This window comes from Camarhynchus parvulus, chromosome 3 (assembly GCF_901933205.1).
Source record: "Camarhynchus parvulus chromosome 3, STF_HiC, whole genome shotgun sequence".
Taxonomy (NCBI): Eukaryota; Metazoa; Chordata; class Aves; order Passeriformes; family Thraupidae; genus Camarhynchus; species Camarhynchus parvulus.
The window spans coordinates 39818606-40106963 of NC_044573.1; the positions used below are offsets into that span (position 1 = coordinate 39818606).

Sequence of the window (288358 nt, forward strand, 5' to 3'; positions counted from 1 at the left end):
TGCAGGGCAACACAACAGATGGAGAAACTAGAAAAAAACCCCAGTGCTTTAAAAAAATATAAGTTCCTAATAATACTTTATGGGGTAACGATAATGCCATTTACTTCCACTTTTATTCTTTTGTGCTTACTTTCTTCACGTGAATTTTCATGTCTCATCTTCAAGTGAATCTTCTTATTTACAACTAGGCAGCCTGATCTCAAATTCACTGTGGGCAGTGGAAATGCTGCCAATTACTTCAGTGGACTTTGGATCAAGCCCATATCTACCTTAGAACTCTGGTTTCCTTGACTCCTACACATGAAATCAAAGGCTGAACCTGGGTTATCTATATATATGAGGAATACAGAAGTAACATTAAAAGAAAACACTATTATGTTTGCTTCCACTTCTGCCTCCCTTCCGAGGGGAAGAGAAGTAGCTGCTCATTTCAGCACCTCTGCAATTAAATTTAATATAACCAGCTATATGTTACAGTTTATTTCAAGCATGCTTTATGTTCAGCAAACCTTAGAAAACTGATGATTTTGCTTCCAACTTTTTGCACCGCAGAACAAGTGGTTGAATTTGTTTGCTACAGTACAGATAATGTTACACAGATGTTGCTGAAGCACAGCACTGGCCCTTGGACTGTACTTGGTGTCTGCAGGAGCACTGGAGTCTTCCAGGGCCTTTGAAGCCTTGCACTTGACCTTTCACAGACATGTACCAAAACACAGTGGTACTGCTGGTGGTTTTAACAGGGAGGGTTGGTGTAATGTTGTGCTCCACATGAGACAGCAAAAGCATCACCTCTCACTACTCTAGCTCTTGAAACTGCCAAAGCTTCTTTAGACTCTGTTTACTGTTAATGCTATTAAATGTTACTGCAGTTCCATGCAAGCCTAAGTTATGAGGTTGGCAAAACCATCCTGAGTGTCTTCTCTCTAAAAAGAGACAATATGAAAACAGTATAAGTACTTGACAATCAGTTTCTAATAATGCAGACTTTGAATTTGCATTTGATCTGTTCAGAGAGGTTTAAAACAGTTTTTTCCAGCAGCATCAAGGAATTTGTATTGCATAGCATTTTCCATAACTAAAAGGTTAGTGAAGATTTTTTCAAGTCTGCTTTACAGGAGAAGTAGCTTTAATCTTCCTGTTAATACTTTTGATGTTTTTCAGCAGCCTAGAAGAACACCTGAATGAAGCACTTAGGGTTAAAGTTTTAAAGTAAGTTCTTAAAGAAATATTTTAGTTGGTTTGCTTCCTTAACACAGAATTTGTATAAAATTCTTACTCAAATTCAGAAAAGCTGAATTAATATTCAATTAGCTTAATACAGAGAACTACTCTGGTTTGCACAATGTTGCTGAGTACTGGTCAAACAAGGAGAATTTATACACTTTTCCCCCTTTTGTTTTGGTTTGATTATTAATACTGGTGGTACTTTTCAACTCTATTGGGGACACAAGGGAATTGAGGAGGTATCTTTTCCTTATTTTTTTTTCCCAGGAGTGCCAACTCTAATAGTCAGGTCAATATATAAAACACTTGGATTAAGGGCAAACAGGTCCCAGAAGCTGTTCTGGAAGCACTGAGAGTGAATGGCTTCTCAATTATGTGTCATATCTTTGAAGATGATTCTGATATTTCAGCAGCTGGAAGATACCTTGGCTCTTTCTCTGCCTCAGCAGCTATTTTGGCTGCTTACTTTAATGAGATTTGGAGGATCTTAACTTTCTCAGAGATTGTTATTCCTACATAAAATAGATCAGTGAATTTACTGGGAGATGAGGCAGGAGGAGTGGTCAGGCACAACCAGACATATGCAGATCATGATAAAGGTCTCATTTCTCTAATACATCAGAGAGAAAATCATCTATCATGTTATATTCTAGAAGAGCTTGTATTTCTGCACATTTTGCATGGGTAGCATACAGCTCCTTGCGCTGGACTGGCAGCCCAAGGTAAAAGGTGGTTTTCAAGCCTGCCTTCTCAGCAGCTTCATGGGGAGAGAGGGGCAGCTGCCCTGAGCCAGCCCCTCCTTTGCCCGGGACTGGACCTTTCCAGGTGCAGCACATGCTGGCCCCACTCCAGCAAAGCACTTAAGCACATGCTTAACTTTCAACACATCAATTACTCATGGAGGAGTCAAGCCCAGAGAAGCTGCTGGTGCAGAGATAGCGGTGAAAAGGAAATGGGGAAGTGGTGACCTTATTGCCTCTCTTTCCCAATGGACCTGTCTGCAGACATCATTCAGGGCCTGGGGTAAAATGATCACGGAGGCTAATAGGTCAATGACCTGCTACTCTGTCCTTAGCCCAGCCCCAACCTTTGCAAAAGAGAGGGGAAGGGAGTGGGGAAGATCTTTACAGTTTGTCAGATGTTATCATGCTTGATAAGACAAAGCTTTGCTTTCAGGAATTTCTTCTTCCCTAGCTTGCTGTGAAGAAAAGATGGCAACTCAGAGATCTGTAGTGGCAAAGAGGAAATTTGCAGTCTTTTGTTCTTGCTCTGCCACTCACATCTGTGACAGGTTTCCTTTCTCCCTTAAGCTATTCCAATTTCTAGCTCTGCATGTGTCAAAATAAGTTTCCAAAGCAAATCACAAATGTATGGGGTAATTAGAGCTGTCATTTTATTGTCAGGGAAGGCACTCCCCTTCCCGAAGAGGAGTACATCTCCCTGTCAACAGCATGCGGTAGTGATAATGAAGAATTTAACATTTGTCTCTTTGGTTAATTAATAGGTTTTTTTTTCCTTTTCTCTTGAGGGATGGGATAAAGAAAAAGAGGAGAATTGCCTGATGTTGCTGCTATATGGACCCTTCTGTGTTTAAAAAACTCTTGGAAAATGTTGTTGAGAGGTAGATAATCATGCATAACCACTAAAACACACAAAAGTGACCCTAGAGTCACCTTTTCAGACATGTGGAGACTTACCTGAATTTAAAGAAAATTTAAAAATAAATATTCAAAAATTACATTCAGAAAAATTGAAATGCAACAAATTGAAGGACAAAATCTCTTCCTTCAGATCGCCAGCAACATGAAAAAGATTTTCTAAATGTTTGGAGGAGTATCTTTAAAACATGCAGCCCATATCCTCACTCTTCCAGAGAATCCCTCAGGGACACATCTGAAGCTCCCTTCACAAGGAGGGAATGACAAGGTCACCATAAACTTACTCTCAGATGTTTCTGTAGTTTTTTTAATGTGAGTATTTTGTAATAATGGCAACATATATGGAGACAATTATTTCAAAAATTATTTGTGGGAGTTCAAGTGTGCAAAAAAGAATTTGTTTTCCAATGAAACTTCCCTGCTTTAGTTTTATAGTCCTGTACCATACATGACTCCCCAGTCTTTGTAAAACAGTTTTCTCTGGGGCACACACAGCACTTCATGGGAAATTTCAATTAAAATAGAGTTAGAGGTATGTTTTAGATGCAGAAAGAGTCCATAGGTATCTAAAATGCATACTGCAGCATGGAAGCAGAATGGGCTTTCTAATCAATGTGCAGGACACTTGCATTCAAATTTGCTTCTCTTACTGCTGTCCAATCTACTTGTGGCGAGCCACTTACTTCCAGTGCCCAGTGACCAGTTCCCAGCTCCACAGAGGGAATCATTATGACTCCTGTATTCTTTCTTGCATATTTTGCAGCATGGCATTTTATTAGCATGCTGGGAATACTGTGGAGCATGAAGCATGGTGAAAGCAACAAGCATGGGAAGGCTCTCTAGGCGCTGTTCAGCTGTGGGGTTTAATGGTAAAGTAAATCTAAGGATTCCTGCCCATTTCATCTCCTCGTCCCTGTCTGTGTACTGCAATTCACTGCCCTGTCAGTTGTTCCACTCTGAATTTTTCTGGAAGATGCTGAAAGCTGATCAGGGAACTTATCTAGTTAAGATTAAGTTTCCTCTCACCAACATAATTTCTCATTCAAGTCAATGCATAGATAAGGACAGTGTGGTCTCATCAACCACAAGTAAGAACTCACAAGGGTTGTGAGAAAGCACAGGGGTGGAAACAAAGACTTTGGATGATCTTAAGATAGTTTAGTCATCATTTCATTTCACTGTAGCCTGAGTAAAACTTTTTAGACAGGAGAAGCATTAAATGTTGTTATATGAGTCTGTGCTCCAACTCCATTGTGAAATTTTGCCCTTCTGCAGGATTTCTGATCAAGTACCACAGCAGCTCTTTGCAAACATTAAGTACTGTGTCCCTACAACACACCTGGCAGGCAGATACAATATCCTCTTATCAGATGGGCAAAGCGAGCTGCACAGCGATCATGACTGGCTCAGCCTTGCAGCACGAGCCAACAGGAGAGGCAGCAAGAAGCCGAAAGTCCCAACTGCTGGACTGATGTTTTAACTACCAGGCTTCTGCTGGAAACCAGTGGCCACTTGCAGTAACTGCCAACACAGAGATGCTTCAAGCAGCAATAGGAATGGGATAAGGAGTAACAATGGTACGACTTGCAGATGGCTTTCATTAAACAGAGTTTATATTGGATTAAAGACACAATTTTGAGTCTACAGCAAAACTGCTTGAAATAGTTTAATCTAATCTTGAAGAGGCTTTTTGACCAAATCAAACATTTTACTGCAAATTTTGCAACTCCACTGAAAGTTCCTGGGGGATTCTGTGTTTGAAAAAAAATTTAAAAACCGCAACCCTCTCCCCCCCAACCCTGCCCAAAAAAGGGGAATCTCAATTCAGTCATGCTTGTAAGTCTTATCACTGAAAATGAGATATATTTTATAGAAAGTGCATGTCTATACTTCTAAGAATAATTCTTATTTTTGCCTGGTCTTATTAGCAGAAGATTTGTCATTAATTAACATGAGTGAGTGACTGAGCTACAAATAATGTAAAAAGCAAAATGCTTTTCTGTGTTACAGCAGTAACAAGAAAATACTTATTCCAGTGACTAAACTAGTGGTAATGAGCTTTTCTTGAAAGAAATCTTGTTTCATGTTGTATTTGGTGTCTATTTTCAAACTTTAAAAATATTATTGTTTTCATAGCAAAATTATTGTCATGTGGAATTGTTTTTGTTCAGGGGTTTTGGGAGCCTAAAAGTCAAAAGATAATAGTATTATGCCAGAAGTTACCATTTTCACATACTTTCATATAAAACTTCATCAAGGCACATATTACTTGATTCACAATGCACAATCCAAATAAAATTATAAACATGCTTGCAACTCCATTTCCTGCTATATTCTTGGGCATTAATGAAAGTTTTCTGAAGCTTTTCTTTTTGGAGACAAACTCACATAGGTCTCACATAGTCTATCTCATGGATAGACACTGAAGCTATGAGTGAACAAGGTAATTATAAGTTTGCCTTTGAACAGTCAAAAGAAATAAAGGAATTGCCTTACTAGGTTTTTGAGCCTATATGTGATTGGTTAAATGTCCAAACCAACTGAAACTTTAGCTGCACTTTCCATCTAAATTTGAACTGTTCAAAATTAGCTGGGGACCTCAGGCTACAGCAGAGAGATCCAAAATCCACTTAGGCTGACACCTTGAAGGACAGAGAAATCCCTTCTGATTACGGTCCATAAAAAGAAAAACTGTTTATAAGCATGGAAAATAATATTCATATTTGCACAAATGATGACAACAAGTGGTGAGGGAGGTCAATGAAAGGGATGGATCTTGCAATTCTAAAGCAAAGAACAAAAAGCAATCCCCTCAAAAGATTCAGAGGTCCCATCAGACCAAAACCAAATGTTTTCAAAATCTGCAAAAACCTTCTGGTATAAAATAATTTCAAGTTTCAATGACAGTTTGGTTGGCAATAAACTATAAATCACTGTACACAGAGGTTTCTAAGTGGCAAGTGACAAATACATGAAGGCTGTTTCTCCATGCTTTTGGGTTATTCAAATACAATTTTTTTGTAAGGAAACAAGATTTATATAACATTGTATTTCTCAGCCCTCTTAATCTCTCTGATCCCTGCTGGATAACTCCAGTTGAAGTTAACAGAGCACTAGAGGCTTGGAGTGATTGTGGTCCTAAATACCCTTTGAATGCCACTACCCAGGTACTGGAGAGAGGTCAGAGGCACAGAAGAGCTGTGATAGGAGAACAACTGCATCACCTGCTGCCAGCAACACTGAAGAGGTGAGATCTGTGGTGCATGTACTGGCAGCAGGAAAGTTGTAGCTGCAGCTCAGTTTACCAGATGTGAGGTGTTTCAGCAGAACTGAGGCCAGAGGCGGAGTCTGCTACTCACTGAACAGGTTTGGTGTCTTATTTGGGGAAGGAACCTCTGCTCATTCTTCACTCTCCTTCTACATTGTTACTTTTATGGAGGTTCTTTTTTTTTTTTCCCCACTTTTCTCTCCTTTGACTTCATCTTAAAAGTTAAGAACAGAAGTTAAGCAAATGTCCCTATGTGCACAAGCATGTGGTTAGTCAGACGGTTTCATAACAGCTGCTATATTGCTTTCTTCTTCACCTTAAGGGAGTTCTTTATTCCACAGTGTTCTCACCAACAAAATATATCCCCTATGTCTGCAACAGTCACAGCTCCAATAGTATCATGTAAGACCCTAGCGAGGCAGAACCTTCCCCAGGATTTCTCCTGGGGACAAAAGGGTTCTTGGCAAAATGTTCTTCAAAATGTTCTTCAAAATCTACCTCTCTCTTAACCTGCTGTGATAACATTTCAGTCATAGGCAGGAAAAGACCTGTCTTCCAGCAGTGGATCCATACCGGACAGTGGCAGGAATGGAGAAAGGTGTATACATAAAAGGCAGGAATAACTTGCATTATACAAGCATCTGAGGACTCTTCCATAAGGACCCTTGGAACTCAAAAGTTACCCTATAATTCTTAGTGAATCGATTTTCAGACACAATCTGTACATCTATGTCACCAACACTCCAATATAAAGGTGCTTTTGTTGCCACCTAATGTATGGTGCAGAAGCAGGTGCAGACAGGATCACATTCAGCACTGGTAAGACATCTGAGTATTTAATAGCTTCTCAGCAAGCTTTGAAAACTTTTACAGATTCTGGTTCAGCCTGCAGCCAGTGAAATTCCTCCTAACTTCTGACTCCAGCTGGTCAGCAGTCAGAACTCCCCTACAATCTCACTGCTACATACAATGGGTGTGACAATGTATGGTGGGGTGGGTCTTTGAGGTGCTGCTAGTCATGGGCAGACATGACAAATCTGAGGAGCTTGAACCTTGATTCAACCCACAGTGACCATAACAGGCTGTTCAGATAGCGTATTCATTGTATTGGAGTGGGAATTATTACTGTGCATACTGACGCAGAATTAAACACAGGCAGAGACAAACAAGAGAGAAGGGATACTCCCCAGGAGCATTCAAAATGAAGGTCTGTATTGGGGGACGAAAAGAAATTAGCCAGCTGAGATTGATGTTGGAGAACAAATGTGGTTCGTATTTTATTAATAAAAGAGGTCTCGCCACAAAGGAAATTCCCATCTTGGCCTGGCGATGTAGCACTGCGTGGTAATGGATACATGAAATGCCAAAACCCATAGATCTCTAGTTACACCAGAGTAGACACTCTTTGGGGCTCGTAATTACAGGGAGCTGGCAGACATTCAGATTTCATCTTTGAGAGAGAAAAGGACTTTCTGCTCTCCTGCCAACTGGGATGACTTAGCTCAGTGCCAAGCTGGACATACCTTCCAGAGTATTTGCAATGTAGCATTCAGCTCTACCTCAGATTCTTTCACTTTCCAGGTTTCTGAAAATGAGCAAATAAAATATTTGTAATGGCACCTGTAGTAGTGAGGCATCGCAGAGAGAAAAGCCAAGTCCTGCCTCCCAACCAGAGGCAGAAGAAAGCATAGTTGAGAAAAAGCAATAGGTCAGAGCTGTGTGGGACTGAAACAGAAAAAAAAAGAAAAAAGGCTGGGACATAAACGATGTGTCAAGGACAGCAGATATCCTTGGACCCAAGTTTGTTCTCTGGACCCATCCTAATGGTGTGGATTAGGCACTGGTGTACTGAAACATGGGGCAAACATGGTTTCTCAGGCTGAAGACAAACTAACCATGCTGCCAGGCGTTATCTATACAGTCAAGACCTGTTGTAACAAGACCTGGAAAGCCAGACCTGTCCTCTGTTACTCTCTTCAGATTATCCCTGGACATTTTCTGTCAATTTGTTGTACTGAGATTAACAAGTTTGCCCTAGAAGATTTATGCTGACTGCCAAGGTGGCAGTTGATGATCTATCTGATATTGAGTTAGATCTCTTCACATGACATATGTAAAACCTGTGGGCAAATGAGCAGGCCCAATTCTTCTTAGTGAAATTCTATTCTCAGTTACACCAGAGGAATGCAAATGAAGTCAATATGATTTACAGGAATAAATGGCAGTACATGGCTTGGGTATTTTTTGAGATGACTTGTAGATTCTAGCTGTAGCTAATAGGACTTGCCACAGAAAAAAACTCAAAGAAAAGTAACACTGTTGTTTGTTTTTCTTCCCTAACTCTAATGTCAGCCCCAGTCTAACAAAGCACCCAGTAATATTTGCTTAGGCACTGAATTTGTTAGCCTAACTTATTTTCACTGTTTATCCCACAGTTTTATATTTTATTCTGTAAAAATGTGTTAAAAAGAAATAATCTGTTAATGCCAAAAGTTCTCAAATACTCTATTTCACAGGCACAGTGTACACTAGAAGGAGCTTGCAAGTATAACTGTGCTGGAATTTTTATATCAATAAACCCCAGAGGGGTGGTGCAACTCCTGACACTGCACTGGTTCCAAGGATGAAATAACACATCCTGGCAACCCAACTGGATTTTGCCAGCAGAGCTGCAATGCTTTTTTTTTCCTTTTTTTTCTGAGACAGAATACCAGCAAAAACTTCTCCTGAGAAACCAAGCAGAGACTACACATTAGCTGTCTGCTGGGGATGCTCATCTGGCACACAGGAGACAAAGGTGCACATCCCTGCTCTGCTCAAATCAGCTGTATCAAATCTTAACCCCTCTCTTAGCAAAAAGTCTCCCAACCCTGGCCCTGCTGACTACCAAAAGATCCTTCTGTCCTTCTGAGCTCATCTGTCAGAACTGTTCCAGAACAGTTTGATCAGGTGGTGGTTAGGATGGGATGTGGGAGAGCTGGGTGTCATTCAGGCAATACAAGAGCTCAAAGAAGGGTGTCCTCTATCTCCGGACATCTCAAGCAGCAGCCTTTTGGCTGAAGGGCAAAGTTATATCTGCTTGTCAGCAGAAACACTTGCTGGGGGCCCAAGGAATCTTTTCTGACAAGGATATTATTACAGTTGATGTGCCCCCACTGTAAAAGGCATAGTTTTTTAAAAGTTGGTGTGTACTTGCACAAATACACGTACATTTTGTTTCCCTGAAGAACTTGTGATCAACTCTTATGAGCTCAGGAAAGGCCAAATGACCTAAGGGTTATAAGGTGCCAGTTACAGATACTGTTTCACATTCTTTCTTAGAAAAATAGTTATGAAACTACTGGATTTTCTTCCCCCCCCCGCTTTTTTTTCTGCATCTCTTCCAATGCAAAATGCTTTGCTCTCCCAGTGGAAACCAATCATTTACTAAATACTTAGTGTAATTCCTATCACTGTCTCTCAAGTGGGCCTGTGTTTACATTTTATAAGCAAGAATCTTTTTTCTTATGCCATAGTCACTGCATAGAAATAAATACAAGCCACAGAACCCGCACAAATCTCTGCTGACACACAAAATTTTAAACACCTTATGTATTAACGTTTATGAAGCCTGTCAGAGGTTTAAAACCACAATGAGAAAGGTTTTCTTCAGGTCTGAGAAATGAACTTTTGGTCTAACATCAGCCCTATACTGAAAAAGCCTTGATAGTTTGTTTGTCTAAGCCAACAGCTCCTTATTCAATTGTTCACGATGTCTCTCCACTTAATTCTTGCTATAAATTTGCCTCTTTGCCACACTCTTTACACTGTACCTCAGCGTGCCCCAGAGACACGGTGAGCCAGCAGCTCACCACTAACTCAGCTTAAGTAGAAATGCTAGCAACAAAGACTAGCCTGCCAAAACCCATGAAACTTGCTGCTTTTTGACTCAGTTTAAAACAAAAAAATAATATTGTCTTTTCTCTAAAGTGGTAAAGTAACATATGCCCAAATGAGTTCTTGACATTACAGGATTTTTAACGGTTTTGAAGAAACCTTGGCACTTATAACACATTCTCCAAAATGTATGGTTGTTAATTAGTTTAGTAGTCAGCATAAGTAAAAACAAACAAACTGGTGGCAGAAGGTGCAACCACTGTCTTTTGGTAGGCAATGGGAAGTACATGAAATCACAGCTTCTGAAGTACTCAATAAATTGTAAAAGAAAGAACTGATTAAAAGCTGAGAGGTAGTCATGTCCATTGCCATGTTAACCTGCTGTTTTACTGTTACCACAGTGTCTATGAGAATGTACCTGTACTCACCAGCTGGGCAAAGACAGTTAATGAAAATCTAAAACATGAAGAAAAATGGGCATTTCCCTCCAAATGTGTTTTTTTTTTCTTTAAGATTTAAATGAGCTTTTTGCATTATTTGTCAATTTTTTACTTTTTCTGAAGAAAACTTGGTAAGGAAAGATGCCACTCAGCAGATTAAAAGCCATTGCTACCTATTGCAAAGCAAACTTTTGCTAGGTTACATGTAGCAATTTTTGCCCAGACCTCTGCATGCTGAAAATCCCACTTTCTCACCAGAAATGTCTGCCTCTCTGCATTTGTCCTCAGGATCACTCAAAAACTGGCTGCAGGAATCTACTGCAGATCTGCACCCTCTGCAAGGTCTGCTGGGTAGATATTCCTGCTCTCACCCAATTTCAGGGTCCTATCCCTGCTCTTGCTTACATTTCCAGTATTTCACCCCTGCAGATGAGGCTGTTGTTTGTAGTCATGAGTTGTTTTGTCATCTAGCACAGAATATTTGTTTTGACTTTCCTTGGACAGTCATGGAGGGCAGAAAGGAGCAAATATGCTTTTCTTTGTTGTGTGCCCATTACAAGGAGGGGACAGGAGTGAAGGGCAGAAGGGCTAAGGAATGGCTAGCTTATGCCTGTTTGTTTTCTGCCTCCTCATGTCTTAAAAGGCATTAGTGTCTGTGCAAGGTGCCCTGAAGAGAAAAGCCCTCTGTTTATATAGAAGGCAGGAACGATGTGGGAAGGAACAAGAACGGCTGCCCCGCATGCTCAGGAAGCTTCACCTCCATCCTGTTCTAGATTGTTCTCTGCCAGTGGCGATGGGTGGCTCTGGCACTGGGCCCATTTCACCTTGCCATTTGGGCCAAGATTGCTGGCTGTGGTGAAGGCTTTTCCAAGGACAACTGGCCACACACACTGGTCTGTGCCTCCACAGTTTTGACTTGACCTCTATATTCTGCCCCCTCCCTAAAAGGTCAGTTTAATATATTTTGGCAAATCATCTTTATTTTAAAATGATAATGTCAACAGTTTCTAGACTCCAAACATGCCTTTTTGCAGAATTTGGCCTTCTTGCAGAATTGTGGCCTTTTGGCTATTGTCAAATTTGTGTAAATCCACTCACATTTATCTAAGTTATAAACCCTCAAAAACCTGCAGTTTGTTTTTATTAGATGTATTTCTCATCAATTCTGAGAATGTATTTTTTTCTGCAATGTCAAATCCAAACTGTGTGCTGTGTCATTCAGCATGTCATGACAGAGAAGCCAAGAGCAAAGGCACTGTTGGCTATGAATTGCCTTTGCCCAGTTACATTCCAGCAGTGCACACAGCACTGAACTGAAGGTGAAGGAGCTGTGAGGTTTGCAATATACAAAGAGCAGGTGAAAGAGAAGGGAGAGCAACCATGGGCTTGTGATGAAGGGGACACGGATCTAAACTGGGGTGGACTGGAGAACATGGAAGAGGACTAGAAAGATGGGGCAAACAGGACTTTGTACATGTGGTGAATAATTTTGTGGTATGAAAGAGGCTAGTCATGGTCATAAGAAAAAAAATCCTTTTGTCTCTGACAGGCACATCAACATTGCCAAGTTTCACCCAGCTGAGAGGAAAGGGCTGTGAAGCCCAGTCTGGAAAATTGTACTGCAGTGCCTAATGCAGCAACTGGCATCTTGCTATCGCTATGAGAGATGCTGCTAGTTTGAGAGCAATAGAGCTCTGGTGCAGTGAAGGGCCTCAGACATGCTCCAACCTGAGTGATAGAATATGGTATCTTTGGGGTTTTTCCCCATTTAAAAAGCACAGGAGATAATACAGGCCATTTGCACAGAGATGTGTGCAAATACTTTGTTAAAAATTGCATCATATAAAACAAACCCTTTTGAAAAGGGTGCTTGTTAAATTTTTGTGACTGTGGGTGCTCATTGAGACCTGGCAATGCTGCAAATACCTTGCAGGCTACATCCACTGAACATTGTAGGATCTGGAAAAGTCAGCAGTAGGTGTCTCAAGTAAGGCACCCAAATCTCTCTGTAATTAATACCGACTTCTCTCCACCTTGGGTCACCATGCATGCAGCTACTGCTTTAGAGAGCAGGCTCTACTCTGAGCCCCTCACTGAGCCACGTGTGACAAAGCCTGCAAGGATGTCAGATTTCGTGCTTGAAGAAATTGTCATTTATGTGCTGGGAGTGTGCCACTTCGCAGCCTTCCTAAAGCCCTTTTGTGTTCCGTCCCAATAAAGCAAGCCCTGACAGCTTCAGCGTCTCTTGTGGTACCACTTACCTGTGGAGATCTCTGCAAGCTGGCAGTGACCTGTTGGGTCCCCGGGAGGAGCAGGGAACTCCAGTGACAAAACTGTAGTGAAAAGGTTTCTTTCAGGCAGCAGGGACGAGGAGATCCTTCACAGTACGGAAATATAAACAGAACTCTATCTGGCTCCTAAGAGATGAGAATGAAAAGCGCAGCTCTGGGGTGGAAGGTTTCACCTGGCATTAACTGCGCGCGTAGCGGCGGCCCCGCAGCCTCCGCACCTCGCCGCGCTATCCCGCCCGGGGCCAGCAGTGCCCGCTCCCCGCCGTGCTGGAGCGCTGGGCAGCCCCCAGCGACGCCTAGCTGCCTCACGCGAGCTGCCACCTTGGCTTTTGTCCCAGCTCGGAAACCTGGACGCCACGGTCCTGGCTCCCGCCCCGTGCGGTGCCCGGCGGGAGGCGCGGCGGGGCCAGGGCAGGGGCGCTCCCGTAGGAGGTCGGGGCTCACCGGGCGGGGGTCAGGACCACCTCCCCCGCCCGCCAGGGGCTGCCGGTATCTGTACGTGTTGATTCTGCGTTTGGCGGGGGCGTGGGGGAAGAATAAACCCTGCGGGGGAAGCGAGCGGCGACCCCCGGGAGCACCGGGGAGGGTTAATCGGCGAGGATCTGTGGGTCTGGGAGGAGAAAGCGGAGGCCGGGCTGGGGAGGGGGAAGGATAAGAGGAAAAGGGGCAGAGCGGCTCGGAGAGGTCGCACACCGCCAGCCTCCGCAGCCGCGGCAGTGCCTTCCCGCGTGCTCCCGGTGCTGGTGGTGGGTCCTCCCTTCCCGTCACAGTCGTTTCCTCCCGCTTTCCCTGCTACAGAGGGCTCGGGGCTGGAAAGGGAGAGAAAGGGACCCCCAGGGCTAGACAGCAGCTCGCCCGAGGCGGAGGCAGGCGCGGCGCCCCGGGGGAGGCGGCGGCGTCCGGCAGATTCCCCCGGCAGTGGGAGGGCTCCGGGAGAGGAGAGGCTGGGGGAGCATCTCCTAGCCGGGGCTGACTCCCGAGGAGCGAGGGAGGGACACAGAGAAAGGGAGAAAGTGCCGCCTCTCAGCTTTACAAGCATCCCTAAATTTTAAGGACTGGGGTGGGGAAAAAGAAAACTGAGGACCTGAGCTGGGACCTCCCAGCCGAAGCGATTGAAAAGGAGCCAAAGCAGGCGTCGGGGTGGAGAGACATCCCAAGGAGAGTTCCCGTCCTCCGCCACCCGCAGCCGCTGCGTGCCCGCCGCCGCCGCCGCCTCAGGATGTGGGTGCCGCTGCTGCTGCTGCTGCCGGAGCTGCTCCCCGCCGTGCCGGCACAGAAGCTCTCCGCCCTCACGGTAAGGCCACCCCGCCGCCAACGCCGGGCGCCCTCCGGGCCGGTCCCGGGAGCACCTGAGCGGGCGATGAGGCGAGAGGCGCCCGCGGCTGCCGGGCCGAGCGCTGCGCCCTGCCCCGGCCAAGCGGGAGCGAGCCCCGGCCAAGCGGGAGCGGAGCCCCGGCCAGGCGGGAGCCCCGGCCAGGCGGGAGCCCCGGCCAGGCGGGAGCCCCGGCCAGGCGGGAGCGAGCCCCGGCCAGGCGGGAGCCCCGGCCAGGCGGGAGCTCCGCCGCGGCTCGCCCGGGGAGCAGCCGACACCGCCGCCCTGCCGAACGCCTCCGGGGAGAGCGCTGCCCGCGGCTGCGAAGCGCAGGTTTACTGCGGGTCCCTGCGGAGCTTCGGTCCGGCGTTAATGTCCGTGTTAATGCTTTTATTTGCCCGAAGAGGAATAATGCTGCAGTGAGGTCCGCTTTTGGACCGACTCGGGCTGACCGATTTTACTTCATTTTAATTATAAAGCAACATGAAACAAGCCTTTCTGGCTCTTCCAGGCTCCATGGTTCTATACATGGAACTCCGCGTAGAGATGGGTGAGCCAATTCATTAGGCTTACTAAATAAGCCATAACCACTATTCTAGCCAAGACCTGAGGTTTGCAGCTAATAGCTCAGTTCAGTCTTCTTGTAGAGCTTGCAGTGTTTGCAAAGCTATAATTAATGCAATCTGTAGAAATAAAAACATTTTCTTTAAATGTGTTTTTAAACAAGTGCTTGAGTAAACATAACGGGCAGCAAATACCTCTTTCAAGCTGTTTTTAAGTGTTTTGGTGAGGGCTATGCGCTTAGAGTTTATTATGGTAAAGTTACAGGCAGCTGCAAAGTGAAATAGACACTATTTTGTTTAAGTCTTTCAGAAAATTTCTGTAAATTCCCTAGAGTTGAGTTTTTTTTTTTTTTTTTTTTTTTTTTTTCATTCTTTCCCCCCTTATTGAGAATGGTACTATAGGGACAGCTCAAGGTGAAATGGCTGTGGGGGATGGCTGAGCTGTTCATACCTGAAATTCTTCAGAAAAAGTTTTGCCTTGTTGACTAAATTTGGGTTTTTTGTATTTTGGTTTTCTTTCCTCTTAAATGATTTGTAGATTAGAAGCTGCTAATTGAAAACCTTAAAGGACTGAGTTTGCTACGAATTTTATTGTCTGTGGCACATAAAATGTGGGACAAATAAAGTCAAGTGATTCTCATATTTTACTTTTTAAGACCCTCATTTGAAGCCCCCTTACACTGTCAGGTGATATATACTATTCTGATAAACAGATTAACATTGCAATTTACTTTCAAGTTCACTTTAACAAATGTATAAACATAATCTGCAAGATAGGACATGTAACATTCCTTTTTTCTGTACATAAAAAGAGTTCTGAATATTTTTTTTCATTATTGTGGAAGTAAACTGGAAATGCTACCAAACCTTAGTTTGTCCAAATGTAAAGGAAGAGTGATTGTGACAGTTACAATATCTTCAGATGATACATAACCCAAATGATGTTAAAGCCATTTAAAATATGGATATAAATCACTGCAGAATATACTTTTCATTCAGTAAGGGGCTGTCTGCATCACAAAAGGGAAGAAAAATCTGGCCAAGGGCACTTTGGCAAACTCTTAAAAAATTAAATGCCATAGACTCATTTAAATGACTTCGCTGTTATCTGAGTGATGTTACAAGTCCCTCTGTTCCTTCCTTCACCAATTCAAAGTGTGCTTTACTTGTTTCTGTACCTTAGAGTAGTCTGCATCTTTATGAACCATGAACAGAAAAGTCAGTTCTGGTGGAATGCCCACCCTCTGCTTCTGCCACCAAAAAGGTAATGGTTTTGAAGACATCAAGCTTTCAGACTGAAATGAACTTGAGCATTTTGGTAGGTGTAGCTAGCCTTGTTAGTAATGCACTGTAGGTAGTGAGCTCATGTTAGTTTTTCTGCTGCCTGTGCTCTTCTTACGGAAAGGGCTCGCCCATAAAAATACTAGACTACATTGGAAATCCTTCCCTAAAACAAGTAAGGGACAGGTAGACATCCATAGGAATGAAATAACACACACACACACTGATGCACATATACTTTCTACATCTTCCCACAAGGCTGAACTTTGAGTGAAGCAGGTTTATTTCTACTATTTCTGTACTTACTCTTTAAACAAAAATACAAACCCATTGCTATTACGGCAACAAATACCATGCCGCTTAATCATTCTTAACTCCTGTAGTCATTTTGCTTGTAGCTCACAGACTATATAACCCCTTTCCACATGTACCTTTCTCAAATATCCATGGATAGTATCTGCATAATTACAAGGAACAACAAACCCAAGCTGTGTAGAAAAACCAAGAAAATCTATGGTTTTTTTTTCACCTGCTGTGCCACTGTGTGGTGACTGAGAATAGCCATTCTTTTCTACACATCAGATGCAGATTTTATTTTTATTTGTGGCTTGAAGAATAACAGATGAAGGCTGAAATTTTCATAAACAACCAGAGGTCATGGGAACAGCGCATGTTTCACTGCAGATCTGAGTTTTATCAGAACGATGGGATGATCATGGAGAGGGAATGCACATCCCTGATCACAATACTGTCAGAGGTAAACTCATCTTGCCAGGTGGTGACAATATCAGGGGAATAGTCTACTGCAGTCGTAAATCTGATGTAAGATGAAAGACAATAAAATTATAGTTCCCTCTAGCAAAAGCCACTCTACCATTTTCTGAAAGGTAACACATGGATTGGAGGTTTTGTCCTTGCCTGAGCTTTAAGCAACAAACTGGGTGATGGCATGGCAGGGAGGGAGGATATCAACATCTGTCTTTAAGATTTTCATCCATATAAATAGATCTCTGGCCTGTTTTAACTTTATGTCCTCACTAGCTCGAGGAACAGATCAAGTACTACTTTCAGAAAAGACTTTCAGTAGTTTACAGACCTGTTTCCCCATTTAATTAGGAATAATATTTTTGTGTTTCACTTGGGCAGCAATACCCACAAGAACCACCTATATCTGTAGTCCAGGTGAATATGTGATTTTCATATGTTGGAAGCTTTGCAATAGTCCAATAGCAATCAATCACAGAGTTTTCACATAGATAACATCTCCAAGAGATTTCTGATTGTCTAACAGTCTTATGTGACTTCAGGTTTGCAAGGAGTGATGCACATAGGCTTCCTACTACATAACAGCTGTTACGGTGATTTCTGGCAGGCAGAATAGTCAGAAATGCTCCAGTCTGTCCCCTGGACTTCATGGCTACATCGAAAGTGAGTGTGAGTGTTGTAATCTGTCCCTCTCTGCCCAAATTACAGACCCAGACAGAACTTACTTGACTGCCTGCCTCTGTGCCAGGATAGAGAAGGGTTGATGAGAGATGGGCTGATGCATACCTGAATCTTTATTGGGAAGCCATGATGTACACCAGGGTCTAAGAGTTTCAGAGTTTCTATGTCCTCACTGGGTTAGAGATAGTCCAAAGTTACTTTGAGTTTGTACCAGTCTTGGCTTCTTGTCACCAGGATTACTCTTTGCTAAGGTTTCTCCTGGACTCTGGTCTCCTGAGTAGGACAATATTGCAACAATAGATAAAGTGAGGTGAAATGTAATATTCCAATTATTAATTGCTAACTGAGCCTCAGGGATGCATGCAGGAGGATAATGTTCTTTAGTATTGTATTTATTGTTATTTCAAATGAACAAATATTGGCAACAGAACAATGGCTTCCATTATGGAAAGGTAGGCTGAGAACTGTCTCATAAGAACCCATGAGATCTGGAGGGACTGTAGCCAGTTTGGCTGCTCCTGTTTTTTTCCCCCCTTGTGTCAAATACTAATGTAGAACATTCTTACATTTCACAAAATATCTTAAATAGCCTTGTCCTTTTACCTTGTTAATAGAAAACTAGGTAGCACTCTTCAATTTTTGTAACACACTGTTGGAATATTTTTGCAATGCTGCATTTTTATTCTGCTCTGTGAGATAGTTCTTTCTGGATGTATGAAACTGAGATCTGAGCCTTGCTGACCTCTTGTTTTAGGGAAATTAGGCATATCTTGAGGATATAGGTACTTTTGTTTTGAAACACAGTGCTTTGAAGAAAGCTCATTTTGTTCCTCAAATAAGTAAGTTTATGATCCATGCACTTACCAACTTACTTTGTCATTGTTTATACTGCATTTTTGAAACCATCAACTTTGCTTTTATCTCAGTTGCAGTGTTGTGTGTGTGGATGTACTTCTACAAACAATAGGATACAAGTGTTTCTTATTTTAAAATCTTGATGACTTGCAACATACCACAAACTATTTATACTTTCAAAGCCTTGCTGCACCATGTGCTTTTCTCAATACAATTGATAGATCTTACAAAGGAGGAAAGTTTGCTTGAAATTACTTCTTGAAATGCACACCTCTGCCTGGTAATAGTTTCTTTCATCAGCAGCTGAATATTTTGGGGAACAATTGTTTTCTTTTTCTCCCTTGGCACATGCATTGTGAGTATTCAATAGCATTTAGTGCGCTGGATAGCGTCCACAACACTGACCAATATAAGATGGACAGCTAAGGTAGTTCAGTAAAGGGAAGCTAAACACAATCAAAGCTTTCCAATTTTAGGACCCATTTGGATGGCGCCTGCAAACCAAAACATTTGGAAAAGTTACTCTAATTGTGACTGAAAAACCAAGACTGTAAATAAAATTGTAAGTGGCTCCAGATCCTAACAACATTGTTACTGCAAATGGGCATTGGTACAACCAGGGGTACATCAGCTCTGAAAATAAAACACTTTCAACAATGCTTTCTTGCAATAAGCTCTCAAGACACTTCTTATTAAAGAAACAACACCAAAAACTGTGGGAGTTGATATTGAAAGTGTCAGCAAACTTTTCATCAGGGGTCAGAAGTAATTTTTGTGCACGCAGCCAACATAAACTGCACCTTATAATGTGTAAGACATTAATGAAGATGGGCAGTTGACTGCATGCCCGTAAGATTTTTAAAACTAGAATTGAAGAATAGAAATGAATGTGAGTGGGAAGAGCAGGACTGAGCAAACAAAAAGGAGTAGATAATGCATATTGTCTCCACTTTTGGTGCTATCATTGGCCCCCTGTTGCCTACTGAATACCTTGAGGAACAGCTGTATTTCTTGACAGTGGGCAAACTTCAAGGTTTAGTTCATTCTGAAAAGCCTCCAAAGGTTTAGCTGCTATCCAAAACCTATCTGAACCCTGTTGGTCTGGAAACCAGGCTACAGATCTTTTCAAGATCTGGCTTGCTCGGGACTTTGCTCATATTTCCATTTCTTCAGCCAGACCAGCCTCACCACAGGCGCAGCCATTTTCATGGTATTTTGGTGCTTCATTTCCTGTCAGGCCTGAGACCAGGAAGTGCAGAGGCGCCTGAAAATTAAAAACTGAGTAAGAAAGAGTTGGAATCAAAGACCTATTTTTGAACAGCAATGAAGGTCCGAGTTTGGTTCAGGAGTGACATTTTTTATCTGAACAAATTCAAACATTCTTGGGCAATCTGCAGAGCGAAAGGAGGTTACATCTTGCAAAGGACTCAGGGATTTCAAAAAATTTTGTGTTTTCTTAAGAATCAAAACCTAAATGCATCCTAATTTCTGTTTGATTCAGTATTGTGCTCTGAGGTAGATTTTTAAGGAGTTGACATTGTAGATTCATGATGAAGGCCATTTCACAATTAAAATTTGTAGTCCTTTCTTCCAAATTAATATAGTCATGGTAATTTTTGACTTCATGAATACTGCATCCTCTGCCCCTCTACTGTCTTCTACAGCAAAATTCTGTTGATGCCAGTCATTTGGTCCCAATGTCCCTGTGTATTTTCACAGGATATGCTTCTCTTGACATTTCTTTATCCACTTCTGATTATTAATTGCTAATCACTGCCTTAACATTATCTACAGTGGTAGTGCAACAGTGCAACATTGGAGGCAAACCTGGAAAGAGAAAATACTTCAGAAAAAATTTGCAATATGCTCATCTCACACGTAATAATTTATGCCAAAAGAAGAGGAGTGATAGTGAGATGTAACACAATGTTGCCCATAAGCAAATAAACTAACCAGAGAAGAGAAGGTATAGCATAAATACCTGCATTTTATTCCTGCAGTTTTTCAGTCTTGGCCTAGCTGCCCTGTGTACAGAGAATTGGTGTGTATTACAGCCATTGCTGTAGTGCAGTGGTGTGCATGGGATACAACGATACAAACTTCAGTTATGGGGAAGTGAAAGCTACCTAGAAGAATATGGACTAGTTTTTAGGTTGGTGTGATAGTACTTAGTATCAGAGGGTTGCTTAATATGCCTTTACCAAATTATCAGTGGGTCCTCAAGCAGCAAAGCTAGTGCAGTGTCACATCTTACCACAGAACTCGTGAAGTCAGTCTCCCAAATGGAAGTTTCAGCAAGTCTTTGCAAAAGAAATCACTTTGATGAGTTAATAACTGCCCTTCAGTGAATTTTTTTCCCCTCTCAAATTTGTTACCTTTTAAAAATGACCATTAAGTGTTTCATCAGCTGTTGAAATTTCAGGCTAATAGAGAATGCAACCTAGAATTCTGGTCGGGACAGAAAGAGAAAACATTTCCTGAAGGCAATCCTTTCCAGCTCTCTCCCTGGCTTGCTCAGTGGGTTGCTAGAAAACTTGCTCGAGAATGTTTACATCATACCTATCCAAAACCTAGCTTTTTTCCCTTCATTTACTTTAGGCTGCTTGTTGTGTCATCTTCTGAGTCACTGAGTAAAGATGATTTTTTTTCTTTTGTGTTGCTTTAAATTTGTTTTGAGGATGTAGTTAATATACTTTCTTATCTTTTAGGTGTTCACTTTTGAACTGTGTACAAATTAGCTGTCATACATGTGCTATAAATCTTTGAATCTTTCCTAGAGCACCTAAGGAGTACTTACACGCAAATAAAGAAAGATTCCTTTACTTTGGAATGCTCGTTAAGTCATGGCTCCATGCTGTATTTTGCAGATTTTTTGAATAAAATTGCTGCCATGAAGTGCTCACAGTCTTTTTACTTGGCCTACCTTTATCATGCAATTACTCATATTCTGACCTTTTTTCAGAATTAAAACAAGGTATTATCAGTGAGTGAATGGTGTAAAAGCTCAGGAGAGATCAGTATGTTTTTTGAAATGCAAGTAGCAGCAGATAAAGAATAATTTTATAATTTTATTGGTATTCAGGATGGATTCACTATGATCCACGTAGCAAACTGCAGTACAGAGAAAACCTGCAGATTGCAGGTGACCCCTGGATGTCAGGGTGGGAAGGCAATGCCTCAGTTCCATTATTTTTTCTTGCTCTAATCTGGACTAAAGTGGAGGAATGGTTGAATTTAGTCTGAGTAAAATCTGCCATCATTACTACTTTGAAGGATGGGGAGAGGAGTGGGTGACATTTTAGTAGACATGCAAATGATTTTAACCATATTTTAACTGCAACATGTCTACTTGTGCAGAAATGCTGTTAAATCAGACCAGTGTCTGGAAGTATCACAGAATACAAAGTGTGTGAGCTGGGGACCTAAATCATGTCATCTAGAGAATTGCTTCCCAAACATTTTTTTTTGCTACATGCTGCTCTTCTCAGTGGCATCTTCCTGCAAATGGTAGAATCTAGGCTGTGGAGCTGCTGTTCTGAGAATACAAGGTAGAAGTATGGCATTGACAGCATGTCAGAAAGATGGGGATACTAAAATGTGAGAATCTCTTCACAGTGAGGCTGATACATGCGTGCCATGCTGGTTTCAGTGCACTTGTCTTTATCCTGATTTTCTATGTCATCCGAACACACTGTGCTCCTCTTTGGGACTGTGAGGTGAACCTAATGGTCTTAAAATTAAAAAATTATCTATTAGAAGCAGGAGGACACGTTGAACACAGCTTACCAATGGTCTCTGATTCTGTTGTCTTAGTTGTCCTTGTCTATACAGGTGAAGAATTATTTATTGCATTTAATCACAGTGTTTTAATCAGCTCTCATTCACTGTAGCCTCCAACTGGATGCCACTTAGTGCAGACAAAGGGATGTTAGTGAAACTGACCCTGGCTCTGTAAAGTTATGTTTGTTAATGGTATGGTCACTGTGCATCACCTTTTTTTACCTATAGCGCTGTATAACACTGCTCAAGTCAAGGGAGCAGTTGTCACGTGGGCTGATGGATCTTCTAGAATGAAAAATCACTGTAGCAAATGTCACTTATTAAAGTAAAATTTTCTATCAAAGAAATTAAATAAAGCGAGTGAAACCTGGTCCTGAAATAAGTATGCTACTATGTTCTCGAGGGTGGCACATATTGTAAAGATACCTTTGTCCCCACAAGAGGGTGCAGAAATGAAAAAGATTGTCAATATAGAAACCAAATCAGGCTTTGTGTTAGCCATAGGTTTATTTGTTCAGTGAATTATCTCTGGTGTGTTGGATGGCTTATTTTTGGAAGAGAGCCATCAAAGATTTAAGTGACGCAAAATAAAAAGCAGAGGTGGGAGGGTCCATACAGATATTTCTCCATTTCTCCCCCTGTCCATTCCGTTGCAAATACAGAGCGGTGGCGCCGCTTGTGCAGCGTCCTCAGGGGCAGGGAGGTCACCTCTCCTCTTGCATGGCGCTGCAGGGACCCACCACGGGAGGGAGAGCAAGAGCAGCGCGGTCTGCCCCGTCTCCTCCGGCAAGGGCTGAAAGAAAGGAGGGGAAGCCCTGGTTTCCCTCCCCAGTGGCTTTAGTCCAGGGAGGAGGAGGGGAGCAGCTGGGGACCTTAATTTTTCAGTACTTGCCACTCAGTTGCACATCAGATGGGAACTCACACGGGAAAAATCTCAAGTGGAGAAAAGTCTTGACACAAACTATCGAAAGGGAGAAAAGAGTTCTGCAAAAGGAAAGTGTCTTTAATGACATGGTGTGGCTTGACATTAATTAACATGAATTAGCATTCACGAGAGCTCAGAGCAGGCTGATGAGGACAAGAGGGAATATATAGCCTAACATATGAGATGCTCTTGGCCATGAGACATGAGGAGGGGTTCAGTCTGCCGAAAGCGTAGGGCATATTAATTTCATTGCATGCTGTTTCTTTTTGCAACATTTATTACATAAATTCTGGTGAGCAAGACCAAACAAAGTGGACAACTTATTTTTACACTGTATTTAATGGGATTGTATTTCAGACCATCTCCTCCTGGGACGGCAGTTTCCAAGCATGCCAAATTTTTGATAGATTTCAGCCTAAGTGGATTTAATTGCAAATCTGAACTTTAAACAGGAGCTTTTATCTTCCCATCATGTTTTCTCCTTGAAAGGTTCCATAAATTACATTTCTGAAAGGAAGGGAAAGTTTTTTTGAAAGAAGTGTTCATTTGGTAAATTGCTCTTCTGTTTAAGCTTCCCTTTTCCAGGTGCTGAATGACTCCCAGAGCAAAAGTTCTGTCATCGCATGATAATGGACTTCCATTAATTTGCAATAAAATTACAAGGCAATATTCATGCATGGATAATTGATTTCACTCTGAAGGGAAAATGGCAAAAAGCGAAGCTCAAGTGTCTGTATCTAGTTCAGCAATTTTCTCCACTGCAAAATGAGTATCAAGTACTTCTCTTATGAGGTGTATGTGTTTATGTTCATTAGCTGCAAGATCGGGAGAGGTCTACAGCAATGAGAGTCAGGGTATTTCCTACTACATGACAAAGCCAGATCTGACACCAAGACTAAATGGCTGATAGAGATTAATTTTTTCATCTTTGTGGCTGATGACAGACCCACTAAAGCTCAGTAGACATAGCACTGCTGGTTTGGTAGAGGGACTGGTGAGATAACCACAGGTTCATAATTCATGTTGTATTGAGGTGAAAGCAAAGAAAAGAGCTAGCTGCAACACTGCTGCTAGGAGTGAGCCCAAAGGAAACTGGCATCTGGAAACTGGCATCTTTTGGGACTCATAGTTGTGACTGGGCTCTCTCTGGCTGCTATAGATTTTCCTCCAGTATTCTCCTTCCCTATCCAGCTGATCTTTGCTTAGTTCATCTTCAGGGTTTACGTGCCTTTTCTATGTATAGACTGTAAGCTATTTGTGTTTGTACAATGTTCTGGGCAAAAGAGGCTCATTCCTGATTCGCTTTCAAGTTCAGTAATAAATAAATCTTGAATGACACCTTCTTGCAGGTGAGACTGAACACAAGTAACGGAGGATATACAAATACTAGAGTTCCTCAGGCAGTTCTGGCCAAAGTCTGGTTCTTTACACCCTCTGCAAATTATCCAAGCTGGTTATTTTGTATAGACTTTCTTATAACTACATGTGTGTATACACACACACACACACACACACACACACACACACACACACACACAAATACGTATGTTTGATCCTACTCTGTCTTTTGTAAAGAATTGGAGCAAGTAATTCAACATTACAGGAAGTGATCAGCAAAACTGTCTATTCTCTGGTCTTGTCATGCTGTTGGCCAAAGTGTTCTGCACAGTGCAGAGAGCCAAGTGTCATCTGCTTGGTATTTCCTGACTTGTGAGAGCTTAGTGTTTCAACCTTATCATTGCCCTAAAGCTGGGGTTCTCAGCCTGTGGTATGTGTTTCCTTTCATGGTGCAAAACTCTTTCTCCCCTAAAGAAAAAGAGCCCTGAATCAATGCAGCCTGGTCTTTCCTACAAAGAAGAACATGAATGTTTGGATGCCTCTTCCTATTTTTGCGTGCAGGTCAGATGGAGCTTGGAGCTTCTGTACCCACTGCCCTTCCCTACCTTTCAAAGGAGAAGAGGAGATGGGTTTGGATGAAAGATGCTTCTGTCCTGTGAGTGCAGACCAAAGAGCTGAGAGCTGTTCTTGCTGCTGTGTTACAGCCTCTGAGTGTACTCTCTCTTTTTATAGCAGCAGCACCAAGAACCCTCTGGGAAACCTGGTCCAAAGGCTCTCTTGGAAAACTCAGAGAGATGTCAGGCATTATCAAGAACTTCTTCCTATAGGCCTTCTGTGGCTTCAGCATGTTGTATCCATCAGCTGCAATAAATTCCCTAGATTGCTGTTTTCTCCCTTAAGATGACCCATGTCAGCCATATATGTATATGCAGGGGTACACCATATACATTCCCATGCAAACCTTTTCTTCCTTTTGTTTTTCAGCAATGATTGGAAAACCCCCATAAAAGCTTAAAGTTCCCTTGAGGTTAATAACCAGAATGTCAGATATTTTTCCCGTGAAGTTTATGTAATTTGATCTGATTGCTTTGATCTGATATTTTTTGTTTGTGTGTTTTGGTCTAAGGGAATGATGCATAGGAGTCTAGTGTTAGTTTTCATTTGACAAGATTTCTAAGTTGTTAGGCTTTGACTGTGTTGGGAGTGCTACAGGGCAGCTGTGTTTGTTAGTTGATGAATTTGTGTAATCTAAAGACTGAAAAGAACAAAAAGAATATCATCTCCCTTCAAATCTCAGATCAGGTCACTTCAGGAACTGCCTCAGGCGATAGTTGATTTTATTTTAGCAGCTCTCATGATTATCATTCTAAATAATGACAGAATAGAGCTTTTACTGTCTGCATTGCTTATTATGACAGGAGAAATCAAAAGGTCACACAGTATCTTTCCTTGTTATGAAAGTAAATTATTTCTCTAAAACTGCTATCCTGAGTCTTCTCAACACACCTGGGGGTGAGAAAACTCCCAAGTGAGACTCATTTTTCAACCATGTCAGGAAGTCTCACTCATTTAATAGAAGTAAGAAGCAGCCAGAAGTCTCCAATGAAATTAGGAGGTTACAAATAGGACTAATCACATGTAAAAACTCACTATTTCCAGCTGACAGTAATTAAAGCAGTGTCAGAAATGCAAAGAAATTCCCTCCAGGAATCTTCGTAAAATTGAGACAAACATTAGAAAGACTGTGCATGATGGATGGGAAAGCTTGAAAAAAAAAGTGACAAGTCTATCAAAGCTGAAGGGGGTCACAGTTCATACTCTCCAGCTCTTTTGTGGTATGCAGGATGTCTCTCAGGAAGAGCCCTGCAGCTATCTGCTGTCAGCAACAGCAAAGCAGGTGTGCATGTGTGCCTCGACTATATACTTTCTCATACCTGGTGCTTCTTGCTTGAATAAAGGTCAACATCTTTTAAAACTTTGTGATTATTTTTTTACTGCTTCTGTTTTTGCTAGAAAACTGTTCAGTGGAGTGAGATTTAGAAGCTGTTGTCAAAGTATAATTGGAGCTGATTACCTAATTTCCTTTCATTTGTTGTGACTGTGAAATAGCCCGAGGGCTGCGTATGTCAATATACACACGTTCCGTGTCCTGTATTGATTCAGAAGTTGTGTGATGTGTGCCGGGTGTCTGCAAGGCAGTTCAGATGGCAAAGTAGCATGGATGAGGGGAAGTGAGATGGTTTGCCCTGCCAGTACACTCTTCTAAAAGATCAGAAATGATTCTGCCTCACCATGCTTCAGTCCTTCCTGTTAAATAGAGGTGTCACAAGTGCATCTTCTGTCCTGGCTCTCTGGAATGTCAGTTAGCTTCTGTACATCCCCCTGTTACTTGGAGAGCAGAAATGCCTGAAGCAGGCACTCAGCTGAAGTGGATCTCTGATTGTGGCCTGTGTGTTGTGGATGCAGGAGCTGCAGGTTCAGCTGTACATAGGTCCCAGAGGAGGGATTGCATAATAGCATTTCTGATATTCCACAGTATTTATAGTGGGTGTGTCCAGCCTTCTTCATAACATCCTGCTGAGTCCAGTGGGAGTTTGAGCAAGACAGAATTGGACATCTGCTTGCCCTCTTGAATCTGGAACAAGGGAAACTATGGGTCTACCCCATAAAGGCAGGAGTGTGCAGAGGAGCTTGGAGATAATTGAAGTGCCTGAAACTGATACTGTCAATGTGCATTTTTGGATATGAAGCCTGGGAGGTGTGATAAAGTCTTTCAGTCTGTGTGTATCTGCATGGTGGTGCTGTTCATAACAGAAACATGTTGGCAGATTTTGTACATACAGATAGAATTTGATCAGAAGGATACCACTGGGCATATGCTGGGTATGTAGAGTATAAAATCACCTCTCCATGCACTTTATTGCTACTGGATGGCGTTTACTTTCTTGAATCAACCCTGCTGTCGTATTTGTCCTTCTTAGGTGTTGTTGACAAATGCATGTGACTACAGAACCTAAAGGTCCACTGAAATAGCCACTAAGTCATGAAATAAAACTTGTTAAAATCTTATCATTCCCTTTTAAGGGCAAATATAGCTCTAGAACTCTCTTACTATGAATTTGGTAAATCCCATATCCACGAAAACTGTTACTGTAAGAATACAATTTATTTTTTTCCCTGTGAATATTGTAGTTTTAGTCTTTGTGGAGAAGGTACACCAAGACGCAGCCATTCTTAAACAACATGCTCAATGAAGGCTCCAGACTCTTCTGGGAGACAAAGATTGGCTGATAGGTACCTCAACATGGTGGAAGCCCTGGCTCAACTGAAATAGAAGTGAGGAGAATCTGGAAGAGACAGAGACAGCAGTTAAAGTCACCAGAATGGGGAGCTGTGCTCATGCCAAAAATGTGTGAAGAAAAAAGCTCAAGTCTCAGCATTTTTTTATGTTTCTTTTTTCCCCCCTCAAAATCAGGATGCTTGTGTAGTAAACCCCATGGACATAGGTAAAACCCCATGGAGAATTGAACAATAGGAATGCTGAGACAGCAACATAAGTTCCTGTCTCCCTGCCCCCCGCCCCCAAAGCTTATCTCTGTAATCCTATAGGCTATGTTACTTTAACTTTACTATTGGTCAAATCTGGATTCCCCCTAACCCTATAAAAGAAGCATACTTTAGTGCATTTGTCTGAAGAAGAGCTGTCTCTGGAGCCTTCGTGGATCCCCCCAATAAAACCATCTCTGCAGAACCCCAGAACACCTCCTTCTTCTCTCTCTCTGCTGTCTGCTGCTGCCTCAGCCTGGGGGCACCCCTACCTAGCAAGCAAGAGCTGAAATCCTGTGAGTTTGCAATCACTATAAGAGCTAGTAATCACCATGCTTGCTAGAGGGTAGCCCCGTGGCATTGGCCTGAGCCAGACTGGCTTTAAGGCACCCTGAAGACTGAGCTCCTGAGCTATCTTGCATTGCTTGATAATAAAGCCAGAACAGAGGCTTTATTATGCTTGTTTCAAAATAAAATGGGTTAAAAATAAAATGGGCTATAAATAGCATGCACACATGTTTGTAAAATTATTTTCTTACAACCAACCTGTAAGACAATCTCCAAATGATTCATATTACCTCACTGACATTGACTTTCTGTGCATACAACTCTGTTAAATTTGACCTAAGGTTGCATACATGTGTGCTTCATCAACACAATTATTAAGAAAAGCTCATGAAGCTGGGAGTGCTAAAATTCCTGTTATTCATTCTGACTGTATTATCTGGGCAAGCCCATTCAGTGTGCATTGGTTTCACAATGCACTCTTTTTCAAAGCTCATGCCTCTCAATCAGTCCTGCTGTCCCCCATGGCCTGGAATCCTGCCCGAGCTTGATTGCAGTATGTCAGGTGAGGTTCCTGCTGCTTTCCTGCTGCTTCCTTGGTTGACAACATCCTGTGTTGTCCAGAAGAGATTGCACATTGTGTTAAAACTCCTGCAGATTGCCTATGAAATCATGGAATAAGGGGGTTTGTGTTTTCAAAAGGCAGCCTCTGTCTTAGCAGCTGTGTGGAACAAGTCAGTGTTGTTATTTCAGTCAATGTGGCCAGGACTCCCTCGTGTCCATTAACCTGAAGCTGTGAATGATGCTATGAAAAGAAGGGCTGGTCTTCCAGTGTTCAGGTTGCTTGCATTGTTGTGGTAGTACATTGATCAAGATTTTAAGCTTTTTCTAGCCCAGAGATCTCTGCTGCTTGCTGTTTTGCTGTCTTAAAGAAATAGGTGTTGACTAATATCTGCTGTCTCTCAGATAGACCTTTTTCTTCAGTGCATTTTTCATGTCAAAGGTGGACACCATTGAGCTATTGCTATTTCAATTTCCATATTGAATTGGGATCTGTGCCATGGGAATCCGTTTAACTGTTATGGTGTTGTTCAAATAAACTGAACTTGAATTGAGCACTTGGCAGATTCAGCCTGATGGACTGTGAATCCAGATGTTACCCTTCTTCTGCTCATCACCTAATAAAATGCATATCCAGTACTCTGTTACCCTAGGGATAATTTATCAGCCACACTCAGCTTCATTATGGGCACTTCCCTTATCCTGTGGAGAGTGGCTGATCTGTCTAGTGAAGTCAGTCCCACTCTATGTAGTAGGTTGTTTGGGAATTTGTCTGGAAACCCTTGCCTCTTAGAAAATATGTATTAGGGATTGATAGGTAATCCTGATGTTCTGTTAAAGGCCAGACGGGTGACAGTGTAATGCCCCTCAGAACCGCAGGAGACAAGCAGGTTCAAAACATTTTTGGCAAATATTTCTGCTTTATTCCTAGGTGACTGGCAGGTCACTGCTGTGTTTCTGATTGATGGCTGAGTAGAAGAACAACCTCACATGCAAGGCACAGTTTCAGTTGCCCTCTTGTTGCTATTTATTTACCATCACCTCTGTAGTTCTTCAGGAGCCAGTGGAAACTGAGTCGGTGGAAAGGATGGCTTCCTCATCTGCTCAAAGACCATTTGTGAAAGGCTCAAAATTGTATCAGCTATAGCATGGGCTGAAAAATAGAGAGTGAGGAGTCACACCTATCCAAAGATATGTATACATATTTTTGAAGGATGAAAAAAGAAAAGTACAAAAGAAGAAGAATGTGTCAATATCATATACAGGATAGCCATCTAGCTCCAGGCAGCCTAGGGTAAGTGTTTTCCTCTTGCCCCAGTCATGTTCATGCATGTACTGACTTCTTTTTTTGGTCTTTTTGTTTGCTTTTAGCTGACTTCCTTCATTTATAGAGAGATGGCTTTTCATTATCTGAAATTTAAAAGAAACTGTTACCAATAACAAAGCATGTGAAATCTATCCTAGCTAATCTGATTAGATGAATGGCTGGATGTTTTCTCTCATGATAAGAACTATGTAATCAAAAATACAAGTGATTAAAAATTATGTTAGCATAAAGAGAGAAAGAACAAGAAATTTGGACTTTTTAAAGTAAGTTTTTTTAAAAGGCAATTTGCCTATGTAATGTTGCATTTTTAGAGAGAACACTTCTTAACCAACAGCTCTTCTGTTTGAAAGATTTCTGTAAAATTGATGGATTTTATTGAAATTCTGTGTTTAAAATGCTAATGTTTTAAGGAGGTAGAGCAGTACTCTTGTGGTATTCCAGAGGGGCATAGCAATGCAAAAGACTGTGGTTTCCAAAGAGAGCTGTCAGAAGATAAAAATGCAGGAAATCTAGCAATTTTTAACTAGAACAATTTTAATTGGAAGGAACTTCAAGCAGCTGCAGTATTTCATGCACAGGGTAACATGGATGAAACTACAGGCTGCTGTAATTATAGTTTTCTATCAGTAACAGGATATCTGCTCAACAGGTATTAATACAGTTTTAAAGGTTTCATTAACTGATTCTGCTTCTGTGAATCTTTTCTAATCTGAAAGGTATTCTGCAAAATTAGCAAATTTTGCAGGTTCTCTGACTTAGCTTCGTATTAGCAATCACACCGTCCTACTTTAATATTGAAGATAATATAGAAATTGAAGCTAATTGAAGATAATTGAAATTTATAGATAATTGAAGATAATATAGAAATAGACTGTTGTCTTTTTTTTTTGCAAATTTCTTGAGAAGTTCCTCTACCATTTTTAATATGTGAATATCTATTTCTGATGAAAGATTTGATGTATACCATAAATGTGGCACATTTAAAAATCAGCTTATCGAGCCCTAGATTCAGAAAAACCATGTCTTTAATACAGAATAGCTGAAATGTACAGGGATTTTGCAGATTTTGTAGAATATTATCCAACCTTGAAATATCTTATAAAATCAGGCTCTGTTCTTGAAACACTTGTAGGCATAATAAATACTGGTTAATTGTCATGCCATGCAGGACAATCTTGTAGGTACATCTGAAGTATGGGATAAATTGACATTTGTATTTTGAATTATTATTAACAAGAGACTGAAATAAAACAGGTCAAGCTGTTAGTTGTTACTTTTGCTAAATTTGTTTCTGACCACACATATCAAAATGTTCAGAGACAGCTGCAGATGTATTCCTGCAGAAAGATGGAAAAAAAGTCCTTATGTAACTATTACCAAAGTCAAACACTTAAAAAGTTAAACTGCTTATTTTATTATCACAGTTTGTTTTTCTGTTTCATACTCACACTCTTCTTTGCATGGCAGATATGACCATCTATAGAAGTATAAAGGTGTGATTTGGGAGATGTCTTAAAGATCCATTTTTGAAAAATCCCAAGCTGTTTAATTAATGTATTTTTAAAGGTATCTTTGGTGTTATATAGAAAATTGCTTTGTTTCATTGTGCAAGTTCCTTTACATGTATATCACTTCCATGATCTTAGTGTCAAAGTGACCTTACCCATATCAAAATCTTTAGTGTCCAAATAGTCCAGCTGTTTTCTCCAATTACCCTAATTACCCAATGTCAAAACATCCCAACAACCCAGTCTAAACACATTTGAGTCCAACAAATTAGCACATCTAAGGCTTTTTTCTCATATTATTCAATTAAAAATGAATTTCTCTTCCTCGGTCCAAAGAAAATCATTACACATTCGTCTCAGGGGACCAATTCCTTTTTTACTTGAACCACTACAACTGCCTCTTAATATGGTAAAAAATGTAAAGTAAAAGGCGAGAAGTCTGCATTAGTGTGTCAGGTGCTGTGAGGACCAGGGGGTTGGAACAGTGGGGGCTCCCTGTGGCAGGCAGAGCCTGTCCCACCCCCACCAGGAGCAGGCAGCCATGGGGACCCGGGGCAGCCCCAGCCCCTGGCATCCCATGCCTCCCCGGGTATGGGCTGCTCTTTAAGGGGGAGGTCACTTATAGTTTGGGATATGGGTGTGGATGAGCAGAGCCCATGGTGCAGATGGAATGGGGCAGGAGCAGTGGATCAGGCAGAGGCCAAGCAGGAAGGTTTTAGCTGTAAAGTAGGTCCCTTGGGTGGGAACAAGTCTCAGCTGGGTTGTTGCCTCCCCAGCACGACATGGGAGCCCCTCTGCAGGGATGCCAGGGAAGAGGGGCTGCCAGTGGGCTGTGCTGTCTCTCCATTAATCCTGAGCTCATGGGATCAAAAATCTCTATAATCTGTAAAATAATTCTTCTGATGAAAAATTCTAGCAGCCAGGTTTTTGATCCGGGCGAGGTGACACAAACCAACTTAAGGCAAGCACGGGCCAAGCCGTTGTTTCTAGTTTTACAAGACAAAACTGAATTGGTTGATGTCTGCATAAGCACCCCAGTAAACTGCTTCTGCATTCTCAACATCAGTTGATGTTGAGTTACATTGTACTTTTTATAATACAGATTTTATACTTTAATTACTATGAAATACACTGGCAGTAGAGGCAATTAACTTGTGATTTGATCACATATGCTGTGCTGAAGTTGCTTTTCTATTTGTGAGTGAAGTCTTTTCCCTTGGAGAAGGAGAATTAAAAGCTATCACAGTACAAAACTGAAGGGTCTCATCATCCCCTAAGTCATGAAAAGACTGAACAGAGAATCTGCAGAAAAATACAACCCTCTGTGTAGTGGGCTGACTCAGACAGACTGTGGAAGCAATGTATATGTTGCAGTCTTACATGTAATCACCCAGTGTGCCTGAGGAACATTAGGTTTTGTAGGTTCCCACATAATATTAACTGTTGTTTTTCAAGACAGCAGTAACCAGACTGTTGACAGCTCGTGTTCATATATCTGACAGGACAGCAGCCTGTAGGTAAAGTTTCCCCATCCGCAATCTCCTCAGGTGTGACTAGCAAGCTGTTACAGGAAATGAACAACACTTTCTGCATTGCTTTCCATGCTTTCTACACCCTATAAAACAAGAAGTGCAAGTAAACCTTGTGGAAGCATGGGTAGGCTGCCAGAGACAGAAGCTGCAGAGGGATGTGTCTGTGTCTATGTGCACATCTGTGTGCCCAAGTGAAGGAATCATAGGAAGGACAGGTGCTTTATGACTATTTCCCCACTGCAGCCAAGTATTGATCTCCTGGTAGCAGGAGACCACATAGCTCAGTGGAGCTGTGTTACCATGGCACAGTGCCCGTGCTGCTGTGGCTTTCAGAGTTGTGCAACAGGGAGTAAACATATCCACCTCCATCAAGACTAATGTGGCAGTACAGTTCCTCAGCAGGAACTGAGGAACTGTGCTGGGGGTACTTCAGGGGTGCCAGAGATTACCATGGTTGTAATTGTCAAATATGTCTCTCACTGTTTTCAAATTCCAAAAGACTAAACAGAGTAAGCATGTTGCAGGTAACTAACAGACGCGTGGCTTGCCTTCAGATATTCACACCAGAAATGCCCTAGTGAAATCAGTTTCTATTATATTGCAAGGTCTGGTCAGAAATAGTTCTAGACCAAAAGAACTGATCTCATGTTGATGAAAGATCAAATTTCATGCCTTGTGTTTGCAGTTATGAAATGAAAGGTACTTGCCAGCATCAGCTTTCCTGAGACAACAAGAAAACTCTGACATTTTCTTCTCCCAGAAGAAAGAAAAAAAGGAAAAAATATCCATTTCTCATTTCTTGCTGCAAGAGAAATATTTTTGCTTTCACATTCTTACTTTACCATATCAGGATTTTTTCCCAGGCATTAAGAGAAATGTTTATACTGAAAGCACTTGCAAAGTAATTTATGTTACTGTTATATCTGTTAATAAGGTTGAACACTAAAACCAAGCTAATTTACAGGAATTTGAGCTGATTTTCCATTCATAGTTAATATTTTTGATCAACCTGAATAAGTAAGATAGTAGGAAGAATTCTAGAATCTTACAGTTGGCCTGGAAATTTTCATTGCTAACTTACTGTTCTTGCTGCATTAGGCTTGTCTGACCTTTTTGGATGTTTTTGGGATATGCAGTAGCTCATGAAATGATTCAAGTTCTACAGGAACTCTTTATGAAGGGTTTATGTGGGGCAAAAATTTTATTGTTAAGTCCCATCTGCCTTCACAATAGATGTATTAACCTTGAATGATCCATCTAGTTCCTCACTGAGATTTTCTTTAAGTAGTGGAGATTTTGTCACATCATTGCAATAGCCTTGTTTTTTTAACATAATGTAGTTAGAAATAGACTTTTTCACCGATACAAACTTATGGGTAGCACATCAAATGGATGATATGTATCTAAGAGGGAAAGGAGAAATAAGACCTGTTTTCCATTTGCACCAGTTGTATGTCAAGGAGATCTGCTGTAGTTCTCCATTTAGCTAGCTCCTTCCCTGGCCTTTCTGTAGCTGGTGGTGTCAGGGAGTCTGATATATTAGGCTGGGATGGGTCTGAGTAAGCTGTTGGTGGAGCTGAGGTGTAGGGAAAGAGCAGGATTGTCAGTGCATGTTTGCCTAGGTGCTCTGTGTGGTATTTATTGGCTCTTGATGGTTTTCACAGTGCTGCTTCAGCTGGCGGAACAGACTGGGATTTCTCAGGAGGGCTTTCAATGGATTGCTTCTCTGTGACTGGCAGCTCGAATCTGCTGAGGAGACAGCTTCTTGTGGTGCCAACAATAGGGCATAATGCTTGCTACCTAGATAATCAAGGCAATATTTGATGTGTTTTAGTTTGAACTAAGTGTTTGTGCTAGAAACAAAATCTGGTGGAGAGATGATCCCTAGTGAAAGTTGTACTGTAGATGATTTTAAAATATTTATTTTTCTAGTGAGAAAGGAGCCTGTACCCTTTCTCTGCCCACCAGAGCTGAACACAGCCTGTGTGCAGCAGATCTGAATAGGAGTAGTTTTTCCTGTTCCTTCTGTGCTTTTAATACCTTCTTTAGGAGCTATCTATAATGTGTTGCACAACACTAACAAACTATAATTTATGAAACAGTTTAATTACTCAGCAAAAGGTACCAACAGGGAGGGAATTTCGAGGATCAGAAAAGCATTATGTTTTTGTACTGCAGGGAGCCTTAAAAATATAGATTAATAATTTGGGAAGTAAACTCTTCTCATGATGTCAGCCAATGTCTTTCAGTCCTTTTATAAGCAGCTATCTCTATGAGGAGAATGTCTATTTTCATTGGTTCAATCCCATTTTTTGTGGCTATTACTGTACAAATATTGAGTAGCTCTTTGGGCAATGACATCTCAGAGAGGCAAGCCCCCTTTGCAGAACCCATGCAGTCACCTCCATGCCCTGTCCAGTTCATATCTGATGTAGTCAGGGCAAAGATGTCTGGGACTGGGTGAGGTAAGACTCTCAAGTGTGAAGCTGTGAACTATGAAACTCCTATAAGTGCTTTTTTGGGGTGATTTATGTACCTCTTGTGGCAGTGGTGGCACCAATGATTCTGCTAAACTGTATTTGTTGATCTTTTTTAACCTGCTGGAGGGAACTGTTGGAATCCTGCTTGTGGCACATGGAGGAGAAATAAATTCTTTGGAAAGAAGAATTGAGAAACATCCCATCTTTCAAGGTACTTCCAAACTGAGTGCTTCTGTCAAGCTGTTTCGGCCTAGCAGAAAACTGTAGCTCTGTGTCAGGAACAAATGAGAATTTATACAGAGGAAATGGAAATTCTTCAACCTTGCATTTTTGGTTTGAATAATCTGAGGATAAAGCTCTGCTGCCCATGCAGTCCTCCCTTAGGGAGAACAGTGTGCTGGAAGAGAGGATTTCTTAGGCAGGTTGTTGTGTTACTCAATTTGAGGAATCACCAGTAAAATCTTATATGGTGGTGAACTCTTACATGAACTGAACTTTAGGGTGAATTTGATGCCAGCTTGCATGTTGTAACTTAACCTTGGTGCTCAGAGCTCTGTGGTTGCTTTCAGGAAACAGGATTTTCCTGCACTAGCACTGTGTGTGATTCACACCACAAGTTCATGGTTGGGAGAACTAAATGTCACCCCTAATTCTGGGGGTGGTGGGAAGGGGAGGATGTGGAGAATGTTGAAAAGATGTTCTCTAAACCACATAAGAGAAACAATGAAAAAAGTAAGAGTTACATCTCAAGCCTTTATATCCCATGTGTATGTTACTGTGAGTTCACTCAGAATTGCTGTGAACACAGTGCCAATATTCTTCAATTAAGCTACTACTGTGTATTTAAGTCTTTGTTGCATATGGGGGCATCCCGCATCAGTGAATTTGCAGCACATATTCCAAAAGGGAACTCTGGGGAATTCTACTGAATACCAGCCCCCACACACCATCAAGCCCTCTTTTTATTTCACTGTTGTAAGAAAAGCTATTGGATATGTACATTAGATAACAAAAGGAAAATTTTTTCTTGTTTTAGCAGTGAATTCTTATTCAAATGGAAGTCATTGTGCAGCTGCAGCTTGGAAGATTTTGACCTGTAGTATTTGCGGATGGGAACACAGTGATGGATTACTGACATCTGCTATTTGTTTTGTCTTCTGTGAGATACTGCTGTGTTTAGTGATGATAAACAGCACTTCTCGGTGATTCTGGATTTGCTCATATTATTCAGCTAGTAGTCAAACTGTTCAGTTATAAGGATGAAACTAAAATAGGTAAACAGACTAGGAGATCCTGTATGGAATAGGGAATTTCACCATAGGAAAAAAATGATAGTATTCTAAGGTGTCAGCCGAAGAAACTTGCACCTTTGAAGGGAAACGATAGATAACACTTCCCAGTATGTGCTCTCTTCAAGATCAGGAGAATAAACCCTACCAAAGGTTGTATTACAGATGGGTCCTTGCAAGAGTTCATCAGCCTCATTGGTTTTCTTGTCTCTTAATAACAGGAGATTGACATCCAGCTGGCTCCTGAAATGTTAAAGATCTTACCTATTTGAGAAGAAAAGCACTATAGTTAGCAACACTTTACTGACTCCTGTAAACTGGATTGAGTTCACTAGTTAGGAGAAACTAAGATAGTAACCATGGAGCTTTTCTATTAATAGAATCTAAAAGGGATAAAACACAGGATAAAGTAGTAAATTGTTTCTTAGTCTGCTAGGAAACTGAACCACAGTATATTAAGTCAGTAAAATAATATAATTTGTTTCTATAAATCTGACTTTGTTTTTCTTTTATTTAATTTAAGGATCACAGTATGAGCAATACTAAGGAAAATTTCTCATACTCATCCTTGGCAATGTGACCTTGACTCAGATATGCTTTAACTGAAATAGTTCTATCCCTAAGTCTTTCCAGGCTCAGAATTTTTTTAGGCAGTCAAAAAAGTGGCTGTAGCAGCTCGCATAGCCTGTATAAAGAAAAGAAAATATGCCCAGACCCACAAACTACCAACAAACTTATGATTTCACATGTGAGCTAGTTCTGAATAGATAGATAAGAATGCAGATATACACATAAGCAGACTGATGTATCAAAGTTCACCATTTAAGCAAAAAACACCACAACAGTTTTCCCTCTTGTTGAAAGCATAAAGTTTTCTCCTACAGAGCAAACAAAAACATCTGGCTGTGTCAGGTGTTGCAGTGTGGATCTCTCTGGGGCATCTGAGTTAATTTATGGATGTTTGGAAGCAATTACAGCTTTTGTAGTTTTATTTTGATGAATAGTGTCACTATTGATGTGGAGACTCAAGAAACCATATTTCTGTTCACCCTCTTTGCACTTTGTGCTTAGATCACAGTAAGAGGTATACTTGTTTTTAACTAGTGTGCACAGTTTTGTTATGCAAGATCATTCAGGTGGGCCTGAAAAAATCAGTTCATATCCTTGTAAGTGTTGCTATTTTTCTGGCTGGGATGAGGCTAGGGATCTGCTCTGAAGGTTGCTGTTGTACCCCACAGACTTGTTCCTTTTTCTACCTGAGCAAAATCTGTGGAAATGGTGCAAGCAACTGAATGGGACAAAGTAGGCAGAATATTCTCCCATTGGGAAAAGATAAAATACTGATTAGTTGGGAAAATGTTGCATTGAGAAGAAGGCTGGCAACTAGTTACAGTAAGTACTAACATTCAGCACAGAGCTTCAATTTTGCATTTTTGTTCTTCAGTACTTCCAGCTGAAGAAGAGGATTTGAAGCTGTCTGACTACAGTACTTTGAAAACTTTAATTACTGGGTTGTCATAGCTCAGAGTGAAAGGGGAAATGAAGGCTTATTTTGCATATTCCCAATATTTCTGAATTGTCAACTTGGTTGCCAGCATATATCAACCCTGAGAGAAAACATCTGTGGCTGGAGTCAGTAGACCTTTAACTTAATTTGAAAGCACTTTCTCAAATGTGGAATTACTGGCCTAGACTCTAGGAAAGAAACCTTTTTCCCACAACTAGCTGCATAGTTGACATATTTTGGCTCGGACACTGATTCTCAAGAGTGGGAAGATGATTTAATTTTATTACTGGGTTAATTATTTTTATACAACCAGTTTCAGTATATATATTAAAAAAGGTGAACACTTCAAAATTCAGAAAAAAATAGGTTAATAGGGAAGTATTAAACATGTACAAATTCCTAGATGGGCAGCTCCTAGATGGGCTTCTCATTCATACTAAGGGTATGTAAAATCATCTGATTAATAAGATTCAGCTTTTAAAAATAAAATCAGCTTGTGTTTCGAATTTTTCTAGCTTCAGTTTCAAGTTATTGGATCTTTGCCTTTGCTGGAAGTTAAGGCAGATCGCTTGAATGAGAAAGGTATTTTGCTTGTTTATTACTTTCTGTCAAGTTTGCTTGCATTTCAAATGTTTTCATAATAGGTAAGTTCTGCTTTCTAATGTGTAAGCATTCAATGACTTGTCCTATGGAAGGAAATGGCATTGCTGCTGTTAATGACAATAAAAGAGTTCAATGTCTTCCACAAATATTTGAGCAAGGAAACAGGTTGATGGATAATCTTCATACAAGCAGAGTTCTAATTGTAAGCAAAAAATGGGTTTGGAACCGTGACAAATTTTGCATGCTGGAAATTGTTGAGTTCTGTCACAGGTGTCCTACAGCTTAACCCTGGAATGAGTTCTTCTAATGATCATGTATTTGTTGATATAGCAAATTAATGATCATATCTGAGTTATGGACAATGGAATTTATAATTTCAGTGAAACATCAAGTTGGCACTTTCCTGCTAACATGTTTATTTTCCATGTTTCTTTTTTGTTCTAGACCAAAATGTACTTACTGTTTATGTCCCACAACTTAATTTACCAGTTACCACAAAGCCTTTAAAATCCGAAGTAGGTGCTGATGTATTTGGTGTGATGTATTAGTTAAAATTACAGCAAATTTTGAGTTGCTACAATTTATATAGACAAGGGCCTGAATCAAAATCTTGGATCTAAAACACCGAGCTTGAGGAGGATTTGGATTTGGATCTAAACTCTGTGGTTTGGGTTTTTCTTTAATCACATGGTGTTACAAACATCTATTTCATGTTTCTAAGCTGTCCCAGCTGTGCTGAGTATTTCCTTGAGCACATTGGACTCCTTTTTACACTGATGTAGATCAGGACTAGCTTTAAATCAGGAGTAACTTTGTTAAAGTCAGTGCTACTGTTGCCAGTAGATGAGGCGTAAGTAAAGGTCTTAGCTGTCACTATGATGTCTCTCTATGCTGATAATACAGAAATTACATGTATTCATGGCATCCAGTTTGGGAAGAAACTGTCTGCAAGTCTTTGTGTGTACAAGAATGGGATGCACAGAATATAAATGAGTTGGAACGTCTGCTCTGCACAGTGGCCACTTGACACTTTTCTTCAGGTAGCACTCAGTGCCATTGCTGCATTCTCCTTCCTGTCTTTCTCCCACCTCACTGGTTTCTTCCAGACTCTGCTACAATCAGTGAATTCTCTTCACATGTTTTGTAGCCATGTCCTGTTGCACCCTGTCAGTTCACTGGATTTGCCATTGTGCTGTTTGCCTCTCACCTTTAAGGCTATCACTCATCAGCTCTTAGGAACCAACATTATACAGTATTTGAGGTAAAGAGAATATAAGACCTGGATCAAGTGTTGATTTCCACTCCAGCTTTCCCTATTGAATTACATAAAGGTTTCAACTGAACTTGAGCTATAAAGAAACCCAAGCCTTTCTTTAGGTTGGACAGAGTTTGTAAAAGTCCTGTGTTTTTGTGTCTGTCATTCCCCATCCCTCCATCTTCATTATTCTTGCATGCATATCCAGTTTCGGATTAAACTGTGGCCGTTCTTGTGGTATTTCTTGTCCTGGCCAGAAACAGGAGCTCTGGGAAGCATTGCTGCAAAACCCTCTTGTTGAGTGTTCCTGTGTAGTTTTTCAGGCTTGCTCAATCTAATCTTTGTTTCTAGACCCTTACTGGATGAAAATAAATTACCATTGCTTTACCTGTAGCTTTATTCAGATGCAATTGCTATTCTTCTGTTTCATCAAAGGAGGGGACTTGACTTATCTGTACGAGTGAAAGTGATCTGACTTGCACCATATAATGCCAGCAATGAGAAACTGCCTTACAGATTTGTATTTTCCAAAGATGATATGTGGTCTCTCCACAGCTGCAATTCCCCTGGAGGAAGATGGTCAGACTTCTTACTGGGGGTTGTTCATTCTTGCCTCTTTGAGCCAAGAACAATACAAGCCAGGGTCAGTCAAGGGTAAGATCCATGCAGTTACCAGTTCAGTAATGCTTAGCATGAAAATGTAATCTTCTAAAGGAGCACGAGAGAAAACAGTGAGTCCCACAGAATGTCATGTTGCATATTCTCTCAGATAGAAGAAACCAGTACTTCAGGTGGCTCTGGGCAAGTAATAAAATAAAGGAGATGATTAGATCTACAAGCGCTTCTTAAATTAAATACTAGGTCTTGGCCAAAGAATATAAAAATCCTGACACTTCCTTTTAAGTAGCCAATCAAGTTTGTAACTTTGAGGCAGGAAAGGATGAACAATCATAGACTGCTTCCCCTTTAGAAAAGCAGTATTTCAAAGATTCCAAGCAGTGTGAATCCTGGAAGGAACAGTGGGGATTTTCTTTTTGTGTACAAAAATATGTGACTAGAGCACAGGTGAATTTTGTAAGATCTCAGCTGTTCTTTCAGTATCTTAAGAGCAGCTTAAGCAGGTAACATAGAAAAAACAAGTTTGTTTCAGCACTAGCTTTTTCATTATTTGGAATACATCACATGTTATTCATCAGAGGAGGATTGGCACCACAATATGAGAAAGATACAAAGGTGTCAGAAAGCATCTGAAGTAGGACTGCAAAGATGTTAAAGGATCTGGAGGGAAGACATGAGAGCAGCCGAGGTCATTTGGTCTATTCAGCCTGGTGAAGAGGAGACTGAGGGGAAACCTCATTGCAGTTACAACTTCCTTGTGAGAGAAGGAGGATGGACAGGCACTGGTCTCTTCAGTCTCATGGACCAGTGACAGGATCCAAGGGAATTGCCTACAGGTTGCATCAGGGGAGATTTAGACTGGATATTAGAAAGGTTTTCACCCAGAGGGTGATCAGACACTGGAACAGCTCCCCAGGGAAGTGGTCACAGCATCAACTCTGATAGAGTTCAGAAAGCACTCTTAGGCACATGGTGTGACTCTTGAAGTGGTCCTATGCCAGGCCAGGAGTTGGGTTCAATGATTCCTGTGAATCCCTTCCAACTCAGGAAATTCTAGAATTCTATGATATTCAAGCTGATAATTTGTTTATGCTGTGCAAGAACATAACTATATATAAGTGTCCAGCTTGCATATTAGATGAAAACAAAACAATAGAACTGAGGAAGACTCGAAGATAAACATCAGCCTATGTGGTGATTGGGGAAACTTGTACATCTCCAAAACTTTAAACATAGACACCTTCACAGTTAGGTACTGGTGTATATTCTCTCTCATTGACAGCTAAAGGTTAGATAAGGCTTAAATGTTTAAATTAGACTCTTCATTGCTCAGAATCAAGTTGCCCCCAGATTTAACACTTGCTCTCTCCCTTTTATATATGCTTAAGAGTAGATAACTTTTGGACTCCACCTCCTTTCTATTGTCTGCACCTGGTCACCTGCTCCTTTATCTGGAGTTCAAGATTCAGCTTAAAACCTGACATTTGTCTGCAGCACTTCTGCAGGAATTATTAAATACAGTCTTAAAATTTACTGGTTGAATTTATTAATACAATTTTCTCTATTTTTAAATAGTTTTATGTCCCTTTCAGTGCATGTTTTTGTGTTCTCTGGATGTGACATTCCTGTAGGCAAAGAACAGGTCTTAGTTGGATTCTTGTGTAGGGTTATGTCAGCTGTGCTGAAAGATATTGGAGTACCTCTTGATTGACATGATTTTTAGAAGTGGGAAAAAGAATGTTTAGTAATGGGCAGCAACAATTTATGAAGCTACATATGCAACACATCTACCATATAAAAATAATGTATTTGTCTTTTGTTTTTTTACATGTTCTTGCACATGAAAACATGATACTATATTTCACCTCCATCTGGAGTGAAATAGTTTAGTGCTTTTGAGCTAGGGAGAAAGGAGTTATGTGGTAAGTGGAGTGTGCTATGGCCCTTTGTATTTGCCTTTTCTAAAGGTTGCAGCTGAAAGAGTGTTGCACGAAGCAAAGCTTTGACTGGACTGACTTAAGCAATAAGAGTGAGCTGTTCTTTATCATATTAATTACAGTTGACTCATGTCACTTCACCTCCCAAGACCAATGATGGTTGGTTGAGATTATATCCAAACCAGTCATAAGTTAGCAGTGAATCAGTAAGAGAATATTTTGGGCTGGTATACAAAAACATGTCTTGCTCCATATTTAGTTTGCTTGGATCTTTTTGTGGTTCAACAATATTTTGCAGAAACAAAACATTTTAAGCTTCAAGCCAATTCGAGTTTCCTTAACAAAACTCTTAGTGCAAGGAGCGAAAGAGTTTAGCCAATATGCAGTTTCATTCCTCCAAGAGCAGCTAACAGGCATACATCTTATGTACTCTGTGTTCAAGGCTTCCTACTGTCATTTATTTTGATTACCTGAAAGCTGTTGTGATATTAAAAGCATGGTGTGCAGCAGATAAATTGTGGTGTCAGCTTCTTGTCATGCTTCTCTCTGCTTTTCCAACTGTGAGAAGAAAAGATTGAGGTGTTTGAGTACGGAAACCATGCTGAGGCACATGTTCTTCTTGGTCGAAGTGTTTCCGATTTTTCTCAGATCAGTTCGCAATTTGGTTGAAATATTGCTGTGAAGAAGCACTGAGGTATAGCTTTTAAACAAATTAGTGGCAAGGAAAAGTGTTTAGAAAAACCTTGAAAAATATGCCTCTGCCTTAGCAGTGTCTGTTTGCTATAGAAACATTAATGTATCATATCTATTCTGTTTTGATGGATATATTAACAATGCTGTCATTGTTTCTCTATGTCTGACAGCTACATAAAGAAGTATCTGGGAACTGAGGTGCTCCTAAAGGCTAAAAACCACATAACTAAATGAAACACTGCGCTAAGCTGATGTATAAAATACAAGTAATTAATGCTTAGCCATAAATAAGCCTCAGAAAACTAAAGCAAAAGTCAAGTCTGTGGCCATGTTTAGAGTCTGATCTTGTGGCTTTGGCTCTTATTTAATGTTATGCTCTTACTGTACTTTTCATTTATGATTTATGAAATGCTTTACAAAGACAAGTAATGATGGTCTGATTTTTGTTAGGGGAGGTCTAAAGAAGCACTAAGATAAAATGTCTTGTCTGTGATTTAGTCAGTTTATTGTGGGTAGAAAGAGTACAAATATTGCCCTTATTTTGAGGGAGACATGGTTATTTCAAGAAGAAAAATTGCGGTTGTGTATCTCTTACAAACTAAATTATTATTGTTCTTCTCTACTCTTTTAGACTCAGAAGTGGAGAACTCTGAGGGACCTTGAATTCAGAACTTTCCCTGAAACAACTAAAAACCAATCAGTACCACACTGTTCAAAACTTGAGAGAGCTAATAGCATACATAGTCCAAATAGATCAGCCTGTGTTTTTTCCTGGAAAAATCATCCTGGATTGCGTTAAAAATGACGTTCAGTGAAGAGCTGGGGTTTTTTTGTAAATTGAAACAAAAGTCATAAAATAGTCTACGAAATATCCTCAAATGTTTTTAACAAGAAAATCCATGAGCCAGTTTTGAGGGACTCATACTGTTTGTCTTGCCATGTCCTTGGTTTGTTAATGAACCAGGCTTACTTCAGCCATGACTAAATCTTATGTAGGAAAGACCATTTGGAAGAATGACACATGTGGTTAAAAAACAGGAAGGAGTTTCTGGAGTCCTGTATTTAATTCCCAGCATTACCACAGACTTCTTCTTTGACTTTGAACAAGTCACCACATCTCTGTGACTAAATTAACTGTCTGTAAACTGATGCTAGCAGAAATTTTCTCCTTTAATGGCAAGTTCTGGGGAGAATGTATATTTAGGTATCAACAGGAGCTCCAAAGGATTTAGATTCTTAGCTTTCTAAAATGTGAATCCAAGAGAATTATTTAAAGGTGTAGCCATTTCCTATGGATTGTTTCAATAATGGAAAAATATCAGAAAGTATTTGGAGTTGTTTGCATCAGCAATCTGTGGTGCTTTGGCACCTATTCAGATCTGACAGATTCGTAGCAGGACCTACTTTTCTACCTGTGAACCTGGGTCCAAGACAGTGATAATGACAGATGTGTCTGTCCTATGGCAGATGTGCCAGTCAGCTAATGATGCTGCTCTGAGTAAGCTGTGGGTTAGATTGCAGAGGTGACAGACTTCAGGGAACTTTAATTAAAGGAAAGGCCTGGCCCTCAGATGCTGTAGGAGGTGGCTAGGGATACAAGCTTTGTGTATGGCACCCAACAGGTCAAGTGACAGACTGTGCAACTGACAGAAGGATAACTTAGCTACCAAAGGCAGTCTATTCTAGGTAATAAGGGACAAATTTTATGCCCCCACGCCTACATCTTAAACAGAAGAAGGTCCCTCTTGTAGTAAATGTGGACATGTTGAATTCACATAAAACATTTGCTCTCCTGTTTTCTGAACAGTTAAATAGTGATTTATGTTTGATAAGGTTCTTGAAAAGTACCCATGTTCATCTAGTTCAAGCCATATTCATGGCTGAATATATTTACACTGCCATTTGTCCTTTTTATCCAGATTACTTTAAATGTGGTTGAGTGCTATCCACAGAGAGCATCAGTAGCCTGTTGTGGGCAACTTGTAATTCTCCTTTGGTAGTTGGCCAAGCTCTTCCTACAGAGAATGCTGGCAAATGAGCAATTGTCCTTAGTCCAGTCACCTGACGTTCCTATTCCTCAGGCAACAACATAAAGGGAGGTGAGAATGCCTTAGCATCTCCTGTGGAATATGCTCTTTTTTTCCTCTGTGAGGCAGATGACAGGGAAAAAAAGATTATGTTTTTTAAAAATGGCATAACTATTTATTTTCTTCCTCCCATGTCAGTGAGATGTGGTCAAAACTAGCCAGCTGACTACTGTCTTTCCAGGCCACTCTATGCAACAGAGAAACAAAGCTGTGGCTCTGTTTGACCTCACAAGCACTAAAACACAAAAGACAAAAAAAGGTTTGTGAAAGCCAGATTCCATGCTCCAAGAAAGGCAACAAGCAACATTGGGAGGAAGAGGATGTGGCATTAGTGTGATGGGTCTACCTGTTAGAAGGGGATGGGCTCTCTTAAATATTGTTCCAAATGCTATAATCTCTGCAAAACTGTATCAGGGAGCCATTTTCCACAGTGAAATAGGAAAAGATACCATAGGTGCCACCTCTACCTGTGTTTTTTTGGCCAATTCCACTGCATATAAAAAACATCTATAACATGGGATAATTATCAGTTTCCAGCAAAAATATTCTTAGAGGAAAAGATTCTCTGATTTCTGATTTTTCAAGTATAACTACAAACCACAAATACAAAGTATTGCATCAGAGACTTTGGACTGCAGAAATCTTCACTCTTGAGCTGTAAAAATATGATGTTTATATAAGCTCTTGGTAAGAATTGAAACTTGCTGGGCCTTAATTCTTTCACTTTGTGGGGTGAGGAGAAAATATGATTCATATGAAATATCTGTTCTTTAGAGGTCTGGGGTTCATTATCTATTGTATTTTCAAAGTACTTACAAGCATTTTCTTATCACAAGTGCAGTGTCTAGGCTTCCTCAAGCATGCAAAACTTAATTCTGATTGCCTCAGTGTCTAGGCTTCCTCAAGCATGCAAAACTTAATTCTGATTGCCTAACATTAAAAACCCCAAACTTTACAAAATCTTTGATGTGAGTGATTTTTATTAAAAAAAGGATCTCAATAAATTGTTATAGTCTTATTCTATGTGTTCTCAGGTCCACTATGTTTAAAACCAGCATTTTTGTTTTTACTTCTGAAGTGCAGTAGTATCTTCTATTGTTGATTCTTCATCTGCAATACAGTATGTGTGACTGTCATTACAGCCTTTTTGGGGATATTTTTTTGGTACTGCACCAACTGCTGTGAGGTCTTTGCTCATGAACTCAAGTGGAAGCTCTTCAATTCTCCTCTATTTGGTTCATCATCTGTAAGAATTCCTTATGCTACCGAGAAATCTCACACATTTGGGTCTGTGGTGGAAAGGGAGTAATGGGTTGTAATGCTAGTGTGACAGTTTAGCATCCCTAGGATTACTGGGTGATCTTTCATGACAGATTTTAAAGCTACTGTCCAACTGGTGTGTAGAAGGCAAAGAACTGCAAGGAAAAGCTCTGACAAAGAAAACAGAGGCCACTTAAAATGTGAAACAGAACTTGGAAAAATTCTTTTATGTCTGGTTTGGATTACGGTTTGTTGACCCCTTTTATCCGCTGCTAGATGCACACAAAATTTTGTCTTTCATATTTAAGGGTTTTTTCTTTTGAAAAAGTCCTCATAGTAATTAGAAATAAATGGCTTCTGAATGACTTTTTTCCTTGGAAAACAATGGTTTAAATTAAAGGAAAAATGTTTTTGCCCAACATACAAACAAACATACAAGAGTTCCATAAAACCCCAAACTTGAGAGGAAATAGAACTGCCAGTGGTTTGAGAAAACTGCTTACAGGTTCTTGTGTCCCTGTGGAAAGTGTTTTTTTTTCATTAGACTGGCTTATTAAACCCTTGTATATTCTAAATGTGTACTATTAAACCCTTTGCTTTTAGCATGATTCCCCTTTTTAAAGATGACAGTATTTAAAGCTAGCAACATGTTATTTTAAGATCAGCAGTTTAGCAAGAGCAAAATCTGCCTCCCAGATTCAGCTGCCTGCCTTCTTTCCCAAATACTTTGTTCTGAAGGAGCTGATGGCAGTGATAAATGTAAGAGAGTGAGAGCTCTGCAGTTATTGTCAGCAAGTTAGCTTTATGGCTTGGGGATTAGACCTTTGATGTCTTATCAAATTTCTTCCCTGCGTGAATCAGTTGCTTACTTGATTTAAATTATAAAAAGAAATGCTCTGTTGTGATATTGTCTCATACTGTGTCTTCGTCATTTGAGATGCCCCTGTGTTCTTTAGTTCCCCAGGAAGAGAAGGCAACCAGCCATATGGAGAGTGGCCAGTTGCCTGCCGATCGTGATAGGCACTAAATAGAGTTGCATAGAAATTCAGATATAGGAAAACCCTGTTTAGCTGAGCCTTTCTGTCCCCCACAAAGAGAGATTGTTCCCTACAAGTCTGCAATGTGACATCCAGCACTGTTTCACTTTAGCTTTTGAGGGGGTCCCTCTATTCCTTTAATAAACTATTTCCTTTTCACCGAGGTAAGTGCTTCTTATGAAGTTTTCTTTTTTGACATCCCTCAGTGTAATTGCAGCTGGACTGTGGCTTCAGCATGGTGGGGGGAGAGCAAAGGTGAGCTGGAAAGGAAGTCTCCATTTCATGATTCCAGGAACAGCGATATGTTACACTGGAAACGACCATCTAGAAGCTCATTTTCAGAGTTTTGTGTGTCCTGTATGCTGGAGATTTCTGGCATTTGCTGCAGAGGTTTAACTTAAAGCTTTTTTTTTCCAGTTATAGGTTATTGCCTTTAGTTTTATTGGTTTAAGCTACCTCAGACACTTTAAATGGTCTGTACTGATATTCCATAATCCTAAAATAGATCTCTTAAATACAGAAATGTTGATCTGACTTACATTTTATTTGCATTTTAAAGTAGCTTTTCAATATTTTGGAAGCCAAAGTATTTTTCAAACAAGCAACCTTTAAACAACACTAAGAAATAAAACTTGTCTATTTTCCCAAGTTGTTGCTGAGGTTGTGAAAGATACCAGCCAAACAGATTAGCTGTGTCTCAAGAAACTGGCTAACAGGATGGTTGCGCTAACCCACTTGTATTCTGAAAGCTGGGTCCGTACTTATGAAAAGCTAAAGTAAACTAGAGGATAATTCAATACATAGACAATGCATCCCACTGTTTCTCTGTTTATTTTCTCCCTGTGTGACTTCTGGCAACTGAGAAGAAACGCTATAAATGACAGCGACCCGCCAAAGAAAAGATTATGAATAACAATACCACAAGAATGAAGGGCATGAATTTACCACTGACTTGGGACAAATGCAGAGCAGTGGGCACATGACACGGCCAGCAACTAGTGGATTGTAGCTGATGCAGAACAGAATATCTTCAGATTAGAAAGCCTTTCAGTTTGAGTTTCAGCTTAAATTTATGCTAGTTTGTCCTGTCTCTGGTAACCAAAGGTCTTTATATCTGTCGGTTTTTGCCTCTGTTGGACCTGTATACTTTGCTGGTAATACTCTGAAACCAAGAGAAGTGATGCTACTCGACACTGACAAAATGAAAATGCTGAGCTCTCTCTAACTTACAGTTACGTGTACATAGATATGGTTCTAGTTTGTTTTGAGCACTGTACAAGTCTGTCATGCTTCCTATCCCAATCTAACGTTCAATTTTCAGGCAATGCATACCATAAGTTTCAATAGTGTTTAACTTTTTGGATGTAGCAAAATGGAAAAAACCCAGCTGTTTATGTTGAACTGAAGTTAAAAATAACTTCAATAAAATTCACAGGAAGATTTTTCTTACCCCTGAAAAGTCAGGTAACCTGGTTTTTGGAAGAAAAGAAAAGAAAAGAAAAGAAAAGAAAAGAAAAGAAAAGAAAAGAAAAGAAAAGAAAAGAAAAGAAAAGAAAAGAAAAGAAAAGAAAAGAAAAGAAAAGAAAAGAAAAGAAAAGAAAAGAAAAGAAAAGAAAAGAAAAGAAAAGAAAAGAAAAGAAAAGAAAAGGTTGCAGATCATTTGCCCTTGCTGAGGTGCACTTTTATTACTTCTAAATATCTACAGTATTAAATGTGTTGGCTGTTTTCTTCTAAAGTGAATACACTAGGATCAGTTTGCAAAAATAAACGGTTTCATGAAATATGAAGGCATCCTCATCTTGGAAATGAATGAATGCAGTCAGATAAAGTGTGTTTTAGGGTCACTTATAGTATTTATCATGTCCTGAAAATCAAGACCATTATTTTATTTTTATTTGTACGGGATCAGTGCCAAAACATTTTTTATGCATTGTTTCTGGTGCTCAGATTTTGTAGCTTCTGGTGTGACTCATTTGAAGTGAGTGCTTTGTGCTTGAAAAGACTGTGCTATAGAAGCATTCAAATGAATCAGGGAAAGGTCCTTCTGAAAGGGTGATTCACCATGGCTGAGTGCTACTCAATTGGAGCCCAAGCCTGCTTCTCTTTTTGTCTGTATGTTTACATTAGTAGGAATGGAACCAGATAATAAAATTAAGCTACTGAAGAGAATAGCCCTTCAAGAGGTATGGTTTCACTACCTTTGAGTTTCTTTTTAAGACATAAAGAGGAAGAAAGAGTAGATTTGGGCTTCTTGTTCTTGTAGCGTTTTCTGGCATTCATGTGTCCATGCTTTCTTGAAAGCAAGAAAGAATGTATGTCATGGTTTGCTTCAGTTTCAGCCTAATCTTTCCTAGTTTATGTGGTTGCACAGCTGAGATATTCTGCCTTTTTTAGTAATTTGTGAGGCAGCAGTAAAAAGAAATGATGGATGTGCTGACATTCCCCCCCCCACCCCCATCCCTCCATCAATACAGCAGAGGTCACTTAAAAAAACACCTGTTAAAGCAATAAACATTTAAAAAATAACATACCAAAGCAAAACATATCAATCAAAGCACAACCCTGTTTAATAATTTTCTGTGCTGGTTGTAACAAGAGGAGACTGTAGTTTTGGCAGTGAGGCTCCAAAAGCTTTACTGCACTCCAGGCACTGAGGGAGTAAAGCACAACACTGTCCTAATTGATATGTAGGTAACTTGGAGCTGACTTTGAGTACTAATCCTGGGTGATTAAAAAAAAATAAAACAATAAGGACCACCACAACACAAAAAGCAAACCCCAACAAACCCAATCCCCAACTTCCCACTCAGTAAAATTGCATACTTTAGCTGTTTATTTCAACCATCCTGGAAAAATTTTATAGGGAAAGAGGCTATACATCAGCTACATATGAAAAGTTTCATGAAATATAATGAAGCAAAGATAGTGGTGGTGGGGGGTGTCTGTGTGCAAAGGTTTAACACGGCCCTTTTCAATAAAACAGTGTCTCAGCAGGTATTAGAGGCAGTTCTGCCTCCTGTGTGCCCCTGCAAATGCACAACCTACAGGAGACCTTTAATTTAGTTATTTTTGAAACCTAGAGCCCACCTCTGTTTCAGTTGTATGAAACCTGAGACTGTGACAGTTTGGTCCTCTTTGGTTTTTTTGACACTATGGGATATGTTATTCTCATAGGACTTGAAACAATTACAGGAGAGCTAGTTTATCAGACTCTCCAGCTCATAATGTAGAAGGGATGTTTTTAGGACATGATCTGTCTTTTCCAAGGCAGACGAAGCTTATCCTAAAGCTGCCAATTTCTAGTTTTTGTAGTCTACACAATTGGTTTCACACTATGACACCGTGATCATGGCTCACTGCCCTGGAGAGTGCTGGACTCTTGTGGCTGGGTCACTAATTTTTTGTATAAACAGGGATAATGAGCTCTAAAGAACGAATGTTCATTTTTTCCTCAAGTTTGAGATAACTTTATTGAGATCAGTAATCTGCTCACTTGTCTGGTAGGGGAATATAATGGGAACATTCTGATGCACACACCAAGAACCCTTGAGAAGAGGCAGAAGTGTTTTGATGAGATTCTTTGTTGTAAGTGCAAGTGGACCTTGCCCACTATAGTAGCAAGCATGGACATGTTCTGGCTCTAGACTCACATCTGATTAGTCTCAGAACTGCAGAATGGATCAGGTTGGAAGGGACCACAGTGGGTCATCTGGTCCAGCCTTGCGGTTCTAGCAGGGTTCTCCTAGAGCACACTGCACAGGATTGCATCCAGTTGCTTCTCAAATATCTCCAATGAAGGGTACTCCACAGCCTCTCTGGAAAATCTGTTCCAGTGCTCAGTCCCCCACACAGTGAAGTTCTTCCTTTCGTTCAGGTGGAGCTTTCTGTGCATCACTTTCTGCCCATTTCCTCTAGTCCTATTGCTTGACACCCACTTATAGGTATTTATACACATTAATGAGGTCTCCTCACAGTCATTTTTTTCTTGAGGCTGCACAGGCCCAGTGTGTGATGGCTTCTGTGTAAATTGCTCTGTGCAAGATTAACCTTAATGGTGATGTTCTGTATGTTTGTAAACAAAAGGAGGTCACAATTTCAAGTACACAGCTCTGGGTTTGTCATGGAACAGACAATAAGGACTGTTTTGCTTCAATGGGACAGCACAAGGTGAACAAATCTGTTCAAGATTGGTTGAGTAACAGCAGTTATACAAAGCAGGTATTTTGAAGGTACTGCCCTTAATAACAGGGATGAGGAGAACTTAAGTTTCCCATCCATTTCAGTGCTAGGGCTGAATGCTTTCCCATGGCATTGGAATGAGAGTTTTTAGAATCATAGAATATGAGTTGGAAGGGACCCAGGAAGATCACCTTCTGCTTCATTCCTTGGGAGAAGAGTAAAGAAATAAACGTTGAAAAGATTAGTAGTGTTTCAGTGAAGCAGATTGAGACAGGCTAGCTGATTGGAATGCTCTCTAAGGCAGAGTGTAACATGGGTATTTAAACATCATTGCCTTTTTCTGAAATACACTTGCGAATATGACTTTACAGAATATAACTTGCATATATCTACATATATGCAGACACACACACACATACATGCAGACACACACGTGTTGTTGTTGTCTAACTCATTTTTCCATTGTAGACAAGCCCAGAGGGAACGAAATATTCCTAGCTTGGAGATTTCCACATCTGCCTGTCAGGCAGCTATCAGACAGGAACAGCATGACTACATAAATCACTGTAAATCAGCACATTTTTCACCAGCACAAAGCTCTCAGCACAGAGCTACTTTAGAGTGCACTGCTCCATAGTTGTTTGCAGACCTCCCATGCCAGCAGCAGGGAAGTCAGGCCATTATATTCAGCATCTCACAGTAACCAGATGTAGAATAAAGAAATTGACTTTCAAAGCTGTAGTCTCCAGTAGGCTTTTCCAAGCAAATCAGTGATGTCTAGTGTCTATCTTCTCTCTTCTGCTTGTTTTTCAGGCCCTTTTGGCCTTCAACCCTCCAAGATAAGGTGTTAGTCTCCTGTTTTATCAAACAATATTGAACTGTATTTTAGATTCTGAAAATAGCATTCACTTGGTCAAAGGGAAAGTCTGTATATCAGTTATAAGGGGTCCACAAAAAGTAATAAAATAAAAACCTGTTGTGAATGTGCTTAAATACCTAGTGTCAGTGGAGGGAATGTAGATCCAGTCAAAATTGAAGGAATCTGTAGATTGCAGAAAGGTTAGTTAAAAACCTCTGATGAACTATCCAAATCCATGGAATTCAATGTCTGTCTTTTTCATAGTCCATGGACTCCAAGCTGGTGTTACAGAAAAGAATGAGCACTTCTATCCACAGAGAGAAAAAGTGGTTTCCTGGTCTTCACCTTTATTGATAAAACTTATATTAGGGAAAATTAAAAATAGGTTTATCATGGTTATGAGTTATGCTTTATATGCAGCCTATATGTGTTGAGGATGTCTCTATGGGATTGCAAGTATTAGAAACAAGCTGGCCCAAATTTAAGGAAAAAACAAAAAAAAAAGGGGGGAAAGCACTCCTGCCTTGCTCAGATTAATCAAAAAGTGGCATCAAACCAAAGACAAAATCTACAGCTGTGCACTATATTATGAAATGTAGAGTAGAGATTTCCCATTGCTGTTTAAGAGACTTTGAGCCAGATTCAATAACTAATTTTTACACCTCAGCCTAAGTGTGTCTATTGTCAGCTTTTCTTCCAATACAGAGAGCTGCTGGTGCTCCCCATTGCCAGACTGTAACACTGCTCTTGCCTCTTCTGCTTTCTTGGGCCAGCAGTTCAGCTTGTATCCACTTGTTGGCTCTCTAGCCAAGCACCATTTTTCTCACCTTATACTCTGTCATCTGCTTAGAAGCAAGGAGAGTTTCTCTGAACTTTAGAGGGTGGGTGGGGTCACAGATGTGTGCACCAGAAAGGCAAAGGTGTGCATGTGACTCAGTTTTATGTGAAGAACTTTTCTGCCCTTGCAATGATGTAGCTGCAGGATGTAGACCAGAGGAATGACACTGAATCCCTGCATAAGAGTGAACAGTGTAAGGTAAAGATTATGTGTTACACCATAACAGTATTACACAGGTTATACACATACTATTTTAATAAATAGTTTAAAAATAGCACAGTAAGGAAACCATCCATTTTCTACTCTTAAGGTACTGGAAAAACGTTCTCGTTGGCTGCAACACATTCCTTGTGGTTGGAGAGATAAGCATCCTGACTGTCCGTAGCCCAGATGTGGCACCAGTGACAAAAACTAAGGTGAAAGATAAATCAGAGTGGAAAACAGCAAAAAACAGAGCAGAAATGTTTTCCTCCAGTTTAAGCGAGGTTTCATGTGTCTACTGCTTCATACTCTGAACTTCAGTAACAGAGAGATGAAAGATCACTGGGACCATCAGTGATACATTTCATCCAGTATTAAGATTCTTTGAAGTGTGAGACAGTGAAGGAAAGCACTGGAATTCCATAATGCCAGAAATATATGACAGTAAATAGTATTTCAGAAATGCTTATACCTGTCAAGTGGGTATATCTAGTGACTTTAGTGATTAGCTTTTATTCATGAGGTAAACCTAAAATCAAACATTTTTCTGCTATAGCCCCGTTATCATTCTTTCTTCTCAGAAATACTACATAAGAATTTAAAGCAGTGCCTAGTACAGAATATTAAGTGCTTTGGAAGCTGGGTCTTGTCAAATATAGTGCTTTGGAAAGGTGAAATGAATGATACTAAAATGCAAAAGAGAAGATAAGTTACAGCAATTCCAGCTGAGTCTGGAATCTGTGGAATAATTTTTAGTTGACACCAATTTTTTGAAACATGACTAGACTGGTTTCTGTGACATTAGGGCAAGAACACCTCTCAGTTAAAAGTGTTTTGTTTTTAATAGGGTTTAACCATAATTGTCCACTTTATGCTGGTTGTTCAAAATAATTCCATCTCAGGTTGGTGGGCTGTTGTTGGCCTAATTTCAATCATTACCAGCATTCAACAGAAATGCTGCTTTAAGCTTGTCTTTCAGTGAATCACGTGTTTGTACAATAACACATTTGTTAAGTGAATTCAAAGGCAGAAATAGATGAATCAGTACTGAGAGTGAGTCACTTTCTGGTCCGTATTGAACCATTTTTCTGTCTCTCTAAACTGTCCTATCTTAATCAAAAGTACTCTTTTCACAGGAAAGTAGAGCTCTAAGATGTGCATCAGTCTGATCCCAGCTTCTCTGTCACTGACTGTGCTTGTTTTTCTTTTCTTATGAGAAATTCCATAGCCCTTTCTTGTTTCAGCATTAGTTTTTGATGTGTTCATCAATTCCTTTGACTATGTGAGCAAGCAATACTGATTTTGACTTGTACCATCTTACACTGCTGTAGTAAAGATGACAGTGAAGTATTTTCCAAATGTCAATCACATACTTTCTCTATTTTTTTTCCAAGTACATTTGCTAGTCTCTTTTGCATGCCATCTTTCCTTAAAATTGCTTGCCTTTTTGTCCTTCCTGCTCTTAAATCCCTCAGTTACACTAGGTTGGTGGAAATTGTTTAAATGTACAACCTAAATTCTCCAGTGAGGTTTGGCTAACCAATAAGCTATTCAAGTGGTTTTGTCTTCATCCTCTGCTTTTCCAGGTTGCTCGGATATCCTTGAGCCCTTAATTTGCCCTAATCTCCTCTAAGGCTTTGAAATAATAAAATACTTAAATAAAACTCTTTGGATAAATGCCCTTTAAAATACGCTTTATCTGTGAACTATCATGCTCTCAAGGGAGTGGATTTTGTTCCTCAGACAATTTAAGGGGATTTTCTGTCCACAGTGTTACTGTCAGACATACCCATCTTAACTCCTGCAACAGTTCAAAACAGAACAAATGAGGAAACTCTGGGGAAGAAATGGTACAGGGGCTAGACTCCTGCTGTGTGTGATTTTCTTTTGGTGCCTGGGTTCAGTCCCCTGATCTGCTGCATGATTTTCTGTGAGTCACAAAGCCTTCCTGTCCTTTTGAAAACCAATTCTCTGCTCAACAGGAATGTTGCTGAGGATAAGTTAAGGGTGGCAAAGTGCCTAGCCATTACAGAGGGGTAGTCTTCCACACACTGAAAGGCTGTATTCCTTACTTTGCAAAATAGAAAGAGGGAGATCACCTGGCTTGCCATCACCAAATCCACAGGGGAAGTTGGAGGCAAAGCAGAGGACTGGATCTGTTTTTGTTTTCCAGGGGCCCCATGGGGTCCATTTTTCATTGAGAAGTCCTTTTCAAAGTCCTAGGTAGGCCTAATCTCAGAGTCCTGCAGATGCCTCCCAGGCAAGAAAGGGAAGCTAGGACAACCTCACGGGGCTCCTACTTTGCAGCACATCAGGGCACCCAGGCAAGTCCTGAAGACCAACATGGTTTGGAGGTTGTTCAGAGCCATGGATGCCTGTCTTTGCTGTTACTCATTGTGCAGGTAAAGGGAGATTATTTCAGTTTTTCTCCCTTCCCACTCAGCTCACCTAATTATTAATTTCTGTTGGCAAGGAGCTGCAAAATAACACTGACACGGGGAGCAAGGAACATCTGTCCTCCACTTCTGGAACTCTGTGGCTAGATTCCTTGGAGAAAGATTTGGGGTTTGTGTGTAATTTGTGAGTAATTTGCTTCTGAAGTTAATTATTCCTAAAAGTGAAAAATTGCTCAAAAATGTTGGGAAAAGGAAGCTTTCCTTTTTATCTTAGTATGCCACTAAAATATAAAAATTCTGGTAAAAGTCCAACCATATGACTATTATTTTAAAGTGATACCTTTGAGATAATCTCTCCATTTTCATGCAGACTCTCCAGAAAGACATCTGTATTTCCTCACATTAAATGATAGGAAATGGAAATAGACCACAGTTTTAAGAGGAAGATTATGAAGATTTATAACTCTCTTTATATATTTCTTATGTGTAATAAAATATAGGGGATCTATATATAGCAATTTTTTTTTTAATTTTTAATCCCAGATGCTACTCTTTTTTCTTTTTTTGCTTTCTTTTTTTTTTTCCCTTGAAATTTTCCTCCTCATAATTTCAGCTTCTCATTTGAAGTTCAAAATTTTCTCTACCTGAGGTTTGTAATGATGAAGTAGCATCAATGAAAACAGGACTTTAGCTGGGTGCAGATCTTTTCTTGGGCACCTCATGATGCTTAGGACACTGATTACCTCCTGGTAGCTGTATGCTTTGCTTAATTCTGTGCTTGTTCAGAAGAAGCAGAAAAAGAGAAATTCATCTGAGCACTTACTGAGTTCATCTTCTCCCTTGTCCCAGCTTTTCAAGAGCTCAGAATATAAAGTAATACCTTTGTTTTTATCCGTCTTTGTTTTTGGCTGGCATGTAGTGGCATCAGATCTGATTAGGGTTTTTTTTGGCAGCATGTTTCAGGGTGAGAAGCTCCTTCTTTTCACAGTGCCAAGGATGATGCCAAACTCATCAGCCTTCCGGTCGTGGCATTGGAGGGATGAACAATTAGGTCGGGTTCAGTGTACTTTGTGTTAAAACTAGAAAGAGATGCATTGAAATCCACAATGAGAATATTTATGTTAAAAATCCTACTTGTGTCTTAGAACAGACTTTTCGGCTTGTCATTGTGGAATAATTAATACATATCTAATAAAACAGACAAGCATTCATTCCTGTCTCATTTTTGTTGTAAAGAATGTTTCGGCAATCATGATTTTCACTCCAAAAACTCCAAGTTACTGTTTTGAGGTTCACAATGGTTGAAAGAGATTCAGAGACTCCCTAATTGTGATACTGGATTTGGTGTGTGTTTTGGGAATGTTGCAGTCACTGCCATTTCACAGCAGCAGTGGAAAAACCCCAGATACAATGAATCAGCTAGGATCTGAATACACAAAAAGGCAGGAGTTTCTTTTCAGTTTTGGGTGATTTGTATGTCTTTGCTGGGGAAGAGGACCACAGAGCAGTTTTCACATGGGAATAGCATTCCTACAGCATTAATTTCTTTTTTTTCCCTAGTTTTTGAGAGTGGACCAAGACAAAGACAGAGAATGCAGCCTGGACTGTGCAGGTTCTCCTCAGAAATCACTCTGTGCATCTGATGGAAGAACTTTTCTGTCCCGGTGTGAGTTTCAACGAGCAAAATGCAAAGACCCTCAGCTGGAAATAGCCTACCGAGGCAACTGCAAAGGTGAGAAAATTGGCTTCCCTTGACCATAATGAAAAATAATAGACCCTAAGAGAGTGTTTGAAATGTCTGTGAATTGAAAACCAGGAGTGCTGGACTTGGAGAGTTTTCTAAGAGCAAGTGGGTTGAAATAAATCCTGTTATTTCTATCACAATATTCTATCTAAAGAGAAATGAATCTTGAGACTTCATCAAAACTGTGACTCCTAAGCCATTTATTTTTCAGTAAGTCACTGTTAAGGAAATTGCTTGACCAGGTCCTTGTTCAGAAAGACCATATCACTGGCAGGTTCAGAGGAACTCTTGCAATTGCTATCTTGCAAGATTTCTTGTCTAGTAAAATTTGGCATTTTGAGTTTGAGATGGTCAAATTAAGTCTTGTATTTCCTAACTGCAATCACATGAGGGTGATGGTGGTAGGGTGGGTTGAGTCAGAAAAAGTGAAAACAAAAAAATGCATATGCGTAAAGCCCTCGCAGGCCATTCCTGCCTGTATAATCCACTCCTTTAGCTCTGATCTCTGTTTAGACAATTTCAGTGACATGCAGCCCAACAAAATATTTGGGCAGTTAAATCTTTTAGAGCAGCTTGGTGCTAGACAATGCAGTTCCTTACTGAAGTGTAAGGTGATTCCCAACACAGTGATCTTTCTAAAATGTAAGAATAGCCATGGTCATAAAGATTTACTTTTCCTCTGTCCTAAAGAGAGTGGCAGGGAGTGGAGGTAGGGGGTGGGAGAAAGACAACCCCAGGGACCACACCAATTCAGCCTGTAGGAGGTAATTTTCTACATCATCTCTCTCCATTAGCTCCTGCAAACCTCTGAAGCATCAAGACTGCTTCAAAGAGACATTCTGTCTCATCTTCTGCCTGGATGAAACAGTATCCTCATTCTTCAGACCTTTCATAGTAAACCATTGTACTGCGTGATGGATCTATTTACTGTGGTGGGCAAGGTTAACATAATGGAGCTACCTGAGCCAAAGCTTTTGTTACACTCATGAACGACAGAGACAATTATTGTGCACTTGGTATTTGTTCATTTTATACATTAGAGCTTTATGGAAATTAGTTTTGAGTGTTTTTCTTGTTTTTTATATCATATTGAAAAAGTAGTCTGCAAGAAATTTTCTTCATTAAGATGAGAATTGCTTTACTGGAGGTTTCGTCATTGATGCTGTCAAATTTTTCTGCAGTCAATAGCTGCACTTTGGAGAAGTACTCATTTGCTGTTTATTTATTAATGCATACAGTAGAATTGTAGAATTGGAATTAGACACTTTAGGCACCTTAAATATTTCTGATAGCAGGTACAGATCATGTCTCTTCAATCAAGTGTTTTTTCCTTTGATTGGTAATAGACAGATATTTGCCAATAATGCACTTAGTATCAGCAAGAGACGAGTACTCTTTTAATTTTACATTTTCATGGTATTTCTTATTCAGTAAAGCAGTCTTAAATTTTGAAATGACCAGTGTCTTTATTCCTGCTTATGCCTGTGATCATCAGAAATATTTCAAGCTGTAAAAACAAGTTTTAAAGAAGAAGATGACTCATTGGCCTAGCTGCTGTTTCAGTTTAAGCATTGCTAGGGCTAGTTCTGATACTCATATCAAACATTCAGATAGAGCCAAGGAAGTGCTCTGATTAAGACCTTTTGAGCCAGTTGCTTTTGAGTGGTAAAATTTGTTATTGCAGGTAATGCTTGATCAAAAAGCAGAGGGTTGTTTTAGTAGGGCTGACCAAAAAGTGATGTTTCATTAGAGAGCAACTTTCAAGGTTTCAGAATTTACTTTCATTCCATGTAGGAATGAAAACAGATCCTTTTGGAAGTGTTTGTCTGTACCCCTGAAAAAACAGACACCCACCCTAGCTTCCCATTAAAGCATTGGTTTTGGAACATATTTTGAGCTTGCAGGTAAAAGGGAAAGAAACATGCATTTTTCATGTGAATGTTCTGAAGGGAGAAAAGAGGTGATTCCTGGTATAGACTTTGCAACTTTAAACCTGTGCTGTGTTAATCATCCACCACTGATCAAAAAGGCAATCTTAAGTCTGTCTCCTCCTATCTTCCAAAAATAGTCCTTATTCACCTCACAAAAATCTTCTCTAAAAACAAAATATTTCCAAGTACCATTTTAATTAATTTAAGGATGACTAGCTCTTTGTTTGGTTCAGTCTATTCAGTAGCAATCTAAAGATTTTGACAGTTTATGTTGACAGCCTTTTGGAATAATTTTGAGTCCATCATTTCTTGTTTAGATATTCAGAACTGTGATTTCATTTTACATCCATAAGGAATTTTGAATGACTACCAGACTGATGTCTGCTTTCTCTGTTTCTTTTTCCTTCAAAAGGCAAATTTATATTGACTCTTTTTTCTCTTTTGCACCTGTTCTCAACTTTTTTCTCATCTATTTGGTTTTGAACACTTAAATACTAAAAAGCACAAAGGGATAGTTTGCTCTGTGTGTGCTGGTTCCCTTTCTAATTGAAGTTCCATTCACAGCAAGAGTGATCAGCCCAGGCAATTCTTTAGCATTGCAAAGGAAATAATTTTTAGATCCTAGATCTTAAAAGATCACAGTAAAATGGCAGCATTTAAGCAATTTTTTGCCTCGTACTTCTGTTCTAGTCCCTGATGGTTGCAGCAGAGATCAAAACAGTTTATACAAAGCTGAAAATGAATGGGCCCTGAACCTTCCTCTCATTTCTGAAAGACAACCCACCTTTAACAAAAAACATTAAAACAGACTGTTCTGTTAGCTTTTTTTTCTGAAGGCATTAATTTTATGATTTTTTTTCTAAGCCTTTGCTGGAATCCATTGCTAAGCTTGGAAATGCTATAAGAAGTTAAAATCTTATAAAGTTTCCAGCCTATTTTTGGAGTTTCTAAGAGCTCAAATAATCTGTGTACACTGTAGATGAAAATTCACATTTTTGGAGAGTTTTCCAAACAAAATCTTAATTCCAAAATTCTGGAGATTTGCCACTTGCTCAATACAGACATTTACTATGCAATGAGATTACGAATCTAATAAATAAATGTATGTTGACAGCTGAGAAATACTACTTGTGTTGTTTAGCAGTTAGGACTGTTAAAATATCACCTGTGATTGGGATCAACCACATGCACACACAAATGCTTCACAGTAAATCTGGCCCAGCATAGCCAAAGGAACAAAACATACAAGAAGTGGAAAAGCAATATAATTGCTTTTAAACTCCTCAGAAAGAAACAGATACTGTGTCTGCAGAAATTAATTAAGCAGTGGAAGGAGACAGTATGAGTTCCAGGCAGGTAAGGTGATAAATGCTCCCTGTTGTGTTTTGGGCACTGGCCAGCTGTGCTCTCCTGAAGACTGTATCTATGTGGCTCAGGGAAAAGATGGGCCAAGGACTGTTTCCAGCAGGCAGCATGCACAGAGGTGCCTTCTTCTACAGGTTTAAGGCTGTTCAGCTTTTTTATTTTTACTTTCTTTTTCTGTTGAACTTTTTGTTTTCTAAATAGCATTAAGAATACTAATTTAATTTCTCAGTTTATTTTTAGGTGAATATACCTGGCCCATAACTGGGGCCCTGGAGACTAATATTCTTTATGTATTAAGCAAGTGGCTCAGTAATATATTTGGTATTCTGGCATTGTGATCAATGAAAAAAACCAAATTCATATGTATCTTGCCAGCATGCCTCTACCCTGACACAGAGTTCTTAAAATGGCCCAGCTAGGGTACTTGGATTTTGTGGTTTCTCTACCAGTACTTCACTAAAATAAGACTCCTCTAATGGCTGGAGTTTTGATACAAATTGCCAATCACCATAAAATCTCCACTGCCAGCTCGCATCACGTTTCCTTACTTCACTACCATCATGTAACAGCAGCCTGGGTGTATAAGCAGCTGCTAAACTGGACTTGCACAAATCTCGGAGTGGTCCTTTCTAAAAATGGCAATGTAGGAGCTTTACACAGTGATATTTAATTTCTGAGGGGCTTGGAATATAATCCGTGTAACACTGAGTGCATACTCAGTATTTGCAGATGTGGCCCCAAAAATGGCTTGCTGCTTTGTGAGTACACGAAGGAGAGCCATCACACGGAGTAGTGTCGTTGTTATTCTGTAGCAATGTAGATCCCCTTTCTTGGTTGAAAACCCTAGGTAGGTCATGTTTAACTTAATTAATTTATGGTATCTTGAAGAGCCTCATTGTTTTAAGATGCTGTTTTTTATGAGCTATTATAGATATAACAAAAGGTAATATCTTCATTCTCACAAGTCACATAAAGAACCAAAGCACATCAAAATATGAGTGAAATTTCTCATAAAACAGGTATTTTACAATTTGCTTTCCTTAAAGAAGAAAATGCTCAGCATTTTTATCTTTAAATTAGGGCTTTCAGGAATAGTGAAAAGTTTCACTCATTTAAACTGTGATTACAATGAGTTAATGAATGGATTAAAAGCATGCTTAAATAAATTGAAATTTCTGCCTTTGGATAAACATACTAATAGGATTTTTCCCTTTGTGCAGAGAATGAAGGCATTGCTGGGCAGTAGTTGTTTTGAGACCACAAGTTAATCTTGGTCCCATAATTAATGAATCCAAGCATAATTTTGGAGAGACATTATTCTTGCCTAGAAGAGAGAACTGTGTTTTAAATGCTGGATGTGGTTTCTGAGTGCACACCTTTTCCAGGATTCCCATGGAGGCTGCCATCCAGCTCAGGTTTGCCTGTGAGCCAGGCGGGCGTGAGCTTGACGTGTGCGGGCCATGCCTGAGCATGTCCCTTAGCTCGGAGTGTGGGCAGGGACCTTGGCTTGGCCCTGCACCTGCTGCCTGGAAGGCAGCCCTGTGGGATGTGTTTGGGAGGTGGAACACACTCCCAAGATGTTTCGTTTGGAGAGAGAAAAAAGAAGTGAGTACGTATGATTCTTTTTCTAACTGAGGTGAGTAAAAGTGGGACTGGACCAAGGTGTCAATCTTAAAAATAAACTTGAACAGAGTGAGACCTTGGACAGTCTGTACCTTGAAAACAAGACGGTTTTCACGTGTCCTCAGCTGTCCCTTTTCACCTCTCCCTTTTCTTTTTTCTTCTCATCTTTAATGAGGAAAAAAAAAAGAACAATGCAGGTTTTTTCATTATTTCGAAAAACATATTAAAAAAAGAATATATTGAGAAGTGGTACTAACTTTGGGATTATTGAAAATAAACCTTACAGGGGGAAGATTGATTATATGGCAGATTTTTGTCTTAAAATAGTTTCAGCTAGGAGCTGTCTTCTCCTTTTTCAGACGTATTTTCTCACTGTAGACACTGTGTTTAATCTGTAGAATGATTGCAAGTTTCCAGACTGCGATGCTGGCAATCCTGGTGCAGATACTGTCAGTCCCAACCTCATTTTGGTTTTGAGTCTTCATTTATATTATGTGTTGAGATGTTACACATCAAGCCACTATAGTAAAAGTGGTGAGAAACAAAATATCCAAAATGGTGAAAAAAGGTATCTACATATAGAAGTTACAAATTATGTTATCGCTTAAAACAAGTGCAGTTGGCTCCTGATTATACTTTCTAGTATTTAATGGAAATGAATATATTGTGGAATATTTTTGTGGAACATTCTTTGTTCTTTTCAATGTATCTAGTAGTATTTAGAACACAAGACAAGTAACACGGGGATAGTATCCACAGTTTTCTGGAGATAGAGTTTATATCTTTTTAAAATAATCAGTTTTTATTGATAACATTTCTCCAAGCAGAATTTGCTGAAGCCAGACTGCACAGAAATAAGGCATGTTAAGGGCATACTTATGCACAAAAAATTGGTCTTCATCAAATCAAATATACAATACAACAATTTGATTTGAAAGTAATCTTTTTTCTGGGTTTTTGTGGAGTTTTAATTTCTGCTCTTGTATTTTCAGTTTGAGTTTCAGACATCATATAAAAATGAAGGTCCTAAAAGAAGTGGAGAGTGTTGAAGCAATAATACTGCACCAAAGACTAAGAACCACAAATCTTTGCAAACCTTCTCAGATTTCAGTGCAAGAATTAGCAAAATAGACTTCTCCAAACTATCAAATCTCTGCTCTTCGCAGAAAGCCAGTGTAGCCTTTGACATCTAAAAAATCAGAAAGCTGTTGCTTTAGTTTTTCTTGAAGTATTTGATTCAGTTCTAATCAGACTGTATCTCTCCAAATGCAACTGTTAGCAAACTGAAATAGTGTGCCAAGAAGGAATCCAGCACAGCATTCCTTATTTTATCTTAGAGCTTAGATATCTAAACGGCTGTGTGGTTGCTAAATGTAGGGGGAAAAAAGAAAAAGCAAAAGCAAAAAGAAAACAACAAAGAAACCCCACACTGCCTGGCTCTGACTGTTAGATGCCAATAGAGGAGAGTTTAGGCTAAGATTTCTCTGCTGTTTTGTTTGAATCCAGAAAGCAACTATAAAAATAAATAGTGAAAGAGTTGGCCAGCTCTTGTCACGAAGCAGCAAGTCATTATTTTATGGTTGTGTCAGGCTAAATGTCTGTGCTGACATCCTTTCCAACCCAAGAGGCTAATATCCCTGCATCTTTAAAACTAATACTTTCAGCATGTATGGTTTGCTACGTGTTTCCTATCGCTAGAGGCTACAGCTTTTTATCTGCTTTGCTGTTAGGCACAATCAGTTCTTTACAATATACATTGACCTAGGTCAAATAGAATGGTTAATTTTCATGAGTGGTTTATTCCGTATAAACCAAGTGGTGTCTTGTGCTCTGAATAAAATTTTTGTGCTAAATTAACTGCAAATAAAGATTGTTTGACTTTTATCATATGACTACCAGTTACCAAAAAGGTACAGCAGTGGGAAAGAAGCACAGAAACAGAAACAAATTCTGATTTGTAGGAATTCAGTAAATGCTCAGGTGAACAGCGAACTTGAAACAGCTTGTTGCACTGCATGTTTCTAAGTTTAAGGACAAGTGTACATAGGTATTCTGGCAAAATAGAGGTGCAAAGGGAAGCAGTGAAAGGTCTTTGGATTACGTGTGTCTACACTAGGTCTGGTTGTTCACATCTCTGTGACTTTAGAAAAGATTTCTCTTTGGTGTAAGAACAGCTGACTCTCTGTGGGAAGCTCTCAAGGAAACCTTCAAATGATTAATTTAACCACTTCATATATAGTTTTTACAAAGTAGAAAATATCTCTGATATGTTCAACAGAATATTCTATTTATAATAAAATAAGTAAGTAAAGGATGAAGTGTATTTTTTTTTCATAAATAAATAACAAGGTTGTGTCAAACACAACAATCTCTTGCAAAGCAAGCAAAGTTTGCTCCATGTATTGGGACTGAGAAAGGGATTTTTATTCCTACTGTGATGCATAGCAAACCAAAAACACTGGATGAACTAAACTGAAATCTTTGCAAGAGATTTATCTATACTTTTGGCAAGATGTTTACTTTTCCATGAGACAATCTGGGTTAGAACTCCCTGTAGAGCCCCAACATGCCTGTAAATCAATTGTACTGAATGTCACCTTAGAGATGGTGTTTACACCCTTGAGGAGCTTGTGTCATTGTTACAATGATAAACTTCTACTTTGTAGTAATAAACTTCCCTCTGCTTGATATATTATTCAAGGATTAGCCAGCAGAGTTGAAGTTGGTGCATGTTTTTTTCCCTGAAGCTCAGTGTTCTCGGAGTGTCCTGTTGGAAATAAAGCATAAAGTGAGATTAGTTCCAAGTCAGGCTGGTTCTGTTTGTGAGGTTAACTCTATTTCCAGAATTTCCTGTTGACTTCAGTGCTATCTCAGGAAGGTCCTGCAGCAATGTAGTGGCAGGACTTCATAGGTGAAAGTTTTCCCTGTTGCACAGAGAAACTTAGATCAGAATTAAGAAGACTTTTTATTTTGTTTGTGCTTTCTGGTCACCGGTCTCTCCTGGAAGTCAGAATTGTCACTAGGGCAATTCAGAAAGACCTGCCCAAACAGCTACAACTCTGTACTCCCTTAAGTCCTCCGCATTTCTGTCCAGTCCCATACACTCATTTTTGTCTTCTGTTGTACACCTCAAGATGTGTTCATCTTATTAAACCTCTGGTTGCTTTTGCAGTCCTGGTGCTAAGTCACAGAGGTACAGTCAACACATTGGCCAACATGCGGTGCTAAAATGCAATGAGCCTTGTACCAATCCAGTTTGACAGCTAACAGAGTCCCAGTGAGCTGATTTAAGGTAAACTCATGCTAATTTCTATGCCAGGAGATATTTTTTTTATGATTCCCCACAAGGCTGTGGGATGTAAAAGCCCATTTATCTGGAGTTGAGAGGATAAAGTCTCACTGAGTTCGTCTTTGACACAATTCTAAATTACAGCTGGACATGCATATCTGCAAAATTAGTTCTTCTCATTGTATGACTATAGCCAAATTAGGCTGCATTTCAGCAGGTCATATCCCAGAGTCCAGCTTGATCTTGCTGGCTTCCTTATTAACACTTTAGTTAGGAAGTAAAATAAAGTATAGTGGGAATTCTAGTAAGAAACTTATAACAGTTTCAATCCCCTTATTTTTCCACTAGAAAGTTCCAAAAATTTAAACAAAAACAGATTAAAAAAACCCCAAAAACTTTGCTGCATTACACAGTGCTTGTCATCCTTCCACAACCCTGCAGCCTCAGAGTCCCCTCTGCTCTCAGGTTTGTTACCAGAGGGACACTGCTCACCTTGTAAGACTCTAGCCTGCTTTTGTCAGGGGCAATGCTGAAAAGTCAAAAGCTGTGGGCTGATTAATCAGCACAGAGGTACTGGGTCAGTCCTATCACCTTTCATACTTGGTCTTAATTTCAAAATAATCAGGTTCCATCCTGATCTGAATGATTCCTGTCCTAGATAAACAACAAAGTTGAATCTGTGTGTGAGAGACTTTACTGTTACCCATCCCCTTAGATGTATTTATTTATTGTTTGCTTCATTTATGTAAACTAAATTCTGGCAAACCACATAATTCTAGACTCATCCTATTAATTTGACCTTCATGTGCAGCATTTTCTGCACTTCTACAGGTGCACAGAGGAGTCTAGCAAGAATTGTCTGGGTGCAGTCAAAGGAGACTTTGCACAGTAAATCCCACATTTTTCTTTCCTCAATGGTCATGAGCAATGGTCATGTTGAAGGTTTTTCTCCCTATGGATTAGGATGTCATCCATCACTTATTTATGCATGTTAGGAGCTGCAAGTTTTCCCTACAACTATCTCTTGTCTGATATTTTGATGTGAACTCATGTTTCAGCCTTTCTTCAGTCATGTCAGGAAATATTTTTTCATCCTTTTTCAGCTGTTATTTTGCATAAATGTATAGCCCTTAAATGTCTTGAATTCTTTATCTTTGGAAAAATTTCTGGAAGTTATGCAACAGATTTTTAGGGCATTGCAACCAGGGCACAGAGGCAGATAATCAGATGGTGTAATTTTACAAATTTATAGAAAATACTATAATTTCTTTTCTCTTCAATGATCTCGTTTTTATTTGAAGGAACTTAGCTCCTCTGAATTAACAATTTAATGGTCAACAGAACTGGAAATAATATTTTGACTTTCTACACTTTCAGATGCTTAACTTGATAAGAGATCTTCCTCGTGGTTTTATTTTGTGTATACTGAAGCACAGTAATATCCAACAGGTTTAAAATGTTTCCATGGTTATATAATACAAAATAAGACTTCAAATGTGAATTTTATATTCCAATAAATTTGGTGACTGTTGATTTTAAAGCATATTAGATCATCCACGAATAGGAGGCCTTTAGTGCATCAGGCTGTTTAGGAACAAGTGGTGGACAGCTTTGGAGAACTTCTCTTCTTGGCATATTTTTATGATAATTCAACTATTGAAAATAATTTACAACTCTGCTGGTTCTATACCAGAGACCTTATGTGATGGAATTTATATCACTTTTCCTTTTAGACATTTAAACCACATGTCATTCTAGAAAAACGAGGACAGAGGTCCAACAAAGGAGTGATTTATTTTCAGTTAAAATACTAGCTACATTAAAACCACATGTTATTAAGTACTGTATAACCAAACCATGCTCAGAAGAATGCTTACGACACCAAAGCTAGCTTAAAATGACTCTTTTTTTTCCCCCAAGAAAAATCTTTGGCAGTGCACACATTAACAGATTTTACCTGAGCTGCACAGTACATTGACTATACTTCTCCCTTGGAGGAAAAAAAACTATTAAAGTGCCATAGTACAAATTAATTCAGTTCCTTATTATTTTTCTTTCTCACATTTCTGGATGCTTGAACTTCTCTGTCCCTTTCAGTTATCATTTCATCTCTGTATCCCTCCTGAAACAGCAGAATACAATTAATGATGCTAAGACTGAAACACAGTTTTTCAAAGTGAAACTATTTGCATTTGGGGCATATTAGCAGCATGAACCCTCATAGTGCTCCTTTGAGAAGAGTAAAGTAACACACAGAACTAGTGCACATGAATCCAAGATCGGGAGGGAAATAGGAAGACTAGAATTAAGGGGCCCCAATTTTGTTTTCAGAATGCAGATGCTGAGGAAAAGTTTCTGTCCTCATTATGCTACACTTCCACACTACACTTCCACACCAGATTGTCTAGGACTTGAAGGGCTTTTTAATGCTAATGTTGCCAAGTGAGTTATCCAAAGCTCAGTGGGAGTGACAAGTGAAGGATTTACCCTGTAAAAAGAAACTTCTGCCATTTCACTGAGTTTCCAGGCTGGTTCTGTGAGTGTGTGTCTGGATCATACTGGCACAGAGAGGGTGCTTGCGGGACTGGGAATTCAACTGGCTCACCTGTGTGCTCCTAGGAATGCAAACCTCTGTCAAGTGCTGTTGATTCACTGTTCAGATTCTGTTTAATTTGCACCTTGCATGGACTAGAAAGGCTGTTCCCATGCTTTTGAAGAACTGCACGAGCATTAATGAATCACCATAACACCACTGTCTCCCAGGTAATCACTGAAAAATTTTAGCCTTAAAATGGGATTAACCATTTCCTGTCAAACAGTCTTTAAACCAAACAGGGATCAGAGGCAGCAAATTTCTCTGCTCGCATGTTTGAAATCATTCTAATTCAGATGTTACAGTCACATCTTGAAGTCATTAATATTACCTTAAGCTTGCCTGGTATTCTCATTTTTCCTGAAATTGCTTAGCTCAAGCAGATTCTGAAGTTCTGATTCTGCATCAGCAACATGATAAAATTTGTAGTGTAAAAGGTACAACAGCTTATGTTATGTGTCTTTTTTAAGCTCTTGGCTGCATAACTGACATAAAGTATATGTAGGAGAGAATATAGTTTGTTAGACAATAGAAACTCTACCGAATTAAAGCTGGCTGGTTTGCTGTTTAGTCTCTTGGATGGAGACCAATACCTGTAACAAAGGAGGTGGTGCAAGAGACCTCACAGTGGACAAAAAGGACCATGTGGTAGACTTGATGTCCCATGCTTAAATCATAAACTGTCACATTAAATTTTAGCATAATATGAATCATTCATGTCCAAAATTATTATTTCATCACCGTCCCAATAAGTTCCTGCACTGTACAGTATTTATATATTTTTTTATTTTACCAGCCTGGTCGTGACATCAGTAGTCACAGCTGAAGTTGCTGCCTAGCTGCAGTAAGTAGGAAGTACAAGGCAGCTGTGCTCCTGCTGTCTCCTTTGCCTTTCTTGAAGCACTAGAAAGCTGTTGTTGCCACCATCGCTGAAAGAATATTGTGGTGTGTGCAGTGTGGCAGCTATTGCTGTGTTAAATTGAGAGGAAAAGCTCCATTTGGTCTTGGTGGCATTTGGAACAGAAAGTTTTTCTGTCCAGGCATCTCTCAATTTCATTTCCCCATTATGGATTTTTGCCCAAAAATTATTGTCCTACTTTTTTTTTTCCTTAAAAATAATGCAAGTTGATTGTACATTTTCACTTATTAAAATTCTTATTCTCTTTGCACAAGTCTCAGGGTTGTCTTTTTCACAATATGGATGATCACCTATCTTTTTTTCATATTGCATCATCCAACTGACTTACCTTTTCTCTTTCTCTAGATGTTTCCAGATGTGTGGCTGAGAGGAAGTACACCCAAGAACAAGCACGCAAAGAATTTCAGCAAGTGTTCATCCCAGAATGCAATGATGATGGCACATATAGTCAGGTTGAACATTTTTTATTCAGTGTCTTGCATGATTGGAAGGTCAGAGTATGTGTGTTTGAAAAGGCCGAGGAAGAGACAAATGTAATGAAGGGAAATGTAATTTCAAAATTAAATGTAATTTGTACCAACATGTCAAAAAAAAAAAAAAGAAGGAAGGAAAATCTGTGTTATGTGTTGAGTCCTTGTTCTCTTTTTCAGAGTTGGCCAGCAAAAGAGCCAAACATTACCACTGTTCGTGTAATGCACTCCCTGTTCTTCTAGGATGAGGCAACTGAATCATTCTTGTAGCCCCCTGAATACTCATCGGATGGTAAAATGCTTGGAATTTGTGATCTGTTCCTGATTTGAACCAGAAATCTTGCAAATGGAATCCATATCTTAAGTGCTAAATCATGAATCATACAGAATCCTTCTATATTCTCTGCTGAATTTCTTCACAAGCATGTGGTCTGAAACTAATTTACTTAGATCACGGAATTCAGAAAGAACACAGTTAGAAGCTTATCCTGAGGTATATTTTCCAATCATGATTCCCTTCTGTCCCCTCTGTACTGCGTTTTGATCCTGGAGTTGTGCAGAAGACAACTTTTCTTTTTTTAAGCATGATGAGGCAAGTGATATTGGCCCTTAGAAAATATAATGCAATTGGTTTTTAAGAGGAATTCCAAGAGTTTCCTTTCTGACAGCTTGGGATATGAATAATGCTGGCAGAAGCACTCTGTGCTGCTCCTTCAGTGGGTGGAACAATATGTTCTCTATGTGGGAAAAAACTCAGGATTGCTTGTTTCAGGAACAGTTTATGTGTCTCTTGAGGAACTTCCTTGTGAGGTTTTTATAACACCTGCACCTCACTCGTCTAAGACAGGGTGTAAACAACCACATAGTTCAGTAGTTTTCTCTTGAATTTGATTCTGAAGGACCTACCACACTTAGCTTGAAATATGCTTTATGCTAAAAAATCAAATGTAGGACTGAGATGGGCCCATTGTGGTTTGTTGTTCTAGGTTTTGTCGATACAGTTTGCTGGATAAGTTTCTGTACTCACGTGCCACGAATGCTGTGGGATAACAGACATGTCTGACAAGATGCACATGGTTCTTGTCGTTTCTGACAGGTTCAGTGCCATAGTTACACTGGATACTGCTGGTGTGTCACTCCCAATGGCCGTCCCATCAGTGGAACTGCTGTGGCCCACAAAACTCCCCGCTGCCCAGGTAAATCTTGTTTGTCTGGCTAGGTTATGATGGTATGCCATGAACAGGAGTTTATCTGTGGCATCTGATTAGACTTAAGCAAAAGACGTTTTCACTAGAAGAGTGGTTCAGCCCAGAAACAGGCGGTGGTGGAAACTGTGGATGCCCCATCCTTGGGGTTTGGTAAAATTCAGCTGGATAAGGCTCTGACAAAGTTGGTCTAGCTTTTCATGCAGCCATGCATGAAGTCTGAGGTCACTGCCACCTTAAGCCTTTCTGTGATTCTGGGATCCATCTATTTTATTTGTACATTAATCTAGCTATTGAAGGTTTTCTGCAGTGGTCATTTATACCATATTTATGTGTCCACATACGAAACCAGGTGACCGAATTGCTGATATATCACTTTATGTTATAAACCCTCTTGCACAAAAACTCTTTGCAAAAACATTTCAGAGGGATTTGCATTTTTTGATAATTCAATATTTAGAGTACAGAAATAATGTAGTGGGACTGCCCATTTGAAGCATAGCCCAATGAAAGAACTCACACAGCACATTCCACAAATTACCAAATCCAGAGGAAAAATAATAAAATGAAAGCATTAAGAGCAAAATGAAAAAATTGCCTGCAGAAATTAACTGGCAAATAGAACTCGCTGCCTTGCATGCTGCCTTTTGTCTTTCATCAGGACAATTAACATGTTCTGTTTTTCAGGGGTTTGCTTCTGACCCTATTTCATTAACACTTATGATAAATACAAATCCCGAGTGTATGAATGGTTGTCAGAATTGCTGTTCATGCCCCTTGAGGTTGAGAGAATTGTACAGAAATAGCTCTACAAATATTTGCACACTCTATATATTGTACAACCATTTGTGCTGCAGCACCATTCTCTGTCAGAAAGTGGAAGAAATAGCTTTAAAAATCCAATCCTGCAATGGCTTTTTAAAGCAATCCTGGCTTTCCTTTTCAGCCAACAAAGCTGAAAAAGAAAGTGAATCAGGGAATTTACCTGTCCTGGTCTACTGCAATCATTCAAGTACAACCTTGATGTTTTTAATAAATAGATGGAGGAAGGAAGAGACCACTGCAGAAGTTTCAGCAAAGTTTTTAGAAATTTATTTTTATTTTTAAGGTCTTTCTAGTTAAAATGACTTGCAGAATTTTCCCACATCTTGCCTGTAGGTGAACTTTATTCAGAAATAATGCTCTTCAGAATATTCCTTTTAATCCAGTCTGAAAAGTCACTGTGAAACAAGACTCAATTGTAAAAAATAATATAAAATATTCAGAAACCTTAAATAGTGGAAAATGTGCATTCATTTTCATTTTAGTGTTATTATCAATTATAGCTGATCTGCATCTTCAGAAGACACATGGAAATGTTCGGGGCTGGGTTGGGTGGGGGTCTGACCAGCCTGGTCTAGGGGAAAGTGTCCCTGCCTGTGGCAAGGGGTTTGGAATGAGATAAACTTTAAATTCTCTTGTAAACCATTCTGTTATTCTATGATGCTATGGCTAGGACAGCACTTTAGTGCTTCAGTGTAATTTTGAGCAGAGATGTTTTTACGTGTCCATAGCCAGGGCTTCTCTGAGAGTGCACCTTTGTTTCTGTCTCTGCAAAGTCCATTTTTATATCCTCCATTTATACCCTCCCTGCCTGTCCTTTCACTGACATCAGTGAAAAAAGGGTTGTGCTCATGCTGAAAGTTCAATAAATAATTGTTTGTCAGGTGTCTTATAACACATGGCACTATTTTGGCTCAAAATGTTGAATTATTTGCTATATTTTCACTTTTTGTATTTGTACTGATATTACTGAGGAGTAACTGCAGTGTAGTTCCCAGAAAATTAATCAATTAATATAAGAATTATTCTATATCACTACAGGAACCTAACCCTAGTTCTTCTCAAAGGTATATTCATATGCCTAGCAGATAAACTGCCAGACTGCTTCAGCTCATTTTTGGAGGGATGGGAAAGGGAAATTGTTTTTACAGAAATGCTAAGGTGAAGGTCATAATAGCACTTAAATTTAGTAGTTCAGAGATAAATAAACTGCTCCAGGGCACAGGTGAGTATTCAGAGTCTGATTTTGATCCATGGAAAGATTGTGGGTAACTTTTGAGTTATTATGAGACCCTGTGGGGTTATCTCTGCACATTTCATCCCCTGCTTGTATCAGTGTTCTCACGTTTTACTGTTCATCACTTCTCCTTTGTCCCTCAGGAAAGAAGTCCAGCCACAGCAGAGTTTGGAAGGAAGACTTGAAATGCTAGGGGATTTTACAGTGGTATTGGCTAAGGACTCAGTTTTGAGGGATCTGGAGAAACCTTCTCATTCAACAGAGAAGGCAGCTACAGATTTGCTCAGAGAGTTATGGGGTATAATAAAGCAAAACTTAGTTCGTTTATTGCAAAATGAAAGTCTGATGCACAACTGCATCTTTCTCCCATTTCCAAGTATATATTCAAAATTGCCATCTGTTTAGGATGTTAGGATCTGGTTTGGGTTTTTTTTTCCTCGCAAGAGTGTTGATGTTTTCCAGATCACTTTTGATTCCCTTTTGTACTTTTTTATTTAGTAAGACTATGCACAGGAATTATAACCCAAACTTCAGTGGGTCAAGTGAAATTGTGTAGATATATTCCTGTTTCAACTAGTATCACAGAGATGCCATTTTTGCCAATACTCTTGTCCCTTGTTAGTCAAATACACTGTGTCTTGCTAGCCTTGATGCAGGAATTGCCTTGCTATTTCTGATATGCAGGCAGATCTCCTGCAGTGGTGGCATCCTGACACCAGCATGTTTCTTTATTCTCACTGCTTCTTTGTATTCTGCAGGCTGGATGCTGTAGGTGTTTTAAAGTCATTTATACAAATTTCTAAGTTTGCCTGTACCATACCTTTTTCTCCCAAGATCACTTTTGCTATCTTTTGTCCTTTAGAGGAAAATTTGTACAGAAAATTAAGATGCTTTTGTAATGACTTTCTTACAGGTAATGTGCTACCATAGAGTGTATGAAAATTTTTTGCTTTAATGAAAATATTCAGTTAATTTTCAGTTCTAGGGTAGTTCTTCAGCACTTCAGATAAGGTTCAAATACATTTCTAATCAACTGTGCTATTCTGAAATTATAGGATAATTTTTTGCCTTTCAATTTCCCCCAGTGGAACTACCTTTGATGAATGCCCAGAAATAAGAAAGAAGAAAATGGCAGTCTGGAAGAACTTGAATTTCAATAGAGGAAATACAGAGCAAAATTTAGGATGGGCAGTTAGGAGTTTGGTTTAGCAATTCCAACCCCTATCCATGCTTCCCATTTACTGTGTGATACTGGATATGCAAAACAACCTCTACATTTCCCTAACTGTCAAGGTTGGTTAGCTGAATAACATGGTGTTTCCTAAAGTTATCTCAGGTCCAAAAAGTGTCCCATATCTATTTTTTATGTATCAACAACAGTTACCTGTGCCATTTTTTGCTCATTGACTTGTTCTTGTTGCTCTTATTTAAGCTGCGTTTTGTGCAAGAGACATAAGATGTGGAAGGATGAAGGTTATAAGCAGCATTAAAAAATGCGTGACTTTCCAACTGTTTTATGTAAATCTTTGCTTTAATTACTATATCTTTATCTGAAAGCGGCTCTTCTTCCATCCTTTTCAGATTTTCCCACATCAACATTTGATACTGCTAAGACACACATGATAAATTACAGAATACTGTTCCACTTCATGAAAATAGTCTTCACTATTGCAGGAGCAGTAGTGAGAGGGACAGTAAATCAAACACATTCCCATGATGGCATTTAAAAGAAAGCTCCTTAAAAATTATTAACGTCTCCCAGTACTTTCACTAAAGAGCACCAGACATAAAAAAGGACATTTTTACAACTCTCCATCTCTGTTATCAGCTCTGCAGGGAACTACAGAAATTCCATAGGCAGGGAGTCCTGAGAAATGGGGCAGAAGTTGAGAAGCAGGTGTTACATTATTGAAAGATACAGTCTTTGCCTATTGTAGGGGGTTTATGGCCTATTAAATATGCTGGGCTCCTGCCAGTGAGATTGCAAAGGTATGGAGATATATTTTATTCTTCTGTGAAGTAGTATTGCTCCCTTTTGATTAAGATGGCATGATCATCTTTTATGGCCAAAATACAAGTAACTACCTTTAGAAATTCAGAACTTCTCCAGTATAGTATTGTGATCAGATAATGTGATGGAAAAAATATATTCAGGAAGGGAATGAGCTTTTAAAGTTTCCATTAAATTGTTTTCATTACCTGGAGAAAAATATCCATCCTTGAACCATCTAGATATTTAGTCCTCATATGTTTTTTTTCTTTGCCTACATATACACAGTCAGACACAACCCTAGGTGAGATAGGATAGTAGGGGGAGTTTACCTTTCCTGATATCTGCATTCAGTGATTATATATCAAATATTCTCTCATAGGAGATCAGAAATCATTATCTAAACTAGCTAACAATAGGCTTTCACCTTTTTAATAGCCCAGTCCCATATGATCGGAATGACAGGAAATGGATATGCTAAAATCAAAAACCACAAAACTCACATCACATTCCCTGGAAGACTTATTGTGCCTCAGATGCTGTTAGAGTGAAATTAGATAGAATTTTAGGGTTTGCAATAAACTAAGGCATGAATATGTCTGCCTTTAAAAAAAAAGATCAGAATCATAAATAGATAGATGGCTAAGTAAGTGTACGAGCTTGAATGGTGCTAAATTCTTCCTCTTGATGTAATGCTGCTGAATCTAATATCCCTCCTTGTCCTCCATCATTCCATAAGGATATTTATTTATGTGGTGATTTGGTTGCTCACAGTGTACTGAAAACTTGGAAGCCTTGGAAGTTGCATTGCCTAACTTTTAGATAAGTTATAAGTTGGCTTTGTTTCCTGCCTAGCTGAAAATGTGGGGATTCATCTTAATATTGAAGACAAAATTTCCTAAAAACTTGCAAATGCAACTTCCTATCATCACTTCAGCTAGAAGTGCTTTTACCTTAAATATATTCAGGAAATGGTAGAAAAAAGATACAAACTCAATAATTCCTTACCTCGAATTTGGAGACAACAACAGTTTATGCTGCATAAATTGAAAATTTCAGGTGGAACTATGTGAAGGGCACAGGTTTTCTTTTATAAGAAATTCTGTGAATATTATTATTGACGTCTTAAGACTATTAAAAAAAAGTAATGTTAGCCCAGTAAACCTAATTTTCATAGAATCCATCCAATTTATTACTGAAATTAGATTTGGTATGATTATGTTAGTTTTTAGTACTAGTTAATGCCATTCTCCTCCTCCATCCACTTTCCTAATTTTTTCATGAAAATTTAGGGTAAAAAAAATAAAATTCAATTCTCTCAGACTTCAGTCATTCTCACTGTTTCTCGTATAGATGAAGTAATGTGAATGCATCTGGAAAGATTTTTCTGCTTTTAGTTTAAGATGTGTGATGTTATATAAATTTCAGCAATGTGTTGAATTACTTATGTATAAACTGAGTTTAATTTGTACTAATAGTTCTTATGTACATAGAGAGACAACACTGGTGCCAAACTGGAGCAGAGTGAGTATCAGTAATAGCTCATCACACACATTCCCCCTGCTGAGATATAATTTCTACTCACAAATGAAAAGCCTGTTTAAAATGCTTGTGTGACTGAGAGTTGGGCCCAAAGTAACTGGATTTGCAAGGAAATTATAACTATAAGCCTGTGAACCAAAATGAAATTCAGAAACTACACAGTTAATAGTAGCTGGATGAAATTTGAGGAAAGATTGGATCACTAGTATTTGGTGCAATTAGAAAAACCTGTAATTTTGTGTGTAGTTACTTCCGAACACTGGAACATTTTATTTGAGTTTGAGCTGAGCCTTTTATCAAATGCAAGCCAAGCACCAAAAACTCAGATCTTCTGGCTTCAGCATAAATACAAAATCTGCCTCCTTTTCAGAGTGAACAGCATGGATTAGTATTGGAGCCCATTTAGAACAAGCTATCCCAAACACCCTGGATATAATTCCTACAATGATAGTGACTTTCTTTTTCTTGCCTCAATTAATACTGATGCATCGCTAAGTTTATTCAGTTTCTGGTGACTCAAACATTATATAGTGAAAATACATTAAAATACACTATTGCCATAAAAGGAAACAAGTCTAAACAAGAACATTTTAATATGAATATATAAAGCTGTAATTTGGATATATAAAGCTGTATTAAGAGCTGAATCCATCAGAAGGTTACTATCTTGGCTGCAATGCCATGTATTCTTCTATGGAGGCTTTAAAATCAGCAAGGCTGATTTGTAATGTAAGGCATCTCCCCTCTGGCAAACTCCTTGTCTAAACTTCCTGCTGAAGTAACCATCAGTTCCGCATGGTAAGCAAGGCCTGTGATTTAGTGGGTTCTCTTATTTAAATTGTCCTTTTGGAACACAAGTATTGTGCTGCAAGGTTTGGGTTTCCTTTAGTTTTTTTTTTAAACACAGTGACCATAGTTATTCCAATAACTTAATAAGTTAAGAGAATTAGGGCAACTAAATTATTTCACACACATACAAGCATCTGACAGATGTGTCAGATGAGTGGTTTTTTGGTATTTTTTCTTTTAATTGTAGCAGGTGTGTCTAAGAAGAGACTGTATTGTAAGCATGGAGAAACTTTGTGGTTTTAAGATTTGATCGCTCCATGTGGCTCTTCAGAGAGAAAAATAACACTTTTAAAGGTGGTTTTCAATGCAGCAGACAGATAAGTTGTTAAAAAGTGTCTAGTAACTAGAATCGTAAAAATGGAAATGGACATAAGCAAGAAATAAGGAAGGATTTCTATTTTAAACCCTAAGGACAAGTGCTCCCTTGAAAAACTACTGAGAAAATTAGTGGATTCTCCATTACTTGATGGCTTGAAAGCAAGGCTGGATTCTGTGTTGGGTTAGAGTCCAGGCTAGTAGAATAAGCTGTGAAAACCCATCTCTTGTGATCTTTTTGACTCCCTTCTCACCCCTACTGTCTCTTCTCCCAAGGGCCGCAGCTCTGGGGATGAGTTGTGAGCCTGGCTCAGGCTCAGAATAAGGCTCTGTGTTCCCCCCAGGACGCAAACATTTTGTCGCACCAGCACAGAGTTTCCACAAGGTTTTGTGTGAGGCCTTTAAAGTAGGAAAGGACAGCTTTTGATCTGAGCCAGGCCTGGTTTAGAGGCTGAAAAAGCCCCTCAGAGCATCTGAGGTGTGAGGGCAAAACCGAGCAGAGGGAGAGAGCCGTCCTGTATGAGGGACAGCAAGGGAGGGGTTCTGGGGTGATGCTCCTTCCTGCAGAACCTGTCCTTGCTGGGGCAGTGGGGAAGGGAAAGGGTCATCCTGCAGCACATGAGCATGTCCTTGGACTCGTGTCTATGTAGTGTTTAATGCTCCTCTTTCTCAGGTCTTGTGTTGGCCAAGTGGAGTCTGGCAGTGTATGGATTGTACACAATGCAGAGCTCAGGCAAAGCTAAAACCTTTGGTTTGCAAAGGAAGAATTTGCTGATATTTATTGCTGTAATATACAAAAATGAATCATTACAGCAGAACTGTGTTTCTTAGATGGCATATTAGAAGTGAAAATAATATTTTTCTGGTTAATTCCTTTTTCCAATTGTAGGTTCAGTGAGTGAGAAGCTGCCACAACGAGAAGGAGCAGGCAAAACAGGTAAATATCTTAGTTGGCCTTTAAATAGAAGCTAAAATAGCTGTGGGAGACACTACTGTGGTTTTCCATATATTTAAATTATCAATATAAATTTATCAATTTTATATTTGCATTGCAGCTATTTAGTAAATTTATAGGTATATATATATATATATATATGTATGCATAGTCACTATGTTTTTCTAGTCTCAGTCCTATAGATTTTGCAATTCAGTGCTGTTTGGACAACAACTTTTCTTCCCAATTCTATACTCTGAAATATTTTCCCATACTTTTTGCTTTTTCTGGAGGACAGATTATTCTGTCTGTTTGATAAAGACAACATTCTTCAGTCCCAAAATCTTGGGAACTGGATTTCTCACTTTATTTCCACAGCAATCAGTGCTTGAGTCATCTTGGACCCAGCACTTGGCTTTATATTGTGATTAATTAATCTGATGGCTTATATTTATGGCCAGAAGATTGTTGTTGTTTGATATAGGTCATGATGTATATCTTTTTGGCAGAACAAAATCTGATGTGAATAGGACATAGCTTGTAGACTAAAATGAATGAGATGGCTATGCTCTAAACAAAATTAAAGTTTACACTCTCCAAACACTTGAAAGAATTTTAGATTCAGCTGAAAACAACATACTGAATATTTCCATCAGTTACACTGCATAAATTAATTTTCAAGAAGTTACTTTTGTTCTGATGTTAATACCTCTCTGTTTGGTGCATGGTAAATATAACCTAATTTTTTTACAGGCACTTTTGCAGCATTGCAATAAACCTAACATTTAAAGAAACTATAGTGCTGTTAGGCTAAAAGAATCAATACCTTTTTAAGGCTAATAATTGCAAAGTATTGAAAAATTGGTCCTTCATGTATTTCCAGACAAACTGTGGGTTCCACTAACCTTAGGTTGCCCATCTTCTTCAGGTCTGGACTTTCATTTTCAGCTTTAAATGGAATGAACTATCTCATATATTAAACTTGACTAGTATCCTTTATTTTTGTTTGTGGCTGTGATGACTGAACTACTGAACTCTGAATGAACAGTCATAGAAAAAGGAAATGAACACAGTTTATCAAATCTCCCTTCTTACCACGTATATTTGTGTCTTAAGTGACATGATTGCATTTTACTCATGCCTGCTTTTTGTTCTCCAGCACAAGCCTGCAACATTAAAGGCTTCTGACCTGGTTCCCAGGTGGTCCCTGCTTCTTCTCAAACGCTGCTGTCTTCCTCTCCTCACCCTTCTTCCAGATGGATACTGCCTTATGCTTTAAATAAAGTAGTGTTCTCAGAGACATCCCAAATTCTTTAGGGACTCCCACAGAGTAGGGACCAGGATCATGCACCTATCTGAGTTAAGGAGCTGTGCTTCAGCTTCGCAGCCAGTGTGGTAAAACATATTTTGTAGCCCAGCTTGCACGGGCAGAGTAGTATTTTTTGCAACAACCATAGCACTCTCTGCTCCTCTCTCCTCCACATGTTCCTGTGGAGTAACCAGGGGTGTCTGCCCATATTGTAGCCCAGCAAGCTTAGGCTGGTTCACAGTGTTCTCAGTGCTCTAGAGGACGTGCTTCAGACCTTCAAGGTATGGTCTTGGGGCCTCTCCTCAAGAGACAGCATAGTCTTAACTTGAGACAGTCTCCCCTTCCAAGATGTCTCATAGATGTGGAGCTGGTGAGCCATATCTGTTGTACTTGTGCACCTTGCTTTCTCTGGGTGTTCCAATACTGAAAGAAAACTTCCAGCTGCAGATATTGGAGATCAGGGGCTCTGTTAGCATGTTTGTAAATTTAAACATTAAACTGAACAGAAATGAAGCTTAAAATTTATTCCCTTAAGTATGTTCTCTGGCTCCACAGTTCTTTCCTCTATCCAAGGAAAATATTTATATTCTGAAAAGCACAGGTGTCAGAGTTGGGATCACATCCCTTTTTTCTGATTTTTAACTGACTGTAGGACTGTGTTCTTGGTAACTGAACTCTGACAGCAAACAGAATTTAAACAGGTTTATGTTTAAATATACACACTGGTATGAAAGTGCCAGCCAGGAAGAATTGTGCAATTAGTCTGTGAGATATCTAATTCATATCAGTCATTAAACATGTGTTGTATTACAACAACAGCAACGCCAAAACTGTTTTAAATGCTGCTTGAACAAAGTTCAGGAGCCCGATTATGATGGGGCTGATTATCGCTGAGTTGCAGCACTATACTGAATTTCAGGTAATTGCATAAGATTAAATGTGTCACAAATTGAAATTGTGTACCAAAAGATGATTAGAAAAGTGTCATTTAAATGCAGACCCAATTTCTGGCTTGGCTCTGGCTAATATCTGCCTACCATAAGTTGCCTTCTGAAATACTGGGTTTCCTGAGTCACATACTGATTGATGATCTAAATATGTGTCTTGATTTTCAGTACACTAGGATGCTTGATGGCCTCTCTGAAATTAATCAATGGTCTTATTCCACCGCCCAGAGGACACCACAGAAATGCCAGCAAAACTAATGAGGAGTGACAATCTTTCATAGCATTGGAGCCAAGAATCCTGCCATTGTGTGGACATGAAGAATGAGCACTCTTAAAAGAAATCTCCTTATGCCTTGGTTAGACAATTTTGCATTGAAAATGAGCTCCCATTGCTGCTGCTTTGGTTTTGTATAAAGATCACTATTCCATGGCTGGAAATTTGGCTTTACCTGCTAGCAGTATCTACTTGGTATCTGTATTTGCTGTGACCTAGGCTGTGACCCTCAGAGGCAAAGGTCAGAGTGACCCCAAACCTTTTGCATGATTTAAAGACAACACAGACTTAAAAATACCCCAAGCAGTGATGGTGATAGCAAAGAGAACAGGAGACTCTTGGAATTGCACTAGCAGAAATGAAAGGAAAGAGATAGTGTGTTAGCTTAAAAGCTGCTGCTCCCTTGTTACCCAGGTAAGGCTACATGCCAGAAGCAGCTTCTCAGTTACCTTTGATTCTGTCTTCCATGAAAATGCCAAGAAAACAATCTGGAATCTATTTTGGTCTGACACCCGCTTGTGAAACTGGAAGAAATAGTAATAAAACCTTTGCGTGGAAGATGCTGTTTACTGCAGTACACCTTGGTCTTGGAGCTAGCTCCATGCCACTGGAAAATATGACTGGAAAATATGTACTAGCATGGTCTCCTGAGTCATATTTACCCCACATCTGCAATAGTTTTAAATAACAAAAACATAATAAAGTAAAGATGGGTCTTTGGTACCACTCTGTTTAGCAAAATCTTGTTTAAATAGTTTTTTGTGTTTAATTTTTCTTTTCCAGCACTATGTCCACAGTGTTTTACTGAACCTAAAATGACTCACATCTTGTCGTTTCTGTAATTTTCCCTCCCTCATTTCTTGCAGTAAAGGTTGCTAGTGGGTGGATGGAGAATGCTGACCAGAGGATAACAGTTGTGCAAACAATATTCTAGTTATATAATCTGTGAATCTTACTTGTAAATCAACTTGATTCTTGAATAGATCCTGCTGTACTTAAAATTCCCTTTGATTTTAAGATGTCTGCAGCCACTCATTCCTTCCAGACTGTTTTTGCTTTTACAGGTCTCACTCCTTCTATACATTTATCTAATTATTTCTTTAGAAATGCTCATTTTTAAGTTACAATCTATACGTATCAGTGTGCAGCATTAGAAGTGAAGAATTGCACTCCAGAGAGCAACCTGATCACTTCATGCATCACCAAAGAACTTACAATAAATTCATCATCCATAACCTCAAACCCCTTCCATTTATAAAACATAGTCTTTATATGTTATATATCTGTGCTGTGTACTGCCTATAAAGAGTGTTTAAATTATTGTTTACTGGCCGGGGCTATGTGCAAATCATTATTTTCAATCATGTATGTACACTTATTTAGCTTACTCTCATAATTGTAGTCTCCTTGCAAATCTTTTCCATTCTGAATTCAGATGATGCCTCAGCTCCCGCGCTGGAGACTCAACCTCAAGGTGATGAAGAAGGTGAGTGAATTTAACAGTGTGGTATTAAACTGTGCAGTTATGGAGTTTATTCCACAACATAAAATGCCATCCTAGGAGTATCTGCAATGGCTGGGATGGTTGCAAGAAAGTGCAAACATCTGTTCTTTCCCTTAGGAGCAACAAAGACAACAAACAAAATAGAGTCTTGCAGGCAGTGAATTTTGTATGGTAGTCTGGAGATGAGACTTTACCTGTGGAGACCAACATCAGCAATTTTAGTTGTCGTGACTGAGGGCAGACACAGGTTTTAAACTTCAGCCAAAGTGCAGATTAGAACTCTATGTTCAAATAAACAAGTCAAAGGGTAATTCTATCCTCAGCATAATCACTGTTAAGGCTGATGTTTTTTGAGGCTTATTTGCCTCTGGAGAAATTAATTGCCATTAAATAAGCAATAATAGTCCTATGTTGCGTCTGCCTTATCACTCATTGCTAATCTTGCAGAATTTGCGTATGCAGCCATTATATATTTCGGGTCCGGAGTAGGACATTTTTATTTTAATTAAACATAATTTTCATCTAAAAGTATTTATTGAGCTTTTAGATTGAAAAATCTTCTGTACGAAAAGGATAAAAAAGGGCTATTTATGCCTTTGCATGAATAATAATCTTAACTGCCCTAATACAAACCAATGTGGCCTTTTTTTTTAAGGCCCATGTTTCTTTAAACCTAACCTCTATTCAGTTGCTAATAACTTTTAAAAATGTTAACATTTATAAAGTATTTTCTGTTGCCTTTTATTTTTCTTCTAGATATAGCTTCTCGTTATCCTACCTTATGGACTGAGCAAGTAAAGAGCAGACAGAACAAAACCAATAAAAGCTCAGGTAAGAAACTTAGATCATCCTTACTTTGAAAAGTGCCTGTGAAGGTATGCATGAACCATCTTAATAACCATCATACTTCCACTCTTGTTGTATGATAGTGCTTTAATGATTAGCAATGGTGATGATTTACTAAACTCATGCGTCATACATTCCTTTATAGAGGAGTACTTTTGGCCAGGCTTTACTTGGCTAAAATGATGTTAGACCACTAAGGTCTCTGGTTCATACCTATTTGCACCTGTTTAGTGGGTCAGACATATATTTTTTACATTCTTTTAAATTATCTTCCTCTTTGTTGTCTGCTTATTTTTGGGTGATATGCAGCAAGAAGGTGCTCGTAAAACGACAGTGTGGATTACTGTTGTTTGGTGGTAAATCTTAGTAGTCAAACCTGGAAAGAACCAAGCTCCCATCAGAAGCCAGTTTTCAGTGAGCAGGAATTGGAAAGAGAGTGTTACCTGCTTTTTACTACATCAGTCACCTGCTATTTACAAACTGATCACTGGTTTGGTGTGAATTAATTATGTTGCTTTTAAAAAAAATAATTGTGGAATTCTGGCTTTACTTATTTTCATCACTGTTTAGAATTGAGCTTTTTAAACCTAGACTAGAATGTCAGGTGAATGTCCTAAGACTGAATTCTCTATAGTATTAGGATAAATTCAGTGCTTTAGTGGATGATAAATTTTGGTGCCTTTCTCATTGCTCCTTCCTTTTAGTGGATAAACTTTAGAGAATCTTCCTAGTTTCTATTTCTGTGGAAAAATGTATAGTTTGGAAGGAAACATTAACGATGTAGGCTATGATTCAGTAAATCATCTCAAACCACATTTCAAATCCAGTAGAAATTGAAGTTATGCTTTACATTAAGTACTGTGCTTAAGTATTTTACTGAATTGAGGGCCAAAAGCATTTAGAAAAGACAAACAATCATATAAGAAAACAAGCAAGATGCTAAAAGGTTTAAAGATTCCTTTATATCAGTGCAATAATTATTAATAATTTTTTCTCTCCTTGATTTTCCAGTAGGCACTTAAGGGAAGGACCTTAAACAGTGTAGGCAAGAGTTTGAAGCAAATACTTTTCATGCTGGAGATGTAATTTTTCATTTCTTTAGTTAGTGTAGGCAAGAACAGAATTCCTTTGGGATTTCTGTAGCATAAAATATGTCTATAGAAATTTGTCACTTAGGAGTGTTTGTTTAATTTTTACAGTGCTAGAGACTAAAGCAAGACTTGAGTTTGCAGTGTAGCTGCCAAAGCTTCAGCACACACACACAAACACATATACACATACGAGTGCAGACATAGAGACAAAATAAAAAAGGTTGGTTTATTTCTGGGAACTGGTAACCTCCAGTCCATCTAAAAACACATTTACAAGAGAAGAGGAATCAGAAGCGTAGTTTACCTGTGTTGTGACTCCTAGCCCATCACCAAAAGCATGATTGTGTTAGATTTGCTAACAGGATTTGCTCACAACGGTGGTGCCATACCCAGGCTAGCAGAATTACTTCAGGAGGTACTGTGAAACAAACCTTTCAGTAATTTGTAGCTATATCTGATGTGCCAGATTGACATAATCAATCAAGGTGAATCAAGGTGTTAAAACCAGTGTCCTCGCTGATTGTTGTAGGCAGGTTTTTAAGGTCTTGAAAAAAAAAAGAGTAAGATTTTTCCCTTATTACCTCTCAGAGTGGTGCCAAGGCTTTTGGGAACATCCACAGTGAATAAACTCTGGACTGTTATTGTGTACAGAGCAGGAAAGAACTTGCCACTGAATCCAGTGAATTGTAAACTTGCTGTCTTCCCACTTCCAGGCTTCAATATAAAGAATGAATGTAGATATCTTCTTCACTCAGTTAGCTTAGTAAACTCTGATTCAGACTTGGTCATACAAACATCAGAAAGCTTATTGAAAAGTATTTGTCTGAGGAAAATAAGGAAAATTTATCTCTGCATAGGAACTGTGTTTATAAAACAAAACACGAAGCCAAATTGATTCATAATGGGCTAAATTTTCGTTTTTTTCCTATAGTAATCCTAATGCTGTCAAATTTTTGAGATGCAAATAACACTATCATCTAGCCTTGCCTATAGAACATAACTAAAAAAAAGACAAAATTAAAATTTCAGGCAAGATACTAACATCCTATTTAGTATGTTACTATTTTAGTCTGTACTGCTTTCTTCTTGCTAGTTTTTACTTGAATATATGTTCTAATGTATCATGATCAACATGTCATCTACAAACTTGTCTTGAGCTGAGAAATCAGTCTCCTTTGGAGAAAGGTTTTTTGAGTTAAGGTCACAAATTAATACATTAAATTTGTTTTAATTAATACATTAAATTTGTTTTAACCATGCAGTGGTTTGCTTTTATGATTCTGCAAATTACCTGCCAGTTACAATTAGTCAGTAAAATCAGCATAAACTATTTTAGGTTTTGGAAGATACAAAATAATGGCTCAGGAAAGTCCAGTTTATATTAGTTCTCCAGTGCATTCATTTGACTGAATGAGCCTAAATTAATTTAGCACAGTGTAATGGCATTTGCAAGGCTCACAGATGCAAGGCATGAAATTAGTGGATTATATATCCGTGTTCTATAATGCCTTCTAGTGTATGTTCTTTTTGTTGGCTCAGAGAAATAGGCCTTTGCCTTCACTTAAGGCATTTGTGGAGTGCTATTTAACCTATTAGTTTTTGAAAACAAAATTTTACTCCTGGAAAAAATGCCATCAGCACTGGATTATGTTACAATAGCTCTGTTTAGAGTGGCTGTTTTGAGTAGAAATATCTCAATAGCTGTTTTGGTACATTTAAGATGATTTCCAAAATACTTTTTCTTTCCATACTTAGACTAGAGTATTCATCTCATTGCTAAAATAGGTTTTGCTGAGATATTTTATACATATGTCACAGTGCCTTTGTAAATATTTTATGACTACCCCTACGCTCCTCATTTCTTCCTCGATTTCACAGAAAACATTGTGGATTTGCCATATCAGATTGACAGAAGTAAGAATTTTACCAACAGCTGTAGAAGATAAACAGAAAACATTGAACAAGGGACTACATGGATTCTGATTAAGACACAGCCTACACTGCTGTATGTCTGAGAATTCAGGGTCAAAATTCCTGCTAGGAATTTAGGCATGGTGACTAGTTTAGATCTGTAGCTGATATTAAGGTGTCTGTATTTTGGGCGAACATAGTCCCATACTGGTATCAGGTGGAAATCCAGGCACTATATGAGTGAAGAAGACAGTGCAGATACTTTCCCATCACCTAACAGGGAAAATCCACTCCCCTGAGGACAGCTCAGGGTGGACTGTAAATCTCTTATGTTCTCCTTGCTAAATCTGCCCTATCAGCAGTTTATATCCCTGTGGGATTCTTGGGAACACAGTGTGATGTTTTTCAGAGGTTGTACACCATTTTTTGTGTTTGGGTATAGACAAAGAAAGTGTAGTTTAATTCTTTCCACAATGCCCAGTGAAACTTCAAATTCGTTTTGTTAGCTTGAATTTGAGAGCCATTATTTTTGAACAGTCTGTTGTGGGAGCACTTTCCTGAGAAATAAATAGGGTGAGTTTAAGTGATAACATTTCTAATATTCAAAAAGGTTCTTAAAGTACTCAGTAATTTCTCAGTAGAATCTATATTTTGTAATAAATATGTAAGTGTAGAAAACACCACAGAATAAACCATACTTAGTGTAAAATTTCATTAATTTTGCAAATACAGGAAAGAAAAAGTCTTCTGTAACCTGTAATATATGTATATAGGTACTTAAAGAACTTAGAAATTCAGGTGATAATGTAATTCAAGATAAAAAAATGTTTGAATATTTTTCTAGTGGCTAAAATACAGTACAGTTTCACCTATTTACTATTCAGTTCTATTCTCTTATCATAATACTTTCATCTGTTTCTGTAGAAATGTAATAGTATCCTAGCACTAATCATTTATATATTCATTGATCTTACATTTGTTGATCGTGTATTTAATGAGCATTGTAAAGGGGTTCTAAAACTAGTGTTTGTTGTGTTGATAATCCAGTATGACCAGTATGACCAAAACAGAAGAGAGGAAGAAATTGTTGCCTTTTTTTGTTGACCCAATAGTTCACATTTCATCTGAAACACACAGACAAGTGATACAGTGTTTGTACCAGCTCTGTGATTTCTGCCATCTTTATGCTTATATGCTTTAAGCAGGTGCCAGTGGACAAGCCATACATAATCCATCATAAAATAGGATTGACCCAGAGAAAATCCTGATCTGCCATAAAGGCTTCTGAGGCAGAGTCAGGTTTGAATGAAGAATCATAATTCACAATTAATTGTCTCCTCAAACTATGGTTTTAGTGATTTCAGGAGTATCCAGATTTCAAACACCTTAATCTGGATATTCTGGTAATGTAGAATCATCATCATCATCATAATTTTTTACTTCACCTGTGCACGTGTGAAAGGGACACTTGGCTTATTATTTCATTTTCTGACACAGTGGAGTGGTATCTTATTGCTGCCTTTTTGCTACAGACTATAGTTTTCAGGACTTAAAAAATCTGTTGCAAGATTTTATCAATTAGTCCCAGAGAGTTTGATCCAACAGGAGTTTAATTCTCAAAACACCATCTGGGAAAACACTGATGTGCACATACAGCAATGCATTATAGACTCCATGCAAATGCAAAGGAAAACAGTTGGTATGATATCTGCTGAGAATACCTTCTTAATAGACTAAAGTAGTGAAATCTAAAGTGATAATTATGTGTCTGCATCTATACAAAATAGCTGCTTGCATTTAGCTGTCTGTATAGTCTGAATCTGTTGGCAAAGTGTGCCAGTAAGACATTAATACGACAGAGTAACATTCTAAGAGGTGAATGTAGTTTTTATTGCTGTGTCATCTGACAGCTTCAAAGCATTTGTACGTTAGAGTTTTTCTCACATGGAAACTATGTTGGTTGTCAGTGAGGTTTCTGTCTCATTAGCTTGCTTGTTTTGTTTCTCAGAAGCAATTGTTCCAGTTGTATCCTGGTGCATTGGTCATTCCCTGAACATCACCTCCTGAAAGGACGAAGACAAAACTTGTTCCATACTCCAATGTTCATGTTTATTCCAAACTCAACCTGACCAACTTCTTACTGTTTTGCCTGTCCTGACAAAAGTCAGTCCTAAAGTTAAAAAAACTTGCATAAAGACACCACCCCCCAAGAAACCATTTCATTTCAAAGGAAATAAATACAAGAGTTCATGTGTCTGCCCAATTGCCATCAATTCTAAGAGCCATTCCTTTATAAGCAAAGGAAAATTAATAACCTAGAGACAGAAAACTGTGTAACAACTCAGTGACTTTTTATTTATTCTCATTAATTGTTGCATTTTCCAGATGTTGCTTGTAGTGTCCACTGAAGATAAATTACCTGCAGTTGAAATTGTGTGAGCTAGCAAGGAAAAATTAAGATCCAGTTGAATGTTTCCATTTACATATTTATTACAAAATAATTAGAAGTTTTCTAAAAGTATTTTGAATTAGGCTTATTTCAAAATGTGGAGATTTGAGATGTGAAACCAGTTATAACAGAAGGAAATCAAAATGGATATCATAAAAAAGTGAGGAAAGAACATAGGCAAGAGGGGGAAGAAAATATTTTAAAAGCTTGTTGCCTGTCCTTTTTCAGCAGGGGTTCCTAGGAAGTTGTTTGTTGTCCTGCAGAACCCTGGTTAATCTTCCATTCTCAAATTTGTTTGTATTTGGCATTAAAGGAGGAGCAGGTGAGGATGATGCCTGCTTACTCTTAATATATTATGCCTATACTGGACACTCAGAAATGGACTTCAAATGCATAAAGTAGTCTTGCATAGGGAAAGTGCCTGAGTAGAAGTGGTCCATTAATTGAAAACCACTGAATTACACAGAAAAACTGGAGTTTTTTGTTTGTTACTAGCACATTTCAGCCCTAAAGACAGTGTTTCTTTCCAACAATTAGTGAGGTATGAGCCACACTCAACCACGGTAATTGCTTGTGTTGTAAATGCACTCATTAGCTGTAGCTGGAGAAGTCAAAAGCCTGGTAATAAATTGTTGAAGTATATCCATGTCCTGCCTAGAGTATCTGACATTGTCATGGGCTAAAAGCTACAACAGCCTCTTGGAGATCTGTAATGTTCTGGCACAGAGGTTTGATAATCCAGAGTATCTGAAATGGAATTGGCTTAAACCCTAAAAATCTCAATTCAAACCCTGAAAGGAAAGTAGAATAGAAGGCATGAGTATTGATTTTAAATGTCTTCAAACATCCCAACGGACTATCACATCAACACAGGCATTCTGTCAATGGGAACTCAGTCCATAACAAATGGCAATCTGTCTCTGCTAAATTTTAGACAAGTTCAAGTCCAGACATTTTTACTGTGAACTTTCTACCTTGAGCTTATCTGCAGGTCAGTTCCCTACACAAGGAAAGGCACTAGCATTACTTCATGACATCTACAGCAAGTCCAAATACTTTATGTTAGCCATAGATCTGCCTTTTGGGCCTTGTGAAGTCTGTGGGTGCTGAAAGACATGAGGTGTTAGAACCATTTTTGTCTGGCCTGTTCTCTCAGCAAAGTGATGCTTGGCAGTTAAAGAGAAAAGCATTGCATAGAATTTTAATAAGAAATACTCAGATGAAGATTGGAAGCTTCCAAAACACAATCTTGATGGCCTTTTCAGACTCTTTGAGTTGACTCTTGTAGCTGATTCACTAAATGTTCCCTTTAGAGTTCAAGATTGAACCTAATTATTCTGAGTGAACTATAATTTCTGATTTGTATTTTACTCTAAACCTAGCATTGTTAAGAACCTGCTGGGAAGCGAGATCCATGAGGCACTGTCACAACTTGTTATATGCACTACTGTTATATTTTAAAGTGTAGGAGGCAGCTCTCTTTACTTCTTCTTCATTTGCTGTTGTTTTTCTGTCAAGAACCACAATAGTTTTAGAGTAGAATTCTTTCCGAATATTGCTTGCAAGATACCCTCTGGTAGCTGAAAAACTCACAACTTAAAATCTACTGAATGTTCACATCACTACAGCCAATCAGTAAATGGTTGACTTAGTTTGCAACAGAGAACTTTTTATTACTTTCAGCACCAAATTTTAATGATACTCTAGTCTTGATTTACCTGTTACAAAAGAGGGAACAATACTATTCAACCTCTTCTTTGTTCTTCACCAGTGAACAAAATCACTGTTCATACTCTGGTCCTCTTTCTTTTCCTTGCTCTGCTTTGCCTTGCCTGACCTAAATTGGTAAAGGAAAATTGCTGTTTTCTTTTAGTTCTTTCAGAGTCGTCCAAGAAGATTAAACTTTCCAGACCTCCCCACACTGCTTGTATATTATGATTCATTCTTAATTCATAGGCTGCTGGATCATGCTTGTTATAGAACTCTCCTATCTTTAATAATCCTTTTCACAAGGATTTTAATTTATCTTCATTTTAATTTTACATATTAGTTCAAAACCTTAAAAAAGATCAAGCGCTGCCATTTCCAGCTTTTTCCTCCCACTACAGGGGAAGACCCTCCCATCCTAAACCATTAGAAAAAGAGCTCTGTTTTACATCCAGTTGATGTTCTTTATCCTCAGGATGTTCCAGGGCTTTACTGGACCCCCACTGTTGGTAGGGAGAAAAAAATCTGTTTTATGCAAGGCTGATAATTTCTCTTTTACTGCATGTGTTAAAATTTGATGCCAAAAGATAGTAATCTTTCCTGACCATTTTTAATTATATCACATTATTTGCTACAGCAAGTAAATGACAAAACAGTCCTGCTCGAAGTTCTCTTTTAGTTTTCAGACATGCACTCCTCCACCTACCCACAGCTTTCTATGGTTTGCCAGACATCAGATTGCATAATCATAAAAACATCAATAAGGTCCATAAATCCTAAGAGGAATGCCAGGTTAATGATCTGTATTTTAGTGACAGATGAAAACAAATCATGTAAATCATGTTAATGCACAGAAACATATTAGACTGGATCATATCTAATGACATAATCTTTCTGGGAAATAGATAAAACTTTCAGTTAAGACAGTCTGGTTCTGTCTATGGCTGTACTATGGTTGCTGGGTGGTATGTAGAAGATAGGTCTTCCAACAGGGTAAACAGTAAGAGCTGCCAGGTGTTCCATCATCATCCAGTGACGCGATAGTTAGGAGAAAATGTCCCTGCTCAATGCAGAGATGCAGTTTTTTCTTCTATCAGGATAAGTCAAATAACCATCTATCTAACCTTCCAATAATGGAATAAGCTTTGTTTGAAAAAGAAGTGAAAACCAGTTATATGGACTGTGGAATTCTACTGCTTGATCTGCACTAAAAAGTTCTGACTATTTTTAATGGCAATACAGAATGTGGGAGGACCATGTAATGTTCCCTGGCAGATCGGATTATGGCTAGTCATGGTGGCTTAAATTTGGAAGGATTTTTAATTGGATGATTTATCACATATGAATTCCACATTTCTTATTTGCCAAGCTGTGTATCTCTGAACAAAATTGTTGAAGAGACTGACAGCTTGTGTTACAGTTCATGCATTGCTTAATTTTTTTCAAAAATATTCTTGGCTTTTTCCTTAATTCTGTAACAAATTGCCACGTGATGCAGGAACTTTTTGAGGCTTCATCAGTAATTTCAGTGTTCTCCGTTTGGTACAAAAGCAAGAGAAATTCAGCTCGTATGGTGACTTCTATGTGATGGGTGGTATTCACTTCCAAATCTGTGCATTAGATATGTCTGCAATGAAGCTGTTGCATTAGTCTGACTCTTTACAGCAGTGTCTGCTTTTATGGACTGTTAAGGTCCAAGGTTAATGCTGTCATCCATGGATCCTTTACCCTACCCTCTCCTTAATGCAGTGTACTGGATTCTTTTGTTAGTTACAGTTCCCAGTGTAGAGCCTCCTTTCCAGGCAAAGCCACACCAAGGGTCATCAGAGCAAGGGAAGTTCTTGTAGGCAAATAATGTTACTAAGGTACAGAAACCCACTTTGAGATCTTCTAATCTATATCCCAACTATTGTCTTACAACTGGCTTGCTTTACATTTTACTGCACTCTGTACATCGTGCTCTGTCATCTCTCAAATCAGACTACTCCAGATAAATGTTAGGCACTGTTTTCCCTGCACTCTGCAATGTGTAGGAATAACTGCTTAGGAATAATGTTAAGTATTGTTTCCACAATGCACTAGATTTCTGTGTTACTGGAGAAGAAGCAGTGGTTGAAGAGACAGACCACTTCTTTTCATTGTGCAATTCTTAATACCTGTTTTAGTTTAAAAACAGCAGGCTAAGTATCTGCACTCATCCACAAATAAAACTATGTTTAAATACAATTAAGGCTGTAAATTAAATTTCAGATCTTAAATTTTCTTGGTCAAAATACAAGAGAAAAGAGAGGGCAAAGCTTAATATGCCAAACTGGCTGAAAATGCAGTCTTCTGTGGAAAACACATGACTTAATAGAGAACTTGTTTTTTAAATATATGTATTTTCATCTAAAGAAGGGCATCTTCAAGACGAAAATTCAGTTAAAAATATCTTCAAATAACTGAATGTTTTTGGCTCAAAACTCGAAATCTTGATGGAACATTATAAGGCCTTGTTGGAGCTATAATTTTAAAACTTCATTAGTTCTTCCTTTTTTGGGGGCTGGGTCCTTAGTATATGTAGAACATAATCATCTCTCTATTTTACTCAGACACTTGAAGAATCTTGTATTGTGTGGTTCTCTGTGAAGTTCAACACAAACAGCTTGTCGAGGGGTTTTGTTTTGTTCCCTTTTTTATCAAAGAGAAACACTTTGAATGAAAAACATATTTTTATTCAAATACTTGGTTTTCCAGCAGACAGTCAAAATAAAATTTTTCAACCAACTGTATTACAGTCATAACAAGCTATGAAAAAATTTATGTTCTTGCATTTAAACAGTGAGTTACCTTGTACCATTGCTTTCCAGTGAGATCTAAGTGATATTTAAACTTTCCACATTTGTTCTTCAGTGAATAAAAACAACTTATCAAAATGAAAGATCTTTTATTGGCCTCTATTGGAAGGAATTATTAGATGCAGTTTTTGTGGGACTAGAATGCATTATAAATATATAAATTCCTCAAACATGGGTGACTTTCAATGCCCTTTAATTATTTTCCAGTACACGTAGTTAGATCAGGGCAACAAACTCATTGATATTTGGTCTGGAAGCAGAGGACTATGAAATCAACTTAACTCTTCAAATGCCTCCAAAATCTGTGGTAAAGTTTTTACAAGAAAGAAAATAGTTCAGAATTGCAAGATCTGTTGAAGTTCAAATCATAGGAAGGGTTGAGTGTCTCCCTCAGTCCTTAGGCCAAATTTTCACATCTGTATTAAACCAAATTCCAAAATATGAAAGAACTGAAAAGACTGATGATTATGGTTTACCTGTTGCTTACCAAATTCATCCACATAATCTAATTCAATTGAGACTTTTAACAGAGTCAGAGGTGGGATTAGTGGCAGAGGCTTGTGGCCACACTGTTCTGGTGCAGTTTACTCTTTCAGAGCTTTCCTGTGCCCAGTTATTCTGGCTGGCAAGGAAGTAGGCGTGCTTTCTCTTTGTTTACTTGCCTAACTGGTTTGAGGAGGAGAAATTTAAGTAAGTAACTTCTGATCTTGTTTCCTCTCTGATTTTCCTAAAACTCCTATTATGTAGCTAAAGTCATAATCTCAGACTGCCAGAAAGTAATAAGAAAATTGCTAATCTCATTGCTCTCCTGTTTGGTTGTCTCTTAGTTTAAGGGACTTACAGTTTCATTGTTCTTGAAGTTTCTAATCAGATTTTAAAAGCAATCTAAGATCATTTTTAGGATGTGATTTTAAGTTCCTATGAATTGACACAACAGAGGAGCAGCAAAGCCAAAAATATCAGTGTAAATGTCAGCGGTTTGAAAGGTCACTTCTTCCCATTTCCTACCAACATCTTCAGTACAGAACAGTGACTTGTAATGTAGTCACACATCCTGTAGCTCATTCCTTTAGCTAAACAGTCCAATATAATAATAGAAAATGACTGTAGGAGGCGATGATTTAGTTTCAGCAGGCATGAATCCTCATTTTACTCGAGCAGTGTAATAGGAGTGACTCTGCTGCAGTTATGAGGCTAATACCACTGGAAGACTTACGAGGAGAGAGGCGAATGAGGCCTGGAGGGTTTATTTAAATTTTTTTGAAGTTTTTCTCTTTATGGGGATGCTAATGGTACAGAACTGATTCTGGTGTTATGGCTTCTCTTGGAAACACAGGGCACACTCATTTCCTAATGTAGCTAGTATGTAGTATATCAATCTGCTGAATCAGTGACAATAGGACAGTCCACTCCAATCCTGCTGCTGTTACATAGGTGGAATTCCTCTTGACTTTAATGAATGTGCTGTCAGCACATGGGGTCCTCTCCTCCACTGGTATTGCCAGATGAAAGGCTGAATAAAGTATTTTCTCTTTATTATCATTATGTACAACTTTGTCACCAGATGATGTGTTTTGCACACTGAATCATATTTATATTCAGAAAAATTGAATATTCAGAAATACCTTCACACATCAGAGAATATGTCACATAACTAACCATGGTGCTAAGGATGCCGTGGTGCACTTTACCTTTTCAATACTCTTGTCAAAATGAGCCTGTGTGGCTTCTATATAGAGCACCCCCTGTCGACAGCAAAGCTAGAGGGAAAATGCCTTGCTTCAGGTCTTTTCTTCCCCTATATGATTAGGAAAGTTTGTGAATCAGAATACTATATTTAAGCTTAATTTAGCTTTTATTTCATACCTACTTTTATTGGAGCTTTTTGCAATGTTATCATAGTCTCTGTTATTCCTCCTCAAAGTTGGTTGCATACAGGGAATTCCTATTATGTTTCCAATCCTTTCTTTGCAGTCTTCTTTCTCTCCTGTCAGTAGCTGATCTTCACTGCCTGTTTCTCAATTTTTCACTAGATATCATTGTGCAATCTCAAATGCTGGTTAACATTTCTTGTAACACTGATTCATCATCTCTCTAATCTTTCATCTTCTTCTTTTAACTAAGACAGCCAGAGGCATAAACTGGAGGCCTTATGAGGAGAGTAACCAAGAAATAATGGCTGTTGATCCTGCTATGAATTTGCAGACTGTATTCTGAAAATACAGTGACCCCAAAACCAAGCTGAGAGTTCTTAGAAGCACCCAGTTGAGCAGTGACTGCAAATAATAGGAGAGCCTGATTCCTAGATTGAGTAAATTTGGAAAGGTGTCATTACCTATCTGTGTAGGATGTCAGAGACTGTTTCAGAGATACCTTGTCCAGCTGTGTTATCCATACTGTAGGATACTGAAGGATACCAAAATGTAGGAGCAACTACATGTTTGATGCTAAAGCTAGTGCAATATATTTTCAGCATTAATTTAGTACCCTTCTAGGTAACAGTGCTTCCTAAATAAGAATTCATCTTAAGTTAGAATGCTTCCTAAGTAAGAATGCATCACCTTAACCAAAGCTGTGAGTTGTTTTGTGCAAGTTCGTTTGAGTTTTTCTAATAAAACTCAATACAAGTGTCATAATGTCAATGCAGTTGGTCTGACTGACTAGTGCTCAAGAGTCTTGGACTGTATTTTGTGCCAATATCACTTCCTCAGGATATCATTGTGGAGACTTAAGCAGCCTATAAAGTATTGTATGGGAAAACATCTGATGTCAGCTAGTGGAGGGAGGCAGTGTGGTTTCATTGCTTACATTCAGAGCAGCTAGCCAGGAACTCCAGGGCTCTAATCCTGGCTCAGCTTTGGGCAGGGCTATCGCAGTCTGGACACATCAATGCAAGCAGAAGAAAGGTTTCATAGGAGAGATGGTTGAGACAGCATCTAGTACTGGACTATAGAATACAATACGGAGCTTTACAGACTTATGCAGTATAGCAGGTGGAAGTGAAGAAAAAGATGTTGTATTGACCAATTGAAATAGTGGCATTTCTCTTCATGAAAAGACACCCTTTTTTTCAGTTTTGCATGCCTTTTGTCTTATTTGTTCTCAGTGTCTCAGTCATGTAAATCATGATATTGGATTTACATATTTTTCCTTGCAACTGATTGATAACTTTAAAGATTCCTCCGCTTCGTTCTGCAAACTATATCTGTCATTGTGTCATTGTAAAATATATATGCAGAACACAAGCAAAAGAGGATGGGCTTGCCTCTTTGATGCAAGGGAGAGCCTGTGTCTTCTCCTGCATGTTATCTTCATGAAAATGTGCATACATGTATGAGGCAAAATTACTAGTGTTCAAGGGTACTTGCCATGGGACTGTACTGTAGTTTTTCCAAATGAGACCCAAGGCAAGCAGGTTTGTAAACACACAGACTTTTCCACTCATCTTTAGCCTGTGTTTGTTCCTCATGATTAATGAAAACAAGTACTGCTAAAGGCTCTTGTGAACTACAGTAATTATGCCAGTGGTTGATTGGTTTGGCCCCAAATGCTTTGTAACAATAGGCAGATTTAATTAGCAGCAGCTCTGATTGCCTCCTGGGAGCATCATGCAGTGAGCTTCCTTTTGCATTAATGTCAAGACATTAAACAATGTTTAATTTTCCCAAATTAAAAAGAACACAAAGCATACAATGCATTATATGTAGAAACAATAACAGAACTGTCTTCATGTAAGCAATAATAAAAACGTTTCCTTATTAGGTGACTGAATGCCAACATTGCTCTTTCCTGTGATGCTCATTGTAAAAGTTAAATATTTATAATCAGTTTTATTCAAACAGTCCTGCCAAAACCAGTCCTTCAGATTTTCTTCCTTAGTTGTAGAGAGCTTCAAAATAAATATGGCTTGAGGTAGTTGTACATGTCTGTGTGGGGAGACAAGATGGGAACGGGTCTGAAAGGGCTGGAAATACCAAGCAAACACCTTGAAAAATAACACTTTGTGAAACTTGCTCTTTACTCTCACACACAGTAGATTGCTGGAAAGTATTTTTGCAAGGCCTGTGCTATTTATCCAGGTAGTTTTTGTGGCATGTTGAACACTTAAAATAATGATCTTCTGAGGACATAAGCTAATCATGGATTATAAAAGATTAAGGATCCTTAGATACTTTAAAACTCTCATTTTACTAGTTCAAAGGTATTTGCTACTATGCATTATCTAAGAAGCCTTTAAAATTGCTCTGAATATTCTTGGGTCTAACTTTTCTTCTGCTGATCCCTACTGTATGCAGTGGAATACTTCCAGCTCATAGGAGCAGAAATTTTGGCCTGGAATTTTTCATTATGATTGTAGGTCTCCCATTCTTCAAAAGCATAGTGATGTTTAACTCTCACATCATATTTAGCATTATGTACTCTTCAGAAAATTATTTCTTTTTGAAAACAGAGATGAAAGTGGGGTGGAATTGGAATTTTTGTTTTTAATTCAGATTGCCCTTGGTTTTTTCCAGAGTTTGAAGGTAAAGCCAAGCCAAAGATTTGTCTTTGCTCTTGAAACCAAAGCGCAGGCTGAGCTGTTTAACCATGGTCATATGACAAAAGAAAAAGAGAAAAGAAAGTGCAATATAAAACTATATTAAAAGTTATTGGAATTGAAAGAATTAGTATTAGAATATTCTTACTGGCTTTTACTCTTCTTTGGCTCATCCTCTTTACTGCGCACAAAGCTCTGCCAAAATCAGTAAACAGTCTTCTTTCTGAACCCTGGAGTTCTCCTGTTATGAATACTGACATCCTCCTTGCTATATAAATAATGTGCTTTGGATATAATGTGCTGCGGGGCAAAGACCTGTACAGCCTTTAATCTGAGATGAGCTTTTGGCTTTACACAGGGTTAAAGCAGTGCAGTTACCTTTTGACCAGGTTTCATCTTCATGTTGTTGAATCTCATACTGAGGACTCTTGAGGACAAGAGTTCTGAGAGCAGTACCATCAGCAGATGATACCACCTTAGAGAAATTGTTTGTTTCTCTGTTGAAAGATTTTTTGTTGCACAACACAGTCCTTGTAATTATAGGCAAGCAATAATATGAATGTTCATTTTTCACCTGCTTCTTGCCTTTTCTTTCACGAGATGAAGAAGAAAAAACAGTAGAAAAGTTTTTGATTCATCTGTCATAGGGTAGCTTTTAAGGGTGTAATTATGTTCTCAATATTACTAATTTTTTTAATTTTGAGATTGTTTAAACCAAGTAGGCTTTAAGGGTATTTATCTGAGAGGTAATGGCAATGGTAGCATAAACTTTTGTATTATGGCTGTTGGAGTAACTGCCTGAAATACTGAAGAGAAAAATGGAGCATTTCTGTTTCAGCAGCCTGTTTAATATCTGTATTCCTGCTCAGTGCCTGAGAGCCAAATTCTTACCATTCTGTAATGCCTATCCAGTCTGCTATGAATTAGATAAAGGTGCAGACAGTACTGACCATTTTGTAAGATACTTTGACACATGTAAAGGAGAGCTACCAAAATTCAAAATAACGTTCTCTTACTTTTTTTAACATATCTGCACATTTTTAAACTATGCTTCTCAGGTCACATTCCCATAAAACAGACAGAAATCCTCCTGGCTTCTGCAGCAGTAGTGAGGGTTTTGTCTGTAAGGTGGAAATTAGTTGATACTTAGAAAATTGAATGTTGGTGGAGTGCAGTCACCTCCAGGCAGGAGGCAGGAGTTAAGCAATAAGGCTGGAAAACATTGCATGGTGCCAACAGCATAAGCAGTGTGAACCAGTGGCAGGAACATGACACAGGCTGCAGCCAGAGATGCCACTGTACACCTCTGAAAGGAAAATTACTTGAGTGCCTAAGGTCAAGTATCCAAAGTCATATCCACATACTCAGTTTTCCAAATAGGGAAGAGAAACAACTTCTGTTTCATGGAGGGGAAATGCTACATGGATAAACATTCGTGTAAGATGGCTGGGTTATTTAAGTGCCAAAGTATGAATTTAGGCACCCCTGTTTGCCTATTTTGTTTTTTAATTTTTAGTACAGCTATTCAAACAAATATGTATCCTCAGCTTACCTGGCAAAGATTTTAATTTTCACAGCTCTGTGGAAAAAGTGAACCAGCTTTATTTTCACTTCAAATCTCTCTTGAAAAATGAGAGATTTTTCCACTGGCAGGACACTCACATTAGCTGGTCAATATACTCATAAAGCAAGAATGATGGCTTTGCGCAATTTTGTTTAATGAATTAGCCTTCAGATTGCTATAGCAAGCTGGCCAGCCAGCCATTCTGTTTGGGACAAGTCAGTGATTTTCATTTACTGTAATTTTGGGTGGTGGCTTTTTTTGTTTGGTTGGTTTTGCAGTTTGAGCACAGTGTGGCTGCTCTGCTATGGCAGGATGAGGCAGCCATACGTAAGAATAATAGATACCAATATTTCCTCTTATGTAGGAAAACCAGACTTCATCCCATTTGGCAAATAACTTCTTTCAGATGTATCCTTGCAGAATGGAGCAGTCATTTGCACATTATCCTCTCTCATGTAAGGGAAATCAAGTTAACAAAGCCTAGCAAGAACACCTGGAGATGATAATTCATGCTCTTCCCATTAATTGAGCAAAAGCAGGATGAGGGATCTCATCTCTTCAGAAGACCAGATTTTCCACTCTCATTGTGAATCCTGATGCCATGACATTGACCATTTGGCTTTAAATTATTTTTGATTTGTGTAAATATACTTTTTAAAGATCCAGAGGAAGGTAGGGTGTAAACAGTCCTTGGATTTGCAAAGGCTTGCTATCCCTCTCACACACGGCTGTTAAAGATTTAACAAAAATATGCTTCTTTTGGTTTACTGCATTCTGACATTTCATGGATGGTACAATAAAATATTTAACCTGGGAAATTCAATACAAAAATTTGGCTCTAATGCAAAAAAACATCTTTGAAGTAACTCCTATCTGTAATCTGGTGTACACTCACTTCATGTTTCTCCCTTATTTATCTACTGTAGAAGTAAATACTAATATTTAAAAGTTTAGATTGTGTCATGCTTATAAATGAAGACTAATTTCTCTGTGAATTTTCAACTCGGGACAGATCTCACGCTACTGTTTTATTCAATCTGTGTAGGAATGGCAAAATAGAGAATTACATTTGGTGTCAAAGAAGTAGATAGTTTGATCCCTTAATCTGCTCAATGGCAGTGAAGAGAAAAAGGATGGCAAATGAATAGCTGATTAATTCAAATTAGTTATAATTCTGTGAGAGGATAAATTTGAATACTTGAATAATGTTTCTCATCTGTTTAACCAAGAAGTTGGGCTAAAATAAATAAACAAGAAAGCAAAGGAACAATCAAATAGAATGCTAAAATAGCAGGCTTTTTGAGGCAAAACAGTTATTTTTCTTTTGCAGTGACTGTGGCTATAGTCTTTCTCAGTAACTGTGGTTACAGGATTTCAAATCTTAAGAAAATAAAGAATTGCAGAGGTATGTGCAAAAACTTCCCTAAATGAGAAACTTTAAAGAAAAAATCCCAGCAAAACGTGGGTTTGGATTTTGATTAAAGAGCAAGTCATCCCATTACATTTCAGACCTCTGTCTTATGCCCCCCCAAACTTTTGCCAGTTGGTAGAACAGAATTTGTGTATTTCAGAAAGCTTGATTTGATATAGGGCTACCTGACTTAGACCCAGGGTAAAAGTTGAGTTGGTGTATCCCAGTAGATGATATTGATTATGATTGTACTCTTTTCAGGTAAAGCTAAATGGGGGCTAGTGGTTTCTTATTTTGAATATTTTTTCAATGGGCTCAGTGCATTTTCAGAGGATTTTCCTTGTGTATTGCAGTGTCTTTGCATATGAAACCACATAGATAAATTAGAGCATCTGTCTGTGATTTGTGCTTCTTTGTTCAATGGACTAAAGTACATAAATTAATCATTAGGGCTGTGTTGAAGCAATGAGCTTTTTGCTTTTTGAGCCACAATCATTGGCCCAAGCTCCGAAAGTGCAAAATAGTGATCAGCTGTACACTGAGCGCTCTCTGAAAATGCACACAAAGGGCCTGCAATATTTGGTTCCCACAAGTTTTTTCACAAATGAGAAAGAATATGGGTAGGACGGTTGCCAGCTTCCTCCAGGCTTTGAGAACCCTCATGCTGATGCGCATCTGAACCTAACGTAAATCAAAATATGTGGCGTCAGATGAGTATGAATGCTGTAATTTAGTCCTAGGTTTTGGTTGCCATCTAGATGTTGGGTCTAAGGTTGGGTGTTTATTAATGTTACCTATTCCTTACAATCAGTACTTGGTCCATGGATAAATTTTAGGCTGAACTGGAAACATACTTGCATATGAATATATTCAGCTGAGACCTCCTGTACTGTCCATTGAGTTTAGTAGGTATTTTTCCATGGATTCTTATTGGGGGAAGTCTGGCCCAGCCCACAAAAATGCTATTTGTTTGATCCAGGTTAATGAACAGCCTTTATAAGAAACTAGCAGCATGAGCAAATTAATTCTTGCATTGTAGCCTTTAGCTGCACTTGATTTCAGTTAGAATCAAGGTTATTTGGAAGTGTCACCAGGTGGCAGGCAGATAAATTCTTGTAAGAACAGGTGTCCTGGTTTGAAAAAAAGCAATCTTGAAAAAGATTGGTGTGAGATATCCATGCTCTGGCCACGAGGGACAAGGAAACCTCACTTTACATAAAGGGTAAGAAGGTGTCATTCAAAGTGCATAACACCACTTCATCTACTGCTTCAGAGAAGGAAACTGTCGTGCTAGAGAATGTCTGGACAAAAGCTGGAAACCCTGAAAAAATAGAAAGCCATGGAATAGAAAGCCAGATCTCTCCATTATTAGAATGTAATAATTTGGGGAATTTTTGTCATTTGTATTGTCTGTGCTTATAGCAGGAACAGAATTGATGGATTCTGGGTGATAAAATCAGTCAGCTACAGGTAAAGAACCTGTTAGTTTACCATGAAGGGGTAAGGGGTATGTTTGCTGGAGTTGGATGGATGGAGCCACTGCTGTAGTAGACCATTTTGCCATTCAGTCAACTTCAACTTCTCTGCAGGAAATGCATAGCTTGAATAGAAATTATCCCACTTCCCACTTTCTTTTCTAACGTGAACATTTTGGTCATATGTGGAAATATAATTTGGTGTAATGTAAGTGCAATTCCATTCAATGAAACTTGAATACTGTGAAAACTAGTTAAAAATATAAAAACATATTGTGATCAGTTTCCTTGGGGTGTATCAACTTCACTGGCTCAAAAAGGGTTCATCCTAAGCAAATGGAACAAATTCTTATTCTCATGAGATTTCTGATTTCTTATTCTCTGAAATTTCTTGGAGGGTTTCATGGGTATCAATAGGATGAGTATTTATGCATCCTAATCATGGTGTATTGAAATAAACTAGCACAGAACTTCTGTAAATCAGTACTTGAAGTGCCCTTAAATTAGACTTAATTATGTAGGACAGACAATTGATTTGAACAACACTCTGATTAGCAGAAATTGTCATACAATGTATATCCTCCCAGAAACAGGGTAGAACTGCGATATTAACTGCCTGTAATGTTACACTGTACTCCTCTAGAACTTGCTTATCACTTTTGGAAGTATTTTGGTTCACAGGTTTCTTGTTACCTGCTTTCTGTAGGGGACACTGAGCTTCAAGCCCTAATAAAAGATCCATTTACCCTGAAAACTAGTCTGTCTAAATTGCCCTTTCATAGCCCATTATGATAATGAGAAAAGGAGGCAGAAGGAACCAACTTGGAGTGCATTCTGTTTGTTATATACACATTGTGGGGTTAAGGAAGTTGGAAGGAAATGTTTGTATAGTGGCAGGAAATGTTAAAATACCATACAGATGCCTCTGTAATTTTCTGCAGATTTGACAACTTGTTCCTGCGGACCACACTGAAATTTAGACATAAGTACAGGTATTTACATTTATGCAAAAAACCCAACTCAAATTATTTGTAATCATGAAATTTCACACATTGGGAGAAGTTGTGATAAGATACACCAGAAAAACTACTTGAATGTCTGAAATAAGGAGCCTCTAACAAGACTAACAAGATAAATATCCTAATATACGCAATACAGCACTTGGTGTTTTAGATGTGCAACAGAAAAATGCACAGTTAAATAGATTATTCAGGATGACTTTTCCAGAAAAATCACTGCTATTCTCCTCTAGGACATTCCCTAGAAAACATTAATTAACATTTTAGGTAGCCCATCACAGATGAGTAAATGGAGTCTTTAATAAATGGGGATTTACAGTGTTACATCCTATTGCTATTGAGGTATTTTTCATAAAAATGAACTGAATTAATTTAAATTTTCTTAATTAAATTAAGTAAAAAAAATCTTGTAAATTAGCTTGATTTATTGAAATCCAGAGTGGTTTCTTAGGGATGACTGGCAAAAAAATTAACCAAAGATTTTATACAAAACATGAAACTTCTCCTCCAAGTTTGTCATTAATTGAAGTGTGTTTCTTATTGACAGAAGATGCAGCATTTCAGTTGGTTGTTTGTAATGGACTGTAAAGGCATCTTAAACCAGAATATGAAAAATGTGTTTAGCATCTTTAAAATGAAAAGGGAAGAAATGGAATAGCACTGTGACATAGGAAGTGGAACATACATTATATCTAAAGCATTTTTATAACTTGCTCTTTGTCATGAGCAAGAATTTTACTTTGTCATTCAGAAATGGCCATTGGGTAGATGGCACAATGACTCTTGATGTAAAATGGGACAAAAAAGTGTATTTCCTTATGTGATTGAAATGTCTGCTTTGAATCAGTAATGCTTATAAGCCTAAATGAAAATGTAGTTTGGGTAGGAAATGCAGAAAGGTTTATTAACCTGAAATAAATTATCTCAGCTAAACTACAGCACTGGCTAACATGATAGGCCATGCAGAAAAGATTTTTTTAGCCATGTTTATATCTTTTTAGCCGTGTTTATGTTTTTTTATTAAGATGCTTAGATGCTTGGAAATTATCTCTTTTTTCTAGGAAGGTAAAATTGAAGGAATTATGTAAAATAACAATAGTGTAAGCACATTCCTTGAAAAGAAGAAACTGGAGTGTCAGTGCTTTTCTGTTCCCAGAAGGAATATTATTGTAGTAACACATTCCAGAGAAAGTTTGACGCATTTTAATGAGTAAGGTATTTATCCTACTTTTATTGTGGCATAGATCCTTTTCCATACTGTTCACTTTATGAACTCCTGGAATCCATCTGTTATGGTTCCAGTTCATAGTTGTTGTCAGATTGTTTGGACAAACTGTCAGAGATTTTCTAAGCTAATGACATTTATCACTGGTTCTCCTGGGAAACGAACATTTGTTGACCATGACTCTTCTGACATTACAAAGGCAATTATTTTCAGCAGTATGGTAGCTCTTGTGATAAGAGCTCTTAGCATCACAGGGCTACAGTTGCATCTTTCCACTACTCCTGTTGTAAATAATTGAAAGAAAAGTCTGAAAGTGGATGAATGGCTCCTTCAGACAGGAAATCAGACAAAGGATTAATGTTCTGGTTCTGGCAGGCAGGATTATAGATAAGCGCTTTAGACCAGTTTTCCTTTAGGTAGGATCAATGTTCTAGTGGGGAAAACAAACAGGGAAGTAGTAATGGTAACAGAAATGATTGCATCAAAAGTGTACAAAACATTAGACTTCAGAAATTACTTTCTTGGGCAGATGGCCTGATAGCTGACCTGAAGCTCCTGAGCCATTGAATAAGGAAGAAAAATGATGAGTTATTGTGCACTTTTGTTGAATGAATTTAATGAACTCTGTTCAGCAGATTTGTAATAAGACTCAGCCATTTGGCTCGTAGAGAACTGACAGATGTAGTGTTTATCATATTCTTTCTTTTCCCTAATTTGTTAGAAATAATCTAGATTTTATCTGAAAACTAATTTAAGCCCTGTGATAAATGTTCCTCTGCTTGTTAAAATTTCCTATCTGTAAGGGAAAGATAAGAAATTAAAAGTTTCAAGAAGGGGAAAGTCCTTTATCTTTAAACCTTCCTTTGATTACTGCTCAGTCTGCTCAGTTTCCAGTCTCACTTCTGATGTTAAGTTCAAGCAGTCCTCTGACTGTCCCTTCTAAAGCTATAAGCCATGTTTTCAGCCCTCTAGTGACATCTTCCCCGTAATTCTGCTTTTCTGTGCATCTGAGATTTAAAACCTGACATAAGGGAATAAGAGGACCAGAAGAAACATGACATTGTGCAAAAGATAAAAATTTCTGACTTGAGCAATAGCTTGTAGAAAATCTTGCCTCAGCAAGTCAACCAGTAACAAGTCTAACACTGTCACCTAAATCACCTTAACAGAGGTGACTGCACTGGCCCATGAGTCAGCAGTGCAGTCCTTCACGGGTTGTTTCAATCAGTAGAAACTAGAGCTTCACAGAAATTAGAGAGCACAGCTTATGCCCATAGCTGAAAAAGTTCATATCTGCTTCTGCACTGGGAATTTTCCATCACACCCACTCTGTTCAGATACATTTTGTTTATCTGGATGACCTGACTATGTGGTCTTTATAAACCAGTGTATTTTCTAAACAAAGCTGGGAGCATACAAATGTATTTTTCATACAAGGCTGGGTTCTGGGGAGATAAGAATACCTGCACATCTGCCATATTATGTTGCCAGTTACAAGGACATAAACCAAGATAAGGTCACAATAGCTAATGGCATGATACCAAGGTTTATCAGTATGAAAGAGACAATTTAGTGGAGTTTAAAAAATAATTTTTTCCTCTCTCTCATGGCAGCCGCTTCACCCCATGTGCTCTTTTTTCCCTGATTGTATACAAAACATAAAAAGTGAACAACAAAGCTAAGTGAGGTGTTTTCTAGAGTTGTTACAGCTTGTTATTTGATATTCATCATAATCCAGATTCACTTATGGGAACATTTATTTTGGCTACTCTAGGAGGACGTTGGTGACAGATTTCTACTTTGTCAAGCTATAGTTATGTCTGCGAAGGTTTCAATATGCAAATAATTCCTACATCCCTTTTTAAAAGAATGTTTCTGTCCCTACTACAGTGATTCTCTAAGTACACTTTATTATCTAAACACTGGAAATTTGGAAGGTACTCAATCTCTGTTTGTGTCAGTGGGTAGACCAAGACAAAAGCATGCAAAATCATCAACTTACCTAGATACCCTGTTCAAATACTACATGAAACAAAAGAGGAAAAAAATCAGCTAAAGACCTCCATCTGTGCTTTGTGTAATCAAGCTAGAATGTGATATTCTCTTTTTTAAAGCCTTTTACATGGACTGGAAAAAAGCACACTGTTTTGTAAACCAGGCCATTGTATAGATGGAATTGTGTGCCATTTAAAGTATGAAGGTGTTTAGCCTCCTAGCACCTTTTCCTCTGTCACAGAAGACTTACTGATTTTGGACATTTACATATGCAAAAAGCCTGTCAAGGAGCAGTATTATTCTGTGAATTTCTATTGGTGCCTACAGTTTGCAAAGCATTTTCTGAACCCTGTGTATAAAAGAAAACAAGATTACCCTAGAGCTGAAATTTGTTAAAATGCACTAGAATATTCAGTCAGGATTCAACTTGTTCTTTGTGCACTGAGCTATTAAAAGTCAAAAAGTAAATCCTTTAACTGATTTGAAAGAAGGGCAATTTTTTTTAAATTTTTATTGTAACATTAAAATTACTGTTCTTTAACTGAAGAGAATCTGTTACTGATTGAAATTTTACTGGATTGAAATTTTCCTTTTAGTAATTTGAACATCTGTAGAGTCCTTAATATTCTTGCTTTTCAAATATTTAATTTTTTTTCCTAATTGATAATGTGTGAGTTATTTAGAAATGTATTTTTAACAATCTAAATTTCACATGATAGGTGATTTTAAAGTCCTTGGAAAAATAATGGCTTGAATATATAGTCTTTCTTATTTACTGTCTCTGAAGTTTCACATGTACCAGTTTATTAGTGACCAAAAATCCTCAGCAGAGGTGTTATTTTACTGATTGGTGTAAACTGACAGGCCTTCTCAGGCCCTGTGGTTTCTTCTCTTTCCCCCTTGCCTCATAATTTCATGTAAAGGCTGAGAATGTATAGATATGTAAGTTTTTCACACATTCTGAAAGATTTCAGACATACTGATTCCATGACATAAAAATGTATTCTTCTCATGGGTCTTTGCTTTCCAGAGCAAATGATACATTGCCAACACCAGAATCACCAGAAAAGAACGTGGAAGAATTCTCACTGTGTTAAGAGGTTGTTTCAGAACTGGAGAGAACGAGCAGAGTATAAACATCCAAATGAATATCTGGATGAATAATTCATTTAAGGAATCCTAAGCACCTGGATTTTTAATATTGCTTCTGAAAAGTATCCGTTCTTTAGGGACTGTGGAGTGCATGAAGTTTTTTTAAGGTCACAAAGTATATGCTTATCCATGGATTACGTCAAGTATAGGAAAGGGGGTGTTCAAAATACTATTAGAACTATAAAATGAAGCAGCTGCATGAAAAGGAAACTAAAGTTTTTAACAATATATAGCCTAAACCATTGTAGCTGGTATTTGAGCTGTAGCAAGCTTTAACAAAGAAAATCCTTATATGCAATCAAAGAAAGATAGAAAATCTGTTTGATAAATTGAGTAGACTCTTTCCATCTGTCCTCTTCAGTACTTTTCTTTTCCATCCAAAAGCATCATCATGTGACCAAGAACTTCAGTCAGCCCTGGAGGAAGCAAAGCAGCCCCAGAAGGACAATGTGTTCATTCCAGAGTGCGCTCAGGGTGGCCTCTACAAACCAGTGCAGTGCCATCCTTCCACGGGATACTGCTGGTGTGTTCTGGTAGATACAGGACGTCCCATCCCCGGTACCTCAACCAGGTAAAGGAGTACATGTTCAGTTCTCAAAAGCTGTGGTAAGAACATGCCCTAGTGTCCATAGACTGTCATGTAGATTTCTATTGCTGGTGGAATTATGTCATACAGGTTTTTTATGAAGTGAAATACTTTGAGACATCAAAAATTAAGGCCAGATGCCAATGGACTCTTTCACTGCAATGGCACAGGTAGTTTGCCATCCTAGTCCTCTTCTTTACTCCTTTTTTGTGCTAGGAATCCAAGACTTGAAGCATATAATGAATGATCCCAGAGGAAATCTCACACTCCTTATCCTGAATATAAAAGAGGCAAGTGAGATGGTCTATGACACAAACCATGTCCAACCTCAGAAATGCTTAGTTATTTTGTTATTTTTCCAGCAACCTACTCAACTATTTCATATGATGGTCTTTGATGGAACAACTCCTCGGGAACCCATAGCTAGGAAATAACATTTTAGTGTGTTATTAATAGAAGGTTGGAGTTCAGTCATCTCAGCTGAGCCGGATATGCGGTAAATTTTTGTAAGCCGCATAGTGCAGATGTAGGCAAAGCACATATCAAGTTCCAAAGGATGTTATTTAGGTTGGTCATTGAGGTTTGGCTCTTGTAGGAATGCTATAGAAGCTCATATGGAGCTGGCAGGCAGTATAGGTATCTTGATGCAATCATAACTCTTTTATAACTTGAACAAAATCTTTTTTATCATTTGCATAAGGTTTGTGAAAGAAACATGCATTATAAGCTGCATGCTGTAAAATAGTATACTGTTGGGGAGGATTTTTTCACGTATTCTTCAAGTGCTGAGTTATTGCTACCTGTTTATACTATAGTCTAGACTATGCCAATTACAGTGACATCTGAAGTGGACTTGATGATCTTAGAGGTCTTTTCCAACCTTAAGGATTCTTTGATTTTGTCACTTAAAGTCACTGTTGATCAACTGTTTTTGACAAGTTGAGGTCCATAAATGGTCAAAACATAATAGTCTAAATTTCATGATGAAACTGTAGGATCACTATACATATTGTATGAGGATCTAAAGATGACTTCTAGAGATTCCAGATACTCCCTTTTATGTTTTTCTCTGTTCTCTACCCCTAGATTTGTTCATTATTTTCTTCTTTTTAGTGCTAATCCTTCTTTGAATGATTGTCTTAAATAATTTTATTTCCTATACCCTAATTCGAGTCCAAAATATTTTTTTGTGCTCATCAAGCAATGGGGCTCCTGCTGTGCTTTTGTTTTTGTTGGATTTTGGGTTTTGGTGGGGTCTTCTTTTTTTTTATTTTTGGTTTGGTTTTTCTTCTTGTGAGTTTTTTGTTTGGGTTTTTTTGGGAGGAGGGTTTGAGGTGTTGTTTCTTTTTCTTTTTTCTCCTTTTTTTTTGTTTTTGGTTTTGGTTTTTTTGTGTGTGTCTTATTTCTTATTGATATCATTTTACTATAGAGTCACAGAATAGCTGAGATTGGTAGGGACCTCTGGAGGTTTTCTGATCCAATGCCCCTACTCAAAGCAAGATCATCTATAGTAGATTGCTCAGGATTGTCCAGTTTATTCTGAGAGTTGCTAAGAATAAGGAATCCATAGCCTCTCTAAGAAGCCTGTTTTAGTGCTTGATCACCATCAGAGTTAAAAATAAGTTTTTTCTTACCTTTACCTGAAATTTTTAGCATTTTATTTTGTGCCCATTACCCTTTTTTTCTGCCACTGGACATCAGCAAGCAGATTATAACTTCCCTTTCATTGTTTTCTTCTCTTTGGATACTTAGAGACAACATTAAGATCCCCCATGAGCCTTCTTTTCTCCAGGGTGAGCATTGTCAGCATTCTTTTCTTGCCATATCAAATGCTCCAGTCCCTTAATCATATTTGTGGCCCTTTCCTAGATCCAGTGTGCCCATGTCTCTGTTGTTAGTGGAGCTCAGAGCTGGACACAGCATTGCAGATGAGTCTCATTCTCCCACTGTGAACGAGAGGGCAAGGATCTCCTCCCTTGAGCTGATGGCAGGACGTTTCTAGTGCAACCCTGGAGGCTGTTGGCCTTCTTTGCTGTCATACTCAGCATCCATCAGAAATCCCAGAAATTCTTGCTTCAAAGTTGTTTTCCAGCTGGTTGACCACATACTGTACTGATGCAGGGAGTTAATCTGTGCCAGGGGCAAGAATTTTGCTTTTTTAAACTTCATGAGATTCCTGCCAACCCATTTCTGCAGCCTGTTGAAGTTCCTCTGAATGGCAGCACAACTGTCTTGTGTATCAGACACTTCCTCCCAGTTTTGTATCATCTGCAAACTTACTAAAGTTGTTCCATGTCCCAGTGTCCTGGTCATTAAGGAAGAGGTTAAACAATATGTTTAACAATAAACAAGTTTTGGGGCACTCCACTGGTGACTGACTTCCAGCTGAAATGTTTCTGCTCATCCCAACTATTTGAAACTGGCTGTTCAGCCAGTTTTCAACACACCTCACTGTTCATTTATCTTGTACATACTTCGTCAGTTTGTCTATGAGAATGTGTTCAGAGACAATGTCAAAAGCCTAGCTAAAATTAAGATAGATATAATCTGCCCATCTCACCTTATCCACTGTGCAAGTTACAGAATCACAGGAAGCTGCAGCATTGGGGAAGTATGATTCCCTTTTCATAATTCCATCCTGACAACTCTCAATCACCTTCTTCATAAGTTTTGAAATAGCTTATAGGAGGATTTACTTCATCACCTTCTCAGAAACTGAGGTAAGGCTCTCTGGCTTATATGGTTCTTCCTTGCCCTTCTTGAACACAGAAGTGACATCTTCTTTCTTCCAGTCCTCGGGAACCTTTCCCAGTCAGTACAACCTTTCAGATATAATAGAGTGGCCCACAAATCAGCCAGCTTCCTCAGCACTTGTGGGTGCATCCCATCAGGTCCCATGGAGTTATGTGTGTCCAATTTGTTCAGACAATCCCTGCATTGATCCTTTATGACCCAGGACAAGTCTTCCTTGCTCTAGACTTTACTACTGCTCTCAAGAACCTGGGATTCCTTGGAGACTGGTCTTGCAAGTAGAGACTGGGAAGGAGGTGCCATGGAGTACTTCTGCCTTCTCTCTGTTCTTTGTCACAAGGTCTCTTATCCCATTCAGCAGCAGGCTCACACTTCCCTTGTCTTCTTTTTGCTGCTGATACGCATGTAGGAAGTTCTTCTTGTTGTCTTCATACTCCTTACCAGATTCCCAACCCCATCCCTGCACACTTGAACAGTGTCTGTTTATTCCTCCTGTATCAGCTGACCAATTGTATGCTTCCTTTTTAAATGTGAGTTTTGTTACGTGCACTTTCTTCACCTGCATGGGGTTCCTGCTGCATCTTGCCTGTCAGGATGAGCCATTTATGAAACTGGAGGTGATGATCCTTAAAAATCAACCACCTTGCTTTCCTATTAATATGTATAGTGTGCATGCAGTATGTGCCATTTTGGCCCCTGCTGTCAAACAGACTGGAATTATAGGCCTTCTCAACCCCTTGATGAATCACCTATGGACCTAGAGTCAGTCTCTGTCTCTTTTTTTCCCCTGTTTGGTCTGCTGGGCTCTTGTTTTTGGTAACTACACAGTCACTCAGCTGTGGGAGAAGAGGCAGCAGGAAGACCTTTCACTGTGCTGCATGTCTCAAGGTTGAAAGGCTGGAAAATTGGATAAAATCTTTCCATGCATATGGTTTAGACACAAAGTGCTCTGCCTGATGACTGATACTAAAAAGATCAGCTGCTGTGTTCTTGACCATTTCTAATTTTTCAGCTTTATTAGACTTAAGGTCAGTCCTCAGTGAAGCTCTGCGGAAGTAAAATTCAGTGATATCCCCAAAGAGGACATTTCTGAGCAGAGATGGATAAGGAGAGTACTCAGTTTTAGGAATTTTATACTAAATAAATGATGACTGGTGTATTTAGGAATCTACAGTCTTGGTAAACAAGCAGGTGGGATTACTGCCTGGAGTTTAAGAGGAATGTCTAGACCTCATTTCTGAGAAATATTTAGATGGGCTGGAATCCCATTAATTATTTCTTGATTTTAATTTTCTTTTCAGTACTGATAAAACTAAACTTTTTTTTTCTTCAGGGAGAGGGAACTAAATGGGGATCAGAATATACTTGTCTTTTTGTAATTCTTATAGAATGGAAAGAAGGAATATGTGAGTCCTTCCTAATTTAAACAGTCAGTGGCTTGTGCAATATTTGGTGTACTGTCTTTCAGTTTTCCACTTCAAAATACAAATTAAAAGATCTTAAAACTCTACCGCAGGAACTGATATCATTAGTACTCCTGGTAACAAGATGGGTGCATAGCAGACTGAAATCTCTGTTCTGCAAATAAGGGTCAAATTGCTAAGGGACAACACTGAAAGGATAGACAGATCCAGAAAGCTATTGCCAGAACAGCTCAACATTCTACTTTTTATTGGTTTTGAACGTACTCATGATATTTGTCATATTATAAGGTTCTGAACACCACATTAAATGGTAGTCATGTTAAATATGACCCTCAAAATGAAGGGAAGTTATTAACACTCATTTAGCTTCTAATACACTGTCATCTGGAAAAAAGACAAATCATTTGTCAGTGAAGGTATTTCAGAAAAAAATAAACTCATTCTAGAGTTAAAATAAAGGTATGTCAATGAAGAACCCCTCTAGTACATTTAAGACAGTAAAACAAAAGAAATAGGTGAAATTGTGGAATAAATCTGGATTAAAAGGAGGTAATGCATTTAAAGGGTAAAAACAACCATTCCCAAAAAGTGTTAGTGTGGTCCTCACCAGCTGGCTCCCAATGCCTCTTGGAAATCACAGCATGAACCTCAGCCTTTTGGTTCAGTGGGGACCATGGGGCTGAGTTCTCACATGTGACTTTTTTTAGCAACTAGGATCTCGTGCAGAGTAAACCCCAAACTTGCACAAGATTCTCTAAACTTAAAAAGGAACATAAATCATCTGTTTCATGAAGCTGCCCTCACTGTAGAATCCCTGTGGAAGCCTCCGTCCTCTACTGCTTTGTACACCTCAGTAAATCGCAGTTCTTCCCAGCAGACTGATCAGAGGTATAAAGCAGTCTTCCTAAGCCCTTGCCAATTCTAGATATACATTTACTGCTAAAGATTCTTTCCCCTTTTAAATTCAAAAGAATAACTTGGGATGTCTTTTAACTACACTATTTTTAACCTGTGTTCCATTCTGACATACTATCCCGTTCCCACTCTTTCTCCATGAAAACTGAGGCAAGTCTGTTTTTCTTATCAGTTTTTAGCATGGCTGTTCCTGTATGGTAAACTATAAATGACTTGTTTTCTTTCTTCAGTTGCTTTAAAGAGTTAAACATAGACTTTTCACATTGCAGCATTTTAATACCTATTGGGTTTTTATAGATTTAGTTTGTATATGATTGTTTATGTGTGTATTTAACAAAAATATCAGCCAAAAGGGTAGAAGAGTAGAGGCCAAAAAGTGAAATGTAGGCACAGAGCAGCCACAGTAATGGAGGAGAAGGAGGGGAATGCAGAGTCAGGTATCAGATTAATCAGGGGCCAGGCTGTTTGCCAGATACTGCATTAGTGGTATTGCTCAGAGACTTCCCTTTCACTGTTTTCTTGGCTAATTGAAGTGGTCATCCATCAAGTATCTGAATCCAACTCATGTTATCAAAGCACCTTCTGTTTCTGCCATTCTGTAGGGTAAAAAGAGTCTGTAGCTCTCCCATGTCCATAAAAATTATACTGTACCTTCTTGCAGCAGCCAAAGCTTGGTGGGCTAGTCGTCAGTTTCATCAGATGGTATAGAAATAAATTAAGTGCTCAAAGGAAAAAATAATATTGCAGTTTTCTCTGCTGCCCGATAATTAAGAACAAAATATTTAGGCATTGTTTTTAGAAGCAGTCTGACCTGAATCCAGGACATTACCACCACTCAATGTTTTTAGAAATATTTTGTTCCAAAAAAATTGGATTAATATAATTTAATAAGAAATCTAAGTATGCCACGCAGTAAATGTGATTTTGGTGAAGTTGGAGTAGCAGAACTTCAGTTATATAAACTATGAAAGAATCTAGAATCTATTCAGTGAACAATATGTGCACACATGTATATAGACACGATGCATGTTCATTTAACTGAGAATTGAAACATTCTATGAAGTGCTCCCTGCTAAGTCCTGCAACTTCAGTCTGCTTTAGGACAATAAAGTAAAAATTTCTCAGAAAGAGACTCTGTTGAGGTGAGTGAAAAACCACTATGCATTGATGGTGGGACATGGAAAAGGAGGTGAGATTCAGCAGCAGATGCTCCTCCCATGCCTCCTGGTCTTGCATAAAAGATATTGCTAGTGGTGTTGCATAAGTCACTGTTCGTTGGAAGTACAAATAGCAGTCTCTAGTTACCAGTTAGACTAAGTGACTTTAAGTAAATCCAGCAAGCATAGAAGAACCAGTATATTCCAGTAGCAGGTGGAGATTCAGTCTTCTTCACAATTCACTTCAAGCATTTCCAGCCCAATTATCTTCCTTCTGGAAATCCTATCACTTTTTCACTTTTGTTCAAAACATTAACCCTTCTTACTTAAATTATTTTTTTTTAGAAGATGCAGTAGCACATGAATTTAGAGCTGCAGTAGTCCCTAACTACAGTACCTGCCTTTCTGTGATTTTGGTATTGTTTCTCTGGTGTTTCCCAACATGAGTACTGTCTGTGGTATTGTTTATGACTTTTTTTATAGGTAGGAGACAGCATCTTTTTTTCCTTTTTTTTTTGCTTCTGTGGGGCTTCTTTTGTATATTTTTCAAAATAATTTTTATTTGGTATTAATTTATAGCAGTTCATTAGTTTTTCTCCCAGTAGAATGGGTTTTAGAAGAGAGAATATTTTTTTTAGTTTGGCATCAACTCCAGGAGAATAAAGGTGATTTCTTTGAGGTAAGTGAAAGATAGACAAGTTTGCATTGCCCTCTGAATGAAAATGTGGGCTTTTTCCTTGAATACGAGAAGGTATGAGGACTACAAAATTTGAAATTAATTAATTCTTGATCCAATTAACCTTGGCTGTTTTTGTTCTCTCCCTGTTTGTTCTTTAGGTATGAACAACCTAAATGTGATAATGGTGCCAGAGCTCACCCAACAAAAACAAAAGATTTGTACAAAGGGCGCCAGCTTCAAGGTCAGTGAAACAGATAAATTTAAATTTATGCATTCCAGTTCATTCACTACAGTAAATTAGAAAGCAATTCCTTACACTGTATCAAAACAGGGTATCTTTTAGACACCACTATATTGATTTGCCACTGGCTGAAGTCTTTGACTTTGGAGCAGTGTAAGTCAATATGGGTTTTGGGATCTTGTCAGAGAAATTAAGGCTCATTTTAATCAGTAGTTTAATGGCCATCACATTTACTTACTGGAATTATTCTTTGCAGCTCTCGTATCAGGGAAATCAGCAAATATATCCAGGATAACTTAATCTATGCTTCATAATCGTTGTTCTAGCAAAATCCACGGGAAATTGGCCTCCATCTTGGAATCAGTCTAAATAATGTATCCATCTTACTTTTTTCCAAAAGTATCTTTGTCAGTTTACTTCACAATAATACTTTTTATTCATTATTCTTAGTTGGAGGAAAAAATGGTTCTATTCAGAAGCTAATCAAAAGACCTGGTTGAAAATTCCTTGCTCATTGTAGGGCGCTGGACAAGATGACCTTCAAGGGTCCCTTCCGACCCAAATTATTCTGTGCTATTTACAACTCCACAGAAACCAGTGGAAAGTTAGCCATCTTCAACAAATTATTTCACACAACACTTGCATAGTTACAGACTTGGATGGTTATTTGATTTTATGTTTTTTTTTTTCTGAATGGAAAGAACTTGACTTAGAAGACATTATAGCAGACCAGAAGTTGAAGAGACAAGTTTTGCAGTTAGTGATACCACTTACTGGTCATTCCTACCTATTGCTAAATATTTGAAAAGTGTTTGCTCGATGGAATCCTAAAGGGAGAATGGGCAGGTGAAGGTTTTTAGGATTGCGTAGATCTATTTTTTTATCTAAACTGCTAGTGCTTTCATACAGTACAGTAATAAAGATTTATCCAAAATCAATATACTATTCAAGTGAAATAGTTAACAAGAATTTTCATTAAGTTAGGCAATGGTATATTGATTTTCTTTTTTTTTACATTATGGTATTTTGCATTACGTGTGCTTTAGTCAAAAAACCACTACCGCAATGCAAGCCTATAAATATTATAATTGATATGTATGACATGGATTTGCTCTCTCTCATGTTAGGTTGCTTAATCTTTGGCTTCCAAATGCCTTGTGTTATTTTAAAATAAGGCAAATACCAACAGTTCTTAAATACGTATAGGTTAGCTAGAAGAATCTCCTATTCTGCAGCAGCATGGAATAAGTACGTGTCTGTAGAAGTAATTGGGGGAAGAGACTACTTCCCAGTTGCAGTTATGTTAAGATGTTTATTTTCTTTCTTTCCCTCCCTGTAAGGCTAAGTGCACAAGTGCATTTACCAATAAATGGCAAATTTGTCTCTTATCATGAAAGTACTACATCAAGTGAAATGAATTGAATTTACTTTAGACAATTTTTTGAAAAAAAAAGGACATTGAAAGCTGAGCTTGTACAAGTATTTCTAGTTGTTAACAAGTAACACAAAGTTGTGGGAATAACTAATATGAATCAACTTTTTAATAGCAATGAATCACTGTTATTCAGTTTTTCTATTGTAAGCAGCCTTGCAAAGGCATGTTTGCACTGTGTTGTCTAAATTTAAATGTAGCATATAATTACTGAGTGGTGCCAGGACTGAATAAAGAAAAAAACTAGGCTAATTGGAGTCTTACTTTTAAGGAATAATACATTTCTGAAAGGATGGGTTTGCTTGATTTGCTGATTAGAGCCACAAAAATGCAGTAGCCCTCGGTGAACCCACTCTGACTACCTGCCATGTAAAACCAGGAATATTTTAAAATTAATTACTTTACTGCTATGAATGATCTTAAATGGGATAAACCCTACAGGTAGATTCTCAAGTGGATTAAATTGGCATGGTTCTGCAGCTTCACTGATTTATACCACCTGAAAATTTGAACCCATTATATGTTAAGCCAAATATGTTTTGCAATAATTTGTAAGTAAACCAAGAAACAGTTTTTGGCAAGCACTGATACCTTGTTAAGGCAAAATTGTGGCAGATAAGTGTCCCTTGGAATCAACAGCAAAATTCCCACTAATTTAAACCTTTGTATCCTAAGGTAACCTAATATAAAGCATCTGAAGCTGAAGGCTAGTCTAATGTTTGTAGGGACGATCCAAGCCACCTGTATCTCTTAGTTTGGACTGGAAGTTATAATAATAATAATAATAATAATTCTTCCCATTAGATTTCTAGTCCTTTTTAAAGCCAAAGCATTTTTCTGAGGTTACTTGCGGTTATGATCCTTCTCAGAAACTAGTTATTCTGAGATAATGAAATTGAACTCAAAAAGGAGTATAGAGAATGTCACATACTATGGAAACAAAAGGGTTTTTTATTTTTCTCACAGTCAGAGTTTTCAAACATTTGTATTTTGACCTTCTATTCTCTTCTATGTTATACAGTAAAATGGAATCTCTGTGATGTAAGGTCTTGAATAGTTTTTTCCATACTTTGGATTACTGGCGTGTTAAAGAGTAATTCATTTTTCTACATAAGCTGATCAAGAGCATTTAAAAGGGTTTAGCCTGAAGGCTAGTTGAGCAAAACATACAGTATGATGAAATGAAGTGTAGGTGCCCCTGTAAGCTTCCTGTTCATAAAGCTAGTCTTGCCCCTGCTCTAAGCAACCTGGAAAAAAAAAGACCTTGGTGTGTAAGAAAGCAAGACATGATAGCATACTGAGACACTGCCAGACCACTCAGATAATTTGTCTCGTGGGCAAATCCTTTTCTTATTTAAAAAGTATGCACTGAAAGCGAGAAGTCTCTGGTTTAGGCTCTGCTGTGTGTGAGGGCTGGATAAACTTTGGATAGTACTTCATATGATTTAAGATTTTTATATTCTTACCTGACTTGGGAATTTATCTTATTTTCCTGAAATATGATTTTCATTATGCAGACCTGAAATTTGAAAAGTAAATAGAAAAAAAATTAAAGTATTCTGGGCAAAGTCATTTTGATCATATAATATTTTTTAGCAGTACCCTTATCTTTTGTGAAAAAAAACCCCAAAACTAACAAATGAGTAAATGACACACAGGTTTCAGCAAGGGACACGATGTCAAGCTGGATTTTCAGACTTTAGGGTTGCTATGGTTTTGTCAATTTAAGTCAGACCACTAATTTTGTTTACATTTTATTTTGGTTTGTATAAGTTTCTCCGTTTCTTTAACATGATGTGGGTTTTTTTGAATTTGCTGCAGTTGTGATATTTCATTTCATGCAAAAGGATGATTTGAGAGGGGAAAGTATAGTTTGGAAATGACAGTGCCTCGAACAGTAATACAGTATACTTACTTGGGTTAATGTACAGATGTAGTAAATCAAGCTACTAAAAGTCTTGAAAATCTCCCTTTTTAATTTTGTCTAAATAGCATAGCTCTTCACTGTTGAATATTTTGTTTCCCTGAGATACTGATCTCAATTTGCCTTGCTGGAAGTAGCATGCTTCCATTGCATTCATGTTCCTGTAGGTTTTAACTGGTTATGTAAGATCAGCATTTCACTCCTATTTCTGTCCTTACTGGCAATCCTTCACTTCAATTGATTATCATTACAATTTTTGATTCTAGACAATTTCTCATAAAAAGGTAAGTATTTCAGGGTTTTGATAGCACTGAGTTAAGAAGCATCTGAAAGGTTTTTATTGTCTAGGGTTTATTTGGTGGCACAAGAAGGATCCAAATTAATTTTGCACAGCCTCTGTGAGACAGATTTTGATTTCTCTGTCCCCCCTTTTCCCCACAACCGAAATCCAAAACTCAGCGCTTTCCATCCAGGGCCTAAGCTCTGTTAATCATGGTGGTGGTACTCTGATGGTCTACAGTTTGCCAAACTTAGAACTTTATGACTTAATTGAAATGTCTTGACAGAGGTCCCTTGTAAAGTTAATCAAATTAATAACAAAACAAAACAAAACAAAAAATCCCTTAAAACTCTTCCTTAAATATAAACTACAAGTTGTTTTCTAATTTCATAGCCTGCTACTGACTCAGCTCTTGTTTTGAACTATGGGTGTTCTTGAGCTTAGTTTAACCTTGGCATTGAAGTAGTTAACATTTTCTCCTGCAAATCATGCACCAGAGCAGTTTAATTTATCTGTTTATTTAATTTTTGTGTTACTTAAGAGAAACAAAAATATTCTAACTGCCCAATTCTCTTCCTATTGTAATGACTTTATTTACTGTGTTTCTGATGGGATAATCCTGCACTGACCCTGAACAGTTTATGTTTTGTGGAGCAAAACTCATGATTTAAGGTATGGGGGAATTATATGTGGATAAGTACAGTTTACTTTTGGTTGTTGGCAGTGTATCTTTTTCCAAAGTTAAAGGGAAATAGTCGGAAGCACTCAAACCACAATGATGCAACACCCACAGCCAAGCAGCCATCATATGAAGTGTCTCACTTCAAAGGCATCTTAAAAGAAAAGGAAAGTGATAGAGGCTTAACTGCCTTTCCTTTTGAGGTTCATTCTATCATGCAGTGGTTCCACTTTTGACCATGGCTGCATCAGGTTTTATAATGTGCCAGAGAATTTCTCAGCTAAAATACTGAGGTAGCACCACTGCCCTATCCCGTCTAATTTAGTCTGTTTCCACAGAGTCCTTTGTTTCCCCAGTGTAGTCTGGTACCAACACCAAGTAGAAATTAATCTTACCTTATTTCACTTTCTTAAACATTTGAATGACTAAAGGTTTCTTTTTTTTAAAGGCATCAGATAAGGCATAATGCAAATTTTTAACACATGCCTGCCTTCCCATGAGCTTCAAATTGTTAGATCAATTGGCATGTAACTGTCTCCACTGAGCTGTGATTTAAAAGGATTATATTTTTATGATGTAACCAGTTTTCTGGCTGCATGAGCTAATACTCAGAATACTCCTTTCTGCTATTGAATCTTAAAGCTCGGAGTAGTCAACCAACCACTTGAAGTTGCTGGCTGTTTTGAATGAGCCTGTAACCATTACCCTGAACTCTCTGCTGTTTTTTATACCAAGAGGTACTTGGTAAAAAGGCTCAGTACAGAGCAGAACTACCTAAATAATGACTGTGACCAGGAAATGTTGGTTCAAATCTGGTGTGAACATTTATGACAGTGAAGTGATGGCAGAGCTGAACAGCTGCGTGGTGAGTTGATGGAGGGGAGCTGCCTGGAGCATGGTGGGATCTGCAGGGAGGACATGAGGCTCAACAGTGAGGTACAGCTCTCAGAGCTGGAGGTTTGTGATGGAAGCAGAGTGAAGCTCCCATAATCCAAAAGGAAGCAGATAGTGACATTCTGGGCCAATTAGACACCCACAAGTCTGTGGGCCCAGAGAGGGTGCAGTGAGAGTAACGAGGGAGCTGGCCAGAAGAGCTTCCCAAGTCACTTCCAGTCATTTACCAGCAATCCTGGTTAACTGGAGATGTCCCAGAATTACCAGAAAGTAATTAGCAAGTGTAACACCCATCCATGAGAGGGATTGAAAGGATGATCTGGGATACTAAAGGCCCGTCATCCTGACCTTGGTACTGGGGAAAGTCATGGAGCAGATCATCATGAGTGCCATCATACAGCATGTGCAGGACAACCAGGGGATGAGGCCCAGCCACATGGGCTTTATGAAAGGCAGGTCCTGCATGGGCACCCTAATCTTCTATAAGCAAGGTTACTTGCTTAGAAGATGAGGGAAAAGCTGTGGTTGTTGAATAACTAGACTTCAGTAAAGGCTGCAACACCATATTCCACAACAGTCTCCTGAAGAAATTGAGTCTTTTTTTGGCTTGAACAGATGCAATTTTTACTGGATTAAACAGTGGCTGGATGGCTGGGCCAAGAAAATGGTAGAGAATGGAACTAAATCCAGTTGATGGCCAGTCACTGGTGGCATTCCCCAGGACTCAATATTGAGGTTGGTCTTGTTTCATATCTTTTATCAATAAGATAAGGCGATTTAGTGCATCCTCAGTAAGTTTGCAGATAACACCAAATTAAATTAAATTGAAGTGTTTTTCTGCTGGAGCATAGGAAGGCTCTCCAGAGAGATCTTGACAGGCTGGATCAGTGGGTGGAGGACAACCACATGATACTTAGTAAAGCAAAGTGCTGGGTACTGCATTTGTATTGCAGCAACCCCATGCATCAATATAGGCTTGGGGAAAAGTAGCATGAGAGCTGCTTAGCAGAAAGACATTTGGGGTTGCTAGTTTACAGTTGGCCAGCTGTGTGCCCAGGTGGCCAAGAACGCCAGTGATATACATCTTGGCGAACAGCATGTCCAGCAGGACTAGAGAAGTGATTTTCTCCCTGCACTCAGCACTGGTGACACGAGACTTCAATGCTCTGTTTAGTTCTGGGCCCCTCACAACAAGGAAGACACTGAGGTTTTGGAGGGTGTTCAGAGAAGGGCAGTGAAGCTGGTGAAGGGTCTGGAGCACAAGTCTTATGATGGGCAGCTGAGGGAGCTGGGGGTGTTTAGCCTGGAGAAAAGGAGGCTTGGCTGGGGGGGACCTCACTGCTCTCTAAAACTACCTGAAAGGAGGTTGTAGCCAAGTGGGGGCCAGTCTTTCCTGTCATGTCTCAAGTGAAAGGATGAGAGGAAATGGCCTTCAGTTGTGCCTTGGAAGGGTCAGGTTAGATATTAAAAAAAAATAGCACTGAAAGAGTTGTTAGGTATTGGAATAAGTTGTCCAGGGATGAGGTGAAGTCACTGTCTCTTGAAGTGTTCAAGGAGTGTCTGGATGTGACACTTGGGGTTTTTATTTATGGGTGATTTAGTTTGGTGTTAGGTTGATGGTTTAACTAGATGATTTGAAAGATCTATTCCAACCTTGATGATTCTGTGATTCTGTGCAGAGGGGTGCTGGAGGGCCAGGAATACTCCTTGTCAGTCCCTTAGTGCTGGAGTAGGAAGGGGAATGGCAGCTTCGTCTCCCAATGCACTTGCTGTCTCCTCTAGTGCGTGCAGTGGTGGCACACTAGGGAGGGGGGAGGCAGCAATCCTCACCACTTCATAGCTCTGTGGGTCAAACAAGTGCTGGGGCCACTACTATGGCTTCAGAGCAGCTGATCCTCCAAAGAAGACTCAGTGTCTTAAACCTACAATAGTTTACTTGGGCTTTTGAATTCAGTAGCTTCAATATTATTACCCCATTGTCTGGCTACATGAGCATATTTTAGTCTCCCAGTTATTTTTCAAGGCTCTGCAGATCACGTTGATTTCCTGCATACCCTCTTCTATTCATCTCCTCATCCTGATTTGATTAATAATGATCTGGCCACAGTTCTTCATACTGCTTTAATTTTGCCTCAATTCATAATAATTTCTTATCAAAATGAATCTTCACACAAACCTGCAGTAGAAATATTAATATCTGAAAAAAATAATCTCAAGCACATAACCCAAGAGCTACTTAATGTGCAAATTTGCCTATTAAAATTACAGTGAAAGCATTTGTGTTACTAGTAAAATGCCAGTGAAAGACACAACTCTTTCACAGCTAACAAAAGAGAAAAGCTTGCTAATTAAAGGTGGTGCTACTGGCTCAGCAATAGCATTTCATTCATTGCTCTGCTTCATATTAACCTATAATTTTATGTTTAATTTATTTTAAGGGGCTATAATAGAACTAATAAACACTGACTTCATTTGCTTCACAGCATTTGGCTATGCCAAAGAATATATATTCTGTTTCTCACCTCACTTGTTTCTGTCCTCCTTTTGCAAACAAACACATGTTTAAGGACAGCAGTCTTGCCTGCTGTCAGTGTGAGCAGTGGAACACCTCCAGGAGAACATGCCCAGAAGGGAGAACGTTCTCCTGTATCTGGCTGGTTTCCCAGGAGGTTGTCTCACACCAGCTGTACAGTTACATTTAATCCATAATATTATATTTACTCTCCTTCTATATTTTTCCTAATAGTAAGGAGACAAAGAAGGAGATGAATTTATGAAATGTTTCAATGCAGAGATTAGTCTAATCGAGAAATCCAAAAGAAACAGCAAAACAGTACATTTTAAACATCTTTGTTTCTTTTAACAAGGTCTCTGCAGAAAATACATGTGAGTATTAAGAAAATCAAGATACCTGCCGTCTTTTAAAGACAGTCTAAAGTTTACAGTGAAAATACCACAGACCCTTTTAGAACAGCTCCAATTACATTACTGTAGGATACTGAGGTATTGTCTATGCCCAGTATAAAATCCTACAATAAGCAGAGTGAAACTTTGATCGCACTGGAACCTAAAAGAAACTAAAGAATTTGCCTCATTCAACAAACTTTGATGCTGTATTCTTAAAACTACAAGTTCAAGAGATGCTTTTAAAAAATCTTGAAATAACCTCTGTTATAGTGAAGACATAGGAGAGATCTCATAATAATGTGGGGCAACTGGCTTGTAACTCTTGTGTAAGCAGTGGGAAAAAACCAACACCAGCAGGGAAGATTGATATAGAATAACTTCAGTGTTTTCTGCCAGAATGCCTGCAATCATTATCATCTTGCAATCTAAAAGCTGTCAAGAAAAGCTCATATTAACTGAATGGAAAAGGTGAAAACCTTTTAGTGTGCCAGGGCTGTAATCATAATGAAAAATGACACCTGAATCTTATCATGACAGTGAGTGGGAGTCACATAATAAGACACTATTTCCTCAAAGGCACATGGTATACGGCTTCTCCTTTATAATCTGATAGAGTAAATTGAATAAAAACATGCTATGGATTTGTAACACTGTTCCTTTCAAAAAGGATCTCTTGTTTTGTTGTGTTTTCATACTTGGATACAAGTTCTCCTTGATTATGTGGCAGAAACAGCTCTCATGTTTAATCTGTGGACAGGGAAAAATAAATATTTTCATTTCAGATTGAATGTATATCTGGAGCTATATTTTCAAGAGGGAACAGCAATGGTAAGGCATTTATTCTTTGTGTTTAGTCACTTGGAGAAGTGTTTCAGTTTTCAAATAAAATGAGCCCTTCAATAACTGTGAGTTCAGTGGGGATTTTCAATTCCCAGCGATTATAAAAATATCCTGTACTTACAATAAATCACCCCAGAAATTTTGTGATTTTCATCAAACAGTGACTTTTTGAAATGCAGACTTAAAAGGTTAGGGCTTGTGAAAATTTAAGCCAGTGCAAACCTTCCCACTTACTAACATTTTGAAAAACTTAATGTGTAATACAGTAATAACATCAGTCATTACTCAGCTGAATAATGTCTGAAAGTGTCAAGCAATAAGCCTAATTTACTTGTCAAGGAAAATGAACAAGATGTAGTCATTAAGTATATTTTTCTGAAAAAAATATTTTTGTTTTAGCCTCCAAAAGGCTTTTTTGTGTAACCTCCTGCAAAAGGGCAAAAAATTTCCTCCTCAAGGGCTTTTAGTTGTGGGGGCCTAGAGGTTGTACTCAAACAAGGAATAATATTGCATATTTTAAAACACTGAAATAGTCTTATATGCACTACCATGTAGTATATTTAGCCAGCTGCAAAAAATAATTACTTTGTTTACTTATTTTGAGAAAAAGGCTGTCTCTGATAATCAGTCCATTCAATGCTCATGTTTTCTAAATACCAGCGTAGCTTATCTGAGATCAGAGGAACTCCAGTAGAAGAGTGTTGCACATCTCACTGAGGTTGACTTTATTTTACGAAGTAAAATATCATTATTGAACATAGTTTCTGACTGAGGCTCAAAAGTAATGCCAGGTTTTGTCCTCCTCATCACAGCAGATCAAAGACATGATTAATTTCACATGCTTTGTCTTGGTAAGGAGGTGCTGCAACCTTGGTGCAGCCGCAGATAGAGGATATCATACCTGTTGTTGTTAATATGGAGAACCTTCAGCCAGAGATGAGCTTGGAAAGACTCTGTGCTTAGAGTTGTTAATTGTTTGCCTCACAGCAGTTTATAGTTGCATAGTCTGGGATACCAATGTTCTGGGCACTGCACAAATACAGAATAACAAGACGATGCCTGGAAAATTCACAGTCGAGCTGATTGCAAAGCCACTCGGACAATGGGTGGACAGATGCCATCAACTGGAGAGGCAGCAAAAGTTGCTGCCAATTCCTCAAAGTGCTTCAGTCTGCCAGCATGTGTCACCTTCATTTCACACTGGCTGAGCTTAAGCCAGCTGGCTTTCCTCCAGGTCCTTCTTCGCATCAGGTATTTAGCCTGCAGAGAATGCATTTTTCTGGGCTCAGTGAAGAGATGTAGAATAAATACTCTTGTTCACAGGGATGACATTTTATATGATACTATCTCAGTGTTTTTCAAATAGATGGTGTTATTCCTTGGTTAAGTACAGCTTATAGGCCTCCACAACTGAAAGCCCTCAAGAAAGAAATGAAATGACCCCATACAAACATCTGGGAAATCTTTCAAAGGATTCAGAATGCTTCACAAGGTTCAGAAATTTGCTTCTTTCTAGCTCAGCAGGAGTGCTACTGTTCATAGATTCCTGATGTTAGCATATGGCAAAAATCCGTGAATAATATTGGGAAATAAATTAGTCACAAATTTTGCCCTTTACATTTGTGAAGTTCTTGAATTTGCTTGCTATCTAGAAATGTTTTCTGGTAAAGCTTTTTTTCTCTGTAAGTCATCCACAAGCAATTCATTGTAAGTATTCCTAAAGTACAATCCATGACCTGCTGAACCCTGATCCTGCAAACACTTACTTGCATTCTTCTTGTGATTAGTTCAATTAAAATCAAAGAAACTTTTACATGTGGTTGTAAAGTTAAGCCCAGGCATAAGTGTCTGTAGGATAAGGGTTTACATTTTTCTATAACCCTTGATATTCTATGGGCTATGTAGTCTCTGATTATTAAATGAGACACAGCCAGCCAGAGCCAGTGCAAACTCAGGGGTTTTCAGTCCCTGGGTATTATTCCTGTTCTCTAACTGGAGAGTTATAGACTGCAAGTCTTACGAGTCTGAGGTTTGGGTTCTTTGAGTACATAATCCAGATTTGCTGGTAGTGATCCAATTTGAAATTAGCTTTGGAACACAGTTCAATGCAAAGCAAAGGTCATTGAATCAAATTAATTTAAGAAGCAGAGTGAATATTCATCAGCTTTTTTTATGGCTTCTTAATCACTACAGATCCTTCTGTGCTGTGAACTTTATAATGGGGAAAAGTACTGATAAGCGAATTCCTAGGCTTTGTAGCCGGACAAATGGAAGTTATACTGGAAAATGTCTGCTAGAGCTGAGCAGCAGATTTTTCTGCAGAAAATAAACCCACAGTTTGAAAAATTCACCTGGCTCACTGAGGAGAAAAGCAGAATCTAGGAATAGCTCTTGACTAACGTATTCACCTACATAGCTAGTAGCAGCAGTAATACTTTGTATGCTATACATCTGGGGGTGAAAATGCTAGACAGCTATAAATAAATATGAATTTAACTCATAAATTGCATTTGGCATTTGGCTCTACAATCTCACTTGCTATTATTGCTGTTTCTCTCTCATTTTCATTAAGCAGGAAGGCATCATAAAGAACTCCATTAGTTGTGTACTTATATGTGCATCTAAATATAATCAATAATGAACAGAGTTACTCTTTCATGTATGCTGGAAATATCCATATAATAATATCACTTCAGAGAAGTAATATTTAAATGCTCACAAAACAATATCTCTGAACTACTGAAAATAAAAGATTGATGGTTTTTTATTAGGATATTTAGCACATATTTCTACCCTTGGAAATTTTTCAGTGTATGTGGTGCTTGCCCTTTAGGCTTTGAATGCAGAAAGTTAATTGGGAGTTATTTAAAGAAGGATTTTATTAGTTATTTTTGTCTCTCTCTGAGATGTGTATAGCTGAATTCACACTACCAAAGAAAGAGTTGGAAGGATACAAAAATATTCCTAATAAAATGTTCTTGAACTCTCTGAAGTATTTATACAAGAGAGTTTTGGATTCTTTTTTCCCAAAATAACATGTACTTGTACAGAGTTTAGGAAGGTGCATTGGTGTATAGTAGTTTCTTCTTGTGCTTTTTGGGTTATGTGTGCTAGTAATTTCATCACACAGGAATAATGTGTTTCTGATTTATCTAGATTAGAGGTGTTTATATGATAACTAACATAGCCCTAAATTTAAATCTGTATTTATACTAAAATTCACATTTACAGACAGAGATGCTCTTATACCTGTCAAGTCACACTCCTAGGAAAGGCTCATAAACAGGTTCTACTTAAGGATGTATTCCATATATATTCTCAGTAGTTTTCTCATGTTTTGAAATGAATCAAAGCCATTATGCAAGCTGTATCCTATCTCTGCTGTTTGTAACGAATTACTGTGATGCACCTTAGAGAAAGAAATCACAGTTTTACTTAGCCTCACTCAAGCTGACTCTATTACGCAAAATAAGAACAGTGATTTTGCTATCAGAAGTTTGAAATTCATGGTGTCATTGTATTAAGAATAGAAAAAGTAAATACATATTTTTCTAATATTTTCAATAGTTGATATCATCGAGATTATTATATAGATAATTTCTTGAAAGTAGGTTTGTAATTGTATGCTTGGCAGTTACTTGCTCTAAATAATTTTATTTTATTTAATCTCTGAAACTGTTGTTCAAATTCTGCTTCTAATTCATTACTTTTAATTGAAAATTAAAACAGTCTCACTGTAATGAGTTTTCTTAGTGTGTAAAATGGTATTAAGGAAACTAATAACTAGGAGAGGATACCTACGAAGGGCTCACAAAAGAGACCCATGATACTAGTATTTTTCTTGCTTTTTATTACACAGAAGGAAAGAACAAGTGGGATTCAGTAGCAAATGTCATTAAAAGGTTTCAAGGAGTGTCACTATTTCAATCCAAGTATCTCTTGAGAATACTGACATCCTGGGGAGGGATGCTAGGACCTGTAGGGAAGATTTCACATCCTGTTCTCTCCAAATGTTTGGGTGGACATTCATTCTTCTGCCACAGCTCTCCTACTCTGGAGCAAGACAGCTCAAACTCCAGACTCTGGTGGGGCTGCAGGACATGAGGCTGGGCTGACACCATCTGTGTGCACCACTGTGCCGGGATGAGTTGAGACTCCCGGGCATGAGCATGCTGGCATGCTCCTTGCACACATGGCAGAGGCCAGCTTGCACAGGCATCAGTCTGGGCTGGGGATGAGGTGTGATGAATGAGTTCTTTTTGTATTTTCATGTCAGTGAGACTTAGCAGGGGTTTTGAACTATTCCCCTACCAGACGTGGGATGAGCTGCTCTGACCAGCCTGTTTTTCCTGTAGGCACATGTATGTGCCTGCATTTTTTTTGCCTAGAGCTGGTTCTGTGACACATTCCTCCGAGGGAGAAGAGTTGAGTTACTCTCTGGTGTGTCAGTGAGCTCAACAGCCTCAGGTGATTTTGGGTTCACTGCATTACAGTGTGACTCCTTGAGCATACCCATACTCTCCACTTCTCAGTGATTTCGGTGTGTTTGAAAGCTACTGAGTGATAGGTTACCATGTACAGCACTAGAAATGGCCACATTTTTCTGCACTTTGCTCTGCATGCTTACCTTTCAGATTTTTCATGCAGACCTATTGAAAAAATTGGAGTGTACTTAAGCATGAGAGAACATTTTATTTTACAGCCCTTAAAACTATGTCGCAGCATCTTTTGTCTTAGAAAAGCAGGAAGATTGCTTCTAAAAAAAATGTGATTCATGCATTGTATACTATATATATATATATATATATATGTATGTATATCAAAGGACTACTTTCTTTACACAATATGAGATTTTTTTTTACCCCTGGCAAGCCAGGACACTTAGTTAATTAGGAGCTCTTGGTAAATATCTCCCTTCCTCCTTAGTAGTTCAGTTGGATCCAAGTTTTCATATCAGCTTTGAGCAATGCATAGTTCATCATAATTAGGACACCAGCTGGACTGTAGAAGTTGGGGTCATCTAAACTTCATAAACAGCACCAACAGGGAGTTCATGCTCTAGGTGTTACTGACATTACCATATCAATTTGAACCAAAGTAATGGATAAAAATAATTAATATTAGATATACAATCCTAATGTCAAAATTTGAAAGGGATAATTATTCTTTAAACTTAGTCTGGTTTCTACCGAATCAAAGGAAGCTAGTCTCCTTTATATAAAAATGCTTTGTCCTCTGAATTCCTTAAGTTTTACAATTTTTTCATGAAACTTTCCTATTGCAAACTGGGCTAAATTTTTTTTTTTTTGAAAACACTGAAATGCCAATCTGTTATGAGCTGTTTGAAATCATGTGTTCTATTTCAACTGTCCACTTGCTTGGACACAATGCTGATTTCATCCTTTGTCTGCTGTATCTCTTTTTCCCTTGTTCCTCCTTCTTGATTAAAAGAATGAAGGCAAACAGAGCCACAACATCTGTGTCTCACATGTTTACAAGTCCATTTCATTAGTTCTATGAGCTGTCCAGGATTTATATGTAACATTTTGTCACTAGGTGTAATTGTCAATAGGAAAAATTTAATCCAATAGGGATTACAAAAAAAAAAATCACTTACTTGAACTTCCTATAAAAAATTAATTTCTTTAAACAGGTATTTTGATCCCTGCATTAACAGGGTACACAGTTTTCTTGGAGCCAAGCTCATGGTTCCAGGCATGCATCACACAGTGTTATTGCAAACTTGGCAACTAAATCAAGGAAAGAGATTAATGTGCAGTGTGGTGGCTGGACATGTAAGGTACAGGAATCGGGCTTTAATTTAGAGTTCCCTGTAAGGCTTGGTAAAAAAGACGGCACACTGCTGTGGTGCTGGCATTTCTGATGTTTAGAAAAACAGGGCTTGCTCTTCATCGTGAGTTGTTTTTACTTTTTAAGTTCATTAATTTCCTTGACATGGGCAGGTTGGTTAAAGTAGTGGCTTGGTTAAAGTAGGGTTATTTGGGAAAGCAGGGTTCTTCTGGGAGAGTGAAAACTGTATGGTTTATTCTACAGTGAAACCTTGTTTTGTCAAATTCCTTAGCTGCTTGAGATTTAAGCTTGGAGGCTTAGCTGAGCATTTGGGTGAATGCTTTGTTGTTGCTAGCTCTCCTTCATATCTGGCTGTGGGGCATCTTGCAGACAGGCTTCACTTGATAGTCACTTTGTGTGGAAGGCAGCGAGGGAAGGAGGAATGTGAATAGATATAAACTGCTCTGATTCTTTACAATCCACCCAAGGAAAGGTGCCCGGGAAGCAGGTCAGAAAATGCTGGTTTAATATGAAAGGAGAGGCATGAGTTTCTTATCATAAAACTATTACCTGAATAAATCTACTAAACCTGAACTCTTCATTTGAAATCAAACGTGGTTGTCTGGAGGGAGAGTGAAAAGAAAACCAGACCCACTGGATCTCACTCTAATTGTCATTATATGTGAAATACAAAACGTGAACTTATTGTGGGGTACAGTGAATGTCTTGATGCTGAAGTTTTTTCCTTTTTCTACAATGAATTTCTGAAGATGTTCCACTGGGCAGAAAGAGAAGGGTACCTTCTATGCCTTATATCTTAGATGGAACTCATAGGTTGGCTAATAGGAAAGGAATACATTTTTTAAAAAAAAGTATTTCTTTACAAATTATTTTTATAATTTTTTATTAAAGTTAGGATACATACCGTGTGCACGGGCTCAAGTCAAGCTCCCTCACACAGATTTTTTTTTTTCTCTCTCAGATGTTTAACTTCAGAACTTTTGCTTAGTAACATTTGTAATTTGGAGACAGGTAGGAATTAATTGGGTTAATTTTCTTGTTGCCAACCAAAATTTGTACTTCAACAGCAAAAGACTAATTCCCCAAGTTTTCTTCTCAGTGATTTATCTCTGTTTACAGATAAAGCAGAACACTGTAATACGGGGCAGATAAAGTGAGGACATTCTATACTCATTATATTTTTAGTAGAGTCAACAGATAAATGCCTGTCATAAAAGAAGAGCAATTTATTCTTAAAATGGGCTTTGATAGCTAGGCATTTATATTCTTCTTCATTGTTTCCTGGTAACCATTTCCAAACGTATCAGCATAATTAATGGAATCTCTTAAATACTTGAGAGAAGAAAAGTGATCCTTTTCATGCAGAAAAACCAGAAACCCGATTAAATAAAATTCACTAAAAAAATGATTGTAAAATTGAATTTGGAACTCCCATCCTTTCCCCGTGCCTTGATAGATATTTTTATCTTCAAACATTCATGAAATCCATAGATCAGATTGATTCTGCTCCATCTGAACAACCCAAGATACACTTGATATTATAGACAAACCTAGGTGCTTTACTAAGTCGAGTCATAAAGTTTGTTGATGTTTTTGAGGGCACTGTGTGAGAACCCCAAGTTCCTTTTCTATTCAAAATTTAGACAATTGAGTGAAACCTTTTTCATGAAAATGAAAAACAAAAGTGACAAATTAAGGTTATGCTCTCTGTTGTGAATGGAAATTTTCAGGTTGAGGTAGAACCACTGAAGTACCCTATAAATAAATAGTTGCCCCTATAAATAGTGTTTTCTTTTTTTTTCCCCACTCTTTTCCATGACATCTGAGTATTTGATTACCTCCAGCTGCCTTATTTTTTCCAGTGTGCTCTGAATTCAACTGAATTCAACTGAATTCAACTTTATACTGGACGTTGCATTGTCTACTCTTTTAATGTCCTCTAAATGAAATACTAAAATTGAATAATAGCGAAGCTTAAATACTCAGTTTTAAATAGAATGGATTGAAAGTTAGAAAATAAAACTGAACAGACTTAATGTGTTTTTATATCAGAACAACAGGCTTCTCTTTGGTATTTGCTGAAAAAAGGTTATAAGCAGTGGCTTATTGTATATAAGAATGATAAAGTGCGGCTTAAGCAACCATTCACACAACTCTGTTTTTTGGGGAGGCAACAAGACTCAAGACCAAAACATGCAAGGCAAAAAAACTTTTTACTGAGAATTTGACTCTTCAGACTATGAAGTACAGTGCCTTTGTCCAGCAAACACTGAAGTCCATGCTTTTCTTTAAGCTCATGAATTCATTTGATCTAGTGAGAAAACTCTGTTGACACACTTGCCAGGCTTTTTGGAAGAAGCTGATTGCATTTCTTTATGCCATGCAGGATGAAGCCCTCGCTTAAAGAACACACTGTCCTGTTCTGATGCTATTGTTATTCTGCTGAAGAAAATGTTTTAATGTAGCAATAGGAATGGTTTCTGACATTTTCTTTGTTCTGAGGGTTTGCTCACAGCAAAAGGAAACCTTCTGTGGACACACAATAGCTTGATGATTAGAGTACTCAGCTGAAGAGGAAAGAACATAGGTTCAAATGCTTGATCCAAACCAGACAGAGCAGGGAATTGAACCTAACTCTCTAGTGTCAGAGATTAGGATATTCCATTGGGATAACAGCAAGCCAGGTTTCAACTCCCTGCTCTGTCTGGTTTGGATCAGGGAGTTGAACCTCAGTCTCCTCCATCTCAGCTGCGTGCCCTCATCACCAAGCTATTTGGCCAAGATGGGATAGGGTGTTTTGCTCTTAGAAAAAAAAAAGGCATTAAAAAGCTCATTTTGCACCAGAGTAAAATATAAACTACCCAATCCTGTCTATTTCCACATGATGGAATTGTTGTTTCCTGGCCAGGCTGGGAGAGAGCTACTTCGTGGTCACATACCAAGAGCGCCAGAAGCAATAGGAAGATATAAAACCCTTCTGTCCCTGCAAATGCAGCTAAAGATGCAGCAATTCAGCCATGCTATCCACATGGCTTTGGCAGAAGCAGAGAAAGCAAAACCACCAGAAGCCAGTTCATGTGAACGCCAGAGCTATCTCAGTGAATCACAGTTTTGTTTGGAGGAGAATGGGGGAGGAAGATTAATATTCTGTCAGTACTGTTGGAGGTGTCTGTGTCAGTGCACAGGCTGCAAGTTTGCTTGGAGCTTCAAGCAGCTTTTTTCTCCACTGATTTCCATGTCTCTCTTCTCTCCCTTGATTTTCTACCTGGTTCTCTCCAATTTTCATGCTTTTCTCCTCCTTTCACTGCTCTTACCATATATTCATGTCCTTTCCACAAAAATTGTTCTGGCTTAAGCTCTAGTCTTTGCAATGACACACATAATTGAAACTTGTAAAATCCTCTACAAATGTATTTATATCAGTTGATAGAAATGGATGGGTTGTAACTGTTTGCCTTTTTCTTGTAATCCACACATACATGTTGAATTTCTTGATCTAATCCTAGGCATTTTTAAAAGTTTAAGTGTTTGGGTGGTTTTTTTTTTTCTCTCTGCTTATTACATTCTCTTTTTTGCCTCCTGGTTTTAACCAGCAGTAGAAGACCAAGTGATTTTTGGCAATCTAGCATGTGAGCCCTTTTACAGTCATCTGCATAGGGCTTATTTACCTCAGTCATGTGAAGTTCATAGACTGAAAATCTGTTTGTGTTGGAATTCACAGTATTTGCTGTCTGTAGGTATGGAGCATGGACTTCTAGCTTTGAATAAGAGTTTTTTACATTCATTCACTTGTAATGGAAAATGACCACTGCATTCTAAATCAGCATTAGAGTATGCGTATTTATACCAGAGAATTATTCCCGGTAGAGTTAGAATGGAAATGTGGGGTGTATGAATTACAGAGTCATTATTTCAGTTGCCTTCACCAACAGGCAAGCACTGTTGCAAAATGCATGGCTGAAAGTCAGGTTAGTATTCATGCCCAAGAAGGACTGAGTTTTGCTGGGTCTGAGCATTTGGGATGCTGCTGTTGTACACTCAGATTGAATTTTCACCCTATCCCCTTCAATATCCAGGGCACAAAGTTATAAAGCAATGTCTTGTTTCCAACTCTCCCCATTCACTCAGCAGCACAGAGTAAGACACCTGAGAACCTCACTCGTGTTTCTATTGCTGCGTTATCAACAAATGAGATTCCATGGCCAGCTCCAGAAACTGTACACACACACTGCCCTGTCTACACTGGCTCAGTCTTGCAGCATGCCATGCCATGTCAGCCTGTGTATAAAATGGGGTCATGTTTGTTTGTAGACCATGCCTCATGTCTGGAGGGGATGATAGGGTATTTCTCTCTCTCTCTTTGTTTCCTGTAGAGTCCCACAGTCAATAAGCCTGACTGGTTTTCACATTTCAATAACCTCTCTCCTCAGCCCTTTCAGATATTACCTGTTAGTACCAAGAGTTAGCTGATTCTGGGGATCCTGGTTGGCGCTGCACTTCATGACAGCTGCTGAAGCTGACAGGGTGGGCTTCTGCACAAACACTAGGAAATCCAGTCCTTAGCATGGCTGCAGGATATCCTTAGTTGAGTACCTGACTGAATGCTGGACGTGCACAGGGGAAACAGGCCACGCTGTACCCAATGAAACTCACCTACAGTGTAGTGGTTCAGTGAGGAAAGTGTCCTCATAATCCTTAATGGAGTGTTATCATGGAATTGGATCTTCCTGCTATAAAGCGACCCAAGGCACTTTGTAATCAAACCTCACACTGTAAACTGTTTTACATGAAGTCAGCTGCATTGCATCCTTCCTGGCAGACACTTTAGAACCATAATTGCATTAATCTCCATCCTTAATTTGCTCCATTGTGCTTCTGTCATTGTAGGATCTCTGCTACCAAGTAGGATGTGTTCATTTCCCCAGTGCTTACTGTAAATTGCAAATTAAGCATGGTTAGCTCTCAGTTGCCTGCTTTTTGTGGGATTAAATCCAGTTCATCATTACTTGAGCATTTAGTTTATTATTGTTTAATGAGGTACACAGTACTACATTTGACTTGGAGGATCTGCTCCAAACAGAGGTCTATTTGCAAAGAAGGTTGGTTTGAGAACCTGCTGTAGCTACAGAGACCTCTGTCAACCCTGGGGAAGTGAGCTGGGTAATGTTGAATTAGGAGTGGACCATCATCTGTAACTTAAATAAATAGTGTCTAATTATTAAAGCCTGGACCTAGTCAGTCTGTCATAATATGCCCACCTCCTTCAGCAGGATCTAAGGGCATTTCATTCTTGTGTAATTTTATACCTTGTAAGAGTTCCATATTGAGGATTTGTAAGTTGTATTTATGTTTTTTGTATTAGTCATCTTACAGCTTTTTGTCTAGCAAAAGATGAGCCAGTGAGATTTGAAATTATATTTGCAGAGGAAATCGATCATGTTTAATGGAAAGTGTCCAGAAAGGTAACACAACTGCAGATCCCAAATTAAAAACTGCATAAAGAGAAAGGGAGATTTTTGTGATGCCAGGTTTCCAAGGACTGTTTCATTCCATAGTGTTCAAGTAATGCTTTAGTGGTACTTGCTGACTCTTGTTTCGCTTCAGCTACTTCCAGGATTTCCATTTTATAAATCTCTTTTAATCACTGCTGTAAAAATCCATTCTGATTCAATCAATTCACTATATAATGTTCCAAAAAATAGCCATGCCTGCCTGCCATTAATTCTAGCCTCCTTCTGTATTGCATATCCAATTTCTAAATCTGTCATTTGCCAGTTATGGAAGGGAGGGAGAAAAAAGTAATCAGGTAAAACTGGTGAAAATTTGTCTCTCAATGCGAGCTCAGTACTCACAGGTATAAGCAAAATAAAGCAAGGGTAAAGACTGATATTTTACATGACTGCTTGCAATATTGCTAGATCTTCTTCCTCCTTTCTGCTCCGGCCTTCCCCATCTTTTTTTTTTCCCATCTCATCCTCTACCATCCAACAGTATGCTTTGGGCCCTGGTAGTACTGACTTAGTTTTGCTTTTGGTGGTTCTGCCACTGCTTTTATTTCCAGATTCAAGAGAAACCAAGTCACTGCTTCTGTGAAATACTCCATTTGTGTGCCACAGGTTGGCATTGCTCTGTACCATCTCTATTTGTTCTTTTTAAAAAACAAAACAAGAAAAAACAATTCCCAAAACAAGCAATGTACAGTGTTTCAAAGGTCTATTTGAAAAGATCCATCATGCACAAAAAGGTATCTGTATGGAGTGCTAATCTTCCATCTCCATCCATCCTGTGTTATGTAGACATGAGAATCACACACAGGCATGAAGGTACCACTCTGTGCATGGGGACTTTTATAAAGAATTGCTCTAATAGGAATGTGTACTGCTGACCCAACAGCTCTGAATTTCCTTCTTCTGATTTTATGGCCAGTGGTTCTTAGTGTCTGAATAACAACCTTTTTTGCAGCTTTAGATGATAATGAGTGCTTTGAGGATTTTCAGTTTATGCTTCCAGTGGTAAAAGTCTCAGTAAGAGACAGCCAGAAAAGTTAAAATCAACATCAGTTGGTAGAAAAGGCTGTTTTTCATGAAGGTTTCCAAGGAGCAGGCTGCTTAGATTAATTAAGTAATGTAAAAAACATCCCCACTAAGTCAAGTCCCCATGGTTCAATTTTTCCATCAAGAGACCAAAATTATGCACCTGATTTCTGAGGTCACTTCCATAATTACAACAACATACATTCTTTGTAATGTCTTTTCCTTTTTAATGGATATTTAAATGGAGGTAATTAAATATGTTTTCTTTCATATCCTTCTCCTGAGAGGAAACATAACAACATGATGAAAATACAAGTAAATGGGAAGTAATAAATGTCTACTAAAAAATAACTGCATTGTTACTCTCTAAGCAGTATTGATTGCTAATTGTTAAGACTCTCAGAGTGATAATGAGGAGATTCAGATGCCTGTCATACTATATGAAACTGAATTCCAAAATATTTCAGTTTAATAAGCTATTCTTAAAAGTGTTGCTGCAGTCAGAGGTACTGGCTGCTTATCTCAAGTCCAGGCAGTCATGAACTATGATATATAAAGCAGAAGTATAATGTTTTGAAAATCAGATCTAGTTGCTTTTCTCTTCTACACATTTTTGGGTAGAAAAAATCTTTCTAAATTTTAAACACTTCTCTTTGTGTCCTAATCAGTGGGATGGTTGAGTTCAGTCACAGTGCCAACACTTCAGGTAAATGCATTGTGTTTCTTCCACTGGAGCTCAACCCACATGGCTACATTGCAGGTTGTGCTCAGCCTGCGGGGATGAGCCTCTAAAGGCTGCAAGTTGGCACTGGCACAGAGACTATAAACCTAAATGCTGAGAATGTCAGGTCCTTCTCAGAATACTGAGATGTCTTTGGCTTCTAAAAGTGAAGTAGATATTGTAGGCATTGACTGCCAAATAGAAATATCAGTTTCCTTGTATCCAGTCAAACAGCAAAGAGGCACAGCTCCTTATGATCTGAATTTTTAGACCTTTTTCCTATTTGCAGTCAAACCTAGAAAAATAAAGGTCTACAAGAGAATGTTTAAGAATGGCAAATAAGATCCAAATACTTTCTCAAGTTTAACATTGAATTTTGGCTGGATGGCCTCTGAAAGGATTACTGTGTTTCAACTGATTCATCTCTCTGTGTTGTCATAGTGACATCTCAGAGCTGTTAGCTGCAAGAAATTAATTTCTCAAAAGCCTTTAATGGAGGGAAAACCAAACTAAAAAGTGGTAATCAAAAGTTAGCCATTTCACATTGCCTGTCTTATGCTTTGATGATCTGAAACGATTTTATTTTTCTTGTTTAGTAATAATAGTACAGGAACTGAAATAAATGTAATGGACTGTTTTTCCTATCAACAAATGCCCTAGTCTTTTTCGCTCAGTTGCCTGCAAAAGCTGCTTATAGGATCTTGTGTTTCTGCTATGAATATTATCCCTTCTTTCTTCCACATTTACCCAAAGAATAGGAGAGTAGTTAGAGCCTAAATCTATTTGTAACACAGACACATAGAGAATTAATCACAACATGTGTAACACTACCAGGGAATATAAATTATCTGCCTGGGCTTCCTCAGTTAATAGGGAAGAAGTGAAACATTTTAAGGGAGATTCTCTTCTATTCTAAGGAAAAAAAAACCTCAGGTAGTTGGGATGAATGCCTTCTGAATGGGTTCCTTTATACTGAACTTAAATAACTATTGTGGATGAGACATCTCATTTCAGCAAGTTCAACAAATCCCCCTCAAAGAACTTTGGTATGATATGAATGTCTAAGGTTGAAGGGTAGGGCTTTGGGAGAGCATTCTTTGTTAACTCTTTAGTGTGTGTGTCCCTTGAAATTAGAACAGAAAGATAATTTTAAAATAGTAACAACAAATTAAATACGTGTTAAGAATTGAAATCTGCTTCTGCACTTGTTGAGAAATGATGCCTCTTTCCTGTAAGACATGGAGATCTGGGGCTACAAAGCAATGGATCAGTAGCCCCTACAGCGAATATCCATTGTATTCTATTTAATTATTTTAGAAAATTGGGTAAGGACATATGAAAGAAAATTTGTCTCTGAGCTTAACTTAATTCTTTTAAATTGTATGAATATTTAAGAGAAAAAATAAAATTATTTTTAAAATTGTAATACCTGAGGGATGTTAACAAGGAGAGGTAATAATGTCCTCAAGCCTTCAAGGATACAAAATAAGAAAATAAGTAGATAGTTTTTCTCTGTGAGAAGTCACCAGAAGCTGCAGTGAGGGAAAGACTGAAATGAAACATAGAGTCATGGAATCAGAGAGTTCTTAAGACCTGGAAAAGACCTCCAATATCATCAAGTCCATCTGTTAAATAAAATTATAAAGGCAGTGACTTTGTCAGTGAGACACGATTTGAGACCATGATTTTTAGTAATCAGTAGAGTAAGAAATTTCATTTCCCAGGATCATATTTTGAAGGATTTTTTTTTTTGGAAAGGGAGTCAGGAAGAGCTCAGGAAGTCCTCCAAAAAATGAGGAGGACCCTCAGCATGTCTAGACCAACAAAAACTTGTGGTTCACATGGATGTCCAGAAATAAATTCATAAATATACATATATGTATGTATAGAATAAATGTCCAAGAAAAAAAATTTTTGTTGTATTGTCTATTTTTCAGTACCACTGAAAAAATTAGTTAAATTCTTTTCTTCTGTATAACACTGTTTTTCAGTGAAATCAAAGGTACAAATGAAGCATAGTATTTCTGGTCATTCTGCTTTTTGGCAGATCAAAAACTTACTTGGAATCTTTAGAGGTATTTCAGTGGTCATTGTATTTGATTGTACTACTAAGCTTTATGTTCATATTAGCAAACAGGGAATAAAAAAGAAACTTTAGACTTGCTAATTGGAAGTTAATATCTTGAGTGACTGACTCAAGATAGTTTCCTCTCTTGCAGGAAGATTAATGTACAATCCCTTTTAAGGTGGTAAATCTTATCTGTTGGATTCCTATTTTTACAAAAATGAACAAAATGCTCTTCTAGCTGTAACTTCAGATATGTTGTAAAAGATAATCTTCCAAGACAGTAGTAGATTATTATCAGCCAAGCAGGGAGCTCCAAGGCACTAGGGTGCATATTTTAGGATGTTTATGGAAAAACTCCCCACAGATTTAACTTCAAAAATGCATTCTCAGTGCTAAAAGTAGTTATATGTATAGAGAGGTGTATATATGAGAGATATAATGCATAATGATGATTCTCCAATTTCCTTTATATTATAGCTGAAATGTGCTGTTTGTGTATTCCTGTCATTTGTTGTATGTATTTGTTGGTCTAAGGTTTACTCTGGGTAACACTATCCTTAAAGCAAACACTTCAGTCTGCATTCTGAACCTGTATGTTAACTCCATGTGGTTTCAGCTTCCACCCTCTAACAACAAATTACTATGTATGTAAGCTGTCAAATCCACATAGGACAGGCAGCTGCAGAAGAAGAAACTGAAACCTACAAACCAGAGCAAGAAGCATAAGGCTCCCATAAGACACTGGTCTTTCCCTTTCTGTATTTAGCCCAATAAGAGTGAATTATTCATTACAATCAAGCTAAAGCTCCTCCAATCTTGCCATCCACAAATTTGTTGAAAAATTAAAGCTCAGCGTGAAGCCTCCAGAGAATTATTCCAAGTTAGTAACACCTGCAAAGAACAGAGATTTCACTGTGGGATAAATTGCTGTGTGATTGCCCACACGTCAGCAAAACTTATAATTGGGAGAACCTGAATATTTTCTCTGTATTTGACTGATGAGGATTTTGTGGGGTGTCATTTTACATTAAGTAGTAGAGTTGTAATTTAGAATGTTCCACAGCAACTGATTGTGTTTATTTTAACAGCAATTTTTGTATTCTATGAGCTTTCTATTGCTGTCAGCTGTTATTGCAACTTTATGAAATACACATTTAGAAACCTTTCTTATTCTTAGGGAAAATTGTCAGAGACAGGCTTTAAACTGTGGAATTTTCTTCTTGTGATTTCTTGTGAATGTAGAAGTTGATACTTTCCCCTGCTTAGCTGTATCTCATAAATGGCAAGCTAAGCGAGGATTTTGATCTCTATATCTGTAGCATATGTACACTCAGCAGCTCCCCGGACAGCAGTGGAAACTACCTAAAGCAGATTTTTGTTTCTTCCAGATGTTTCAGAAATACACTCATAAATGGTGGAGCTCCTAAATCAAATTGGACATTATTAACTATCCAAAAAAAGGACAGAGAAAGAAAAAAGTCAAATTGCCTTTGCTCCATATTGCGCTGCATTGTTACATGCTGAGGTCTTATTTTCTGCATTTTCCACAAGTTCTATATCAATTCACAACTTTAGTTTGGAGCAGAATTTAGGCTTCTGGCTGATGTTGGTAATAACAGCTCCAACACAAAATTAATAAAGCTCATAATATTCAAGACAGGCCTACGTGGACAGGCTCAGACAGACTTTTCACCTCTCCTTTGAAGGGAACCAGCTCTGGCCCACAGTGCTGTCCTTGCTAGCAGGAGGTAGCACTGAGCTCAGTGGGCTGCTCAGGGACTTGTTGCTGATTCCTGCAGGTTGGCATGCTGGCACAACTGGATGTGCCTGCTGCACAGGGACTGCCTGCCCTCTGCCTGCTCATCTCTGGACAGATGTGCTTTTGTGGCTCGCAGAGTTGTGTGACTTCATTTAAATGACAATGCACAATTTGCTTTCATGGTTGGAATGCCTGAACCTAATTTGGCAGCAAACTCTTTGCATTAGAGGATATGCACTGAATGGAACCTGTTGGTACAGTTGTCTGTCCTTCCTTTATTAATATCTTGCCACCCTTCTAACTTTCATACCTTACAGGGAAAATTGAAGTGCTTACCTCACTGAACTCAAAGTTATAGTCACAGCTATAGATTGTTTGGTTTTGGCTTTTGGGTTGGTTTTTTTTTTTTCATTTCTTTTTTCCTCTTTTTTCCAGTTGTGACAGAAAAAAACTCACAACTGATGAAATACTAAGGAGAAAGGGACATATCTAACAGAGTGACAACTGTTTTCATATGTGTACTTTGAGTGCAGTGGAACTTGCCTCAGTGAATTCCTTTTAAATACCTTTTACAGTTACTGAAACAAAATATCCTTGGTGCCAAAGGCAAGGAACTCATAACCACATGAATGTGTTAGACCATAATATCTAGTGGGTACTCCTGCTGTACATAATAGCTGAGCTATTCTGACTGCAACACAACTAAGGGCTAATGTAACACAGGTTTATTTCCTTGGATCAACATGGGATGTATTAAAAAATAATTTGCTGGGCAAGATGAAGCTTTTCAGGCTCATGTAGCCCTACTGCCTGTTCCAGAGGTTGCTGAGAAATGTAGTAAAACACCAAATCCCTACTGACTGACTAATCTTACTTTTCCACAACACTTCAAAGTACTTCCCTTTTTCACTCTAAAACAGAGCTGCAGTAAGTGGCTTCCAGCGCAGAATTGTCTGTGAAAGTCCTGCCGTGGGCTCTAGCTTCAAGCTTGTAATCTCCATGTCCCTGATCATGGATCATCCTATACTTTAACTCAGCTATTTGGAGGGTTAGAGGAAGACCTGGTGTTTGGCTCAGGGCTCTAGGGAAGAGGAGAGGAAGCAGGTGTATTGTATAAACAAACCTCCATGTGTCAACATCCATGTGCTTGTCAGAGGAATTTATCTTCTCCAGCTGTGCTGCTTGAAGAGGGGATCTTTCAGTATATATTTAACTGACATATTATGTGTCTGAAACATGCTGTCAGTTTCTTTCAGAGAAGAACTTTGTAGCATGGGGAATGTGATTATGAGGATGATCTAGCATCACCATAGGCTCTCACAGTATGAACCAAAGTACCAACTAACAGCAGCTGATTGGGCTAGGTGCCATGTAGTTCCTCCTGTCCAAGAGGAAAGGCAAGGACACAAGGAGCTGACTGTCATTTTACAGAGAGGAAAACCAATGTACTGAAAATATGTGTGTGGAAAATAAGAGGAGCCAGTGGAAAATAAGAGGAGTGAAAGTGGAAATCTGAAATAGGTATTGTGTTGTCCACGTCTAGTCCATTTTTCTGTCTTGTGTCATATATGAACTTTTATGGGTTCAAAGCTGTTATTTTCAAACTGTGACACCATGTTAAAGACATCTGAAAGAAGGAAAAATTATGGCCAAAAATTAAATAAAGGCATTCAAGGTATGCAAAACAAAATTCAAACTTGCTTCAGTTCAAAGGGTTGTTTTTTTATTCCTGCTCTGTTACAGATAGGAACCTGAATTTAAATTCTTTTCTTTTAATTATATTATGAACACATCCACAATTTATGGAAATTTATGCACAGGGAGTAATATCTATCTCAAGATCTAAACTATTGTTGGAATCAAAGTGTTGTAAAAACAGGTAACAAGAAAAGAAAAAAAAAATCTCATTTTCTAGGTTGTCCTGGGGCCAAGAAGAATGAGTTCCTAACGAGTGTTTTGGATGCATTGTCCACAGATATGGTGCACGCAGTCTCTGATCCATCATTGTCTTCCAGCCGGTGGGTTTCAGATCTTTTTGTATGTCTTTAAAAGGATTCCAACAGTGGCGAACAGATTGTTCAGGGCTTTGAGGATCCTGCATAAAGGGTGAATTTACAAGAACCTATCTAGGAGAGTTTACTTCAAAATTACCACTGTGGACTGTTCACTAAACAGAGATACACTTGACAGATGAACTCTCGGCAGTGCAGCTCAGGGTTTATCTGTAGCTGCTGGTGCAACTGTGTGTCAGTCTTTGTTCTCCTCTCAAGGCTTTATATTTTAAATGTGTGCTACCTTTCTGATTCATATTCTTCCTAGTTGCTTGCAAAACAAACCAATGCTACTAACAGTCACAGGTAGCATTAAAAATGTGTAAGTGCTGTCAAACTTAGGGCATCTGCAGGTCAGGTACTTATCTGAGGAGATAGCATTTATTTTTATAGCTTATCCTGTAATTCAATACATTTGGGTGTTGTAGCTCTGAGAGAATCCATCATGGGTTTTAATTGGAGCTTTGGTATTTGGCAGTGCTGATTGTTGATGAACTTCGGTTGGTTACTTCACACATTTAATGCATCTGCTGACTATGAAACAGTCTTTTTCTCTTTTTTTTCTGTCTCCCCTTTTCTCTGATTTAGGAAATTTAAGGAGAAAGCACTCTTTGCAGAGTATGATGCTGAACTTAACAGGGTTTCAGAGAGTACACTAAAAGCAGATTCTAGCCCTTAGTGTAAAATTTAAGATGTTGTCAGTCAAAGTGAAAACAAAAGAGATTCACTACAATTTAGTGTCCAAAACCAGGGAGTTTTAGATAACAATGGTGATGGCCATGTCAAAGTGATGTAACTATTCTGAAATAAAGGTATTAAATATCAGAATTAAGACTAAATTTTCTTTTTTTCTTGTTCCAGTGTTTCTGAGCCTGATCCAAATCATACTCTGGAAGAGAGAGTCGTCCATTGGTATTTCAAACAGCTAGATAAAAATTCCAGTGGTGATATCGGCAAGAAGGAAATCAAGCCATTTAAGAGATTCCTAAGAAAGAAATCAAAGCCCAAAAAATGTGTGAAGAAATTTGTGGAATACTGTGATGTGAACAACGATAAGTCCTTGTCAGTTCAAGAATTAATGGGCTGCTTGGGAGTAACAAAAGAAGAAGGTAAAGCAGAAACAAAGAAACGCCATAGTAAGAACCTCTTCTCTCTGTCTTTTTCACTAAATTCTTCAAAGCTTATGCAGCCTGATATTTATATGTGCCTGAGTTATACAAAATACACCTGTCTGCAGCTAATGCAGCTGTTGCTTAGGACAGATGGCAAGAAAGTGGTTCCTGGATCACTTTGCTCCAACAGAATTAAAAACTTCCCGTTGATTCTAACCATTAAATGTATTATGGTAGGAAACCTAAGAAGATATAATAACAATCATCAAAAAGCCAGTTTAGTGTTATTATAGAACTGTGTTCTGAGTGAGTGGAAGTATAACACCTGTGCTTTTTGGATTCCTGGAAGGAAGCACATGGTTGAGCTTTCTAATGAAATCTCGTTTCTCAAATGTAGTTTAGAGATGCAGAGAGGAATGTGGTTATCTGCCAAACAGGTGGGATAACAGCTAATACACAGCCACTTTACCTTGCTGCCAAACATGTAGGAAGGGGAACAACTAACTTACAGAGTTCAATCACACAATTCCTGAAAATGGGAAAAAAAATTTAAAAAATTAGTTCTAAACAGCAGCAGTAGATCCTCATGCTTTAAGAAGTGTGGTAGAATGAATATAGGTAAATTGTTTTGTCTGGTACCTTAAAATGAAGCGAGGACAGTGGAACAAAGGTCTCATTGGTTGTATTCAAGTCTAGAAGAGGAATACTGCAGAAAGACAGAAGGAGTCTACATTTTACTAATGAAGTAAATTGTCTATGGCTCACAGTAACAGATCTCTCAAAACAAGTATTGAGCAGATCCAGAAGTTTTTTCCTGGGGCTTTTTTTGTGGGCCTCATACCCTTCCAATTTTCACTTAGATGATGAAGGTTAAGAAAAAGAATATGAAAGTGGATGAATTTTAGTATCTTTATATTTATCTTTATCTATGGATGTGGAAAGTGAAACAATTCTGTCCTGCTGCAGCAGGCATTCTTTCTTAGGACTTGTTGTGGATGAAATTTGGGTCCAAAATCACTACACAGGCAGTAAAGGAAAGCCATAGCAAGACTGAAAGCAAACCCCAGGTTTTTTTGTCTTCATATTCCAGTAGAAAACCCTCCAAATATTAGGACAAACTGTCTGTTTTGGAAATGCAAATTGTAAGAGGCATGAAATCATGTGAAGATCACACACAGATTTGGCTGAAGTAAAAATTGTGACTACTACAACCGAAGTTCTGTAACAGATCTTCTGCAAAAAAAATCTATTCAATAATGAGAACATTCAACTTTGGAAGGAAAAAAAAAATCCCAGAAGTTTGGCATTGGAAAACTAATGGTATCCAGTTGGAAAAAAGTTCTTCACCAAATCATTGGGTTGCTTTACTAGAAGTACATAGTTTTAAGGACAGGAAAATAAAAATTACTTCTGTTGGAATACCATTATTCTGTTTTGTTTCTTTTACTTGATAATTAAAAATTCCTTTCTGATACTTCTTTCCTTGCACAAATGAAAGCAATTACCACTTCACTGCAGTTAGAGTTACATCTCTAGGAAAATATGAGATTCTTGTCACCTGAGGTGTCAGAACTGAGCTAAGGAAGTGGCTCTGTATCATTTCGTGTGAGTCTCAAGTTGCTTGTGTGAGAATAATTTGAAGCAATATAGAAGCCAGAGAGTTGTAAAGCATGTTTTTTGAAGGGGATACTAGCTGCTGTATCATTTTTCAAGGTCCAGTCTTTTTTCCCTAAGTTCCAGTACAGCTTGTCTGACTCACAGACTGACACGGAAAACCAAGACAGCAAGTTCCTCCCTAGTCTCACAAGTTAGCTTGAGAAGATTAATGGGCTAGCAAATTTATTTATCTTTTTGAGGGTTTATTTTCACCTATTTTGGGCGCTGTCTTTGACTTTGAAACTAAGAAATTTTAAAAAATTTGTGATAATCCTGTCCTTTTACAGATGCAATGTAAACAATGTTGTTGGTTTGTAGAACTGTTTCTGTGACATCTTTATCTTTTATCTATTTTTTATCTTTTATCTATTGCTTTGTGAAACTGTTTCTAATATCTTTAATCAAAGTGAATGCTTTCCATGCAGTCTGCTTGTCCATGCTTCTTTACTGCCAGGGATAATAGACTATATTTACTACTCAAGATTTATAAGTTTGAAATGCTCAACCTTGACTATATGCAATCTCCTAAGCAAATTTGACATGTTAACTGGCAACAGATGCTGTTGTTCAGCTTTCATATAACTCCTTGAAATAAGCAATACCTGTATTGAGGAAAGAAAAAATAGCTGTGTCAATGAAAGGTCTGAAATATTTTATCTCATTTATTGAAAGCTGGGCACTTACCCTGCTCTAAAAAAATAGCTTTTCAGAATGAGGGCCTCAGTTCCTGAGGATAACTTGCAAACCATATTTATAATGTTTTCTTTTCCTTCTTTTAGCGGTCCCTAGAACCAACACTGAGAGCACTTCATCCAGCAGGCAGGTGGGTACTGAGGAGAGCAAGATCTCCATTTCTGCCTCTTCTGGATGAATTTCTTGGAGTTTTAGTCATCATTGCAGCTTCAAACTACTTTAATCTGCTGTTCTGCAGAGTTGCCAGAAAAATGTAGAGCAACATCCCAATTAAGTTCTATGTATGGAAAGCTAAATCAGTCAATTGCAGGTGCAGAGTAAATGTGCATAATTTGCAAAGTGGATTAGGCTTGCACGTGGAAGTTCCTAGGAAAGTGTAAGTTGACATATAGGACATATATGATAATTTGATGAGTGTAATTGAGTCCTCTTGAGTATTCTGCGTTCCTGAATGACAGCATTCCCATGGACTTTTAAATGTGCACTGCTTCATCTTCATTTAACTTTTACTTTAGCTGAATTCTGCCAATTTTCCTTTGTGTCACACTATAAACACAAACTGACATTTATTGAAATGAACAAAGCCATGCATTTCCCGTGACCTGTGAAAATCCATACTTTTCAGAAACCCCACTGCATTATTATATGATGGCTTAAATACAGCTTTTAAAATCTTAGTACAACGAAAAGAGCTGTCACTTTCAGATGCCTTTGCTGGCTGAGCAAAATATGCTGAAGAACTAGGATTCAGTCTAATCTGCGTTTAAACTAAAATTGCAGAATGATTGGAAAAGATAAAATATCAAGTGCCCTGACAACATAATCTAGATTTTTTTTATCAGTTTTCTGCAAAGACTTGATCTTGTTTTTCAAAATAGCACCAGTCATTCATGGAGGTTTGGCTACTCAAGCTGTTCTGAGCTTCAAAAGGCACAAAGGCAGACATTTTTAACCCTTTAAAGAAAGGTGCACTTTGAGAAGGAGGGACTTCAGTGAAAGGCCAGGAAAATAGGTTAAAAAAAGTGGGGTTTAATTTGTATGTGTCTATTTTTACAACCATTTCTCCCAAAGAAATTTTTTTTCTGGGAAATATGTTTATACCTTCCTAGTACTTTTGCATGGTCTTGAAGGAGGACTGGTGAGTCCAGTAGTTTGAGTGGTCTAGCAAAAGAGTAATCTTCACACTATTCTTATACCTCATTGTATCAGTTAGAGAACTTAAATTATTAATGCCTACAAAAGCACCAGTAAATGATAAAATGGTTTAAAATTTATTCATGTAACTATATTATAAGAACAGCTCAGGTAATGCTGCACCTATGAAATTAGGAATTTGGCTAAAAATACCCCAAAACCCAAGTTGTAGTAAATGTCTTCCTGTCTATCATAAAGCTAGATTAATTTGTTAGAAACTGAACCCCAGGTGAACCTACCTACAATCCAAGAGAAATCTTCCTCTTAAAGTTGCTTGTTGATTTGTTCCCTTTTTTTATCTCTGCTTTGTTTGATGTTAGGTTTGCACTTCCTAAGGCAAGCTCAACATTGGTTGTGGTTTTTAACAGAGACCTCCAACATACCTTTGATGGAATATAAAATATTCTCACAGCTACAATAATGTGATAAGTTTGTTCATTTAAACAGGTGTTTGTGGTCTTAATTTTTCAGGTTTTCTCCACAAATCACTTACACCTTAAACAAGACAGCCTGAAAACAATTATCGTTTCAGAACTCCCAGAGCATTCAGAGAGGTTATTTTAATTATATAATGGCAATTACTGGCACACGTGCATTGCACTTGAAGCATGACAAGCCCTCTCCCCTTTCTTGTAATCTGATGCTGACTTGTGGAATTGGACATAAAAGTGTCCTTAGAACAGCTACGTTTTTCGATTTTGTCCAATAATTTTGCTGACTCAGCATCAATTATTTTAAGAGCTGTTGCTGACAAATGATAGCCTTGCATTAAGGCTGGCTAAGAAAACCATCTGTTGGCAGTTTCATACTTGAACAATACATGGCTGCAAATGCACAAGGTGGTTTTCATCACAGAAGTTCTCACTTGAAAGGGAGCTACTGAAAAGCATAGAAGCTGCTCAAAGGAAACCACCCATCTGAGAAGGCCTCGTCAGATTTGCACCACTCAGGAGACACACACTCAAATCTTATTCTCTACTAATTTATTATTTAGCAGCAGTTTAGTTAAATATATGCTTATGTGTGCTTTGGCACATGTTTTTTCACGTTTGTTGAGAAAACAGCTTAATGAAAGAAAGCAGACAGAGAAACATACAATAATATGCTTACTGTGGTGCAGCTGTGGTTGCTCTCAAAGGGTCAAATAGGGGATGGGTCTGACTGGACTGGGGTAGTGGCCAGGTACGTTTCCCTTGCTCAGCTCCACCCTGTCCAGCAAACACACACATACATGCCCACACACTGTCAGTGCGGCTTCTTGCAGCCTAGCAAAAAGTTTGTAAGGAAACCACAGATTGTTTGTGAGACTTCAGCCAGCAGCCTGTTCCTTACACATGACATGCCATAGGAGGTATATTGAACCAGGGACTTGCCCAGGCAGTTGCTAATACTGTGTTTGACAGGTGTGGATTTAAAGGGCCACAGGTAAGTAGTCAAGATATTGGTCATACCCTTGCTTGTAGATCCCATGAAGGACTACAGGGCAGGATTTTTTTTCATTTTCTGTATATATTTATGCATAACTCTCTTCTGATGATAGAATATGGGTACTACTGAAAAATAGAGATAGAATTTTATGCTGGACTAATTGAAAGCATCATTAATAATGCAGATTTTCCCAACTTCCTTTCAGCAAGTTTCAAAGAAGCAAGGATGAACACCTTACTAATCCAAGGCAGATCTCTTTGACGTGGGAGATTTCCTCACCAAAAGGCAATAAAAACAACTGTAGTATTTGCACTTTGTACTTAAAAATGTAAATTCACTTTGTAGAAATGAAATATTTAAACAGACTTTTTTTTTAATCTGTGAAAAAGTAATGGCTAGTTTTGAAAAATTATCACATACAATGTATGTGTATTCTTTTGTTGTCTGAAATATGTAAAACATGTTGGAGATGTAAAAGTTTGCATTTAAACCATTTTTTAAAAAGTAACTTTTTGGCAAACAGTAGCACAGAAACCTGATTCTATGTATTTTTGGTTTCAATAGTATGCCTTATTTTTCTTAATATTGTCATTTAAGTAGAGTTATGCTGAAAAATCTACTGTATTCTCAACTTTGTCCAAGCAGTATTGAATGTTTCATGTTTGCAGGACTGAGAGAATTGTGTAAATTGCTGTTTACTTGGTTTTGCAGTTTTTTACTGAACAGCTATTTCATTGGTGGCAATATTTTATTTCATTTTGTTTTTATTGTAATTACTAGGCTTTCCAAAGGTCATACAATGAGTATACAACCACTAATGGATTCAAAAAACAGTTATTCTACTTGGGATGCTTATAGAACAATGTATCCTTTTATCAATTCTTGAAGTGCCTTTATTAATAAGTTTTGGTAGGATTTTTCTCCTGTTTGCTTTCACTTGTGTTGTTAACACAGCAAACCAAAAAGGAGTAAGGTAGAGTGTAGTGTCACTCCAGTCTGGTTCAGCCTGGGCCTTAAAAGCATGTTTCCCTGGTCAGTGCAAAGCAGGAGCAGAGTTTGTATGGGTCAGAATTGTAAATCTTTCTCTTGTGACAGGGAGAGATAAGCCTTTTTCCTCTACACCTGGCTACCCTTATCAACCCTTTGGCTTTGCCTGGGGGCCTACTAGAGGAGGGGCTGTTCACACTGCCCCTGCCTGAAGCTTTTGTTTTGCTGACTAAAGAAACTTCTCAAAAGTTTTCATACTTTCCCCATCATTTTTTCCCCTAATGCTTTTGTTCTTATGTGTGTCTGAGGGGAATAAGAACTTCCGGATGTGAGTCTAAAGAAGGGGACCCAAATGGAAAAAAGTTCTGCTCTTGAACAACTGTGAGTTACAAGCAGCTGGGTTGATCGATGCAGTGGTACAAGGACTGCTGGCATCTAGGAGCTGACATGAGAAGGCAGGAATGTAGCAGCAAGCAGTGATTTCATTATGGTTTGTTTGAATAATGTGGAGGATCTGACATGTGACTAGCTATTTAGAATAGCACCCTGCTTGAGTTTGTACTGGAAAAGCTTTTTGTGAATCAAAAGGTGTCATTTCAATTCCAACATATTCTGAAGTAATAGGAAACACTGTATGCAATGGAGTGGTATCCCAGAAATTGTGTACTCTAAGCTCTGGCAACAGGAGAAACCAAGGCAACTGTGTGTTATCTTGTATTTTTGTTTTAAAAAGTATTTCTTATTCTTTTATAATGTTAAACTTTGAAATTAATCTTCTTTATAGATTAAAGATTAGTATGTTATCAAACTATGCTGGTGACTTTTCTTTTGCAACACAGAGAGACTTGTTTGGAAGTAGTTACATACGGTGACAACTTCACCACTTCTTTGAGTTTACAAGAAACCTCATGACCTGGCATTGTGTCCGTCTACTTCCCTTGCCTTTATTGAATTCTTTTTTAAGATCATTCATGTCTTAGTCATACCATTGCTTCCTCGAATTCTCCATATAGCTTCAACCTGGTCTCTTGCTTCTTCTTAGCAAAGTGCAGTGTGCAAAGATAGAGATGACACCTTTTCCCCTCCATATGAGTGTGAGCTGCAGGGCAGCTTTCAGCCTGGCTGGAAGCAATGAGGGGAGAGATGCAAACCCTCAGAATTCACAGTTCTGAGGGTCAGGTGGTCACAGTATGGTTAATGTAAGAAACATTTAATTCCATCACTTTGGCCTTTGGAGACAATATAAACGTAGGCTGACAAATATTTTGCCATGTCCATGGTTTGAAAATGCACCCCATTTAAACTGAGAGGTTGTGTGAGGAGGCAGATTTGGACTAGCAACATGATTATATAATGAGTAGCCTTAAACAGTGGTAGAAGTGCAGGTAAGTGCTAAAGGCATTTTTAGGTAGCCAAAGACTTCTACAACATAGAGTCATTTAATAACTCTACAATGACTCAAACATGAGGTGTTTCGTCTTTGTATACATTTCTGTGTCATCACTTTCATGATTTATGTCAATTAACAGCCATTACGCCACTTGAATATAGGTAGTACTGACTTCTTATACTGCCAGGTAGAATCCAGATCCCTAATGGAATCATACTTGCAAGCTTGCTAAATTCACCTTGGCTTCCTGTATCTCCCAAATGTCCACAGGAATATTTAAACTGAGATAAATTTTCTATTTGTAACTAGAAAGAGCTTCGATACCAAAAAGGAATTCATGTGGATAGGCCCTTAGGCTCACACTACAGTGTTTATTTACACAGTAATTAATTAGTTCTAGTTTTTATCCTACTCCATGTGCAACAATTTAATTTCAAATTTAATCCTGTTGCTGGAAACAAAACTTATATTCTGCTTCTCATTGACCAATATTTGTTCTAGTTCCAGCTATTGCTGAACATATTTGTTTAGAACTTTTATAAGGTTGTAAATAGAAGACTATAAAGTTTGAAAAATATGTATGTATTCAGTGACTAGTCCAGCCTGTTGCAATATCCATTAGTCAACAGGCCACACAGTGAGAAAAGCTCCGTATTTTGTCAACACTTTGGAAAACTTACTAATTTTCTTCCTATCCCTACATTTAGGCCAATTTCATAGTTTAATTTTTTACCAAAACCACTTAATTGTCAGTCTTTTGCCAGTCTAACAAAATACCTATCTTTCAGATGCTCATTTTGTAGAATTGGGACCTTGAAGAGTGCTCCAAATGACAATTTTTCTTGCTAATGTCATTTCAGATATTGAAAGACTGAAACAGAGAAACTTTAACAATAATCATTGCATATAAATAAAGGAATACACTGTAATTTTTATTTAGACCACACTTTTGCTCTTCATAAGTACCATAAGCCAATGGAGAAAGCAGACATTCCTAGAAAGCTGGAAGGAAAATAAAAATACAGATTGATTCATTAAAGATATTTAAGTGTTTCCAAGATTTGATAGATGTAATTAATATTTTCTTTTTATAGTAGTAATAGAAGATGGATTACTGGAGGTTAAGAAACCTTTGCTCTCAAAGATAATCTAGTTGTCCCTTATAAATATTTACACTGGTGTATTATATAGCCAAGTTATAGAAGCTAATGCTTCTAAGTAAGAGTCTTTAGTGCTGAAAGTGAGACGTTTATTGCTTTTATTTCCTTTAGTATGGCAAATTGATGTAATTTTGGAGTAATTACTTTGACATTAAATAGGAACCAGCTAAGTTTATTGATGTCTGAAACATTAGAATGATTGTAGTAAATTATTGATACAAACTGTACTTTTTTGTCCAATTTAATTGTTTCAGTTCAAGTTTTATAAGTGAAAACATGTCCTTTGTTTAAAAAGCATCAATAATACATGTTTTTTTTCTTTAAACAAAAGCTCATGTGGAAAGCATTGAGAACAGCACATTTCCCTTAAACATCCAATGAGGGGGATAACAGGGAAAGAGGTCTATTTTTATCTAAGTTAATGATAGAAATACATGCAGTATTTTGCCTCTACTACATCCACCTTCCCTTTTTCATCATACATTTTTCCCTCTGACTCATGTCACTGATGGTACACAAAGCTTTTATGGAAGGTAAGATAATGAATTGAGATCCCATTCTGTGCATATGAACAATCTTTTACATAGAACAGAGTCATCTGAGTCATCCTTTCCCTAGATACTCTCTTGACTTAACATCAATTCAATGCATGGGATTTCTTGCTGCATATCAAATACAGAATCCTTCTTTGCACAGTCATGGGATCCATTCTTGGCTGAATGGGTACTTTATGAAGAAAACCACTCATAAATGATCAGCACAGTCTGTAGGATTGTGGGTGGACAGCTGCAATTTTTATTAAGCTACTAATAACAGTTAATAAAGATTTATGAAGCCCACTCCGTATGTGAAGTGAATCCACGAAGTTGCCTCTATTTGTTCTAAGTAGTCAGTCAGAAAATAAAAAAGAAAGAAAACAGTGGTAAATGAAGCTTCCAGTGAGAAATATTGTTTCACTAAACCATGATTGACTGATTTAATGTGATTGAGATTTACCATGAAATGTCACTTTTAAAACTATTTTTTTGGTTTAGTGGTTATTTTTATCTTGGAACTTATTTTCCTTTAACTAACAAGCATGAAATATCAACAGTTGGACACCTGTTTTGTCACAAAATTGGATATTGTGAAAGGTAGCAGTGTTCTTGCTTTTCCACCAACTTTTCTTTAAAAATCATATTTGTTTAAAAGCAGTCAGGTTTCCAAACAGTTTTTCATGCTTCATCTGAGTTTTTGAGTGCCTTGCTATCCCTGTGTGAAGCAAAGAAAAACGAGACTGGGGCTTGATGAATGGTTGGATTTAGCACTGAATGCATGTGAAATGTGAAGAAAACAGCAATGTGGGTAAGGGTATTTATATTAGTTTGTATCTATGCAAAACAGTTGAAGCCGTGTGAATTATATGCAGAAATATAAGGGGCACTATTCCATCTTGCAAAACAAACCTGCCGTAAGACTGATTGCAAACATATTCAAAACCTAAAATATTCTAGTGTATCTCTACTTTTAGCAGTCATTTCACTCAAAGGCTGGTGTCAACCAAAATCCACTTTGACCACTACCCAAGGACTACCTCTATCTCTGTTGGTTTGTAACTTCCCAATTAGTCTTCCTGAATCCACAGCTTGGGTACATTCTTCTGAGACCCCCCCAGGCTGTGATATCGGAGGGACAAAGACCCAGAACAAAGAACACAAGATTAAACATGATGACAGATACTGCAAAGTACAGGATATTACTCCATAGCACAGATTTTTTTACACTGGTGGGCTGTGATCAATTGAAAACTCCTGCCCTGTATCATCAATGAGAAACTCTAACTTCCTGCATCTTAATGCATCAAATCCATGCTCAAAGTGAGAGAACATCATGCTTCAACTGAGTGGGAGGCAGTGTGAGTCACAGCTACAGGGCATCTGAGAGATGCTATGACTCCTCAATAGATGCATGTGCTCAGTTAACTCCCACCAGTTAATTCCTCCTTCTGCTCAGCACCATATGATGGAGCAGTGTCTGCACACATCAGTTATTTAGTGCTCTGCAGAAAGGAGCTGTGCTTCTCAGCCTGGAGCATAGTTCTTTTTATTGAATGCTCAGCATTGAGGAAGGAAGGTTTTTCTGTAGCTTGTTATCCTAGGAACCTGAATTGGATCACTGCTGCCTTACGGAGGTTTCAAGAAATATTTTGCTACGCAAAATATACAAAGGAAGAGGTGCTGGCTGAAGTGGTAGGGGAAAAAAAAAAGAACATGCAGTTAAAAAAGGGTAATAAAAAAAAGAGAAAAAAAACTTTAGAAGAGAGAGAAGAGAAAAATCAAAATAGGATCATGGAGATACCCTGAGGCACTGAGGAAGGTGGACAGAACTGTTCTAAATCCGCATGTGAAAGTGAAGGAAGAGCAGACAAAGAGAACACGTAACAGAGAGAGAGCAGGTTGAAATGGGAGGAGAGCTTTAAAGGGTATGAATGGAAATAAAGCAAGGATAGAAATGCTAAAGATAGAAAGAAATAGAACAGGTAATTAGGCTCCCATGAGGAGGAAAAGTCCAAGAGACTGAGGGGAGAATAAGAAGAGAAGGGACACAGGTGAAAATGAGACTGCAAATTTCAATTTTCTGGGCACAGCATCTCTCTCATACAGCATCACTTTCTGACTGGTACAAGAGGTTTATCCTACCTTTGGATATTTCCTTATCCATATATAAGGTCTGAATTTGGTCCTTGGTATCCTAGTCACTCCAGTGCTTTGTTCCAAAAGACATTGTTTTCATGGCCAATCCAAAGGCTTCCTTTAGATCCAGGAAGTCTGAGCAACATTTAATGAAAATGTGAAAGAAGAAACCAGGGTATTTTTAAACTAAGAGCAGACTTGAGCAGGATGAGGAAATCGGAACCACAACAAAGATAAATTTCCTTTTGTATTTCTTATTCAGTAAAGATGCAAGCAAAATTTAATTAGCTGTGTTTTTTTAGTTTTTTCTTTCATTCATTTCACCAACAAATCCTCTGCAGGCTTTGGTGATACCCTACAGTTTAACATTTTCTTTAATCAACACATAGATGACAAAGGACTACAAAAGTTCTTAATTCTCATTGTCTGTTTTTTTTTCTTTTGTGGTTTCCTTTATGTTCACTCTTGGGGTGGCTAAAAACTAATTATTTAAATGCTTCTCAAAGTCTTTAATCTTTAAAGGTTTGTATCTCTGTGAGAGAGAAAAAGGCACAGAAACAGACTGCAAGAAAGATGCTCAAGAAAACTTTGGAGCCCTTAGAAAATACCACATGTTCAGATTAGAACTATTTTCAAGGTATCAAATGTCTCCATGACCTGATGACAAGGAGTTTGACTTCATTACCTTTGGAAATTTACTTAGAAAATTCATTTGGAAAATTACTTAGAAAGTTGCTAATGGCAAGCGGCATCTCCCACTCTGGATTTTCAGCAGTGCAATGGAGAAGATACAGAAACAAGCTCATCACATGCTGTCCTGATGCAAATAGCAAATTGACATAAGCTAGGGTGGCTCTAGGGAGAGGCTGGGAAGGGGCTTCACCTGGGTGCAGCTTGAAGTGAGAAAGAGCCATCTACATGCCCATGAACAGCTTGGAGGGGAATGGGAGAGAGGGACCAGGTGAAAGAAGAGGAGGAGGCTGCAATGAGAGTGGCCAGATAGCCTGTCTTACAGCCAGCACCTGCTGCACCATTTAAAGCCCAGAAACTTTGAACTGTTCAGAATCTGTGTCCTGGCAGTCGGCAGTGTAACCAGTCCATATCAGATTTTGCCTGAAAGGTTTTCACCTTAAACCATGCAGTATAACTGAAAAATGGAAGACAATGGCAATTGGCACAGATTTCCTGTTTGCTTTCCATGATTGAAGGTGGGGAGGGAGGGGGGGTGGACAGTGACAGAAAGATTGTTTTAAACTCTGGAGCCTCTGCTCAATTTTAACTTTTTAAAATTGAAAGTTTCATCTCTTCTGAAATCTATGAGATGTAACTTCCCAGGACTGAATGTCCTCTTCACAGTGACAAAGGGGGATCCAGGCACCACGATGAGATAGACATCTCTGAAAAGAGACGGCCCCAACATCATGGCTGTTTAATAAGAAACACTGAGCATTGCTTTAAACTAGGAGTTAAATGTATAAATGAATATGAATACTGCCACATTGAGACTCAATCATCATATAATCGTTCTCCCTTTTTTCTTATAACTTTCAGCACCAATTTGATGGATTCTGCTTAAGAAATCGTTTATTATAGCCTGGGCCATAAAAACAAAGCAGAAAGTTTCAGATAAATTTCCCCTTGTAAGTTTTGCTTTAGTTTGTATTGTTGGTGTGTAGGCCTTGTTGGGGGAGAGAAGTCAATAACGGATACTTTAGCATCTTTGGTCAATTGCAACTGTTAGTGTATCTTTCATTTTATTATTTTATCATGGTTTTTTCCTTTCTTAGGGGCTTGTAACACTTCTACCAATTTATGTCTGTTAAATAGTGTTGCCAATCTTCTTCTGGACAATAGGAAACACATTTCAGAGGCAAGTAACAGGACAAATAATGCAGCATTTGTATACTAGTGACAATGCATTGCTGATGGTATTTTCGTATATCGCTTTTCATGCATCTAGATTATCCTTATCTTTCATTATAATTCCATTAATCTGTACTTTTCTATAACAAACAATGAAAACAAAGAAAATAATTATTTTAAGAGAACAAAAATTCTGCCAGGGAATAATTTTATTTAAATTTTATTAATATTTATCACCTTTTACAAACATTTCCATAGCAAAATTCAGCTCAGGCTGATCTACTTCATGGTTTCATCATGCTACAGGACTTCACAGAGCAGTTTCCCATTGTTAGGCTGTCTACCATAAATATAAGGGAGTTCATTATTTTTGTCCTAAACCCCCTATGTTTGTAGTCTATCACAAAACCATGAGAAAATTTTTTGTGGCTAACAGCCTTTGTTTCAAAGATAGTGGGGAATGGAATACAAATGATTGAGGTTCAAGTGCCAAGGCAAAACTACATGTGGAAAATTGTAAAACACCTTTTTCAACTGTTTGTAAGCCTGCCTGAATTTTCAATTCGGTTTTTGAAGAAAGCATTTAATAGATAGTGAAGTAGGATACATTTGCTACAGATGTTTCTGCATATAAATAAAATGCCCCCTGTCTTTGTGAATTGCCTTCAATAAACACTCAGTGTTGTGGTTAGCAGCAGAACCTATGTTTATTCAGACAATCTAACATGCAGGTAGATTTCTGTTCCCATATGAAGTTCCCTACCTTTTCCTAAAACACTGTGCAGAACAGCTGTGCTCCAGTTCCCTGGGAACATTAAAGCACTGTTTAAGGCCAGAGCCTGGGACTCTAATGAGAACAGTATGGATTTAAAGAGTCAGCCAGATCTGAGAGGGGAGTGGAAGCATCACTTTATCACATCTCATTTCTGTGAGAGTCAACATGCTGTGCTCTCACAGGTAGGAGTTGAGGTGCTCTGGAGTAAAAGTGTGCCCAGTTCCCTGGAACCCGGGGCTGCAGTAAGTGAATGCAGGCTGTGAGCTCACCTGCTTACAAAGTGCTGCTGCCCTTTTCCCTTCCACCTCAGGCTGAAGCATGGTGAGGGTATTACATTGTGATACTTGGTTCACTCTGGAGTTTCTTATGCTCTTTGCCTTAAAAATCTGTCTGAAGGGTGCTGCTAGATGGGCTGAATGCACATCTGGTTGGTTGCCAGGTTTAAGTGCAGTGCTTGGGTCCATTTCAAAGCAGGGCTCCAGCGCTGTTGCTTCAGATCGTGGCTTTGTGGGATTGGGCACAGGGTGAGACTCAAGACAAGCCCCAGCATGAGCCATCCCCACAAACAGTCCCTGGCTCACAGCAGCCTTTCCATCAGGCTTAATGAGTATAGGCATGAATAAACAGATGAAACAGATGGAACCCAGTCTGGATTGCAGAAGAGCTCAAGGACTGTCTTCCATGAGCAGGGAGGAGAAATGATCATTTGCCAGCCGTAAGTTAGGGCAACAATTCGTTTCAATTTAATTCACACTAAGACCTCAGACAAGGGCATAGTTAGCCCCAGGTGCAAAGGAACATATCTGTGCTTATTGGCTGACTTTCTGAGTGAAGAGCTGTATGTGAATCCAAGATAGTGATTTCAAGAACATGGCAATGCTGCTTTTATAGACCAGATACATTTTTTAAAGTTGAATTTTATTTTTTCTCTTGGGTAAAACTAGGATAAAAGTGGCTAATGTGTAATGCAGACATCTGTACTGATGTAATGGTTTAGGCCATCATCAGAACAAAAAAAAAGTTGAACCATATTTTCTGAGAAGTTAGCACATTACAGTGAGGGATATAAAGAAAGTTGAGTTAGGAGCAAGTGCAGAATCTCAAATTTAGCAGTCAGTCAAGAAGTTAGGTTTATGTGCACTGTTTCTAATAGCAAATAAAATCTCTCCTGCTGAATGGAGTCACCGAAGTTATATGCAGTGTTTATATCCCAGTTGAGTTTCACCATCCTTGTACAAGTCTTCTGAGAACCTGTTTCCAGTAACAGAACAAGGTTGGCAGTACAGGCTATACACACATCTGTTTCCTGGAGCATGGCAAATCTGCAGTTTGCATCACAAACTGGGTTGCACACGTTTTAGAAAGCCTTGGGTGTTGATTCTGAAGACGAAATATGTTAATATGGTTTTCAGGTTTAATTTAGTTGGTTACTCTGAAAACAGAAAATAAAATCTCAGCAAAAGTTGAGAGTCTCTACTTACCGTAAAGCTTTTTTAACTGCATAGAGTGATGGTGAAGTTTGGGGTGAATAGTTCTGTGCAAAAGTTCTGGCGAGGTTTAATGAAGATTGTTGGCTGCCAGAAGACAGAAAAAAATACCAGCAGAAAAGAAAAATGGATCATTAACTAAGTCTCAGCTGACTTGAAGCACATTTTATTTGCCTGCCTGACATGCACATACATCACATGGAAGATTCATGTTTGGATTCATGTTATATTTTCCTGTTGTGGTCTGGTGACAACTGAAATACAAGATGTATAGCAGGAAGTTTTCGGTAGCTTTCCAGGTCATGAACTGGTATGAAACCTGAGATGAAAAGAAAATTGCAATGAAAATCCATTTTCCTTGCAGGTTTAGAAGATACACCTGCCAATTCTATTTCTTTGGGAAATGTACTGAAACCCTCAGGGTTAATCTATTGTCCTCCTAATATAATGCCATAGTCTGTATTTCAAAAACATGTAGAAGCTCCCACCTACCATGGCCGCGAGGGTCACCAAACATAGGACAAAGTATAGTTAACTGCAACACTTTCAACACTACACAAGGCATTCACTAGATTGGAGTCTAACATCCTGGTGTCAGTGGGTGGCAAAGCACGTCATACACTTGTGACCTTTGAGCAATTCCATATGTTCACCAAATTGGTGTCAAATATGGATTCAGGCAGTACCCTTCTTCATAAAAAGATGGTGAATGAAGTCAAATTTTGTTGCAACATTCTTCGGACAAATGCTACTTTTTCATAATCCTTTTATGTGAGTATTTTTGAAATGTTATTGTTAGATCAACATCAATTTCTCTTCTATTTTTTCTCAGCTTATGCCAGCGGTCAACTGTCCTATCAATTTACTAAAGCAATGAACAGCATAGCAAATTCCTGTAATAGCAATTTCTAACCCTTTTCATTTTGCAAATCTAATTTTTTTTCAAATGAGTTGCTTTCGCTTGTACAGTCAATACAAGGCACTATCAGTAGATACTTCACAATTTTGTGGATTTCTTAGAAATGGAGCCATGGACCATCAACAAATACAGTTCATAGTTTGAGATTACCATTGTAGAAAGAATACTGATAGTATACATGAATCCACTACCACTCATTTTCATCGGAATGGAAAAAAAAAATCCATTCTGCCATGAGGTCTATTGGAAAATCTGATTTCTCCCAGTTTGCAAATTAACTGATACTACAGGTTTGTGTTTTAGTATCTGTAGCAGTGTTGCTGATTGTCTCAATTATGGTGTGTTTGTTTGCCCTTTTGAGTCTATGTCTGGTGACATGTAATGAAATCAGGAATTCCTTCTTCATGTTTGCTGAAGGTTTATCATAGTCAAATGTTTAGGTGGTAATTATACAGGCAGGATGTGGGGAAGACTTTCCATGTGCTTCTGTGGTAACAGAATTTAATTTTTTTAAATCATGGTTGGTATATCCCTGAAAATATTCCCAACTCAGACAGAATTCTGAGCTTGGAGAAGTAGTGACTGAGCAAGGATCTATTTAGATTGATCCCTATGACAGTAAGTCAGACTGTGGATTATGCGGTTCTTATCTTCTACAGCTTGTGAATTTCAAAATAGATGTGCAATACAAAGGAAGAAAGTTAAAATACCCTTAATGCCACTCATTTAAAAGAATTGTTCAGTTTAAGGTTTAATTAGAGGTGAGATTAGCTTGTAGGATTTGGATCTGTAAAACTTACTTTTTTTGTTTGTTTTATCGGAGGAAATACAGACTCCTATATTTAGTTTCAGGCAGGCTACTTTAGATTTCAAGCTTGTTCTATCCTCGCTTTAAACTAAATTAAAAAATTAAAAGATTGCAAACATTGTGCCATTCAGCTGTTACCACAGCCTAATGGCAACTTTTTCTTCTTGTTAGTTGAAAGCTAAAAATGGGGGAAAAAACATACTAGCCATCCTTGTTTAGACTGACACTGTGAATCTTGTTTTCTTCTTATCTGCCTTTGTGCAATGAGGTGTAACTCTGTTGGGATATAAGCTTTGAGAGACTGACCCGGGACCTGCGGTTTGCCAGAGACTGAGCTGGCCAAAGAAACTTTGCTTGTTGCCCTGATCCCTGTCCATAAGCAGGCAAACATCCCCTTCACCCTGCTGAGAGACACCCATCACTGCAACTCAGCAAACCAAACAGAAATTCATTGAAGTGCTTTCCAAATGAGACACTCTTGGGAAGGGCTTGCAGATTCAGTTGAGAGCTTACATCTGGACTCACCCATGTGTGTCTAGCTGGGAATCTTGCCTCCCATCTTACATTAACTTGTTTAGGCATTTCCCAGGAATGCAAAGAGGTCCTGACATTCAATGGAGAAGTTTAGACAAGTTTCATGAAGCTAATTATATACATGGACATAGAACCAAGTTCTGGAAAGAGTCTTATGAAAAAAAATTTAATATTTCTGTAAGTAGTGCATAGGGATTGGTTTCTGATGGTTTAGCATGTGTGATTGAATTAACTGGTCTCTAATAAGATACAAGAGACATGTGGAAACAATATCTTGAAGATTCTCACTCCTTGTTCTGAAATTGTCTGAGGAATTCAAAATTTTTTACGAATACACATAAACCTATCACACTTGCTCGAGAGTCCTGAATAACAATTCATAGGAAAGAACAAAAACTTTCAGACTTAGATACTTTAAAACAACTATCCAAAAGCATGTTCTGATGCTGTAACCATTTCCACAGAGTACTCTAAAAAAATCATATCTCCTCTTGTGGTGCCTAGCATCATAAATATTAAATCTTTGTCCCAAAGTATAATTCACATTCACTGATTGATTTTATAGCAAAATATTGAAGCTGAGCTAGCCAGAGAATGCTTATAATAGCATCTTTCAAAGCTTTCCTCCAGATGGAGCATCTGTCCCCCCCGCTGCTGTGCCAGTGTCTATAAAATATACTATCACAAGCTTAAAAATTATTTTTATTGAGTAAAATGAAACCAGAAGTCTGTTGTGGTTTAGATTATTGTTTCATATGTTAGTATTAAGCACAATTTCTCAAACAGGGATAATAAATGAGAACTGGCTTGTGCATTATATCCAAGTTTACTGTTAGTGCTGTAAGGGGACAGTAACAAAGCAGTTTTTCAAAATTGAGTCTGTGTTTAAATTGCCTAGGATCTTATAATTTTAAAACATCAGAATTGCAGACATGCTTGTAATGATTACTTAGAAACTCTTCTGGAAGAATATGTTGTTCTAAAGAAAAGCTTTATTATTGGTCTTGGGCTAGGAGCAATCATATACTGATAAAGTGTCTACATATTTTTCCTAACCAATATTAACATACAATTGTACAATTTAGTTAAAATATAATTTTCAACTAAAAAAATGAAGAGAAAAATTAAACACTTTCTTTTCTGTTTTTCTCTTTTCATTCCCCATTATCTAACATACAATGATGAGTTTAGCTTAGTACAACGTACATTCTTGGTTTTGTCCAATGCACTATCTGCAAATTCATTACACAGTTATTTTGGAGCATTCGTGTTTTGCTCTTTTCCCTTAAAATACAGAAACTGTCACTAGACTGGTTTCTTCAGGGTTAAAATTCCAAATATGAGTGCATCCAAGATGCACCTAACCATGTCTGAGGCAACAGCCTTATATCCAGCCATTTGATGGAATATCCCATTCCCTTCCCATGGCAGCAATGAAGCCATGGTACAGGACTTTATTGTGAAGTTGTGAAGAGTACTGTGAGTTACTCAGGAGCAAAAATGCTTAGCTTCCCTAAATTTCATGGAGTCAAGCCTTGTTCACATCTACAAATTTGTCCTGTGTTACACCCAGGAGAGTCAGAATGACTGTCTGTCTGAGGCTTAATGATTTCAGGACTGACAGGTGGTAAATGAACAACTTTGATCTTATGAGAATCCATAAGGGTTTAATGAGGACTTAAATGGAGCTTCCACCTGTCCCAGTAGAGAACTGAGTTTCAACTTGTGCTCTAAGTGCTGTGATCTTGTGCTATTCATCTGGCTCAGTAGAGAAAATGATCACTGGTTTCAGTGAGAGTGAGATCTAGTTTCTAATCCTGCTTGTGTTAGTTATGAAATTAACTCATCAGGGAGTTGGCTGGATGTAGCATTTTTGTGCTTGAGCTGCAGCACCTCACAAGCAGCTTCCATGTTTGCATCTGGTTTTACATTAATCTGTAAACATATCTAGATAACAATCTCTTCTCACATCTTGTTGAGCTAGTGGAAATGACTGTTTTCCACAGACCTGAAAAATCGATGAATATTTAGACCATAAGAGCATTCCCAGAAGCTTGCTGCCATGGTTACTTTTCCTAGTAGCTTACAAGGAGTATGTCAAACCAGAGTGAAGGGAATCTGCTGAGATATGTTGTAAGAAATACTCAGCCAATGCCACTAGAATTTTGATTAAAGGTACTGAGCCAGGGGCATGAGAAAATTTTCACTTGAAATGATCCATTTTCTTCTACTCTCTGGAAGAGAGCAGAACTCAGCTATTCAGTTAAGTCTTACCTTGGGCCTGATTGGAATGTCTGATCACTATCTAACTCAATTTGTGAAAAACAAATGTCAACAGTCTATCTATCTAAGGATAGATCCTATGCCTGGTATCCATTCTAGCAACATGCTTGTTCCAGTGAAGAGAGGCCTCTCCATAGCAAATAGTAATTTCCTTTAAATGACAATGTCTGCACTTTATACTTGCCCCTTCAGGAAGGACTACCTGAGAAAATATTAGCTTGAGAAGGAAAGGAGGCAGACAGAATTAGGAATTTCAAGTCAATTCATGGCACGAGATTTATCACCTAGACAAAGAAATGTCAATTTGGGCTCCAAAGCTGAGTATTTATATCACTTTGGAACAAACCCTCTTTAGTGCTCGAGTTGCAAAATTATGATTTTCTTGCTATGAATAAATAATGCCTTTTATGCTCTTTTTCTTTTCCAACTTTCATTCCTTCACTGAATGCTAAGAAAATCTTATCTCATAAAGCTACCAGGTTTAAGGGCAAGAGAAGGACAACAAGCTTGACCCAGAGGAAAAGGTGAATGAGATTTTAGTTTATAGCGAGATCTTTTTATCTGTGTTAGGTGGGTCTGGCCAGACATCAAACAAAAAAAATTGGTGGCGTGGCATGTCTCATGGAAATTAGGGGATGGTAATGCACACCATCTAGTTGTGCATTACAGGCAAGGGGTTGTTCTTATTATTTTGGCCCTGTTGATTCTCTCAAAGGAATGAGTGCCCTACAGAGCGACCTTGACAAATTAGAGGGCTGGGTGATCACCAGTGAAGTTCAAGAAGGGAAAGCAGCAGATTCTGCCCCTGGGATGGGGCAACCCTGGATATATGGACAGATTGGGAAATGAGATGCTGGAGAGCAGTGCCATGGAAAGGGACTTGGAGGTCCTTGTCAGTGGCAAGTTGAACATGAGCCAGCAATGCCCTGGCAGCCAGGAGGACCAGCCCTGGCCTGGGGACATCAGGCGCAGCATCACCAGCCAGGCAAGGGAAGGGATTGTGCTGCTCTGCTCTGCACTGCACTGGGGCAGCCTCACCTTGAGTGCTGGGGGTAGTGTTGGTCTAAACAACATAAGAAAAATATTAAACTGTTAAAGAGTATCCCAAGGAGTGTCAGGAGGATTATGAAGGGTCTTGAGGGGAAACCATATGAGGACCATATGAGGTCAGCTGGTCTGTTTAGCCTGGAGAGGAGATTGAGGGGAGACCTCATTGCAGCTACAACTTCCTTGTGAGGGGAGGAGGAGGGGCAGACACAGATCTCTTCTCTTTGGTAGCCAGCCACAGGACTGGAGGGAATGGCCTGAAGCTGTGTCAGGGGAGGCTTAGGCTGGATATTAGGAAAGGTTTCTTCACCCAGAGGGTGGTTGGGCACTGGAACAGCTCCCCAGGGAAGTGGCTGCAGCACCAAGACTGACAGAGTTCAAGAGGTATTTGGACAACACTCTCAGGCACGTGGTGTGACTCTTGGAGATGGTGCTGCTCAGGGCCAGGAATTGGACTCAATTATCCTTGTGGGTCCCTTCCAACACAGCATATTCTGTGGTTCTCTGATTCTGCAATATAATTAACCAAATGTGCCAGAGGTCTCTGCATATCTGATCACATTCAGATATGATGACAATATCTAGCACAATTTAACTGAAGTCTACAAAGAGGTGGGTCTACCTCACTTCCAATTTTTGTTCAGTCTTAAGGCAGTTGAGAAAACATAAGCTGAGAGATACATTTATGTCTACTTCCAAACCAAGTTTAAGGTGTGCCATTCTGCAGTCCCATGAGCAAGTCTGAATGCATTTTGAAACAAATTAAGTTCTGCAGCACCTCAGCAGAATTCAGTGAAAATCACAGCTACATTGAGCACAGAAGCAATGAATAATTAGTCACGGAATTTGCCCAACACCATGACATGGAAACCTGGCTTTATTTTATCCATTTTGACTTCCTCCCCACCTGCCTATGTTTATTACATTTCAATAATTAAGTGGAGCTAGAAAACACCCCCTTTACTCTTGGAAAAATTCTAATTTATAGATTTTGTATGTGGTTTTCTTAATTCCTGTGAATGGATTTGCTTGGGGAGCAGTAAACACATGAAAATTAATTTGAAACCATAATCAGACTATGGAGTACAATTATTCTTTCCCAGACTAAACAAGCTTCAAGAAATTTCATGCTAGCCTTCTTCTGATGGGACAGACTGTTGTTGAAGAAAAGGATTCTTTCAAAGACCTTCATGCTTTCTTTCCATACCTTGTGTAAAACTGTTTCCCTAATTTTTCTGTTGCTGTTCTCTTTGGAATCTTCTAAGTCAAACTTTAAAAATACAAGGAATTAACTTTGGGAGCCTGTTTGCATTTGTGCCATGAAGAGCATGGTATTTTCTCAAAGAAATTATGCCAGCTGTGTTGGTATACTGATGGTAATCTTTTCCTGTCGCGTGGTTGCTCTCAACTACCAGATTGTCTCCCAGGATGTTTTTAGAAATGTGTTCATGCACATTGTGTTGGGTTTTTTTTTCACTAACCTGCCAAGAATTGTTATGTTGTTGCGGGGTATAATACACTTCTATGAGAAACAGAAATCCAGTCTAATCTGAGAGCAATGGTTCAGATCTAGCACAAAACCTGACAATTTTCACTACAGTCAGACTCAGGTTTGATACATAGAACCCAAATCTGCATGGAGCCAAATACAGACTTTGGGTATGAGAGAAATATTATTCCATGTTTGCTCTCAAAGGAAAAAAGCCTGTCACGTGCAAACACTGCTCTGCTGAATTTATGGTGGGTTTAGTTTAATTGGGCCAACATTGGACTCCAGCTTCACAAACTTGTGTCAGAATAAGTAATTTCATACCTAAGCAGGAACAAAACTCCAGTGTAAAAATAAAGTTCTTTAATTCTTTTCTTGTGTAACAATCAACTCACACTATTTTTTATTATAATAATTAGGGCTAGAGAAATTAGCTCTAGCCAAAATAAAAGCCAATTAGGTATTATTCTTATTAATACTATCTGATGGTATGATCTGCAAAAATAATGGGTACATTTTAAATGCCTTGGATGAAAATATTGAAACGTGAAGGAATGAAGTTAACATCTAAATTAAAGGCCTGATTTATTTTTTTTGTAGAATGCCAGGTTGTTAAACAAAGCCAAACCCAGTGGCGTGCCAGTAAGTTAACAACACACCACCATGAGAAAAACTTCAGTTGGATTTATGGTCCCTCTGTCTGAACCTTTTCTGTCTAAAGATGCCTAACTTAAATCTGCACCATGGGTGGCAGGAGTGTGAGAGGGGGAAAAGGCTGCAGTCACTTTCCTGGTCCCTCTTGCAAAGCAATGGCACGATAGCACCAGTAGCCTATAGGGGCTTTCTTCATGTTTGGAAGAAGCAGACAAACTGTCTCCTCTTGTTCTAGTCACAGCATTGCTTTCTTAGGGAGTTGTTTTTCTCAGCTTGAAATGTTACAAATAATAAAATGGAGCATTATTTTCTATTTTATGGAGCATTATTTTCTATTCTGAATTTCTTTGGAAGTGAAGGTGATGTAAAAATTATTTCTGACTGGAAATAATTATTTTCCCTCTTGCCGTTTTAACTATTGGAACACAAGAAAGAAAGAATCATGCTCATGGAATAAATAAATTAAAAGATCAAGCCCATCAAACCAAAACAACTTTCACTTTTGGAGTCCTTGTGACTTAATTTAATATTTTGTCTTTCTGCTGCAAACTTAAAAAAATATAACTAGGCAATTTCTCATTATAACTGTTGGACAAAATTCCGTTTACTAGCAGAAAGATAACACAAGCTTTTTGACTCATTCTGCTTCACATTTTGAAGACATAGCCAAACCCCCCTGCTTATATTTCATACTGCAGCAACACAGACATTCAAGGGAGAGATATTCTTCAGTGTACTTTTTCCCTGGAAGTCATTCAAAACTGGTAGGAGGAAAACAGGCATCCTGCCATGAGCCAGCATTGTCCTCTCTCTGCTTTCTACATCTGGCAGAAATCCCTGCTGGCACTCCCACCCCATCCTATTTTACCTCCCCCTGGAATCTACATGGAGGGTTGCTTTTTTATCATTATTGTAATCAGTCCTGCAGCCTTCTCATTCTGCCCAGATTTCTCCTCTGAATACTTGCTTACTTGTCTGAAGTCTCCTTCTGTGCCCATTCTTTTATACCATCTGCTTTTATACTGTCTCATGGGGTGTCAGAAACACAATAAAGCCATGACTGTACATTGCATTGAGACCCTGAGAGAAAAATCAATAACAAAAGCGTGCTTAACTAGCATGCGTTTTGTAACGTATAGCATTGCCAGACAGAAAAATGCACTCTATGAACAAGAAATGCTGCACTGAATGCATCTAAAGGGTGAAATTCTGGACTTTCTCATATTTAATTTTTTTTTTTTTGCACAGCTGTTCTCTGGTATTTAGATGCTTGTTTTTGCTAATTCAAACACAGCATAGACAGAGTAGCTACAGATCTGCTTTAATTTGCACCACCTGCCTTATTTCCCTTGCCTGTACCTAACTCCCCATCTCCCCATAAACCTCTCAAAGCCTCTCATGTTTGAAAGTTTGGCTCTGGGTGGTTAACTAGACCATCTAAGTCTCATGGCATGTCCTTGAATCTGCACCTTGCCTCAGCAAGTTCAGGAAAGCTTTTTGGAACTATTTTTGTCCCCTCTATTAGGAACTTCCCAGAAGAAAAATAGGTTTCCTGCTGGCTTTTATAGAGCATATACGATTTTCTCTGTCTTTCCATCCCTATGGTCCTAGTGCCAAAAGGGATCAGTTGGGTAATCAACAATATTGATAACAAAAAATAACAACATGGTCACTTTAAATGCTGATCTCCATGCAGGCTGAAAACCTTCCTTTTTCAGAACATTCAGCGAATTAAAAAGTGTCCAAATAAAAAATGGCATGGAAAACATTTTTCATTTGTAGGAAATACAATGAAATTGTTCAAACTCTCTCATCCTTACTTGGGCCAGCTAGGGGAATTTTCACTGAGAAGTGAAAAAGGAAAAGCATATTGCCCTTCAAGGAAGATTTTGTTTTCACTAACTAATTCCGTAAAGCTGATCTTAATTTCAGTGGAGAAGGAGACATCTACTCAGGAACACAAATTTTCTTAACAAAAGTTAGACTTATTTGCATTTCCTTTTTTTTTTCCAAAGCAGAGAAATTGTCTCTTTTGAAAAATAATATGGCCTGAAGACTTTGTAGCCATTGATTTCTTTTTTTTTTCCTATTAAGTGTAAGCTACCTATGATATAAACTTCTCTGTCTCCTTGTTTTGTTGTATCCTTTCTGCTATCTTAGTTCTATTGCTTAGGAGGGAACCTAAGCTATAGATAAGCCTAAGATAAGTTAGGTCTATGACCTGAATTTTTTCACATGCTAAAGCTAGATAATATATCCTGCTTAACTCAGACCTGGTATATTTTTTTCTTCTAGACAATGATTAAGTACATATAACTTTTGTGGTCCATGGTAGGAGGGTAATACTGGACAGAATTTACATTTATACTAAACAGTAGGGCTGAGTAGGTTTCAGAATTATGACTGCTTTTTATGTATAACTAGTATAGTCAAAAACCATCAATTGCATTAGAATGGAAAAATTTGTTACAATTTTTTCATCATGTTTAGACAAGAGGAACAGTTGTAAATGGTTTCATGGCTGTAGGTAGGGCAATTAGATGAGTATAGTTTTAATGTTGCTGCATGTGGCAGCAGACTGGAAAACATTTAATTTATATAATGTTTCATCAATCTTTAAGTAAACTTTAGTTTCAATTAGGATATGCTTAGAGCCTGACACCATGATACACTGATGCACATGCTCCCTCTTTCAGCAGTGCTTCATCAGTTATTTAGGGTCATATATGTGACCTTTTTCTATATCTTGGCAGGTAGCGAGAGTGGCAAATGAATGCACCTTTTTGTACCACTCTTAGCTTAAAAATGCAAAATTTATTCCTGAGGACATCGCCTCTCACTGTACCCTTCTGTTTCAAGTAAATCTTTTTTGTTTGGAGCTATTATGAGAACACTGCCCCTTCTCACTCTTTCCAAATGAGAACCACATGCTGGTAGTTTGGGATCTCTCAGAGAACAGCAGTGCAGTTACTGATACATGATTTTGGCTGTTGGCATTGACAGCTATCTCAAGGGAAGTAATGAAAAACTCAGAATGACAACTGTTCTATTATAAATATTATCATCTTGGGAAACAGGTTGGAGAAGTACATAATGAACAAAAGTAATATTACCTAGCCTTCTATAAAAGGACTCTTTTCATTATAAGCAACCAATATATATCAAGCTTACATAAGCTGTGACAATAATTTATATTCCCAGGTAGACAGGGTTTGCACCTGAAGGTGAAACTTAGATTTGTTTCATAAATAGAAAAGGGACAGGATGACTAAGACGCATGTGCTTTATTTCCATTCTGACCTGCAGTGGGACTAAGGCTTTCTCATTTTTACCTTTCTGAATTTGAATTTGTACATCTATTGCCAAAATTCTGTCTGCCAAAATTCCTCCCTCCTTTCCACCTTTCCCAAAATCATGCAAAAATGCTAAGCATTGGTATCATGTGCAGATCACAAAAACCAGAAATACTGTAGTTTAGGTTGGTATGTGACCTGTTACTCTGATATCCTCAAATGATGGTATTGTTACAGCCTTGCTGAACAGGACTTTTCTGGGAGTGCCTGAAAGACAAGCCAATTCCCTTGAGTAGCACAGCCATACTTTAAAAAGTAAATATTTACACATTATATTAAAAATGTAAACTGTGTATGTATTTTTAATAAGGTCTCCTCTTCCCTATATTGATGCAGTGGATAATACTGGATTTCTAAGGAGCAATGTGTATGTTGTCATGTAATTATGCTTGCATGCACAGAAGGACATGTTTTGGTCTTGCAGTCAAGACATGATAGTAATTAATACTAAGTGCTTTGGAGTTGACACAATATTCTTTGAGTAGTTTTTTTCCCCCATAAATGAATGTCCTGCTTTTTCTTTTTATTATTAAAAAAAGCTGATAAGAGCACATCCACGTGTGAAAATTTGCCGAATACAACTTGAACAATATTAGAAGGAAAAATATAAGACCTTTCAATCTGCAGCATAAACCTGAACCACTTGAACAACCAAGCAGTTGATAAGAGCGGTGTGGTAATATTTATGGTGTGGACAAGTGCTGGACAGCACAACTTGTGGATTTCCTTAAGTGACAGAATAATAAAAGGGAAAGACTAATAATAATATTTTCTATTCTTGCCTCTTGAAATGCCTTTCTAATTCACTCTGTTTTTGTTTTGGTTTAGCAGTTTTCTTTTCATAAGTGGGATTAATTATTATCAAAATGAATTAAAAGAATTTTAGTAATAATAATTCAACTACCCAAGATGTAAGATAACTGGAATAATGAACTCAGCTTAATGAATTCCTGTGAAATCCTCCGCTGGTACCATCTTATAAGTAGGAATGCAGAACTAAAAAAAAAAAAAAAAAAGAAAGGAAATTAAGAGAAATGTCACATAAATTTTTACAGAAAAAAGGAAATGGGAAAAAAATTACCCAAAGTTTGTGTTTGCCAGAAAAGAATAAGATTAAGTATAACGGTTTTTGCAATATGAGGGGGCAATCTGAAAATGTCCTGTTTAAATTATTTGGGAATAAACAAAAAAAGGTGACCTGGGGTACAGGAATGGAAAGGATCTCTTTTTAATGGCAAAATGAACTTTCTACTAAAAAAAATATCCTGCAAGATTGTATTTGGAGTTTTTGCCACATAGATGTTGTGGTTCAGTGACCTTGGTCTTTTCTGACCAACTCATGGACTGCATCATGAGGGATGGGCTCTGTATGAGGTAAATAACTTATGCTTTGAGAGACCTAATCTAGCCAGTAAAGATGAAAGCAAATGAAATACCAAAAATAATGCATCAAGAGGGCACTTCCCAAAAACCAATATTCAGGTTCATTATGAGTTTTTGCCCAAAATGAACATCAAAGTTTTGAGTAATACTTTTTCTATCTCTTTCCACCTACAACATAACGCTTGTATTTTAAAAGGCCCTAGAAATGAGCGCAGACTTGAGGAACTCCTTGGATACCTTTTCAGTAAAAGCATTGTCAGTGCTTTCAAATTTCTACCAAAGACTGGAGGACTATGGATGGGATGCTCAAAAAACTCCATACAGAGCAAGAGCATGTTCTTGAAAAACCTAACTTTTCTTTACTTAATGAGAAGGCCATGACCAGGAAAAATGGCTCTTAGTCTTTCTTTAAACAATACCTACTACAGCTGGGATTGGATGCCTGTTTCCTGGCTACTTTAAACTGTTCCAGCAGCAAACCTCAGTCAACCCTGTTTGCAAGTAGAGCTGCAAGGTAAAGGCTTTGTTTTAATTGGCAGTGTTGTCCAGGATGCAGAAAAGACAATGTGAATGGAACAGGAAGACACAACAGACCCACCACAGTGAAGGTTAAAGCTACCTTGGCATTCACTACACTGCTTGCTGCTACTGCTGGCATTCTAAATATTTCCCCTGATTCTTTTCCCTCTCTTTTATTTTGGAAAGAGTCCTTTGCAAATCTGAAATAGCTAATGAATAAGGACACCCACAAATATTTACTAGGGCTGATAAACAATGGAAAACTCCGTGAACGATCTCAGCTTATTTTTACAAAGATGAAAAGCTGTTCATGGTTGCCAGGTCTAGAAGCCTCAGGCCATCACCCTTAAAATAGTAAAGGCATCCTCAGAAAGAAAAGGACTTGAAAATTGAGTTCTGGACCTTGTCTCCACAGCAAAATGCACATTTTAAAAGCAAAAATATTGCTTTCAAACCACATTACTCAAGCAAACATGAGTGTCACAGGATGGGCTTTTTAGTGCATTTATCTAACAAGTAAGTGTAAGCCTCTGGTTGAAGTCATTTCCAAAAAGACCTTTGGCTTCTTACCTGTGAAGATGAACAGAGAACTAATACTATTGCTGTTTCTGATATAGACAGTTTGTAAAAAAGCAGGGCTGTGCACAATTTTTCACAGCTTTGAAAAGTTTTTCCAGAAGCAGAAGAGGTGCAGAAAAAGTTTGAAATTAATTACTATGCAAGGAGAAAAATAAACAGTACAATATGCTTAGATTACCAAACAGAAGACACAGAAATATTTTAACTGGTGTGGGGTGTCTCCCTAGAGAAAAAAATGCCTTCTCTGACTCTCCTGAATCTGCCAGGGCCAGGCCCTGCAGGATGAGGGGGATGTCCATGGGGGTCTGTTGAGACAAGGTATGACAGCCAGGACCTGCCACCCCAGCAAGGCGCAGGCAGCTGGGGGCACTGGGACAGTCCCATCTTTGGGCATCAGGCACCTTCCTGGGGATGGAGACAGGCCGAGGTCTGGACCAGATTTGGACTTGGATTGGAGGACTGAGAGGAGCTGTGACCAGGCCTGCTGCGGAGTCACTGAGACAGGGCTGGTGACCCTGGGGACTGGCACAGCATCCTGGGCTGTGGCCAGCATGGGGGGAGCCCCACAACCTGGGCAGGGACATGGCATATCACAGGACGTGGACTTAATAATGAGAATGATCAACCCAAGGAAGTAGAATATTTTCCATTTTTGTATTATTCTAATGAATCTTTTGCTATTTTTCCAGAAGATAAGATTTTCTGCTGGAAACATGTAAGCCAAGTCAGATAATATGGCCTGTTTGTGCTGTAGGATCTCATAGTCTGTGGATCTCCTATCCAGTTTCAGTTTAAACATGGAGCCCATTTAGCCTAAATCAGGCCTTCCCTGCAAGAGAAACAAATGAAAAATATCTTCTCTTGGTATCAAGTCTGTGTGGACAGTTACCCAAGTTCAATTAAATCCAAGTAAATTTTTGTTCATCTATTGTCTTGTGTTTGGGCTTTAAGCTGAATTTAGAATATGTTCAGATATAGTCCCAGATCAGAACATGCTAAATTAACACATAATAACTCCTAACACGATTTTTCACCAAATGTCAAGACATTGTCACCTTTGTTTGTGTGCTTCATTTGAACAGTCTAATGAAAGTAATCAAGCAACAGCCCTTACCATCTTCCTACAGGAGGTCTGTCTCAGTTGGGAATGGGAGCAGGGAGATAAACAGAGGAGCTTCCTCTTGACCACTTCATTGCAAGACCTGGGCATAGTACAGCAGAAAAGACTTCTTCTCTAACCTGTCATGTGAGAGGACACAGTTTGTGTGCATTTCTGCCCAAACTGAGATAGAGAAATTATAGTGAAGCAGTTGTTTATGAAGCCAAGTATGTTTGAGAGCTGGTAAGCACAGTTACTGTACTATAGCAAAGGCACTGGCACTTGCCAGAAGCTGCTCTTCAATTGGCTGCTAGCAGACTGCCAACTGGGTTAATGGGACCAGGAGCTGGAAGTCTTGAAGGCTTTTTGGCCAGTCTTTTTGTAGTGATCAGTGAAGCTGGAATTGCCACTGCCTTTTGCACCATGGTAAACTCTTGTGTTATTACAAAACTTCTACTACCTATTAATACCTCTTTTTAAATGCCACAAAGGCTTCAGAATATGTTTGGGGAGTTGTTAGGATTTGCATAATCATTTGACAACTTGAAAAATGGTAGATAGATACCAGTAAATGGTAATTGGATGAATAAGAAATGTTGTTTAGAGGGTGGACCAGATAATCTTTTGAGGTTCCTTCCTGCCTGGGTTGTTCAATGTTTGCTTCTAAAGGAAAGCAGAAAATTCTTGGCAAAAGCCTGCAAATACCTGGGATTGATGATGCTTGAAACAGATACACAAAATAGCTTAAAAAGCCACAGACTTACTTGCTCTGCTGTTCTGGTACATATGAGCCTTGAGGGAGAAAGCAGGTTTTGAAAAATAGATTCCTAAAGGCCTGAAATTGAGACTTTTGTAATTCATATAGTACCAGACTACTCTGGCAGTTTAAATACCACAGTGGCAGCATGCTTTTCCCTTGGCCCACAGACTCTGCTTAGCTGCAAGTGAAAAGTTCATGTGCTGCCCTAGGCATTTCTAGCTCGCACTGTCAAAGTGGCACGGAAGGACACCTTCATCTGCTGTGCCTGGCAGCATCCAGGCTGCCCATTGCAACACAGGCAGGCTTGAAGGCTTCAGGGCTACAGCTGGCCAGGCTTGTGCATGACAGACCTGGGAGGTCACTATTGGAAGCCCACTTAAGGCAATGTAATGATGGCTTTTAAAGAGTTTTTCCAATTTCAACATCTCATCAGTATATAATGAGTTCCCTCTTTTGTTTGCATGGGTCTTTCAAACAACAAGATTGGAGGTTTGTGATTCTTGTATTATTTTTTAATAGAGAAAATGTAAATGTAAAACAAGCAGAAAAAACAAACAAAAAAAACCAACTGGCATAGAATGTCAATGTAGTACCTGAAATTACTTTATTTCATTAAATGAAAGTGGTTAGACTGCAGATTGTCAGCAAGTTTGATAGAATTGTGTGTATTTAGTGTCTGTGAGACTGGAAAAAAAGGGAGACCATGTAATGATATTCTCACTTAAAACATTACTGTGGGGAAAAGAACTGGTTTTGTCTTTTTTCCAGGAAAGGAACAGAAATGATGAATTAGATCTGTAGCAGTGAAGATTCAGCTTTGACACCGCAAAATTCCCTCCACTAACAGACACAGTGAAGTGCCACAGACTGTAGAAGAAGCTTATGTATAAGGTGTTAATGAGCAGACTGAACACGTTGGACAAGAATCAGACATGCCTGATTCTCAACTGAGCAAACATCATGTCATGTTCCTTTTTAGCAGCTTTTTCTACCATTTTATGAATATTTTTTCTTCAAACTTTCAGTTAGAGTTAAGCTTTTGGGGCCTGCTTAGATGTTTATTTTCCCACCCTGTCTCCCAAACAAGCATGTCTAACTCCACTCCCAGTCTCCAGGTCCTGGAGCTTGTAGCCTATTGGATATGGTCTGAATGACCAGAATGTCATTGCTGACTTTGTCTCCCAAACAACAATTCAATGTCATCCTTGAAGAACTCTCCAAGAGTTTGCATAAACAAAGGACTTTTTATGCCAATCATTTTTTTCTCTTTCCCATTATAGTGCTTCCATTATAGTGCTTGGGTAAATAGAGCACCAACTGGAGCTGGTATTTTAGCATCTCTTATATTCTTTTTTCTTCTGAGTGTATCTAGATAATATTGCCTATTGTGTAACTTGGCATTATATCTGTTTCAGAGCTCCTATCAGAAGACCTGAACCATCAGTAGTAATGACTTTTTTACAAGGGTATAGTGGTAGGACAAAGGGAATGGCCTTAACCTGAAGGAGGGTAGGTATAGATTAGATATCAGGAAGAAACTCTTTGCTGGGAGGGTGTGGAGACATTGCCACAGGTTGCCCAGAGAAGATGTGGGTACCCCATTCCTGACAGTGTTCAAGACTGTGTTGGATGGGACTTTGAGCAGCAAGGTCTAGTGAAAATTGTCCCTGTCCATGGCAGAGGGGTTGAAGACAGATGATCTTTAAGGTCCCCTTCCAACACAAACCATTCTATGATTCTATGATGGGAAAATTTCAGGGAAAACTAAGTTCCTAGTTCTTCCCAACAGATTTTATAATTAGGGTCATTTTACTTGCATTGTACTTTACTTATTTGGTCAGACAAAATATTGCATTGTGTGTCCCTGCCCCACTCCAAAAAACCAAACCAAACCCTAAACTAAACTAACCAACCAAAAAATCCCTAAACCACAAGCCTTCCCTGGCCCACTCCCCAAAAACCCCAACAAAATACTAAACCCTAAACAAAACAAACAAAAACATCCCACTCCCCCTCTACCCAAAAAGCCACCCTTGAATACATTCAGGATAAAATTGGGAATGTCTTCTCTTTATTTTCCCTTCTTTGCCCAATCTGAACTTTACAAAGGGTAGTTTAAGTTTTTTTTTGGGAACTTGTCCACATAAGTGAATTTTCCTGGGAAAATTTCATCCAAGATTAAAGAAACTGTGCCAGCACTGTGACTTCAAACAAAATACGTCTGTCTCTTTTAGCCAGCTTGACTTTGATTGTGAGGCAGCAGGAGGGAGAGTTCTCCTTGTTTTGGGAACAGCCAGACCTCTTACCCAAAGATTACCTGTGAACAAATCAGGTGTGGTCACTTCACTCCTCATCATCATCCGCAAGCCTGCCCTTCTGGGAGTATCTACATGTACATATTGGTATTTATGACCTGTTAAATACATGAAGATAAAGGACTCAGGAAAGTTTTGATGCCTGCAGATGGCATAAACCGACTTCATTTTTAAAACTGGTGGGCTTTGCCACCATTTTTTATGCGGTTCATAAGAATTTCCACCCTCCTCCTCACCTTCTAATCTGAAGCCTGGATGACCCTTTATTTGACAAAGCTTGCTGCTGCTGTGGTCATCTGAAAAGTGGCATTTTCGCATTTTTCTGCTCTGGTATAATGACAGAAGTGCCGTAGATAAATTAGCTTTGAAGTAGACCTCCAGATACCGTAGCTGCTGACTTCTAACACTTTAATCAATAACTCATTTGAACAAACACTTAAAATTTCTCTTCCGGGTGATGACTTTGGGTACTGCCAGCCACTTTTTTTCCATCATCATGAGCTGTTTATCTACTTCTGGTATTGTCATAAATTGTAACTAAATATTCCTTTTCCTCCTTGCCTTTTCTTCTCCTTACTTTCCTCTAACTTGTGCCTCCTCAAAATTTACTACCCATTTCCTCTCATCTTACCCACCTTCTATTTTCTATTTTTTGTAGTGCTAAAAGACAGGCTGCTAATTCAGCATTCCATGCATGCCTAAGCGATTTGCACATTAGCAGACATAGAGGAGAGCTTTGGAAGAAATGCAAGCCCATGGAAGACACTAAGTGTTTTGCTGTTGATTTCAATATAGTCAAAATTAGTGTTTATCCAAAACATGTTCACTTCCCTCTTTTTTTTTAAGTAGTATCTCTTCTTAGGGATGGATAATATTAGATTAACTATGTTGCTCTCTGAAAATTCTTTTTATCATGATACACTGAAAAGGGCATAAGATAGGTCCCTCTCTTCCCTTCAGATTTTTCTTTTCTGGCTTCACATGATAGTTTTTCAGCACAATATATTTCAATCTTTTACTACAATTATATTATTTTGTTGCATTCCCCTGAATAGTTCTGGTCCCAGTGCAAAAGGTGTCAGGGGGCATTTTGACTATTATTATTTATTACTTCAAAGACAAATGAAGTCTTAGGGTCCAAGGGTGGAGAAAATGTACTTTTGTTCCAAAACCTACATACAAGATACCGTTCTTCGTGTACAGCCTAGGGCTTCCAGTTTTGAATACAGGCACTGCATTACACCACATCACTTATTTGATTAATCCAGCGTGTACTTGTCTGTAAAATCTGTTCCTTGACATTTATACACAGTAAGTGAGTGAATTAACAGAAAAGCAGTACCTACATAAAATGACAGTGGAAAGATCATCTGATGGGTAAGGACAGGGCATGTCCTTTTCCTTCTTTCCTCTCTAATTTCTGTGGTGTCATTCAGAAACTATCTCTGTAAACACATCAATTACAGGAAACTGTGGGTAGAGGTGATGTGAGTGTGGGTCCCAGTGGTTCATATTGCAGAGACAAACATATACATGCCCAGTGTTATAAGTATAGGGGTTTTTAGTCCAGGTTAAATTCTTTTCCTCCTCTTCTGCATTTATTATTATCTGGTCCTTGACATGACTTGACCCTAAACTGCACGGTCTGTTCGTGGCTTTGTTTATTCCTGGCTCAGTGCCACCTTTGTTTTGTTTCAAGGTAGCATTGAAACAGAAATGATGAGATAAGCAGGGCTAAGAAACACCTTGCTCCCTCCCAACACCCCTGTGCCATAATAGAAATAATTGCAATACTCTCAGAACATTTGGCTAGGCTGTTACTAAGAGAAGATTTTACAAAATGGACTACCATGTCCTATTGCAATATTTTCCCTGTAGAAAATGAGCTGTTTAAGCATACTTTTATGAAATAGGAAGATTGAGATATGAAGTCCAAGGCTGAAGAAGAAATCAGCTGAAGTAGCAAGAGCAAGACAGGAACAGTAAGAATAGACCACATATTTCCTAACACAGCAGGAACTGTTCTTATGCACAGCTTCAGAGCTGGTTTAAGCTTCAGAACTGGTTTAATTACTTTGGTGGTGTTGGTTTGGGCTATTCTCTGTTATGGATATGCATCTCTCTGACTCCTGTCACAATCTTAAATATTTAGGTTCAGTATTAGAAACTGAGAAGTGTACCTTTGTACCTCAATATCAATTCCATGTAGTCACAGCTTAATAGCTATTCTAATAAATATAGCATATTTTAAATTATTTTGATTCTTTCATAGGCAATTAGCTGTTAAAAAGCAAATAAAGAATAACATTTACAATCTGTCTTGGATTTTCATCAATAAACCACTTCTTTCTATTCACATCTCTTGCACATTACAAAATAAGTCTTTAAGTTCTTTTTGTCACGGAGGAATGTGACCAGAAGGCTCCACTTCAGCAGCAACAAAATGATTGTGGAATAAAGAGGCTTTTATTTCAGAACAACATTTCTAATGGAAATTATTCCAGAAGAGGTTATTGCACAGCATCTATTTGATTCACCTTGTCATACAAACTCTAGACTGATTTAATTAAATCAGTATCCAGTCTTTATGCAGGTCAACTCCCAAACTTCTATTCTTAAAATGTAATGTTCTCTGAAAAAAAATCATTAAAATGGACTCAATTTAGCTTAGATTGAGATTTTAGTCTCGTATTTTTACCACCTTTAATTTTTTCTAACAGATTGCGTATTTGTAATTAAGACATCAATTAGCCAGTTCTGAAAATGTGTTTTAATTTAAGAGTAAATACAAATGCATTTAGCAGAAATTTAGCTACTCTTTTTCATGCTTGGTAATCAGCTCTGCTTTTGCTTGGGTGATTCAGGAATCTTGTGGGCTATCCTTCTTTACAAAACGTGATCAGTGACTTCTCTTCCTTAGTGACTATGTTAGCTCCAGAGGTGTGCTTAGGAGAATAAACAACTCAGCTTTTCCAGACCACCAAATCTGACTTTGTGCTTTGGGCAAATGGTCATGCAGGCATTTATTTTGTTAGACCTTGTTTATCTGTTATTAACTGTTAGCTATAGATGAGCACAGGACTGTGGTTTTGGTCTAATGCTTTGTTGTTTTTTAATATAAACAGCCTTTTGAACATCATGCTTTGCCTTCTGTGGACTGGGGATACAGAGGAAAATTAAACAAAATGAAAAATCAAAACAAAGAAACCACACCAATGAACAAATAAATAATGAAATGCATGACGTTCTCTGTATGGAACTAGCAGCAGACAAGTTCATTAATTAAATCATCCAACATGAAATGTATTGGATAGTAAAAATTAGGCTAGTGGCAGTTTTTAATAATATTTTGCTTTTTTTACCTTAAGTATTTAAGTATTCCCAGTTTCTCTTTCTTAATTTATATTTTGAATGCAACATTCCAAATGAAATGAAGTTAACTTTGGATAACAAGGCTGGATCAGCCCATGGTCCAGACATCCCTTCTAAATCTGACTCTAAGGACCATAAAAACTTCTGCTGGGCCTTCATCTACCAGCTGTTTAATAAGGTCCAGAATGTCAAGCATCATACTGGAGGAAAGTTTATGTCAAGTTAAGGATTACTGTCCCTCAGGTATCTCCATAGTACTGGCCACTGAGAGTTAAATACCAGCAGCAATAGCAACCTATCCTGGAGGCTTGCTCAGAAGCAGTGGGTGTGTAAGATTTCCACAGCACTTGCCAACCAAAACATGAAGGAAAATGTGTCCATTTGTATGGTTAAGAGAAGGGGAGAATCTAAACCAGCCTGGAAAAAAAGCAAACAGAAAATGTCATTAATCTGGGTGAACTGGGCGTGGCTATGGGCAAGTTGTGCTTACCAGCTGGCTGAATGGCTGTAGGCACTGGGAAGTTTGGGTTCAGTGGGCAGATAATTCAGGTTGAAAGCTGTAGGTTTTTTAGACCTTATCCCTAAGAATTTTTCCCTAAAACAATAGTAGCTATTGATGTTTATAGGCATTTGACACATGCAAGGGATACTCTTTTGTGAGAGAACATCGTGTTACATGCAGACCTGTGAGAAGCAAGAATCCCCAAAATTTTAAAGAAAACAAAATGATGAGCTTTTCAGACCAGTGACACAGACACAAAAGGGTTAGGCTCTTCAGAAGAGTTTCACACAAGGATACAATTCTTTAGATGAATACCCAATCTTGTATTTTCATTTATGGGGGAGTTTTGACAGCCATCTTTCCTCATTTTGTCACAGATCTGGTATTTGCTCTAGCATGGACAAAGTCAGAAATTCTGGAGGAGTTCTTGCTGGATCTCAGAGATCCACGAAGATAGACTCCAGCTGCTGGGCTTCAACAGCTGGTGCCCAAGGAACACATTTTCCCCTTGAGTCTCTGTCCCTCCAGGAGATTCTCTCAGTGTTTCTGCACCCCCTTTGAGCCTCTGTGTGGCCTCTCAGGGGAGCCTTAGCAGTGCACATGCACACACACACATACAAATAATATGCCAGGGATGGGTCGGCATCGCTTTGGCCAGACTCATAGTCTGTGCAGGGAGATGTTTAAACACACCCTCCAACACACACAGGGTCCTGCAGGCCTGAGCATGCTCATCAGGGTACTGTGCCAGTAGGGGTGCTTGGCAAACTCTCTGCAGCCTGTCTGCAAGAAGAAGGAAGAGCACCATGATAAAAGGAACTCTTAATTTCTTTGCTAATATTACTACTTTTTGCCTTGCTACCAGACCAGTTCCTCAGTGCCCTCAGGGACTGAATTCAAATGCCTGTGGACAAATGTTTCTGTGTCCAGTTGGGTATGAGTTCAGTGGACTTGTAGGAATTTCCCCCATTATGCAATGGATACCTTCAGGCAGGAGCTTTGAACATTGTCTGCCCTTCTTTCAAAGGGTCACTGCTGTGGTGAAGCCCCTCTAGCCACCTCCAACCTGCAGAGAAGACAGTTGCTCTTTGAGTCATCATCAGATTCTCCCTGTAGCTGGTAATATTCATGCAATTTAGGGAGTCGGGTTCAGTTATGTATCTTTTGTGACAATGTGTGGAAAGAGGGAACCCATGCTAAAACATTTCCAATTTTTAGTGGTTTTACATTTGAATTATTAGTGCGGAGGTTTACAAAAGAGCGGTTAGCCTGTCAGTTCGATTTGTGCCCTTATTCTTTCTGAGTCTTTAGAGCATTTCTTTTACTCTCTCTGTATTTTTCTTCTTAATGGTTTCTTCATGTTTTTGTTATTGTTACGTTGGCTCAAAGGTAATTTTTCCTGGCAACACAACCTTTTATTTGAGGGCTTATACTATTGTTGTCTTTTGAAAGGATTTTCCATTCTCCCTGGTTATTCCGATCTCTTTCAAATTTTTTTTTGTTTGTTTCTTCAAGCAAAGATCATTCTGTTGTGGATTCTGTTTCCAGACTGTAATACTAAAAAAAAAAAAAAAGTATATATGTGTATCATATCTATAAGATACACATACACATATGTATGCAAAACATATACAAGTAACATACATATATATATAGATAGATAGATATAGATAGATATAGATATAGATAGATATAGATATGTGAAAACCACAGACAACCAGGCTAGGGAATTATCAGGGGAAAGGTGACCTGCAGCTGATTTTGTACAGGCCATAAAAATTACTGCCTCTGGACCATTATTCCACAGTTGTGTTGACAGCATGGCTGTAAATACCCTGTATCTTGTTTCAGCCAGGGACTAGCAAAGAACAGCTGTGTATATCTCCTAAACCAGAACAGTTCATTTTCCCTGGAAAGGTCACTCTTTGTTGAACCAGCTCAGGAGAAGAGTAAGATGTAGCAGTAACCTCCAGCTGGGAATATGTGGTATGGGAAGTGCTGAAGGAGAATTGGAGTGAGTGGAGTGAACTGACAGCTGTGAGTGGGATAAATTGACCCATGTAGTTATACAGATGTAGTCAGATGTTGAAGGACTCCCATCACCACATTGTCCTATCTGTAGTACTGGGCAGAGAAGAGATATGGGATGACTAGAGGCCACTGCAAAAGTGTGAGACCATGCTGACTCTTCATCCTGTTTCATGGGAAATTGGTCAGCATTAATGTTTTCAAGTCCTAGAAAATATTACAATTTAAGTACTTTAATAAGAGCTTTGATTTTTCCTGGAGTCTGAGCCACCAGGCTCCCATTGAAAACCCAAGCCAAGACTAAATGGATTTTTTTTTGCCAGACTGAGCACTCAGACACTGCAATGACAGTTGGAAGAAATCCTAATAACATTGGGGTGGGGCAGTGGAGAGGAATGTGTTTTTACTTTAGAAATTACTATTTAGTACCTCTTTTAAAAAAAAACATATCTACACTGCTCACCTAAAACAACATAAATCTAATTGATCATTCATCCTCATCTACCTTGCACTCAATCATGAGTGGCTTTTCTACATTTAAAAGGCAGAAAAGTGTTTATGAAGACAGCTTTCAAATTCCAGTAGATCTTTTACCTCTCACTTTCTGAGTCACTTCAGAAATGCTTGAATTCTGTTTTAAGTAGAGTTATAAGAATAAAAATATTCCTCATTTATTCACTGGTTTAGCTTGAAGCATTAAACATCCTAATAAAATCTTTATTACGTCTCATGTATAAGCTAATTCAGAATTGGGAAGAATCAGGGCCTAAGAGTATGGGAAGACATAGCTCATGTCCCTCCACTTTTAATGTCTCTGTACTTGCTGTTTTCTTTCACAGGTAAATTATGAAAAAAACCCAAAATACATTCATGGCTACTGAATGAAAGCAAATCTGGTGAAATAAATAAGTCTATAGGATGTACAGAATGAAATTATTATGAGTGCAATGGGTTTTATAGTAGATTTGAAGGTAGAAGCTATGACTCCACACCTAACTAGCTCTTCAAAGCTCCCCCAGTGCACTGGAGAAGAGCATATCAGGCTCAGGTTGCTTGGGATTTATTCCTGTCTAGACTACTGACTTTTCATTTTGTACTATTGCATCTTGGTGTGCATTGGTTTCCCACATTGTAAAAAAGGGTGAAGATTTGTCTCTGTCTTTAAAGCCACTCAGAATGCACTGCTCGAAAGCATTCTTTAAGAATGAGGCATTATTTCTGAGTTCCAGTCATGTGATGGCAATTGCAGGACTGGGATCACAGATTCTTTATTGGGTATTTAAATACCATAAAATCCTGAACTGGTCCTTACTGCTCCTGCCCTTATCTGCAAATAGGTTCTGATTGTATTTGCAAGGATTAGTATTGACTGTGTGGGGCTGGACCCATTTTCAGCAAGACCAGACACTACCCACAAAATAACTGATTATTAGACATCTGTATGCTGACTTGCTGTTTTGTGATATATTATTAGAGGCTGGTGTTTAAGGGAGGGGTGCAGTGTACAAACAACATTTAGCCAGCATTTCTGATATTGCTCTGTATATCCCACAGGGCCAACACTAATTATTTCAGCACAGGTCACAGGGTTTTTTGTGTTTGTTATAGCATTGAAGCCTGCAACTCTGTGTTTGCAGTAAAATAATTGCTGTCAACCTTCAAACCAGTGAGTTCATTTGCCTTATTGCTTGCAAATAAGATCTTATTAATATGAGTTTAAAAGATCAGGATCCTATCCCACTGCCTAGATTGTTCCATCTGGACCCAGAAAAGCTTGGAAATATTCCAAGTGGTCCCATGTAGCTTGTGTGATTTCAAGCTCCTCCCTAAAGTTTCAGAGATACAGAAGCACCCAATACCCACTGGAATCCAGCAAAGAACGAGATGTCTAATCCAGGCGTAAAATCTGGGCTTTGTTTCTGTTGTGCAATTCCTTTTCTGCAGAGTGAGGGTTGCAGATCACTCATGTTTCATATAGTTTGGGGAGGGTTGAGGTATGAAGCCTAGTCATGCAGGAGTCCTCTGGGAATAGAAATAATGTGCAATGAATAGAAATCCAAAATTTATTAATTGGCAAAAATGTGTTCACCAGTATATGCTTGTAAATGTGAAGATCTCTGTCAGTATATGCTGGTAAATGTGAGGGTCAGCAGCTCCAGGGTGAGGAGAACTCTTGTGAGAAGACAGAGTTTCCATATTTCCCCAAGCATGGCTTTTTTCTGCAAGTGCTTCTGCATATGAGGAAGCGGGAGATGCCCCAGGTTTTGTGTTGGTTAGAGGACAAGCCAGGGTCAATCGGATCCAAATCTTGGTCGGATACAGCTCACAAGCATTCTTTTCCCTGACATTTTCATGTGTTTTTCTTTACCAGTAGTATATTAGATATCAACCCTCCTTTTGCTGTTCTCATTTTATGGGCGGTGAAAGACATGGCTCCCCTCCATTTTTGATTCCGCAAAACTGTAACCAAAACCAAGGACAAGTATGTCTTCCGCTCTAGTATGATGTATTGTGTATCATATAATTATCATTCGGCTTTTGATAGCTAGAAAAATAATAATAATACTTAGCACTAACACAGCAATTACCTCTCAGAGCCCTTTGTAACCATTGCCTAGTTCCGTGGTTCCCAAACTACAGGGCATGCCCTGGGAGTGGCTGCAGAGAGATGTTGCCTCATGCTGGTGGACTCCCGAGTTTACCACCGGTGCACTGCCCTAAAGATAGCTACAAATCCCTTCAGTTTGGTGATAGAGAGTAGCAGACAGAAACCCTGGTACATGAAGCAAGCTGGGGCCACCTGTCAAATTGCACTGAGGTGCTAACTTGACACCGGGACCTCGAAGAGTTCGTGCTTATACACAGTGTAAAGGCAGATTGGTTCTCACAGGAACAAGTGGCTTCAGTGATGTTTTGTGACCAGGAAGGTGAGGAGAAATGGTCTCTATGACAGCATGAAGGAGGGCTTTCACTGCTGATTCTGTCTTCAGAAAAAATTGGGATAAGAAAAAATGTATTAAATCTAGAAAACTAATTTCATGCAAATGCAGCCTTTTTTGTGTGAGATCACCAGTAATCAAATTTTAAAGGTCTTACAGCTGTAAAAATAACTATTTAGATTTCTGCATATCCATCTGGAACATGGACTACAAACTGGGCCTTCCTAACATCAGTCTATACAAACAACCAGAACGCAGTTTCTCATAGTCACCCCTGTCTAAACGCCTCAGTATTTTAAGTGGAAGAGCTTCAGGAGCCTGGGATAAAGGCTCTCTACTAGCACATCACAAACCTTAGTTGAAAAAATGTCTTTGCTCTTGATCACAGAACACAGAAAGATGAACCTGAGTCTCCTTAACTGCAGCTATATAAAGAAGGAAGGGAGAGCACAGCTATCCTGTTCCTCAGTTTTCCTGCAGCTTATATCTTTGGCTTTCACTAAGTGTGCCCAAAAGCAAAACATTTTGGATCCAGAGGAAATAAACAACATATGGGGATAATATTTTATTTCTGATCCTGCCAGACAGCTAAAATGCCCCAAAGAAACAAAAAAACACATTATCCCCAAATATGTTTAATTTTTTATTTGGATGCACCAAAGTTCTGCAGATCATGTAACTACATCCAGGTAGCAGAAGACATCATTTAGGATTGGTGACATTTTGATTTCCATCAAATGTGCTTTCTGCTCTTCAGAAGGAATACACAAGGTTGATCAAACAGGCGTAGGCAAGGATGGGCACAAGCTATGAACCTTGATTTTCTGTGCTGAGAAATTGTTCAAACAGTTCCTGGGATGTAACTAGGCACAACCAGGAGCACACACCGGCCTGCAATCATTATCAATAGTCAGGTTGGATTTGGCCAGCCTGTTTTGGAAAGTATAGGAGTGGCTAATCTAACCTACTCGCTCTCAGGACTGAAGAATGGAGCCTAGATATTTTTAAAATTTCAATACACATGTAGCCACAAAGGTTTTGCCAGTCCTGGGAAGAGGAGGATCCTCAAATCTCAGGCTGTGTCAAAGCAGGCAAGGCTTTGAACTAAAAGGCTGAGTTATGGCCCCAAATTTTGTAAGCACAAAGCTAATCAAGAAATTGAAATCAGTAGAGTAAAAACAGCGTATGAAAATTTAAACTTCAGCTGTGAATTCCAACACATTTTAGGAAGGGATGTACTCAGGAAAACTTTCATGCATGTGTCCTTGAAATTCATTCTTTTCCACACAGTTCTTGATGGTTTTCAGCAATTGAGTGCTGCATGGTACAGGTATGACCTAGGGATTAAAGGAAAAATTGTGTCAAATTAGTATTGTTCCAGAGGAAGAAATCCCAAACCTCTTCTAGTACTGAGGATGTAAAACTTTTGCAGAGGTCATCTTTTTGTGGCAATTGACTGAGGGCCCTGTGAAATTCGGTCATTTTTTTTGAAGTCCTGAATATTTTCTGCAGGCATCTGCTCTCAAATTAAAGTTCTGAGATGTAACGCCTCAGAGCTTTGCCATGTAACAGGCACATTTCCCTTGACACAAATGAACATACACATTTGCATTGTTCTTGCACTAAAACATATTGCTTTACCTTGCAATATGAAGTAATATTTCAGTAGTCTTGTTTTATAGCTTCAAGTTGAAAAGAATATTGCAACATTAAACTACAAAATTAAGCTGGAATTCTCAAGAGAAAAAGGCTGTTTTGTGAGGTTATTAATCCTTCCTGTTTCCACTCTGTCCAAAAATCCCACAATTTCAGTTTTGGTCACGGCATTTCAGCGCTTCTTTCTCAGCCAAAATCTCAAAATACTCAAATGCAAGTAAAGGAAATAATCATGGGTGATCTCAAACTTGCATTCTCCCTTCCCTTCTATCCCTGCTTCAGCTTTTTATACTGAGACTACCCCTCTCCCCTCTCCTTTTTATTTGACAAAGTACTAACCTTTAGTTGCAAATTAAATTTGATCAAGCAGATCTGAACTTTTATGCTTTTGAAGAGACAATATATTGAAAACTATAACTATTTCTGTGAAATAAAATAAAACTTGTCTTGCATAAAAAAAACATTCTGGAAAACAAAAATTTAACAGAAATATTTGATAGCTAATATTTAAGTTCATTCCAGAAAATATGCATATGTATAATTAGCTCAAATTAGAAATACCTTTCAATGTCTTCCTACAGTAGAAAATCATTCAGAAGAGATATTTTCAGAAATAATTTTTAACAGATGTGAGATTGTAGTGGCTAAGAGCCACAGATGGGCATGCAGAGCACGGCAAATGCAAGGCTGGGATGGGCAGCTGGATGATTCTTTTCCTCTTCAGCTGGACTTTAGCTTCTAGCAATTAAAAGTCTTCTAACTTTAAACTATCTAATTAAAGTCTTTCAGCCTTGCAGTCTGGTACTTTTAAATGGTGTTGTTAGGGGCTCAGCAGCTTCCAGGAATGCACTTTACAATGCCATGCTGACAAATTTGCTCTAGCGGTCTAGCACTGTTAGTGGGCATGAAATCACTTTTTGTAAAATCTGTTAATTGTTTGCTCTGGTTTAGAAAAAATATTTCAGAAATAAAAACGATGACATACAGCTAAAGGCATAATGTGGAGTTCTCTCCCATTCTGGGGACACCAAAAGCAACATGGGCAAGTTAGCAGTGTTACTGTGGGCATGCAATCAATTATAATTACATGGCAACACATTTATGTGCCTCACATGCAAGCGAAGGCAATTAAATCCCACAGATATATGTAAAGGTACTTTTTTCCTGGTTTCCTTTTCAACTTTTTAACCTAAGTCAGAAGCTATTAGCATATATTGTTTTTTTTTTTTTTTTCATCTAGAACATTTTATATCAAATGTCACAGCATAGGCTGGTTTATGTACTATTTCCCCAAGCAACCAACCTAGCACCTCTTATCTGCTAAAACATTCTTTTGGGAGTAACCAAACATGGCATACCTGAATGTGAATGTAAATATAATTTTAAATGATCTGGGTGCATGTCCTTTCACTTTAATTAAAAATATTTGGAACAACTCAGATCTATCAAAGCCCAGACCACATTTTTAATCAAATATTTAAGTGTTGAATTTTAGTTCCTGGATGTAGTAAAAATTAAAAAGATCTCCTGTCTAATCCTCTGGTGTGTTCTGGCATTTCTGTGCTGATGGATTTCAGTTTTTAAATGGATGATCAATTTTTAAAGATGGACTTCACAAAGTACTAGTTTCAGCAGGCTTCACCTAACACAATGTAAGTATTTGGGACTGTGTTTTCATTTATGCCATGAATATATTGCTAGAGGCATGTCTCAAGATTAACATTATAGTTAGGAGATGCTATTCAAGCAGCATAGGAAATACTGTCCTCTTGTCAGTCGGTCCAACCCTGCATTTTCCTTTCATCTCCTTTGCAGCTGTCCATAATTCACAGAAATGGGTTATCTCTGGTGTAAAAAAATGCATTATTGTTCTTTTGGATTAATCAGTAAATGACGACTCTGACATCTCCTGTTTCACAAGCTATAACCAACTCAGCAGTCTTTGGAAGTACTTAGAGAACTAATGCTTTATTCTACTGGTTTCAAAGTTCTCTGTATCTGAGAGGAATATATTTTTGGGTGTGTAATGTCTTATACAAATGTTTGTGAAATGGAAGCCATAAAAAGTGACTTCTAAATTGTCAAAAATCACAAAAATCCTATGCAACTTGTAAGTGTTCATAAAAGTACACCTTTCATTAAGCAGAACATTGGACTGTGCATCAATGTGGTTTTGTTTCAATACTGGCAGTTTAAAAATTCCTCTATGCAAGTTTAGTTCATGTTAATGATGAAAACATACTGTACAAATATAATTAGGACAGATTACAGGAAAAATTCAGAAAGTGACTAATGTTTATGTCTGCAAAAGGTTAGAAAAAACCTACAAAACTGCAAGCTCACTTTTGTTTCCAAAGAATGTACTCCTCTACATGACTTTTTGTGGTGTATTTAACCAAATGAGCTGCACTATTTGTGGTTTCATGGGAGATTATGTTATTGTTCATTCTTGTCTGGAAGATCTAACAGGTTGAGCCCAAATACCATCACTATTCATCCCTACAGTTATTTTTTCACAGGGAGATATGGAGTTAGTTTCTGAAGGACCTCAGAAGTCAAATTCAGATCCATTGCTCACTCTGAGATTGTGCAAGATGCGTTAGTCATGTACCAATTATACTCTCAATGACTTGTGTCTTGGCTGCTTTTATTCCCTTCTCTTCAGGCCCATCTGAGGAACTGTAAAGAAAAAAAATCCATGTTAATTAATTTATATGAAAAGTAAAAGAGAATACCAAAAAGCAGGTTAGAATCTGTAGCAAAACTAATTGAAGAAAGGGGACTCCATATGGAGAAAAAACAGCGGAAATGAAAAGTTATTTCCATGTTACAGAGGCTGAAATCCAGACATTTCTTAGTACGTTATATGACAAAATATGAAAGTTTAAGGAATAGAAATGTATTTTTTCCTCCCTTTATTTCAGTTTTCTAAATGTATGAATAGGTTGGCCAGCTTCCCCTTAGTACGCAGACACACTGTTTACATATTTACATTTTAGATGCTTACACAATTTTGGTTTTCCTTCTGCTATTTGCAACCATTGAAATAGGACAAAACTGTCCAAAGAATAATAATATCTTTTAAATACTCACTGTATGCAGATGAAAACTTTTAACATTTTGCTTGTCAAGTGACTTAGCTATGTTTTTGTAAAAGTAAATATTGTGATTTCAAGAACAAGACATGTTTACCTGTGTTTTAACCAGCCTTGTAATGATCAGAATCAGACACGTTATTTTTAGTACTGTGCCAAGTACAGGAATTAATTGAACAGAAATAATAAGCTCCTTATTTCAGCTCAATACATTCTTATTCATGCAGTTGTAGAACATGACATCCTTTGCCCATAGTCTTGCAACGTGATCTGTTCACCACCATGGCTTGTAACTGGTCAAAGTCAGGGCTTTATGAGACTTTTGACATATACATAAAATACTGAGATAGATATTTTTTCTCTTATATAATATAAATATATGATTTTATAGGTGATATCTTTAAAATATTTTATGGCTTCTTTTTACCTGGCTTATAGGAAATTTCTCTGCCTTATCAATATTCCCATTAAAATTTTGTCACTTGAAAGTTTGTCAGAAATGACTTCACACGGTTCCCCAGAAAAACAATACAAATGGAAAACAATTTAACATTAGATCATCATCCCTGGAGTTCCCTCTGAAACCTACCCGCTCAGAGATGACTTCCTGCAAACAATCACATTCCAGTTGCTGCTCAATTAACTAGTTTTCTCTTATGCTTTTCTTGTTTTGTTGCTGTTATTGTATATTTCTTGGTTGTGTTTTTTGTTTGTTTTTTATAAAGTGGAACCCATTAGCATGACAAACATTCCACAAAAGTTTTGCAATGTTATATGAATTCTTGCATTTTAATAAATCAAAATATTATTACAGTAAAAAGCATAAGTCTTTTGTGAAAACACAATTTCCTGTAAAGGCCATCTTAATTGACTTCTATTACACCACTTTCTCCTAATCTTTATTAATGAACTCCTTCATCAGTTGTTTAGATAGCCAGACTAATGTTTAGGAAGGCAAGGATTATAACTGGTTCATTCTATTTAGCTTTAATGAATATTGGCATGACAGTAGGATTCTTCTATTCTACTGGAACTTCCCTACTCTTTCCAAACTTACTGGAAAATTATATTTGCAATTTAAACAGACACTCAACAAGCTCTTTTTAAAATCTTGGATGCAAGTTAACCTTTATTCACTGGTTGAAATGTCAAGTTTTAGTGGTTTTTGTTTAGTATCTTCTGTCAAAGTGGAAACTATTTCATCAGACTAAGAGCTAATAGAAACTTGCCAAGAACAAATTCTGCCTAATTTATTTCGCTCACACAGTAACTGAGCAGCTAATACAGTAATGGCATTGTATATTCTCCTTTTAATGAGGTTTTTGATCATCTTCTGAGGATCCTAAGGAAATCTTGTGTGGACTTTAAAGTGCATGACAAAATCAAATGGATAGCAGTTTCAGATAGCTGTTAGCAATAGTGATAGGACTTACCCAGTGTCAAGCTGCCCTGAATCTAGGCATGCTCAGTATTTTCATGACTTGAGGAGGGAAGAGAGATCATGCTCAAGAAATTTTACAGTTGATTGGAAGATAGAAGAGTAGGAAGAAAAATCAAAATTATCCTAGCCAACTGAAGAAATTTTTCTGGAAAATAAAAGACTGTATGTAATCCAGTCGTTACAAGTTTAAGAAACAATTAGCCGCACAGATACAGGATAGAAAAAAACCCCAGGAGTGCAGCCATGTTTTAGAAGCTCATCTAAGAATCTGATTGTATCATTGTTGAACACAAATCAGAAAAAGTTTGGATGTTGTGGAAAGGCAAACATTAAGTGGGATGTATAAACTAGACCAGACATAGGAAATAATCATGCTCTTAGCGGTGGCTGGAGTTCCATTTTGAACAGCACATTTCAAGAAAGACTTGAAAATATTGAAGGGAATCCAAACATGATTGACAAAAATGTCCAGCAGTATCGAAAACATGAGGATTTGTCTCACCTAACAAAAAGCAGAATGAAGTAGGCATAATAAAAATGCTGAATTATGTAAATAGTTTTGCAGGGATGAACGGATTAATTGTTCTCAGTGACCATGGTGGATTGGTCAAAAAGCAGTAGGCTTAATCTGGAGCAGGAAATAAAAGATATTTGGAACAGTTAGATAGGAAACAACTTGGTACAGGCAAGTACAACAGAACACTACAATAGGAAGCCAAATGCTACTGTAAAATTTTCAGTGCTGGATGTCTGTAAAAACACAGCAGAAAAAATAATGCCATGAAAGACACAAATATTTTGAGGGTTATGAAATGTACTAGATAGCTTCTTAAAATTACTTAAAAATCAAATTGTTTTTTTATTATTTTTTCTATGATATCTGTACAATATGAACAGATCCTCTGTTTCCCCCTGTGTACTAAACAAAGAAAAATCTTGAGTTTTTCATTTTCCTGGTCTGTTCAAGCATTTTCTGATAACATGTCCTAAACAGTTTTATTTTCTTTACAATACAATTGACAATTCTACCACTGACAGATAAAATAAGATTAATTCTGCAAGAATTTTATTTGTTCATCACAGCCTTTAGTTTACCCAATTGATTTTAAGTCCTGTTTTCTGGTTTAGACTAATTTCTTCCAGTTATCTCATTTTACAATAGTTAGATATGTTTTAAAGAGCTGTTTTACTTTTCCCTCTTGAACATGCTGTTTTTCTAATCAGTGACATCCCCCCTTTGGATTATGGGGTTACAGTTTCTTCACTATGACTGACAATATTCTTAAGTAATTCCCAACTATTGTTAATAATTTTTTACTTAAAGTTATTCCTATAAACTCATCTTGTTCAAAATTAGTTAGAGATTTTTAAAATTGGTAATGTTAAAATCTCATGTGGCACTAATTTGGATATTATTCTCCTTGTGTCTATGAGATATTGTGTGGTTGGGTTAGCACGACCTTTTATGGTGCTGCGAGAATAATTTATTCCTATCTTTTTTCCCAGCATTTTGATCTGAGGATTGTTATAAGTACTGGTGGAGCTTTGCAAGAACACTTTATTGATATCTGTATGAGCAATTTCATGTGGCTCAAACCAAAGATCTTCCAAATTCTTTTAATTATACCCCCATTAAAATTATAATCAATTTTTCCTATACACTACATACTTGTCCTTAAAGCATTGGTATCACCAGAAAAGACTATTTTTTAATTTTGTTGTTGAAGGGCTAAGAAACATCCTCATAAGCACTAATTATTTCTTTTTGCACATTTTGGCCAGATCTGTAGCTATGCAATGTTTGACTTAAACTTCAAGACACAAGGGCTATGACTCAGTCTGAGCCTTCAGTGGCAGAAAGGCTGGGGGGGTGGCAGAAAAGCTGAGGGAACCCACGTTCCTGGTGGTATGCTTCAAATCCCCAGAGTTTCTTAAATATATTATATTTCAAAGAACCAAAACCAGGCAAGGGAAGAAAAGGGAAGGGATTAATTTGTTTAAAATTCTCCCAGAAAGAGAAAAATCTATAAACCAGAACGCCACTAAAGCTTGAGTGGCCTCATAAATGTATAGGTCTGATTGAATCTCTAGTGTGACGGTGAAAGATAAACACAAGAGGTGGGTTTGAACTCTGGATTGTATCTTCCCAGCAAGAAGCACAACTTTACCAAAATACTTTGCAACAAAGGGGCCACAAGAATTTTAAGACCAATTTGAAGTCCAAAGATGAGAGAGAGAGAGATAGTGTGCAGGTCTTGTCTGCACATAAGTATAAGAACCAGCTTAAATCCTTCATTCCTCCATCAGGAAAAGATGTCTGGAAAAAACAGTGACTGGTGTACAACAGGATATGTGAATCAGTGTGTCAGTGCTTTTCTTTCTTCATTTGCTAATTTTGAAAAAAGAGATCAGCTTCTTTCCTGCTATGTAAGAGACGCTCCAATAATTTTCTAGATTTCAGTCATTGCAAGAAATCCCTCATAAATATCAGGTTTCATATTCCGTATGTTTCAAAACATAAGAGAATGTGTCCATTTCCTCCTTGGAATCACCCTGCAATGGGTTTTTACAGCTGACATGATTTATTCACACTCAGTCAGAAAACAAACCAAATCAAACCATGAACAAAAAAGACTTTCTTTTGGTAATGTATGGCTAAGATCTGTAAAGGTGATCTAAGTGCTGAATTTATTACATTGCCTTACAGCCTTGAACACTGGATAGTCAGCATTTTCTGAAAATTAGATATGTGGAAATTGTCATAAATTAAACTCCCTCAAATAAGTAGTGATTTGATAATGTACTGGTCCGCTGCTGAAAGCAAGGGAATACATAAGTACATTCACACATCCATTCATATCAATAAAATACAGGCAGATTATGATGATGCGGGAAAGCAGAAAAATTTTATAAACATTTATTTAGTGTTTTATAGAGAGCAACTGAGGACTAACATATTGACACACATATTATGTTAGATAAACCAAGTTAGAAATGGTCTAATTGTGTTTTGCCAAAATGTGTGCGTTTTCATAGAATGGAGCATCTTTATATTTTAACTACTGCCCTTAGTCTTTCTCTTAGACAGAAGAGAATATTGTAACTCAGCAATCCAGAAAAATAACCCTGGAGGTGATCAGAGAAAGAATGAAGCAATTAACTCTCTTTGCATGAAAAGGAAATAGAGATAAATGCATATTTCATTGGATTTGAGTATCAGATCTGAAGGAGTCATCCACCCTTTGCTAAAAATATGCAACCTGCAAACTTGGTACTCTGCTTACATTTGTTTATCTCTTGGATTCTGGAAGAGGTTTGTATTACTGTAGGTTCTTTCTGACTATTGGGGGCATCCAATCATGGGTAATATCCAGAGCATCAGTGAATTTATGACTGATACAGTATTCCTCTGGGCTGATGGAACAGCACAATATTCCTCTAGGTATTTTCAAAGCAAGTAAAGCATAAGGAGAATCATTGATGTTCAAATCACTAGCACAGGTTTGCCACTGGCAAAAAAATATTAAAACTAAAAAAACCCAGAAAAAAATAATGCATCTGACTAATAAACTGTTTTGTTATCTCATTTCAGAGAAGAACCTTATTGAATCAACAGGATTTGACAAGCATGTTTACCTAACATAATCCTGCAAATACCCCATTCCATGCTTCATCAAATCCTCTTATGTCTTTCTGTACTGCCCTGCAAGGAGCCTGCAGGCTATGTCAGTGGAGTCAAAAAATAAATCTTCCATGTGGTCTCCGGCTCCTGACCTCCCACCTAGGCTGGCTGAGCTGCACAAGCCTTCTGAGGTTGTGTCATCCCTGACACTGCTGAGATCTGCTGCCTATACCTGGGTTTCACACTCCTCCCGGTCATGCTTGCTCTCACCTCCCCAGGTTTGGCATCCAGAAACTCAATGCCTGGCTCACAGCACCCTTGGGAAGGGCATCCTCACAAAACCAGAAATGCAATATTTATGCCAGCACAGCTCCTTTACTGGGTGGAAGAACTAAAATGCAGAATGTGTTTGTCTCATCACTGTAAATATTTTCAATATGGAACCAGTTTCCAGTTTTCCTGCTCTTTCTAGGGTTATCTTAGTTTTTTCAGCCTTTGCTGATTTCTTTTTTTCATGAAATCTAATTCATAGCTTCTTCCTAGTTCTTATCAGCTTTCCATTCTACCTAAATTGGCTTGGCCATGCAGGTCTTTTACCTTCACAGAGGATAGGCTTTTGTTACAGAAAGGTATTTTGAACACATACTTCATCGTTTTGATAAGAACAAACAAATATAACCTCTAAACATATTTATTAATAATAATAGTATTATTAATATTAATAGTATTATTATTAATAATAGTATTATTAATATTAATAATAATATTAATAACAACAGTAATAATAAAAGTAATAAAAAACCCAGGGGGACACACACATCGCTGATTTTATAAAAATCACAGATTATTTGAAGTAGATTATTATTATCTCATATAGAAATAGGAGATTATTTGAAAAATCAAGTCATCTTCATGTTTCCAAGCCACCAGTTTTAAGGATAACACATTATACACAAACTCTTACAGCTGTCTGGTTGAAGGCATTGATCTGAATCACAGAGAAAAAAAACTGTTTGAACTGATATGGGGCACACACATTGCAGCAAATCTTGCACTCCTGGCTTCAGGAGATAGGAGTGCAATTGAAATAGATTGTCACAATTTAATTTGATTTTGTTTCTTGGTTTTCTCTAATGGAAATGGTAGGAAATTAAGACAGGAAAAAAAAGGAAAAAATCCAACAAATTATTTTCTGCTGAGATGAAGTAGCACTTTTCAATGACAATATTTACAAAGAGAATTTGTGCAATTTTTTTCCTTAAAATAAAGTAATGGATACAAAAATTAAATCTATCCCATTTATCTGGAAAGAAGAATTGCTCCCATCCCATTTAAATATTTTTGGCCATTAGTCTATTTTAGTTTTACAGTCCTAAATGCTGGGAATTCCATCATTCTCTGAGTGATGTCTAATAGATTTCCTTGTCAGTATAATCATCTTACTCCCACACCACATATTCTACACTTTAAAAAAAAAATTACTCAAAAAACACAAAGAGCCCTTATGGAGATATTCTCACTTGCAAATGCCTACATAAAAAGCCAGTCACTAAACAGAGGAAAATTAAGTGCTGCATTTTTGGCAGTGGTACAGAAAGACATAATTGTTTTCCTGAGTTTTGCAAAATAAGGAATTAATTTTTGCAAATAATCATAAAAACAGCTTTCAGTTCTGTTTCAAGGCATTCTGATCCAATTTTTGCTTTGCCACAGCTTTTTGTGGCAGAAGAACAAAGGATGTTAAATACTTAATTACCAGGACAGTACACGTGACTGGTGGATTGAGCTGGATAAATGAAGCTGCAATTATTTCACCACAGTGTGGCTGACTAAGATTGATACTTGGCCTTCACTCAATGGTTTTCATCATTCCACCAGAAATAAACAGAGCACAGACTAATCTCAATATGTTTATGCATCAGTAACTTAAATTGCTTTTGGAAACTGAAAATTCTGTCATTGGTTATAAAAGACAGCACAGTTTTGAATTTTTTCCTCATGTGCTGCAACATAGAATCAATGTGTGCATAATTTTCATCCTTCTTATAAGACATGCTATTCCTAAGAGCTGAGACAAAAAAAAAAAAGAACATACTTTTCTTCACAAAATCCTTTTCTTTTCTGCCTTGTTTGCAAAGATGAGAAATAGGACTTGCAGAAAAACTAAGATATGAGTCCAAGTTTCAGTTTCCTTCAAAAAATACATGGAACCAAGAATTTGGTTAAGACCAAAGCAGGTTACTCTGTCACAAAATTTGGATCTGTGTACTAAAACTGGAAATATGGGGTTACAGGCAGCCTGCAGCCCCAGTGCTGTGAAAGTGCCTGATTGAAGGATAGCTCATGGTAGCAGTGCCAAAGTAATGTGGATATATGTCTCCAGTTTGCAAAGGTTTATGTTCAGCCAGCTCAGAGGTCCAGCAAGTGATAGGGCCCTTACCTGACATCCTTGTCTGATTTTAGTTGTCTACCCAATTTAGAAACACTGCAGAAGCAGTGGTGGTAATACTGTCAAGGACATGAAAACTGTGACCTTTGTTCCTCCTTCCCACCATGCTACCCAGCTTTGCTCCAAGAAGGAAGAGATGACAAAAGTCTAGCTGCTTTTTATACACCAATATCTCTGCTGCTGTCTACCAGCATGGCATCTTTAGAAGTGCTGTTTCAGTAACAGAATGGTTATAGAAAGTGCTTCAGCATGGACGTGACTATAGAGATACAGCAAACTGTGAAAGAAAGACTAGAGTTCATTAAACTGTCTTTACCTACATTTTTCAGACTTACACTATGTCTTTTGTAAAGAAGTATATACAGAAGAATCAGAATTAAATTAATTTTAGGCTCCTTCCTTAGTGTGGTTTGCATGTTTTAATTCAAGCAAGGACAAGCATAGGGCTTCTGAAGAATATCTCTGACTTCCTGACACAGGAAGCCAAATTATCTCTGTTGTGAAGACTTTACATTTTCCTAACTGATTGATATGACTTTCTATAGTCTAAATGAGACCTAGCATAACTCTCATGTCTATTAGCCGCTCTAAACAAGGCTGTTGTTCAATGTTATGTGACTAAATAATTTCCATATAGTGGTTTTCTATTTATTTACCATCTTCTAAAAGACATCTTGTTTATGTGTATCGGATTAGTTCTGAATCTGGCCTGAGTTAGCAATATCATCTGCTCCATATGTTTGTATGACATTTTTGTTCAGTTAAGGATTTTTTTTTATCATTAAAATTAATTCAAGAAGGGTTTCATATGCAGCAAGCAGAAGAATAGCATCTGAGCTGATAGATACCCTAGATCTCAGTTATCAGTGATCTGCTCAAACCACTCCAAGTAGGCTTGAAGGTACAAGAGAGATGAGCTGTCTGATTTTAGCAATGAGATACTATTTCTCACATACAAAATACAGATCATAGGGCTAAGGAGAAGACAAAATATAGAGCAGGGAAGGGCAATGGAAGATAATACTGATCTAGGAAAAGAAGGAAAGTAGATATGTACAGCCTTGGGTACACAGGAACTTATATTTTAAATTTATTCACTAAATTCCTTAAGATATTTTCTACAAGGCCAGATTGGATAGGGCTTTGAGCAATCTGACATTGTGGAAGGTGTCCCTGCTGTTTCAGGGTTGGACTCAATAAAGTTACATTTTCAGTACAAATGGCATAATTGTTTTTACTTGCTTATCCATTGCATTTAGAAATACTGAAAATAACTAGAACCGATTTTAAAAACCCCTAAACAATTATTTCTTTTCTGTTACTCTTAATTTACTTTAAAAAAAAAATTACTTTAAAAGTTAAATCAGGATATTTGCACGCGTACTGTGTCTCTGATTTTATAAAGATATGCGCTCACTTGAGGTACAAAATCTTCCAGTTAACTTAAATAATGTGATGCAAGTGGTTAAAGTTATTAAGTATGGATGTTAGAAGTTGGTCTTGGTCAGCTTGAGAAACTGGAACTCAAGAATTAGTATAGCTCTCTGTCTGACTTGGGTTTCAAAATATTTCCAGAAATTGTTTTGTTTTGGGTTTTTTTTTGAGGTATTCTAAAAAGCCAGAGAACCTGTGTCAATGCTAAATCTCTAAATTGTCCTTCTTGAAAACTTCAGTCTTTTTGTATATGAACATGAGCTGCTTAAGGGCTTCTCAACCCTAAAGTCTGTCATGGATAAATGAAATCAAAACAGCTGATATCTCTTTATGTAGATATGTTAATCAAAACTCAGTTTAAGGAGATGCCACTTAGCCTTAAAACTAAAAGCTTGTAATTAGAAAATATATGGAAGCAATAAAATATTCTTGGAGCAAATCAAGGACTTTTATGATTACGAAGGCTTATGGTATATGGTGCTGCAGAGTCAGTACAGGTAAATAATAAAGCATCAGCAAAAATAAAATAACTTAATGGGGTAGAGACTTCACTTTGCTTCTTTGAAATTCAATAGACTTTACTTCTTTTACTAATTTTCGTGGAAATTAGTGCAGATATTCAACAGTAAAACTTAGAATTGTTTTCCAAAGTGCTAAATTTGCTCTTCCACATCTTCAAAAACCTCTTTCTCATCACAATGCCTTTATGTTTCTCAGTTACTTTCAATATCCCTTTATCTCTCACAAGAACTGCTTAGAGAACATATTAAGAGATATTGATCTAAGATAGAGCAGATGACAGAACAGAACAATATCAACAATGGTGAAAAAAAGGGTGGTGGGAGATAGAAAGAAAAATTATTATTAAGTTTCCTTCCCCTTAATTTTCTTTTCTCCCTTTTAATTTTCCTTTCATCTGATACACAGAAAGAAATGGGGAAAATATTTTAGCTTAAACGTTAATTTGTTTGGTCAATGTTTCTCTGTAGATTGTTTATTTGGAAATTGTAATTTACAGTGTCCATATTTTTATAATCCATATTACATGTTCTCTATAGAGTATTTCAAAGGTTTTTTACTAAAACTGAATTTTCAATGTATTTCCTCTAGTAATCAACTATTTAATTCTGAAAGACATAAACCTGAAAATGGGAAGATAGAATATAAATTAAGTCTAAATTTGTAGACTTTCAGAACAGCTTTCCTGGAAATATTCTGAATATGGTGCCTTACATAAATGTAAAGTGATTTGATTTGACCATCTATGTTATTTGTAATATCTTTTATTTATTTATTTCAACTTCAAATACAAGTAAACTTCTTAAATGCCTTTGAGTTCCTGTTGCTTCAGGAACAGGGCCTTCTATCATGGGATGATTACTTGCAGCTACTCAGAATCTCCTCAGTAAATAACTTCCCATAGGATAAATTTTTCTTCATGTTTGTTATTGTGATAAGAGGATGGACATTCAGAATAACTATAGGCATTTTCTGGAGACTAAAATTCCCCTCTTCAGGAGAAAAGTCATCCCCAGTGTTAATAGAGATTATTATTATGATGATTATTTTTATTGCCAAATAATAAATAGCTTCTGAGGTGTTCTTTTTATTAAATAGTTTTATGATCTATGCAGACGTGAATTTTACCCTTAAGAGGCAGAATCAAAGTCAAGCAACACTTGACTAAGGCACAATAAAACTACCAACTTCAAATTACACTAAATGATTACAGAGCTTTCCTCTGACTTCATTCAGGCTTTTTGTGTTTACGCTGGACAGTGGCTGAGTCTGGTTGCTACTATACAGATGAGTCAAAGAAGATATCAGCTAAAAGAAATGTTACATTATGAGTGTGAAGTGGAACAGAATTTGAAAATTTACCTACTCTGCTAGTGTTCAAAACAAGTTGTAGCTTCCTTGTCTTAATGAGAGTGGCAATATAAATCAAAAAACTTTGCATAGTTTGCAAAACTGGAAATATTTGGGGGAGACCGAATTTTCTTTTTCATTATTTTCTTGGATTATCAGCATCAATCTAATCAGCTAGCACTGAATTTGCATTACGAACTCATGAAACATTGCGTACTGAATTAGCTAAACTATCAACACCATCAGGGTTTTCTTTAAGGAAGAGTGCAGTACTGAACCTCCAAAATTTTTATATTTAAATTACTTACTTATTCTTATCTGAATTTCCATTCCCATAATTTCCACTTGGTGGTTCACAGAAATCCTGCCAGAAGAAATCACATAGATACAACTAGTCAAAGTGAGACACCAAGGTGATGCTAAAGATGTTGGAATATGTTTTGAGATGGGTCTTCCTAATAGGATATATTTGTTAAAAGCGAGTTCTGGTAAAAGTAGACACACTGATATGGAAGATGTTTATTTGCTGCATGGTCTCTTGCAGTTCCATTTCCTCATTTTGCTACTTGTTGGTTCAAGAAGTTACCACAGACTCAACTGGTATTAATTTCCAGGTTATCCAAAGCAGATGGAAAAAATGAGAATGAAGAAGCAGCCATTATTTCCTACATGACGCCTGAGACAGCTTGGGATTTTTACAATGTTTGTATCAGTGTAAAAACATAATAATTGCTACAGAAGAAACCAGAGGACCATCTAATTTGACCTTCTGTCTTCAAGTGAGCTGATGCCAGCCTTCTCAAATGTAGACATAAATATCCCTAATACACAGAATTGTGCAATGGTCTGCCATAGAGGAAATTATTCCTGACTCCAGCTGTTGCTCAATTATGTCCTGAAGCATGAGGATTAATGGTTCTTGTGACTTCTGTCCCAGCATGAGTAATTGCAGATGCCACTATTATTCAGATCAATGGATAATTCTGCTCTGAACCTTCCTCAATGCTTTTCCTTCTTGTGGCCTTAAATGGCAGGGGATGTCACACAATTTTATAAACACATCCCAGACATATCCTACCATACACCAAAGAAGTAGATTCTATCTTGGAGGGAAGCAAAATTTATCTGCAGAGAAATATTAACTGAGGTGAAAGTTATGCAATCATTTGGCTGCGGGAGCGTAGGAGGGCTCTATAGATGGATCTGGACAGGCAGGATAGATGGACTGAGGCGAGTTGTATGAGGTGTCAAGTCCTACACTTTGGCCATCAGGCAACCCCAGACACCACTACTAGCTGGGGAAAATGTGTCTGGAAAGCTCCCTGGCAGAAAAGGACCTGGGAGTGCTGGTCAACAGCAGATGAGCAAGAGCCTGCTTGTGCCCAGGTGACCAAAAGGGCCAGTGGCATCCTGGCCTGTGTCAGGAAGAATGTGGCCAGCAGGAGCAAGACAGTGGTTGTCCCTCTCTACTCAGCCCTGTGAGGCTGCACCTTGAAACCTGCATCCGGTTCTGGGTCCTTCACTTCAGAAAGGCCATTGAGGTGCTGAAGTGTGTCCAGAGAAGGGCAATGAAGCTGGTGAAGCTTCCAATTATTAAGTCCTATGAAGAACAGGTGAGGGAGCTGTGGTTGTTTAGTTTGGAGAAAAGGAGGCTGGGGGACGAAACACCTTATCATCCTTGACAATTCCCTGAAAGGGTGTATCCAGGTGGGCATCAGTCTTTTCTCCCAGGCAACCAGTGACAGGGTGAGAGGACACAGCTTAAAGCTGCAAAAAGGAAGGTTCAGGTTGGATGTCTGGAAAAATTTCTTCATGGAAAGGATTATTAAGCATTGGAATGGGCTGACCAGGAAGGTGATGGAGTCATCATCCCTGGAGGTATTCAAGAAATAAATGGACACGGTCCTTAATGCCAGAGTCTAGTCTACAAGGTGGTGATTGGTCAAAGGACTTGATGAACTTAGAGGTCTTTTTCCAGCCTAAATGACTCTGTGATTCTGATGTGAGCCACCCTTGTCCCATTCCATCAAGGCTGAAGGATTGAGATCAGATAAGGTATTGGCCCAGTTCAGCTTTTAGATCGCGTCTGGAAGTTGCATTAGATAACCATAGCCCGACAGATGCTATGAGCAGGCTTAACCAGTCTGGTGAGCAGGCACTTCCATGAATGCTGAGATGGTCTCCTATACAACCTGTACATGTGTTAGTAAGTCATTCCTAATCAGGATAGATCATCCTCCCCTGAAAAAAAACATTCTGCTACATGTTGTGTTTTGGTTCCAATGCTAGTTATTTGCAGAAAGTTATCCATTAGTGAGATAATCATTAATGTTCATCTAATGATTTTATTTAAAGATACACACACTGAAAGGGGAGGGAAAAAAAGCCCCTAAAAATTCCAGGGTGTATTTGAGTTACAAAGGAATCTTTCAGCAAAGTGTTTACTAGGCCAATTTTTACTAGGAGCCCATGACTCCTGCCTTGAATAAGATTATTTTGTTTTTAAATTCAAGCAAAATAAATAAGCAAACATTTTCCAAGTCATTAAAATGATTGGAAGAATTAGCCAAGTAGGTGAACTAACTGGTGAGGGTAGAAAGACTGAGATGCTTTTATGAACAGACCAAAGAAATTAAGGAACTTTTTGTAAAGGCAACATTTCTCACTACCCATGAAATTACTGTTGCCATCTATTTTCTGACAGATGATGCATCAACAGGTTTCTGGCAGGTGCCTTGGAGAAACATTTTTGCATTCTCTATTCCTGTTAGGAGACTGTTTTTCAGGCTGCCATTTGGGTTGTATTTGGCAATCACAGTGATTCACTAGAAAATGAAACACATTTTTCATTGTATAGAATACACTGGGGTTTACACACAAGATTATTTGATCAGGAGAGAAATGGCAGAAAAGTGAGTCCAGATGCTCAGAGCCACTTCTGGAGGAGCCAGGCTTGGGTCCTAAAACAAACCAAAAAATGAAAATTCCATAGTATAAATGTCACATCAGAGAAAGAGGGAACCTGGGAAAAAAAGTTATTAGTTATGTGAACAGAAAAATCACTATTTATTTGAAAGTATTATCACCTACCTCTATTAGGACACAAAGAAGGAACCAGCCATCTGAGAGCTAGTAGGCAAAACAGTCTTGGGTAAACACCTGAAAATCTGCAGAAGAAATTGCAGAATAAACCAGCCTGTTAACCATTCCCCAAAAACTATGGTTGTGACTTCTTCACTCAAAAGTGGAGTTTTGCAAAAATAAGAAGAATAGGATGGATGCATAGAAGCTGCTAGCAAAAATCTGGGCATCCTTGAAATTAAATATAGATTAATTTGGTCAGAGATGTTAGGTGAAAAAAGCAGTTCTTCTTTTGTTTTGAAATAGGAGACCAGTGTTGTCTGTGTCTAGAAAACAAATAAACAAACAAAAATCTAAATAGATTTTCAATAAATGTATTTATTTATTTACATATTTTTAAGTGATTTTCTGAGAATATTTGAACTTAGGTTTCTCAGGTTTCTCCCATGGTCAAAACCTGATCATTTTCTTTCTGTTCTTTCCAATGCCCATTCTGAGCCCATGCTGTTTGTGAGTGGTCTGTTCTACAGGGGTTAAGAAAGACTCCAGTGAAGAACAAATATAAAGATGCCAATTTGCAAGCCACAGTACTCCAATATGGGCTAAGCTAGTTCACAAGTGACTTTAAAATTGGTCAAAAGGCTCTTCTGCTTTCTCACAAAAAAGATAAAGTGTTTGAGTAGGAACCTGCTCACATTTGTTCTACTGATTCTCAGTCTATTAAGTTCTTTCTCTTCTCTCATTTTATATCTTTTCAACACCTTTTGAATTTTTTCTTTTTAGAAGCCTTCCTCAACTGCTATTGTCATTTCACAAAATTTAACCATGCTAAGACCTGCCTTCACTGCCTGCTCCCTACACTAAGATATACACAGCCACAAACATTATCCTTGCTTCTCCCTCCCTTTCTCTTACCAAGAGCCTTTTGCTAATACTTTGAACAGAGCAAGTATGATATAAATTGTCATTCATTTCTATTCTTTAAGCAAACTTCAAAGAGATGGTACTCAGTTAAAATACCTCCATATGTTATATGGATGTGTAAGTTTCTTATAAGAAAGAAACTGAGTCCTTTCGGATCTCATAAATTAAGGCTGCCTTCTGTCAGTAGAATTTCAGAGTAACAATATTCCCCATCTGCTCAAGCTGGATACATGTGTCTGGATTTGAAAATTCTTAGTACAGACTGAAGGACTAGGTCAAATTTGAGAGCTACATCAAGAAGCAGTAATGGCATAGAAAGAATTATTTGCTAGCAATATTTCAAAAATAACATCATAGCTGAATCTAAATTGCAGATTTTGAATTTCTAAATGCTGTGTAAGTCCAGTGACAGTGGAGAAGGTCCAGGTATCAATAAATGTATTTTATATAAAAAATTGTCTTAACCTGATTGTGTCAATTTGACCTGCATATAATGCAGTTATTGTCAATGGAATTAGTTTTTTCTAATTTCTAATTTTTTTCCTAATTTTTTTCTAATTTTTTTCAAATAGCGTTGGCTGTAGCTACAAGATACCAGCTAGCATTGGTAAACTACATATTACATAAACTACAATTACAGGTAGTCCATAAAGAAGATTACACTTGAGAGAAGGGAGGAGATACAATTTATCACAAACCATTTTTTTTTCCCCAAATAAGGATTATTTTTAAATTACAATTTTAAGCTTTTTAAATAGGAAGATTGTTCTAATTACAATTTGTTAGTTTACTTAAACCAGCATAAAATTGTATAATTTATACAATAGATATATTTCACTGTTGTAAAATGTGCACTTAGGTGTAGATAATTTTGCAGCAAATGGAAAGAGGTCAGAAATCGAGGGGTATAAAACTAAATGAGAAAAATAGTATAAAGCACTCTGAACTTCATTGCTTATAGTATCTGCTTGGTGTGAAGTGTCATGTGAGGTGTCACATGAATGTATTGTCTTCTGTCTCCTCTCACTGTTGTGATGTAATGCTCTGGAGCCCTTGGCACAGCTGACATCTTCTAGAGCAACTACTTCAATACTTTAACTCTTTCCTCTGCAAATGAGTCATGGTGGTCGTGAACATATGGTAAATCACAGTCTGGGGACACCCAAAATCATAGATGTTCACAGGATGATCGGTCTGTTTACACGGGGCTCTGAGATAATACTACAAGGAGAGAAATCCGGGCAAGATGCTAAAATCTCATTTTCATGTCGCGGAATATGTTATTTTGAAGGATTCTCAGCAGCATTAGCTCCACCAAATCAATGTTCTGTGCTTACTCTAGCTCATTTAAGAGTTCATCCTGAAAATATGTGTTCAGTCTGTTTTATTCTGCGCTAGAGAGAAATCATTCCAGAGATTACTTGAATAAAAGACCATATCCATCAGGGTGTAAACCTTTAAGAAATTCATGCTGATCATTATATCAGCAGAAGTTTTATTAGGCATCTTCAATTGCCTGCTGAAATCTCTCCATGCTCCATCCACTCCAAGTATGTTGTGGAAAAGAGAAGGGAAAAAATAACCCAGACACATACCCATTCTGGATATTTGGATGAAGGGATGAATGAGAACGCACAGCTTTCTGATTTTCAGAAAGATGGTTATGAAAATCAAGGTTTAAGTTATAGATATTCCTTTCAAAACCTATTTATGAGGGGAAAAAAATTAAAATCACTGGTCAACAAGTTATTGCTGCGGTTTACATGTGGGACAAGGAGGCCAGTTATATGAATAGAAAACATGCAGGAATTGCTCTGCAAGGCCACACAGTAAAAAACATAAATGTATGTGGGTAAACCAATGTCGAGCTTGTTTACACATGAGTAAATCCTAATTAGAGAAATGGAAAAATGTCTGAATCTAAATTTAAAGTGGAGACTGTTCGTGAGAGTCATGGGTGACTAAAAGTAATTAAGGCCATCACTTAACTAAACAGATGTAACAGATTAACCATGTGTTTCTATGTTTGATGTAGAATTTTTGTTTTGGATACACTGCTGTTTAAAGTCCTTTAATGCTGCCTGAGCTACATGTGCCATTATTTTGATTTGGTGATTTCTTGTTGCAAATGCATTTAGCGCTGGCTGACATTTAGTTTTTCTAAACAATTGAAAGTGTTTACAACAAAAAGTATTTGTTCAAGCAAGCTACAGTACGGAGAAATACATTCAAATATAAAACTAAAGATGTACAGAAAAATAAAATACATTTTAATGCCTCCTTTTGCACTGATTTTTTGCTAGAGATGGATTTAGATACAAGCAGAAAAAGGAACCCCAGTTTCATCTGACACTACCCAACAAAACTAATTTTTCTTACAAAATAATTGTTTTTTAATTGTGTTAAGGATTTTTATTTTTATTTTCAGCCTCATAGAGCTCAGATTTGCTAAGTTTCTAAGAGTAATTGTATTCCGCCAATACTTATTGGTAAAATGAAAGAAGATAAAGTAGCTATTGTTAAACATGGTTTATTGTCCTAAGCTTTCCACCCAGATAACACAAAGTTGTACATAATAAACCTGCTCAGGTAATTACATTGCAGATGCAGCTCTATGAATAAGATTGTATTGAAATTGGAGCATTTATAACCTTTATAACATAACAATATGAATTCTCCTCCTATTACAGGAGTGAGAAATTTCATTTAAAGTTTACTCCATTGACTATAATATTGTATTGATCAGTCTGCATGCATGTGCATGAGAGAAACCCTGAGGAACATGTCTCGTGTCTGTTTCATACTTGCTGAGACACTGGCACACCCACCTTACAGAGGGTTGGGAAAGAATAAGGTAAAGATGAAGAGTGTTGTTCAGAATTGCCCTGAGTCTCATTTTATGATGAGGAGACTTGAATGTTGTGTTGCAAATTCTCTGCATGCATCTAATGGAGGAAAAAATGGGTGAACTCAATTAGCTTCAAGAGAAAGTTATGGTTGATGATGCTCTCTGGTTCCAGTTTGGCCAACCAAGTATATGATGCTCCTGATCTGAAACCTATGAGGCTGGGGATGATTGTAATTCTCTGTCTCACAATATTTTGTAGAAGCTCCTGATAACCAACAACTGTGTTGAATTGTCACAATGGGCTTCAAAATTTCTGAATTACGGCACTTCACCCTTGCTCCTCCAGAAGCTGTATTTAGCAAGTCAGTCTCTGCATTAGCATGTTTTTGGTTTTATTTCTTTTAAAGAATGAACATAATTAACATTTTAATCACTGAGTGAAATAAAATATCTTTTGCAGATTTTTATGATGAATGAGTTTTCTGCACGCTGCTCCGGGAAGATAATTGGATTTATAGCATTTGTTTGCCAGACAGCCACTCTCTAACCTCTGGTCATATAAGCTTCAGCCATCTAGAGTCCTCAACCAGCAGTTTTTTGAAGGGCAGACACCTGTGGTATTCTTTGGACTGAAATATTCTTGTGAATCAAAAAGAATTGACCACAACAATTAGGGGCAAGTAGTCATGAGGCCTAATATCAGCCATCAGAGTTGAACTCAATGCTCCTTGTGGGTCCCTTCCAACTCAGGATATTCTGAATCTATGATTCTATTCCTGGGAAAATTTTCTTGTGCATTTCACTCCCTAAAGGCAGTAGCGGTTCCAGAGGACAACTATCTACTTCAAACAACCCCTACAGGAGCCTTCCACCTTCTCCATGGACTACTAAGGCAGCTTAAGGAGGCAGGCTTGAGTTGCTGCTAGGTTTGTGTTTTGTGCACTCATTTATCTCTCATAGAGAGTCTGGAATTCAAAGAGTCATACCACAAATGATGACAGCTAGCGCAGCTAGAAGAAAAGGGCCTTAAAGTACTAGATCCTCTTGTCCACCCTCTACTTGTGTGGGGTCGTTTCCCACACAATGCATGGATATGCCACCCATAAAGGCAGCTGGTAAGAGCAGCAACTGAGTCTGAATCACACAAACAAGGCGGGAGGGAAATTGTGTAAACTTTGTAGTATAAGAAGAGGACATTTTCCCCAGGGTTTTAAGGACTTCAGCCTGATGGTTCCTAGAAGCTGTAAATCTTCCAAATGTTACCTCAGTAACTGAGAATTTTCCTGGTGGCATTATAGCTCTATGCTGCCTCCTTCTGTGCTCACACCAGATGGAATGTCCTCAAGGAAAGTACAGGTTAGGCATTCCTTATGCTTAGCATAACGTGAACATACTTAAGTGACAAAACCAACCAGCCTACAGAGACATTAGGTTTGGAATGACTTCTCTCCATTCTGCTGAGATCAAGAATGCCTGTTTAAACAGCCTTACACTGCTCAAATAAGAAGTTATAGGCTCAAGGTATGATGCTGAAGGACGGACATCAATAAAGTCAGGGTTCTCGAATCAAAGAAATGACTATTTAAAGCCACATCTTGGCTTTCAACTTAGAAATGAACCTCAGCAATTTTTGTGATATTCAAGCCCTTCAACACCTACATACTATCTTGGGTACCACTATCAGAACTTTTTATTTTCTATCTTCTGTCTCTTTTTTGGCTATGTGAATGATCCTTTAAACATTTATGAAAACATCCATTTCCATAGATGCCATATGATTGTATTTGTTTCTGGACAGTCTGCATCCTGACAAAACTGGCTGAAATCAGCAAGCAGATTTATAAGCTGTGAAGATATTATCTATGTTTAAAAACCTTAGATGTGTTCTCATTTCTTCTCATTGGAAATGCAAGGCCAATTAATTTACATGCAAAATTTTCTAGATAAAGGTTGCATATTTGGACCTTGTGTAAGAAAATAAATACAAAGTCCATGATTGATAGCTGCCTGTCTGTAATTTGCTAAATGAATGATCAAAATTTAATATGATGCAGTGAAGGACACCTTTTGATATCTGAGTCAGGAAGCGTAAGTGTCAAGCCATTGGAATGTCAGAACTACTAAGTATTTTACATAGAAGATTGCCAGTTACCAAGCCTGTCAAAAGAGGAAGGAATGTCTAAAGCAAGGATATCTAAAAATTACAAAATAATGATACAAATATTGAGAAAATATTGAGTTAACAACTTAAAACAACTCAACTAATTGTTTACAATTTTATCCATCTTGGATTTCAATATAGAAACCTATTTGCATATTTAAAAAAAACCCACATTATTTTAAAATAGATTGATATTCACAAACCCCATAAAGATTAACAAATCCTCATAATCTTGCAATTTCACTTCCAGTTATAGTAGGCTCTCTTTTGCAGGATGGATGGAAAACACTGGGGCCAAGAAGAAAAAAGATATTTTTATAAAATAGTTTACTTCTGACAAGCCAACATTCCTTGTCCTGGTGCAGCTGACGCTAGGGAGCAAATGTAGTTTTTCTGCATTTAATCTTTTTTTATCACTTAGATTGTAAGTTTTCTGCAGCATATTCTTTTTGTAGTGCTGTGAGATCCTTTCTGCTCTACACAAATATATAATAACATTAGCAATGAATAAAATAGTCTTATCTTCTTTCCACATCTCACTTAAGAAGCAATTTAACTTTGATTGATGTCCCAGATCATCTTGTGTCCAGTTCCATTCATGTCTGTAAAAATATTTACTTGCCCTCTAGAAAAGAATGGCCCCTGATGTAAAAGAGTGGATTTCTGAGCCAAATCTGTGGTCAGCTGTCTCTTCCTCCTGAAATCCATGAGAATTGATCCTAACATTTGTCTCAGAGCATGAAGAAGTGGAAAGTTTTCTACAAATTACTGTCTGTGCCATGTGGTTTGAGCTTTTCATATAACACATTACAAGTTCTGGTGAAGGCCTATGGCCAAAAATATAATATTCCTTACTTAGGAAGGAATTCTGTTCGACAGTTCACCCACTTTTAAAAGATTATATACCATATTGCTAGAACTCTCCATTTCCAGGATTTAATCCAGTATCTGAGATTGTTTTCTTTCCTTGCTAAGAATGTAATTAGGATTGCTGAAGAGTCTTTGCATATTATGAAATTAAGCTATAAAGCCAAATGCCATTAAGTTGCCAGGAAACGGTCCTGCCTGTTTTCTGACCTTCTGGTCACGAAACTCTCATGTTTGACTTCTACCCAAAAGCTGGAATTAAATGTGTATTATCGTGTAATGTTTAGAAATTTATGTCTTAGACACGAGTGGGAAAAAATCAGCTATACACAAAGCTGCTTGCAGGAGGTCCTGCCTCACACGTCCTCCGGTGTTAAGAAAAGGGGATCCAGGACTGATCATCATGTTGGAGAGGGAAATAGCAAAACGTGATTTTGATTTTCTGGAAGAGAAGATCTGAACAGTAAACTATCCTATGAAATATCAAAGGACCTTGAAAATAAAGGAGCCCAAATTACAATCTCAGTTGAGTCAGTGCAGTTTGGCCAAAGAATATTTTGACTTAAAGTGGTTAAATCCTGGTGTGTGCTTAATACCACTTGTGCCAACAAAAGTAGAAGAGAAACCATTTTAAACTTACATGGAAAGCATGGGCAGATTGCCTTCTCAATAAAAATGATCCGGCATACACATTCAGTTTTTATGTGTAATGTACTGTTTATGCTTTGCAATGTGATTTAAGTTAGGAGAAGTACAGAAAAAAATATTGTCCTTGTAATGCTTGTATATTGTTGAAAGAGCAATGGAAGAATTTTTTAATTATTTGTTTCTTTTCTGCAACTTACTCCATGTTAGAAACCTTCTTCAATGTTTAAGAGCTTTGCGGGTCTCTGTACATTAATAGAACCAAGTGAAAAACATTCCTTTCAAACAGCAGTATATTGTCATCTGTTTCTAGTTACTTCATCGTGTGTTCATTTGTCTTTGCTTTTAACACATCTTTTTTACACATTTGTATTTGTTCATGAAAGCCACTTTATAATAGCAAAGACATATATTTCACAACAGCTGGGGAGACTATGCTGAAAATCTCTGTGTAGTGGAGGCTGCTTGCTGTTAGCCAGCTCAGACTATTTACTCCTTGCTGAGCTATTAAGAAGCCCTTCAGTGAAATAACTTTTCAGCACGGTAGGTTCACACTGGATGCAGATACCAATGGTGGGCTCCACTTCACTCAAAAGGGGCTTCTTTCAGTTTGTTGTGTAGGATTCCCATAAAAGTTAAGGGAAGACATATGCACCTTGTAAGGGCCATGTATTTTAGCTTCCCAACTTATAAACAAATTGCTCTTTAAAAAAAGCAAAGTCTCTCCTTTGATGAGAGGATGTAAGATTGATTAGTTTAGACTAGACACCCAAATTTCAGGCCTTCAGAATAAGGAGGGATGGATCCTGCCTCATCAGTTTACAATTAGTTAAGATTTTTTTGCCCCAATTTTCTAACATACTCAATGAGTGTTTCTGGATAAGGCCCTATTAGATGTGCTGTAGATTAGCAACTAGAGACCTGAAATGGCTACCTCAAAAATAGAGTAAATAATAAAAAGACTGTGCTCTAGCATGGATCAGTGACTGCTGCAAAAAACATGGAAAAGAAAACTTAGGAAAGTAATGAAAGCTTAAACTCCTATGCTTAAATTATTGGCATACTGGAGCTATGTTTTATCCCTGTAAGAAGCAAAGCCGCATGGGACAGACTCACACTGCTCTGAGGACAGGTGCCAAGAGCAAGTCTGTCCTCCTCAGCACGCAGCTGACCCAGATAAACTATTACCAAACAGACGGCTTACTTGTACACATATTTTTTCCTTTATGGCACCTGCTGTATTGGCCAAGCACTGCAGCCAGCCCAGCTCCTGCCCCAGATTTGGACGGAGCAGCTGTGATTCCCAGCAGCCCTGGGTGGCGGTGAGCCCGGACGGGCAGCCCGAGCTTTACGCCCCGTGCCGAAAAGCTGCGCTGCTGGCACTTTCTGAGCTCACTGGGGCTGCGGGAGCATCCAGAACTGCCTGCCTGGAGACATTTTGGAATGCTCCCCTTGGAAGGAGCTGGGAAACTTGAAGGTATTCACTGTGCTGCTGGGACGCTGTGAACAGCAGAATAAACTTTCCTGTAAAAGGGGCCATTTGGATAAATTCATCTTGTTCCCAAGTAATTTTTGGAAAGTCCTGTACACCTGCACCACAGTGGATTTTCTCAACATTAAGTAAAGACTTTCTATTTCATATACACATATGAAAAATGAATAAATAGATATATTTTAGAAGTATTTCTTCTAAAAGCACTTGCACTTTGAATATATAGATGACCAGACCTCAAAAAATGATTTAAGTGTTTTTTTTAAAAACAAGCCAAATATTTGCAAGGCATCTGTTTTTGGTGGGAACACACTGATCGTTTTGTAGAATATTTATATATATCTTGATGCTTACAGTTTTTTTAAAAGAAAACATTTATATTGTGGTTTCTGAATCAAACAACATTAAGTATGTAAATAATGAAAGACAGCACACTTCTTTTTTAGTTGGTTTTCTTTCTAGGTTTATTTTTTTGAGATCTGGACTTAAACATAACTTGAATGGGATCGTATGTAGTTAGGTGCCTTCAGACATGAAAAAAATAAAGACTCATTTGTTTGAGAGAGATTTCATACACTTTGATTGACATTGAATTATAGGCCTGAATTTCTTTAATGTAAGCATAACTTAGAAGTATCTCAGATGAATGTGAGACAAATGGAACAGCTGAACTGTAAAAAGCATAAGATAATTAAGCTTTTTTCAATCGAATGAATTGTGTATATTTTTTATGAAGTTCACACCCATGTGAAATTCCCTTCTTTCTGTAGCAACTGGTTTGGAGGGCAGAAGAGACGCAGGAGGGATTATTTGCCTCTTGTGAGATGGGTGTTTTGAGTTGTCTTCATAATCCTCAATTTGTCCCAAATTCGTCAAGAAGATTTTCCAAGTTTCACTGACCCTTGAAATGAGCTCAGGCTGAACTTCTAAAGTATAGATTGCCTGTCAAGTTAAACCCATCTCTGAGCTCCACAGAAAGTTTACTGTTTTGTTCCAAGCCATGGAAAACATGGTTATGGCTGAGGATTGCTTTGAGTTTTAGGGTTTGTATGAGCCCAGAAACCCGAAGTTAAACTCAGCATGTGTGTGAACCCTCAGTAACTGAAACAAAACAAACAAACAAACAAACAAAAAAAAAAAAAAAAAAAAAAAGGAAAAAATATTGAACCCTGGGGATGTGAAACTGCCAAAGTTCTCAGAGCTTCAGTATATGAAAAAAGAATGTTATTGCAGCATGAGAAAATTTGATGTCGGTAGAATAACATTATTTTTAAAAGTGTTGAACTGTGACACTGCTTTTTGAAAAGTTGCAATAACTTCCTAACTTTAATTCTTTATTCACAAACTTCAAATATTTGAACACAATTTTATAAAGAAGCCAAAAAGTGCATATTTTTTTTGTCAAATCTATATGGAATCTAAATAATGCAACTAATGGCACATAATTAAAGACATGAAAAATGTTGTACTTAGATACATTAAAAAGCTGTATTACCTAGAAACTTCTCAACTTACTTTCTGTTATAATCTGTTTGATATATTTAACAGAGCATTTTTCAGCCCTAACACCTAACATTCAGTCCCTGAATTGCCACATGAAGTGATACTGTAGCCACTTTGATATCTGCATTCCCTTTTAGAGGAGAGTGCAGATGAAAATTTAAACCTCATGGATGACTTAGTCTCTTGGGATAGTCGAACAGTTTCTCAGATTTTTTTCGGTATTTTTTTCAGCCTTTTGTACATCTTCAGCTCTGAATTCAGTTAAATGAAAATTGCCATCCTCTAGTCATTGTTTGAAAGATGGCAAGTTCTTTTCAATGTGTGAACAGGGCAGTGCATTTCAGCTTGAATCAGTCCACTTGGATATCAATGCATTTACAGTTTACGACTGCTTTCTTCAATTTTCTTATCCCTGAGAATGGAAACACCCATAAAAATTTGTAATAATGGAATGCCAAGGGAAAGCAGATGACCATTCTATCTGTAAGGGAGCAAAAAGAGTAATCAAGGAAAAATTACAGTCATCTTTCTGAAATGCTGTTACTTGCATTGAGATAAACACAACTCAGACGGCTTGCAAACGCTTCTCTGTGATACTGTGTGCACCTTCCTGTGAGGTGGCTCAAATCCCACAGCTTTTCTTTGCTTAGCAACTTGCTTGTTGCGTGGTTATGATTTGCAGTATACAAAACCAAATAGATCAAGCCACTGGGGAGGTGTTGGCAAATACTTTCATCAGTAACAGATGCTTAAATGATCATTACTTGCATCCAGATCTTTCAGTTTGTCCTCCACCCTGGCTGAATTCAATCTGAATTTTGCCTGCCTCATTCAAAATACTGTAAGATTTAGGATCTTAATTTTCCTAAGACACTCAATATGTAAAGAACCACTCAAATAAAAAAAGACCCCAAAAATTTCTGTGTTATTAAAAAAGTCATTGTATGTGATGTAAAGAACCATTCTGCAGAACTGAACAGTATGCAGTAAATTTTGGGAGTAATACTCTCCATATTTTCAGAAAAGAAATAAACATTTAACACAGATTAGCAACATCTCTTTTTGTTCTGAAAACACATTAACTGTTTGCCATCCTTCAGGTAATACTCAGCATCTTTTCAGACAGGCACAGTGATCTCATTCTTCTTTATGACACGGGGATACAGGACAGAAATGAGTGATGATGGGATTCAACTCTCCCAACTTACACTGACCACACAGTCTTCTAGTCAAAGCCACTTTGTTGCACTCCTAAGATGAAAGAGAGAGGTGGATGTCTACCAAAGGTGGCTTTTAGACTTTCTTACATTTAAAGGGTGGGTCCTAACAAAACACCTCTTTGTGTCTCCTCTGTCAAAAAGAGAACCTAGTTGACTAGCTTAGGCTAAATATTTCAAATTCAACTAATTAATCTCATCCTATCAGCCTAAAAGTGTAAGAGGCTGAGACACCTTTCTCCCCTATGCTGAGACACCTACTTAAAGCCACCCCACTGACTGAAATACCTCAAACAGCTTATAACAGCTCAGTTTTGATTTAGTGTGTTGCTTAGTTTGCAGTTTGAAATTTACTGCTTCTGCGACAGGCCAGAAGTTTTCAGATTTTTAGGTGTTCAGGTCAGAGGTTTTGCTTTCTTATCCTCAAAATCAAACTCATCTTAATAGTAGCAGTAATAGGACCCCCTCCCTACTTCTCCCTTAAAATTTGCCTTGTGTCCCTTTGGCTCTCATTACTGGAGCAACATCCCTGAAACTTGCAGCAGCAACAGTCCCATTCCACTGTTCTCTTACTAGGGAGCAGGCAGTGGACAATGAATTTGACAACTGCTCACTTGTGTGCCCACACATCATTACAAGGCCAGGCACACAATTTCATAGGTGTGCATTGTATGAATGTCATACATTGTCACACAAATCAGTTGAGGCTTTCCAATGTATTTAGAAAATGAAAAAATTCCTCCTTAGAAGCCGAGAATTGCCTCTTATTCTCCTACTACTGGCTGCATTGTCTTTTAAATGACAACCAGATAATTGCAGTTAAAGCAAAATGTGTTTTAACACCGCCCTCTTACATTTAAAAATCTAATTTATCTTCACATTTAACACATTATATATAATTCCATGTATTTCTCTGCAAAGTTTATACACAGGGATTTATAAATTGTGTCATCTTTTATAATTCTGTCTCCTTTTCTCGTGTATGTTTACTTTTCTGTAATTACAGAGATATTCCATATGGAAACAAATTTTCATTCCCACCTGGTGAAAAATATCACAGGTAAACTTTGTATGAAATGTTAGGAATATACACCATGGGCTCTTTTTTCTTTTGTTCTTTCTTTTTTTTTTTATCCCAGAGGTAGAAAAGGCTAAGAGGGCCCTTTCCAAAGATACAGAACATTAACATCATTCCTCAAAAGTCTCATTTTTCATAACAATGTTGCCCTTTAAGCATATATTACATGGCCAAAAGATGGTTAAATGGCTCATGATATATTTATATATACATAGTATGAAAAAATTACCTTTTTTCCTGGTAAATCAAAGAAATCTATAGATAATTTTATATGAAAGTGTTCATAAACTTGTTGAACAGGGCTCACTGATGTAAAAAAAGACAGAAAAGACAGAGAAAAAAACTAATTAAAAGAAGTCCCTTTGAGCATTTTGGGAAAAAAAATACTACATTTTTGTATTTGAGCAAAAGCAATGTTTTGATTCTTCAGTAAATTTAATTTTACAAAATTAAAATGAGTTCTTGCATTACCAAAGTTCAGCAATTAATACACATGGGCAGTGTAAAGACTGCACTGAGTAAAAATATTTGATAATTGCAAGATAAACAAAGCTTAGAGTAACAAATTAGGACTGCATTATATATGACATTTTCAATTGTATATTGCTTAATTCTCCTCTTGGAGTAAAGTATACATTCAATGATAAAATAATACTAAGACAATTTTGCCCTGAGAAAAAATTAATTTTATTGGAACATCTTTGTCATGAAGTTCAATTACCATCATTGAAAATCCTGAAGGGCCACTCTCAAAATCAGAAAAATAGTTTCTTTTTTTAAATTATTTTTTATTTTATTTTGCTATTAATTTGGAATCTGGTGGGTTTTTCCAGTCAATATGATTTCTTTACTGTTTAAAAAAGTCATGTCAGCAGAGGTAGTATTGCATGATGCTGACAATCAGTAACAAAACATATCTGTTGAAATCTTTCATTTCAGTTTTACAGAATTGCTGCTTCATGCTGATGGAAACAGCTTTTTTTTCCTATCACAGTACATTCTGTGCTTTAATTATATTTAAGTTATTTGCATTTTAACACAGGTGATATATGGGTGGAAAAGGTCTTCAAAAGAGCAAAACCTCCCACAGAGCGGGAAAGATTCCAGCTTTCATTAACTGTACAGCCAAATGTTGGTGTGACACACCACCTTAACTCCAAATTTATCTAAAATTTGATTATAAAATTACTGGTCATAATTGTGTAGTCAAGGCTGAGTGTCATATTTATATATTCTTTAGACACAAAGTCTTAAACCTCATTAAAATAGGAAAATACTGGGGACAGGAAAATATATATTATAAACATCCCTTAAATAAATACAGACAGCCTAAGCTAATACAGGTAATAAGCTAATAACATCTTACAGCATTAAGATCATCCTGTGGCTGAGGTAAGGAGAGGTGGTCTAGGAATGTTTTGTACTCTCTGGCAGACTTGAAACACTGCAAATCATGCCAGTGTGGGTACCAATGTCTTATAACAGCAAATTTTGGCACACACTGTAGGGCTCCCAGGATTCCATACAAGGACAAATGCACATAGGGAGATAGTAGGGCCACCAAAGCAGAGATAATTGGGTGAATTCTCTCTTGACTGAGAGAGTTCCCTGCATTGCCCTTCTGCAATAGCAGGGCAAGAAAGCAACTGTGCCTAAGGGAAGGATGCCCAAGAGTGCAGTGTGCAGTAATCAAAGCATCTCACTTCAGTCAAGAAAGCTTTTTGGTGGCCTGTCCTTAGGCCATGCATGGCCTCCTCTGTGGGAGCTCCTCATTCCATGGTGGTTAACAACATCATGGTTCCTGGTACTGACTGCTTCTAGTGACTTCATCTTCACATGGGTTGAAAACCGTTCTGTACCTGAGCTAAACACAAATCAAACAGAAAAACAGTCCCCAAGGTTTTAGTTTATAACATGGTACAGGAAATAAATTTGGAATATAAATAAATATTAGGTTGAGATAACTGAGAGGTGAGTTGACTTTATGGAGTAAGTTCTAATGATAACTCTTCATTAGCCAGAAGGCAAATTTGGGCAACTGTGCTGTATATAGAAAAGAAATAAATAGATTATAAATATATGTATAAATTAACTGTTATGTATACGTACATCAAAGAATATAGAAAGAAACATAAACATACTTTTTATCCAATTCGCTACTCTTGTAATGTTTTAATGTATTTTGTAGTTCTCTAATATTTTGTTTTAGCTCAGAACTTTTCAATGACCAGATTTTTACCTTCCAAATATAAATAACTATAAGGGGAAGGAGACAGGTATTTAAAAGAATTCAGAGTTGAAACTCTTCAAACTAGATGGTGTCTCTGATGAGAAAGAAACTTTTGTTTGCTTTATGTCTTTATCCTGAAGGAGATCAGAAAGCTGTTGAGAGTTGTAAAGTGTGTATACATAAGGTTATTCCATTTGATTTAGCATTTGACAGGGTGTATAGACATTTTAAATCCCTCTATATACTTTGAACTTCTGACTGAAAGTCTTCTCTTTGTGATGCTGCTGCTTAGCTTACATTACAGAATTCAATGGATTCAGTAATGTGGAATAATGCTTTGACTTTTTTTAATCACAATGTGCCCAGGCACTAGTCCTAACCTGAAAAAAAGGAAATAGCTCAGAGTAAATGTAAGTTTATGATGAATGGAAAATAGGTCATATAAGCAACTTCCTGGCTGAGTTTTCTGGAATCTGATATGCCAAATTGAATGAAATATTCAGTCTGTCAAAAGTGATGCATCAAGTCCTTGTCACATATGTAATATCAATATTTTAAGATACAAGTTTACTGAGTCCTTGTATATGCTGATATCTCCATAACAAAATACTACTGATCTGAATGCTCTAGCCAGCTGAAGATTCAAGTCTGGATCAGAATTACATTACTTGGATGGTGAAGTAATTTGCCCTGTGTCTCTGAGAAAGCAACTTCGTTTTGACTTAGTAGCTCAGTTTTCTGTTTGAAGGAAGCAACTTTTCCACAACACATTTTTTCTTTTCAAAAAATATTGAATAGTGTCTCACATGATATGGCACAGTGTATGCCTAGTAGGGCTTTACATTAAAAAAATACTTCAGATATCATTGGTATACACAGTCAAACACACTTCCTTTTCATTGCTGTAAATTCATACTTTCATGCCTTGGTGGTTAGTTTCAATTTGTCCCATGAGTTTCTACTGAGACTCCCTTCAGACAAGAAGGATTTGCTAACCCATGTCTGTCAATAACAGACAGGACTTTCTGTATCTTGTTGAAATGGGAAACTGCATCCTGAATTTTTTTCTAAGACATTGTCTTTGTTTTGATGAGTGCTACACTTAGTGGACCAAAAAACCCGAAGAAAATGTGAAGACTGTTGTGTTATGAAGAAGACAGCACCGGTCACAGCCTACATCACTTCTGAGAAAGAGCTAGCACCTCAAAATAGGCAAGAGGTATGTGGCAGAATTGGAAGGAAATTGTCCACAAGGATTAGCCATCAGAAAATGCTCTCTTTGACAGGTTAGTAGCTCAGTAGAGGCATGGATGGGTGGCTAGGCAGGCATGCAAACATGCACATTCACATAAATCTGCAAGCCACAAAACAGCAGCCAGGGATCAGGAGCTGTCACTGTCCTAATAGAAACATTTTAAATTGTGGTCTGCAAAATGGTTATGTCCCTCCCGAGGATCAATGTCCTCTGCCATAACTGGCTTGGTGATATGCAGGCGCTGTGGTGAAGGACACTTGACTCATCATTAAACTGAGAAAATGCCTTCCCTTTGTAACCTCTCTGCCTCTCCTGAAATTCTCAAATCCTTTCACAGACAGGATAAAATTAGCTGTCATTGCATCTGACAGGCTTTTCTCGTCCCTATAAACATGCATTGCAGGCAAGAACTCTTCTACACAAGCAGTGAGCTCCTCTGTATCTCTGTCCTTTGCTGTGTGGGATTAGAGACAAACTAAACAACATCCTTTACTCCTCTCTAGTGTCAGACTTGTAGGCTACATGGCTCTGTTTTAGGTCAGTCTTGAAGAGTAAGGCTCAGACCAAATCAGTCACAGATTCATTCCTTGAGTTCTTTGGCAGAATTTGATGGTATTTCAAGGGTGCTTTTGCAGAGAGCGGCTGACTTTGCTGACTTGGCTGTTAGGAACATCCTTTATTTTTCATGTCAGCCATCACTCAGGTATCAGTGTGACTTATCCATCTCCAACCATTGGGAAAATGTATAAGATATGAAATCTCTTCAAGTCACATCCTGACTATATGCGCTTGTTCACTGCATACAAGACAGCTTTGATATTCTCCTGCTTACTTTGGTTTTTTTATAGCAGCAATCTATTCCTCCAGGGAGTTCAGGAGCAAGAAAAACCTAACAGGAAGCAGGGTTGCAAGGGTCACAAAAAGTGGTTTGATGGGAATTGAGAAGATGGTCTACACATGAAGATGTGAACTCCAGAAATCTGAATGTGACAAAGATTTAGTAGAAGCACCATCCAGCCTAAATTTTCATGTTATGTTTTGTTTATCATCTGCAAGATAAAAACCAGATGGAAACAACAGGTTAGAGAAAAATGTGTGCTGTGTTGCTTAGAAATCCTTACCAGCCCTGTCCCCTCCCACTGCCTGGCCAGTCCTGTTCAGCCATGGCACATTGGGCTGTACAGAAACCCACCATGGTATCATCATGTAGTTATGATGTATTTGCATAGCTCCAGAAAAATGTGTTTTGAAGAGTGAAAAAGAGGTAAAGAAGTGAAGAATTAAAGTAAGGAATTTTGGTGTTAGCTTTCTGTAATGATTGAGATTTCTGAAAACTCAGAAGTTTTGATTAGTAGTGCTAAATTCTTGTATACCTGAACTATGAATGGAAAAAAGAAGGAATATTGGGATTTTTTTTTCATTCTATGTCTTACTGTCTTTTTTTCCTCGAGGTCATTAAGGCAGGGGCTCTCTCCTCCTAACCACCTACAGTAGTTAGCCAGGCTGGCCCCATGGTTGAGCTAGTAGTGTAAATAACTACAACTGTCCAAATGCTGACTGGAGCTATGCACAGGAGAAGCTATCTGCACTGATTTTTCTCTCTGACTTCAACTAATAAATATATTGTCAGTATTTTATTTCCACCCTTCTAGAAGAGGAACTAGAGGAAATAGAATATTTGTTTGCTCCCTGACAGGTTCCAGGAGCTTGATGTACCTCTTTTAATATTATAGTTGCTTTTATAAGTATTGACAACCATTTCACAGCCATCATCCTGTGCCTAAATTGATGCTGATTCAAGTCACTTAAAAGTGAAGCTTTATTGCTTTTCACTTCAGTGGAGGAAAATTTAGAGAACTATGCCGAGAAATACCAAGCAGTAAAGTTCTTTCATGGCTGCAGTTTTAGTCACCCCATTATATGAGTCTCCCTCTAAAAGATAGGTTTAGAAGAAAATAAGTTCTTTCCTTGAATATAAAGGACCTTCTATAGTCAATAAAAAAAATAATGTGATTTAAAATGTCTGGGTTTTCCTTTGAGTCTTGTGCACTGAATGCACTGTGGAAAAATGGTAATTATGTGATCAAATGAATGCACAATACAATGGGCAAGATCAGAATGAGGAGTAACAGAATATGTATGGTTCACAGACATTGATTCTCAGGGGTTTTTTCTCTCTGTTGTTGAGGTTTTCTTGGGAGGGGGGAAGTTGTTGGTTTGGTTTGGTTTTATTATTGTTTGTTTGTTTTGTTTTGTTTAGTGAGGTCTCCAGCACAAACATAGAACAAAAAATTTCAAAAAGCCCCCACAAAACAGCAAAAAATTTATTTTATTCTTGGAAGCCAAGCACCTCAGATAATCTGGGCCAGAGTTATTCTTGGGTCAATTAGTAAAATGCCTATATAGTTCAAAAGGTGATGTGCAGGGGATATAGCAGTATTTTACCATTCAGGAGGGATTATCTAGTAAAAATTGAGAGTCCCAGAGGGTTTCCATATATCACTGGAGGAATTCTGTCTGTGGTAAAGTAGAGCTGTTAATCATTAAATCAGTTTCTCTTAAAGATTATTTTTCTTTTAATAATACTTTCCTGTTTATTTTTTGGACTTGATAGAGCTTTTTCACCTAACCTGCTTTCCACAAGAATGTCATTAATTTTTCCAGAGACAAAAAAGTTTATTTTAAGTCTGGCCAGCAGGGACTACTGGAGTGACAGAAAGCAGAAAAGAAGTAACAGCTGAAATAAAATGTCAGCTTGAACTTGTCACTGATCCTTGTGTCGTAAGGATCTTGTTTTGCAAAGCTGGGCTGCTGTTTGAGTGCCTTTTCAACCTCAAATAGTGAGGGTCTCTCCTAGGTGAGCCTTACAGCAGGGTAAATTTGGAGATCTTTAATGTTCATTGGATTTGGGCATCCTAACCACTCTCTATGTTGCCTCCAGTGAGACCTTTGCTGGTGAGACCTTTTTCCAAAGAGAAATCCGGTAGTAAAAGAAAGAGGCAAGTCAGCTCCTGCTGTGGTGGGCTGGTCTTATTTGGGTTCTAGGTACAAGAAATTAATTTTCAGACTCAAAAGATGTGAGACTCAGCATCTTACAAGTTCAGGTCAGTCACTGCCCAGGGAGGGCAGCCACTCCTCAAATACCTCCCCTACAGAAGGACCTCTCTCCTTCTCTTTCTGACAATTCCAACTCTGCAGACCTGACCAGGCATAGGGAAGCAAACACAGTAAAGGAAGCATTCATCACACTGAGGCTTTTCTGCTAATTTGAGTTCAAATGGGCCAGAACCAGTCCCAGCAGATTCATTGCTTCTCCCCTCCGTATTCTTTTTTAAAAGTAAAATGAGATGTACTACAGTCTGAGTCAACTCAGACTTCCATGTACTCTTGGATCTTTTTTGCTTAGATAACATGTTTATTGAAGGCTAGCAATGGATCAGCTAAGCATTTAACCTGCTGGAACATACCTGCTGAAGAACTGGAACACTCAAAAAAGTGTGGATTAGGCATGTAGGATCTGCTGGTTGAACTCTGTGTGTTCAAGTTGTTTCTATCTCGGACCTACTATAATAGGATTAGAATTGACTAAAATATTGAAAGTTGATCCTGTTATGATTACAATTTTATCTCAGGTTATGAAAGGTTTTTTGTTCTCTCACCTTTTTAACTTAGCTTGTTAAATCCAAAGTATAACAGGAACAATTGAGTTACTATTGTTTTAAATTGTGTTCTTCTGTTCTCCTTTCTCTTTCTCCTCTTCATGGACAATAAAAACATACTGAAAGAGAAGATGAGAACTACATATTTTGATACACTGTAAATTATAAAAACCAGAAATGATGGAGTTAAAAAAAGAAAAAAAAGTTAAACAAAATGTACTTTTAATGCATTTAATGGAAAAAAAAATAAAACTTAAAAGAACTAAATATATTTTAAAGTTAATTCTATTTAACACAGCCCCCACAAGAAGGAAATATTTTACGTTTGGGTACCACTTGCCACACAGATCTCTTCTCTCTTCTCTTCTCTTCTCTTCTCTTCTCTTCTCTTCTCTTCTCTTCTCTTCTCTTCTCTTCTCTTCTCTTCTCTTCTCTTCTCTTCTCTTCTCTTCTCTTCTCTTCTCTTCTCTTCTCTTCTCTTCTCTTCTCTTCTCTTCTCTTCTCTTCTCTTCTCTTCTCTTCTCTTCTCTTCTCTTCTCTTCTCTTCTCTTCTCTTCTCTTCTCTTCTCTTCTCTTCTCTTCTCTTCTCTTCTCTTCTCTTCTCTTCTCTTCTCTTCTCTTCTCTTCTCTTCTCTTCTCTTCTCTTCTCTTCTCCTTTTTCCAAATATTAACTTTTTTTCTGGAAAAGAATAATGACAAGCTGTGATTATTTTGATTTCATCATAAAGGAAGTGAGGGAATACCACTGTTCCTGGAATAAATTCTGGTATAAATTTTTGGGGCTTCATGACTGAGGTTTTAAGAAGGCAATGTTTCCTGCAGGCTCATATGTATTTAACATTTCCCTACCATTGTTCTCTACACTTTCTGTTTTACATATATTATCTGCCTCCTTGACAGTGGCCTTCCTGGCCACTTGCAGTGGGCACATCTTTCTGTATATGAAAGCATATATAACACAGTATGTCATGTCCCAGAATTACTAAGTCTCCTTTAAACAGAATTCTACATGTCTCATTTTTAAATAAAATAGACGGCCTTTGCCGTATTTGTCACCTGGTATTTTCTAATGCGATAGAACAAAACACCCCTCTTTTGTATTAAAAATCCATTGTTAGCATTTATGTAGCTCAGAGAACTTTTCCAGCATTTACTGCCACAGAATTTAGATATGAAGCCTCCAGCAACTCAGTTTGTATGGAAGACAGAGGTTTGTTGTCACATTTCTGAAGGAAAGTTTTTGTATTGTGCTGCGTCTGATCACTCACGATTAAGCAGTTTTGAGTAGGAGCTAACATAGGAGTATTTGGGAGCAATGGACAAAGGCAGAGGATAGATGAATATCCCCAAATCCCCCAGAAAGAGGGAAATGGATGGTAGGGAGTCAATCATCAGGCCAAGCTGACTGATTCTTAATCAGGTAATAGCTGAAGGAAAGTCCTGCTCTATTTTGCTTTTGTGAGATTCCACATGTATACTGTGTTCAGCTCTGGGGATCCCCAAAGCACAAGAAAGACATTGACATGTTGGAATGAATCCAGAGGAGGGCTACTAACTTGATCACAGGGCTGGAAAGCCTCTTCTATGAAAACTGAGAGAGCAGGAGCTCAGCCTGGAGAAGGCCCTGGCAAGACCATATAGCAGTGTGCCAGTCCTAAAGAGAGGTGCAAGAAGGCTGAAGAGGGACTTTTGGCAAGAGTATGTAGTGGTAGGACAAGGGGCAATGGGCTTAAACTGAAGGACAGTAATTTAGGTAAGACATTAGGAAGAAATTGTTTACTGTGAGAGTGATGAAGAACTGGCACAGTTTTCCCAGAGAAGTTGTTGTGAATGCCCTATCCCTGGAGGCATTGAACACCAGGCTGGAAGGGCTCTGAGTAAACTGGTCAAGTGCAAGGTTCCCTGCCCATGACAGGGAGTTTGGAACTCCTTGGTAGAAGATTTTTAAGGTCTCTTCCAGCTGAAACTGTTCTACGATTTTATGAACATCTCAAGAACACTCATTGTGATTTCAGTGAAAGAACATAGTGTCTGAAGAAGCTCAGAACAACCAGCAGGAAGGGAGGTCTTTATCAGAAAAGACTTTGAAGATCTCAGGGAGTCTCATAGGAAGCGTTAAAATTTACTGTCCTTTTACATGGGAAAGTACTGCGGCTACATAACTGGACAGTGAAAAGTCTAAAAAATGTTTAGTGTGTGTGTAAAGCTGGTCTGAGAACAGAACATGGCTTGGTCTGCAGTTGTTGTACAAGCCATCAAAATAGTAATTTCTTTGAGAAAATTTTAAAAACAAGTTAAGTCTTGTAGGCTAAATTCTCCTCAGTTATATAGGCATGGTGTGAGTGCCTGAAAAACCTGAATCAAAGTCAGCCTAAATTTTGGAAAAGAGAATCGTGAAACGAGATTTTCACAGAATCCCAACACGAGAGCCCAAGAGGATATTCTTTAAATGGAGTAACTCACAGTTGCTGAAATAAGTTTATTTCCTTATTTGACAAGCTCTGGCAAATTAGCCATACCGCACACCAGCAATGCTCTTGGTGCAGCTGCTACTGACATCAGAGAGTTGGAATGTGTCTGCAGCACATCCACTGGGAAGAGTTACCAGTCATTCTCTGAAAGCAGACGAGGTGTGAGAAACTACTGCACATTTAATGCGGCCACTTCTATCTTTGTTAAATATACTGTTTATGCTGAAGACATTTTATGATCATTTGAAGTCAAACCAGAGTGTGAACTCACCTGAGGTGAGAAAACACAGCTGGGAGAAAACACTTCCTTCTCAGCAGTTATTTTCTCCTTGATACCTTCATTCTGGGAATTTTAAATGCATTTGTTTATTTGCCTTAGTCCAGCTTCCTCGTTCGAAGTTTGTTTTAAATTTTTAAATCAATAACTCTGTCCTGCATAAATACTGAAGAGTGAATTGGTAGGCCCCAAACACGTCTCCAACTCTGAAGAGCTGAGGCATATCTAGCACCACTTCACACTCTTCTGATGTGACTTATCAATAGCAAAACATTGCAACAAATTTCAGTCAGCTTCACAATATCCCTTTTCCACTGAAGATCTTAATGTATGTTCTGCAAAAGGAAGAATTGCAGTAAAGCCTAGCTGAAAAATGTGACACATTTACACAGCAAGAAAGCATAGGTTAGAGAATTAGATATTGTCCGCCTAGCCACTGTGAGCCAACCCCCAGCTTGAGGATTGCTGAAATTACCCTTCTTGACACCAGTGGCTTCTGAATGCCTTCAGGGCTCCACAAGTACCCAGTGAGCAGGTGGGGACTGTCCTTGAACATGTCACCTGTGGCATCACAAGTTCCCCAAGGTTCTCCTATATCAACATGCTCTAACTTCTTCCCTTTTCAAATATTAGTTCTAATTTTCTCAAAGCGGTAGCTAGAAGCTAAGATATAGCAACACAAAATTCATAAGCTGCAATTGTTTATGAGTTTCATACTGTTCTGTACTTATACTTACCTTTCCTAGAAAAGAAAGTAGCAAAGATAACCACACAAATACATATATTTAAGTCCTAATGTGAACCTCATTTTGATGAACCTGCAAATATATCACAGTAGAACAGTATAATTTCATGGAGGTCTATATCTAATTGCTGATGTATAATAGTTTCTTAAACAGACTCTCAGGCCTAGTAGAAATTTTATCTGAGACATTTTTCTTCATTCTTTTCACTTCAAACTAAAAGAAGTCAGTTTATATGCAGCGAAGGTCAAACAAGCCTCTTCGGCTTGTGCTCAGAAATGTATAACTGCTGTTGAATATAGCTGAGAACAGTCACTTAACTGTTTATTTGAACGCTCCTGCTATGCATCCAACACAATTGCTGGGTTCAATGTATTGTTTGGATCTTTAAGTGTTGCAAAGAGCAGATACAGCCAAGGTAGTCGGGAGCTCCCAGCTCTGTAGGACGCTTGTAGGTACAGCTGCAAGCTGTTCAGCAGCTTAGCTAAATTGTAGGAAAGGCATAGCCTCTCTAATGACCTTTCAGTTATAAATCTCTGAACTCAGAGTGATGCTGCTCTTTCTACATCCATATGGTCTCTGCATCAGGATTTCTTGCAAGAGGTCCTTAACCCACTAGGAAGGAATTCTTCCTCTGGATGTTTTCTATATGAATACTCAGACAGCTAAAGGCTCCATGCTTCAGTGATGTCACCATGTAGAGCTGCTTGTGAGGTAGTTAATCATGTGAATGGTGTTGAAAAATCATTTGTTCCGTAAGAGGCGTGCAAGATCTGCTGCAAAACTCAGAAGTTCAGCTGCCGATTTCCCAAAAATTATTAATATCTGAGCTGTGAATGCTGTGTGACTTCAGGGTCCAACAATTATGAAGGAAGTTATGAACCTTTTGTTTTTTCTTCCTTTAGACCCCTCTGAAGACCACATAAACCATTTTAATATAAAAAGCTGAAGTTATGCAAAATGTTTACAATGAAACCAAAACCATATTACAGATTTGGAATCCAGCATGGGGTTAGTCAATGCTTGCACGCCTTCTGTGAAAACTGCTTTGAGAGAAGTCAGGCTATATGGGTATGATATATGATATATGGGTTTGAGCTGGAATTATGGGAAGCAGAATTCTTGGCTGAGTTTCATGTTGCATGCTCTGAGTTCATTTCAACCTGAGAATTATGCAAAATTGAAAGCATGAAAATTCTTATGGATCAATACTGGGAAATGCACTGAGAAACTGTTTCCATGATTCCTCAGAGCTTAAGGGCAAGCATTTGGTGTTGCTTAGTCCACAGAAGCTGTTTGTGATTTTCATTACTAAGGTCTTCAAGAAAATTCTACTTTGATGAATGGCTGCAGATCATTTTAAGATAGTTTCTCTATGTTTATTTTCTTCCTACCAACATATTACAGAAATGAAAGGCTTAGCATAAACTTTGGCCTAAGTACATATAGCTGATTTATAGGAAATATAATACAGAGATGTATAATTCTAGAGTTGAGGTGCAAACTGGGTTTTGAAGTACTTTTTGGATAGTCCTAGAAATCAAAAATAAAAATGATCCCTCTAGTATGCAGTCGTGTTCAGGATCAGTCATGAGAAAAACCTAAAATATTTAGACATGTCCAAGGGTTGGGGAGTGAGAAAAGACTAGATAATTCTCTAAGAAATTCACATGGCTAGAGTAGTAGAATGTAGAGTTTTGAGGGGTAAGAGCAAGTGTAATACAGAAAACTGATATTCTGTGAAGAAATAGAGAAGACCTGGAATAATTTGGGACCTGAAAAGAAAAAGTTGTGGCATTAGGTTTTGCAAGGGCATAGAGTATGTAGGAGGAATAAAAAAAAAAAAAAGGCAAGAAAATGTAAAAATCAATTTCATTTAAAGAGCTAAATGTTTTGTGTGTAAAAAGGTAGTTCAGTGTCACCTAAAAAAGTCTCCTTTAGTACTTACCATGTAAGTTTACAAATTCCTTCCATAGCTGGAATTAGTACTGCAGGAATCCGGTGAAATTTGCTCAAAATTCCAGAGGCTACAATTTCTCGATGAATAAAAGCTCCTTAGCAGAACCATACACTGGTAAGTGGAGAACTCTTTCTGTGAGGAAGAATAGTAGATATAGTACCAATATGTAAACAACTCCCTCTGCCTTTTTACTCACTTGGAGGTCAACCTGACAGTAGTTGTCAGGGAGTAGAAAGAAAAGACTAGAAAAAATGTGAGTCTTTTATTCCTTGAAGATGGCAGGCAGGAGAAAGAGAGGAAGCCCAGGTTTTACCAGTGCCTTCAAATTCATAGCAAAACTAGAACAGTTTCTGATGGCAGCAAGTCCCAGCTGCCTAAAGCAGAAGTACCAAAAAGGCACAGTAGGTAAAGGTACCATAACATAAATAATGAGGCATTTACCTTAATGCAAATAGATAAACAAAAACCCTGGGCACTGAAGAACAATAAACAGGTTTTAATGTCTTTGGAACTACCTCTCAGCCTGATGAATTCTTACTGAGGGGTCCTCTTTACCCATGTAACCTAATTGTTTGATCTTATTTCACTTTCAGCTTCAAGATGCAAATATTTGGAAAGTCTGATCATATATTTAGTGAGAGAAAATAAACATCTCCACAGCCTCAGGAGTGTTTTGGTATTTTTTTCCTACAATCATAGCTCCATATCCTCAATTGTTTCTGAAGTAGTTTTCCGGTACTTTTTTCATGTCTACACTACTCAAGCCTATTAGAGGTCATCTTTCGGCTGATGAAGATTTAAAATAAATATAAATATTTTATTTCTTATCCAGACATCTACTGGAAGTCTGTAGCAAACAATGAAGGACTCTTACTTTTCATTGATCAATTCAATGTTGTTTAATAGATGGAAATTGCCCAGAAGCAATAGATAACTTACTGATTTTGCTTACATTTCATCATGTGGAAGATGTAATTTCTATTATACAGATTGAAAAAGTAAGTTTGGAAATGCAGACAGCTGTAAATATGAGTCTTAACATTAAATTCATACAGGCATATTTTACCTATTCATTCATATAGACATATTTTATGATACCTCTTCCTATAAAAAAAAAAGGAAGGGGGCCTTCACTATGGGTAGATATATCAAGAGCAGGTGTTCTTGGTGTTGGAATACTGGGAGAAAATATTTTGGGACAAACATATCTCGGAATCCTTAGAAAAGAGGCTTACAGAGTGTAAAGGGCATAAAAAATGTGAAAAATAATTTGATTTTTGTCCTTTAAAAAAACCCAAACAAGCTGGTCAGTGTTCTAGCAAGTTAAAGATTGAAAACAGAATGTGCCTGTATTTTAATTGAATTGATGAACTATTATACTAGGAATCTGGAGATAATATCAGAGGGAAGTATTAGTGGACATTCATGGTTTGAGTTAAATATACTGAGAAGCTGGGAGTCTTTTGGCTTGAAGTCATTCTTAGCTTTCCAGCCCAAGCAGTATTAAAATAAAAGTCTTTCCTTTTCTTTATTAAATCCATCTATTGTAAATATCACCTAGCAGCTGTACAGCCCACTTTATCAGGAAGTGTGCTTGAGTTCAGATAAAGTTTGTTATCTCTACTAAAGTGACCACCCTGTTAGATAGCAGCAGCCCCGTGTGTTTGCATAACTCAGAAAATATCTTCTTCAACACATAATCCCTCTGGCCTTTTCTCTACAACATTAAATCAGAAAATCTGTTTCCAGTGAAACAATATCCCCAAAGTAACAGAACTTACACCTTGTTTGCAGCATCCAATACCCAGCAACAGTGAACTTGCCAGGCAACCTTGTTCACAGTCCTAAAGCAGCAGCAAGTTGTGTCTCAGCTATCTGTCTTGCACTGCTACTTCAATGACACTTCTGTAAGAGTGTCATTCAAAACTAGATAAAAAGTGAGCAGGGTGACTGGCAACCCTGCTGGTCAGATTTGCAGTCTATCTCAACACTGGCCACATAACAGAGGTTTCTAAAAACAGCAAAATGCAAGAAAATTTTTCAAGATGTAGGGGAAAGGGACTGTAGATGCCTGATCACAAAGCCTGTGTAACGGAGAAATTCCTTAAAAAGTATGAATTCTGGTCTGATCTCTTCCATACTCCATTTCAGCACACAGATTTGTGAAGGTTGAAGCTCCTCATAACTAAGAACTAGTGGTTTTCACACAAATCCTGTCTGTCTTGTAATGTTTTTTGGAGTTAACTTTTTGCAAAGTTCATAATTTGATTCATATTTCTTATGTTTTATCTTATATTTCACCACTAAAAAGACGTCTACAACCCACCCCATGCAAAAAAAAAACAAAACAACAAAACAACAAAAAAAACCCACCATAAGAAATAAAACCCCGGGAAATAAAAGGCAGGTAGGTCAATAAATTAAACTAGAGAAGAGAAGAAATGAAAAAGAAAAGGACCTCTATTAGTAAATACTTAGAGTTGGCCAAAACACTCTACACAGTACCCTCTTCCTATCTGCCTTTGTCTTCATATCATGGTTGAGAAGGAATGGGATCTCTAATCACCAAATTTTAATATCAGTTTGGATGAGAAAGAATTATTTATTCTTTATTTTTTGTTTTAGTATAAGAACTCAACATACAAATGGTTGAATTCCCCACTGACTGCATTAGTTCATGATGGCAGGCATGTCTTTTTCAGAAACAATCTCTCCAAGTATATTTGAAAGTAGGAGATGAAACTTAATTACTTTACAGACCGAAAGTTTACTTTATAGGGTGGTGTTCTAAAGCCCTACAATAAATGCTGTAATAAAATTTGGTGTCATAGTATTTCTCAAAGCTGGGAGAGGACAGAAGTTTTAGGCATTTTAGGGTTAAAAAGGGCTGGCAGAATTAAAGCAAATCATAGACAAAGGGGCCAAATATTTTTCAGACATGTCAACATGTAACTGATGAACACTTAATCCTTCAGTAACAAGTTAACCTGCTGCTCTGTTCTAGCCATGAGAAATGTCACCATGAGGAGTTCCCCCACTTGTCATTTGGACTGTGTCAACCTGTTCTAATGAATTTGCTTCAAAGCCCAAGCTAGTTTACATACTGAAGCACTAAACAAGCTAATTTTCACTCTCAGCTGCAAACATTTTATTCTCAAATCATTCTTCCCTTATCACCTCTCTTTCTTAAATGCTTTCCCAGAGACTGATGGCTAGTGGGAAATATTTTGCATTGAGGAAACTACCAATGGATGAAGGAGGGAGAAGAGTCAGATTAAAAAAAAAAAGTTCTTTTGTGGTTTAATTTTTGGATTTGGACACTTGTTACTTGTGTTACACTTACTGTTGCAATTTTTCATTAAACTATAATGCACTTCAGATGGTTGTGTACTCTGCTTCATCTTCAGATGAGTGTTTTAACCTTTCAGATAGCATCACATAAAACAGTGGTTAAACTACTCATCTGAGAAGTGAGAAACTGAGAAGGTGTAGAGACCCAGAAGATAAGGGGCTAATGTGTATGTCTCAAATACTGATAGCCAGATAGCTGTGGAGCCAACCAAGTATTGTTGTGAATAACAGCCAAAGATTTTTGGTAATAACACACTGTGAGAAAGAGCAGGATGGAGAAGGGCTGGAGAAGGAGGCTATAGGGGGGTAGGGTAGCACTTTTCTGGGAAAAATGTCCTTGTTCTAGTTCTTGGAGCACAACACTGCGCAGTGTTGCACAGTACAGGAATAAGATTGAGAAGCAGATATGGACAGTAGGGATAGAAATCAAGACCACCAAAGACCTCCAAAGACCCCCGACTCATTTCCAGAAAGGTCTAGAAGAATGGACTGCACAAAGCTAATTTGGATAGGAAGAAAGAAACTTAATTCTAGGGTGGGGAAAACTTATCTATAGAAAACAATGTCTATAGAAAGGCAGGTCCATGAATCCCAGGCATGCAGGCACCCACAACTGGAATGACACTGGATTCAGAGCAAGTGATCTCTCTTTCTCTCTTTCTTGCTTTCCTTCTCTCTCTCCCCCATTTTAATCCATTTATCTTTTTTTCTCTTCCTTTCACTCTACTCTTCTATCTAAACCTCACTGTGCATGCTTGTATCAGAAGGTCAGGGACTAACATACCAATTTCCATGGCAAGTGTTTAATCCCCTGGCCTTTTTGCAGCTATTGTGGATCCTCTGGCTTCTATTGTTTCTTTTGACCACAAGTATCTATGAATCTTGAGTGCTCCCTTTCTCTTAAGAATGGGACATCACAGAAGGGAGGTATAGAGCACAACTTCTAAATTATTTGCCTGACTCCCCAGGAATAGGATATCCAAACTATACATCTGTACATCCCATAACTTTGAATGGACCAAGCATGTACTTGTTTGCATTCAGTTTGTTGGTGGGAAACATGAAGGTGACAAAAAGTATTCCCCCAGTGCTTTGGTAAATCACTGCTGTGCTGCAAACAATGCAGAGGCAACTTGAGACACAAAAACAATGATGAAGTACAGCTCTCATAGTAGTGGAATATAGCTCTTGTTTTTCCTTTCAAACCATAGACACAAATGCTGGAGGAAGTATTTCTTTGAGAGCTTCCATTACAGACTTCAGATCAGGCCCTGCAGCCTGCTGGCGTACCTGGTGATTGGCTACTGTCAGAGTGGAAGGGAGTGTGGTACACAACTCTGTGTGCTGCACTGACAATACCTGTGAGTAAACCCAGACTCATGAACATCAGTGACCAGCCTTCGGAAGTATGTGTTCATTTGGACTTTAAGCTGGAAGACATGGCTTATGTTTGACTTATGGATGTTCCCTGGCAACACATTTTTACAACCTATCAGAATTTGATATTTTATCTTTCAGCAGCAGAAAATTAATTCCCAAGAAGCTTTCTATGTCATCAAACTTTTTTTACAAGACCAGAATTTTCTGTTCTACGGGGAGTTCAATGTTTCCACAGTGTTGGTTTCTTGTGGGATATTTTTTTTCCATAAGAGATGTTGTTTCCCAAGTCTATGAATTTTCAGCCAAAATTCCCCTTCCCCTGCTGATCTGCTCTTTGTCAACTTTATGCTTGGATCCCAACCTCCAACAGAGAGATGGAGGCATTTCAAGGATGGGCAGAGTAACTCTTTTATGGATATTATTTGTAAATTGCTCTGGGACGGTAGGCACTATATAAATATAAGATATCATTACTATTAAACTGTCATTCAGCATCCTCTTCCATTTATTTCTCTTGGAAGCAATAGGGAAATAACATTCACCATAAAATCTGGTTGATAACATCTACTGAAACAGCTGGTATCCCGACTTGTTCGACAGAAGTGGGTTCTTATATAAAGCTCAACAAATTAAAATGATGGTAGACACTGCTTAAGTTTCTGACCATATAGTTCAAGCATCTTTTGTCAACAGCTTTTCTGAGTACCTGCCTCACATCTTCCTGGTCATCAAGAGCTCCTGATTGCATTAAACCACATGCTTGTGGTAGTGGCTACACAGCTTAGGCAATATATTCAGCCCTACTCATGCAGTCACATGGATGTTTAAATGTGTGTGTAGAGACCTTGGGAGTGTGGGCTGGGGGTAAAGAGGGTTTGACTGAACTGAGGGAGAAGCCATTATTTTGCCAGATGTTCCTTTCTATAGGGAATGGAGGAGGAGGTAATGGTTTGAGTAAATGCAGGGCAAGCCAGTAATACATATATGAGCCTCCAGAAGCTCAGTAGAAACGAGTAGGGAAGGCAATGTACACAAATTGTTAAAGACATCTGTTTGATAAAAAAGAATAAATTGCTCAATGCATCCATCATTAAGTAGGTTCTTTTTGGATAAAATAGCTATGGGTTATGAGAGTCTCCATTGGAGAGGTTGTGTGTATGTGTTGTTCTTCCTGTAGAAAGACTGTAGCTTCCTATGGTAAGAAGCACAGCAAACATAGCATTTATTTCCATAAAATGTCCCATCCCAGCCAAAACTGAGTAGAGAGCTGAAGGTGAGCAAGGATGGAGAGAAGATTTCAATGTGGGACTTGGCTGATCACAGTTCACCTGTTTTTATCCCAATGAAGAGCTGTCTATACAATTCAGCTGCTGCTGAATAGGGTCTGTTACAAATCCAGACTTGGCTAATAAAATCTCTGCAATAAAAACATGTCTTTGATGTCCAGCCCAGTACATAAAAAACAAAAGTATGCTGTTACCAAGGTGAATGGGTGAATGGTTTGGGTTAACATCTGAGCAGTTACAAATGTCACAAGCTTGGAGATTTAAAAAACCAATTGAAACATCCACTGAAGCCAGGTTTCTGGTTTAAATTTAAAAGAAATGAAAATATCTAATATATTTTATGGAGTTGTCAGGCATGAAATTGCGTCTTTGAGAGTCCAAAAAGCACTGAGAGTTTAATGCATGTATCTTAGGTAATGACATGCAAATAAAAGAGATAGCAAATGATTCATGATGCACTATACTAAATACCAGACTATGCAGCAGGGGAGATGCATGTCTGAAGATAGCATGTGGCATGATTATGATACTGTTCTTCATTCTGGTAAGTGCACACTGAGAGAAAAAGTACACATGGCCGACTTACCCTCATGTGAGAGAAGGTTTCCAAAAAAAAAAAGATAATCACAAACTTTCATCTAGAGAAAGAAGTGTGTGAGCAAGGTTTTTATTTTATCAGATAAAACCTTTCCTAGGAGAAATTACTGGTTGTTGCTTTCATCCTTTTCTACTTATGAAAGAAAGCAAAACTTGGTTGAACATGGCCACCTCTGGTATCTTCTTGAAAATCATATATATACATCCTACCTATATATTTCATTACTTCAAAGAAGAGGGAATGATAATCAGAGGGAAGCTGAACCATATGCATTGAAGAGAGAGATAGGAGGGGGAAAATAAAAGAAGTTAAAAAAGAAAACAGCACACTCCTGAAGGGTGCAGTTCTGTTTTCATCAAGTCTATATTCACAGGGTCTGTAAAATTGCAAGATATAAATTAATATATACAGTTCATATCTTTCTGCACAGTGAGAGGAATGTTTTTCTTGACTTTTGGGATCAATAGAGTTTTCCAATAATAATTTTTCCTTCTTGTAACTCCACAAGAAGATACTAATGGATTATCATATACTCTTTTCTTCACAACCATAGTGTACAGCCTGATGGCCTCAATTGTTCAATGTGTTTCAGACATAATATCTTCTGAACAGAAATGCTGAATAAGGAAAAAAGGCCAACTTAATAATTCAGTACTGTAAAACAAAGGTCAGGCAAAGAAAAACAGTACCAGGAAAGTTCAGTAAAGCTTAGGGAAATCTTTCTCTGGCAACATCTGAGTTTTTCATGAAATGTCAGTGGCTATAGCAGGAAACCATGTGTGAGTTGAAAGACCACTTGGATAGCAATATTTCCATCTAGAAAAACAAAATCAAAAGGAATGTTGTGCGGTGTTAGTAGGTGAACATGAGGAAACCTCAATATCTGATCCTTCATGAATGTTTAATTTTGTTGGGTTTAGCAATTCTGAAATCTAGTATGCATCTTTATAAGTTACAGCAGTTAAAAGAAGGCTATACTAAACCATAAAAGAAAAGAAGAATTGACTGCCTTGAGTACAAATGCAAGCCAGCATCTGAGAAGACAGGGAGTTGAAGGGTTTGTGGACTGAGGCAAATTAAGGCATAATCAAGTTCTCAGCATTATGAGTCTTTGTCCCCCTCTGGTGACTACGAAGCTACAGAGGTCTGTGAAACATTTGGGTTGAAAAGGAAGGTGGTTGTTGTTGCTGTTCTATTTGTTTTGTTTTAAATCCAGACAGGTGCAAGTAATCCTGGACTATTCTTGCTGCTTCACTGCTAACAAGCCATACAGGAATGCCCTATTTCATGAATTAAACCCAGAAAACTTAGTCACAGAGTACTTCTGGCTGTGAGTTGTCTTTTGTCCATAATGAGTCTTAATGGAGGTGGAGACAGGCAGAATCCTTTCCACGTGGCTAAATTATTGGCTTCAAATGGCTTTTTCATGGATTTTGAGGGGAGTGGATATTGCGATTTCAGAGTCATAGAGGTACTTTTTTCATAGACAGATGTGTCTGTGTTCATGCTCACACCTGTGTGATTTTGGGGTGTAGAGTGGAACGTCAATTTGTGCCTGCTCACATTACAATTCAGAAGGAGGATGATGAGGGTCAGACTTTTTCCATGGTGTAGCTTTATTGTATCATCTTGCTGAAACCCCATTTATTCCTAGCTGCTGATTAAAAGCTAACAAAAAAGTGTATGAAATTAGTATGTTGATTCATGAAAGTACAGATCTGTCCAGAGGTCAAGGTAAGCATCAATAACGGATAGACAGAGTGAAATACAGGGCTGAGTCACTGAAGCTGTGCCTAACCTCTAGGTGTTTGGACATTATTAGCCGATGCATTTCTTTTAGTCACACATGTATTCCAGAAATTGCCGAGACAGAAAGTGCTTCAGAAAAAGAAACACCAAAAGAAAGCACAGTAAATGGGTATTTGCTGAAAATGATAAGAAAAACTGGACTGATGTGATCCAGAATATCTCAATTCCATTCTCTTCCCTACACTGGTCTTATTACTAACATAAAAAAATGAAAGTCTGGATAAATTGTTCCTGGTCACAAGAGGTAATGATGACACCACTCCTTTCTCCCCAGTACCACCAGCTAATCAGAGGCTTTGCTTGGGATAAATATAGATATGGAGGGCACCTCCTTGGTCTTGTGAATTTTGGTACTTCAGAGTAAGGAAGAAATGTTTTCTTTTCCTTGGTGGGTTCATGTACCTGAAGTGGCTATTATGAACCTGTTTCCCTTGGTAATCTAAAGTGAAAAATCCATTGCGATGGTATCCCAGCTGCCATCAGCTGAGCCAACAGGTGACTTTTTACCAGCTGGTACTACACCATCTGGATCTCAAACACTAACCACACACACTGGTTGGAAATTTTCTTCACCTGCTTCTTTACTGCTTAAACTGAATTGCCAGAGTGATAAAAATGGCATAGTTTCATTACCCATGTCTTCACTCTGTGAATATGTACATAAACTCATCTTCAAAGAGTCTGTATTTGCATCTTTTTCAGTGTAACCACTCTAAACCACTATTAAGATCTGATGTTCCATCAATATTTTGAATTCACAGGGTCTAGTTAAAAGCCCAAGACAAAATGAATCCAAGAAGTTAGTGGACTCTGAAAAATATTTCTTTTGGACATCATCCTAGAGTAAGAGTTGTTTTCCACAATATACATAAGCATTTCTAATGGTTTTATGCTAATTTTTATGCATTATCCCACCACTGCTAAGATCACCTATACTACCAGCATTCTGTATGTCACAAGCACAGTGCAGTTTCATAAATGTACCCATGCATGAAGCTAAAATTAGCATTTTGAAAAATACTTATAGATCCTCCCTTGTGTTGCAGAGAGGAGCACAAAATGCAAACCCCTAGAGGTTTAGTTATATTCACTAACTCACTGACTTGGAAAATAGCTGTACTAGAGAAGACTACAGGATTATTGTTAATGTATCAAGGGGCATACTAGTCTACCTATTTATCTTCTTACTAAGCCTAATAAAAATTGTACTTTCTGCATGGCTCTGAAGTGCTGCTGCAGGTCTGTTTGCCTGTCTGCATACGACAGCTGTAGCTTCTGAAATGACTGAAATCCCCGCAGACACCTAATTTCAAAGTATCTAAGTATGGAGAAAAGTGAGAAGTGATAATGTCAAGATCCTTGTGTCTAATTACTAAGTCCAGGAACATCTTTCAGATGTTCAATTTGTGAATGGTCAGGAAGGGTTAAATCTTCAGGAATGTTAGAATGATATATCTTCACACACTCTTTGTGACAGCTTTCCTTTTATTTATGGTAATTGGGAAGTAATGGTATTCTGTCAGGTCACCTGTTGAACATCTGGCTTCAGTTTTGGTAAAGTAGTGCATCAAAGGAGTTAAAATTTATTTGACTATGTTTGGCACAGGTCAGAAAGCATTTGGCTGTCAATACACCAGGTAGATTTATGGTTACTTATGGACAGAAAGAAAGATTTGAGCAGATTTCAGAGAAATAACAATGCTCTTTTCCTTTGATAAATCTATTGGATTTTCATTTTTGTTCAAGTCAACTTCCAGCAACAGACGCAAAATGCACCTGGTTTTGATGGCACAGTACAGAATAATATGAACACTGAACAAAAAAAGCAAAAGCCTGATCTATCCCTTGAGAAGGAAAATTTTTGTTTTGATCACCCTCTATACAGTAGGTAAATCAAAAATATTTCATGTTGGCGAAGCAATCAAGCTTAAAGTTATGTCTTAGCTGAACCTCTTTCTGAGTATTATATTAATTTACTGTAACTTGCTCTAATTGTAGACAGCAATTACAGAATCACAGAATTGGTTGAAGTTGGAAGGGATCTGTAGAGGTTATCTGACCCAGTTTTCTGCTCAAGCAGGGTCATCTAGAGCTGGTTGCCCAGGACCGGGACCAGGTGATTTTCAAATATCTTCAAGGATGAAGACTCCACAACCTCTTTGGGTAACCTGTTACAATGCTGTCACCCTCGCAGTACAAAAGTGTTTTCTGAGGTACAAAAGAATCCTTCTATGTTTCAGTTTGTACCCATTGTCACTGTTCTTTTCTGAAAGAACCTGACTCCATCTTTACCCTCCAGTAGGATATTTAATTCATTGATGAGGTGTCATTGAGCTATCTCTTCTCCAGGCTAAACTCCCAGATATCCCAGCAGAGGTGCTGCAGCAACTTCACCAGTTTGGTGGTCCTTTGATGGACTTTCTCCAGTATGTCCATGTCTGTTTTGTACTGAAAAACCCAAAACTGCAGATGTGGCCTCACCTACTCAGAGAATACTCAGCTATCTGATAGCACCCTTGTGGATGCAGCCCAGCATACCTTTGATTCAAGGATATGTTGTTGAATCAGGTACAGTTTGATAATTTTTTCAATAGGTATCAGATCCCCTGCTTTGTCCAGTTTTTCACGTTTTCTTTTTTCCAGCTGCTTTTTCCTGCAATATTCAGAGCAAATTTAGGTGAGAATCATTTTATGTGTTTATCTGAGTGTGTTGTGTTCAGGTGAAAGATATCTATTTTACTACATCAAATAACAGGGGATTCCTTCTACAGGAAATACACAAAATTGATTTTTCTTCTTTTCCATTTCTACAGTATGCTCAGGGTTGTACCGTACTCCAGCTCACCAGTACCTTCACACAGATACACATACCTGTGCTACAGACTGATCACATTACAGGTGCCAAATAGCGTTTCTATTCTGCCTCCTCAATAGCTCAGACATTTTGGGGTGTTTGCAAGCAAAAATATAGTAGTGGGAAGTTATTGGGGTCAAATGAAGGTGGAAGGCGTTATTTGTCTGCTGAAAAATATAATTTAGCAGGTATTTCCCTCTAGTGCATCTGCATCTCTAAACTCATAAATATGAGGAATCATAATGATATTTTGAATTTAGGAACCATTCCAAGAAGTGACATTGTCTCTATTGCATCAGAAAGCAAGAAATATGGCTGTTCAGACCCTTCCTTACTTAAAAAAAATTGTTTACCAGTGTGACTGTAAAAGCAAGGCATAGCAGGCAATGCTGCAGTTCTGTCCAGACGTAGATGATGGAGTCTGTTGGGAGCAGGCATGCTGATCAGCGAGAGTGGAAGGACAGAGATGGTGTGGAGAGAGCTGGAGTCTGCGCTAGGTCAGAGGACTATGAGGACATCAGAGGACTAGGAGGTGGTGCTAGCAGTTGATGCCTGCTTCAGAGAGGACACCTCTGCACACTGGGGCTGGCTGGCAGCATCAGCAGTCACCTTGGCTCTCTGGCAGCCTGCACATGCACGAGCTGAGCAGCAGTCCATGGCTGTGTAGAAACACATGTAGAGGTTTTCTCCCTCTGCAAGTGGGCAATTCTGAAAAAAATGCAATCTTACCACAGCTCTAACAGGCATGAAATGTGAGACATGAAGGAAAATTTGAGCATAAAGTGAAAAAAATGCTCTAAAATATTGAAAATCCTTCAGGTTTTCAGTGTATGTGAAGAATGGAATTCAAGAAAATCTTAGGCTTACTGATCTTAGGTTTATGAGAGATTATTTTAGAACTCATTACTTCAGTATTATCTGAATACAGTCAGAATTCAGAAGCTGAGACAAAATTGTCTTGATAGTAATTTTGTTTGTGCCATCTCAAGCTCTAGGCTTGTGTTGAGGCTCAAAGTATGATTTGGTACCTGATGGAAACTGCTTCTCTCATTTCATCAAGTTCACTGACAAGCATGGCCCATGAAAACTAACTCAAAATTTCATGGTGATATTTGAACAATAGTTTGAAGTCCAGTTAACAGCAGTAGAAAGCAGACAAAACTGCGTGGATGTTTGACAGAAATTTTAAATTGAGGAACTTGGAAACTGGAAATAGATGGTGCAAAACTTCTGGAATTGCTAGTTTGCTCAAGGAATACATACCAAAACCATTTTCATCCAGTGTTTTGACTAGTTTTTATTACAGTGTAAAGATTAGGCAGAAGCTTCCCTTCTTGCACACTGTGAAGGCATATGCCATACATGCAACTCCTACAAAGTTAGGCTGGAGTAATAGCCAGGAAAAAAGAAGGGTCTAATAAAAAAAAGATTGATAAATGGAAGCCCCAAACCCAAACTTATGAAATAGTTCAGGATGATGATCCTCAGACTTATGACTTCAGAGTACTATAGATATTCAGAGGTGTGAAGCAGCTCTGTGTGTTCCAGGATAAATGCATGGGGGATTGATTGAGGGTAGCTCTAGGCAAAGCAGAAATTACACTAAGGATATTTCATGGAGGCCAAACCCACAACTTTACAACCTGTGAAGGGAAGCATAAGACTTCCTAAACACCCTGGCTAGAAATATCTGTAGCTGGAAACATAAGCTGACAAACAGGTTTTTTGCATTAAATCTTAAGCTATTTGAAAAAGGGTGGTATGAGAACTAAGGCTTGAAGAATTCCCCTAAGGGAGAACACTGATGGAAGAAAAGACAATACTACAATTACTTGAAATAAGAGGAAAGTAACAGCATTCAAAAGAGGAATTCTTTCCTTGAAAGGAATCTGCTTTGGTCAGGGGGTGATGGAAAGGACTGTAGCTGAAGGGAAAGAGGTGGTGGCAGGGTGAGAGGAGCCGAAAGAAGAGGGAAGCATCTGGACACCTCGTGAGTCTAATAGGAAATAGTGCCAGAAGGCACTACTTTCTCTGGTTTTAACTTCGCTGTATTCCGTGTTGCAACAGATTTATATTCTACCTGGTAGCCACTCTTTGCCATGTGCACTATATTTCTGGGTCATAAGAAAAGAATCTATTTTTGTATTTACAACTTGTCTTTTACCCACCCTTTCATAGGATGGACTGGGCCAGGCGACCTTTAGCTCCTCTTGCAGCCAGTCCTTGCATGATCATAGGCTGGATTTGTGTTGGAAAAGAACTCAGTTGTTCTGCAGTGCAAACTCCTTCTCAAAGCATGGTCTGCTCTCAAGTTAGACACAATTGTTCCAGAGCTTGACAGCTGCCAGTCAGCCCTTGAAAATATCCAAGGATAGAGACAGAATGATCTCTCTGAGTAGGCTCCTCTGCTTCTTGAGAAAAGTTGCCATGGTATAAGGGATTTGTTTTTTCCTTAAATCCAGTCTGAATCTCTTCTTTCAGATTATGTCTGTTATTTCTCATCCTTCCTTCATCACTGGTGGCTATGTCTTGTTGATGACTTCTTTGTGGGTACTGGGATCCTGCTGTTATAACCCCCCAAGCCACCAAAATCCAAAGATGAGATAACATTATCAATACCCTACCCTCACTGTGTTACAACACCTAAAAGCTAAAGGGTACTGTTATCTGCTGCGCAACTTTCTTTATTAGAGCAAGAAATTTCTGAAATGGAGTCAAAGAGAAATTGAGGCAAAAAAAGCCAGATATTTGGCTTTGCTAAACTGTGGTTGCTTTTCCAGACTTTGAAACTTTTGAAAATAAAATATCACAGGAACTTTTGAAATTTCTGCCACTTCCTTATTTTTGGCATCTCAACATTAATGTAAAACCAGCTCTGTAAATGAGGAATATGTAATTTATTAAAATTTGAGAAAAGTAATTTTTAAGGCTTTGTGTAGATTTCTGAGTGGTGAATAGTGCCCATTAAAGATGAACAGAAGAAGTGCATGAAACAGAACCAGCAGAAGGTTTAACATTTTTTCTTGCAAGAAGATCCTCAGAGAGACATTGTATCTTTACTTCCAGGCATTAAGCACCTACAGAAAATTTCAAAGTCGCTTGTCAAGTTTATCAGTGCTTTGAACATTCTTTTAAACCAAAACCAGAAAACTTCTGTTAAATTTTATCAGGCATATATTTTGCCAATAAAGTCTGTACTAAAAAAGATAAAATATCAAGCCTCACATCTTGGGACACTATATGAAGGTGTTTACAGAAGGTTTAGCACAGACTTATTTAAGCAAAGCAAATGTAGAAAACAAGCCTAATATATAAACCTTTAACCAGAACTTCACACTTTGATAACCTTTATAGAAAGGCAAAAACAGAAACTAAAGGCTAGGAATCCTGAAAGACTCCCTAAAAAGGATGGACCTAATGGCTTACAAAAAATTGAATGCCCAGCTCCTAGGAAAAAACTCCTATCTAATACAAATAGGAAGAAAATCCCAGCTAAAGCCAGTGTGAACTGCAAGATGAAACAGGCCATGACCCAAGTCCCAGCAGGCATTCAGTGTACTCTAGAAAGAAAATGAGAGAAAAAAACCCCACACCCCAAATTGTCCAAACTTCCTCAATTTCTTTGTAGCAAAGGTATTTCAGCTCCTGCCAGAAATACTTAAACTTTCCTAGATCCCATCTGTGAGACAAGGACAGAACACAAGGCAAGGACAGAACCTGGTCAGGATCTCTGAAGTTATTCATTGCCTTGTAGCTCTATTTCTGATAAATTTCAATGCAACTTGTGGGCAAACAGACTGGAAAAAATATGTCCTAGGTTGATAAATACCTAAAATGCAGAGCCTATCTCAGACTTCACAGATGAACTGATTCCAACCATTCTTATGAAAGCAGAGAGGAAAGCAATGTTTTCTAACCATAAAACAAAACAGGAAAAAAATCTCTGATGTTGGAGAAAAAACAAGGTCAGCTTTTCTAAAGAACAGACTCTGGGGGAAAGGTGACTTTTTTTACTCTCCACCTACTGTACTGACACATAAGACAGGATACAAACAACTACTGTCAAAATCACACTTATGTTTAAATATTTCCAAGGTCATTAGACACTTTGAAGTTCAAGGGAATACACTGAATTAAAGATATTCAAGGAATAATGTGCTGGTTCTCCATCCTTAGAACAGTTAGAACAGGTGCTACACACATTTAATTATTATTACTAAGGAAATCTTAAGTAATATGCTCTAATCTAATAAGATTTTTTTCCTAAATACAATTGATAAAGCAAAAACTGAAGTCACAATAGTTTTTTTTTTTGTGAAATCTACAATAATGTGAATGATATCTATATATGGATATAAATGCATTTCTTTGGTAATTTAGCATTTTATATTTATTTATGCAAATTTTCGTTAAATGTGGACATATAACTGAGCTTTAATCCATGGCCCCAATTGCAGCAGAAAGTTAAAAAAAATCTCAGAAAGAGAAACATTAGTAGTTTATCTGCTGTTCATAGTTAAATACATAGGAGCCTCCTTGTAAGATGACAAGACCTTACATTTGGTGTAAGTGCTTTTTACATTTTTATAATAATTATTTGAATACCTTGGATTTATACTTTGAACACTGGCAGGAAATACAATGTTATCTCCCAGAAAAAGAGTGACAATTCATGAATGTGGATACCTCTAATCAGAGATGAGAGTTTTTCCTTCTACAGTCTTTCCATTCTCTCTGAAATAACCCTCGAACTCTCTGGTGCAACTTAGATTGAGGTAAGGATATTGTCAAAAGCAATCGCAATGTTTAAAACTAAATAGTGAGTTGTTCAATTACCCATATACATCATGCAGAGGAAATTCCAAAAGAATTTTCAAATTATTTTATTAGCTAGTGCTGTGGTCTATGGACTTGTTATCAAATATGAAGTCTATTTAACTGTAGAAATCAAATATGAGCATGAAGATTATGAAAAATCTTAGCAGAAGATTGTGAGAGTATTTTGTCCCCTTCATCACAGGTAAATGGGAAGTATGTGTGCATATTATTATGAAATTAATCTTTTTCTGGGATGCCACAGCACACAGCAAGTCCATGCAGCCAGAGCAATGCAGCCCAGTGCCAGCTCTGACCCTGCTCAGCCCAGCTCCGTGGAGCAGAAAAGATGCTCCTGCTGTGTGGCAGTGCAGAGGCAGTGCTGGGGCATCCCCATCTCCTTTATCCTGCCAGTTCTGCTCCAGCCTTGTCCCATAGAGCTGATCAGCAAGGTGGGGCTGCTGAGGAACTGTGGCAGGAGCAGCACCTTCCACTTGTGCAGAGCTCAGTGAGTACACACAGCAGTCCCTGGCTGCAGACACCCCAACTGCTGGGGCTGGGGAGGGTCGAGAATCTCTGCTGGAGGCCATGCCACAGCCAGGTCTTTCCAAAGATCTGGACAAGTGGTTCGAATCCTACTGAAATCACTGTCCCCCAGGCATGAAAGAGCAAGTACTAACAAAAGCCCAAAAACCCTGAGTGTGTTTAGTCCTGCTCCTGCTTTCAAGTCACTGTTGTTGTCTCATCCATCACAGACACCCCTTCCTTCTGGATCAAGTCTCTGCCTTCAGCTCTTTCAACTCATTAGTGAGCCATTCAATGTGTCTTCCTATTATGATGCCAGTATTTATTACTCCAATATGGGAAAAAAACCATGCATGAGAGAAGGAAAAGAGCGAAGATTATAAATACATTTTCTTAGCTTTTTGCACTTAGACTGTCAAAAAGATTCATGACTGAGCAATATAACAGTAGGATAATTAAAAAGCCATTCTTTTGGAATGTCTTCAGAAGTCCCTGTTTTTGGCACACTGCTAAAATAAAAGTCAGCATGAAAGTTACAAAAGATTCTATTTTTATTTTCACCCCAGTGATTTCCCCCCTGCTATCCTGACTCAGATTTCTTTCTTCTTTATGTGCAAAACTGAAGTAAATGAAGCACACATCAAAATCGTTCAGCTAAGAGAGGAATCTTTGGAAGGATCATTGCTTTAACAAGGATCACTTAACTTTCCTTCCATATTTTCTAAAATCACCTTCATTTTTCTTCTGAAGTCAGAAGTCCCCAGGCAAAACTTGACTAAAAATTTTTAAAATGTTTCATGTAGCTGACACTTATATAAGATTAAACTTGTATTATCTCTCTACCATTTTGAACAAAATTTTGAATTATTTTTGTTTACATTTATGTTTTAAGTAGACTTCCTGGATTCATCAGAAAACTAATTTCTACTTTCATCCAACATATACGCAGCTCTCCTCTTAGAACAGCCTGTGGTCTGGCCATTCTCAACTCCGACCCTTTAACACAAAAAACAGATTGAGGAGTTAAATAGTCATATTGATTGCCACTTTAGCTGTCTGAATAAAACCCACAAAATTAAAGCAGCTCAGGGCCTGGAAACTTCTTTTGGTTTAGGTAGGTGGCCGTGTTCAAATAACCTCAGGTTTCCCTTGAAATTCCACAGTTTCTCGGTTGAATTTCAAGGGAATGTGTTACAATTATCTTCTTATCTCTTTACTGCCTTTTCTGAGGGGTTGAGATTTCCTCAGTGTTGGAAATCTAAAACAGATCACTGAAATGAAATATATATTTATATTTTCTTTTTCTTTTGGTACTCATATCAGTTCTGACTTTGGCTTACATCAGAAGCATCATTAAAAGAATGTGGATGTAGTTTCATGACATTTATAGGGCTGGATATTATGATATGCTCCCAGTTTATGGCCACCATGTATGAGGCTTCATAAACATCTTTTGTGAAATCCTATCTTCACTCATGATAATGCCAAAATTCCTGTGAATGTCAATGGAGCCAGGCTGTCACTGCTCAGTTTTTTCAGGGGCTCTTTGGTAGGTTTTCAGCCCTTGTCTGCACCACAGAATTTCTGTTATCACAGTTGTGCTGGTAAAACCCCTTAGTACAACCACAATGCACAGGCAGTGTTTTCTGACTGAAAAAGTGTTCTGTAGGTGTACTTCAACTACCTTCTCAAAAGTCATAACCAAACCAAACCTTAATTCCCTTTTGGCAACACAAAAATGTTCATGTCAATAACTTTGCTGGCATTGGATCATAAGTTGGAAGAGGATGCACATGAGTTTTTCATTTAATGTAAATGCGATCATGCCAGGGTAATGTGGGATGGGAATGGCCCACCTGAAGGGGTTATGAAATGGTTGCTTTTAAAAATCAGCTGTTATGAAAACTTTAACATAATTAGCAGAGGAAGAGATCTTCGTTATTTTGATTTGTGTTACTGGAGCACTCAAATATTTTGGCCATGTTTAAGGACCCTACTGGAAAAACCTCCTAGGACAGGACCTGCTCAAAACACAAACGATGCAGGACAGGAGAGAAGGATGTAGGCATTGTGGGCATACATGAAGAGTATTGGCACACCATCAGCATTAAAGCATTTTTCACCATATTTTTTGGGAAAAAAAAACCAAACAAAAAAACTACTTAGATTCAAAAGAGAACTAATAAGTGACTGTCACAGCTAAAACATCTTCTTCAACTGTGAGGGGCCAATTAAAAGCAAGTACTAAAATGGTCTTGCTTGAAAATTGATGCAGCAAGCAACAATTAACAAAGTTAACAGTACAAGTCAATCAGAGGTGGAAATTGATGTTGTGATAATGAACAAGAAATAGGTGGAAGAAAGCCCTGAATGATCTTTGAAGAGATATCACTTTTGTTTGAGGGGGACGTGAGAGACAATTGTGCACTAAGAGAAGGGGTATCAAGATCAAAGCAACAGGCTGGGAAAATGATCATTAAAAGAGCATTCTCAAAGGCTCTGACCAGACAAGACTGCATTTGTCAAGGTCAGGGGAAAGGATGCTTAAGATATGAGTGTCTGTATGACTTGAACTGCCTGTTACAAATCTTGTTGAAAGATAAGATTCCTTGAAAATGTCAGATGTCAGGAAATGCCTGGTAAGAAGAGCAATGGATTGTGCATGTTCATGTAGTCATACACAGAGCATTTCAGCTCTCACTCATTCATGACTATGCCATTATACAAAAGCAATCGTGAGTAGCAATAAATGCCTCAAATTTAGTCCGAAACTGAATATAATTTAGTGACCATGAAGTCTAAGGTACCTGCAATCTAAATGATGTTTTTTCCTTGTTGTGACAGCAGGTTCTATTCGCCTTCATAATAAAGCACAGTTACTACAGTGGTCCTCAGGCTGTAACAAAATAAATCCTGGCAAAACATGCAAAAGTGTCAATAACTATAAAGAACAAGAAAATTCCAAAACTATTTATTTACACTTATATAAAGAAAGAGCATTTTATGAATCTGTGCCGCTATTGAAATGCTTGCTAGAAAAATAGGCATGATGAGCAAACCTTCTAACACACCACTGAGGACATGCATGTCTAGAGAGCTAAGCCTGGATCTGGAAAAGGCCAGTAGCCTCCCAAATATGATGCTAATTATTAATGCTGGGTTGCTCATTGAAAGAGTGCTGAAATCCATTTTACCAACTGTGGAAAAAGAGAGAACTCTGGCAACAAGCTAGCAGAACCACATGTCCTTGTGCAGGGAATGGTAAGCAGGTACTTGTTTTGTTGAGATCTTGCACTAAGCTTTGTCAGTACCATATTTAGTTCAGCACTGTCTGCCTGAACTGCAACATTTTAAACATTTTTTCACGCACAGGTGGAAACATGGTTTTAGTACTGTGGCACAGACCTAGGTGAACCCTCCTAAGCCATCAGTGTTCCAACAGAAAGCCAGGTTGTTATTGACTGATGCAGAGGAAGACATCAGCACACAGGTCTAAGGGAAAGTGAAAAAAATGAGATACTAACTTAAGTATGCCTTATATGTATCTTTATATAGCCTTCTGTATTTTCATGCACACATTACCACATTAAAGAAGCAATTTCTCTTCAGAAAGATGCTCTAATTGTGTCATATAGAAACACAAGCAGTACATACTGAATTTCTGGTCACATATTTGACCTAACTATATGTAGTGGTTTACCTCTATGCCCAAATGTAAAGGGAGCAAAAAACAAAATCAGTCTGAAACTATTACTCACAACAGAGCTGGCCTCCAGAGCTGGCTTTTCTGAAGTGTAAACAATGAAGTGAGAGCGTTCCATTTTCAACTGCAGTGCTCTTTATTTAAACCCAAATCTGCAAATATGATTGAAGTTTGGCTTGGGTTCAACAATTTGATAAGGTATTTAAAGCTGCAGTACCATTTTTTGAATCACAAACTATTTTGCTTCTTTCAGGCTTTTTTGTTATGTCATTAGGCAATTTCTCCTTCTTTGGCTTATTTTAAAAATAATTTTTAAAAGATATTAAAAGTGGAACTGTGGGAAATTCTGCTATAAAACACAAAACCACACACAAGGGTCCTCTGCTGAATAGAATCTGGGCCTCAGAGGCCCTTGCTGAGTTTCAAAGGTTTGCAAGAGTTTGCTCCAGGGTCATCTTGCAGCTTCTGGCTAATTGAAACTATAACAACAAGAATTTTCAAAGAATTTTAGACACTAGGAAACTACAAACAAAAAGTCATCCTAAGATCTGTTAGCCTCAGTGGAGTAAACAGCATTTGGAACCTGATGCACTTCAGAGTGAAAGGCTTTCTAAAATACATCAGCAGCATTTAATAATCCTTTACTTTTAGATGGTCTGATAAAACAAGCTGAATTTAGCAGAAAGCTTGCATCTGAGGTCAGCACTCCCTAGATTGCAGCCACATAGTATTCTTAATTGAAAAATGTTTAGAGGCTGAACAAAGAAAAGAAAATGTCATCATGTTCTATTTCCAAGCAGTATAATTAAAGCATTGCATAAATAACACAGCTTCCCTAAGGTCGCACCAAAATATCAATAGCAATGTAGGAAGAGGTGTAAGAACTTCAAGGTGGTGGATCTCCAGGTTTATCCTGAAAACAACACTGTTTCTCTAATTATGAGAATCTTGACAATCAGGAGTCTTAGATAGTTGAGGAATTCCTACTTGTTCTACTGCTTGCTCAAAGGAAAAGTCTCTAGGTAGTTGAAAAGAGAGAATGCATAAATTATTTGCATTGATAGCAGCAGAAGGCAATTTCTAAACTCCTTCTGTCTTTAGGAGGGGATGATTGTGTCTTTTTAAAGCAACTACAACTGCATCAAAAACATTTCTGCAGCACCTGCTCTTAGAATTAGTTGCTTTATGACATCACATGACATGCTTCACACTGAAATTCAGCTGACCATTATTAAGTCTTTTTAAAAGAAAACAATATTTATTATGAATTTAAAAAAAACAACACAACTTGTTCAGGTATGAAGTTCAGTGAACCACATCATCAAACATTTGGGAGACCTGCACAATCAGATTTAATTTCTGGCATGAGTACTGGACAACTTTTCTGTTACACAGAAAGCTTCTTTCTTCTCCTTCCTTGATTATGACACTGCTCCCTAACAAGTAATTTGCAAGATATGCCCCTGGCATGATATTTCATACTTACATGTTGGAAGGTTGCAGGCTAGCATCTGCATGGAGCAATTTGCAAGGAATTGAAGGCATTTTTACCAAATGCCTAAGTTCTGTAATTCACCCAGAACATTCACTAGCAAAATTTTCCACATTGGAAAACAGAAATGTGGCTTTCATATGATGGCCTCATGCCAAATAGAAATGTCCCAGTTTGCCACATACCCAGAATGGTTCAAAAGATCTGCAGTCATGCACTGTGGTGTTGTCCTAAGTGGTGGGTCAAATGCAAACTGTGGCTTTGCATGTACTTCAGTGTAGCAAAGCTGAGGTCGGTGCTACACCATTTTCCCCAGCTGAGAATATAGACCTCAGTTCACATCTGGACATTTTGTGTCTTCACAAAACACTACTGTCTAGGAATTTGTGAAAATTATCTATGTCTGGCACAAAACAGTCTGTACAGAGAGCAGATTACAGCTGCCTCACAGGGTCTCTAAGTCCCAGAGCATCCAGCAGCTAGATGGGCCTCTGTTGATGGATTAATAGAAAATATTAACGTCAAAAAATATAATATTAAGCCAGAACCATGCATCAACAGTGTGATAGCAGTGGCTGGGAAACAAGAACAAGCACAATACATGTGCTTACACAGCATACATACACACATGCACAGGCACACCAAATTTCAGCTTCTGTTTTCATTTTATGTTAGGAAGAATCTAAACCCTCTTTTTTTTTTCCTCTGGAACTTGGTAAAACACAGAAGCCTCATAATGAAAAGCTGCTACCCTCAGCTTCTGGAGCCTCACCACCACCCGCCTGAGAACTCCAAACCACCATGTAGCATGGGACACAGCTCTCTTCTTGCCTTGTGAGAAATGTCATCCTAAATCTGAGACTGCTCACAAAAAGCTTTTGAAAAAACTAGACTTTTTCCTGAATAGTTACAGTTTCAATAAATCAGTGTTTTCAAGGGAATAGGTGTTTAATAAAAAAGAAATCCTGTCTAGCCTGTGTGTGGAAAACCCCTTGAGTACATATTGATTTGCACCTTGATGCTTGATGCATGCCTGCTTCACCAGACCATGGCCTTAATATTATACCCACGTAAAACTATCATGTCTTTCACCCTGGAGGAATGTGACAGTAGTCCTAATGCAACACACACTTGATGCACATAACTCGGTCCTGTCTCTGGCAAATATCTGAATCCCATTTGTTCTTCAAACCAGGGTAATAGGGGTTTGTCCTTTGTGGAACTGGTTCTCCAAATTAACTGAAAATTTTATGGACTGAGGTCAGCAAGACAGCAGTACATATGGTGGAAAGGCTATGGATGGGGATTTACCTAAGATTTGGACTTCAGTTGCTGGTGCCAGTAATACAACCTTGTGCAGTTACTTGACTTTTTTTTTTTTTAAATTTTGGCATATGTCTGTATACATATGCCAGTGAATATTATGATCTTTCCCACAAATATGTACTAGATCCCTCCAGACCAAATCACTTTAAATAAACCTATGCTTATAAATGAGCACACTCATGTCAACACTGATGCATAACATATACGTTGCAGTAAACTTCATCAGAGTTAGAACCAGGGCTTAGTTGTACCAGTCTGGCAAACATCTTATTGGAATACTTTACTCTAATAGTTAAGTATAGAAGTGACTATTCCAGGAACTCTGAGACACATGCTTGGCTCATTTTTATTAGGTATGTCTGTAAATAGTGGTGCTGTGCTGGCTGGCATCAGAATAGGCCTTGGCCCTCAGAATTGCACTGGGAGCATAAACTTGGCAAGTCTGCCTTACAAATCACATATAAATCAGACCTGCCCAGGAAACTGGTCCCATTGCTAGAGCTCCTATTCCCACACACAGAATTAATCTTTGAAGCCAAGTGCCTTAAAGATGTTTTTGTTTAAACTGTGGCGATGTCAACATTAAGGTTTCAAGGAGTTTATTCCTTCAGCAAATATTTTTACAAGCGAAATAGCTGTTGTCCTATTTTTATATTGTTTTGTATTTTCTTTGTGGAACCATAACATTTAATCTACAATAATCTGATGAGAAAATAATACATATCTGCATTTTTTTTATTACAGCTACTGTTTCACAGCTTCTCTCATCCCATATGGTTGTGAATAATTGTTTTGCTCTCTAACATATGCCTATGCATATTATTTTATATATGATTTGAGAATGGCTATGGAAATGTGAACTGGAATGTTAAACTTTTATCTAGGTGGGATGGTATATGAAGTATTGTAGACTAATATATATTGGAAAAATATCACATTTTGGTCTGTATCATATGCTTGGTTTTTCCCAAGGAATCTTGTCAGTAATAAAGCAGGCTTAATTTTTCTGCTCCTGGAAATTTTTGAAATGGAGGGGTTCCTAATCTATTCATGTTGTTTCTGAACACAGGGAAGCGGAGGTGCATCCACTTCCAAGTGAAGTTAGTGTGTGCAATGTTCAGCTGTCTCAGCTAACAGTCACAAGATGAATATTCAGAAATCACTTTTGAAAAATATTAACTTTCTGTTCAAGTTCGAAGTAGATAGCGGTTTGAATAAGGCTTCATCTTCTCAGCTCTAATTAGTATTGGCTAAAGACTTAAGTACTTTGACCCTTATCCTTGCGCATTACCCATGAAAGAGACAGACTGAAACCCAAGCAGAAACCACTTATTGTTGAAGTCATGTATTAAGTTGCCTCAAAGTGTTTCTGGATTGCAGCCAAAATTAACTGATTTGCAGAAGAGAATGATGTTTAAATAAATATGTATGTATGTATATATCACATCATGTAGCTGGATGCTCAGAAGGCGAAGTAGAACTTCTCTACAGAATATAATGTTTCATCTTTAGACTGGAGGGGATTTTATTGGCTTGAAAAGCAGATCTATAACTGAAAATATCTACAGAGAGAGAAGTTATATTTGACAAGCCTGTTCCAAAGTAATACTCCTATCACTAGTAACAGCTTTTATAATTAAAACAAACAGATCACACCAGTCAAATTCATTTCAGCTACAAATTTTGTGGCTGCTGCCATTAACAATTACATTTGCTACAAGTGTGTGGGAGTAACTTATACTGCTGAGTGTATAATATAATTTATTTTCTTATGTAGACAGGCTTTTGTTGTTAAGTTAATCTAATATAGTGATAAGGTTCTTAAATAGCTGTACAAGTTCACCACTATACTTCATAGAGGTTATTTTCCCCAAATTCTGTAAATATAAAATGTACATCTCTGAGGCTGTGTGTTTTTGAAAGGTAAAGCATCAGTATTTGTTCTTGGGATACTGTTACTAAAGGCAAAAGGTTAAAGAGGGGAGTACTAAGCATTCACTGTATTTTCTCTGCAAGACATTCCACCTCAAAAGACTTGTACATGCAACTTCCACAGCAGTGAATTTTTCAGAAATGTTCTTTGCAATCCTCATGGAAAGGTGCTTGCCAAATTTCTGTCTATTATTTTCAACAAAGGATGCACTTAAAAACCAGCAGAGTGCTTGCAAGGCAGAAGGTTGGAACATGCGTGGAACAAAGGAGGATCACTCTGGATGTTGCGGTCCCCCAGAAGGATGAAGAGAAATATTTGTTATTCTTGTCATCTTACCAATGATTTTGTGGGTGTTTGTAATGATTCTGACTGCAGATTAGCCACATCAATTCCAAATAGCCACTAAGTGATAAAACAGAATTCCTGTACCAGAACACCCACTTCAAAGAAGGGGATGCAACTTAAACTGAAGAAGTACAAAACAGAGATGAACAGAATTGAGTGGTATCAAGCACTGAGCTTAAACATTAAAGTTGTCCAATTACATGAGTAGTGATTTTGATATGGAGGAGCATGAACAATTCCAGTGGAAAATAGTAAGCAGGATATTAAAGAAAATGCTAGGGTAAAACAACAGCAAAGGTGGTATGTCAGCAGAGATTTAAGTGAAAGAAATGGGGAGTTTGCACACTGAAAGAAATGTGACCCAAATTCCACATGCAAGGATGGGAAGGGAGGATACAGCAATGAAACAAGAGGAGTGGGAAGGGCAAAAAACACAACAGGATTCAAGACATGAGGTTACAGCAGAAACAGAACTTCTGTCAGGGCTTTTGAACTGAATGTTGAAGGGAGAAAAGAGGACTTAGAACACAAAAGGAACAATTATTCAGCTGAGGAAGAAGAAATTATTTTTAGCTGATGAGTATTAGGCAGGCTGCAGAGGGGAAGCTGGATGCCAGGAAATGTGCACAAAAGGAGGTTGAGGTAGGCCATAAGAGCAAAATGATGAGTGACACAGAAGGAAAATAGGTAGGTTTAGAAGATTATAGAAGCAAAGAAGACAAAATCGAATGGGGACTCAAATATTAGGAAGTGAGGAGTGAAAAGTAGTTTCATGGTTGTAAATCTGAGTGTCTGGAAAGATGGAAGACTCATCAACAGTGATGAAAGAAATGGCATGGGGAATGGGTTTGGAGGAAAGACAATGATTTATCTTCTTTCTGGTTAGTTAAACTGGGGGCAAAGGGAAGAGGGCAGAGAAAAGGCCTGCAGGAAGGAAGATCCTGATTTTGAAGAATAAGACATCAAAATTGCCGCTTAGGCACTGGGCAAGACACCAAGATGGCAGTGAGCTGACCCAGGAGAACAGTATGTACAAAAGCATGAAAAGCTTAAGGAGGTGCACCCAGACATCTGTGAGTCCACATCAGCCAGCAAGAGATGCTCAATTTCTAAACCTGCACAATGGCACGAAGCCAGTAAGCTACAGCTGCTGCCTCAGCAAGACTGACAACATCTGAGGAAGATTTTGAGTTAGCAATTTTCATTGAGGTCTGCACTTGACACAAATCCAACAAATATGTGTTGAGCTACAAACTTTCCATATGTTAAAACTACTGATTCCCCTGAAAGCTGTGCACATCTCATGGAGGCCTGAAACAATATCTTCTGAGATAATCTAGCCCTGGCACCTACAGCAACTTAACTAAGGTTAACCTTCCAAAAGTTCACTCTTTGCAGTAAAGAAAGTGTTAGAACTGATCATGATCTGACAAGGATTGTACTTTAAAAAAGAGCAGAAACTTCACAAAGAAGCAACACCTCTGTGTCATCTACCCTGAAATAACTTAGACAGAAATCTCTGTATTTCAGGTCCACAAACTTTAGAATGCAGTGCTGGTTTTACTTAAGAGAGAAAAAAATCTATGTAATGTAGATGAAGCAAGGATTTGTTTTAATCAGTCTGGACATTTACATGAATCATAAGAATAACTGGAATAAATAGAATCAAAACAAAAAAAATATGGGACACATATTAAACCTCAGATTTCTAGGCTCAATCCATGGTATGACTAAAGAGCAGCAGGAGAACTTTCCACACCTTTCTGTTAATGCTGGTCAATATCAGAGACAAAATATTGGGGTGCATTAGGCTGTGGGTACTATGACAGGCTCTTGCTTGTGCCTGATGCAGGTACAGGTACTCAAATAGGCAGTTCTAGAGAGGTCTAAAATAGAGACCTTTAGGTTGCTCACTGGCAGTGGTTCATTTTCCTCTCTTCTCTTTGCTTGTTTTTTTTAAATTAAATACTAAGAGAAATCTAAAGTGAAATGAAAATTATAGTTATGAGGCAGAGCTCTTTTAAGTCTAGTTGTAGAATCAGCTTGTGACCATAGCTGAACATGACAGAATTTTTGCTGAACCACAGCAGAGCAGATCATATGTTTGCCATGTGGAATCTTAACTCTTGTAACACATTTGAAGTATCCATTTTCAATTTTAAAAGGTCCATATCAGAACAGTGACTCTCAAAATATACAGCACCAATCATCTGCTCTCTCTATTCCAATGAAAAACAATTTATAGAATTTAGCCCAACTGCAAATTCATTTCATATCCAATTCTCCTTCCCATTAATCTCCACTCATTTAAAAAGCCATAGACTCTTCAGAAAGGATGTTTATCACCAAATCCTCCCGGGGAAGGTGGATGAGAGAAGCATGAGATGGAACAGAATGAGCTGTTAAACCCCTCTGTCACCATGTTTGACAGAGTGGAGGGGTAGGTGCTCTGTTGCTCCATCAGTGGAGGGGGGTGGGAATAATTGCCTCAGTGGGGCACTGCTCCTGCCTGGCACCTTTACACTGTGAAGCAACATGGTCATTATCCCACACCAGACAGTGCCAGTTTGGCCCTAGACATCCCACTGCCATTGAGCTGGCTGGTGATGCACACCCTTTGCACCCCTTGAAGGAAAAAATGCCTGACTGGAGATTTTGCAGGGCACCTGGGTGCTGCAGCATTACAACCCTAGTGGGAAGACCCAGTTGCCTCCTTTAACCTGACCATTTAATCTGTACATGATAAAATGTCATGCAGTGATTCAAGGATGTGTACATCCTTATAATGCTACTGATGGCTGTCCCTTCTGGCTCATTTATTTCTAGCATTCCACCTTTAGCATCCCTATTGCCTTGTTCTGCATTAAAGAAGATAATACCTGACACCTCATGGCAGCAGCAGCCACCAGATGAAGGAAAATCACATGAAATTGACATCAAAGAGCACAGGAGATGAAAAGCCCTCTTCATATTTAGTGTAGAATATAAGGCCAGAAAATAAGAAAAGCTGGAAAATTATTCCTTGAGAAATACAAAGTGGAGGATATCTTAGTAAAATCAGACCATTTTTCAGAGTTAAAGAGGACAGAGAAATCACAAAGTCTGCACAAAAACAAAAAATAAAAAATTCAGTAAATAAGAGAATGAAGAAGAGAATTTGGGTTATCTGTTGAGGGAGAAGAAAGTGAACATGAGGTGTTGAGGGGATCATGATTTAATAGGAAAGGGAAGAACTTGTAAAAAAATGGAAAAACAAAAGAATAAAGGAAATTGACAGGCACAGAGCTGATAGGAATCTGAAATGCTTTGGATTTTATGATTAACAGAGAGCAGGGGAAAAGGAATGAAGGACAGAGAGCTTTTCTAGAAAATGTCAGCCTGGCCTTTAAACAAACTGTCAAAAATACTGTGCATGGGAATACAAATGAACAGAAGGAAGAAGGTTCAGTCAGACTGTGACAACAAAGTATGGTAGTGAATGAGAAAGAAAGAAGCTTGTCTATTTTTGAAAAAAAAGCTACAAGGGCATAGGAGGTTATCAGTGTCATGGTGCCTCCTCTAGAGATGATGCACAAGGTAAATTCAGGGGCAAATATTGCCAAGATGAGGAGAGAGCCCAAAAAATATACAGTGCATCAGATGGACAGACAAATGAGGTGGAGAGATGTAAAAAGTCTGCCAAGTATGAAACTGAATATAGAGCTGAGTTGGCAGGTAATATAATCAAGATATTCTCCCAGCTCTCAGTCTGACAACCTGCTTTATTAAAGTTTTATAAATGTTTGAAATCTGACTTTACATTTCTGAGGAGATATCTCCATAACTATGCTAGCAATCTGATTCCCTACCTTCTCTTTCTTTGAATTCTTCCATCCTGCAATGGTTGCACCACTCACTCTTGACTGGTAGTGGAGGTGTGGGGGCTTTACTGTAGGATTTTCATCTTTAAAGCAGCTGAGAAATGGATCAGTCCTGTCTGAAGATAAAAATCACCTTTTCAGACTGTTGCTGACACAACAGATCTTCGGAAAAGAAACAAAAAGGACCATTTTTCTCACATTCTGTAATTTTTTTCATGATAATTCATGTAGTAAATCTCAGAATTGTCCCTTGGTAATCTAAATTAAGCTGAATAAGTTTTTCCCTTAATCTATGGGATTGACTTAGTACACAGAGGGTAGAGTTAGTCTGCCGGCCCTTGGCATTGAAAATGCAAATTGAATCCTGACTCTGACAAGAATGTTTGGATTTGGTATAAAAGAGACTTAGTCACGGTACATTTCCAGCTCCTGATTATGCCAAAGCAGGAGGGCTGAGTGAATGCCAAGAAACAGTGGTTGCCACTCCCCCCCTGAGGGAAGGAAAAATGGATAGCCCACTCCTGGCCCACACGCACTTTCTGTATTTCACTCTTGTGAGCTGCCTGAAGAGACACTACAAAATAAGGAGATACATGGAATTTCGAATCGTGTGTTTATTTTTGTTTCTGGTATTTGTTCAGAGCAGATTTGCAGAACGAAACTCCTCCACTACTGGCTCAACAAGCACTTCACCAAAAGGTACCAAGTGGCTTCCAGTGTTTTTTGAAAAGAATATTTCAAATAAACCCATTTATGGGTCTTTCTGCATTTATGCACAGATACAGTAGTCCTTTGCATACTTAATATGAGCTATATTAATTTAGGTGCAGGACTCCTCAATTCTTACAGAAAACTCAGGTTGCTCTGACTCTTTGTAAGGACCTTAGCCTTAAAAACAGAGTAGACATGCAGGTGTGTCCTGAAAAGTTTCTCCTGCATACTTCCTGATTTGTAAGGCAATAATGGGTGAGCCTTTGTAAATCCTCAAGTGAATGGAACGATAGTGACCTTAACCATCCTTACATAAATGAAAACCTAGGAAATTTATTTAAAAAGTCCCAATCCCAACTCATCTTAACCAAACAAATATAAATAGTGCATTTCTTCTCTGTTATTTTTACATTCTGGTTCACAAAAAATACATTCTAAAGCATGAATATTAAATTTAAACACTCACAAATAGCATAAATTTAATAATCTCTTCTCTATCTTAGCTTCCAGTCAACAAAATTCATAAGACAAATGAGTATCACTTATTCTCCTGTATGCTGTAACTGTATCTGAATAAATTCACTGTCAAATGAGGGAAAGGAACAGGAATTGCATGTTGCAACCTTCTCTTTCCAATTTATTAAGACTTATAGAAAATGTCTAGCTCAATTGTATTCAATGTTTGAAGGGGTTACATGGTAGAAATAACATCACTGAAAAGAATGGAAACTTAGGAGTTGTATTTGCAGGAAGAGGGGGAAAACAAAAGACTACCCAGATTTTTGTGGAAACCTCTTGTCTCAAAGTTAGAATTTCTTGCTTGCTGGCCAGTCCTGACCATGTTTTACCTTCCTTTCTATACATGTCACGTACCAAAAAATCAGTAAAATAAGGGAGTTAAGGTGGTGAAATTTTCTTCCTGGAGATGGGGAATGTTGTTAGGCTTGGGTTTGAGTTGTTGCTTTGGGTTTTTTCTTTTGCATGACAACACCTGTACAGATCACCTCATGGGGATATTAATTGTTATTAATGACTTTGGGAGTTGTACTCCATTTCAAAGTGTAAGTTCATCTCAGTTAAATGAAAGGTGCATTGTCTTCATTAAATATTGTGGCTAAATAAGAATGAAAGCCATGTTGAAACTGAAAATAGCAAACTATGCAGGAGAGACTTCCCCAAAGCTGATTTTGTTCATTAGCATGTGAATAACCTCTTTTGTAGCCTTCACATCATTGAAGGCTAGGCATTCCCTTTCCTTATCCACAAAGCCTTCCTTTTGAAGGAAGTACATTCACCAACTAGATGGGGAGGCATTGCCTCCTTTAAGTAATCCTGAGATTACGAACAGAAGGAGGAAAATTTTTGTCGTCCAAATGCACTTTTTCCTCAGTAAAGCTGACTTCAGCTTTCTGGTTGGCTTTCAGGAGTCTTTTGTGTGAAGGACAGCTAAATGCCCCTTCCAAATTTTTAAGGAAGGACTTTCTCTAAGGGGACCACTGATGGACTGAGGCTTGCTGCTCAACCTGAGGAATGTTACTTTCAATTTTTTGTACAGATGACAGAGAACATTTTCATATCCACTCTTTTCTGAATGTGTTAGCTTAGTGATCTACCATGAATATGCACTAACATTTGAAAAGGAGAATGCTTAATCTAATAGCACCACACTGGGATGCACTGGCGTATTCTGGATATTACCATACAAGTAACTGAAGACCATTTGGTTTTAAATTCCCAGCCCTAGAAATATTTTTCCCAGAGTTGTGTAACATCACAAGAAATCTTCAGATGTTCTGTTGCCTTCTCAGCTTACTGTATCTGGAAAAGCATAGGTATTTTTGAAGGCAAGATATTTGTGACCCTTTTTTTCTTACTTTTAACTTTTTGGGAGTCTGTCTGTCTTGTAGCTGAACTTGGCTTCCTTGGGATTTAACAGCTGAAGATATTTATGTTTGGAAAAGTGTATTCTTTGGGAAACATATGGATTTGTGAAGATAAAACAGCCCAGCAACTGGCAAAATCAGAATTGAATAGAGTGTTAAACTAAAGGATTTTGAAGTGTCATGCTGACAAACTTTGATGCAACAGGCCAAATTCCAGTTTTAGTTGTGGGAACTGAATTAATGTGGGAACTCCCTGCCCCTCTTCATCCACAACAGAATTTGCCTTCTTTGGCAATAAAACTAGGGGTTCTGGTCTTCATTAGGTACATCTTTGTCACATGGGGGGACCTTGAAATTACAGCTTTCATTTTTCTTATCCTCCTCTCTCTTTTTTTTTTTTTCTTTTTCCCTAGCCTTTTAACTTGACTTTTTGGGTGTAGCTCTTCTCTGACTAAGTCACCCTCAATTCCCTTCCCACCTAATGGAAAGAAATGGGTATTTCAAGGGTGTGATTCATCAGGGACCTTTAAAATGTCTGGCTGAGGTTTAGATGAATCAGGACTGAACTTAACTGACCAGGACATTGTTGACTGTGGTGGGAATATGGAACTGCAAGTTGTGATGGAAGTGTCCAAATCCCAGAGATCACCATTTGACCCATTGAAATCCAGCCTTTGTATTTTTCTTCACAGGGCATTGAATGCTGATATTAAAGAGACATTCCTCTGGCACTCTATGGAGTTCACTGAGGGTCTAATGACTTTTGAGCCTTCTGTGATTCAGGCTACCTGTCAGCTCAGGAACTGCATATGAATTTGCCTGAAATTTGCAGTTGGAAGTTTTCAGCCTATCTGAGAAGGTGAGACATTTATACTTTCTTGCTTTCAGAGAACTTAATCTGGCTGTATTTTGCAAACTCCATAAATTCAGTTAGCAGAGTACAGCAGGTGTGTCCCATTTTAGGCTTTCCAGCAGTTCTTTTCTTCTTTACTTTCTTCATCTGTTCCTTCCTCCATCAAGTTCACACAGATTTCCATCTCCTGTTTTCTTTGAAGTAAATTCCCATATACTCTTGTTTCTTCCTGACCATGCCCCATTGGGGACACACAACTGGTTAAGCAGTCTCACACTGACAGCTTGGAAATCCTTAGCCACAAACCCACTTCCCACAGAGCCTTAGTGGCATCTGAGCAGTCCTCCTCTTGCCTGAGGAATGGTTCAGCAACTGGAGGAAGTCAAATCCAAAGCTTTTGTATTTGTCCTCCACTGTTTTCTCATCCTCCTGTATCTCCCAGCACTCTGGTCCTTCTTGCTGTTTCGTATTTATCTGTCTTCAATCTCTTTCACCAGCCAGCACTCCGGTACTCTGGCATCCCGTAGATAGTGCAGCTGTTGAGAAGACCGTGTGGCATCGTCCATGACCCTTCTCCAGCTCTTCTTGACCAGGGCTTAATCCTAGTGCACTTTTCCTGAAAAAAACCATCTCTCTGTAGCTGGGTGTCACAAGGTGGTTGACATGGGGGGGGGGGGGGTTCTGACTTCCCACTGTTCTCATCTGAGCTGAATTCCCTGTTGCTTTTGCTTCTTACAGGAAAACTGGATGATTTCTGAACACCCCACTCAGTAGCAAAACCATAAATTCTTAAACTTAAATTCTGAAGAGTGTGCCACACAAACTTTTCGATTCTTTATGTCTGATAATGCTTTTCCTGCAAACACTATTTCCAGAGTGCACCACACTGTTTTCTGAAGAAACAGAGTTAGAAACAAAAGGCAGGCTTTGGAGACTGCACAGACACTGAATCACCACCTTCCACAGCAGAAAGCAAATAATCTCAGATTACCCCACACTAATAAATATATGAATGATTATAATCAGCTGGAGAACTTTGTGGATGCTCAAAACATGCACAGTACAAGCCACTGCAAATCAACTTTCACCATTAAATTAAAACAGTCTTCCAGTCAAATACTCTGTGGGGAAATGTTCTTCTCCTGCATGGCACATTTACAGTCATGTTTCAATTGAGGACAACATGCAATTATCTTGGAAAAAAATTCTTGTATTTTAGCATAATTTTTTACTTTGATTGACACCAAAAGTCTACCAAAGTCTAGGTAGATTATTTGGAGACTGTTTTGAGATACAGGAGATGGGATCTTCTGGGTACATTTTTTTTTTTTCTTTAAAAGAAAATAAACTTAGTTCTGTCCTGTCATGTAGCTTCCTTCAGTCAATGACATCAGGAGAGAAGATGGCAAAACCAAATTTTCAGTTGAAGGTGTTTATTGTGATACCATCCTAGTTAAATTATTGATGATTCAGAATAGCTTCACTGAAGGTAAGAGTATTAGTCCTGGTTGATACCAGGAGAGAGAACTGAATTTAGTTCCCTTTTTCTGATAGTGAGCATTTCACAAATAGCACAGATTTGTGGTAGGTCCTTCTTGTTTATTTTGTGTGTGTGTCCATATTTGTTTTGGGAGCCTGTGGTAATCTTGCTGCAATCCAAAGTCCCAAAATACCACAAGAAAGGGTGTCTTACACTGTCTCCAGTCTAGCCAACAATAAATAATTCCTATGAATACCACAAGGAAGTTGATTTATGGTTTGATTTCTCAAACAAAGAGCTCTGAACAAAGTTCAGATAAGGAAGTAATCTTATGGATGCTTATCTGGAGTAAACTAGTATATCTCTGGGGCTTCATTCAAGGCCAAAATGACCATAAGATAGAAAGCAGAGAAACTGAAAAATTTATCTCATATGAAAGTACTGAAAGGGTTTAGAAACTGGCATATTTCTCTTCAGGCCACCAGCACATTTCAAAAAACCTAATTAATTTTAGTGTGTTTAATTGTTGTCTGCTCCCCTCCCTCTGGTTTCTAATTTCCCTTTTATGCAGCTTATAAGTCAGAGGTTTTTTAAAACTGCAAGGTTAACCCTGGGTGCATGGAATGTATAAACCAACTTTTCAGCAGTAGGATTTATACAAGGGGGAGAATGCAGGATTTGCCAGGTGCAGACAGATGTAGATGATGCCTGCAAAGCTTTAATACCCTGATGATGGTAACTGTAAACCTGAGAATTCAAACAGTGAGAAGGGGCAAAGCACGGCGCCAATCTGAGCCTTGCAGCATTCCTGAGTTGCAGGTGACAGAATGGCAATTCTCCTCATGTTATGTCAAGCTGCTTTGTTATCCTCTAATTCTGACTAGGTATAAAAGGAAAATAGTTCTTGTTTGTCCATGCAGCTGAGCTCTGCTTAGTTCTGCCTCAGCTAACCCAGGTGCTGTCAGCTATTTTTAAACTGATTTAATTTTGTAGCCAAGAACCACCCATTGCTTTCCAAGGATAACAATGACTTGTTTGATTCTGAGTAATCTTAGGGCACCTCGGGGCATGAATTAACTGGAGTGAATTTAGTTGTGTTTGGTTATTGTGCTGTAGAGAAAACCATGAGGAGTGGTTTTCTGCTCATCTCCTGAATGAGGGACGAGGGGTGAGGGAGCAGCTGGGCTAGAGACAGGGCAAAACCACTGTGATTCTTAAAGATGGCTAGCATGGGAATATCATGGCAACTTTTTCTAAAAGTCTGTGTTTGAGGACCTGGTTGCTGAAAGTGGTAATCAATATGTCTTTAAATTCTTGTTCCTAAGTCACTGTGTAAGATGTATCACGATTCATATGTATTGATCTGTACTAAGTGTGTAGTAAAATAGAGAAACAATCTGAGAATATTTTGATTTACTGCAGGATAAGACATGTGGCAGTTTGATCTAATTCTTAGCAACACATTTGGGTGTGTTCACCCCAGGGATGCCTTTGTAATTAAGGTGAAGCTTTGGATGCTCACATCCAGCCAACAGACTGGACCATATGCCAGTTACCCATATTATTCTTTCACCTGAAACCACAGCACCTAAGGCTTAATAGCTTACTAGACAAAACAGGAAAAATTAATCCTGGTTTTGAAAGAAGGCATTGGAAATTAGTTTCTCAAAAATTTCCATATTTGTTCAAGAATTTAAAATGGTCTATGCAGTGTGCTGTACAGGGAGTGAAGCACGGTAAGTAGAAAGGTTTTACTTCCATTCATTTGATATGATCTATGTAATTCACTTAGGATTGTTCTTCCTGTGATTAATCCCATGATTCAGTATGAATGACTTAAAATTCTTTTGGCTGTATGATGTAATCATGTACTTCATAGTACAAAAAAACCCTGAAGGTCATTTGATTGTGCTACAAACAATAAGATGATGATAAATATAAATATAAAATTGAAAATTAAAAAAAAAAGTTGGAGGAAAACATTTTAGTTCAGTGTCCTTTAATATTTTATTGTAATATAATTTTTAATTTTGTGACTGCACGGTCTTTTTTCCATCCAGTGCAAAGAGCAGGCAGTTCATATTTACTTAGCAGTTGTTTCAGTGGTGGTTTTATTTCCCACTGTGTTTATTATTTATGTTCTCTTAGGCTTTTCTATGTCCTCATAACTCTGAAACAGGCAATTACTTTAGAAATACTGTTTAGGGTATCGTCAGAACTTCCCTGAGGAGTGGTATATATTGTCCCTCTTTTCATATGCAAGGATATGAAACTTGCATGGGGTAGGGTTAGAGGTACTTGCTAATTTCAGATGCCAACTTTGAGTTATCTAGGACCTAAACTTTTTAAAATATAGTGCATCCTTTCTTGTACTTGAGAGTTCCAGCTGATACACACTGTTATTGGCTCTTTTCCTTCAGGTACCACTCTTTAGTAGGTGTAATTGTATACAGCACCTAATAGACAATCAACACTAATTATTTTAGGAGATTATATTGGATAGTCCCAGCTGAGGCAAGGATAAAAACAGGTCCCCACAACATCAGCTGCCTTAACTGGGTCCATCTTAGTGACAGCCAGCTTTCAATTTTGAGCAGAAGGGTGATTCCAAAATGCTTTTCTTTCATTAGGTGGCTATGCTGCACCACTGGTGCAAGTCCTTGCTGAGCCCCAATTAATTTTGTTTAAAAAAAAATCAGATCAAAAAAGTTTTTTTCTATCGTTGTACTGACTTCCACATTAATTCTGAACAGAAGAAAACTTCAGAATTAATTTTCAGAGTATTTTTGTTGTTTAAGCCATTGACAACAACGCTGACAAAATTGTCAGCAAGGAATAACAGCAGTAACAAGTGTTTACTACTAAGTATCATGAGCATTTTGGCTGTAGGGAAATAGTAAGACTTGAGAGGGATTATGATCCCCTAACCACAGTGCTGCTCACCAGTGTTCAAGCTTTTGCCCAGACTCCATTTGTAATGGTTTAACTCCATTAAGTATCTAAACACCCAACAGCCTCTCACTTGCAACCCCTATCCCTTCCAGTGGGGTGGTGTAGAGAATTAACAGTGTAAAAGTGTAAAAACTCATTGGTTGAGATAAAGAAATTTATCATTAAAAAAAAAGGAAGAAAAAAAAGGAGGAAAAAGCCAACAAGGAGAAATGGAGGAAAACAATTAGTGCAAAAGAGTAATTGCCCACCATCAACTAAGCAATGGCTATACAGTGCCTGAGTACCAGCAGCCACTGCCAATTTCTACCCTCAATCTTCATATGTCACTCACTGATGGGTGGGTGAGGAGCAGGAAAGGCCTTGGTGCTGCATAAGCCCTGCTCAGCAGTAATTAACATATCCTAGTGTTATCTACACTGTTTCCAGCACAAAGCCAAACTGCAGTCCCATACCAGCTACTACGAAGAAAATTCACTCTCAACCAACCAAAAGTAGCACACCTTCCTTCTATTCTGTCTCTTTCCTACCTGTAGTTCTTACCAGCAGCTCCATTTGACAGTGCAATGCTCCTTTCCCTCATTCCATCCTCAAACAAGGCATTTTCCAGTTCTCTGATGCATATGACATCAAGTAATCTCTGCTGACTGTGACATTCCCTGCTGGTTCCTGGATGCCACTCTGCCCCAAAATGGTCTTAACAACATATTTTAATTTAAAGTAATTTAAAAAATCTTAGGAAAAATTTTTTCTTTTCATCTGAACTGAAGTCTGAACTGAAAAACTTGGAAGAAAGCAGCCCACACATCTGGCAGAGAGCAAGAAATTACGTATGAGACAGACACAGGGACAGATGAAGGTGTTACATTCATATCAGTGTGATTTATTTCTATTTTTCCTTTCATCTTTGACTGACACTGTAAATTTTAAGGATGTTTTACAGCAGTGAATAGACACAGTGCAGTGTTTCCTTTCTCTATTTGGTGGAAAAAAGTCTACTAATAGTAGAATTCTCATGGTCAGAGGGAGTTATCAAATCTGATCATGGTAACTGCCTAGAGTAAAAGACTCAAGCAGAAGTGTACTAGAGAAGTAAAGAAAGGCAGAACTAGGGAATAACAATGTGGCCTCCTATTTCTGTATCATGTATTCGTGTGAACCTGATTCTATGTAACACACTCAGCAAGGTGAATGAGAGGCTGTATCTTAAATTTTCTGTCTCACCTGCAAAACGGACTTGATTGTAGGAAGACCAGGCAGGGACTAGGAAATCTGTTTTTTTGGTCTCCCCTTTGTTGGAAATATCTGTGACTTCCAGAAACTCCAGTGTGCTCCAGCTCATTCCTACCTCTCCTGCCCATTATTGACTTGCTGTATGTCCTTCACCCATATGGATATGTTTGAGAATGAATGCTATTAAAGATAAGGAGGGATTAGGGTGATACTGCAGCCATACAGATCTCACAAGATAGGCAGGGCTTTGGATTGTGGGATTTCTCAAAGTTCCTTCCAACTTTACATCCACATGATTTCAACCTTTGCAATGCTCATATTACATGGTGGTTAAGATCTGATAATAAATATCTGATAGTATATCTTTAACATGTAGAGACATATAAAAAGCTATCTTTTGGTTTCAGTGGGAGCTGTGACTGGATTTAACTTACTTTTCCAGATGAAATTGTAAGTTCATTTCCTCCTTTATTTGTCTTCCAGAACCTGGATTTGTTGGTGTATATTTCCTGGGGCAAAAATAATGTAATGACTGAAGTGAGAGGATCTGGGATTGTCTTTGTACACTATTATAAAATATGCAGATGGAGTTTCAGTCACTATAAGGTGAAAATAGCAGAAGCCCAAAGTCAGGTCTTGAAAGGTACTTACAATATTTTTCAGGCAAATTTTATGTTTTGTAATTGCATATTTAATTCAGGTTTTGGTAACTTCATCTGGTGGGGTTATGGCTTAATAAATTAATGGAATAAAGATACAGAGAATTTCAGGCCAAAATTTGGCAGCTGTTTAATAACTGCAGGAATGATTGGAGACTGCTTCCTATGAAAAAATGTTCTACATGAGATGTAAATGGATGAAAGAGAAAGAACAACAAATCTGGGGTTTTTCAGTCCTTGGCACTGAAGATAAATGGGATAAAACAAGATATTTCTGAACATCTTATCTGAACTCTGAGAAGCTAGCCCAATTCCCAAGTATTTTTAAAACATTTTTTTCTCAGATTCTTAATTTATCATTAATTTATCATTATTTACTTTTTATATCAGTACAATAAACAGTAAATGACTGGTGATTGAAATAATACTCATAATAATCTTACATGGAAAAAATCCAAAACTTATGCTTATATTAAGATACTTGACCAATGAAAAAAGCAACCATGAGAGATTGATATTAGATCTTGCCCACTATTCTGCTTCAGTATCTGATTTTTCCCTTGTAAATATGAACCCATTACCTTACCCTCAGAGAAAGATTTTATTGTTAACATATCTGGAAACAATTCTTATCTTTAATGTACTAAGTTTCAGCATCAATAACAGTGCAGCCACATGCAGGTCATTCTACCTAAAAAACAGAAGATTTTTCTTTTTAAGATCTACAGCAGTTGTGAAAACACAAAGAAACACAAAGGCATGCAACATAGCACAGGAAGAAAGTGTGGGGCCTTTATAAAGTAATTGACATGGCTAAGCTGGAATAAGTATATTGTGTAGCACTGCACCTACTGAAATTTAGCTTCAAAAGAAATGAAAATCCAGATGTGGCCATAGCAAGTACTCATTCACCAAAAAACAAACAAAATAAAATCCACCCCTCAGGGCAGAAATGAACCACTTTGAAGTCAAGTGTCTCAAGCAGGTACTTGATTCTAGATTGGAACCAGAAAAGGGATACCACAGACAGTGATGCTACAGTGTCCACTGAAGTCATAACAGACATACAATACTGTGGTTACCTGCTTTTAGTATATAAAAGTAATGACTAAATGTGTTCTGGGGAAGATTGATAGCTAAAGGGTAGCATGAGCTTTCAATCAATCTGAAAGATCAATTATTAAAACTAGATTCTACTGTAAACAAATTTTATACTGAATGAAATGTTCCTCCTGTGCAAAGGACCAGTATGAGGTCTAAGCACCTTCTAAGTCTTTAAATCTCTACTGCACAGCATGATTGTTCCTCAAGGATCCCACAGGCTTTCAGAACAAGGGTGAGTTTTATGAGAGGTGGGCAGACCAGTCTGTAACAGTAGTGCAGAGAGCAGCAAATAGTGTGAGAGGTAGAAATCTGTTCTCAGACCTGTATTTCTAGAACATGGGCCTTATTTGTAGTGCAGTGCAGGAAATCTGCTCTGTCCTGGCTTTTCAGCATAGTGAACTTAATATCTTTGCATTTCAAGAAGAAAAAGGAAACACAGAATGGGAAGTGAATATTATTTCTTTCTCATTGCTTTCATCACAGATCATATCTACAGTGCAAAAAAATCTGGAGAAAGGACCAGTCTCCACTCAAACAGATCAGCTCAGAGTGAAATACACTGCCAGGAGTGCATGTGGATACTACAATGGAGAAGCCTGAAATGGCACCATGTCTAGAATAAACACTCTAGAATAAGAAAGAACAAGACAACATATTTGATGAGGCATCAGCTTCTTCTACTTTTTTTGATATTCTAGTGTGTTACAGGATGAAGAGAATAAAGCAATATACAGCTTTACAAAAGCACAGCCCTCACAGTGAATCATCTTATTTCTAAATTTCTAAATTACTTTCGCTCTTTCTATATGCTCTTGCATCCCTTCTTTCCTCTTCAGTAATGCCTAGTTTATGACAGAAAAATGGAACACAGGAGACATTTTGTTGTTAGTGGTAGGGTTTTGGTTGTTTTTGTTTGTTTGTTTGTTTGTTTTGTTGTTGGGGTTTTTTTGGGTTTTTTTGTTTGGTTTGGTTTTTCGTTTTTTTTTTCTTTATTGCTGCATTGGACTATATTCATAGTTGCCATTGACTATCTTGGATGCACACTGAAGTTTGCACAACTCAAATGAAGTAAAAGACTCTTAGCAGAGAGATGCTGATGGATCCTGGGAAAGCTTACCATAAAGAAAACAGGTCAGGTCAGATTCAGAGTTGAACAGACTGTGTCTATAAATTAACTTTGGGCATTCAGTTGCAAAGCCCCAGCTCATTGGCAAAGGCATCGAAAGTATCCTGAGAGGAGGCAGAGAAATTCTTCAGAGAAGGACTTCTGGGAAACCTTATTGATATAATGTGACTTCTTACATACTTTAGGAAAGTAATCTACCTGTCTTTCATTTTTACTGTGTTAAGGGGTGTGGGGTTATACATAACTTGTTTGTACATAAACATCATTATGATTTTTCCTAAACCTGTAAGATCCTGAACTTTGGCTAACCACTTGTCTCTGGATGCAAAAAAAACCCATCACAAGTAAAAGCAATAGACCACATGAAAACTAATACTAACAGAGGTAGTTAATTGGAATGTGGTAAATTTGGCTCCAACTGTATCACGGAAAAGGGGATTTTCTGCAGCTGAATAACCACAGATGAGATAATATAACTGCAAGGCCTCCTTGATGACTGTGCAGACTGAAAATATAACACCTCTTCAAATATGCTTGTCCGTCACAATACAGGTAAAAGGAGGCTGCTATGGGTGCCCACACTATTAGTTTACATTTGGAGGTCAATATATTATGCAGGCAGACAGACAGACTTCTGTGGACAGACTATGGAAATGGCTAGGCTGCAGACAATCAATTAGGGCATGTATGTCATTTTAAGGACGTGGCTAGAGCATAAGATCTGTGCATGCAGCCAGCATGCACAATCACACATAAAACTCTGTGCAGTGGGATGGCAAGAGGCACGCTGAAACTTCTACAGCTGAACTTAGAACAGCAGCCAGCACATTGGTCCTTCTCCTGTAAGACTCAGCTGAGGAGACTCAGTGTGATATTTTTTAACAGCCTGAGCCCCGAAGCAAAGTCTGTTCAGTCCAGTTATTCTGAAAAACAAGATTTTCCCCCCACTGTTCTGTTGCTTCTATTATAACTTTGGCCAAACACAAAAAGGACAAGAGTTCTGGGGCTTGTACTTTCTTTTGTTGTGAAATGCTTATTTAAAACAAAAATAGTAGGTTTTATCTTTTCCCACCATCTATTTTCCCATTTGGGTTGGTTTGAGTTTTATAGGGTGATTGCATTGGTGCTTGTTCGTTCAAACTGGTTCTCATCTCTAATTTTCCGTCAGACTTTGGAGACATCAGTCTTGTGGCCTCAAGCTGAATCTATGCATTCATGGTAGCTGACCAGGGAAAATGGATAATTGTAATCCACAAACATTGTTTGTGTTTGCAATTACTCATTTTGTAGTTGTAGATTTTGCCTGGCTCACCTCCAATACCAATGTTAGAAATTCCAATTTTTTTTGCAAATTTTAATAATTATAATATTATTTAAAAGTCACAGAAAAAGGTTAATAAAATATTTTATTGATGTACTTTGAGTAGTTTATTTGGGTTATTCTAGATCTTGTTTTCCTGTCACCTGTGTTGAAAACACAGTTACATAGTTGTAAAAACCTCATATCTTTTCTTAGTTGCGTTCAGCAATCCTGATCTATAAGAGGACTGTAAAATGAACAAAATACACTGCTGACAAAAGACACAGTAGATATAAGTGTTTTGTGCTTGTATCATGATAAACAGTCTTATAAGAGGCAAACAATTTCCTAGCGGGATGATTACCCCTAGAAAATGATGGTTCCTTGACTCAAACATCTCATTCTAGATATTGTGCCATTTTACCCTCTGAATTCATCTGAAAAGTAGAAGCTATGGTTAAGCCACAGTTCCCCACCTATTTCATACCTATATGTGGTATCTGGAGTTTCTGTTAAAGTCCTGTATTCCTGACTGACCTGTAAAGACTCCATAAAGAAAAGCATTGCTATAAATGCATAGCTCCAGTATGTGCATATATGATGTTCTCAGTCTTAGACATTGAATTTTATTGCTCTCTGAAAGTAGACAAGCTCTCTCTGAGAAGACTGGAAACCCCAAAATATAAGGGAAGAGCATAAGTATCCCAAATAATTCCCAATTTTGACATGACTTTGCAAACAGGTTTTTCACAAAATGAAATTCTGCCCTCTGCTGTTCTCTTTCTCTTTTTGCCTCAGAGAAAAGGGATTTCCAGAAAACAGCAGTGGCTTTCATTTCACTTCTGCAATTCAAGCCTTCTCGCAGTGTTTAGAGTAATGTAATCACGCACCTGCTGTAGCCCAGGTATCAGACATGCCACATGTCTTCAGTTTTGTCCCTTAAATCCCAGAGCTCTCTCCAAAAACACACACTATTCATCACATATTCCTGAAGCTGAGACAGGGTCACTGACAGAAGGGCAAGCACACCACAGCTGGATCAATGCTGTTTGTTTGCATGTGCATCTCCTTGAATTCTCTTAGGGAAAACATTCCTGTGAGGAGAAACTTCACAGTCACTTTTTTTTACAGAAGACCCATGTTTTTACCCTACACTGTATATTTTCTTATTGCTTTGCATATTATTTACTTTCATCTTCTAGTGCTGGCTATGTCAGCTGAATAACAAAGTAAGCATCTGTTAGGACAGAAGTATGAGAACTATATTAAGGTATCTATTGGCATGTCATAAATGACTAGTTTTGACCAGGGTGTCCCATTGCAACTGTGCAATATAGATTGATATTTAGTTGTTTGATCCATCTGGGTGACCATTTTCAAGATTAACCCCTTGATGGGAATTCTGATCAATTAATTCTGGAGCTAATTTATCTTCTCTTTTATTAAACCAGCTGTGTAGCATCACAGTGGATCTGTACATAACCTGAAAGTATCCAGATTTTTGTTTTCTTACCTGTCAATATGAGATTGTCTTGGCCGTGACTTTTTCTCAGCCATGAGATACTGTTAAAAAAGAGAGGTTAATGGATAAAAAAACCCCTTCGGGTGTCTGAAAACATTTCAGGAGTTGCCAGTCTGTCCTGTGCTATGTCACAGAGATCCCAGCATGCCTTCTGGTTTGCCTGAAACCCAGCTGAAGTGAACTGGTGCCCAAAGCAGCCCACCCTCAAGGTCACACTGCCTAGCACCCACTGCCCTTGTGCTGACTGAAGGCTTGTAGGGCCACAGCCTGTTAGAATGTGATATCCTCACTCACAAACAGTTGAACAGTGTCAAGGTTGAAAATTATTAACTTTCAGACAAATTCATGGAAGGCTCTGCCATGTAGCTTCCCAAATGTCTCCACCTGTGCTTTACCCACTTGAATGAGCACTGCTGTCCCACCCCAGACACCTACTGCCTCATCAGAGTTCCCTAGCTTGATGTTTCACTCCCTGATCTCATCCTTTCAGGTTATCCCTGCTTTACTTTAAGCTGATGCCACCCACTCCTGCTGCTGACATCTGCTGCCGTCCTGTCTGCAGGCTGCTGCCGGCCATCCTGTTGTGCCTCTGCTGCAGCTGACAGTCCCAGCCCCTCGGCTGGGGGTCCAGGAAGCAGAAAGCAAACAAATAGGCCAACATCAAAGCAGCCCTCAGCAGCCTGCGCCCACCCCCAATTTCCCCTTTCCATCTGTTGACAATGAAAGGAGCTTTCTCCAAGGAAAGCAAAGGCTTCTGAGCTCTACCCCCCATTGCTGAGTAGCTGCACTCTCTGAGCCCCTATTTTGTCTTCCTTCCTTTCCTCTCAAGGAAAACTGAAGGAATAGGAAGGCTGAGACATTTTGTTGGAAAAGCAACAAAAGGCCAAGCCTAGGACAACCCTAGGACATGCCATCAAAAATCATGACACTAAAAATTGCTGCTCAGATGCTAATTGTGGCAATGCACCAATAATACAGCCTTAGGAGAGGTGACTGCCTGGCAGGACAATAGCTCCAACAGGCCCCTGCCTCAACTCATAGTCTGGCCTGGTTGAGAGCTAGGAAACATGTTCTGCCCTAGGGTAGGGAATTTAACACACAGGAACATTTCCAGACACTGTGGCAAACCAACACAGAGTATCCTACAGCTCATGTTGAAGCTCATAAACTTTCCAGGATCCAAAGCCCCCTTGGAGGCAGGAAAGTGGCATGCTGGAAATGGCCCCTCAAATGCTCACATTCCTGAGCTGTGTGGGGTGATATTTCTGGGCACCATGAGTCTTCCCAGGCCACAGCTGTGGTAGGGATTATTTTAACAATCTAAGTGTCCATGTATCTGACTGGGAGCATTTCACAGCTTGTTTCATTTATTAATGTAGAGGCGGCGAATACTTTCTAGACCCGGGTCTCTTGTTGGCATTGGCTTGGTATCCATCCAGGAACAGAGTAAACAAAGTATCCAGTTACAACAGATGTTCTTGTATTTGCTAATTGCTTTTTAATAGAGCAGTCTTGTTTCATGTAAGAATATTACATGTAATCATGTTGTTGTATGAGTATATGTGCAGATACAAAGGATTTTGCACTGATTTCCCAGCCTCTAGGATAAATCCTTCTGGCTGAGAGATTGTTCCACCTGAAGAAGAGAAGGCTCCAGGGAGACCTTATAGCAGCCTTCTTGTGTCTAAAGGGGGCCTACAAAAAAGCTGTAAAGTGGCTATTTACAAGGGCATATAGGGATAGGACATGGAATAATGGCTTTTTACCAATAGAGAATAGGTTTAGATTAGGTATTGGGAAGAAACTCTTTACTGCGAGAATGGTAAGGCACTGGAACAGGCAACCCAGAGTGGCTGGGGATGTCCCACCTCTGGAAGTGTTCAAGGCCAGGTTGGATGGGACTTTGAACATGCTGGTTTAGTGAAATGTGTCCCTGTCCATGGCAGAGGGGTTGTAACCAGATGATCCTTAAGGTCCCTTTCAACCCAAACCATTCTATGATTCTCTGATTGTCCAGCTCTCCAGGTTAAGTACGAATGGTGGAAATTTCACTGTAAGGAAAGAAAATAATGCTCAATGCAATAGAGAGGGTCAAGAGAGAAGAAAGCAATAGAATATGACAGGTAAAATCCATTGTGTTGCCTGTATAATTTCTGCTTTTTGCTTTAAGCAACTGCTGCTATAAACACTGAGTTATTATGTAAAACAGAACAGGCCTGACTACACCAATGCTTTACAGGAAAAGGTATAAAATGTGGCTGGCACTTATTGGGATTTTAATATATTCACCTTTAAGTGTCTAGTGGGCATATTCATGCTGACTGTTTTGAACCCATTGGGAATGATCAGAGTCTGTGTAAATTCCGTAGGAAGATAAATTCAGATTTAATATCTATTATGCTGCTATATTCCTTATTAGGTGCACAGATATAAAGCATTAAAACCAAGCAGGTCCTCTGTGGATTTAGCCTGCAACACAGAAGATGAAATCCTGATATTTTTTAATATTGGAGTAGCACCAATTTCTTTTCATTTAATGAGATTATAATCTGGTCTCCTGTCTTTTCACGGTCCTGGCATACTACATATTGCAAAGTTCACTCATTAGGCTTAAATAAACATCAATTTAGTAAACTATTTCTACTTTAAAAGAATAGCACTGATTTGCAACCCAGCTCATGGCTTTAATCTCTATGTACTTGGCACCTCACCAAGCCTAAAAGTCTATATTAAAGTAAATGTAAAGAAAGAAAAACAAAGTTTCAAGAACAACAAAATGAGAGGTCCTATAAAAGAAGCCCTATAAAATATCCTATGTTTTAGTGGTAGCTTTTCTCTCTCAAATAAATAAATAAACGGATAAACCTACTCCTTCATTTGACTAAGATTACATTATATGGGGCACTGTATTTTAAGGCAGGTTTTCTGAGATCATAAGCAAAAAGTTTGACTGTTTCTCCTTGGAACAGAAAAATACAACAGTGTTGTAATAATCTCAGAGATTAAAAAAGAGAGGACTTTTTCTCTCTTTAGTTCTCTGCTGTGAATTTTTTCATAAATCAGCCTTAGCCAGTAGTATAGAAAGCACCACTTGAGATTTTCAAAGGTCTAAGTGTTAATATCAGACCTATAACAATTTCATTGATATTTTCAGCTGGTGATACTTCTTATAGACAGGCTGGAATCTCACACAGAAGCCCAAGACAAAGCATGACCAGCCCATCTCAGCATGACTGAAGGCCAAGTATATCAGACAGAGCAGGAATTTGTGTTTGGACTTTCTATCCCACAGGCTGTACTTCACCCCCCAGGCTAACACCCATTGGTGAGGGCTACTTTCTAGCTTCCTCATTTTTTGATTGATCTTGACAGCTTTCTAAAAGTTTTGGTTTAATCCCATTGCAGAAGGAAAAAAACAGCGTCTCAAAAAAATCGATAAATATTTTTTTTTAAATAGAATCTTTGTACCCAGACAGTCTCCAGAAATCAGCTCCAAATGTGATACAAACATCTTCAATCAATGTGTGCCAACAAGACTTGTGGCTAGAGGTAAGGCTGGAGGTCAGGCAAAATGGGATTTTCCTACAAATTTCCATTAAGAGTGCAGAGAATCACTATTGTTCCCCCTCACATTTTAAAGTTCTTACACTGGTCTATTTGAAGAAAATAACAACAAACAAACCCCAAATTGTATATTTCTCAAGAGAAAGAAGAGACATAGGTTATACAGGCATCAGAAGGTCTCTCTGAGATACATGTCAGTATTTTATCTTTCTATAATTCAATAGAAAAGATAAAAACTGCAATACATGCAAAATGGACACATGCAATCAGCCAAAGCCACATTGTGGACCATAGCCCAAATATATCTTTTCTCCACAGGGTCTAAATTTGTTAAATGAGCAGAGGTAATCGGGCTCAGCTTGACAATAAATAAACCCATTCTGCCATCTACTGGCTCTTTGATATCAAAGTGGTGAAAATGTGGTTAATCATAAATGTGATACAAATGAAGCAGAATATACCTCAAAATATTCACAAAATTACATAAAAATTATCAGCAAAAAGAAAACAAGCTACCCACGATTGCTCTTACTGTGTCAACATGCTTTGTTTTGCTATAGCATTGGCAAAATGAAAATTCCATCTTGCTTATTTCTGGTGTCACATGACATTTATATTTAAGGTAAAGCTGGGAAAACAATCAGTTTGATCGTGTTAAAATATTTATGTATGAAAAAAAGCGTTGGGAGGTTTTCTTTTCTTTTAAAATTTTATGGTTCAACTACAAAATTTCTAACCCCTTTAATAATAAAACTCTCTCCTTTCAATGTTCCCTAAATTTTATCCCTGACTTTAAATAATTTCTGATTTACTTTTCAGGTTACAAGTTGTACTGTATTTTCTTTAACAGAAGTTTCTCTGCAAAACATGAAAATATTTCTTAGCTCACTATCAGGAACAATGATGATCTTAGACTTACTTTAAAATATAGAGTAATTTTTCTATTTAGATTTTTCTGGGTTTTTATACAAGATGAATGTAGGTCAATGTAACTTTCAGACAGGGTCACTGATATAATGTGGAGCAGTTCTAACTACCCCTGCCCTCAGAGCCACTTTGCAGTCCTGTTTCCTCAACAGAAAAGGCTTTTACATTAGCCTGGAACAGTCTGAGACATTTCTGGCAGGGTTTTTGGTAGTATTTTTGCTGATGCAAACCAGCAAAGATGACTTTGGTCCATGGTAGTTGTCTTCTGACTGACACACAAAACTTGTGGGCTGAGGGTCTGAGGTTTAATATAATATTTTCTGGTGAGTGCTTGCTGAAATCAAATGATTCATATATTGTAGCAATAATTTGTTTTAAGATGCTTAATGTGAAGTTCCAAAAATTGCAGGCATCAGTTCTGGACTTAAGTTGGCTCTTTTAACAACAAAGACACCCTTTGAAACCTGTATACGCTATGTCTCTTCTTCCCTATGAGAAATACACAGGACCACCCATCTTTCTGGCAGTGATTTTACTCCAGAGCCTGTATAAACACAACTGTCCATATAACAGCAGTGAGTAGGAGATTTAGTAGGATTGATTCACACTGGGTGGAATCCTGTGCACCAAGCTTTTGTCAGATCACCAGACCGTGCTCTGGATAAAACAGCAGCCATTCCCCCATAATGGGGGAGCTATGGGGGTGGCTTCTGTAAGAAACTGCTAGAAGTTTCCCCAAACTGCACTTGATGCTGGCTAAGGCTGAGCCCGTCATAGTGACAGAGATAACATCTCTGGGACAACATAGTTAAGAAGCTGGAGAGGGAGGGAAGATTCCTACACAGGAGCAATTGAAGACAGGAACAAAAGAAGTGAGCAAAAGAATGGAGGAGGGAGAGTATGCAATAGAAAAAGCTCTGCAGTCACCCAGGTCAGGGAATAAGGAGGGGAGAAGGTGTTCCAGGTGCTGGAGCAGAGATTCCCCTGCAACGCACAGTGTAGACTTTGGTGGGTCAGCTGTGCCCCTGCAGCCCATGGAGGTCTGGAGAGGAGCATAGATTTACCTGCAGCCTCTGGAAGACCTCATGCTATTGCCCGTGGATGCCCAAAGGAGGCTGAGACCCTATGGAAGCCTGTGTTGGAGCAGGATTTCTGGCAGGACTTGAGACCTCAAGGGGAATCCACACTGGAGCAGTTTGTTAAGACATTAAGAAGAAGTTTATGGAGAAATGTCTCCCATGGGAGAGACCCCATGCTGGAGCAGGGGAAGAGTGTCAGCAGTCCTTCTCCAGAGAAGGAAGGAGAGACAGAGACAACCTATGATGAAGGGACCACAACCCCTATTTCCCTCACCCTTGTGCTACTGAGAGGGGGAAGTGGAGAAAATTTGGATTGGTATTGAACTTGGGATGAAGTGAAGGCTGGGGAAAGATACTTCTTAAATTTGATTTGATTCCCCATTATTGTACTCTGATTTGATTTGTAAATTTATTTTTTCTCCTCTAGTCTTCTCTGCCCATGAAGAGAACTGGTGAGTGATCTCTCCCTGTCCTTACCTTGGTCCGCATTGGAGCGGCTTTGGTGGGCATGTGGCACCTTGCCAATGCCAGCCTTCCACAGCGGGGAGCAACCTGAATAGAGAGGAAAGAAATGTATTCCTCAATACACTGAAGCTGCACGTAATGTAAGGATACACTAGACTGGGACTGCAGGCAAAGGTCCCTCCTCGCATATCCCTGATACACTGGAAGTCCTGGAGGATTTAATATGGGATGTTCTGGGACTTGTTACACATGATCTAAAAAACACTTGGCCCTCAGAGGATCCAGAGTGGAAGGTTTCCTCTTATCACGTATCTCATATCTACCCTCAACAGGGACCTCAGTGCAGAATTCAACCACAGGAAAACAGACATGAACGTTCACCATAAGAAACAGCAAAGAAAAATTGCATGCATGTGTGGGGAAAAAAACTTTAAAAAGTTCCAGAAAAAGCTAATGCTGAAATGTAAGGCCCCCAAATTCCATTCCACTGAAGCTGGATTTGCAATTTCTTTCTTAATCCCTAAAACAACACTAACCTTGATGGTTGAGGATTATTCTACTCAAATGCAGATATTGGTTACAAAAATTCAGGCTGAAATTTGCCAGGGGAATAAAACCACCATTTCATTAGAGCTGGATATGTTGTGAATGCCCTCTTCTAGGGAAGCACTGAACCTCTTTTTTCTGCCTGTTGACTAAAACACACTAGAGAATGTCTGCTCACCATTACTGTAATACCCACAAGGATATCTTGATATGACCTCCTGGAGTGCCTTATCATATAAATAGCCTTGAATGTGTCATTCTAACTTTACAGTCCTATGAATTAAATCTGGATAAGATAGTTTCAGGACAACTCAACTCAACTCACCTGTTTCACGGGGTTTTTTTTGTTTTTTTGCTTAGGTTTTTTTGGGGTTTTTTTTTTGGAAACTGTCATGTCTTCAGCCCAAAACTTCAATACATTGTCATTTTCCTCTCCTCTGAATAACATTTGTCTCAAAAAGAAAACATGAGATTGTAAAAATTAGTAGTGCGAAAAACCAAGCTTATATGAACTCAGGCCAGTGGAGAGAGTTACTCTGACAATAATACTATCATATTCATATTCTCATCACATGCAGATTAGAGATTTGTAAGGTGACATCTATTTAGCCTGCCTCATTCCCACAAGGGAAGTCAGGAACTTTGCAATGTGCTGAGTGCAGAATGCCTTCACCTAAGACTGTCAACCCAGGCAACCTGCCAATGGAGCTGGATCAACTGGTGTTTGCAGCCCTGAGCCTAGACAATGAGAAAAGGGGAAAGAGGAGACTACAGCAAGAGGACAGAGAGACTGCAACAGTTTGCAATAGCTCGTTTGGAAGAAGGCTGTGCTGCTTCAATCAGTCTCCAGCAAAGCTTTCTGGAATGGGGTAGAGAGTGGCAGCAATATACTAAGTCTGTCATCTGTGGCACTTTAATATGTCACGTGTGATTTCAAGGAAGGCAAACCAGGGATGTTGGACTTGACATATGATACATTAATATAGTAATTTCTCCTATGACATGACTTGTACAATTCTAAAACAGCCTTGGGAATGGTGCAAAAGGCAAGCATGGGTAAATTATTCTGAAGAGAGCACAACAAGCAATGAGCATGCACTAAGATATGGAAAAGTGTAAGCCACAAAATCAGCCAAAAGAGAAAATTTCCTTTTTAATTACAGGCTTGCACATAATAGAGCGCCTATATTGTTACAATGATTTTTGTAAGAGTTTTGAACTTGCTATCCAAAACTTTAACTTTGTCTTTACAGAAAGTGAATCTATTTTCTTTTTCAAATTGATTTGATGTGAAATGTGAGTACAGGCAACTCTACAAAACACAATGCACATTTTTCAGTATCAATATTGATAAACAAGACAGTCAGAGTCCTTTATCTAGGTCTGTGGGAGGATTTGATTTTCTCCATACTGCTAAATGCTTTTAAGCTCTCTCCAAACAAGGCTGGATGCATAAAAATGGCTGTTGGAAGTGGTCCATAGCCCATAGCCACCACCAGCTCTCTGGTTTGCTTCTTACCATGTCTCAGAGCTGAGACAGAGATTACTCTGGTAGTTCAAATACTGATAATCAAATTACCCAAGAAGCTCCCTGACACTGTTTAATAACTACAAGAGGCTGTGTCCTTGGAATTCCCAAATCCATAATCAGTACTACTATGCTGAAACTTTTTGAAGTCACTGCTGTCAAGTATAACACTATTAATCCCAGGAGTATGGGCTTATTTTCTACCAGTCTCCTGTGTTTGGATTGGATAGAAGTAGATGCAACTCCTCATGGTTGTTATCCTTTGTTCCTCTGTTCTTTTTTCAGGTCACAGGAAGGGAAGACAGTAACCAGCCACTACTTCAAGAATCTCCCTTTTGTCACATCATGCCCCTGCCTTCTAAACACTACATTATTCCATCAGTGATGTTGCTCCCACACAACTATTTTTCATAGAAACTCATCATCATAATGTTGAATGAAAATGGGCAATGCCTCATAATTATATGACTGAGAGAAAACTGAGTGCAGAAATCTTCTCAAGTATTAACCAAAGATGAATAGGAAGCATCCCTGCTCTTAGAAATAAGATTCACTACTCAGTCACAATGAGACATTTTCTGTGATTAGTATTTTTGTGCATAAAGAGCAGCATCTTTCCAGCCAAAGTGTCCATGTGAGTGGATCTGATGCCTAGACTTATTTTCAGTTACCTCAAGCAATTGGCTTATAAAAGCTACATGGCACACAAACTATCAATAGGCACAGAAATGGCTTGCTGACTGTGTGACTGGCCTGGGCAGATGGCTCAGCAGAGACCTTATGAAAATGAGATTGCATTATGTTTAAATGTCATCTGTATATAGCTTCAAAGACTTATCTGGAGAAGGATCCAGAACTTCAAGGGTTTCCTAGAAGCAAATCCAGACTTCTCAACTCAAAACCTACTAACCACAGATTGATGTTATATATTCTTGAAAACGTTTCCAGGTCTACTGGATCAGAAATTATTGGTATCAGATATAAAGAGCTACTTCTTTTTAAAAGTTGAACTGAAATAAAAGGATAAAGAGATTAAGAAAAACAATAAAGAAATTAACTGAATATTTTTAACTGCAGGGAAGGTTTAGTCTCAGTTTCGGGACATGGTTTCATTTAGCTTTAAAGAATTTTTCAGCCAAATCTAATGAGAAGAGAATTTATATTGTTGGCATTTGCACAGAAATCTTGTAGTATTCAGCCATCAGACAATTGTTTTCTCATCTGGTTTACATTTGGGATTTGAGGAGGGACACATACAGCCTCTGCTGGTGGTGTTTTATATTGTAAAATCTTCCTCAGTCTCTATATTTAGAAGCAACTTCCATCAGCTTGTTTTAAGAACTTTCTAGTATGCATTGTTATCCAGAACAATCTGGGGAATATTTGAGAGCTACTTCACTTGTGTGCTGAACATAAGGAAACACCTGTAGCAGTATATAGAAAGTTGAGTGTTGTAACAGAAGCCCTTATAAAAAACACCACAATGCTTTCCTTCACTGCTGTGAAATGCCTGAAACAGGAATCTTCTGGCTCTGACCAGCTGGCAGTATGAAGCAAGGTTTTGGGGTTACTGAAGAAATAAAAAGCTGTTGCTCAACTAAGTCCCCTTGTTACATTTTAATCCAGGATAATTTTTGTACCTGCCTCAACTCACCGATGTCTGGAAGAAAATTCTGAAATATATATGTAACTGGACAACCAAAATATTTTGCATGGAAATTCATATTGTCTTCCCTTACATTTCATAAGCACTTTAAAGGAACAAGTGAGCATACATGCCATGTCTCTCTTCACCCCTGACTGCTATAAGAAAATACATGCCTTGATATGGCACTTGAGTTTTGTATTTTGGAGATATAAAAGCAAATTATCAAACCTTTCTGTCATCTATCTTTTGGATGTAAAGCCTCCACCAGATGGTGCCACAAGTCCATGAGAGTGGCCTCAATGGGTGGTCAGCAGAGCCTCTCCTTACTGTGCAAGTTCAAGTATGCATATTCCTTCAAGAACACGAACTCTTGAGAAGAAAATGAACTGTATAAAAAATTTTACAAATTAGAAGAACAAAGTTATCAAAATCAAAGAGAGTGCCCTGAAATAAACAGGCTGAATGGGACATGCAGGACCGAGCCTCAATATGTGACATATTATTATGTTATATGAGTGGTATATCTGATACATAACTGGGGCATAGAAGCTGATTTTAACCCATTCAACTCGTATTTTAATCATTATGGTAATTTTAATATTTTCAAGTTAATACAGTAGTAGGGGTTTTTTCCCATTTTTTTAAAAATTATTTCTACTCCACAACTTTGTGTGCTACAACATAACCCTAAGGCATCCTTCTTCACTGAAAGGCATTTCTGTCCTGAACTCCCAGACACAGCAGCTGATACTTCACTTACCAAGAAATTCAAGTATTGAGAAAAATTATTTTTCACCATTATTCAATCAACATGCACCTTTCCTGTTCCAACTATGCTGTCTGAAGGCATTATAATATTGTTGTTAGTCCAATGTCAACTACACGGCTTCACTTGAAATCACACCTACAAATCTGCCCATCAAGCACCAAGGGTGAAGACTCTCCTATCTGCTTCAGTCCAAGTAAGCCAGCTGGCAGAGATACTACATTGAAATAACTTCAGCAATTCTGGTTTATCTTGACTGGAAAAATTTAGTGAACCCTCTTAAGAGTTATTTTGCTTGAATAGCAGAAGACATGGCAGGGATCCTGATGAGCAGTTTTAAGTAGTCTGACAGTGTACCTTCAGAATTGCAACTAGAAAAGGACATGAGATATGGAACTTGCAAAACTCACTGAACAAATACAATGTCAATTCAAGGGAGAAAAATAACAATTCTCTTTTACAAAAAAATAGTCCAATATTTAATAGCTCTACATTTCTTGGTGAGGGGAAAAAAATAGCTTTCTCTCTTATGCAGAAGTTTCAGAGTTCAGAGTAGATGCTTTCTTTCTGTGCCCTTTCCTGAACTCATAGCACAAGCAAAAGAGTCAGGTTTCCCCTTTCTCAGCAACAGCCAGGGAAGGGTTTCCAAAGACTTAACAAAACTGAAGTCACTTGGCCACCGTGTATCAGTCCAAAGTGCCAAGGAAAATAAGCCTTTCTCAGTCAAAAAGAATAGTTTCAAAGTTTGGGTTAAGTAGGGAGCAGGTTTTCTCAAATTTGAGAAGAAAAGGCACTAAGATAAGAAGTTTTCATGAAGAAGTCAACAGCAGATGTTTAATGAAGAGTTTAATTTAGGGATTATAATTTATTGAAACAGATATCATTATCATTATCATTATCATTATCATTATCATTATCATTATCATTATTGTTATTCTTTTATAGTTAGATCACAGTACTGCCTTCTATAGCTCTGCCCCTGATCTTGGGAGGTAGTTTTTAATTTCAGGAGTCTTTCAAGGTTACAAATAAACATAAATTTAACACAAAATTAGGGTAGTCTTGGTGAGTTCTTAAAGGATGAGGAAAGGCAGTTCTCACGACTTCTAGAGATAGATTTCAATTAAAGCTCCATTAATGTTTCCACAATCAGTTCAAAATTAGTTCAGGAGCCATTTTTAATAACAACTAATATGAATTTTTTTAGAGCTGAATTACAATTAGATTTGGACACTAGGTAGTCATATTATTCCAGATGACCAGTCCAGAATAGAGCACATATGAGTAGAAATTACATTTTTCTTTTTATTGATACTGAATTTCAGAATTCCTAGTGATCAAAAGCTTTATGAATTTGATGATTAAACAAGGACTCAGGTCCTTTGGGGAAAAAAGCTTTAATGAAAAAGGAGTACCATACAGGCTGTGTACTTAGATTGATCTAGAAAAATGTAAAGTAACAGAGATTTCTCTAGCACAGTATTTAACAAAATTTCAAGACACTGAACATGGGAGCAGTTGAAGATGAATCAAGGAAAGGCTTTGAATTGAGAAGGACAAATATGAAATCTATACTGAGATTGCTACCTGAAACAGTCTGAATGATATTGTAACATTTATGTGGACTTCCTGAGTTCCCTCTCTTCTTTATGGGAAAGAAGGTGAATTTACAGACAAACCCAATTTTAAGGAGCTTGTGAAATTAAAATTAATTTCCTGCAGATGAAAAACTATAGTAGTTCTCATACAGTAGAAGAAGAAGTGAAGTTTAGAGGAAAAGACGGGAACCATGTCAAATTCCCTAAAATGACTGAGGAAAGTCAGGGAAGATCCATGTGTGAGGTCAGAATTTTTTATGCAGATACTGACAGCTGGTTACAAAGAGTTTCAGAGCTTGGGGTGCTGGATATGTGAATCTCACAGTTGGGATCCATGCTATCCCCCTGAGACAGAGGGACAGCTTGTCACCAATCCAGGGCAGGATGTTTTACACTGGATGGATAAACACTGGAAAAGTTAATTTTTAAAGTACCTTGGGTTTTTTTTCACCCTATGTCCCTCTTTCCCTGATACAGCCTCAGGAAATATTTTTCTCTGCATCAGAGACATTTCTGCATAGTTGTGCAGAGAACAATAATGTCAAAAAGCTGTTTCATCCATCCTTGCCCAACCAAAGTATTTTCTTAACTTCATATGCTTGCCAAGTGGTTTCCATGCTGATTTTTAGTCCTATGTCCTCCAGAAGACCTCTTGGCTTGGACTTTAGTTTCAACTTAACATATTTTATCTTTTTGTTTTATATTAACTGTCCAAGATGCATTCATAGCAAATTATAGGAGACTGAATGGCTCCTTTTCAAAATAGTGTCCAACGAGGAATATAAATAATCACAAATGTTTATTTATGGAAAAACAGCAAGATGTGGGAAACTGGTTTACTCACAGAAACGTTCTATATCTTCATTATTCTATTTAATTTGTTCAAATTTTTAGGTAAATACTTTAGGTGTGAGTAATGATCAGAAGATGCTACTAACTGATTAAAAATAAATACTGCAATACTTATACTTCCTTTAAGACCTTGAAAATACAAATGTGCTGCAAAAAGAACAAAACATCATGTTTATGGGAATTTATCATTCCCATAAATTCTGTAATTATTGGGAAAAGATATTTTTCCTAAAGGCATCCTATGAAGAGTGCACTATATATATAAGACGATATTTGATAATTATTTTATTTGACTGGTTATAGCCCTCCTGCCCCCACCC

At 38.2% G+C, this 288358-nt stretch overlaps 1 protein-coding gene across 2 annotated transcripts; it reads left to right on the forward strand.

Moving 5' to 3' along the window:
- The first annotated feature begins 13145 nt into the window (after positions 1 to 13145).
- On the forward strand, positions 13146 to 151762 carry SMOC2 (SPARC related modular calcium binding 2). 2 transcript variants are annotated; one of them, XM_030945597.1, is made up of 13 exons: positions 13146 to 14054; positions 57819 to 57990; positions 70068 to 70174; positions 71289 to 71388; positions 79042 to 79089; positions 83052 to 83102; positions 83877 to 83951; positions 108724 to 108910; positions 116010 to 116092; positions 143856 to 143958; positions 144853 to 145100; positions 147539 to 147582; positions 150280 to 151762. In XM_030945597.1, the coding sequence occupies exons 1-13, from the start codon at positions 13980 to 13982 to the stop codon at positions 150301 to 150303; spliced, it is 1317 nt and encodes a 438-aa protein (XP_030801457.1). In that variant the 5' UTR covers positions 13146 to 13979; the 3' UTR covers positions 150304 to 151762. The 2 variants fall into 2 exon arrangements, with proteins under 2 accessions (XP_030801457.1, XP_030801456.1); XM_030945596.1 differs by having other exon boundaries at positions 13167 to 14054; positions 144853 to 145127.
- Positions 151763 to 288358: the final 136596 nt, after the last annotated feature.

Bases quoted from the DNA above. Each gene is read 5' to 3' on its own strand.
- SMOC2 (XM_030945596.1), top strand. From the start codon at position 13,980: ATGTGGGTGCCGCTGCTGCTGCTGCTGCCGGAGCTGCTCCCCGCCGTG. The intron at 145,128-147,538 runs GTAAGAACCTCT...TCCTTCTTTTAG, and splicing joins AGAAACAAAGAAACGCCATA to CGGTCCCTAGAACCAACACT. The intron at 147,583-150,279 runs GTGGGTACTGAG...ACTTCCTTTCAG, and splicing joins GCACTTCATCCAGCAGGCAG to CAAGTTTCAAAGAAGCAAGG.